The sequence below is a fragment of the Pan troglodytes genome, chromosome 6 (genome assembly GCF_028858775.2).
Source record: "Pan troglodytes isolate AG18354 chromosome 6, NHGRI_mPanTro3-v2.0_pri, whole genome shotgun sequence".
Taxonomy (NCBI): domain Eukaryota; kingdom Metazoa; phylum Chordata; class Mammalia; order Primates; family Hominidae; genus Pan; species Pan troglodytes.
This window is the reverse complement of record NC_072404.2, coordinates 81,444,991-81,664,947: the sequence shown is the minus strand read 5'-3', so window position 1 is coordinate 81,664,947 and position 219,957 is coordinate 81,444,991. Positions and strand designations below refer to the sequence as shown.

Below are 219,957 nucleotides of genomic sequence, written 5' to 3'. Positions count from 1 at the left end.
GAGGCCGAGGTGGGCGGATCATGAGGTCAGGAGATCGAGACCATCCTGGCTAGCACGGTGAAACCCCGTCTCTACTAAAAATACAAAAAATTAGCCGGGCGTGGTGCTGGGCGCCTATAGTCCCAGCTACTCGGGAGGCTGAGGCAGAATGGCGTGAACCCGGGAGGCCAAGCTGGCAGTGAGCCGAGATCGCACCACTGCACTCTAGCCTGGGTGACAGAGCGAGACTCCGTCTCAAAAAAAAGAAATCACAGGTCCCTAGGGGCCTAGTGGCCCATCAGTGACAAAGGGCAGGTGGACCTGGTGTGGCTGCACCAGAGGGGCCTTCTCATCCTGGGAACTGGGCTAAAAACCAAGCCCAGACTGAGGCCCATGCTTTTGTCCCCCCAGCCGCCTCGAGGTCCCTCCTTACCTGCCCCCTGCACCCCTACCCCATCTTAACTCTTTTTTTTTTTTTCCAAGATGGAGTCTCACTCTGTTGCCCAGGCTGGAGTGCAGTGGTGCAATCTCTGCCCCCTGCAACCTCTGCCTACCAGGTCCAAGCTATTCTCCTGCCTCAGCCTCCCGAGTAGCTGGGATTACAGGTGTCCACCACCACACCCAGCTAATTTTTGTATTTTTAGTAGAGACGGGTTTCCCCATGTTGGCCAGGTTGGTCTCGAACTCCTGACCTCAAGTGATCCGCCTGCCTTGGCCTCCCAAAGTTCTGGGATTACAGGCGTGCGTGAGCCACTGCGCCTGGCACCGCACCTTAATTTTGAGGAAGTGTTGGGAAAGCCGGCTCTGACATCTCTTGTGAGGCAAGCCCAGCTGGGGAAGGTGTTTCCTGCCTGACTTCCTCCCCAGAAGCTATAGCAGGGCTTGCTGTGGCATCCACTTCCTGCGGGGGCTCAAGGTTGCTCATTCCTCAGGCTACATAAAGCAGTAAGGACCCACCCAGGAGGACCCCTCCAGAGGTGTGAGGGCGATTTGGTGGACACAGGTAGGGCCAGCAACAGAGCAGAGGGCCCACCTCCCAGAGCCCCAAATGCCACAGGCTGAGAAGGTCTAGCTCTAGCTGCATCCAAAGGACCTGTTGAACTCCTGTCCCGATTGACACTAAAACTGTCCCCTCCTGTACGGTGCCCACACCCTTCAGGGGAAACCCCTGGATAAACAGCAGTCACTGCAGGTCTCCAAAAAGACAAGGCCGGAACAGGGAACCTGGGGTGCATGTTCAGGAAGCTGTGGCAAGTGTTGACACCACAGCCCCAAGTTTCTTTTTCTGGCCCGCGGAAGATGAGCTTCAGTCCCATGGAGGTGACAAGGTTGTCCTCCTGCATGATGGGGCTCTGCGGTGCCTCTGCGCCTGGGTAACCCCTCACCGAGAAAGCCGCGTCTACAGGTCCCACCTGTCTGCAGGTGTGCCGCCCCCAACTCCAGGCCTGTGTGACTTAGCGACTGTCCCAGATCTCTCCTGGGAAGTGGTGCAGGGGCCTGGCCCTCAGTGAGTCCCAGAGGGACCGCACCACCACTGACTTCACTGTGCTGCTTGGAGCTGGGGAGATGTGGAAACGGCCACTCCAGACCCAGTGACTGGCTGGCTCTTAGGATGTGATTTCCTCATTACTGAAATTTGTTTCAAGTGTACAGAAATCACCATCGGCCACGCGCAGTGGCTCACGCCTGTAATCCCAGCACTTTGGGAGGCCGAGACGGGTGGATCACCTGAGGTCAGGCGTTTGAGACCAGCCTGGCCAATATGGAGAAACCCTGTCTGTACTAAAAATAGAAAAATTAGCCGGGTGTGGTAGCGGAAATTTATAATCCCAGCTACTCGGGAGCCTGAGGCAGGAGAATTGCTTGAACCCAGGAGGTGGAGGTTGCAGTGAGCCGAGACTGCGCCATTGCACTGCAGCCTGGGCAACGGAGTGAGACTTTGTCTCAAAAAAAAAAATTTTTTTTCACCAAAGCCCCTGGGGGTGGTGGTGCACTGCGGAGTTTATAGCCTTCCTGGGTGGCAGAGGGCAACTGGGCCCCTGAGCACAGAAGTGGGGCTCCCACGGGGGTGGGGCTGGCTTGGAAGGTCCCCATTCCTGTGGTGCATATTTGATGAGGGCCCATGTCGTGCCTGGAGCTGGGCCAGAAGCCACAGTGCAGTGCAGTGGGGACAGACCCAGCCTGTCCATGGGCTTGGTGACTGTCAGCCTGGCCGTGTCAGGGAAGGCTTCCAGGCCACCCACACAGCTGCGCCACACCCAGACCAGCTCTCCAAGGGACATCATGAGACTGCTCCACTGTCAGAGCCCCGGGCCGGTGGTCCCAGCAACTTGGGGTGCCTGCTGTCCTTCATGTGACATTTTCTTCATTCAAAGCTCAATTTAAACAGCAAGAAGCCTCCCTGCCTCCTACCTGGCAATTTCCCTGCCCCGCACCTTGGAGGCAGCCCCTGAGCAGTCTGCATCTGGTGATGGCCAACGTTTGCCACCCTAGTACTTGACCCTATTTAATCCTCACGGCAGCCCATGAAGTGGGTACAGTGGTCAGTGCCATTTCACAGATGAAAAGACAGAGGCTCAGGGAGCTTCAGCCACGTGCACAGCTCAGCCATCAGCCTGCACGTCTCCCCACGGGGCCTGGGTCTCCGTCTGACTCCCCTGAGTTGAATGCTTGGGGCCTGGAGCCCATTCTCTTGTGTCCCTAGGCCAAGGGCTGGAGATCAGGTCTAGGGGAGAAGGGAATTCCCAGGGGTGTGGTTCAGGTGTGTCCTGGGACAGTCTCCCAAGGGCAGGTCCCTGATTCCCCTCTGCCGAGGCCTCAGGGTCCACCCCTGCCAAGCAGAGCCCAGCGCAGGTGATTTGGCTGATAAAGGAAGACGGGTCTCTGGGGAGGCAGTGAGTGGCCCACTTTCTTCTTTGCTTTTTTTTTCTTTTTGAGATGGAGTCTCACTCACTCTGTCTCCCAGGCTGGAATGCAGTGGCACGATCTCGGGTCACTGCAACCTCCGCCTCCCGGGTTCAAGAGAGTCTCCTGCCTCGGCCTCCTGAGTAGCTGGGATTACAAGCAACTGCCACCATGCCCAGCTAATTTTTGTATTTTTTGTAGAGATGGGGTTCACCATGTTGGCCAAGGCTGGAGTGGCCAGCGTTTCTGCCTATTGACACCTGCCTGCCAATACAGGGTCGGTCACACAGAGCCAGCGTCATAGGTACCTTGGGGCCCATCCTGCTGCCCTAGGCAGGAGGGAGAGCTGGTCCTGTGGGCTGGCCCAGGAGACGGTCACCCAGGGCTGTCCAAGGGGATGGATCCTGGCTGTCACTCGCTCAAGAAGAGGCAGCAGGAGAGGCTTAGGTTAGATCTGGGAAAGAACTGTCCCACCCAAAGGCTGATTTGCTCCAGTCCTGGGAACTGCTAGATTCCCTCTCCTGATAAAATGTCCCAGAGGGCACTGCGTGGGTCCCATGCCCTGACGCCAAGTCGCCTTTCTCCTGATATGGTACCCACTGGCCTGGCCTTGGGGATTTCCTGGTTAAAGAAATAGCGAGCTCAGCCCATCTGGGGAAAGCCAAGTGGCCTGAGGGTGGAGAAGGTGACATTTGGAAAAAGGCCAGGACTGGCAGCTCGGACCTGGAAGCCCCCACTCCCTGCCAGCCTGGCTTGAGGTGAGAGCCTTCCTCATGAGCCCCCTACCCCCACTCATTCATTCATTCATTCATTCACATTGTTCAAGGGCAAGGCATGAGAGTGCGACAGTTAAATCATGGGCCTGGGTCCAGACTGCCCAAGTTCAATCGCGGTTCTAGCCTGGCGCGATGGCTCATGCCTGTAATCCCAGCACTTTGGGAGGCCGAGGCAGGCAGATCACTTGAGGTCAGGAGTTCGAGACCAGCCTGGGCAACATGGTGAAACCCCATCTCTACAAAAAATACAAAAATTAGCCGGGCGTGGTGGCACGAGCCTGTAATCCCAGCTACTCGGGAGGCTGGCACAGAATTTCTTGAATCAGGGAGGGGGAGGTTACGGTGAGGCAGGATTGTGCCACTGCACTCCAGCCTGGGTGACACAGCAAGACTCTGTCTCAAAACAAAAACAAAACAAATCCTAGTTCTGCATATACCAGCTGTGGCAATCTGTTTTCCTCTCTGTTTTCCCATCTGTGAAGTGGGGAAAATTGTACCCACTCCCTGACAGCCTCCTTGTGAGGAGAAGATATGGTCATAAATAGAAAGCACCTAGAATAGTGCCTGACATAGGGCAGGGCGGCGGGGTGCAGGGGGCCCTTCCTGTTAGCACTCGGGACGTGGGGGAATTCTTGGGGCCCTGGTATTGTTCTAACACCCAGTGATGGTTCACCAGCTGTCTCCTTTATAATAATTAGGTAAGAGATGTGGTTTTCTACATATTTCACAATACAAACATTTTTAGAAATTCTATTTCCTTCCCCTGAAAAAACTCTCTTATCTCTTTATTACTTCCTTCCTTAACTTTATTTTATTTTATTTTATTTATTTATTTTTTGAAACCAAGTCTACTCTGTTACCCAGCCTGGAGTGCAGTGGTGTGATCTCGGCTCACTGCAACCTCTGCCTCCCAGGTTCAAGCGATTCTTCTGCCTCAGCCTCCCAAGTAGCTGGGATTACAGGCTTGCAACGCCATGCCTGGCTAATTTTTTTATTTTTAGTAGAGACCGGGTTTCACCGTGTTGGCCAAGCTGGTCCCGAACTCCTGACCTCAGATGACCCACCCACCTTGGCCTCCCAAAGTGCTGGAATTACAGGCATGAGCCACTGCACCTATCTTTTTTTTTTTTAATTAAAAAAATTATTTGGTACCTTGTTTCATCCATGCATTAAATTAAATCCTGGCCAGACATAGTGGCTTATGCCTGTAATCCCAGCATTTTGGGAGGCTGAGGCGGGAGGACCACTTGATACTGGAGCTTGAGACCAGGCCGAGCAGCATCTCGAGACCCCGTCTCTACAAAAATAATAATAATAATAATAATAATAATAATAAATAAAAAGTGGAAAAAAATCCTATGTCATCCTGAAAAAAGGCTGTGAGCCTGCTTACAGAGGTCATTACAAGGTCAAACTCAAGTTCGGAGCGCTTCCTGCCTCTGCTCATCCAACAAACTTGCTGGATACCTCCTGTCTGCAGAGCACTTTGAGGGAACATAACAGGGTCTTGGGAGGCCACAGGAGGAGAGTTGAAAGATCACAGCCAGGGGCTCAGGGTGTCCACAGGACAAGTACCCTTGGCCAGGCAGTTACGCAAGAGTGGAAAGACCGCTAGAGGAAGGGAAGGAAGTGCCGAGAGCCCACAAAATTCTCTGCTTACAACCAGCCCCACTAGAACCTTCCTCTGCCCTGCCTCGACATGCCCAGGAGAGCACCGCTGCAGGTCTGGCCTCTGTGCTGAGCCTTTTTTTCTTTTTTCTTTTTTTTTTCCTGAGACAGAGTCTCACTCTGCTTCCCAGGCTGGAGTGCAGTGGCAGGATCTCGGCTCACTGCAACCTCCACCTCCCTGGTTCAAGTGATTCTCCTGTCTCACCCTCCCGAGCAGCTGGGATTACAGGTGTGTGCCACCATGCCCAGCTAATTTTTGTATTTTTAGTGGAGACTGGGTTTCACCATGTTGGGCCAGCTGGTCTTGAACTGCTGACCTCAGGTGATCCGCCCACCGTAGCCTCCCAAAGTTCTGGGATTAGAGCTATGAGCCACCATGCCTGGCTGCTGTGCTGGGCCTTTCGAGGAGGCATTTGACAGGGAAGATGAGAGACAAATTGAGTGTCAGGGAAGGGATGTTCATAGAAAAATTACAGGAGAGCACACAAGTTTCAGCGGGTGAGCCCAGTGCCTGAGCTGCAGGACCACCCTACCAATGACCTTGAACTTATCTGACTGCAGCCTTGAACTCCTGAGCTCAAGGAATCCTTCTGCCTCAGCCTCCTCCCAAGTAGCTGGGACTACTGGCACGTGCCACCATGCCCAGCTAATTATTTATTTTATTTTATTTTATTTTATTTTATTTTATTTTATTTTGAGATGGAGTTTTGTCCTTGTTGCCCAGGCTGGAGTGCAATGGTGCAATCTCAGCTCGCCGCAACTTCTGCCTCCCAGGTTCAAGCGAATTCTCCTGCCTCAGCCTCCTGAGTAGCTGGGATTACAGGCATGTGCCACCATGCCTGGCTAATTTTGTATTTTTAGTAGAGACGGGGTTTCACCATGTTGGCCACGCTGGTCTCGAACTCCTGACCTCAGGTGATCCACCTGCCTCGGCCTCCCAAAGTACTGAGATTACAGGCATGAGCCACCGCACCTGGCCCCACTTGTGGAACTAGCATCTATCCGGAGAGGAGGCAAACATCGCCCACTACCTCCCGCTCTCTCCTGTCACCACTGTCCCCACCATCATTCCAGAGGTCACCCTGGCTTCCAACACTACAGCCTGGCTTGGGCAGTTTTCAAGCCTCATATAAATGACATCCTCCAGAACATGTGCTCTGTTCCTGCCTTCCTTCCATCAGTGATGTGTCTGGAAGATTCCACTGTGTCGCCCTGTGGGACAGGTCCTTGTCATTGCTGAGTAGATCCTGTTGCAAATGCCTATCTCTCTTCATGGAAAGATCCAAGACACATAGGTGGAAATCACCATAGGAAGGGCTGGCAAGGCCGTTCACACCCAGGGCTGGGGACCTCAGGGTGGAGGTGGGGGACAGTAAGGACCAGAAGGAGCAGGTGCCGGCGGGTGATGTGACTTTTCTTCTCTATAGAGAAGTGAAGGCCGGGTGCGGTGGCTCACTCCTGTAATCCCAGCGCTTTGGGAGGTCGAGGTGGGCAGATCACTTGAGGTCAAGAGTTCGAGACCAGCCTGGGCAATTTGGTGAAACCCTATCACTATAAAAATACAAAAAATTAGCCGGACGTGGTGGTGCATGCCTGTAATCCCAGCTATTCGGGAGGCTGAGGCAGGAGAATTGCTTGTACCCGGAAGGTGAAGGTTGCAGTGAGCCGAGATCATGCCACTGCATACCAGCCTGGGGGACAGAAAGAGACTCTGTCTCAAAAAAAAAAAAAAAAAGAAGTGAAGCACTTGCCAAGCAAATCTTTCAGAGCAGATGGAGTGGACCCTACACCTCTTGGATAATAAACGCACTGGATAATAAAAGCAGGAACAGGCCAGGTGCAGTGGCATGTGCCTGTAGTCCCAACCTACTGGGGAGGACAAGGCGGGAGGACTGCTTGAGCCCAGGAGTTGGAGGCTGCAGTGAGTTATGACCAGGCAACTGCACTCCAGCCTGGGTGACAGATGGAGACCCTGTCTTTAAAAAAAAAAAAAAAAAAGGGGCCAGGCACAGTGGCTCATGCCTATAATCCCAACACTTTGGGAGGCTGAGGCGGGTGGATCTCCTGAGCTCAGGAGTTCAAGACCAGCCTGGCCAACAGGGTGATACCCCTTCTCTACTAAAAATACAAAATTAGCCGGGCGTGGTGGCGCACACCTGTAATCCCAGCTACTTGGGAAGCTGAGGCAGGAGAATCGCTTGAACCTGGAAGGCAGAGGTTGCAGTGAGCCGAGATTGTGCCATTGCACTCCAGCCTGGGCAACAAGAGCGAAACTTCGCTTCAAACAAATAAATTAATGCCCAGCATGTCTTGGCTTTCATCTGCCAGACCACAACCCTCACCCCCAGGAGATCAGGTCCAGACCACGAGCTGACCCTGGACTCAGGCAAGGGTGAGTTGGTGCAGCCCCGGCCTGCTGGGAGGCACAGGCTGCAGCAGGCTGCCTGGGGCTGAGGCCCGCCACTCATGAACTCATGACCTTGAATGAGCTCCAAAAGCTCTGGGCCTCCCAGGCTCTAGGGGGAGTGGGAGAGAGAGGCCTCAGCCTGTCCCTGGGCATGCTGCCCCCTCCTCACCTCTTTGTCCCAAATCCCCTTCCTGGCAAAGCTGACAGTCTTAATATCACTCTGGAGAAAACTGAGTCAGCCCTGAGGAACAATTCAATGAACCATTTGCTTACTTGAGGATTGGAACTCAAGTCTCACTCAAAGTCTGTGCCATTTTCGTCCCAGCTGTCACTGGCCCTCATCCACACACACCCAAGGATGAGCATCTAACGCTTGCATGCACACTCCCATGCCCGCGTTCATTCACTCATTCATTCATTCATTGACTCATTCATTCATTCACTCAGTGAATGTTGCAGTCACGATCCAAATATTTATGGCCTCTGTGTGCCAGGCACTAGATGGAGGGGCTGGGGCTAGAGCCCCTGATAACCCGGTCATGCCCTAGCTTTCCTGGGACACACATTGTGGTAAGGGGAGACTAAAAAAATTAAGTCAGGCCAGGCACGGTGGCTCATGCCTGAATCCCAGCACTTTGGGAGGCCGAGGCGAGTGAATTACCTGAGGTCAGGAGTTCAAGACCAGCCTGGCCAACATGGAGAAACCCAGTCTCTAATTAAAAAAAAAAAAAAAAATTAGCCAGGTGTGGTGGCACATGCCTGTAATCCCAGCTACTCAGGAGACTAAGGCAAGAGAATTGCTTGAACCCAGGAGGCGGAGGTTGCGGTGAGCCGAGATCGCGCCATTGCACTCCAACCTGGGAAACAAGAGCGAGACTCCATCTCAAAAAAAAAAAAAAGTGAGAGGCAGAGGCAGGAGGATCACTAGAGGCCAGTAGTTTGAGACCATCCTGGGCAACATAGCAGGACCCTGTCTGTACAAAAAAATTAAAAAAAAAATTAGCCGGGCATGGTGGCACACACCTGTAGTCCCAGCTACTCCAGAGGCTGAGGCAAGAGGATCGCTGGAGCCCAGGAGTTGGAGGCTGCAGTGAACTGTGATCCCACCACTGCGCTTAAGCCTGGATAACAAAGCAAGACGCTGTCTCAAATAACAATAGCAATAATAATAAAGAAAAATTAAATGCAATTTGCGATGCATCAGTGATAAGTGCTCTGCAGAAAAAGGAGGCAGGAAGAGGCTGAGAAAGGTATGAGGTTTGCTATGCAATGTGAAGTTATCAAGGAAGGCTTCTCGGAAGAGGTGACATTTGAGCAGAGAAATGGAGGAGAGTTATGGAGGGAAGACGGTGAATGGGGGGAACATGGTCAAGACCAGGAATATGGTCAAGGGGGTAAAGATGGTCAAGGGGACGCAGCAAATGCAAAGGCCCTGAGGCAGCAGCAGCTTGATTCACCCCCAAAACCCGTGGGGCCCGTGCAGGCGACGGGAAGGACAAGTGTAAACCCTTTTCCTTGTCCCTGCAGGTGTGTGTGAACATGAGTCTGCCCATGTTTACACCCTGCAAGCCTGAAGAGTCCCCAGAAACTGAAAGAAGAAGCAAAGCCCTTTCTGTACCCTCCCTGCCCCCTGTCCCGACCGCGACAAAAGCGACTTCCTCTTTCCAGTGCATTTAAGGCGCAGCCTGGAAGTGCCAGGGAGCACTGGAGGCCACCCAGTCATGGGGGACACCTTCATCCGTCACATCGCCTTGCTGGGCTTTGAGAAGCGCTTCGTACCCAGCCAGCACTATGTGAGTAGCTGGTGGAGGGCATCCCGTGGGGGGAATACGGGAGGGACAGCACGGCCACCCTTGCAGTCCCAGGGCCAACCAGCTCCAGTGAGGACTAACGGGGCAGGGTCTTGGGCACCTGGTCCCTGGTCTTTGAGCCTGGATCTACCCCTCTGATCCCTGGGAAGACAGTTCCCTTGGACCCGCCCTGGGCCCCAGCCCTTTACTGTCCCCGCCTGTGTCCCCAGCCAGGCCCTCAGCCTTAGCCAGGAGTCCTCTTTCTGCTCCCCTGCCATGGCCAGGCAGCCCAGCGCTCTCTCAGGTCCAAGGCCCACTCCTCCAGGAAGCCTTCCCTGACTAGCCCAGCTATCAGAGAGTGGCCCTCCCAAGAGGGAGGCCTGGAAACTAAAGCTCTCTCTCTCCCCAGCTGCCTGTAGTGTCAGTTAGAGTCTTATCCTCTCCAGTAGGGTGACACCATGACAGGGGCCAATAGAGTCCTCCCATCTGTCCCCAAGGAGGCTGGACAAATGCCTGCTCAGACACACAAGTCCACTGGGTCCCCTAATCCCATAGGAAGGCCAGGGAGGAACTACATTTAGGAAATTGAAGCTTGTATGGAACATTTAGTCCTATGTGCCAAGACCTTTCTCTTTTTTGTTATTTTTTGTTTTTTGAGACAGAGTCTTGATCTGTTGCCCAGGCCAGAGTGCAGTGGCACGATCTCAGCTCACTGCAACCTCCGCCTTCCAGGTTCAACTGGTTCTCCTGCCTCAGCCTCCAGAGTAGTTGGGATTACAGGTGCCCACCACCACGCCTGGCTAATTTTTGTATTTTTAGTAGAGACAGGGTTTCACCATGTTGGCCAGACTGGTCTCAAACTCCTGACCTCAAGTGATCCACCCGCCTCGGCCTCCCAAAGTGCTGGGATTACAGGCTTGAGCCACCGTGCCTGGCCTGTTTTTTTGAAATGAGGTCTGGAGTGCAGTGGTGCGATCATAGTTCACTGCAGCCTCGACCTCCCAGGCCCAAGTGATCCTCCTGCCTCAGCCCCTTGAGTAGCTGGGGCTACAGGCGCACACCACCATGCCTGGCTAGTTTTTAAAATTTTTGTGGAGATGAGGTTTCACTATGTTGTCCAGGCTAATCTTGAACTCCTCGGCTTAAGCAACCCTCTGGTCTCAGCCTCCCACACTGCTAGGATTACAAGCGTGAGCTACCGTGCCTAGTCACTTTTCTCCTTTTCTTTGTAACTTTCAGTTTTGAAATTTCAAATTTACAGAAAGGCTACTGGGTATCAAAACGGTACCAGTCACTCCAATAGTCTTTCACTCACCTTCATCCACACCTCTCTTTCTGGGGATATTTTCTGAATTATTTGAGAGTGAGTCGAAGACGTGTTTCTTTACCTCTGAATACTAGTTGTTGGGCATTTCTTAAAATCAAGGCATTCTCTTACATAATCACAACGCACGTGTCAAAATCAGGAAATTAACATGGACAAAACACCATTATCCACCCACAGACTTTACTGAGGTTTCCCCGATTATTCTGCTTGTCCTCTGCAGTGAAAACTTTTTTCAGGTCCAGGATCCAGTCAAGGATCAATGTCATAGCCTTTAACCTTCTTTAATCTGGATCAGTCTTTTTTTCTTTTTCTTTTTCTTTTTTTGGACACGGAATCTCACTCTGTTGCCAGACTGGAGTGCAGTGGTGCAATCTCGGCTCATTGCAACCTCTGCCTCCTGGGTTCAAGAGATTCTCCTGCCTCAGCCTCCCAAGTAGCTGGGAATACAGGTGCGCGCCACCACGCCCAGCTCGTATTTTTTGGTAGAGACAGGGTTTTGCCATATTGATTCTGGATCAGTCTTTTTTTTTTTTTATGAGATGGAGTCTTACTCTGTCACCCAGGCTGGAGTGCAATGGCACAGTCTCCACTCACTGCATCCTCCGCCTCCCAGATTCAAGCAATTCTCGTGCCTCAGCCTCCCGAGTAGCTGGGATTACAGGCATGCGCCACCATGCCCGGCTAATTTTTGTATTTTTAGTAGAGACAGGGTTTCACCATGTTGGCCAGGCTGATCTCGAACTCCTGACCTCAGGTGATCTGCCCGCTTCGACCTCCCAAAGTGCTGGGATTACAGGCGTGAGCCACCGTGCCAGCGGATTCTGGATCGGTCTTAATCAGTCTTTGTCTTTTGCAACTTTGATGTTTTGCAGAGAGCAGACCAGTTACATTGTAGAATGTCCCTTAGTTTGGGTTTATCTTCATTAGATTCAGTTTGTGTATCCAGGGCAGTGGATCTTAGATGCAATTCTGTCTTCTTTTTAATTTTTTTGAGAGGGAGTCTCGCTCTGTCACCCAGGCTGGAGTGCAGTGGCACAACCTCAGCTCACTGCAGCCTCCGCCTCCCGGGTTCAAGCAATTCTCCTGTCCCAGCCTCCCAAGTAGCTGGGATTACAGGTGCCCATCACCACTACCAGGTAATTTTTGTGTTTTCAGTAGAGACAGGGTTTCACCATATTGGTCAGGCTGGTCTTGAACGCCTGACCTCAGGTTATCCACCTGCCTTGGCCTCCCAAAGGGCTGGGATTACAGACGGGAGCCACCATGCCCAGCCTCCCTGCCCCTCCCCTCCCCTCCCCTCCCCTCTCCTCCTGTCCCCTCCCTTCCCCTCCCCTCCCCACCCAAGCTGGAGTGCAGTGGTGCAATCATAGCTCACTAAAGCCTTGACCTCCAAGTCTCAAGCAATTCTCCTGCCTCACCTGGGGCCACAGGTGTGCGGCACCACACCCGGACAATTTTTGTGTTTTTAGTAGATATGGGGGTCTCGCTATGTTGCCCAGGCTGGTCTCAAACTCTTGGACTCAAGCGATCTTCCCACCTCGGTACTAAAAAGTGCTGGGATTCCAGGTGTGAGCCACCGTGCCCAGCCTAGGTCCTACTTTTATCTCCAATTTACAGATGAGTCCATTTGAGAGAAGCTGACCCTCTTGCCCTGGGTCTCAAGGCTGGGGCGTGGCAGCACTTGGGTCCACGTTTGTGCCCTTTCTGCAATCCAGGACAACCGCAAAGATGGTCCTCACCCCAATCCTCTGGGCTTCCTCCAGTGGGTAGTGGGATCCTGGGTGCACACAGCAAAGCCTCTTTGGAGGCTGAATGGGGTCCCCCGACTCTGGCTTTCCCCCAGGTGTACATGTTCCTGGTGAAATGGCAGGACCTGTCGGAGAAGGTGGTCTACCGGCGCTTCACTGAGATCTACGAGTTCCATGTGAGTGTGGGGACGGAGGAGGGACAGGGACCCACCGTTCCAGCTCCACCCTTTGGGAAGGACCTTAGCCCAGGTGATGGGGAAACTGCAGAACCCAGAATCCCCTCCCAGACCACAGTTAAAGGGGATTTATTTATTTATATAAATTTTTGTGACAGGGTCTTGCTCTGTCACCCAGGGTCTTGCTCTGTCACCACTCTGAACACCTCATGTTCTCTGATTACAGGCATGAGCCCCCACGCTCGGCCTTTTAGGTGGTTTTGAGAGGTATTTAGGTTTGCAGTGCAGGGGCGCAATCATAGCTCACTGCAGCCTCGACCTCTGGGGCTCAAGCGATCCTCCTGCCTCAGCCTCCTGAGTAGCTGGGACTATAGGTGCGCGTCACCATGTGTGGCTAATTTTTGTATTTTTTATAAAGATGGGGATCTCACTATGTTGCCCAGGCTGGTCTTGAACTCCAGACCTCAAGTGATCCTCCTGCCTTGGCCTCCCAAAGCTAAGGGGGCATTAAAAGAAAAAAACATTTTTCCCCCTGAAACATTTAAGTAGTCTTACTGAAAACAATAAAACACAGAAACACCAGATTCTCATTTTAAAGTAAAACAGGATCTCCCAGAACCTTCCTAGAATGGAACCATTCTTGTCGCTTTTGAAAAACAAAGCCAAGTTCTAGATCCCAAATAAATGCACCTGCTGGTGAACATTCTCCTTGTGGTTCTCGTCCCTACGTTAGTTATTTTCCTAAATTTTACATTTGTACCTTTTTAAGAATGAGTTATCAGTTTTTTTATATTTGCTTTTCTTTTGAGATGGGGTCTTGCTCTCTCACCCAGGCTGGGGTGCAGTGGTGCAATCACGGCTCACTGCAGCCTCAACCTCCAGGGCTGAAGCGATTCTCCCATCTCAGCCTCCCATGTTGAGATCACAGGTGTGCACCACCACACCTGGCTCCTTTTCCTGATTTGTTTTTTGTAGAGATGGGATTTTGCTATGTTGCCCAGGCTGGTCTCTAACTCCTGGACTCAAGTGATCCTCCCACCTCAGCCTCCCAAATTGCTAGGATTACAGGTTTGAGCCCCTGCACCTGGTCAACCTGAGTTTTAAGAGGATCCCTTTGGCGACTGGATTGAGGACAGACAAGAGTGGACGGGGGACACAAGGAGGCCATTTTCGTTATCCAGGCCTGGTAGTGGCTAGGGCCAGGAGGGTGGGGTTGGTGGGAAGCAGTCAGATCCCAAAGAGATTTGGGGATTGGAAGCAAAAGGATTTGCTGGTGACTTGCACATGGGAGGGAGAGAGGTCAGTGCCTCTGCTAATCAAGGAATCCAGATTGCCACCGAAATTTCTAGGCCCGAGATATTTAGGTAGTGTCTCACTCTGTCACCCAGGATGGAGTGCAGTGGCGCCATCTCGGCTCACTGTAACCTCCGCCTCCCAGGTTTAAGCGATTCTCCCACCTCAGCCTCCTGAGTAGCTGGGATTACAGGCATGTGCCACCACTCCCGGCTAATTTTTGTATTTTTAGTAGAGATGGGGTTTCACCACGTTGGCCAGGCTGGTCTTGAACTCCTGACCTCAAGTGATCCACCCACGACAGCCTCCCAAAGTGCTGGGATTACAGGCGTGAGCCACCATGCTCGGCCTTTTAGGTGGTTTTGAGAGGTATTTAGGTCACTTCCAATCTCGTGCTTTTCCAAGTGTTGTAAACTACAAATATTCCTTCACGTCTTGTCTTTTTAATGTTTAGAAAACCTTAAAAGAAATGTTCCCTATTGAGGCAGGGGCGATCAATCCAGAGAACAGGATCATCCCCCACCTCCCAGGTGAGCACGGGGCTGAGCCGCCTGTCAGGGGGTCATTGGCGGGGGCTCACCTGCCCTCCCAGCCCCTCTCAGGCTTGACCTCATGTTCTCTGGTGCCAGCTCCCAAGTGGTTTGACGGGCAGCGGGCCGCCGAGAACCGCCAGGGCACACTTACCGAGTACTGCAGCACGCTCATGAGCCTGCCCACCAAGATCTCCCGCTGTCCCCACCTCCTCGACTTCTTCAAGGTGCGCCCTGATGACCTCAAGCTCCCCACGGACAACCAGTGAGTGAACTTTTCACCCTGCCAGGTGGGAGAGAGAAGGAGGGGTGGGACTTTCTGTGTTTTGCAGATGAGGAAACCAAGGCTCAGAGAGGGAAAGCCACCTTCCCAGAGCCACACAGCCAGAAAGAGGAGGCAAATTCCACCTCTGGCCCCTGTGACCCCGCCAAGCCTCCACCTTAATCTTTCACACCTCAGGGCACTGGGGGAAGCGCTCGGGGCTGGAGGTTCAAAGTCCTGGGTCCTCATCCTGACATTATGGCCACCTGGCCATGGGACCTGGAGCCAGTCACCACTGCTCTCTGAATGCAGGTTCTCCATTTCTATAATGGGCAGTGAGGATCAGATGAAGCATTGGGTGTCTTGCGGAGCCCCCCAGAAGGATGTGGGGTTGATGCCTCTGCTAAGTGCTGAGCATGTCTGGGGTCTCCTGTACCCAGGACCCTGTGTGGAAGGCACCCGAGAGGCTGAGGGAGCTCCAGGCAGGCTGGGGAAGTCCCCTTCTCCACTCCTCTCTGGTCACTGAAGCTCGAAGTGGGGAGCATGAGGACAGGACGTTACCCCTTGTCAAGGCACCCAGGCTGCCAAGACATAGACAAGCAGCATTGCTCCGGCCAGCACTTATTGACGCTTGAAGATGTCCCCTGGCCCAAGGAAGGGCAGTTATCATCAGCCCGGGAGGCGGGGGAAGGATGGACTCTGCAGTGGGGTCCGCTCCTCATTGCCTGCTCTCTCAGGGCTCCAGAAGGAGGAAGAGGCCGGGCACAGTGGCTCACACCTAGAATCCCAGCACTTTGGAAGGTCGAGGTGGGCAGATCACCTGAGGTTGGGAGTTTGAGACCAGCCTGGCCAACATGGTGAAACCTCATCTCTACCAAAAATATAAAAATTTAGTCAGGCATGGTGGTGTGTGCTTGTAATCCCAGCTACTTGGGAGGCCAAGGCAGGAGAATCGCTTGAACCCGGGAGGCAGAGGTTGCAGTGAGCTGAGACTGCGCCACTGCACTCCAGCCTGGGTGACAGAGCGAGACTCTGTCTAAGAAAAAAAAAAGAAAAGAAGAAAGAAGATGGCCTGGGAGCCCGCAAGAGCATTTTCTAGGCTTAGGGCATCCTTTGGGTCTGCAGAAGGCTATGCAGTGTCCTCCTCATGTCCCTCCCTTGGGCTGCCCGAGCAGATCCGCCCGCCCCCATCACTTCCTGAAGCCCTTCCTCAGCCAGTCCAGTTGCTGTCTTCTCTCCGCAGTGCCCCTTCCCTTCCCCGGGTCCCTCTTCTCTTGGGAAGTTCTTCTGCAGGTCTACCCAGTGCCTCTCCTTCCTCCATGGGAAGCCAAGGGTCTCACCCAGACTGTTCTCTCCTCAGGACAAAAAAGCCAGAGACATACTTGATGCCCAAAGATGGCAAGAGTACCGCAACAGGTGAGAGGACGGGGGGCAGCTGGCGGGGGGGTCACCCTGAGGAGACCCAGAGTGTTCAGGGAATGGAGCAGGGGCTGGGAGCAGGCTGGGAGGGCTCACAGCTACCCTGCTGAAGAACTGGGTCTTTGGGCCGGGTGCGGTTGCTCATGCCTGTAATCCCAGCAGTTTGGGAGGCCGAGGCAGGTGGATCACTTGAGGTCAGGAGTTTGAGACCAGCCTGGCCAACATGGAGAAACCCTGTCTCTACTAAAAATCCAAATTAGCCAGGCGTGGTGACAGGTGCCTGTAGTCCCAGCCACTTGGGAGGCTGAGGCAGGAGAATTGCTTGAACCCGGAAGACGGAGTTTGCAGTGAGCCGAGATCGTGCCACTGCACTCCAGCCTGGGCAACAGAGCCAGACTCCATCTCAAAAAAAAAAAAAAAGAAGAAGAAGAATTGGGTCTTTGGAAGGTCCCTGGAGACTGAAAGGAGCCCTTTGCAGGTGGCAGTGCAGAGACCAGCGCAGACCCTTGCTACTGGCAGCCGGGGGAGTGTTTGCAGCTGAATGAATGAACAGGTTTTGGAGGGCAGCGTGGCCTTCAGAGGCGATGCAGGGCTGTGGCAGTTTCTAATACTTATTGCACAGTCACTGCTAATAACAATAATAATAATAATACCTAACATTAATGGAGTGCTTACTCTGTGCCAGCCACTATTTTGTTTTTGTTGTTTTCAGTGACAGGGTCTCGCTCTGTTGCCCAGGCTGGAGTGAAGTGGTGGGAGCTCACTACATAGCTCACTACAGCCTCGACCTCCTGGGCTGAAGCGATCCTCCCACCTCAGCCTCCCAAGTAGCTGGGATTATAGGTGTGTGCCACCATGTCCAGCTAATTTTTAATTTTCTGGTAGAGATGGGGTCTCACTACATTGCCCAGGCTGGTCTTAAGCTCTTGGCCTCAAGCAACCCTCCTGCCTCAGCCTCCCAGAGTGCTGAGATTATAGACATGAGCCACTGTGCCCAGCTTTTTCTTCTTCTTATAAGGACACGAGGCCTGTTGGGTTAGGGCCCACTCTACTGACCTCATTTTAACTTAATTACCTCTTGAAAGGTACTTAAGAGTACCTTTCTCTTAATACACCCACACTGTAAGGTACTGGGTGGTTAGGACTTCAACATATGAATTTTGAGAAGGCGGATGTCAGCCAATAACAAACAGCATCAGCACCTCCACGGTTGGATGAAAGGCTGGTCAGAAATGCACACTCAGGTCCCACAGTGGACCTACTGAACAGGATAGGCATTTTAGCAAAATCCCAGGTATTCGGGTGCACCTTAAAGTTAGGAAAAGGTCAGGCACTGTGGCTCATGCCTGTAATCCCAGCACTTTGGGAGGCCGAGGCGGTTGAATCACCTGAGGTCAGGAGTTCGAGACCAGCCTGACCAATATCGTGAAACTCCATCTCTACTAAAAATACAAAAATTAGCCAGGTGTGGTGGTGGGTGCTTGTAGTCCCAGCTACTTGGGAGGCTGAGGCAGGTGAATTACTTGAACCTGGGAGGTGGAGGTTGCAATGAGCCAAGATTGCACCACTGCACTCCAGTGACAGAGCGAGACTCCATCTCAAAAAAAAAAAAAAAAAAAAGTTGGGAAAAGGCCAGGTGCAGTGGCTCCACGCCTGTAATCCCAACACTTTAAGAGGCTGAGGTGGGAGAATCCTTTGAGCCCAGGAGTTCAAGACCAGCCTGGGCATTGTCCCAAGACCTTGTCTTTACAAAAAATTAGCCGGGTGTGGTGGCATACGTCTGTGGTCCCAGCTATTCGGGAGGCTGAGGCAGGGAGATTGCTTGAGCCTAGGAGTCCAGGGCTGTAGTGAGCTGTGATCACGTCACTGTACTCTAGCCTGGGCAACAGAGCAAGACTCTGTCTCCAAAAAAGAAAATAAAGTTGGGAAAGGCTCACTAACTTCATCAGATGAGAACAAGGACATGTTTGAAGTGTGAGGCCAAAGCCTGGAGAATGCTATGCGCCCAGGAAATGCAGGGCAGCAGAGACTCAAAATGCCAGCGCCTGTTCTGGAGGCCCAGATGGGCCCTGCAGTGCCCACTCACCCTGCCCTCCCTCTTGCCCCAGACATCACCGGCCCCATCATCCTGCAGACGTACCGCGCCATTGCCGACTACGAGAAGACCTCGGGCTCCGAGATGGCTCTGTCCACGGGGGACGTGGTGGAGGTCGTGGAGAAGAGCGAGAGCGGTCAGACCTCCCACCTTACGGGGCTCCTTCCCCTGGTGCTCAGGAACCCACAGCCACAAGCCCCCTGCCAAGGCTCAGGCAGCCTGGCCCCTGGGAGGACTCCGGCTCTGTTAGGGGCCCTAAATGTCCTCCCCACACTGTGGGTCGCCTTCTCTCTTAGTGTGCACCCTGTGGTGGCTGTGGGCATCTGTGCATGGCAGGCCGGGGCGGGGCATGTCTGTGTGTTCTGTCTGGATGGGTATGGGACCGTCTGTTCATTATGAAGTGGGCTCAGAGCTGTGATTCTGTGAGCATGTGTGCATGCATGCATGTGACCTCATTGTCCAGTGTGGTGAAGGTGACATTTCCAAATCTGAGCATTGGACATCAGTGTGTCTGTGTCCCTGTGTCCTCACCATCCCTGATGGCTGCAGGGAGCCGCTGGGCCCTGCCCCTCAGTCACATTCCCGCACCTCTGGCACAGGTTGGTGGTTCTGTCAGATGAAAGCAAAGCGAGGCTGGATCCCAGCGTCCTTCCTCGAGCCCCTGGACAGTCCTGACGAGACGGAAGACCCTGAGCCCAACTATGCAGGTGCCCCCTGCCCTCCAAGGCCGTAGGGGTGTGGGAGAAAGGGGCAGGCAGGGCTCAGGGATATTGAGTGACTGCTTTGGAGTCTGGGCTGGTTGCTGGCTTGGCAGAAAAGTCAGGGCTAAGACCTCATCGGCTCTGGCTTGGGGGCCCTGGCAGGTTGTGATGCCCTTGGTCTGGACAGGGAACCAGGAGGAGGAGCGGACGACTGGGGAGAGTGGGAGGCCAGTGGTGTCTGTGGATATGTGGCCAGGTTCAGTGGGAAGCTGAAGGATGAGCAGACCTTAGGCTCAGGAAGGAGGGCTGCCTGGAAGTGGGGGCATCATCACTGACCAGAAAGGGAAAACTGGCAGTGCCAGGGCTGGATGGGGCCTGCATTGAGCTTGAAAAAAACTATAATAAAATTGGTTACCATTTTATTTTATTATTTATTTATTTATTTTACTTTTTTGAGATAGAGGCTCACTCCCTTGCTAAGGCTGGAGTGCGGTGGTGCTATCTCAGCTCACTGCAACCTCTGCCTCCCAGGATCAAGTGATTCTCCAGCCTCAGCCTCCCCAAGTAGCTGGGATTACAAGCATGCACCACCATGCCTGGATAATTTTTGTATTTTTAGCTGAGACGGGGTTTCACCAGGTTGGCCAGACTGGTCTCGAACTTCTGACCTCAGGTGATCTGCCTGCCTCGGCCTCCCAAAGTGCTGGAATTACAGATGTGAGCCACTGTCCCTGGCCTGGTTACCCACATTTTAAAATGGAGTGATTTCACCCTTTTATGTGGATTTACAGCTTTTTTTTTTTTTTTTTTTTTTTTGAGACAAAGTCTGGCTCTGTCACCCAGGCTGGAGTGCAGTAATGCAATCTCAGCTCACTGCAACCTTAGCCTCCTGGGTTCAAGCAATTCTCCTGCCTCAGCCACCCGAGTAGCTGGGATTACAGGCATGCACCACCACGCCAGGCTAATTTTTTGTATTTTTAGTAGAGATGGGGTTTCGCCATGTTGGCCAGGCTGGTCTCGAACTCCTGACCTCAGGTGATCCGCCCGCCTTGGCCTCCCAAAGTGCTAGGATTACAGGTGGGAACCACCTCGCCCAGCCTGTGGCTATTGTTTAAACACTGGGAAGGCCTGCAGCCCCCAGGCCGACAGTTAGCTGCAGCTGAGCAGTTCCCAGTGCCAGGTAGACGGATGCTCCACCCACCTACTCATGGCTGATCTCTTGTCATAGTGAAGTGTCTGGACAGACCTTCATCGTTATGGGATCTCTGGTCCCCGGAGTGGGTGGCAATGAATGGGAGTGGACAAGCTCACCTGGGTGTAGGGGGCAGAGGGCAGAAGTCCAGAGCGTACCCCCAGAGTGGGTGCCAGCAGGAGCTTGCCGAGGGATCTGGGATGGAGCAGGAGGGTGGAGGGAGGAGACCCAGAAGAGGGGGAACTGTGGGCCCTGGGTGGGTCTGGAGTGCCTGGAGGAAGCCCAGGCGCAGAGAGGAGAAGATGGGATGGGTGGCGAGCCCCAGGCTGGGCCGACCTCACACTGTGCTCTGTGCCCCCGCCGTGGACCAGGTGAGCCATACGTTGCCATCAAGGCCTACACTGCTGTGGAGGGGGACGAGGTGTCCCTGCTCGAGGGTGAAGCTGTTGAGGTCATTCACAAGCTCCTGGACGGCTGGTGGGTCATCAGGTAGGAGGGCCCCTCTCCATCCAGAGCACCCATCTGAGTCAGCCCCAGCCAGGACGGGGTGTTTAGGGATCTGGGGTGACTTGTCCCTGGGACTCTGGGTAAGCCACTGCCCCTCTCTGGGCTTAGTTTCCATCTTAGTAGCAGGGAGGGATGAGCCCACCCTTGCCTGTCTTGTGGGGATCCAATGTCCTTGTCCAAGTGGGTGCATTTCTCCTTTGTGATTTAGGGTCTCTTCCCAACCATCTATTATTATTCCTTCTCTGGCAACATGGTGAACTGTTGTATAAATAATTACATTCCTAGCTGGGCGCAATGGCTCAGGCCTGTAATCCCAGCACTTTGGGAGCCCAGGGCAGGACGATCACGTGAGGTCAGGAGTTCGAGACTACCCTGGCCAACATGGCAAAACCCTATCTCTACTAAAAACACAAACATGAGCCGGGTGTGGTGGTGGGAGCCTGTAATCCCAGCTACTCGGGAGTCTGAGACAAGAGAATCGCTTCAACCCGGGAGGCGGAGGTTGCAGTGAGCCAAGATTGCGCCATTGCACTCCAGCCTGGGCAACGAGAGCGAAACTCCGTCTCAAAAAAAAAAAAAAAAAAAAAAAAGATTACTTTCTTTTTATCATTCCTTTATCTTTTAAAGCTTTCTTGCAGTCAGGTGCAGTGTCTCATGCCTGTAATCCCAACACTTTGGGAAGCTGAGGTGGGAGGATCACTCAAGGCTACAAGTTCAAGACCAACATGGGCAATGTAGGGAGACCTCTGTCTCTACAAAAAAAATTAAAAAATAGCTGGATGTGGTAGCACACACCTGTAGCCCCAGCTACTCAGGAGGCTGAGGTGAAAGGATCACTTGACCCCAGGAGTTGGAGGCTGCAGTGAGCTATGACTGCACCACTGCACCCCAGCCTGGGTGATGGAGCAAGACCCTGTCTCAAAAAAAAAAAAAAAAAAAAAAAGCTTCCATTGCAATTCCCATCTGTTTATCCTCCAAATGAATGCAGAAATACTAATTATCTTTTTTCTGGTTCTGGGGAACACAGAATTCTAGCGGCTTGTGGAGCCATTTCCCTGGAGCCATGGGGCCTCCCAGGTCCTTTCCTGTGTCTTCATTTTTTACGAATTTTTTTATTTTTTGAGACAGGATCTTGCTCTGACTCCCAGGCTGGAGCACAATCATCGCTCACTCAAGCGATCCTCCCACCTCAGGCTCCCACGTAGCTGGGACTACAGGTGAGCACCACCACATCTGGCTAATGTTTTTTAATTTTTTTGTAGGGATGGGGTCTCACTATGGTGCCAAGACTAGTCTTAAACTCCTGGCCTCAAGAGTTCCTCCTGCCTTGGCCTCCCAAAGCACTGGGATTACAGGAATGAGCCTCCATGCTGAGCCTTTGCTGGCGTCTTCAGAGCCCTAGGTCACAGGGCCAGCCTGGCGCCCTGCCGCAAGCTTATCTTAAAGCTGGGACCACAACATGCATACCTGCAGCCGGGCCTGGGGCCAGAGGGCTTTGAGGCAGCATTTCTCAGCCTTTTAGACACACACTCTGTTAACCCCCATCCTGTGTCTCTGATAATCTTCTTGTGATCCTCCCACCAGCCAAGAATTGGGTTTTATGTGAACCTTGTATTATGCAAAGTTTTCTTTTGTTTTTTTTTCACTCCCAAATATAATATTGAGAATAGAAAGAAAGTCTTTTCAACAAATGGTGCTGGAACAGATGGATTTCCATACTGGAAAAAAAAAAAAGAAGAGCAAAAAACAAACCTAGACCCCTACCTCACACTGTACACATATGTTTACTTCAGATGGATCACAGGTTTATCCCAGAGTAAAACCTGAAACTAAAAACCATTTGGGGCTGGACAGGGAGCTCACGCCTGTAATCTCAGCACTTTGGGAGGCTGAGGCAGGTGGATCACTTGAGGTCAGGAGTTTGAGACCAGCCATGACCAACATGGTGAAATCCTGTCTCTACTAAAAAAATACAAAATTAACCAAGTGTGGTGGTGCATGCCTGTAATCCCAGCTACTTGGGAAGCTGAGGAAGGAGAATTGCTTGAACTTGGGAAGCAGAGGTTGCAATGAGCCGACATCATGCCATTGCACTCCAGCCTAGGCAACAAGAGCAAAACTCTGTCTTGGGGTTGGGCGGGGGAAAAGCATTTGGAAGAAAGCATAGAATTTGGTGGCTTGGAGGTAGGCAAAGGTTCGTAGGAGACAGAAGGCAGTTAACATAAAAGAAAAATTGGCAAATATAATCTGCCAATGTCTTCTTTTTTCTTTAATTTTTTCGGGAGGTAGAGATAGGGGTCTTGCTATGTTACCCAGGCTGATCTCCAACTCCTGGCCTCAAGCGATCCTCCCACCTAGATCCCTCAAAGTACTGGGATTACAGGCGTGAGCGACCGTGCCCTGCCCATTCTTGCCAATGTCTTATAGCAAATACCTGTCCCCTGCGGTGACCTGGATCTGCTAACCTCCACCCCTGCCTAGACTGTGGAAGGATTGCTGGAAGGGTCTCAGTTGCACAGACCAGGAAACTGAGGCCCACAGAGGCAGGTGTCCGGTTGTTTGCAACCTCTCAGCCTGTGCTAACCCCAATTGTTGAGAGAGAGCCCTGAAACCCTCTCCTCTGGGCGCCCCCAGGTGACTGCCCCAGCCTCAAGGGCTGCCTCTGTTGCAGGAAAGACGACGTCACAGGCTACTTCCCGTCCATGTACCTGCAAAAGTCGGGGCAAGACGTGTCCCAGGCCCAACGCCAGATCAAGCGGGGGGCGCCGCCCCGCAGGTAAGCGGGGGTCCCCGGGGCTGGGCGGGGTCGAGCGGGGCGCACCACGGGTTCGCTCTGTCTAGGCCATAGCTTGGCAGTGCCGGGGCGGGGGCTCTCAGCCTGGCAGGAGAGGCAGGACCCTCACGGGGGAAAGGGGCTGGACGCGCCTGGCCGCGGTGTGGGGCTGGCACAGGGGCGGAAGGAAAGCGGCGATGCCCGGGGGCTTTGGGGATGGGCAGTCCAGGGGGGCTCCCCGGAGAGGGGGACGACAGACCGAAGGCTGGTGAGGGGCGTGGAAAACCGCCCAGGCTCTGCTGCAGGGCAGGGTCCTTGTCGTGACGGGGGCAGCCGCCTCTTGTCCCGCTGGGGTCGTGCAGACTACCGGCCCCCTACTGCCCCCCACTTCCTCGGACCAGGGGTGCCCATCTGAGTCCCTGGGGGCAGGGGCGCACTCGGGCTTTGACGACGCCCTGTCCCACTGGGCCAGGTCGTCCATCCGCAACGCGCACAGCATCCACCAGCGGTCGCGGAAGCGCCTCAGCCAGGACGCCTATCGCCGCAACAGCGTCCGTTTTCTGCAGCAGCGACGCCGCCAGGCGCGGCCGGGACCGCAGAGCCCCGGGAGCCCGCTCGGTGAGTGCAGCGGGAGAGGGCAGGAAGGGCAAGCCCTAGGGGCGGAGTCAGCGGGAGAGGCGGGGCCAGAGGCAGGGCCAGAGTAGCGGGGCGGGACCAGAGGGCGGAATCAGAGGGAGAGGCGGGGACTGGAGGCGGGGCCAGAGGAGGAACCAGCGCTAGGGGGCGGAGCGATCCCTAAGAGGCGGAGTCAGAGGGAGAGGCACAAGCGGGAGGCGAGGCCAGAGCGCGGAGCAGGAGTTGGAGAACGCGGCGGGGCGAGGCCAGAGAGCGCTGTGGGCGGGGCCAGTGTGCGGGGCGGGGCGTCTGACTCGGCCCCGCTCTCTGCCCGCAGAGGAGGAGCGGCAGACGCAGCGCTCTAAACCGCAGCCGGCGGTGCCCCCGCGGCCGAGCGCCGACCTCATCCTGAACCGCTGCAGCGAGAGCACCAAGCGGAAGCTGGCGTCTGCCGTCTGAGGCTGGAGCGCAGTCCCCAGCTAGCGTCTCGGCCCTTGCCGCCCCGTGCCTGTATATACGTGTTCTATAGAGCCTGGCGTCTGGACGCCGAGGGCAGCCCCGACCCCTGTCCAGCGCGGCTCCCGCCACCCTCAATAAATGTTGCTTGGAGTGGACCGAGGCTCTGCAGGGATGCAGGGAGGGCCGGGCTCCGCCCCAGGGTTATTTCTAAGTTGAGGACAGGAGGTTGTGAGTTCTGCTGGGGGGAAGTTGCAAGAGCCGAGGTCTGGTTGCATGTTGCCCTGGTCTTGGCCAAGAACAGGTTTGCACAAGGCCAAGTTCAAGAGGAACTCCCGGTTTCCTGCTGACCGTTTGGTCAGAAACCACCTGCTTGGACTCTGGCGGAAGAGTCCTGAAGATGGGTGCACACAGTGCAGCAGGGCAGCCCTGTCTCATGACAGGAGACAGGCTGCCGTCCAGGGTGTAGGAGTGACCTCATAGCTGGGATAAAAAATATATTATAACTTAGGTTTGGGCGCGGTGGCTCACGCCTGTAACCCAGCACTTTGGGAGACCGAGGTGGGAGGATCCGTTGAGCTCAGGAGTTCGAGACCAGCCTGGCCAACATGGTGAAACCCCATCTCTACCAAAAATATAAAAATTAGCTGGGCGTGGTGGCATGCATCCATAATCCCAGCTACTGGGGAGGCTGAGGCATGAGAATCGCTTGAACCGGGGAGGCAGATGTTGCAGTGAGCCGAGAGGGCGCCACTGCACTCCAGCCTGGACTACGGAGCGAGACTCTATCTCAAAAAAAAAAAAAAAAAGTAACTTAGGTGCAGGGTGTCCTCTGTTATTCACTGAGACCGTGCCCCGGTTATGAGGTTGTACCAGAAAGCAAGTATTCACTATGCACACTATTCACCGCTCACCCTAGCATTGAAGCCAGCCTGTAGCCTGAAAGCCTTTGCTTTGAGGGCAGGTCTTTCCCCAAAATGCAGACACGAAGGTGCAAAGTGAAGCTGCCAGTCTTGCAAAAGATGTAACTTGTCACGAAGGCCACGAGTGGCAGGGAGAGCTGTCCCACATTTGCGGAAGTGGCTATGTGAGGACGGGGGAGGCGGGTCCCTTAGAGATAAGAGACAATCATAAAGGGAGATATCAGAGAAAATCATAAGGGGAGCAGATGGTTGTCAAGAGAATAGGCTGACCATCGAAGGACTGGCAGAAGCTTTCAGAAAACCACTGGACGGCTGGGCACAGTGGCTTAGGCCTGTAATCCCAGCACTTTGGGAGGCTGACGCGGGTGAATCACTTGAGGTCAGGAGTTCCAGACCAGCCTGGCCAACATGGTGAAACCCCATCTCTACAGAAAATATAAAAATTAGCCAGGCGTGGTGGCACAAGCCTAGAATCCCAGCTACTCGGGAGGCTGAGGCAGGAGAATGGCTTGAACCCGGGAGTCAGAGGCTGCAGTGAGTCGAGATTGTTCCACTGCACTCCAGCCTGGGTGACAGTGCAAGACTCCTTCTAAAAAAAAAAAAAAAAAGAAAAGAAAACCACTGCAGCTCTAAACTAGTTCTGCATTTTTGCAGACCCTGGTTTGCTGGAAAAGCCCAGCACCAAAGGCTATCATACAAAGCTGTGGGAAATTGAATCACCAACCCTCACCCCTTCTGCTTGTTCAGTTGCAGTTATAACCCATTTATTAAATACAGTATAAAATACCACGCCTCTAATCCGAGTGCTCTGGGAGGCCAAGGTGGAAGGATTGCTTGGGGCCAGGAGTTCAAGACCAGCTTGGGCCACACGGTGAGACCCATCTAGACAAACATTTTAAAAAATTAGACAGGTGTGGTGGTGTGCACCTGTAGTCCCAGGCTGGGTGGGAGGATCGCTTGAGCCCAGGAGTTTGAGGCTGCAGTAAGCTGTGATGGTGCCACTGTACTTCAGCCTGGGTGACAGAGCAAGACCCTGTCTCTAAAAAAAAACAAATTAAGGCCAGGCACAATGTTTCACTCCTGTAATCCCAGCACTTTGGGAGGCCGAGGCAGGCGGATGACTTGAGGCCAGGAGTTCGAGACCAGCTTGGCCAACATGGTGAAAGCTTGTCTCTGCTAAAAATACAACAACAAAAAAAAAATTAGCCGGGTGTGGTGGTACACGTCTGTAATCCCAGGTACTCAGGAGGCTGAGGCGGAAGAATCACTTGAACCCGGGAGGCAGAGGTTACAGTGAGCCGAGATCACGCCACCACACTCCAGCCTGGGCGACAGAGCATGACTCTGTCTCAAAAATAAATAAATAAATAAAAATAAAAAAATACATACATATAAAAAAGAAGGGAAAATACTTATTTTCATGATTGTTTCATTTTTTTCCAAGCTGAGGTCCTGACCAAATGTTTCCCCGTGGTTTTTGTATATTTCTGATCCCCTTAAAGTGGCCCTTGCAGCGTGCTGGGGAGGAGGCCTCTCGGTGGGTGGGTGATTGGGAAGCCACGCCCACAGGGAAGGGAGAAAAAAACTAAAGTTGCCTGCTCTAAGGGCTGCACCTCTGTTTAGCCAACAATTTTCTTGAGGCCAGTCATAGTGCTGGGCTCATTCCATCATCTCCAGTTCTGAGACCAACACTGTCTGGTAGGTGTTTTATGGATGAGGAAACCAAAGCTCATAAAATTAATTAAGTGGTTTGCTTATGAAATAATGCAAGAAAGCAACAGTGCTGGGAGGTGGAACCGGGTTTTTCTTTTCTTCTTCTTTTTTTTTTGATGGAGTTTCGCTCTTGTCACCCAGGTGGAGTACAATGGAGCGACCTCAGCTCACTGCAACCTCTGCCTCCCGGGTTCAAGTGATTCTCCTGCCTCAGCCTCCCGAGTAGCTGGGATTACAGGTGCCCGCCACCCTGCCCGGCTAATTTTTTGTATTTTTAGTAGAGATGAGGTTTCCCCATGTTGGCCAGGCTGGTCTTGAACTCCTGACCTCAGGTAATCCGCCTGCCTTGGCTTTCCAAAGTGGTGGGATTACAGGCATGAGCCACTGCGGCTGGCCCAGGCTTTTCTTTTTGATTCTAAGGCCTTCCAGATCCAGTACTTTATCCTGACCCTGCAGAGCTCAGGATCTGTGGTTCAGGCCTGTGGCTCAGAGGAGGGAATATGGCACACAGGTACGTGCCAGGCCAAGTGTGAGGGGGTCTGGCTTCCAGGGCCCTCTGCAGACCCCTAGTCCCAGGGCCTGTGTTGGAGGAGAGATTGGCTCTTTCCTCTGCCCATCCTGGGATGAGAAGTCGGGGACTTGGGATAGATGCAGTGCAATCCCTGCCCCTGAAAATTGACAAAGACCCACCAAATCTAGCCCCTACTCCTAGGCTGGGCCCCTGCCCATCTCCCTGGACCTCACCACTCTCAAGGGCTCTCGTTTGCAGACACCCCATTGCCCTACTAAAAACCTCTCCTGGCCAGGCTTGGTGGCTCACGCCTGTAATCCCAGCACTTTGGGAGGCTGAGTTGGGTGGATCACCTGAGGTCAGGAGTTCCAGATCAGCCTGGCCAACATGGTGAAACCCCGTCTCTACTAAAAATACAAAAATTAGCTGGGTGTGGTGGGGGGCGCCTGTAATCCCAGCTGCTCGGGAGGCTGAGGTAGGAGAATTGCTTGAACTCGGGAGGCAGAGGTTACAGTGAGCTGAGATCGTGCCACTGCGCTCCAGCCTGGGCAACCGAGCAAGACTCCGTCTCAAAAAAACAAACGAAAAACCTTTCCCAGCCATTCAGTCATTCCCACAGTCTCAGCTCAGTCCTATGAGTGACAGTGCATGTCAGTGGCCATCATATCTCAAGCCATCCTGGTCCCAACACACATTCCTGGGGCCTTGGGAATTGATTCAAAGCAGAACAGCTTCATGAATGGTCCGGCCAACAGGAGGCAGCCTAGGCTGAGCCCTACTGTCCCCTCCCTATCATCTGATTGGTGGACCACCAGGGAGCCACACACATGACAGATGATGAGGGCAGAGGCTGCATGACAGATACCTGCTGGGTCTCCATGTCAGGCACAGTGGCTGCTTAGGAATGAAGCACATGGGCCAGGTGTCGTGGCTCACACCTGTGATCCCAGCACTTTGGGAGGCCAAGGCGGGTGGATCACTTGAGGTCAGGGGTTCAAGATCAGCCTGGCCAACATGGTGAAACCCCGTCTCTACTAAAAAATACAAAAATTATTCGGTTGTGGTGGCGCATGCCTGTAGTCCCAGCTACTTGGGAGGCTGAGGCACGAGAATCACTAGAACCCGAGAGGCGGAGGTTGCACTGGGCCAAGATCACACCACTGCACTCCAGCCTGGGCGACAGAGCGACACTCCATCTCAAAACCAAAAAGTGAAGCACATGGACTTTGGAGTCACATGGACCCTGGTTTGAATCCTGACAACTCCTATAATGGCTGCGTGACCTGGAGCGAGCCACTTAGCCACTCTGAGCTTCAGCTTCCCGTCTATGAAAGGGGGCTGCTCTGGTCCTGCTGCTCGGCCACACCTCTGATATGTGGTGTGAACCAGTGCTCACTTCCACCAAGACCTGGACTCCCCTCCAACTCCCGTTATAAACCAGCCTATCTGGGATTCCTTCTCCAAAAGAGCGCTGAGCTTGCCAGACCCAGCTGTACCTGAAGTCAACGACAGGAACTGCCTGGAGTGGGGTCATTTCCCTGTGTCTCCAACTGGGCTCCTGGCCTGGGGGTTGTTCTCTCCCTCCTGCACCCCCTGTCATTTTTATCAAAGTCCTTTTCTCCATTGCTTCCTGAGTGGGTCATTAGGTGGAGATCCACAGCCTTCCTCCATGCTGGTCGCGTGAATTCCCCCAATCTGGAAAGTATTCACAATTTTGTGTCACTAATTCCAGTGACTAATAGAGATTACACACACACACACACACACACCTTCAAATGACAACCTGCCAGGAGAAAAATGCTATAAAGGGAAAGATATCACTTTGGGAAGCTGAGGCGAGTAGATCGCTTGAGCCTGGAAGTTTGAGACCAGCCTGGGCAACAAAGGGAGACCCTGTCTCTACAAAAAAAAAAAAAAAACTCCACAAAAATTAGCTGGGCATGGTAGCATGCACCTGTAGTCCCAGCTACTTGGAAGGCTGAGGTGGGAGGATCACTTGAACCCAGGAAACAGAGGTTGCAGTAAGCCAAGGTCACACCACTGCACTCCAGGCTGGGTGACAGAGCGAGCCCATTTCCTTGTTTTCAAAAATAAAAAAGGGAAAGACATTATTGGGTCAACAGAGAAAACTAGAGTATGAACAGTAAACTGGATAAAATAATTGCAACAACGTTCAATTTACTGAAGTTGGTAAAGGAAACGTTATTGTGTAAGAGAATATCCCTGTTCTCTGAAAATACTCACTGAAGTATTTAGGGGTAAATGATGTACGTAACTTTCCCTTGAACGGTCCAGGAAAAAAATGCACATCCATTTATACACATATCATAGATACTCATAGACATTTGCTTATACACACTTACCATAGGCACTGATTATAGATACACATACACACATATGAGTGAGAGGGAGAAGGAGGGAAGGGGGTAGGGAGACAAAGTGATCCAATAATGAAACAAGGGTGAAATGTTAACAATTGAGAGTCTGGCTAAAGGGCATGTGAGTATTTTCCATACTATTTTTATTTTTGCAACTTTTCTTTTTTTTTTTTTGAGACAAAGTCTCACTCTGTCGCCCAGGCTGGAGTGCAATGGCACAATCTCGGCTCACTGCAACCTCTGTCTCCTGGGTTCAAGTGATTCTCCTGCCTCAGCCTCCTGAGTAGCTGGGATTACAGGCATGTGCCACCATATCTGGCAAATTTTTGTGTTTTTAGTAGAGACAGGGTTTCACCATGTTACCCAGGCTGGTCTTGAACTCCTGACCTCAAGTGATCCACCCGCCTTGGCCTCCCAAAGTGCTGGGATTACAGGTGTGAGCCACATGCTTGGCCACAACTTTTCGGTAACTATTCATAGTAAAAAACAAACAAAAAAAACCCCTCTAAACCTTAACTTACTTTGTCTAACTTTTATAGACAAAGTCTATGTTATTTGCTCTGGGGTTTTCCATTTTAAACCTGACCTTTCTGGCTCTGGGTTTTTCCATTTTAAACCTGACCTTTCTGGTTCCAGGTGAAGGCAGAGACAGATAACATAGGATTATTGTATGTCAGTATGTTTTCAACTATTTCTCCTGAAACTTGGAAACATATTAGACCATGTGGGATACCACGCGGACGGGAACGGGGGATAAATGTGTGTTCATATATACTCCTCCACAAATATACATGTCTCAGGCTGGGCGCAGTGGCTCACACCTGTAATTCCAGCACTTTGGGAGGCCAAGGCCGGCAGATCACTTGAGGTCAGGAGTTTGTGACCAGCCTGGCCAACATGGTGAAACTCTATCTTTACTAAAAATACAAAAATGAGCCGGGCGTGGTGGTGGGCACCTGTAACCCCGGCTACTCGGGAGGCTGAAGCAGGGGAATCACTTGAACCTGGGAGGCAGAGGCTGCAGTGAGCCCAGATCGCCCCATTGCACTCCAGCCTGGGTAACAGAGTGAGACTCCGTCTCAAAAAAAGAACCCCCAAAACCAAAAAGCAAATATACACGTCTTCTCCCTATTTCTCTGTTGATTGATTTAAACTTCAAGATGCCAACTACAGTGCCTATCAGGGTGGCAGGCAGGTAATGTGAATGAATGAAACAAGCCAGGCATAAGAAAAGTCAACTACCAATAATACAATAAAACTTTCTTGATTTTTAATGAATAGTGAGGCATACAATGTAATATAAACAAGTATGATACTGCAGATTATATTTCTGATTCAAAGTGGAAAAAAAACTGAAAAAAAATTGTTTAAGAACTCATTTTGTAGGCTGGGCACAGTGGTTCATGCCTGTAATCCCAGCACTTTGTGAGGTCGAGGCGGGTGGATCACCTGAGGTCAGGAGTTGGATTCCAGCCTGGCCAACATGGTGAAACCTCATCTCTACTAATACAAAAATTAGCCGGGCACGGTGGCGCACGCCTGTAGTCCCAGCTGCTCGGGAGGCTGAGGCAGGAGAATCGTTCAAACCCAGGAGCTGGAAGTTGCAGTAAGCCGAGATCACGCCACTGCACTCCAACCTGGGCGACAGAGCAAGACTCCATCTCAAAAAAGAAAAAAAAATTCATTTTGTCATCTCCCAATCCCTTGGGACTAGAAGACTCCAGCCTTTCCCACCATAGGGCCCTGCCAGGAGTTTTCTCTCCATCACGTTGCGATGTGGAGTACAGAATCCCACTGGGAATCCTTTAACTGGGAGCAGTATTTTGTTTTGCTCAGTTTCATAATGGAGAACAGCTGTTCGCAGATGTAGGTGCTCCCGAACATGGAAAGAATCTTTGCGCAATGGTGCTTGTATTTCGGGTAGCTACCCCAGAGGTACTTGTAGAATTCTGGTATTCCCACCTTGTCGTATTTCGTCTTCAGGACCGTGTTGCATTGCAGGTCGATAACCTCCATCTGGAGCTCCTCGTGCACACTGTCGATCTTCGTGGAGAACGGGGAGCTGAACAGAGTCAGTTCGCTTTCGTAGAGTTTGAAATCAGACAGCCTTTTCTGGAATTCGGTCTTGAGTTCCGCGATTTTGGGAATGTAGTTCAGGCCATCGCTTTCATTTCTGGAAACCGATTTCAGGGTGGGAAAGTGGGCCAGATTATTCCTCGCCAAATGAGTCTCCCAGAGGCACAGTTTTGCTAGGAACGCCCGGATCAGGTCATACATCTGCGTGACGATTTGGGAGTGTCCTTGGAGAGAGATGTTCAAAGTGTTCAGATGCATCGTCATGTCAACCAAGAAGGCCAGGTCTCGGATCCAATCTATGGAGCTCAGTTGAGGCAGGGGTTTCCCTCTGGATGACATGAAGGAGTCGATTTCTTCCAAGGATTCGAAAAATCTCTTTAGCACCAGCCCGCGACTGAGCCACTTAATCTCCGTGTAGTACAGGAGGCTACCATACTGGCTGTCCAGCTCATAGAGCAAGGTTGTGAACTCGCTGTGGTTCAGTCCCCGGGAGCATATCCAGTTCACGGACTTCACTACCACGTCCATGACGTGGTCCATCTTCAACTTCTGAGCACAGAGTGATTCCGGATGAATTATACAACAGATGGACTTCAGTTCCGCACCCTTGCAGAACGTCGCCACCCTGGACTTCAGTTTTGTGACAAGCCCGTTATTGGCATCCACCATCGCTGGGGTGCCAGTGGAGGCCACGCTTACTAATTTCGACCAGTCGATACAGAACTTTTTCAGGCTCTTCTCAACACGCGAAAAGATCTCGTTTCCAGATTTTGTACCCGTCATGGGCACCGTGTCCAGAAGTTCTTCGGACACATCGAAATTCTCATCAACGCCACGGATGAATATGGCCAACTGAGTGGTATTATTTATATCCGTGATCTCATCGATTGCGATAGAATATGCCACAAAAGACCTGATTTTTTCACGTAACTTCTCCCATAAGTTCCCAGCCAGGTCCTCTACAGGCTGCACGGGGGATTTCTGGGTTGGACTTGGGTTTGCAAACACTTGTTTTTGCTCGGGACACTCGGTGTCTGACGAGCCTAAGAGATACTTCCTGAGCCCTTTTTTCAGCTCGTGAAGCTTCTCGTCACGCATTCTTTCCGTATACTGGTCATAATGCTTGCTGTGGTTGGTTTGATAGTGGCGTCTTAGGTTATATTCTTTGGACACAGACATGCTTTGTTTGCATATGAGACATGTTGGAATATTCTGTACTTCCACGAAGAAATACGCTCTCTCCCACTTTTCTTGAAACACACGGCCCTCCTGGTCTATCTTTCGTTTTCCCACTTTTGACAGAGACAGGGAGACAAAGATATTTCACTTTTCTCTTATCACTACTATGAGGAAAACAACAGCAAATGCTTGATGACGCACGAGAGGGAGGAAGCGGGGCGGGGCAGGGCGTGGTTAACAGGAGGGTGACCCACCCTGCAGAGAGGGACGGCTGACCCTCAACTCCAGCAAACCGCTGCCAGGACGCCAGCTGTGGCCAGATCTTCAAGTTTTCTAAAGAAAACCTGAAGACTGAATTTTTGTTGTCGTTGTTGTTGAGACGGAGTTTTGCTCTGTCGCCCAGGCTGCAGTGCAGTGGCGCAATCTCGGCTCACTGCAACTTCTGCCTCCTGGGTTCAAGCGATTCTTCTGCCTCAGCCTTCTGAGTAGCTGTTATGACAGGTGCCTGCCACCACGCCCAGCTAATTTTTGTATTTTTAGTAGAGATGAGATTTCACCATGTTGTCCAGGCTGGTCTCGAACTCCTGACCTCAGGTGATCCGCCCACCTCAGCCTCCCAAAGTGCTGGGATTACAGGCATGAGCCACTGCACCCAGCCAGATCTTCAGGTTTTCTAAAGAAAACCTGAAGATTGACTTTTATGAAAGAGTGCCTGGTTTGTGGTGATAATGGCTCACTGCAGCCTGGAACTCCCTGGGCTCAGGTGATCCTCCCACTTCAGCTCCCAGTTGCTGGGACTACAGGCATGCACCACCACACCGAGCTATCTTTTCTTTCTTTCTTTCTTTCTTTTCTTTTTTTTTTTTTTTTTTTTTTGTAGAGCTGGAGTCTTACCTTGTTGCCCAGGCTGGTCTGAAACCCCAGGCTCAAGCGATCCACCTGCCTTGGCCTCCCAAAGTGCTGGGATTACAGGAGCCACTGTGCCAGGCCTCATCCTTATTTTCAAAAGTACATGAGCCAAACAAAAGACACCTTTGATGAGGTTCAGCATGTAGGTGTGCTTGTTATGTCCAGTTTAAACAGGAATTATTTGATAATATGTTTGCATTTTGTTTTTAGAGACAGGGTCTTGTTCTGTCACCCAGGCTGGAGTGTAGTATTGCAATTATGGTTCTCTGCTGTCTCAAACTCCTGAGTTTAAGTGATCCTCCTGCTTTAGCCTGCCAAGTAGCTGGGGCTACAGGTGTGAGCCACTGTGTCCAGCTAATTTTTAAATTTTTTGTAGAGATGGGGTCTTGCTATGTTGCCCAGGCTGGTCTCAAACTCCTGGCCTCAAGCAATCCTCTTGCCTTGGCCTCCAAAAGTCCTGGGATTATAGGTGTGAGCATTTTAATATATTTTCTCATTTGATTCCCAAGAAAACTCTGAAATAACAGAGATGGGAATGAGCACAGAAAGGCATATGATTTTTACCTACTGTGAGTCTCAAATGACAAGGGTGATGGCCACAGAACCACACAAAACTCATTCATATAAGTGTGTTCGAGTGTACAGGGGCTAGTGTTTTAGATTTAAAGAACCTGGCCACCCTGCAGGTAATCAAGGTATTTCCAGAGTACACACACATAAAAGTGCACCTTAAGAAAATGTAGGCCATGTACAGCGGCTCATGCCTATAATCCCAGCACTTTGGGAGGCTGAGGCAGGAGGATCGCTTGAAGCCAGAAGCTCAAGGCCAGCCTGGGAAACATAGTGAGACCCTGTCTCTACAAAAAAAAAAAAAAATTATCTGGGCATGGCAGTGCTGTCCCAGCTACTTGGGAGGTGAAGGTGGGAGAATCACCTGAGGGCAGGAGTTCCAGGCTGCAGTGAGCTATGATCACGCCACTGCACTCCAGCCTGGGTGACAGAGTGAGACCTTGTCTCTAAAAAACCCCAATAATAATACAATAAATAAATAAAGATATTATAAAAGATCAAAAAATCATTTAGCAATCAGATGCGTTTGGGAATAAAAATGGAGCATTTTAATAGGATACTTTGGTTTTCTTTTCTTTTCTTTTTTTTTTTTATTTGAGACAGAGTCTTGCTCTGTCACCAAATTGGAGTGCAGTGGCACGATCTCGGCTCACTGCAACCCCCGACTCCCTGGTTCAAGTGATTTTCCTGCCTCAGCCTCCCGAGTAGCTGGGATTATAGGCACGCGCCACCATGCCCGGCTAATTTTTGTATTTCTAGTAGAGACAGAGTTTCACCACGTTGTACAGAAGGGTCTCCATCTCCTGACCTCATGATCCGCCCGCCTCGGCCTCCCAAAGTGCTGGGATTACAGGTGTGAGTCACCGCGCCCAGCCTACTTTGGTTTTCAAATGTTACATTAGGAGGTTCCCTGGTGACTCATGCTCGTGAGAACACCTCTCCGTATTCTACTTGACAGGATACTGACTCACTTGCAAGGGCTCCGGGGAAGACATTAAGAATATTTAACAGGGTGGGGGCGGGTAGGGGGAGGGAGAGCATCAGGAAGAATAGCTAATGCATGCTGGGCTTAATACCTAGGTGATGGGTTGATAGGTGCAGCAAATCACCATGGCACATGTTTACCTATGTAACAAACCTGCACATCCTGCACATGGACCCTAGAACTTAAAATAAAAGTTGAAGGGGAAAAAAAAGAGAATATTTCAGAAGCAGAGTGCCTGGGCATTGCTCAATCAGAACAGATGCTGAGCCAGGTGCCGTGGTTTACATCTGTAATCCCAGCAGTTTGGGAGACCAAGGCGGGTGGATCACTTGAGGTCACGAGTTTGAGACCAGCCTGGCCAACGTGGCTAAACCCTGTCTCTACTAAAAAATACAAAAAGTAGCTGGATGTGGCGGCACGCACCTGTAATCCCAGCTAATCGGAAGGCTGAGGCAGAGAATCGCTTGAACCCGGGAGGCGGAGGTTGCAGTGAGCCGAGATCTTGCCACTGCACTCCAGCCTGGGTGACAGAGCGAGACTCTGTCTCAAAAAAAAAAAAAGAAAAAAAAAAGAACAGATGCTAGTCTCAGCACTGGAAGGGTTCTAGGGGCCTCTGCTGTGCCAGGTGGAACCCCTTTTGCTTCAGCACTGTAGGGAGGTCAAGCCACGGTCGGAGGGTACTAGGGTGGGACTGCATGGCCAGGCAGGCACTATTTACCAACTAACACAGAGGAGATCGGTACTGTGATCCTGAGTGCAGCTGTGCGGGTGGCCTCAGGGGAGTCCCCACCACAAAGCACACTTGAATAGTGTGCCACATCAGCCATGCGTGGTGGCTCATGCCCATAATCCCAGCACTTTGGAAGGTGGAGGCGGGCGGATCCCTTGAGGTCAGAAGTTCGAGACCAGCCTGGCCAACATGGCAAAACCCCATCTCTACTAAAAATACAAAAATTAGCCACGCGTGGTGGCACACGCCTATAGTCCCAGCTACTCGGGAGGCTGAGGCAGGAGAATCACTTGAACCCGGGAGGCGGAGGTTGTGTGGTGAGCCGAGATTGTGCCATTGCACTCTAGCCTGGGTGACAGAGCGAGACTCCGTCTCCAAAAAAAAAAAAAAGAGTGTGCCACATCACACATCACACTCATGGTGTGATATAGATCACTCTCCTTCGGACTGGTTAATCAAACTCAAGTAACAGAGTTATCTAACTTTATCACACACAGGAAAAATAAAGCATGCATCAAAGGCTGCATACTTGGGTCCCAGGCTCACGGAAGCAAAAACCCCGTGGTGAGCGCCCACCAAGACACTTCCCATGGCCCAACATTGCCGGAACGTTCTTCTCACCTGTAGAATACTCACCATTACTGAGCTCAAGCCCTGGAAGCGGCCTGAAGAGAAAGACACATTGATAAATGCGAAAAGCTCACGTTTCCTCTTTTGCCCACTTAGTTTTATTTTTTTTTAATTTTTACTTATTTATTTTTTTACAGAAGAATATTTATTTATTTGTTTGTTTTGTTTTTGTTTTTTTTGAGACAAGAGTCTCGCTGCGTCACCCAGGCTGGAGTGCAGTGGTGCGATCTCGGCTTAGCGCAACCTCCGCCTCCTGGGTTCAAGCCATTCTCCTGCCTCAGCCGCCTGAGTAGCTGGGATTACAGGTGCCCGCCAGCACGCCCAGCTAATTTTTTGTATTTTTAGTTTCACCATGTTGGCCAGGCTACTCTTGAACTCCTGACTTCAGGAGATCTACCTACCTTGGCCTCCCAAAGTGCTGGGATTACAGGCATGAGCCACTGCGTTGAGCCTTTTGTTTTTGTTTTTTTTTTGAGACGGAGTCTCACTCCATCACCCAGGCTGGAGTGCAGTGGTGTCATCTGGGCTCACTGCAACCTCCGCATTCCAGGTTCAAGTGATTCTCCTGAGTAGCTGGGATTACAGGCACGTACCACTACACCCAGCTAATGTTTATTTTTAGTAGAGATGGAGTTTCACCATATTGGCCAGGCTGGTCTCGAACTCCTGACCTCAAATGATCCACCTGCCTCGGCCTCCTAAAATGCTGGGATTACAGGCCTGAGCCACCATGCCCGGCCTATTTATTTATGTTTTGAGATGCAGTCTCATTCTGCTGCCCAGGCTGGAGTGCAGTGGTGCCATCTCAGGTCACTGCAACCTCCACCTCCCAGGTCAAGTGATTCTCACGCCTCAGCCTCCTGAGTAGCTGGTATTAGAGGTGCACGCCACCACACCCGACTAATGTTTGTGTTTTCAGTAGCAACGAGGTTTCACCATGTTGGCCAGGCTTGCCTCATACTCCTGACCTCAGGCGATCTGGCCCGCCTCAGCCTCCCAAAGTGCTGGGATTACAGGCATGAGCCACCGCGCCCGGCCCCACTTAGTTTTATTGGACAAACTTTTGCAGAGTGTTAACTCTATGCTAGGTGCTGTGTGAGCTAAAACTGGGACGGGCTGCCCATGATCACCGAGGAACAGGGACATGGACACATCTCAAGGAAGCAGAAGATGATGAAGTCAGTGTGAGAGGCAGCATGGCCCAGTGGTCAGCTGCGGGAACAAAGCCCCAGCCCAAGTCATGGGACAGACATTCCTGGGCAGCCACATGCCCACCTCGGGCAAGTCAGAGTCTCCAGATTCCTTCTCTTGACTCACTTACCTGATGACTGTGAATTTGATAAACTCAGCTGCCTCCAAGATCCTCCTCATGGAACTGATTTCCAGATAGCCGGGGGCCTTGAATACCACCCCTGGGGGCATGCCATCAATCACTACACAGCCAGGGTTGAATGTGATCTTCCTGTAGGGAACTTTCACAGGGAAATCCACGCCAATTGCTTCACCTGTGACGGGATGAGCAGCATAAAACCAGCTGAGTTTGGCTGGGCGCGGTGTCTCACACCTGTAATCCCAGCCCTTTGGGAGACTGAGGCGGGTGAATCACTTGAGGCCAGGAGTTCAAGACCAGCCTGGCTAACATGGTGAAACCCTGTCTCTACTAAAAATACAAAAATTAGCTGGGCGTGGTGGTGCATGCCTGTAATCCCAGCTACATGGGAGGGACCCAGGAGGCAGAAGTTGCAGTGAGCTGAGATCGCCCCACTGCACTCCAGCCTGGGAGACAGAGCAAGACCGTGCCTCAAAACAAAACAAAAGAAAACAACAAATTAAAAAAAAAAACAACACAAATAAAACTAGCTGAGTTTGTTCCTTACATTTCCTAAACCAGGATTCATCTTTAATGTCAGGATTTAGAAGCATCAAATGACAATACTTATGATCAGTCATTTTATTTTCCAGTGCTACTATGATGTGTGAATATAATTTTGAAAGTTTGGAATTAGCATGGGTAGTAGGCAAACTCAGTTTGTCCTTCCATTACACAGGGTTATCATGGCGCCTACCTGAAAGGTTTTATGTGAGGATTAAATGATCAAACACATGTTGAGCACAAAAAATAATACCTAAGGTAAGCACTCAGTAAAACAAAGATAGCTATTATTATTATTATTGTAATTAGTCAATGCTACCATGCAAAAGCTCTTCTGTAAAAAGACATATTGACTAATTTTTATCATAGCTCTTTCACAAAAAGATCAATTTCTTTCTTTTTTTTTTTTTTATTTGAGACAGGGTCTCGCTCTGTCGCCCAGGCTGGAGTGCAATAGCGCGATCTAAGCTCACTGCAACCTCTGCCTCCCAGTTACAAGCGATTCTCGTGCCTCAGCCTCCTGAGTAGCTGGGATTACAGGCATACACCACCACACCCGGCTAATTTTTTGTATTTTTAGTAGAGATGGGGTTTTGCCATGTTGGCCAGGCTGGACTTGAACTCCTGGCCTCAAGTGATCCATCCACCTTGGCCTCCCAAAGTGCTGGGATTAAAAGTGTGAACCACTGCGCCCAGCCAAGATCAATTTCTTATAAGATAAAGTTTTTTTTTTTCCTTTTGTAGACCTGGGGTGTCACTTTGCTGCCCAGGCTGGTCTCAAACTCCTGGGCTCAAGTGATTCTCTAGCCTTAGCCTCCTAAAGTGCTGGGATTACAGGTATGAGCCAATGCACCTGGCCAAGTATTCTTTTAAAAAGAAGTATTTTAGGTATATGAATTCTGGATATAAAAAGATATAAAAACTTACCAAATTTTCGGCTAAAGAGGTCATTAACTTGTTCTCTTAGCTGTTTAATCTTTTCAATGCTTGATAATCTTTCCTTCTCATTATCTAAAAATAATTAAACAAATAAACAAACCAAGGTTATTAATGTATTTTCTCCCAAGAAAGCTGTTGGGAGAAATGCCTGTTAGCACCCGAGAAAGTGCTTTACCTGGATTGTTATTCAGTTTACTTTTAGCAATAATTAAGCATCTTGGAAATTTGGAAATGGAAGCCATTGCAGACAATAGAGAATTTTCCAAATTATAACCCTATATAAACATACTACATACTACTTTTAAGGAATATTTTCAATATCATACAAGACAAGGATGTTTAGGGCCAGGCGCGGTGGCTCACGCCTGTAATCCCAGCACTTTGGGAGGCCGAGGCCTGTGGATCACGAGGTCAGGAGATCGAGACCATCCTGGCTAACACGGTGAAACCCCGTTTCTACTAAAAATACAAAAATTTAGCTGGGCATGGTGGCAGGCGCCTGTAGTCCCAGCTACTCGGGAGGCTGAGGCAGGAGAATGGCGTGAACACAGGAGGTGGAGCTTGCAGTAAGCCGAGATAGCGCCACTGCGCTCCAGCCTGGGTGACAGAGCGAGACTCTGTCTCAAAAAAAAAAAAAAAAAAAAAAAGACAAGGATGTTTACTTTCACCACCACTTTTCGGCCTTAAAATAGAAATCTTAGCCAATGAAATATGACAAGTAAAAGGAATAAGAGGTACTAGGATTAGAAGGTAAGGTATATTTTTATTTTCTTTCTTTTTTTTCTTTTCCTTTTTTGTTTTGTTTTGTTTTGAGGCTGAGTTTTGCTCTTGTCACCCAGGCTGGAGTACAATGGTACAATCTTGGCTCACTGCAAACTCCTGGGTTCAAGCAATTCACTGCACCCCTCCTGGGTTCAAGCAATTCTCCTGCCTCAGCCTCCCAAGTAGCTGGGATTTACAGGCACCTGCCACCACACCCAGCTGATTTTTGTATTTTTAGTAAAGATGGGGTTTCACCATGTTGGCCAGGCTGGTCTCGAACTCCTGACCTCAGGTGATCCACCTGCCTCAGCCTCCCAAAGTGCTGGGATTACAGGTGTGAGCCACCACACCCGGTCTGTTTTTCTTTTCTTTTTGTTTTTTAGAGACAGAGTCTCACTGTGCTGTGCAGGCTGGTCTCAAACTCCTGGGCTCAAGTGATCCTCCTGCCTCAGCTTCCCAAAGTGCTGAGATTACAGGCACATGCCACCATGCCTGGTCCTTTTTTTTTGTTTTTATTTTTTAGATATTTTTCAACACTTTAAAACTTTATTTACTTTTGAATAACTAAAGCAATCACATGGCTCAAAATTCAAGAGGAGTAATATACAGAAACATCTCAAACGTCTCTCCTATCCCTATCTCAGCAGTCAGTTTCCTTCCCTGGAGGAACTATGTAATTAGATTCTCTTGTATCTTTCCAGATATATTTTACATACACATATTCAGAAAAGAAGATTATTATTATTATTATTATTATTTATTTTTTTGAGACAGAGTCTCGCTCTGTCGCCCAGGCTGGAGTGCAGTGGTGTGATCTCCGCTCACTGCAAGCTCCGCCTCCCAGGTTCACGCCATTCTTCAGCCTCAGCCTCCCGAGTAGCTGGGACTACAGGTGCTCGCCACCACGCCCGGCTAATTTTTTTGTATTTTTAGTAGAGACAGGGTTTCACCGTGTTATCCAGGATGGTCTCGATCTCCTGACCTCGTGATCTGCCCATCTTAGCCTCCTAAAGTGCTGGGATTACAGGCGTAAGCCACCGTGCCCGGCCAGAAGATTATTAATGATGAGCAACAAAACATTTCACCTCTGTGGCCAATTCCAATTCAACCATAGCTGGTGCTCCGTGCTGCCTGCTCTGAGATGCATTTTCCAGGTAATGCCTGGGCTTGGCCAGGAGAAGCAAAATATCCGATTAATAATGTCTGATATGAGCAAGATGCTTGTTGTGTAGCAACTTGCAGAATATTTTATATTCCTGAAATGTCATTTCTTAGCTATCAGAGTGAACTAAGTGAAAAATGACAGGTCCAAGAGACCACCCTATGTCAAAAAATAATTAAGACAAAAGGAAAAATGTAACATTAGTCCATACCTGGAACAGTCACTTGAACGATGTTAAGATCTTCAACACCTGCTGCAGAATTTGTAACACTGGATGAATTTGTGTTTCCTTAAAACAGAAGTTGAAGTTTAGAATTTACCAAGAATAAGACCAATTCTCCTTTAAATATGTCTAAGTGCTGCTTTGATCAGAAGCCCAGACTGATTTTTTTTTCTTTTTTTTTTTTGAGACAGGTTCTTACTCTGCCATTCAGGCTGGAGTGCAGTGGTGTGATCCTAGCTCACTGCATCCTCGACCTCCCACGGTCAAATGATCCTCCCACCTCAACCTTGTGAGTAGCTGGGACCACAGACATGCACCATCATGCCTGGCTAATTTTTTTTTTTTTTTTTTTTTTGAGACTGAGTCTATCGCCCAGGCTGGAGTGCAGTGGTGCGATCTCGGCTCACTGCAACCTTTGCCTCCCAGGTTCAAGTGATTCTCGTGCCTCAGCCTCCTGAGTAGCTGGGACTACAGACACCCACCACCATGCCCAGCTAACAATTGTATTTTTTTTTTTAGTAGAGACGGAGTTTCACCATGTTGGTCATGCTGGTTGAGAACTCCTGACCTCAAGTGATTCACCTGCCTGGGCCTCCCAAAGTGCTGGGATTACAGGCGTGAGCCACCACGCCCGGCTCTAATTTTTGTATTTTTAGTAGAGACAGAGTTTCGCCATGTTGGCCAGGCTGGTCTTGAACTCCTGGCCTCAAAGGATTCACCCACCTGGGTCTCCCAAAGTGCTGGGATTACAGGTGTGAGCCACCCACCACGCCAGCCTTAAATCACACTTTCAACTTCACTTCCTTTAGATACTTGCACTTCAACTGAGTTCACCGGCTGCAGGCCTGAGGAGTTACCTTTGATATTTATCTGTCCACTCCAGTAGCAAAGGGGCTATGTCTGAGTGAATCGTCCTTTTCTTTCCATTCTCCCCCCTTATGTACCCTCGACCCTTCATTCTTTCCTCATGTGAACACAGCACAGTTGAGGCCCAGTTGTGGGTCAGTGCTAACGTGCAAGACTTAAAAAAATTTTTTTTAATTTTTATTTTTAGAGATGGAGTCTTGCTCTGTTGACCATGCTGGAGTGCAGGGGCATAATCACAGCTCATTGCAGCCTCAAAATCCTGGGCTCAAGCGATCCTCCCACCTCAGCCTCCCAAGTAGCTGAGACTACAGATGCATGCCACCATGCATGGCTGATATTTTTGTTAGTTTGTTTCGAGGCAGGATCTCACTCCCATCACCCAGGCTGGAGTATTGTGGCACAATTACGGCTCACTGCAGCCTCGACTTCCCTGGGCTCAGGTGATTGGCCCACCTCAGTCTCCCGAATAGCTGGGACTACAGGTGTGTGCCACCATGCCCTGCTAACTTTTTGTATTTTTAGTAGAGACAGGGTTTCACTATGCCCAGTTTGGTCTCAAACACCTGGGATCAAGTGATCTGCCCACCTCAGCCTCCCAAAATGCTGGGATTACAGGCGTGAACCACCATGCCTTGCCTAACTTTTTCTTAATGTTTACTTTTTGCAGAGATAGTCTCACTATGTTGCCCAGTCTGATCTAGAACTCCAGGGTTCAAATGATCCTCTTGCCTTGGCCTCACAAAGTGCTGGGAATACAAGCATGCACCATCATGCCTAGTTATTATTTTTCTTTTCTTTCTAATTTTTTTTTGCACAGCTAATTATGTTGTCTACAACACCCCAAAGCATTGGGCCCTAATGGGAATGGCTGCTCTGTTATATATACACATTATACTACATTAGAGATTTCAATCTCTTCCCCACAATTTTTTTTTTTTTAGATGGAATCTCGCTCTGTCACCCAGGCTGGAGTACAGTGGTGAGATCTCAGCTCACTGCAACCTCCGCCTCTCAGGTTCAAGCGATCCTCCTGTCTCAGCCTCCCAAGTAGCTGGAAATACAGACATGCACCACCACACCTGGCTAATTTTGTATTTTTAGTGGAGACAGGGTTTCACCATGTTGCCCAGGCTGGTCTCAAACTCCTGGGCTCAAGCAATACACCTGCCTTGGCCTCCCAAGGTGCTGGGATTACAGGCTTGAGCCACTGAGCTCTGCCATCCTCCCTGCAATTAATCCTGTTAGAAAGAATGAAAACCATACTTGGCAATGGGGCTTTGGGCAACTAACCTTCGATTTTCACCTCGGCTTCAGGGTCCTCATTTGGTTCTTCTGAAGGGACCAGCGGAGTGGAATCTTGAAAAAAAAATGTCTAAAATGACATTCATTATTAAGTATTCTCCTCATATTCCAATATATTACTGCTCCTATACCAAAAAAGTAGATTATCCTGGCATTTTAAATATATTTCATATATAAATAATATAAACATAATTTTAATTTTATAAGCAATAATAATAGGATAATAAACAGTAACTGGGCCGGGCACGGTGGCTCGCACCTGTAATCCCAGCACTTTTGGGAGGCCAAGGTGGGCGGATCACTTGAGGTCAGGAGTTGAAGACCAGCCTGGGCAACATGGTGAAACCCCAACTCTATTAAAAATACAAAAATTATCCAGGCGTGGTGGCGCACGCCTGTAATCCCAGCTACTCAGGAGGCTGAGGAGGGAGAATTGCTTCAGCCCAGGAGGTGGAGGCTGCAGTGAGCCAAGGTCGCGACACACTGCACTCCAGCCTGGGTGACAGGGTGAGATTCTGTCTCAAAAAAAAAAAAAAAAAAAAACAGAATCATTTTGGTAGTCCATGTGTCACTATCTCTCTAAGGCAGATATACAACTAAAAGTAAGATCACATTGCCTGTAAATGGCAAAGATGTCCCACGCCTCTAGGTTTGGAAAGGAAATCTTTATTATTATTATTATTATTATTATTATCATCATTATTGAGACAGTCTCACTCTGTCACCCAGGCTGGAGTGGAATGGTGCGATTTCGGCTCACTACAGCCTCCGCCTCCTAGTTTCAAACAATCCTCGTGCCTCAGCCTCCAGAGTAGCTGGGATTACAGGTGCCTGCCACCACGCCTGGCTAATTTTTGTATTTTTAGTAGAGACAGGGTCTCACCATGTTGGCCGGGCTGGTCTTGAACTCCTGACCTCAGGTGATCTGCCCACCTCAGCCTCCCAAAGTGCTGAGATTACAGGCATAAGCCACCATGCCTGGCCCTTTTTTAAAATTATTAATTTTATCTTGGACATACACAAACCACCGTAGGAATTTAGGCTTTATTCATATGATGCTCAAGATTTATATATGAATGGAGGGAAGTATTATCAAATTTTACTTCTAATGCAAGAATTTCCTAAAATACTATTTGACTCTGTCCAAAAGAATTATGTCATGCCATCCAAAAGACAAAGCAAGAAACAGCACCACTGCAAAGTTAACTTCCATATTCGGGTGCTTTAAGTAGAATCACTCACAGATCAGAAGCACAAGAAGTGATAGAGCCCTTCATGTTATATCTTAGGGCAAGAGCTCAACTATTCATAGTTTTCTGAGAAGACAGGCATGCCAGAAAGTCACCTTCCTTATTTTCCAACTTACAAGTATAAAAGAGTATGTTCTCTGTAAAATACTATAAACTTTCAGCTGGGCATGGTGGCTCACGCCTGTAATCCCAGCACTATGGGAGGCAGAGGCGGACGGATCACTTGAGGTCAGGAGTTCGAGACCAGCCTGGACAACATGGTGAAATCCCGTCTCTACTAAAAATACAAAAATTAGCCGGGCGTGGTGGCGCACGCCTGTAATCGCAGCTACTCAGGAGGCTGAGGCACATGAATCGCTTGAACCCAGGAGGCAGAGGTTGTAGTGAGCCGAGATTGCACCACTGCACTCCAGCCTGGGTGACAGAGCGAGACTCTGTCTCAAAAAAGAAAAAAAAGTATGTTCTTTGTAAAATACTATAAACTTCTATAAAATTTTCTTAAAAGAGAGAGAAAAAATGCTGCATTTTTCTAACCTTCCATTGGTAATTCCATTTCTATTACTTCATTGCTTGTGGAAGAAGGGTGGCTTCCTGAAAGAAAAATAAATAATATATAACAAAGGAGAAATACAAAAATGTAAAAAAGAATCACTGAATACAATGCAAACAAGTCAATACCCACACAGGAATACACCTGAAATACTTCTACCCCTTGAAATAAAACTGGCTGCGCGCGGTGGCTCACGCCTGTAATCTCAGCACTCTGGGAGGTGGAGGTGGGCAGATCACCTGAGGTCAGGAGTTCGAGACCAGCCTGGCCAACATGGTGAGACCCCTTCTCTACAAAAAAATACAAAAATCAACCGGGTGTGGTGGCACACGCCTGTAATCTCAGCTATTCTTGAGGCTGAGCCAGGAGAATCACTTGAACCTGGGAGGTGAAGGTTGCAGTGAGCCATGATCACACCACTGCATTCCAGCCTGGGCGACAGAGCGAGACTCTGTCTAAAAACAAACAAACAAACAAAAAAACATAAACCAATTAATTTCTCTGAGTTTCTCACATTCTGGATTTTACTGACTACATCCTTGTGGTGATGTTTTCATATGTGCCTGTATTCCATGCATCTCCTAAAAACTGCTGGTTAGATCTAAAGGCTGGATCAGACTTAGGTCTGATTGTTTTGTTTTGTTTTGTTGTTGTTTTGAGACAGAGTCTCACTCCAGCACCCAGGCTGGAGTGCAGTGGTGTGATCACAGCTCACTGCAGCCTTGACCTCCCAAACTCAAGCGATCTTCCCACCTCAGCCTTCCAAGTAGCTGGGGCTACAGGTGTGTGCCACCATGCCCGGCTACTTTTTGTATTTTTTGTAGAGACGGGGTCTCACCATGTTGCCCAGGCTGGTTTTGAACTCCTGGGCTCAAGTGATACACCTGCCTTGGCCTCCCAAAGTGCTGGGATTACAGGTATGAGACACTACACCTGGCCAGGTTTGATTTTTTTTTTTTTTTGGAAGAATCCTTGACAAAGTGGTGTGGTGTACTTCCTACTGGATACCGTCAGGAGACCAGTGACCAGTCAGTTCAGGAACTGTCAGTCAGGTCTGTCCATGATAAAGTCCCCATCAGACTTTTATAAAATGGTTTTAATGACCACTGACAATTATTGCCAAGATGCACTGCTTCATTAGGTGGTGCAAAATCATGACAGTCGTGACAATTTATGACTTCTTTTTAAAAGCCTTATGGGTCAGGTGTGGCGGCTCATGCCTGTAATCCCAGCATTTTGGGGGGCCAAGGTGAGTGGATCACCTGAGGTCAGGAGTTCGAGACCAGCCTGGCCAACATGGCGAAACCCCGTCTCTACTAATAATACAAAAAATTAGCCAGGCATGGTGGCACACGCCTGTAATCCCAGCTCCTTGGGAGGCTGAGGCACAAGAATCATTTGAACCCAGGAGGCAGAATTTGCAGTAAGTGGAAATAGTGCCACTGAACTCCAGCTTGGGCAACAGAGTGAGATTCTGTCTCAAAAAAAAAAAAAAAAAAGAGTATGTGGATTTAGCCCAGGCATGGTGGCTCACGCCTATAATCTCAGCACTTCTGGAGGCCAAGGCTGGAGGACTACTTAAGCCTAGGAGTTAGAGACCAGCTTGGGCAACAAGGTGAGACCTCATCTCTGTAAAAAAACAAACAAAAGAGTACATGGATTTAGGCTAAATAGAATCTATTTTATAATGTAGGATTATTTACTCTAAATGGCAGCATGCTAGATCCTAGGTAAACACACATGGGTGCTCGCCAGTTTTTCAGACAGGTAGTAATTAAAATCTTCCATCCCAAATAACTTTTGGGGAAGAAAATTATTATCAAACAGTATTACCTTGCATATTATATTGATAGTAATTAGGATCTTCTGATTCTTTCTTGACTGAGACAGCTTCTGCTTTCAGTGAAATGCCTTGGAATGTAATGGAAATTATAAAATTGTATGTTAGGTTAAGTTTGCCAACAAAGAAATACGACTAGCTAATATAAGTTGATTAATACAGCAATGTTACAATCAGCAAAAGAACTTGTAGCTCACTCACTATGAACAAATTTGACCTCTTGATACAAAAATAGAAATACTATAAATTAAAATAATATACATATAGAAAACATACATTTGTGTATTTATGTATGTTTATATAAAAATAATATCAATTGTAAAATCAATAGAAAAGGAAAGAAGGAAGGAGGGGACCGGGCACGGTGACTCACGCCTCCAATACCAGTACTTTGGGAGGCTGAGGCGGGCAGATCACTTGAGGTCAGGAGTTTGAGACCAACCTGGCTAACATGGTGAAACCCTGTCTCTACTAAAACTACAAAAATTAGCTGGGAGTGGTGGCGGACGCCTGTAGCCAGCCACATGGGAGGCTGAGGCAGGAGAATTGCTTGAACCTAGGAGGTGGAGGTTGCAGTGAGCTGAGATCGAGCCACTGCACTCCAGCTGGTTGACAAAGCGAGACTCCATCTCAAAAAAAAAAAAAAAAAGGAAGGAAGTTGAGGAGGATGAAGGAAGGCATCGTGAAGGCGGGAGAGCTTAGTTCTGGTTCTAGTCCTAGTTTTGGGAGATTTTCCCCTTCAGGGTGGCTGAATATCCACGTGCATTTACATGAAATGCTGTGAAGATTCTTCTGTCATGAAGCCTGAACTGACATATATAATCTTTTTTATTTTATTATTATTATTTTTTTGAGACAGAGTCTCACTCTGTTGCCCAGGCTGGAGTGCAGTGGCATGATCTCGGCTCACTGCAACATCCACCTCCCAGGTTCAAGCGACCCTCCTGCCTCAGCCTCCCAAGTGGCCCACGCCACCATGCCTGGCTACTTTTTGTATTTTCAGTAAAGACGGGGTTTCACCATGTTGGCCGGGCTGGTCTCAAACTCCTGACCTCAGGTGATCCACCCACCCACCTTGGTCTCTCAAAGTGCTGGGATTACAGGCATAAGCCACCGTGCCCGGCTAGGCACTTATAATCTTAACTTACTCACTATAATGGAATGGATTTCAAAACCTGGAGAAGCCACATCAGTACAACCTAACGCCTTTATCAGAGAAGGGTGCGGTTGGCTGCAAAAATTAGCTCAAGACCTCTCCCATCCCAGGATGTACATCCCTTTGCAATGTGACTCTCCCATGCTTCTTTTCTAGAAGTAAAGTCTGTTTCTCTGCCATTTTGTTATTATTTTTTGAGACAGAGTCTTGCTCTGTTGCCCAGTGGAGTGCAGTGGCATGATCATGGCTCACTGCAACCTCTGTCTCCTGGGCTCAAGCGATCCTCCTGTCTCAGCCTCCTGAGTAGCTGACTATAGGCATGCATCACCATGCCTGCCTAATTTTTGTATTTTTTGTAGACATGAGGTTTCACCATGTTACTCAGGCTGGTCTCGAACTCCTGGACTCAAGCAATTTGCCTGCCTTGGCCTCCCAAAATGTTGGGATTACAGCTGTAAACCACGGCGCCAGGCCATTCTCTGCCCTTTAAATCTGGCCCTGGCTGTGTGACTTGCTTTGGTCAATGGGACATCAGCAGATGGGATGCAAAGAGAGGCTTGAGAAGAGCTTGATCATCTGTGCCTGCTGCTTCTAGAACCTCATCACCATGGGAGCCAGCCTAGGGTGCCTCCAAAGGGTATGAGGCCATGAGGAGAGAGACCCTGATGTCCCAGCCGGGGCCTCAGACACACAGCCATCCGGCCCTTGCTGAGCCAGTCCAGCCAACACACAGAAATGTAGGAAAGACTAAATATTCCATTCCATTCCATTGGAGCCCTTCCCCTTCTCTTTCCAGCCCAGGGTGGAGTGCAATGGCATGATCTTGGCTCACTGCAGCCTCCACCTCCCAGGTTCAAGTGATTCTCCTGCCTCAGCCTCCCAAGTAGCTGGGACTACAGATGCGCACCACTACGCCTGGCTAATTTTTGTATGTTTAGTGGAGACAAGGTTTCACCACGTTGGCCAGGCTGGTCTCCAACTCCTGACCTCAGGTGATCCGCCTGCCTTGGCCTCCCAAAGTGCTGGGATTGCAGGCATGAGCCACCACACCCAGCCTCATTTCAGGGGTACTTTTAAATACAGCAATAGATGACTGATACTAAAATGTACATGTAATTTAACCATGAATGTTTGTGATAGCAAAACAAAAAAACTGTGGCATAGCTTGGGGTTCATTGTTTAACATAATTTATAAGTTCTGAGGGGTCGTCTGAAAACCTTTAACAGCTCTGTTGGTATAAGGATAGTGAAGCTAAACATTTAAAAATCTGATTTTCAGCTGGGGACAGTGGCTCAGACCTGTAATCCCAGCACTTTGGGAGGCTAAGGTGGGCAGATCATTTAAGGTCAGGAGTTCGAGACTAGCCTGAACAACAGGGTGAAACCCCGTCTCTATTAAAAATATAAAAACCAGCCAGGCGTGGTGGTGGGCACCTGTAATCCCAGCTACTCGGAAGGCTGAAGCAGGAGAATCGCTTGAACCCGGGGGGTGGAAGTTGCAGTGAGCTGAGATCACACCACTGTACTCCAGTCTGGGCGACAGCGAGACTCTGTCTCAAGAAAAGAAAAAAAATTGGCCTGGTGCGGTGGCTCATGTCTGTAATCCTAGCACATTGGGAGGCCGAGGAGGGTGGATTGCCTGAGTTCAGGAGTTTGAGACCAGCCTGGGCAACACGGTGAAACCCCGTCTCTACTAAAATACAAAAAAATTAGCCAGGTGTGACGGCGTGCACCTATGATTCCAGCTACTCAGGAGGCTGAGACAGGAGAATCACTTGAACCTGGGAGGCAGAGGTTGCAGTGAGCTGAGATCGTGCCACTGCACTCCAGCCTGGCAAGACAAGAAAGAAAGGAAGGAAGGAAGGAAGGAAGGAAGGAGAGAAAGAAAGAAAGAAGGAAAGAAAGAAAGAAGGAAAGAAAGAAAGAAAGAAAGAAAGAAAGAAAGAAAGAAAGAAAGAAAGAAAAAGAAAATAAATTAAAACCAGGGAGATGGTTTGTTTTTGTAGCAAATGCTACACACATATCACAAGAAATAAGGACCAATTGAGGACCAGCTCTCAGGAGCCTGCTGGCAGCTGGTAGCAATCCATATCGCTTTATAAAGTCTACAGTAGGAAGTTTTGTGAATAAGGAAGCATATTTTTGTTCAAATGAAACCAAATCTCCAACAAAGGCACGTGAGAATCACAGATCTAGCCCAACAGCTGGTGAGGAAGGAAACTCGGCCCCTGGGGACACTGATCACTTCTCACTCTCACCCCCTTCATCTTCCCAGGTTCTTTCTTTTTTCTTTTTTTCTTTTCTTTTTGAGACAGAGTCTTGCTCTGTCACCCAGGCTGGAGTGCAGTGGTGCCATCTTGGCTCACTGCAACCTCCGCCTCCTGGGTTCAAGCAACTGTCCTGCCTCAGCCTCCTGAGTAGCTGGGATTACAGGCATGCACCACCACGCCCAGCTCATTTTTGTATTTTCAGTAGACATGGGGTTTCACCATGTTGGCCAGGCTGGTCTCGAACTCCTGACTTCAGGTGATCCGCCCACCTTGGCCTCCCAAATTGCTGAGATTATGGGCGTGAGCCACCGTGCCTGGCCTCATCTTCCCAGTTTGTATGTGGAGCCTGTGGCTTGGGGTATTCTTTTAATTCTCTGTGACCAGGTAAGACACAGGCAGAATATATCTGAGCTCTGAAAACATCCAAGGCTAATATTGAGTGGGCAAGAGTTTGAGGCCTGTCACGTCAGAAACCAGACCAAGATTCCACAGCTGACCTGTGCTCACAGCTGAATTGTGCTGAGCTGAAATACTGCGCCCGTTTCTTTCCATTCAACTTGTCTTGGTTTGACCTAGAACCACACTGCACAGGAGAAGCACCATTTTTTGTTCAGACTCTCATCTGAAGCTGGAGCTTCTACTAAGCACTTGTTTGCAGGGGAGTGGAAGGGGACATGTGCACCCACAGTTGTGGCGAAAAGATCCTTGGGTGTGACAAAGGAGGAGGCGGGCCAAGGAGACCCATCCACTGTGTCCCTGGACCCTCCCAAGGAATCCCAGGAACTGCGAAGCATAAACCACATCTTCACTGTCTTAGAGACGCTGCTGTCCTTCCTTCATTTTACTCATGCTAAAGGCTCTATTTTTCTTTTTTCTAGAACTTTCTTTCTTTCCTTTTTTCTGAGATGGAGTTTCACTCTGTCAACCAGGCTGGAGTGCAATGGTGCAGTCTCGGCTCACAGCAAACTCTGCCTCCTGGGTTCAAGCGATTCTCCTGTCTCAGCCTCCCAAGTAGCTGGGATTACAGGCGTGCGTGGTGGCGCCTAATTTTTGTATTTTTAGTAAAGACGGGGTTTCACCATGTTGGCTAGACTGGTCTCAAACTCCTGACCTCAGGTGATCTGCCTGCCTCCGCTTCCCAAAGTGCTGGGATTACAGGCGTGAGCCACTAGACCCAGCCAGATCTTTGTTTCTTAACACAGAATATTGTTTTTCTTTTGGATTATGATTATTATTTTTTGAAGCCAGGGTCTCGCTCTGTCACCCAGGCTGGAGTGCAGTGGTGCAATCATGGCTCGCTCCAGCCTTTATCTCCTGGGCCCAAGTGATCCTCCAACCTCAGCCTCCCAAGTAGCTGGGATTATAAGTGCATGCTACGATGTCTGGCTAATTTTTTATTTATAAATATTTTTTGTAGAGACAGGGTCTCGCTTTGTTGCCCAGGCTGGTCTCAAATTCCTGGACTCAGGCGATCCTCCTGCTTCAGCCTCCCAAAGTGCTGAGATTACAGGCGTGAACCTTTCAACTTTTAATGCTTTCAGTATTTTCCCATCCCTTGATTGAACATTTGGGTTTTAAATTATTTTTGTTGTTGTTGTTTCTTTTTGAGACAGAGTCTTGCTCTGTCACCCAGGCTAGAATGCAGGGGTGTGATCTCGGCTCACTGCAACCTCTGCCTCCTGGGTTCAAGCTGGGATTACAGGCGCCTGCCATGATGCCCAACTAATTTTTTGTATTTTTAGTAGAGACAGTGTTTCACCATGTTGGCCAGGCTGGTCTCAAACTCCTGACCTCAAGTGATCTGCCCACCTTGGCCTCCCAAATTGCTGGGATTACAGGTGTGAACCACTACACCCGGCCTAAGCTTTTTTTTTTTTTTAATCTTAACCTGTTAACATTTTTCCTCTAATTAATGCTGGTTTTCTTTTATTGAGGAGTGAGGAGAAGCAAGAATGGGGTCAATCCCATTGAAGAGGGATTTTTTTTCCAGTATACACTGTCATAGTAATGTACCTATATTGTAAAACATTTAGAAATGACAGAAAAGTCCAAAAAAGCAGTAGTATATGTCCAAAAATGAAAACACTGCTCTATTTGTGAGTCAAGTAATAATTCCAAATTTATATTCAAAATGTTTTACTCATTTCAAATTCAGGTTCTAATTCAACTATAAATAAAATAATATTCTGTCCAAAAGTATGTGTATTTAATAACATCTTAGTCCCCATTATGTACTGAATTAGAAGGCTCCCTCTCTCTTTTTTTTTTTTTTTTTTTTTTTTGAGACAACGTCTCTCTCTGTCACCCAGGCCGGAGTGCAGTGGTACCATTACAGCTCACTGCAGCCTCGACCTCCTGGGCTTAAGCGATCCTCCCACCTCAGCCTCCTGAGTAGCTAGGATCACAGGCATGCACCACCATTTTTTATATGTTTTGCAGAGATGAAGTCTCGCCATGTTGCCCAGGCTGGTCTTGAACTCCGGGGTTCAAGCAATTTGCCTGCCTCGGCCTCCCAAGGTGTTGGAGTTACAGTCGTGAGCCCCCACACCCTGCCAAGGCTTGTTTTCTAGATATTTGAGTAAAATAATGGTTCTTCTGCAAATGAGGCTCCACTGAGGTTAATTCACGCCCTGGTCTTTATTTATTTATTTGATAAAACAAAAGAAAGGTGTCAAATGATAACCTGCTAGATACTTGGTTCTTTTTTTTGTTTTTGTTTTTGTTTTTTTTTTTTGACACAGAATCTCACTCTGTAGCCCAAGGTGGAGTGCAGTGGTGCGATCTTGGCTCACTGCAACCTCCACCTCCCGGGCTCAAGCAATTCTCATGCCTCAGCCTCCCAAGTAGCTGGGACTACAGGCGCACACGACCATGCCCAGCTAATTTTTTGTATTTTAGTAGAGACAGGGTTTTACTACGTTGGCCAGGATGGTCTTGAACTCCTGAGCTCAGGCGATCTGTCCGCCTCAGCCTCCCAAAGTGCTGGGATTACAGGCGTGATCCACCGTGCCCAGCCTGGTTTGTTTTTTTGAGACAGGGTCTTGCTCTGTCACCCAGGCTGGAATGCAGTGGCACCATCTCAGCTCACTGCAGCCTCAGCCTCCCAGGTCCAAGCAATTCTCCTGCCTCAGCCTCCCTGGTAGCTGGGATTACAGGCACGCACAGCCACGCCTGGTTAATTTTTGTATTTTTAGGAGAGACGGGGTTTCACCATGTTGGCCAGGCTGGTCTTGAACTCCTGACCTCAAGTGATCCGCCTGCCTCGGCCTCCCAAATTGTTGGGATTACAGGCGTGAGCTACCACGCTTGGCCGATACTTGATTCTAAAAGCATCTTGGTACCCACCAGAATCTTCCATGGGTTCAGTTTTCACATTGATGGGGCCGCAGCTGCAAGGAGAAGGGAACCCTGGTCAGATGGGCAGGGTGAGGACCAGGCACAGCCGCCTGGACACGATGAGCTCAAATGCCCTGGATCTCCGCAGCACCAAATCCCTCTCCTCCCCTCAATCAAATGCAACAATGCCTCCATTTTAACATTAACGTCTTAATAAGTTGTTCCCAAATTAAACGTGTCTACTGAAAATAGTCTTCTAATTCCAAAGGTCCTTTTGGACAAAGAATAGGATAGAAAATAAGGAAGGGAAGAAGCACATTAACCCTTTACACTCCACTTAAATGCTGTAAGGAGGCCTTTCTGTCATCCTAAAACGAACACTGTGCATAGTTGTGGATTTTGGTTGCTGTGATTTATCTTTTACCTTTCACTTGGTGATACTATGGATCGCTCAGCATCTGTTACCATCCCAGGGCCACCTGTGGAGGAATGAAAAAACACACACCAGCCCCTTTTAGCACCTCGGAAAATGACTAACATCCAAAGGCATAGAAATTGACAGCAAATACACAGAAAACGGAACTCCCAGATCGAAGCCAACGTGGAAAAGTCATCGAGAGAGAAACTGACTCAAAGCAGCCCCTGTGTTCCGGGGCCATTTGTGTGAGCAGGATGGGGGTTACCGAGGAGTGTTTTGGGGCCAGAGCACGGTCGTGCGGCCGAGCCTCAGCTCACCAGCTGGGCTGCCTCCAGCAACTCACTAAACCTCCCTCTGCCTCCGCTTCCTTGTGAACACGGTGGTTGTGGGAGGATTCATGAATATACGCAAAATGACTAGAACAGTGCCTGCATGTTGTAAGCACTAAGTTAGAGCTGCTATGACACGAGCTCCCCCTTGATCTGTGGTTTCGCGGTCCTCGGTTTGCTCCCCAAGGTCAACCAAAGTCTGCAAAGAGTAAACGGAAAATTCCAGAAATAATTCAGAAGTTTGAAATCACACGTTGTTCTGAGCAGCGTGATGAAGTGTCGTGCTGTCCCGCCTGGGACGTGACTCATCCCTTTGTCCTGCAATCCACGCTGTCTACACTACTCTCCCACTAGTCACTGAGTAGCTGGCTTTGTTATCAGACTGACAGTCCTGGGAAGGCCAGGGTGCTTGTGCTCAAGTCACCTTTATTTGACTTCATAATAGCCCCAAAGTGCAAGAGTAGTAATGAGGGCATATTGTTATAATCATTTTATTTTATCTTTAGTTATTGCTGTTAATCTCCTACTTTGCTTGATTTATTGATTTATTTACTGAGATGGATCTTGCTCTGTTGCCTGGGCTGGAGTGCAGTGGCACGATTTCGGCTCACTGCAACGTCTGCCTCCCGGGTTTAAGCAATTCTCCCGCCTCAGCCTCCCAAGTAGCTGGGACTACAGGCCCGCACCACCACGCCCAGCTAATTTTTGTATTTTCAGTAGAGACAGGGTTTCACCATGTTGGCCAGGCTGGTCTCAAACTCCTAACCTCAGATCATCCACCTGCCTCGGCCTCCCAAAGTGTTGGGATTACAGGCGTGAGCCACCACGCCTGGCCTGTGCTTGATTTATAAATTAAACTTTCTCTTAGGTATGTATGGCTAGGGAAAAACATAGTATATGAAGCGTTCTGTATTACCCATGGGTCCAGGCATCCACTGGGGGTCTTGGAGCATATTCCCCGAGGATAAGGGGGGACCACTGTATTATTGTTTTTCTATGATGATGATACAAGTCAGTTGGGACAACAATCCATGGCCACCTGCCACCCTGCCCCTCTCATTTGTCCTTTAATGTGAGTTAGAGGATGACAGGAACTCACCATCCCTCCTGAAACAGACTTTCCACTGTGTTTAGTCCCTGGCTAAGAAGAACTGAAGCATGTCATACACCCAGCAGGTGCCTTGTGAACTGTGCCACCCCCCACCCCTGCTGTCTCCTTACTCCACCTAGGCAGTCTCAGCAAGACATCTTCTTTTATTCTTCTTTATTTATTTATTTTTGAGGCACAGTCTCATTTTGTCACCCAGGCTGGAGGGCGGTGGCACAATCTTGGCTCACTGCAAACTCTACATCTTGGGTTCAAGCGATTCTCCTGCCTCAGCCTCCTGAGTAACTGGGATTACAGGCACCCGCCACCATGCCTGGCTAACTTTGGTATTTTTTAGTAGGGATGGGGTTTTCACCATGTTGACTAGGCTGGTCTCGAACTCCTGACCTCAAGTGATCTGCCCACCTCTGCCTCCCAAAGTGCTGGGATTACAGGTGTGAGCCACTGCGTCCGGCCAATTTTTTTTTTTAATAGCTACAAATGTATTTTTCTTTTTAAAAAAAAAATTCTTTATTTCTTCTAAAAAAAAAAGGTGGGGGATACATGTGCAGAACGTGCAGGTTTGTTTCCTAGGCACATGTGTGCCACGATGGCTTGCTGCACCTATTGGCCCGTCCTCTAAGTTCCCTCCCCTCACACAAATTCAAGTTTTGTTTTTTTTTTGAGACGGAGTCTTGCTCAGTCGCCCAGGCTGCAGTGCAGTGGCGCGATCTCCGCTCACTGCAAGCTCCACCTCCCGGGTTCATGCCATTCTCCTGCCTCAGACTCCCAAGTAGCTGGGACTACAGGCGCCCGCCACCACGCCCGGCTAATTTTTTTTTGTATTTTTAGTACAGACTGGGTTTCACCGTGTTAGCCAGGATGGTCGCGATCTCCTGACCTTGTGATCCACCTGCCTCAGCCTCCCAAAGTGCTGGGATTACAGGTGTGAGCCATCACGCCTGGCCCCCAATTCAAGTTTTAATGAAGAAGAAGTGGTTCAGCAGCTCAGAAGAGCCACCAAACCTGAGAAGCTGTCACTTACCCAGCTGACTCTCTGGTCCTAGGAAGGGTCTGCAAGAAAAGCAACACCGTTACCCAGCATGGACAAATGAAAAAAGCATGACACATCTGAACAGTCAGCTCTGAAACGCAGCAGGTGGGATGCATGAGTGAATTAAAATTAGGCTATCGGTTTCATCTTTAAATGAACTGAGGGGGCGGGGGTGCAGAGTGTGTCACCTATTTATGATGAATGAAATCCCTGCTTTGTTCTCCAAAATCCATTTCAGGGTTGCAAGGTCGTAATTCTCAGGGTGTTGAAAGGCAATGCCTTCCGGAAGCCCCTGCACTACCACAGCCGACTGGTCTCGCAGCATCTTCTCATAGGGAACAGGCACCATCACTGTCGTCCCTAAGGCTTTACCTACAAGAAGACGCAAACGTCTTTGGATGGTGTGAACCTAACGTTCTACCAGTTTTTTTTTTGTTTTGTAGAAACAGAGTCTCACTCTGCCACCCAGGCTGGAGTGCAATGGCAAGATCTCGGCTCGCTGCAACCTCCACCTCCTGGGTTCAAACAATTCTCCTGCCTCAGCCTCCCGAGTAGCTGGGACTACAGGCACACACCACCATGCCCAGCTAATTTCTTTTGTATTTTAGTAGAGATGAGGTTTCACCATGTTGCCCAGACTGGTCTCGAACGGCTGAGCTCAGGCGATCTACCCACCTTAGCCTGCCAAAGTGCTAGGATAACAGGCGTGAGCCACTGAGCCCAGCCTAGTTTTTTTTGTTTTTGTTTTTGTTTTTAATTAAGAGACAGGGTCTCGACTGGGCTCACTGCAACCTCTGCCTCCTGGGTTCAAGCAATTCTCCTGCCTCTGCCTCCTGAGTAGCTGGGATTACAGGCTCAAGCCACCATGCCCAGCGTATTTTTTTTTTAATTCCCATCTTCATGCCTATGGAAAGACATGGGTAGGTGGAGTGACAACTGAGGGGTGAGGGAGGTGACTGAGCCAACATTGACTGTCTTTAGCCATACACTGGCCTTGATGCGGGGCTCTCTAAAATGGGATCAAAGAAGAAAGAGTGATCAATACAGAAGTTTCCACAGAGCAGAAGATCCAAGATCCACATCATCTTCTATAAGAACACTTAATCTGGTAATTAAGAACTGGTGGGCCGGGCGCGGTGGCTCATGCCTGTAATCCCAGCACTTTGGGAGGCCAAGGTGGGCGGATCACGAGGTCAGGAGATCGAGACCATTCTGGCTAACACAATGAAACCCCGTCTCTACCAAAAAATACAAAAAATGTTAGCCGAGCGCGGTGGCGGGTGCCTGTAGTCCCAGCTACTTGGGAGACTGAGGCAGGAGAATGGCGGGAACCCGAGAGGCGGAGCTTGCAGTGAGCCGAGATTGAGCCACTGCACTCCAGCCCGGGCAACAGAGCGAGACTCTGCCTCAAAAAAAAAAAAAGAACTGGTGGCCAGGCACGGTGGCTCACACCTGTAATCTCAGCATTTTGGGAGGCCGAGGCAGCAGGAGGATCACCTGAGGTCAGGAGTTCGAGACCAACCTGGCCAACATGGCAAAACCCCATCTCTACTAAACATACAAAAATTAGCTGGGCAAGGTGGTGGGCACCTGTAATCCCAGCTACTTAGGAGGCTGGGGTGGGAGAATCGCTTGAACCCAGGAGGCAGAGTTTACAGTGAGCTGAGATTGTGCCAATGCACTTCAGCCTGGGTGTCAGAGCAAGACTCCTCTCAGAAGAAAAAAAAAGAAAAGAACTAGCTCCTCGCTTGATAAGCATATGGGTTTTGAAATGTTCAAACATTCTAAGTAGTCATGGCAATAAGACTGTCTGTGACACTGTCCTAGTCCTGGGTGAACCACTTAGAGAATTCATGCTTGGCTGGGCGCGGTGGTTCACGCCTATAATCCCAGCATTTTGGGAGGCCAAGGCAGGCGGATCACAAGGTGAGGAGTTTGAGACCAGCCTGGCCAACATGGTGAAACCCCATCTCTACTAAAAATACAAAAATTAGCCGGGTGTGGTGGTGGGCCCCTGTAATCCCAGCTACTTGGGAGGCTAAGGCAGGAGAATTGCTTGAACCCAGGAGGCGGAGGTTGCAGTGAGCCGAGATCGCACCACTGCACTCCAGCCTGGGTGGCAAAGCAAGACTCCATCTCAAAAAAAAAAAAAAAAAATAGAATTCATGCTTAAAGTGAACGTTACCGTAACAAAAGCAGAAATAGTCCTCCACTGCCTTCCTGAGTATTTCCGTTTCACCCGAGTGGACCTGCATCCCGTTCACAGGGCAGGGAGGTTTCACCTCACACAGTCCCTCTGCAACGCCTGCAAATGGATGATTGGCATTAGGTCAGTTTCTAAGCATTTGTGCTGTACACTTCCGTACTTTGTTTCTGGTATTGAAAGAAAAAAGGGGAAAAAAGTGAATAAATATAAAACAAGATCTTTTAAAGAAAAACAAGAAAAAATGGTATTTATGATAAACAGGCTAAAGAACTATAAAAAAATCAACATATAAAGAAATAGTAGTAGTTTAAGGAAATTATTATTTTTAGAGACAGGGTTTCACTCTGCTGCCCAGGCTGGAGTGCAGTGGGATGATCGAAGTTCCCGGCAGCCTCAAATTTCTGGGCTTAAGCGGTCCTCCCACCTCGGCCTCCAGGAGTGCCCCATCACACCTGGCTAACTTTTAAATTTTTTTTAGAGATGGGATCTCACTATGTTGCCCAGGCTGGCCTCTAACTCCTGGCCTCAAGTGATCCTCCCATCTCAGCCTCCCAAAGTGTTGGGATTACAGGTGTAAGGCACTGCACCCAGCCAGAAATTATCTTTATAACAGAAATTTGATTTGCTATACAGTTGAAAAGTGGCAATAATTGTATAGGAAGACTATACCCCTGAACCCATTCAAGACCAGCCCCAGAATCAATTGCTCCTCCAAAAGTTTTAAAACTGATTGTTTTCATCAGTCTAGTCAGAAGAGAGAAACCACATAGTAATTTGAACACAGAAAGGTTTTTTTTTTTTTTTTTGTATCAATGTAAGGGGCACAAGTATAGTTTTCTTTCTTTCTTCTTTTTTTTTTTTGAGACAGTCTCACTGTGTCACCCAGGCTGGAGTGCAGTGGCGTGTTCTGCACTCACTGCAAGCTCTGCCTCCCGGGTTCACGCCATTCTCCTGCCTCAGCCTCCTGAGTAGCTGGGACTACAGGTGCCTGCCACCACGCCCGGCTAATTTTTTTGTATTTTTTAGTAGAGATGGGGTTTCACCACGTTAGCCAGGATGGTCTCGATCTCCTGACCTCGTGATCCGCCCGCCTCGGCCTCCCAAAGTGCTGGGATTACAGGCGTGAGCCACCACACCCCGCCAAGTATAGTTTTCTTGCATGGATATACGGTGTTGTTGGTGAAGTCTGGGGTTTTAGTGTACTCATCACCCAAATAATGTACATTGTACCCATGAAGTAATTTATCATCCCTTACCCACCTCCTGCCTCCCACCCCTGAGTCTCCAGTGTCTGTTATTTCACACTCTATGACCATGTTTTTGTTTGTTTGTTTTGAGACAGAGTCTCACTCTGTCGCCTAGGCTGGAGTGCAGTGGCGCAATCTCAGCTCACAGTAATCTCTGCCTCCTGGGTTCAGGAGATTTTCGTGCCTCAGCCTCCCTAGTAACTGGGATTACAGGCACCCGCCACTACACCAGGCTCATTTTTGTATTTTTAGTAGAGACAGGGTTTCACCCTGTTGGCCAGGCTGGTCTCGAACTCCTGGCCTCAAGTGATCTGCCCACCTCGGCCTTCCAAAGTGCTGGGATTATAGGAATGAGCCACTGCACCTAGCCTCACATTCTATGTCCATGTGTACCTATTATTTAGCCCCTCTTGTAAGTTAGGACATGCCGCATTTGCCTTTTTACGTCAAATGATAAAGACAATAGCCCCCAATCCCATCCATGTTGCTGCAAAAGACATCATTTCATTCTTTTTTTTTTTTTTTTTTTTTTTGAGAGAGTCTTACTCTGTCGCCTAAGCTGGAGTGCAATGGCATGATCTCGGCTCACTGCAACCTCTGCCTCCCGGGTTCAAGCAATTCTTGTGCCTCAGCCACCCGAGTAGCTGGGATTACAGGCACGCACCACCACGCCCGGCTAACTTTTATATTTTTAGTAGAGACGAGGTTTCGCCATGTTGGCCAGGCTGGTCTAGAACTACTGATCTCAAGTGATCCATCGCCTCGGCCTCCCAAAGTGCTTGGATTATAGGCATGCGCTACCATGCCCGGCCATTTCATTCTTTTTTATGGCTGAATAGTATCCCATAGCGTACGTACCACATTTTCTTTGTCCCGTCATCTGGTGATGGATCTTAGCTTGATTTGCACATCTTTGCTATTGTGAATAGTGCTGTGATAAACGTTCAAGGCAGGTGTCTTTTTGATAGAATGATTTATTTTCCTTTGGGTAGATGCCAAGTAGTGGGCTTGCTGGATTGAATGGGGGTTTATGTTTAGTTCTTTGAGAAATCTCCATACTGTTTTCCATAGAGCTTGTACTAATTTACACCAACAGGTGAAGTTTCCTAGAAGAGTCATCAACTGGTAACATGGGATTAGCTGCTAGAGGGACTGAGGACTCTAAAGAGAACATAAGCAGCAAATTGCAAGAGCATCTGTGACTGCTGGGCTAAGGCAGGGGACCCAGGAGGGAGCAAATCCAGGAATGGGGTGGCTCCCCAGGGCCGAGATCCAGACCTCATTAAACAGGATTTGGTCACGGCCCACTGGATAGTGGGGAAGCCTGTGGGGGTGTCCATGTGGTGGCTGGCAAACAGGGGCCTGCTTTCTGGGGGTGCTGGTGGAAATCACTAGACAGTTACCCTGTGGGTGCCTGCAACACTTTCTGGGCGTTATAAGGAGGATGGCCTCTAGTGTGCTAGTGGAACTCTCTGGAAGCTACCTGGAGGGTGATGCCAAGAGAATTTGCTGGGAAGCCATGCTTTGGGGAACTGGTGGAACTCCCTAAGAAACTGCCTGTGGGTATGGTGCCACTGAAATTCACTGCGAAACCTCCTTCTGGAATTTTCTTTCTTCCTTTTTCCTTTCCCTTTTTTTTTTTTTTTTTTTTGTCTTGCTCTGTCACCCAGGCTGGAGTACAATGGCACGATCTTGGCTCACTGCAACCTCCACCTCCTGGGTTCAAGTGATTCTCCTGCCTCAGCCTCCCAAGTAGCTGGGATTACAGGTGCATGCCACCACGCCCAGCTAATTTTTGTATTTTTAGTACAGATGGGGTTTCGCCATGTTGGCCAGGCTGGTTTCAAACTCCTGGCCTCAGGTGATCCGCCAGCCTCAGCCTACCAGAGTGCTGGAATTACAGGTGTGAGCCACCACACCCAGCTGATATATATATATTTAAAATAATAATAAAAAAGAAAAAAGGCCAATGTAAAAATGTATATATATATATGTATTTTGTAGAGACAGGGTCTTGCCATGTTGCCCAGGCAGGTCTCAAATGCCTGGGCTCCAGCGATCCTCCCACCTCAGCCTCCCAAAGTGCTGGGATTACATATGTGAGCCACTGCACCCGGCCCCTTCTGGAATTTTCTGGGACTTTGATAAGACTTGCTGGGAAGCCAGCTGGAGTATTAGTGGAAGTGACTGGGAAGCTGTGTGTGGTGGGGGTGTCACTAAAACTCACTGGAATGAGTGCCACACTGGGTATCCCAAATGCTGTTGGTCATCACAGGCAGGTGAGAGCTCACTGCAACCTCCGCCTCCCGGGTTCAAGCGATTCTCCTGCCTCTCCCTCCCGAGTAGCTGGGATTACAGGCTCCTGCCACCACACACCTGGCTAATTTTTGTATTTTTAGTAGAGACGGGGTTTTCCCATGTTGACCAGGCTGGTCTCGAACTCCCAACCTCAAGTGATCTGCCCGCCTTGGCCTCCCAAAATGCTGGGATTACAGGCATGCCTGGCCCCAAGTGGAATTTATTCCTCAAATACAAGGATGGTTCAACATATTTAAATCAATCAATGTAACATACCACATTGACAGAATAAAGGATAAAAGCCACGTGATCATCTCAATTGCCGCAGAAAAAGCATTTGACAAGATTGAACATCCTTTCATGATAAAAGCACTCTACCAACTAGAAGTGGTAGGAAATGACCAATGTAATAAAGGCCATTTATAAAAAGTCCATGGCTAATATCACTCAGCAATGAAAGACTGATAGCTAAGATCAGAAATAGCAAAGATGGGCCAGGTGCGGTGGCTCACCCCTGTAATCCCAGCACTTTGGGAGGCGGAGGCAGGCAGATCACTTGAGGTCAGGAGTTTGAGACCATGCTGGCCAATGTGGTGAAACCCCACCTCTACTAAAAAAATACAAAAATTAGCCAGGTGTGGTGGCACGCACCTGTAATCCCAGTTATTCAGGAGGCTGAGGCACGAGAATCACTTGAACCTGGGATCTGGAGGTTGCAGTGAGCAGAGATCAAGCCAGTGCACTCCAGCCTGGGCAACAGAGCAAGACTCTATCTCAAAGAAAAAAAAAAAAAAGAAATGGCAAAGATGCCCTCTCTCCCCACTTCTGTTCAACACAGTTTTGGAAGTCCTAGCCAGAGCAATTAAATTAGGTAAGAAAAAAAAAGGCCTCCAAATTTGAAAGAAAGAAGTAAAATTATCTCTGTTCATAGATGATACATGATTTTGTATGTAGAAAATCCTAAAAATTCCACACAAAAATCTATTCTAACTCCAACATATTCAGCAAAGTTGCAGGATACTACATCAACACACCAAATCAACTGCATTTCTATACAGTAACAATGAACAATCTGCAAAGGAAATAAAACAATTCCATTTACAATAGCATCAAGAAGAATAAAATCCTTAGGGATAGACCTAATCAAGGAAGGGAAAAATCTGTATACTAAAACAATAAAACACTGCTGAAAAAAATTAAAGAAGACAGGCTGGGCGCGGTGGCTCACGCCTATAATCCTATAATCCCAGCACTTTGGGAGGCCAAGGCAGGCAGATCACTTGAGGTTAGGTGTTCAAGATCAGCCTGGGCAACATGGCGAAGCCCCGTCTCTACTAAAAATACAAAAATTAGCTGGGTGTGGTGGTGCATGCCTGTAGTCTCAGCTACTTGGGAAGCTGAGGCAGTAGAATCGCTTGAACCTGGGAGGCAGAGGTTGCAGTGATCTGAGATCAAGCCACTGCACTCCAGCCTGGGCAACAGAGCAAGACTCCGTCTCTCAAAAAAAAAAAAAAAAAAAAAGAAAGAAAAGAAATTAAAGAAGACACAAACAAATGGAAAGACATCTCATGTTCATGGATTGGCAGGCTTAATATTGCTAAGATATCTGTATTACCAAAAGCCATCTACAGAATTATTGCAATCCCCATCAAAATCTCAAGGGCATTTCTCGTACAAATTAAGAAATCCACTCTAAAATTCACATGGGGCTGGGCGCGGTGGCTCACCCTGTAATCCCAGCACTTTTGGGATGCTGAGGAGGGTGGATCATGAGGTCAGGAATTCAAGACCATCCTGGCCAACATGGTGAAACCCTATCTCAAAATACAAAAAAAAAAAAAAAAAATTAGCTGGGCATGGTGGCATGTGCCTGTAATCCCAGCTACTCGGGATGCTGAGGCAGGAGAATGGCTTGAACCGAGGAGGCAGAGGTTGTGGTCAGCCGAGATCTCTCCAGTGCACTCCAGCCTGGGCGATAGAGCAAGATTCTGTCTCAAAAAAAAAAAAAAAAAAATTCATATGGAACACCAAGGGACTCTGAATAACAGAAATAATCTTGAAAAGAGCAAATTTGGAGGTCTCATACTTCCTGATTTCAAAACATATTATAAAGTAATCAAAACAGCATGATACTGGCATAAAGACAAATAGATCTACGGAATAGAGTAGGGAGTCCAGAAATAAACCCTTGACCAAATATTTAGCATGCATGCCAGGTGCAGATCTCAGCTACTTGGGAAGCCAAGACAGGAGGATCACTTGAGCCCAGGAATTTACGACCAGACTGGGTAATATAGCAAAACCCTGTCTCAAAAAAAAAAAAAAAGGCTGGGCACGATGACTCACGCCTGTAATCCCAGCACTTTGGGAGCCAGAGGCAGGCGGATCACCTGAGGTCAGGAGTCTAAGACCAGGCTGGACAGCATGGGGAAACCCTGTCTCTACTAAAAAATACAAAAATTAGCTGGGTGTGGTAGCAGATGCCTGTAATCTCAGCTATTTGGGAGGCTGAGGCAGGAGAATGGCTTGAACTCAGAAGGTGGAGGTTTCAGTGAGCCAAGATCATGCCATTGCACTCCAGCCTGTCCGAAAGGGCAAAACTCTGTCTCAAAAAACAAAAACAAAAACGAAAAACCTGCGGCCATAAAAAAGAAAGAAATCATATCCTTTGCAGCAATGTGGAGGCAGCTGGAGGCCATTATCCTATGTAAATTAATGCAGGGACAGAAAACCGAATACCACATGTTCTTACTTGTAAGTGGGAGCCAAACCTTGGGTACACATGGACATAAAGATGGGGATGGGAACAATAGACACTGCTGGCTCCTAGAGGAAAGAGGGAAGTGGGGGCAAGGGTTGCAAAATGAACTATGGGGTACTATGCTCACTACTGTACCCCAAACCACAGCATCACACGATATACCCATGTAACAAATCTACACGTGTGCCCCCCGAATCTAAACTAAAAGTTGACATTATTAAAAGAAAAGAAAATATAAAAAGATTATCACACCAATTTCAGAACAGTTTCATTACAAGATGAATACTAGAGAAAATATTTGCGACAACAAAATTAACATGCAACTATGAATCTCAAAAAAATCTACAAGTAAATTTCAATGATTAGAAATTCAACTGGCATCTGACATTAATGAATTGAGAATACCCTTCTTGTGTATCAATTACATACTGTATTATTTAAAGATGGCTTCATTTTTTAATCTGTCTTCTTGATAGTGGAGACCTTAATTTGGGATCTCGGAAGTAAATTTGAATCAATCTATCACTCAATTCTCCCCTCTCTCATCTCTCTCTCTATCCATTCATCTAATCTATCTATATACATATATATATATATAATTCCTGTCTCCCTTATCTATCTATCCATCCATCTAAGCTATCTATATACATATATATATAATTCCTCTCTCTTATCTATCATCTATCCATTTATCTAATCTGTCTATATACATATGTATATAATTCCTCTCTCTTATTTATCTATCTACCCATCTATCTAATCTACTTATACACACACAGACACACACACACACACTTTATATACCCTCTGCCAATCCATAGAGACCCCTCTCTCTGTACATACACACACACACACACACACACACACACACCCTTATACCCTCTGACGAACCTTTCTGATTTTTATCCTTTCATGGTTACAAGGAATATTAAATTGCTATATCAATACTTGGTAAATAACCTACAGTGTTAGAGATTACCACCATAAAAGGTGTAGTTTTTTGTCTGGTTTTGTTTTGTCTTGAGACCGGGTCTCGCTCTATGGTCCAGACTGGAGTGCAGTGGTGTGATCACGGCTCACTGCAGCCTTGACCTCCCGGGCTCAAGAGATCCTCTCACCTGAGCCTCCTGAGTAGCTAAGACTACAGGCGAGTGCCACCACGCCCATCTAATTTTTTTTGTATTTTTTAGTAGAGATGGAGTCTTGCCATGTTGCCCAGCTTGGCCTCAAACTCCTGAGCTCAAGTGATCCATCTGCCTTGGCCTCCCAAAATTTTGGGATTACAGGAGTGAGCCACCGAGCCTGGCAGAAGGTGTAGTTTTTAACACTGCAGAGTAGTTCCTTGACATATGGCCACATATGCTCACTCACACTGGATGCTTGCAGCACACCCTGGCATATTGAAGGCTCTGAAATTGCCATACTAAGAAAAGGAAAAAACGGCCAGGTGCAGTGGCTCACACCTGTAATTCCAGTACTTTGGGAGGCAGAGGTGGGCAGATCACTTGTGGTCAGGAGTTTGAGACCAGCCTGGCCAACAGGGTGAAACCCTTTCTCTACCAAAAATATAAAAATTAGCTGGGCATGGTGGAAGGTGCCTGTAATCCCAGCTACTCGGGAGGCTGAGGCAGGAGAATCGCTTAAACCTGGGAGGCGGAGGTTGCGGTGAGCCAAGATCGCACCACTGCACTCCAGCCTGGGTGACACAGTGAGACTCTGTCTCAAAAAGAAAAAAGAAAAAAGGAAAAAAGGAGTAATTGTATAATGGCTATTAATAGGCAGTAATACACAATAAGCTCTGAAAAAGCTTTTCCCCCTTCCTTTGGAAAGTACTAAAGAGTATTTTGTAAAATGGTGTTTATTTTAGGAATTAAAGATAATTTGTTCTATGTCCTTGAAATTTATTCTAATAAACCAGAGTACCGCTGAGGACCTAGTATAAAATAAAATGACCATTTGTCTTGGACTCTGCAGTGTTAAGCAGTGTTTATTTGGTAAGCTGAATCCAAGAAGATGTGTTAGGATCGTTTCTAGGAGAATGCTTATGATAGCTTAGAAGGAAATACTGTGGAAGTCTTGCCTGCGATCCTTTTGAGATTGGGAATACAAAGGATAAAATTAAAACACCTACAGTATTTTGCAAAATCTTTCTGAAAATCCGTCCTGGCATTAACAAAAGCGCATCCTCTCTCGGTTCCGACGACAAACACGTCTGTTTCGTACACTGCGATGCAGGCCACTTCTGCCTTGGACTTGGCCAGTTCTTTACACTGAAACAGAAACAAAAAGCGATGTATTATCTACAAGGGCAGATCCAAGTTTGTGGGGCCTGGGAGGCCTGATTTAAGAATACAAAATTAGGTAGCAAAAGGAATATTTATTTATTTATTTATTTTTGAGACGGAGTCTCGCTCTGTCACCCAGGCTGGAGTGCAGTGGCGCAATCTCGGCTCACTGCAAGCTCCGCCTCCCGGGTTCATGTCATTCTCCGGCCTCAGCCTCCTGAGTAGCTGGGACTACAGGCGCCTGCAACCACGCCTGGCTAATTTGTGTGTGTGTGTGTGTGTGTGTATTTTTAGTAGAGACGGGGTTTCACCGTGTTAGCCAGGATGGTCTCGATCTCCTGACCTTGTGATCCGCCCACCTTGGCCTCCCAAAGTGCTGGGATTACAGGTGTGAGCCACTGTGCCCGGCCAGGAATATTTATTTAGAATGAGAAAAATCACTGAGAAAGGAAACCAAAAGAAATTTATCAAGCAAACACCATAAACATCATAAAACCCAAAGAACATATTTTTATTGACTGCCTGACATGGATCTTCCAATATGCCTTTTCCCTACATTTTTGGCTGCAGACTTTCTGGTTACCTCTTCATATATACCTTTTTTTTTGAGATGGAGTCTTGCTCTGTCACCCAGGCTGGAGGGCAGTGGTGCGATTTCGCCTCATTACAACCTCCGCCTCAGACTCCCATGTTAGCTGGGATTAAAGGTGCCTGCCACCACACCCAGCTAATATATTTGTATTTTTAGTAAAGACAGGGTTTCACCAAGTTGACCAGGCTGGTTTCAACTCCTGACCTCAGGTGATCCACCCTCCTCGGCCTCCCAAAGTGCTGGGATTACAGGTGTTGAGTCCCCATGCCCAGCCGAATTTGTTTATTGTTTATCTCCCGAGTAGGATATAAGATCTCTGTAAGGGGGACCTTCTCAGGTCTTGTGACTCCAGTTCCTAGAAGAGGGCCTTGGCTTAGGAAGTGCTTCATGGATATTTGTCAAATGAAAGGAATGTGATCAGTTCTTAAACAATGTCCCTGGGGAAGATATTTCGAGTTTTCTTCAAACAGATCCTAATGCTTTATTATTATTATTATTATTTGAGAGAGGGTCTTGTTCTGTTACCCAGGCTGAAGTACAGTGGTGCAATCCTAGCTCACTGCAGCCTTGATCTCCTAGGCTGGAGCAATCCTCTTGCCTCAGCTTCTCTAGTAGCTGGGACTATAGGCATGTGTCACCACGCCTGGCTAATTTTTAAAATTTTTTATTTTTCCTTTTTTTTTTTTTTGAGACGGAGCCTTGCCCTGTTGCCCAGGCTGGAGTGCAATGGCGTGACCTCGACTCAGTGCAACCTCTGCCTCCCAGGTTCAAGCGATTCTCCTGCTTCAGCCTCCCAAGTAGCTGGGATTACAGGCATGTGCCACCACTCCTGGCTAATTTTTGGTATCTTTAATAGAGACGAGGTTTCACCATGTTAGCCAGGCTGGTCTCGAACTCCTGACCTTGTGATCTGCCTGCCTCGGCCTCCCAAACTCCCAAAGTGCTGGGATTACAGGTGTGAGCCACCGCGCCCGGCCTAAAAATTTTTTTTAGTAGACAGAAGGTCTTGCTATGTTACCCAGGCTGGTCTCAAAACTCCTGAGCTCAAGTGATCCTCTGGCCTTGGCCTCATGAAGTGGTGGGATTACGGGCATGAGCCACCCTGCCTACCCCTAATGCTTTCTTCTAAAATTAATTCCAACTTTTTTTTTTTTTTTTTTTTTTTTAGAGTCAGGGTCTTGTGCTGTGCAGGCTGGAGTGCAGTGTCATGATAGCTCATGATAGCTCACTGCAGACTTGAACTCCTGGGCTCAAGCAATCTTTCCATCTCAGCACCCCAACTAGCTGGAACTATAGCACCATCCCCTCCAGCTAATTTTTTAAAAATAGTCTTGTAGAGACAAGGTCTCACTATGCTGCCCAGGCTGGTCTCCAACTCCTGGCCTCAAGCCATCCTCCCACCTCGACTCCCAAACCGCTGGGATTACAGTCTGACTATGCTAATTTTGATCACTTGAATGAGGTGGTGTCTGTCAGGTTTCTGCACTGTAAAGTTACTGATTTTCCATTTTTAATCAATAAATATCTTCTGATCAGGTACTTTGGAGTTATGTAAATTTCTCATCAAATTTTCACCCACCAGGTAAAGTTTACCTTTTGGATGTAAATAGATATATATAAATAGGCTGTTTACTTTTTTTTTCTTGAGACAGAGTCTCGCTCTGTTGCACAGGCTGGAGTGCAATGGCACAATCTCAGCTCACTACAACCTCCGCCTCCCGGGTTCAAGTGATTCTCGTGTCTCAGCCTCCTGAGTAGCTGGGAATACAGATGCCCGCCACCACGTCCCCCTAATGTTTCTATTTTTAGTAGAAATGGGGTTTCACCATATTGGCCAGGCTGGTCTCCAACTCCTGACCTCAAGTCATCCACACACCTTGGCCTCCCAAAGTGCTGGGATTACAGGCGTGAGCCACTGCACCTGGCCTATTTACTTTTGAAATTAGATTTTTAAAATATTCTCAAACATGGTAACAAAGGTTACCATTCATTACATTTCAGATCTGGTCTGGGAAGCTTAAGTTTATATAATTGCATCCATAATGTAATATACAAATACATAAATAATCTGACAAGCCCATTACCGTCTATAAAGGATACCCTTATATAGATGTCAGGCAGGAGGCAAACATCTAAAGTGATACTGAAGCAGCCGGACACGGTGGCTCACGCCTGTAATCCCACCACTTTGGGAGGCCGAGGTGGGCAGATCACCTGAGAGTAAGGAGTTCGAGACCAGCCTGGCCAACGTGGTGAAACCCCGTCTCTATTAAAAATACAAAAAATAAGCCAGGCGTAGTGGCCGGTGCCTGTAATCCCAGCTACTTGGGAGGCTGAGGCAGGAGAATTGCTTGAACCTGGGAGGCGGAGGTTGCAGTGAGCCGAGATCATGCCACTGCACTCCAGCCTGGGCAGCAGAGCAAGACTCTGTCTCAAAAAAAAAACAAAAATTAGCTGCATGTGGTGGCTGGTGCCTATAATCCCAACTACCCGGGAGGCTGAGGCAGGAGAATTGCTTGAACCCTGGAGGCAGAGGTTGCTGTGAGCTGAGATTGCGCCACTGCACTCCAGCCTGGGCGACAGAGTGAGACTCTGTCTTAAAAAAAAAAGAAAAGAAAAAAAAGAAAAGGGATACTGAAGTGTTTCATGATTCTGTCATTTCGACAATGATCCATCTATGGAATGTCAGACAAGTGTCAGGCTGTCTCACCATGGATTCGAGGGCAGACACGAGGAATGTCACCACCATCCTGGTCTCTGAGGAGGACTCTTCTTCAATAGGCAGGGTGGACACTGCTACCTGGGCCATGATCCCTGTGCAAGAGAAGCAATAAGAAAGTGGCAAAAATTCAGAGTCTGAAACCCACATTTAGAGATGTGAGGGTGCTCACCAAAGATCTAGTTCAAACTTTCCTCTCGAGATGAAGAAACTGAAATTTAAAGGCATTTAGTGACTTGCCCATGAGCTCCTGAATAGTAATGCTAACTTATTTTATTTTATTTTGTTTTATTTTATTTTATTTTATTTTGAAACAGGATCTTGCTCTGTCACCCAGGCTGGAGTGCAGTGGCGCAATCACAGCTTACTGTAACCTCTGCCCCCTGGATTCAATCAGTCCTCCCATCTCAGCCTCCCCAGCAGCTGGGACTACAGGTGAGCGCCACCACGCCTGGCTGATTTTTGTATTTTTTGTAAAGACGGAGTTTCGCCATGTTACCTAGGCTGGTCTCAAACTCCTGAGCTCAAGCAATCTGCCTTCCTTGGCCTCCCAGAGTGCTGGGATTATAGGTGTGAGCCACCACACCCAACCCTGCTAACTCTCTTTCTTTCTTTTTTTTTTTTTTGAGACTGAGTTTCACTCTTGTTACCCAGGCTGGTGCAATGGCACGATCTCAGCTCACTGCAACCTCCACCTCCTGGGTTCAAGTGATTCTCCTGCCTCAGTCTCCCAAGTAGCTGGGATTACAGGTGTCTGCCACCACGCCCAGCAAATTTTTGTATTTTTAGTGGAGACGAGGTTTTGCCATGTTGGCCAGGCTGGTCTCGAACTCCTGACCTGAGGCGATCCGTCCGCCTTGGCCTCCCAAAGTGCTGGGATTACAGGCGTAAGCCACTGTGCCCAGTCAACTTTCTGTTTTAGAAACTGTTTATTTATTTAGACACAGGGTCTTGCTCTGTCACTCAGGCTGGAGTGCAGTGGGGCAATCTCAACTCACTGTAGGGTCCGAAGCAGCTGGGACTACAAGCACACTCCAGCAAACCTGGATTTTTTTTTTTTTTTTTTTTTTTTTTTGTAGAAACAGGGTTTTGCCATGTTGCCCATACTGGTCTTGAACTCCTGGTCTCAAGTGATCCACCTGCCTCGGCTTCCCAAAGTGCTGGGATTATAGGCATGAGCCACCATGCCCAGCCCTTTTTTCTGGAACAGAGTCTTGCTCTGTCGCCCAGGCTGGAGTGCAATGGTGCGACCTTGGCTCACTGCAACCTCTGCCTCCCAGGTTCAAGCGATTCTCCTGCCTCAGTCTCCCAAGTAGCTGGGAGTATAGGCTCCCACCACCACGCCTGGTTAATTTTTGTATTTTTAGTAGAGATGGGGTTTCACCATGTTGGACCAGGCCAGTCTCGAATTGCTGACCTCAAGTGATCCACTTGCCTAGGCCTCCCAAAATGCTGTGATTACAGGCGTGAGCCACTGCACCCAGTCTTTTTTTTTTTTTTTTTTTTTAAGACAGAGTCTCATTCTGTCGCCCAGGCTGGAGTGCAGTGGCACGATCTCCGCTCACGGCAAGCTCCACCTCCCAGGTTCACGCCATTCTCCTGCCTCAGCCTCCCAAGTAGCTGGGACTACAGGCGCCTGCCACCACGCCTGGCTATTTTTTTGTATTTTTAATAGAGACGGGGTTTCACCATGTTAGCCAGGATGGTCTCGATCTCCTGACCTCGTGATCTGCCCGCCGCGGCCTCCCAAAGTGCTGGGATTACAGGCGTGAGCCACCTCGCCCGGCCCGCACCCAGCCTTTTACATTTATTTTTATGCTAACTTTATAGAATATATTTTCCACTAAACCTACACATGGCCTCCCCGTAAAACAAACTCAGGTATTATGTGAGAGGAGCATGCTGTTTCCCAGATGAGGAGAGGCGGATTTGTACCTTATTGATCCCATGATGTTTAGTCAGATTTCAGCATGGTTGTGACAGCTACCACACTATTTCACTTACACATAGAAAGGATATAATGGGTTTGTGTGCTAAAGATAGGAAGAGAAAATTCCTTTTTTCCCACTTCCCTTCGGACTTCTGTCTCCTAAAAGCTCACTCTAAATTTTGCCAAGATTTTTTTTTTTTTTTTAAGCTTTTTGTTTGTTTTGTTTTTAGAGACAGGATCTCACTCTGTCACCCAGTCTGGAGTGCAGTGGCACAATCATGGCTCACTGCATCCTCCAACTCTCAGGCTCAAGTGATCTTCCTGCCTCACCCTCCCGTGTAGCCCCAGCTATGTTTTGCATATGGGACTGCAGGCATGTATTACCAGGCTCAGCTAATTTTTTAACATTTTTTTGTAAAGATGGGGTCTTGCTCTATCGCCGAGGCTGATCTCAAATTCCTGGGCTTAAGCCATCCTCCTGTGTCGGCCTCCTTAAGTGCCGGGATGACAGGCATGAGCTACTGTGCCTGGCTGATACATTTTGCCAAGCTCTAAATGAAGTTAGCTTTAAGAAATTTCTTTGAAAAAAATTCTCTGAAATCTTAAAAACAACTTTTTGAAATGGAACACGCAAATTAAGTACCTGTCAGCTACCATCATATCCCTCCAATATTTGGCTTAATTCTATTTGTAAGCAAAAGATAAACAGATCAACATGAGTGTGCATGCGGAAGGAAGACAGAAGATTTTTCTATTGAGTTTCACTCTTGTCGCCCAGGCTGGAGTGAAGTGGTGTGATCTCTGCTCACTGCAACCTCTGCCTCCTGGGTTCAAGCGATTCTCCTGCCTCAGCCTCCCAAGTAGCTGGGATTACAGGCAGGCGCCACCATGCTCAGCTAATTTTTGTATTTTTAGTAGAGACGGGGTTTCATCATATTGGTCAGGCTGGTCTCAAACTCCTGACCTCAGGTGATCTGCCCGCCTCAGCCTCCCAAAGTGCTGGGATTACAGGCGTGAGCCACTGAGCCCGACCAAAACTGAAGATTTAAGGGAGCTAAGTGTGGAGGTCACATGCGGTTATTTGGAAATATTCACAAAGGTCTCTTTCAGATCACGTGGTTTGATTTCTTGCCCACTTGAATGTGGTGCGGCCACATGACTTTCGTGGACTGAGGATGTCAGGGAAGTAACTTCATTTTGCCACACTCTCTCTTCCTCCTCGGTGGTCACTGGGAACTTTCCATATGGAACCACCACAGCAGCCTGGGTTCCAGATTGCAGACAACGTGAAACAGACTCACAGCCAACGCATAACAGACTTTTAGTGCAACCAAGAAATAAGTCTTTGCTCCTTTAATCCTCCAAAGTCTGGTGTCGTTTGCAACCACAGCACACCCTAGCCAGTCTGGACAGTTACAGAAGGTTGAAAAGAAATTCTAAAAATGCAACTATCTACCAAAATTCTTTGAAGACACTCGAGGATCCCTTAGAGTTATCATCTTTCTGAGAACATTAGCTATGCTGAACCAGTAGGATGCAAATTGTTATCGTTAAAAATTTTTATAAATCTCTATATCTCTATTATTATTAAACAGAATGGTAGGGGGAAGGGAGGGATAGGGAAAGATTTGTTTGTTTGTTTGTTTGTTTTTTGAGGTGGAATATCACTCTGTCACACAGGCTAGAGTGCAGTGGCACGATCTCAGCTCATTGCAAACTCTGCCTCCTGGGTTCAAGCGATTCTCCTGCCTCAACCTCCCGAGGAGTTGGGATTGCAGGCGTGAGCCACCACACCCAGCTAATTTTTGTATTTTTGGTGGAGACGGGGTTACACCATGTTGGCCAGGCTGGTCTCGAACCCTTGACCTCAAGTGATCCGCCCGCCTCGGCCTCCTAAAGTGCTGGGATTACAGGTGAGAGCCACCATGCCTGGTCTGTTTTTTTTTTTTTTTTTTTTTTTGAGACAGCATCTTGCTCTGTCACCCAGGTTGGAGTGTTACCACAGTTCAGTGTAGCCTCGACCTTCTGGGCTCAGTTGATCCTCCCATTTCAGCCCCCGGGTGGCTGGGACTACAGGTGCATGCCACCACACCTGGCTAACTTTTGCATTTTAGTAGAGACGGGGTTTCACTATGTTACCCAGACTGGTCTCCAACTCCTGGGCTCAAGCGATCTTCCTGCTTCTGCCTCCCACAGTGCTGGGATTACAGGTGTGAGCTACCGCGCCCAGCCAGTATTGTTTTTCATAGCAAAGACTCTGTTCTGGCAACAGAGCTGGAGTCAGAAAAAGCAGCCTCAATTGCCTCTCCGCTTTTTGGCTAAGATGAAGAGTAGCAAAAGCGGCATCCAGCCATGAGACGCGTAGGTCCTAGAAAGTCTTTTCTTGAGCATTCTAGATTCCACTCACCAAGCAAATGCACATCAAAGAATATGTAACGGCAAAGGCGTGTTAAGTTCCCATTCACCAGAACACTCCCTTAGATCATGCTCCATCCTGATTCTTTTGGAAGCTCAGAGAATTTCCATTCGTATCTTTATTTTGTCTTTAGCATCCCCGGGAGAGAAAAGGGCGTAGAAGTATTCTCATTTTACAACTTAGCAAGTTGTCCAAGCAAAGCTAGAACATACACCAGGACAATTTTTGCCTAGTGCTATTTCCACTTCTTCACACCTTCAATTGCCATTGATCTATGATGTCATCACACTCAATGTGTATTAAGAAATGGTGCCGGCGTGGTGGCTCACGCCTATAATCCCAACACTTTTGGAGGCTGAGGTGAGCGGATCACTTGAGGTCAGGAGTTCGAGACCAGCCTGGCCAACATGGTGAGACCCCCCCTTCTCTACTAAAAATTAGCTGGGCATGGTGGCAGACACCTGTAATCCCAGCTACTCCGGAGGCTGAGGCAGGAGAATTGCTTGAACCCAGGAGGCGGAGGTTGCAGTGAGCCAAGATTGTGCCACTGCCCTCCAGGTGGGGCAACAGAGTAAGATTCCGTCTAAAAAAAAAAAAGGGAGATGCCACAGCAACAGCCCAAGGGGCACCCCTGGTGATGAAGGTCCTATGTCTTTTTTTTTTTTTTTGAGACGGAGTTTCGCTCTGTCGCCCAGACTGGAGTTCATGATCTCTGCGCACTGCGCCCAGTGGCATGATCTCTGCGCACTGCAAGCTCTGCCTCCCGGGTTCACGCCATTCTCCTGCCTCAGCCTCCCGAGTAGCTGGGACTATAGGCGTGTGCCACCATGCCCGGCTAATTTTTTGTATTTTTAGTAGAGACGGGGTTTCACCATGTTAGCCAGGATGGTCTCGATCTCCTGACCTCGTGATCTGCCCACCTCGGCCTCCCAAAGTGCTGGGATTACAGGCGTGAGCCACCGTACCCGGCCGGTCCTATGTCTTTATCATAACTTTCAGGGCATGCAGCAAGCCCTGCAGGATGGAAGGCACCCCGGGGACGGCGACCCACGGGCCTTCTCTGTGCTTCCTGCTCTCTGGAAATGGGTGCATCCGGGTCACATCAGAAGTTCACTGTTCTTTGCTTGTCCCGAGGTTCCTTCCTGGGACAGTCCTTAGTTGAGACTATTCATGGAGCCTTCCCTGCACCCTTCACTTGGGGACGGCTCCATCTCTTCTCTCCTCTTCCCAGAAAGAAACTGCCATCAGGAGGTGGCATTAATTAACAACGAACACCAGAGGAGGCATCGGGCCAGGCAGGTGACGCCAGCTTAGGAAGCACCTGATGCACTGGTCCCCACGGGACCACACGCCAGGAGAGCCGCGGGCTGTACTCAGGCATCTTGTCTATTGAAGAAGATACTAAATCAACTGCTTATTTATTTATTTTTATATGTATTTTTTGAGACAAGGTCTTACTCTGTCACCCAGGCTGGAGTGCAGTGGTGCGATCTCGGCTCACTGCAACCTCTACCTCCCAGGTTCAAGCAATTCTCCTGCCTCAGCCTCCCGAGTAGCCGGGATTATAGGCACCCGCCACTGGGCCCAGCTAAGTTTCTATTTTTTAGTAGAGACGGGGTTTCACCATGTTGGCCAGGCCGGTCTTGAACTCCTAACCTCAGTTGATCCACACGCCTCAGCCTCCCAGAGTGCTGGGACTACAGGCGTGAGCCACCATGCCCAGCCTTATTTTATATATATATATATATATATATATATATATTTTTTTTTTTTTGACATGGAGTCTCACTCTGTTGCCCAGGCTGGAGTGAAATGGCATGATCTTGGCTCACTGCAACCCCTGCCTCTGGGGTTCAAGCAGTTCTTCTGCCTCAGCCTCCCAAGTAGCTGGGATTACAGGCAGCTGCCACCATGGCCGGCTAATTTTTTGTGTTTTTAGTAGAGATGGGGTTTCATCATGTTGGCCAGGCTGGTCTCGAACTCCCGACCTCGAGTGATCTACCTACCTTGGCCTCCCAAAGCCCTGTGATTACAGCCATGAACCACTGAGCCTGGTCAGCTTTTTTATTTCTAAGAGTCAGAGTCTCACAATGTCACCCAGGCTGGAGTGCAGTGGCTCGATCATGGCTCCCTGCAGCCTCCAACTCCTGGACTCAAGCCATCCTTCCCCCTCATCCACACTGGGATTACAGCTGTGAGCCACTACACCTGGCTCAATCAACTATTTCCTATGAATGTTTCACTTCTGACCTTTTATGAATCCCCTCAACTTAAAATCCAAAGGAGTCACATATTATGTAATTCCATTCATATTAAATTTCTAGAATAGGGAAATCTATAGGAACTGAGAATAGATTAGTGGTTATTTCAGGTTGATAGCTAAAGGGTAAAAGGCTTCAGAGTGATGAAAATGTTCAAAAATTGACTGTGATGGCCGGGCACAGTGGCTCACGCCTGTAATCCCAGCACTTTGGGAGGCCGAGGCGGACGGATCACGAGGTCAAGAGATCGAGACCATCCTGGCCAACTTGGTGAAACCTTGTCTCTTCTAAAAATACAAAAATTAGCCGGGCATGGTGGCGCACGCCTGTAGTCCCAGCTACTCGGGAGGCTGAGGCAGGAGAATCTCTTGAACCCGGGAGGCGGAGGTTGCAGTGAGCTGAGATCCCACCATTGCACTCCAGCCTGGGCAACAGAGTGAGACTCCGTCTCACAAAAAAACAAAACAAAACAAAAATTGACTGTGATGATAGTTGTACAACTCTGTGAATATATTTTAAGAAACCACTGAACAGTACACTTTATTTTTTTTAATTTTCTTTTTTTTTTTTTTGAGATGGGGTCTTGCTCTGTCTCCCAGGCTGGAGTGCAGTGGCACAATCACAGTTCACTGCAACCTCTGCCTTCTGGGTTCAAGCGATTCTCCTGCCTCAGCCTCCTGAGTAGCTAGGATTACAGGCGTGCACCACCATGCCCAGCTAATTTTTTGTATTTGTAGTAGAGATGGGGTTTTGCCATGTTGCCCAGGCTGGTCTTAAACTCCTGACCTCAGGTGATCCACCCTCCTTGGCCTCCCAAAGTGCTGGGATTATAGGTGTGAGGCACTATGCCCACCCCTATTTTTTAAATTTTTATTTATTTTTTCTGACAGGGTCTCATTCTGTCACCCAGGCTGAAGTGCAGTGCCATGATCATAGTTGGAGTGCAGTGGTGTAATCACTGTAGCCTTGACCTCCTGGGCTCAAGCAATGCTCCTGCCTCAGCCTCCAGAGTAGCTAAGATGACAGGCATGTGCCACGACACTCAGCTAATTTTCTATTTTTGTAGAGAGGTCTCACTATGTTGCCCACGCTGGTCTCAAACTCCTGGGCTCAAACGATCCTTCCACCTCAGCCTCCCAGAGTGTTGGGATTACAGGCATGAGCCTCCGTGTACAGCCTGAACTGTACACTTCAAATGGGTGAACTGTATATGAATTGTATCTCAATAAAACAGTTTTTATCATATTTATTTATTTGTTTTTGAGATGGAGTCTCACTCTGTCGCCCAGGCTGGAATGCAGTGGCACGATCTCAGCTCACTGCAACCTCCGCCTCCCGGGTTCAAGCAATTCTCCTGCCTCAGCCTCCCAAGTAGCTGAGATTACAGGCTTGGGTCACCATGCCTGGCTAATTTTTTGTATTTTTAGTAGACACAGGGTTTCATCCGTTGGCCAGGCCAGTCTCAAACTCCTGACCTCAAGTGATCTGGCCTCCTTGGCCTCCCAAAGTGGTGGGTGACAGGCGTGAGCCACCGCGCCCAGCTAAAGAGATTTTTAAAAATCAAATAAGATCAAAGAGAGGTTGGATGGAAAAAAAGAAAATTAACATGTACTGAACTACACTCTATGCGCCGATCCTTTTACGATCACCCAATTTAAAACCTACACACCCTCCAAGGGAAATATTATTTTCCGTGAAAGGACACAGAGAGCATGGGAGCCTGCTGGTGGGTGTGCAGATGGTTTAAGGAATGGCAGAGGCTGCAACCGCAGTGGAGGAGCAGAAAGGCAAACAGAAGAAAGGCCCCATGAGGGGAAAATAAGATGGGTGACCACATGTCCCAGGTGGGACAGTCCTAGTCCACGCCCGCCCTGCCAGTGAAATTATTAACAATGCTCCCTTCATTCTCAAGTGCCTGGAAGATGAATTATAAGATATTTATGTATGGGTTGTTGTGTGTGAAATGCACACACAAAATTACTAGAATCATGGCACCCCGCGTCCTTAAAACAACCTCCAAACTCAGAGAGGTCTCTCCCTGACGCCGACCAAAAGGCAATCAAAACACTGATCTCTTAACTCAATGCTTAAGTCTGTGTACTTTATTTAGCATGAAGAAAAATGGTCAAAACAATCATGCAATCCATTTCCTGTGAAATAAAAAAAAAAAGTTTTAAATAAAAATTCTTCTTTTTTTTTTTTTGAGACGGAGTTTTGCTCTTGCTGTGCAAAGGCTGGAGTGCAGTGGCTTGATCTTGGCTCACTGCAACCTCCGCCTCCCAGGTTCAAGCGATTCTGCTGCCTCAGCCTCCTGAGTAGCTGGGACTACAGGCCCGTGCCACCATGCCCAGCTAATTCTTTGTATTTTTAGTAGAGACAGGGTTTCACCGTGTTAGCCAGGATGGTCTTAATATCCTGACCTTGTGATCCACCCGCCTTGGTCACCCAAAGTGCTGGGATTACAGGCGTGAGCCACCACTCCTGGCATGCCCAGCTAATTTTTGTACTTTTAGTAGAGACGAGGTTTCCCCATATTGGTCATGCTGGTCTTGAACCCCTGACCTCAGGTGATCCACCTGCCTCAGCCTCCCAAAGTGCTGGGATTACAGGCATGATCTACCACGCCTGGCTGAAAATTCTTTTATCTGATGTAAACTAGACTAGATGAGGATTATGGTTTATTTATTTATTTATTTATTTATTTATTTATTTATTTATTTTGAGACGGAGTCTCGCTCTGTTGCCCAGGCTGGAGTGCAATGGCGTGATCTCAGCTCACTACAATCTCCACCTCCCTGGTCAAGCGACTATCCTGCCTCAGCCTCCTGAGTAGTTGTGACTACAGGCGCCCGCCACCATGCCCAACTAATTTTTGTATTTTTAGTAGAGATGGGATTTTGCCATGTTGGCCAGGCTGGTCTCGATCTCTTGACCTCCTGATCCACCCGCCTCAGCCTCCCAAAGTGCTGGGATCACAGGCGTTAGCCACCGTGCCTGGCCGATTTTTTTTTTTTTCTTTTTTGAGACAAGGTCTCACTCTGTCACCCAGGCTGGAGTGCAGTGGTGCACTCTCAGCTCACTGCAACTTCCCCATCCTGGGCTCAAGCAATCCTCGTGCCTCAGCCTCCTGAGTAGCTGGGACCACAGGCACGTGCCATCATGCCCAGCTCATTTTCTGCATTTTTTTTTTAAATAGGAGGTTTCACCATGTTGCCCAGGCTGGTCTCAAACTCCTGACCTCAGGTGATCTGCCACCTTGGCCTCCCAAAGTGTTGGGATTACAGGTGTCAGTCACCTGCCTGGCCCCTGTGAATTCTGACATATATAAAGTTACATAGGTAAAATTAAGGTATAAAACAGTTCTGTCATCCCCAGAATATTATACCACAATAATCCCTAAACAAGCTCTGATGTCAAAAGTCTGCTTTTTTACAAAAAAGAAAATAAAAATAAAAACACAAACAAAAATAGAAATAAAAAAATTGAAAAAACCGAAGAATAAAATAATAGGCAGGATGATACCAGGTGGAATTCAAAAAAAGATACTATCAGTTGGCGTCAACTATGCTACCAGTAATCATTTAAAAAACAAGTGTTTCATAATAATTATTATCATTTTTTTGAGGCAGGGTCTCACTCCGTCACCCAGGCTGGAATGCAGTGGCGCAATCACAGCTCACTGCAGCCTCTGCCTCCCTGGGCTCGGATGATCTTCCCACCTCAGCCTCCTGAGTAGCTGGAATACCAGGCATGCGCCACCATGTTCAGCTAATTTTTGTATTTTTTGTAGAGACGCGGTTTCGCCATGTTGCCCAGGCTGGTCTCGAACTCCTGGGCTTAAGTGATCTGCCTGCCTCATCCTCCCAAAGTGCTGGGATTACAGGTGTGAGCCACCGCGCTGGGCTGAGTGTTTCATAATTATTGTGCTTTCTTTGCATTTTGTACATAACAACAAATGGAGGCAGGAATGTTGTCTTTTATATTTTATGATTTGGAACACAGCATGCATTAATAGAAAATTGAAAATAATGAAACATGACTATAAGCCAACACTGTGTTTCCTGTCCCAAGTACATTTTCCTGAGAAAATTTCACTGCACTCTAATAAAGCTCAAAAATCCTTCACCATAAGAACTTGTACCACAGAATAAAATCTCCCAAAGCCGATATAGTTATTAACCATTTTTTTACTCACATCTGAAGTGCCAGCACCATTTACTGAGATCACAGATTTTTACATAGTACTTAACTTTTTGCTCTTTTATTTTGAGATGGAGTCTTGCTCTGTGGCTCAGGCTGGAGCGCAGTGGTGCAATCTCAGCTCACTGCAACCTCTGCCTCCCGAGTAGTTGAAATTACAGGTGCGTGCCACCACATCTGGCTAATTTTTGTATTTTTAGTAGAGACTGGGTTTCACCATGTTGGCCAGGCTGGTCTCGAACTCCTGACCTAAGGTGATCCGCCCCGCTCAGCCTCCCAAAGTGCTGGGATTACAGGCATGAGCCACCGTGCCTGGCCCTTTTTGCTCTTTTAAAACTGTAGATGTAAACTCCAAAAACTTCCAAATCTCATTTTGTCTTCCCAGCAATGCTGGAGGCGTTTCTGTCCTTCTAGTGTAATATTTTACTAACGAAAAGCAAATACCTAGAACAATCTCCAGCCTACAGGTCAAATCCAGACCGCAGCCTAGTTTTGTAAATTAAGCTTTGTCAGAACACAGTCACATTCACTTGTTGACATCTTGTCTACAGCTGCTTTCCTGCAAAGGAAGGTTTGCATGCATGTGACAAAGACCCCATGTCCCCAAAGCCAAAAATATTTACTATCCTTACAAACAAAGTTTGCCCATCACTGATCTAGAATCTGTATCTATCCCTTACAACCTTTCATCATTTGGAATGTCATCCACTTCCTTTATGAAAACTCTGAAATCTTGAAATAGAGGACTGGTTTATTTTTAAAAACTGTTTCTAGATTTTCCTTTCCAAAGATTAATTTTTCAGGTTTTAAAGGGCTTAGTTTTTTTGTTTTGGTTTGGTTTTGAGACAGAGTCTTGCTCTGTCCTCCAGATTGAAGTGCAGTGGTATCATCACAGCTTACCATGCGCCTGGCTAATTTTGACTTTTTTTTTTTTTTTTTTTTTTTGTAGAGACAAAGTTTCACTATGTTGCCCAGGCTGATCTTGAACTCCTAGGCTCAAGCGATTCTCCTGCCTCAGTCTCTCAAAATACTGGAATTATAGGAATGAGACACTGTGCCCAGACCTGGGACTTGTTTTCTGTTTTGTTTTGCTTTTTTTCTTTTGAGATAGGGTCTTGCTCTATCACCCAGACTGGAGTGTAGTGGCATGATCATAGCTCCCTGAAGCCTGGGACTCCCAAGCTTAAGTGATCCTCCCACCTCAGCCTCCCAAGTAGCTGGGACCACAGGCGCACACCACTGTACCCAGCTAATTTTTTGTTGTTGTTTTTTGTTTGTTTTGTAGAGACAGAGTTTTGCCATGTTGCCCAGGCCAGTCTTGAACTCCTAGACTCAAGCAATCCTCCCACCTCAGCCTCCCAAAGTGCTAGGATTATAGGCGTGAGCCACCACACTGAGCCGCAGGGCTTGGTTTTAATTAATAAATTCTACCTTCTTCACAGCTCAGCCTACAAGTACAAACACAAGAGTACATGTTTCACCATTCAACAAAAATGTAATGAGCACCTGCGATGTAAAAATGTATACTAGTAGCCAGGCGAGGTGGCTCACACCTGTAATCCCAGCACTCTGGGAGGCTGAGGCAGGTGGATCACCTGAGGTCAGGAGTTCCATATCAGCCTGGCCAACATGGTGAAACCCTGTCTCTACTAAAAATCCAAAAAAAAAAAGGACAGGCGTGGTGGTGGGTGCCTGTAATCCCAGCTACTCGGGAGGCTGAGGCGGGGAGAATTGCTTGAACCCGGGAGGCGGAGGTTGCAGTGAGCCAAGATCATGCCATTGCACTCCAGCCTGGGCAACAAGAACGAAACTCCATCTCAAAAAGAAAAAAAAAAATTAGCTGGGCATGGTGGCACGCACCTGTAATCCCAACTACTCAGGAGGCTGAGGCAGGAGAATCTCTTGAACTCGGGAGGCAGAGGTTGCAGTAGGACGTGATTGTGCCACTGCACTTCAGCCTAGGTGACAGAGCAAGACTCTGTACCCTCCCCCCCCCCCAAAAAAAAAGTATACTGATGGCAAGGAGTGGAGGGGAATCACAAGCAATACAGTAAAAGGAGCCAGACACCCATGAAATGGCCTCAGGGCATGTAGGAACGCAGATGAATCCACTGGGAGTACAAGAGAAATGAAGGGCCAGGACTCTCCCCCTTATCTTCGGCAGACTCATTCCAAGACCCTCAGTGGATGCCTGGAACTGCAGATAGTGCCAAACCCTAAATCTATTATGTCCTTTTTCTTTTTTGAGATGGAGTCTCGCTCTGTCGCCCAGGCTGGAGTGCAGTGACGCGATCTTGGCTCACTGCAACCTCTGCCTCCCAGGTTCAAGTGATTTTCCTGCCTCAGCCTCCCAAGTAGCTGGGGGTTACAGGTGTGCACTACCATGTCTGGCTAATTTTTGTATTTTTAGTAGAGACAGGGTTTCGCCATGTTGGCCAGTCCGGGCAACATAGTGGGACCAGCCTGGCAACATAATGGGACTTCACCTCTACAAAAAAATTAAAAATTAGCCAGGTGTGGGGGTGTATGCCTGTGGTCCCAGCTACTCAGGAGGCTGAGATGGGAGGATTGCTTGAGCCCAGGAGGTCAAGGCTGCAGTGAGCTGTGATCCCACCATTTCAACAGGGCGAGGCCCTGGGCAAGACTCTGTCTCAAGAGAAAAACAAAGAAGGCCTGCCGGGTGTGGTGACTCATGCCTGTAATCCCAGCACTTTGGGAGGCTGAGGTGGGTGAATCAACTGACATCAAGATTTCGAGACCAGCCTGGCCAACATGGTGAAACCCCGTCTCTACTAAAAACGTAAAAATTAGCCGGGCGTGGTGGTACACGCCTGTCATCCCAGCTACTCTGCAGGCTGAGGCAGAAGCATGGCTTGAATCCGGGAGGTGGAGCTTACAGTGAGCCGAGATCGCAACACTGCACTCCAGCTTCGGCGACAGGGCGAGACTGTCTTAAAAAAAAAATAAAGGCAAAGGTGACAGGTATGGAATTTTCAACTTGCATCAGGTCAGCAGCATTCAATGTTTTGGATTTTGGAACGGTTCAAATTTTGGATTTTTGGATTAGAGATGTTCAACCTGTACATACATACCTACGATGAATTTTAATTTATAAATTAGGCACAGTAAGAAATTAACAACAACAATAATAAAATAGAATATCAAGTACTGTAATGTTATGTGAATGTGATCTCTCTCTCTCTCAGTATAACTTGTTGTAACGTACTTACCCTTCTTCTTCTTCTTGTAATGATGTGAGAATCTATGCCTGAATCTGTGTAACCATCCCTTACTCGCAGTAAATGGCTTGGTGTCAGTTTCAGAGCATCCCTTGCTGAAGTCTTGGTATAGGCTCAAAGCTTTCTGGCGCAACATGTTGCTGTCAATGGGAGCACGTTTTCTGTTCATCTCTTCCACCCACAAATGCAGTGCCTGTTCCATCTTAACTAAGCACTTATCACGCACTGTGGCCGTCACTTTAGCAGTTGGAGGTGAGACAGCAAAACTAGCACGAATTTCTTTTTCCTTCTTCACAATTTCACGGATGGAAGATTCATTCTTCCCGTAGATCTTAGCAACCTCAGCATAGGATTTTTTGTCTTTCCTGATTAAGTCGAGAACTTTCACCTTTTCACTTAGAGGAAGCACTTTACGGCTTCTCTTTGGCCTATCCAAATTCCCAGCATCACTACTCTTGTGCTTTGGGGCCATTATGACGGAAAATAAGGGTGACTTGAACACATACACTGGGACACTGTGACGGTCGATCTGATAACCGAGCCAGCTACTAAGTGACTATGGGTGTGGAGCGTCCACAGCGTGGGGACGCTGAACAAAGGGGACGATTCACTGCCCAGGCTGCACAGCGCGAGATTTCATCACAGCGTGCAATTTAAAACTTACGAATTGTTTATTTCTGGAATTTTCCATGTAGTATTTTCAGACCACGGTTGACCTCAGGTAACTGAAACAGCGGGTAAGGGGGGACAACTGTACTTCCAGGTTCTGCAGCCTGAGAATGAGAGAAGGGACTGTGCAGGCTGAAGGCGTCGGGGAAGAGCCAGGGCCCTGGGGAGCAGACGTCAGGGACTAAACTGGAAGGCAGGCAGGAAGAACCGTGACCCACTCCAAACCGCCACTGAAGATTGATCCCAACTGCAAGCCGGTGCCAAGCCCCGCGTCCACGGAAGTCACACAGCCTATGACGCCTTCCTCTCCAAATGGAAGCAAAGAGGAGAAGAGGCTGCTGGAGTCTTCAATTGCAGCCGTGAGCAATCTCCAACTGGCCAGTTTCCAAGCTTATATCTAGACATCTGCTTACTTCAAATTACCAGCACGAAACTAAAACATGATTTTTTTTTTCCTTAAAACACAAAGCTTGGCCCAGCAATTCCAGTCCTTGGTATACACCTATGAGAATTGAAAACAAATGTCCGCACAAAAACGTGTACACCAATGTTCATAGCAGTATTGTTCATAACAGCCAAAAGGTGGAAATTACCCAAATAGCCATCAATGGATGGAAAATCAAAATGCTGTGTATTCATATCATGGATTTTTATTCAGCCATAAAGAAGGAAAGAAGCCAGACACACAAAAAGCTTCTTGGGATGATTCTATCCACACAAAATGTCCAGAATAGGCAAATCCACGGAGACAAAAGTGATTGCCAGGGGCTGGGGATAGGGACGGGGTGGGGACCGGGGAATGACGGCCTAATGGGGTTGGAGTTTCTTCTCCTCGGGTGCTGAAAGCGTTCTGCAATTAGTGGCAAAGGTTGCACAGCTCTGTGCACTGAATTATTCACTCTTAAAACGTGAATTTTACAATGGATCTCAACGAAGCTGTTATTAAGAAACAAGAAAGCTTGGGCTTGAGGGATGGAGAATACAGCCTTGCGAGCCTTTTTCCCCCTAGAACTCGAAACCAGAATTGCAACGGGAAATTCCCGGGCCTCGGCCTTTTTCCTTGGGAGTCTGGATTGGTTTTCCGCCAACAAACAGATCCCCGGAGGCCGTCGCGAGGACCATACCCACGGACAAAACCCACAACCTGGGCCTCTGGGCAACGCGTGACGTCAGGGGGCGGATCCGGGGCGCAGTTGCCTGGTAACAGCGGCGGCCCCCGCCCCCTTATCTAACCAATCAAGCGCGTCTGCACGCAGCGCGAGCGCCCCACGTACGACGGGCCGAGCGTGGCATCACGCACACCCCCGCTCGGCCAATCAGGAAGGAGAGGGATGTGCGCTCCGTGCGTACGACCATTGCCCCCGCGGCAAGGCTTCCCCGCCCCCACCCTCACACCTCTGGTCCTGCCAGCAGGGATCGGGGTTCGGGGGTGCCTCGCCTTGGGGCGCCGGGGTGTCCCGGGGGGCCACCTCCCGCTGCGGCCGGGCGGCCTCCCTTCCCCAGGCCCTCAGGAGGAGGACGTTCCGAAAGGCAACCCGCCCTTAATGGCGGCGTCGGCGGCGTCGGCGGCGGGGGCGGGGTACGCACCTGAGGGCGCTGGGCCGCGCCGGGCCGGCCGCGGAGTCCGAGGCCTGGGCCACCGGGGAGCAGCCGATGGCCGAGGGCGGCGGCCGGGAGCCCCGCGCGGGGGACGAGCACGCTTCGGGGCGTGTGGGTGGCGGCCGAGGCCCCTGCTCGCCACTCGCCCTCCTTTTTCTCTTTCTTTCTTTCCCCCCCTTTTCCCCCCTTTTTTTGTTTGCTTCCTGGAAGGCAGCCTCGACTCGTGTGTCCGCAGCGCCCCAAGTGGGAGTCGCCGTTTCCGGTGCTGTCGAATCCAATTTAGCCGCGCTGTGCATTTGCTTGGAGGCGTGCAGCCCCGTCCCGCGAGGTCCAGACCCCCTCAGCCATCGCTGATTGTGGGATGGATTGCTGGCGGGGCCTTTCTCACTCCGGACACCGCCCCCAAACGTGCATGCAGTTGCTTGCTGTTATTTAATTTTTTTTTTTGAGACGGAGTTTGGCTCTTGTTGTCGAGGCTGGAGTGCAATGGCGCGATCTTGGCTCACTGCAACCTCAGCTTCCCAGGTTCAAGCGATTCTCCTGCCTCAGCCTCCGGAGTAGCTGGGACTACAGGCGCCCGCCACCATGCCTGGCTAATTTTTTGTATTTTTTTTTAGTAGAGATGGGGTTTCACCGTGTTGGCCGGGATGGTCTCGATCTCCTGACCTCGTGATCCGCCCGCCTCGGCCTCCCAAAGTGCTGGGATTACAGCTGTGAGCCACCGCGGCCGGCCAGGTTACATTTTCATATGGTTATGACTCCCAAATATTCATCTCCAGCCCAGACCATTCCCCTAAACTCCACATCTATATAGCCAACTGCCTGCTTTGAAATCTCCACTTGTACAGCGACTTAAGAAAAAAATGTTTTCTCTTGGAGAATGAATAGGCATCCCAAGAAGAACATGTCTCACGCTCCCACACTTCTCCTGCAGTCTTCTCCAGCTAAATGAATGAAACTCCATTCCTCCACTTACTCAAGCCAGAAGCCCTGGAAGCATCTTATTCCTCCCACGCTCCACACCATTCCTTCAGATTCCTCCGGCAGCTCTAACTTTGCCCAGATTCTACCACTTTCTCTCTCTCTCTCTCTCTCTTTTTTTTTTTTTTTTTTTGCTATGTGTGTTGAGGGGAGATGGACTTGCTCTGTCACCCAGGTTGGAGTGCAGTGGTACAATCATAGCTCACTGCAGCCTCAACCTCCTGCACTCAAGCAAGCCTCCCACGTCAGCCTCCCGAGTAGGTGGGATCACAGGCGCACATCACCTCACCCGGCAAATTTTAAAAATTATTTGGCCAGGCGCAGTGGCTCACGCTTGTAATCCCAGCACTTTGAGAGGCCAAGGTGGGCAGATCACAAAGTCAGCAGTTCAAGACCAGCTTGGCCAACATGATGAAACCCCATCTCTACTAAAAATACAAAAATTAGCTGGGCGTGGTGGCGGACTCCTGTAATCCCAGCTACTTGGGAGCCTGAGACAGGAGAATCTCTGGAACCTGGGAGGCGAAGGTTGCAGTGAGCCGAGATCACGCCACTGTACTCCAGCCTGGGCGATAGAGCGAGACTCCATCTCAAAAAAAAAAAAAAAAAAAATTATTTGTAGAGGCTGGGTGCGGTGGCTCACGCCTATATTCCTAGAACTTTGGGAGGCCAAGGCGGTCGGATTGCCTGAGCTCAGGAGTTCGAGACCAGCCTGGGCAACACGGTGAAACCCCGTCTCTACTAAAATACAAAAGAAATTAGTGGTGGCACGCGCCTGTATTCCCAGGTACTTGGGAGGCTAAGGCAGGAGAATTGCTTGAACCCAGGAGGCGGAGGTTGCAGTGAGCCGATATCGCACCACTGTACTCCAGCCTGGGCGACAGAGCAAGACTCTCTCTCTCCAAAAACAAAAACAAAAACAAAAACAAAAAATTATTTGTAGAGACAAGGTCTCCCTGTGTTGCCCAGGCTGGTCTCAAATTGCTGTTCTCAAGGGATCCTCCTGCCTCCTTCCTCAGCCTCCCAAACTGTTGGGATACAGGCACGAGCCGAGCCTGGCCTCTACCAATTTCTAATGGCCCCCACTACTACCAAGCCAACACTGTCTCTTGCTGTAGACTCCTAATTTGTCTCCCTAATTCTGCCCTTAACCCTCTTCCATTCTTAACACAGCAACAAGAAGAATCTTGTAAAGTGTAACTCATTTCACTCTTCTCAAAAATGTCCATTTCAGAGTAAAGGTCCTCATTTACGCTTCTGTCCAAGACGAAGTAACAAAGACCAGATATACCCTCCCAGCTGCAACAATAAACAAAAAAATGCATGAAACAATGTTTTTTTCAAGACACTAGACATCAGGTGACAAAAGATAGTGTTCGAGAGATGGTAAACATGAGGTGAGCCCTGCAATTGCTTAGCTTACAGACTTGAGAGTTTATCAGGTCATCACACAGGGAAGGAGAACTAAGACAAGAGACCAGCTGACTTCCTTGGTTGTAACAGAGCTAAGTCCAGAAAGAACAAGGTAACTGCAGCTTATAAGGAAGGGTACCAGAGAGAGTTTTGCACAGAGAGAGAACCCCAGAGATCTGCAGAGGAACCCCTGGAGTATGTAGCAGAGTACATCAGCATACACATGTGACATAATCACTTGCTTCTAGGGAAAGAACCATCTGAATACATTGGAATAGTGCTTGACACTCAGACAGGGCCAAGAACAATGCCTGTTCAGAATTCACAGGTCATTGGGTAGAGGACTAAGCAAGGTCTTGCCTCATTAGAGGGGAAAATTAGCCTTAGATTGCACACTGCCTAATACCCACCTAACAGGGCATAACAGCAAGACTTGAATGCATCAAATGGTTCCCAAGTAGCTTTTTTTTTTTTTTTGAGATGGAATCTCACTCTGTCTCCCAGGCTGGAGTGCAGTGGCGCAATCTCGGCTCACTGCAACCATTGTTTCCCAGGTTCAAATGATTCTCCTGCCTCAGCCTCCCTAGTAGCTGGGATTACAGGTGTGCACCACCATACCCAGCTAATTTTTTTTTTGGAGACAGAGTCTTACACTGTTGCCTGGGCTGGAGTGCAGTGGCTCAATCTCAGCTCACTGCAACCTCCACCTCCTAGGTTCACGTGATTCTCCTGCCTCAGCCTCCCGAGTAGCTGGGATTACAGGCTCACACCACCACACCCGGCTACTTTTTGTATTTTTAGTAGAGATGGGGTTTCACTATGTTGGCCAGACTGGTCTCGAACTCCTGACCTCATGATCTGCCCGCCTTAGCCTCCCAAAGCCAGCTAATTTTTTTGTATTTTTAGTAGAGATGAGGTTTCACCATGTTGGCCAGGCTGGTCTCAAACTCCTGACCTCAAATGATCCTTCTGCCTTGGCCTCCCAAAGTGCTGGGATTACAGGCGTGAGCCACTGTGCTCGGCGTGGTTTCCAAGTAACTTAACTGTATTCCAGAACACAGCTCAAGAAGAGTTCTGGTAATACAAATATATCCAGCTTCAAGAAAGGTAAAATTCACAGTGTCTGGTGTCCAAGCAAGGATTACTGACATACAAAGAAACAGGAATATGTGACCGGTAATGAGGAGAGTAAACAATGTAAATCAACCCAGAACTCACCCAGATATTAGTATTAGCAGAAAAGGACATTAAAACAGTTATTATAACTATTTCAAATGCTCAGACGTTAACTAGAGATGTGGGAAATATTAAGAAGACCCAAATTGAACTTCTTTTTTTTTTTTTTGAGATGGAGTCTCGCTCTGTCACCCAGGCTGGAGTGTAGTGGCGCGATCTCCGCTCACTGCAAGCTCTGCCTCCTGGGTTCATGCCATTCTCCTGCCTCAGCCTCCCGAGTAGTTGGGACTACAGGTGCCCGCCACCATGCCCGGTTAATTTTTTTGTATTTTTTAGTAGAGACAGGGTTTCACCATGTTAGCCAGGATGGTCTCGATCTCCTGACCTCATGATCCACCTGCCTCGGCCTCCCAAAGTATGGGGATTACAGGTGTGAGCCACCCGCGCCCGGCCTCCAAATTGAACTTCTATAGATAAAACCTACATGAGGTTTTTTTTTTGCAACAGAGTCTCGCTCTGTTGCCCAGGGTGGAGTGCAGTGATGCAGTTTTGGCTCACTGCATCCTCTGTCTCCCAGGCTCAAGTGATTCTCCTGCCTCAGCCTCCCAAGTAGCTGGGATTACAGGTCACGCCACCACGCCCGACTAATTTTTGTATTTTTAGTAGAGATGGGATGTCACCATGTTGGCTAGACTGGTTTCGAACTCCTGACCTCAAGTGATCCTCCCACCTCAGCCTCCCAAAGTGTTGGAATTAATAGGCGTGAGCCACTGCACCCAGCCTACAATGAGATTTTTTTCTAAAAAGTACACTGGATGGGATTAATGACAAATTAGACATTGCAGAAGAAAAGGTTAGGGAATTTGAAGGCACAGCAATAGTAACTACCACAACGAGAAAAACACACAGAGAAAAAAGAATTAGAAAAAGAAACATTAATGAGCTTTGGGACAACTTCAAGTAATCTAATATACAAATAATTGAAATCTGTAAAGGAGAGGAGAGACAATTGTCCGAACAAATAAAAACTATAAACCAGGCCGGGTGCAGTGACTCACGCCTGTAATCCCAGCACCTTGGGGGGCCGAGGCGGGCAGATCACTTGAGATCAGGAGTTGGAGACGAGCCTGGCCAACATGGTGAAACCCCATCTCTACTAAAAATACAAAAAACAAACCAGGCATGGTGGCGTGCGCCTATAGTGCCAGCTACTTGGGAGACTGAGGTGGGAGAATCGCTTTGAAACCCAGGAGGTGGAGGTTGCAATGAGCCAAGATCACGCCACTGTACTCCAGCCTGGGGAACAGAGTGAGACCCTGTCTCAAAAAAAAAAAGAAAAGAAAAGACATTAATAACAGAAAGATGCTTGACAAATCCCCAAATATTTGGAGACCAAATAACACACTTCTAAATAAGCTATGGAATAAAGGAGAAATGAAAAGGGATATTAGTCTTTTGAACTAAATGAAAATAAAAACACACACCCACATCAGAATTGGTGAGATGCCGCACAGAACACCTATATTAGGAAAAAGAAAATGCCTTGAATTAATAAACTCAACTACTTAAGAAACAAGAAAATTAAGAGAAAATTAAATACAAATTAAGCAGAAGAGAGGAGAAGGACTAATAAGGGTAAAATCTGAAATCAATGAAACAGAAAACAGAAAAACAATGGAGAAAATCAGTGAGCCCAAAGCTGCTTTTGTGGGATGGTGTATGAAATTGACAAACTTCTAGCTAGACTGGACAGAAAAAAAATGAAGACACAACTTAACAATATTAGGAATTAAAGAGATGAAATCACTACAGATTTTACAGACATTAAAAGGATAATAAGGGAAAACTATAAGCAAGATTATGGCACTAAATTCAACAACTTAGATGAAACGGACATATTTCTTGAAAGACACCAATTACCAAAGCTCACTCAAGAAGAAAAGGATAACTTGAATAGCCCTATAACTATTAAAGACATTGAAATTATAGTTTAAAACCTTTCTACAGGTCAGCCGCGGTGGTTCACGCCTGTAATCCCAGCACTTTTGGGAGGCCAAGCTGGGCAGATCACTTGAGGCCAGGAGTTTGAGGCCAAACTGGCCAATGTGGTGAGACCCCCATCTCTACAAAAAACAAAAACAAAAATTAGCCGGGCATCATGGCAGCTGCCTGTAATCCCAGCTACTCAGGAGGCTGAGGCACAAGAATTGCTTGAACCCAAAAGGCGGAGGTTGCAGTTAGCCAAGATCATGCCACTGCACTTCAGCCTGGGCGAAAGAGCAAGACTCTGTCTCATAAAAAAATGTGTATGGAATCTCAAGGGATGATGAATAGCCAAAATAATTTCTAAAAGGAAAAACAAAATTGGATGATTCATAGTTCCTGATTTCAAAACTTATTACAAAGTTACTGTAATCAAAACAGTTTGGTACTGGCATAAAGACAGACATATGGAATAGAATAGAAATCCCAGATATAAACCCTCACACATATGGTCAGATGATTTTTGACAAGGGTACCAAGACCATTCGATAGGGAAAGGACAGTCTTTTCAATAAATGGTGCTGGGAAAACTGGATAGCCATATGCAAAAAAATGAAGTGGCATCCTTACCTTACCTTGCATGATATACAAAAATTAATCAAACTGAATGAAAGAGCTAAATGTATTAGCCAAAATTACAAAATTCTTTTTTTCCTCTTTCTTTCTTTCTTTTTTTTTTTTTGAGACAAAGTATTGTTCTGTCACCCAGGCTGGAATACAGTGGCACCATCATGGCTCACTGCAGCCTCAATTTCCCAGGTTCAAGTAATCCTTCCACCTCAGCCTCCTGAGTAGCTGAGACTATAGATGTGTGCCACCATGCCCAGCTAACTTTTGTTTTTGTTTTTTGTAGAGATGGCATCTCACCATGTTGCCCACATTGGTCTTGAACTCCTGGGCTCAAGTGATCTGCCCACCTTGGCCTCCCAAAGTGCTGGAATTACAAGCTTGAGCCACCGTGCCCAGACTATAAAACTCTTAAAAGCAAATGGGGGAAAATTTTATGACATTAGATTTGGTATAGGTATATTGAACTTCATTAAAATGGAAAATTTTTAGGCATCAAAGGACACCATCAACAGAGTCCCACAGGATGTGAGAAAATACCTGCCAATTATATATCTGATAAGGGATTAATATCCAGTATATATAAAGAACTCCTATAACTCAACAACAATAGCAGAAACAACAATACCCCACAAGACCCAATTCTAAAATGGGAAAAGGGGCTGGGCACGGTGGCTCATGCCTGTAATCCCAACACTTTGGGAGGACAAGGCAGGAGGGTCACCTGAGGTCAGGAATTCAAGGCCAGCCTGGCCAACATGGTGAAACCCCGTCTCTACTAAAAATACAAAAATTAGCCTGGTGTGGTGGCTCACATCTGTAATCCCAGCTACTCGGGAGGCTGAGGCTGGAGAATCGCTTGAACCCAGGAGGCGGAAGTTGGAAGTTGCAGCGAGCTGAAATTGCACCACTGCATTCCAGCCTGGATGACAGAGCGAGATTCCGTCTCAAATAAAATAAAATAAAATAAAATAGGCAAAGGGCCAGGCGTGGTGGTTCACTTCTGTAATCCCCACACTTTGGGAAGCTGAGGTGAGCAGACCACTTGAGCCCAGGAGTTTGAGGCAGGTGAATCGCCTGAGCTCAGGAATTCGAGACCAGCCTGGGCAACATGGCAAAACCCTGTTTCTATTTAAAAATACAAAATTAGCCTAGCTTGGGGGTGCATGCCTGTAGTCCCAGCTACTCAGGAGGCTGAGGTGGGAGGATGGCCGGGAGTGGTGGCAGGAGACCGGGAGGCAGAAGTTGCAGTGAGCTGAAATTAAAAAAAAAAAAAAGGAATGAAGTTCTGCTACATCTTACAACATGAAAGGGCCTTGACAGCATTATGCCACATGAAGTAATACAGACACAAAAGGACAAATGTTGCTTTGGGAGGCTGAGATGGGAGGATTGCTTGAGGCCAGGAGTTTGAGATCAGTGTGGGCAACATAGCGAGATAACATCTTTACTCCCCTCAAAATTTATGTATTTGTTTATTTATTTACATATATATCTCTATCTATCTATCTATCTATCTATTTTTTTTTTTTTTGAGGCAGAATCTCGCTCTGTCACCCAGGCTAGAGTGCAGTGGCGCGATCTCAGCTCACTGTAAGCTCTGCCTCCTGGGTTCACACCATTCTCCTGCCTCAGCCTCCTGAGTAGTTGGGACTACAGGCGCCCACCACCACGCCCGGCTAATTTTTTGTATTTTTAGTAGAGACGGGGTTTCACCGTGTTAGCCAGAGTGGTCTCGATCTCCTGACCTTGTGATCTGCCTGCCTCGGCCTCCCAAAGTGCTGGGATTACAGGCATGAGCCACTGCGCCCGGCCCCTATTTATTTATATTTTTGAGATGGAGTTTCACTTTTATTACCCAGGCTGGAGTGCAATAACATGATTTCAGCTCACTGAGGCCTCCACTTCCCAGGTTCAAGCAATTCTCCTGCCTCAGTCTCCCGAGTAGCTGAGATTACAGGCACCCGCCACCATGCCTGGATAATTGTTTGTATTTTTAGTAGACGTGGGGTTTCACCATGTCAGCCAGGCTAGTCTCAAACTCCTGACCTCAGGTGATCTGCTCTCCTTGGCCTCCCAAAGTGCTGGGATTACAGATGTGAGCCACTGTGCCCAGTCAAAAAAATTTATTTTTAAAGTTAACTGGGTGTAGTGGTGTGTGCCTATAGTCCTAGCTACTTGAGAGGCTGAGGTGGGAGGATCCCTTGAGCCCAGGAATTTGAGACTGCAGTGAGCTATGATCGTGCCACTGTACTGCCTGAGCAACAGAGCAAGACCCTGCCTCTTAAAAAAAAAAAGAAAAAAAGTGTTATTTTACTTATATGAAGTACTTAGAATAGGCAAATTCATAGAGACAAAAAGTAGATTAGAGGTTACCAAAAGCTGGGTAGAAGAGGAGAAAGGGAATTGTTGCTCAATGAATACAGAGTTTCTATTAGGAGTAAAGTTTTAGCTTGGTTTTTTTCCCCAACTGGTCTCGAACTCCTGGGCTCGAGAGATCCACTCACCTCAGCCTCCCAAAGTGCTGAGATTACAGGTGTGAGCCACTGCACCTGGCCACCACTACTGTTTTTAATGAGAGCAAATGGATTAAAAACCACAAGAAAATATTTGCTTTATAACTATTGTTTTCTTTTCTTTTCTTTTTTTCTGAGATGGAGTCTCACTCTGTCTTGCTCAGGCTGGAGGGCAGTGGCGTGAACTTGGCTCACTGCAGCCTTCGCATCCTGGGTTCAAGCCATTCTCCTGTCTCAGTCTCCTGAGTAGCTGGGACCACAGGCATGTGCCACCACACTCAGATAGTTCTATATTTTCAGTAGAGACAGGGTTTCACCATGTTGGCCAGGCTGGTCTCAAACTCCTGACCTCAGGTGATCCACCTGCCTTGGCCTTCCAAAGTGCTGGGATTACAGGCATGAGCCACCATGCCCGGCCACCACTACTGTTCTTAATGAGAGCAAATGGATTAAAAATGAAAATAAAATATTTGCTTTAAAACTGTTGTTTCCTATAAACATTTAAAATAAAAATACTTTTAAAAGAAAAAATAAAACTATTATTTATTTAATCTTTATCTTATTTAAAACATTCCTTTGTATATTCTATAAAGTATATATTAGTATAATAGTATATGTAAATAATTTATATGTATTTTTTCATGCTCACAAATTTTACTCATAAGAATCAATTTGGCCAGGCACAGTGGTTCACGCCTGTAATCCTAACACTTTGGGAGGCCGAGGTAGGCGGATCACAAGGTCAGGAGTTCAAGACCAGCCTGGCCAACATAGTGAAACCCTGTCTCCACTACAAATACAAAAAATTAGCTGGGTGTGGTGGCAGGTGCCTGTAATCCCAGCTACTTGGGAGGTTGAGGCAGGAGAATTGCTTGAACCCAGGAGGCGGAGGTGGCAGTGAGCGGAGATCGCACCACTGCACTCCAGCCTGGGTGACAGAGTGAGACGCTATCTCAAGAAAAAAAAAAAAAAAAAAGAATCAATTTAAGCTCCTTTTTTTTTTTTTTGAGACAGGGTCTCATTCTGTTGCTCAGGCTGGAGTGCAGTGGCACAATCTTGGCTCACTGCAACCTCCACATCCTGGGCTCAAGCGATCCTCCCACCTCAGCCTTCCGAGTAGCTGGGATTATAGGCTAATTTTTGTATTTTTCTGTAGAGACAGGATTTTGCTATGCTGCCCAGGCTAGCCTCAAACTCCAGGGTTCAAGGTATCCACCTGCCTTGGCCTCCCAAAGTGCTGGGATTACAAGTGTGAGCCACCACGCCTGGCCAGGAATGTGTAATCAAAATAATTTGGAGACCACTGGCCTAAAAAATAGGCAGATTATGTTCTCAGGAAATGGAAATAATTTATCTACAAGCAGAGAGTTGAATCCACTGAAGTAGATGACTGAAGCCAATCGTAACATGAGTAGTACCACGTTACGTTTCTTTTTTCTTTTCTTTTCTTTTTTTTTTTTTTTTGAGTCAGAGTCTCTCTCTGTCACCCAGGCTGTAGTGCAGTGGCGCAATCTTGGCTCATGCAATCTCCTCCTTCCGGGTTCAAGTGATTCTCCTGCCTCAGCCTGCCGAGTGGCTGTGATTACAGGTGCGCCCCACCACGCCTGGCTAATTTTTTTGTATTTTTAGTAGAAACAGGGTTTCACCATGTTGGCCAGGCTGGTCTCCAACTCCTGATCTCAAGTTGTCCACCCACCTTGGCCTCCCAAAGTGCTGGGATTACAGGCAGAGCCACCACGCTGGGCCAGTAGATACCACATTTCTGAACGGGAAGACTGAAGATTGTAAAATGAGATATCTCCTAGTTAATTTATCGCAATGAGCCTGGGAATTTAATGTAATTTCAACCAAAATCCTAGTGGGATTTTTAATGTAGCTTGTCGAGATGATTTTAAAATTTATATGAAAGTAAATGTTATGAATAGCAAAGGCATTTTTGTAAAAGAATAGACAAGAACAAAGAAGACATTTGACTGAATAAAAACCAGAACATATTATAAAGTTGCAGCCGTTGAAACCTCGTCACATTAATATAAGAATAAAGCAGTAGAAATAAATAGTTTCCATAAAATTGACCTATGTATTTTTGGAAATTAACCATATGTTATAAATGGCATCTTGAATCTTCAGATAAAGCCCTTAATAGCCAATAAATTATTTTGGACAATCAGACATGCCTTTGGAAAAAATATTAATAAGTATGCTGCCTGGCATCATGCCATTCATAAAAGTCAACTCTAAACCTGAATATAGCCGGGCGCAGTGGCTCACGCCTGTAATCCCAGCACTTTGGGAAGCCGAGGCGTGCAGATCACAAGGTCAGGAGTTCGAGACCAGCCTGGCCAACATGGTGAAACCCCTTCTCTACTAAAACTACAAAAATTAGCTGGGTGTGGTGGTGGGCGCCTGTAGTTCCAGCTACTCGGGAGGCTAAGGCATGAGAATCACTTGAACCCAGGCGTCAGAGGTTGCAGTGAGCCAAGATCGCGCCATTGTGCTCTAGCCTGGGTGACAAAGCGAGACTCCGTCTCAAAATAAACAAACAAATGAAACCCTGAATATAAAAAATGAAAGTAGGTCAGCCACAGTGGCTCAGGCCTGTACACTTTGGGTGGCCAAGATGGGAGGATTGCTTGAGCCCAGGAGTTTGAGACCAGACTGAACAACATGACAAAACCCTGTCTCTACAAAAAATACAAAAATTATCTTTATACCTTGGGTAATAGACATTCTTCGTTAACATGATACAGAAAACCAAAACGCGAATGAATAGGATTAATAACGCTGACTACATCAAGATAAAATTTTCTATGACAAGAGACACCATGAATTAAGTAAAAGGGGCTGGGCGTGGTGGCTTACATCTGTAATCCCAGCACTTTGGGAGGCCAAGGCAGGCAGATCACTTGAGGTCAGGAGTTCAAGACCAGCCTGGCCAACATGGTGAAACCCCAGCTCTACTAAAAATACAAAAAAAATTAGCCAGGTGTGGTGGCAGGCGCCTGTGAACCCAGCTACTTGGAAGGCTGAAGCAGGAGAATCACTTGAACCTGGAAGGTGGAGGTTGCAGTGAGCCGAGGTTGAGCCACTGCACTCTAGTCTGGGCAACAGAGTGAGACTCCATCTCAAAAAAAAAAAAATTAAGAAAAAAGACAAGAGGCCAGGTGCAGTGGCTCATGCCTGTGGTCCCAGCACTTTGGGAGGCCAAGGTGGGCGGATCACCTGGGGTCAGGAGTTCAAGACCAGCCTCAACATGGAGAAACCCCGTCTCTACTGAAAATACAAAAAAAAAAAAAAATTAGCTAGGCGTGGTGGTGCATACCTGTGGTCCCAGCTACTGGGGAGGCTGAGGCAGGAGAATTGCTTCAATCTGGGAGGTGGAGGTTGCAGTGGGCCAAGATCGCGCCATTGCACTCCAGCCTGGACAACAAGAGCAAAACTCAGTCTCAAAAAAAAAAAAAAAAGACAAGAGAAAATATTTAGACAGGTAACGAAGGGTTTTATGCAAATATATCAAGTACTCCTACAAAGTAATAAGAGACAAACAATCCAGTATGGGTGCGGTGGTGGCTCACGCCTGTAATCCCAGCACTTTGGGAGGCTGAGACGGGCGGATCACCTGAGGTCAGGAGTTCGAGACCAGCCTGGCCAACATGGTGAAACCCTGTCTCTGCTAAAAATACTAAAATTAGCCAGGCATGGTGGTGCACGCCTGCAGTCTCAGGTACTTGGGAGATTGAGACATGAGAATCACTTGAACCCATCAGGCAGAGGTTGTGGTGAGCCGAGATCGGACCACTGCACTTCAGCCTGGGCACTGGGCCACAGATGAGACTCTGTCTCAAAAAAAAAAAAAAAAAAAAGAGACAACCCAATAGAAACGTCACCAAGGATATGAGTAGATTTGCAATTCTCAGTAGAGGAGACGTGAAACTGTAAGATGTTCAACTTTTCCAGAGATTACAGAAATATAAAGTAAATAAAAAATGAGATATGTTTCAAGTAGCAGATTGGCAAACATTTAAAAAACGTGGGCGGGGCACAGTGGCTTATGCCTATAATCCCAGCACTTGGGGAAGCTGAGGCAGGAGGATTGCTTGAGCCCAGGAGCTGGAGTCCAGCCTGAGCAACATAGAGAGACCCCCGTCTCTGCAAAAAATTTTAAAAATGTCCAGGTGTGGTGAGGTGTGCCTGTAGTCCTAGCTACTTAGGAGGCTGAGGTAGGAGTATCACGAGAGCTGGCAAGATTGAATCTGCAGAGGCTGCAGTGAGCTACGATGGCACCACTGTACTCCAGCCTGGTTGATAGAGTGAGACCTTGTCTGGGAAAAAAAAAACCAAGTCGTGTAGCAGGGGGATACGTAAAAGCAAATCCCACTCATAATATTGAAGCACAACTTATGAAAAACAAATGGAAAACATCTATTAACATTTTAAAAATTATTTTTATTTTTTGGTCATCTCTTAGAATATGTATATTAACATGTTTATTTATTATTATTTTTTAAAATTTTTTATTTATTTTACTTTATTTTTTGAGATGGGAGTCTTGCTATGTTGCCCAAGCTGGTCTTGAACTCCTAGGCTCAAGCAATCCTCCTGCCTGGGCTTCCCAAGTAGCTACTGGCACACACCATCACACTCGGCTGATTTTTAAAAAAATTTTTTAGAGACAGAGTTTCACTATTGCCCAGGTCGGTTTCAAACTCCTGGCCTCAAGCAATACTCCGGCCTTGACCTCCCAAAGTGTTGGGATTACAGATGTGAGCCATGACACCTGGCCAAAATAATGTTTTTTATATGGCAAGATGTATATGTGAGACTGTGGTTAAAGGAGCCTGTAGCCATACTCATATATAATATTTTTAAATTTATTATTATTATTTTTTGAGACGGAGTCTTGCTCTGTCACCCAGGCTGGAGTGCAGTGGCACAATCTTGGCTCACTGCAACCTCCACCTCCCAGGTTCAAGTGATTCTCCTGCCTCAGCCTCCCAAGTAGCTGAGATTATAGGCGCCCACCGCCACGCCCAGCTAATTATTGTATTTTTATTAGAGACTGGGTTTCACCATGTTGGCCAGGCGGGTCTCGAACTCCTGATGTAGGGTGATCCGCCCGCCTCAGCCTCCCAGAGTGTTGGGATTACAGACATAAGCCACTGCTCCCGGCCGATTTATTATTATTTTTTAACAAGGAACTGCATGATACATTAATTGTATAATTAAAGTTAATAATAATACAAATAAAAACATGTAAGTTTAGTCTGGGCACCGTGGCTCATGCCTGTTATCCCAGCACTTTGGGAGGCCAAGGCGGGTAGATCACTTGAGGTCAAGAGTTCAAGACTACCCTGGCCAACACGGTGAAACCCTGACTCTACTAAAAATACAAAAATTAGCCGGTCGTGGTGGCAGGTCACTGTAATCCTAGCTACTTGGGAGGCTGAGGCAGGAGAATTGCTTGAATCCGGGAGGAGGAAGTTGCAGTAAGCCAAGATCCTGCCACCGCACTCCAGCCTGGCAACAGAGTGAGACTCTGTCTCAAAAACAGACAAACAAACAAATGTAAGGTTAGTTAAGTTCACTCTTTCCCAGACTAGAGAATTTCAGCTACATCAAACATCAAAATAATTAGAATGTGTACAGGAAAATGTCATCACAGGTGGCGAAGAAATTAGCTTGGCTAACGTTAGCAGACATTTGGATACTCTGAGATAACTGATAGTTTGACAGTAGTACCATCTTTTCCAAGCAAAAATTTGGACAGAAATGTAAGTATTTTCTAGCATAGAACCAGTCTACAAAACCAGCCAAGTTTTTTTCATTTTTGTTTGTTTGTTTGTTTGTTTTTGAGCCAGAGTCTCTCTCTGTCGCCCAGGCTGGAGGGCAGTGGCGCGATCTCGGCTCACTGCAACCTCTGTCTCCTGGGTTCAAGCATTTCTCATGCCTCAGCCTCCTGTGTACCTAGGATTAAAGGCACCTGCCACCACGACCGGCTAATTTTTTTTTTGTATTTTTAGTAGAGATAGCATTTCACCGTATTGGCCAGGCTTGTCTTGAACTCCTGACCTCAGGTGATCTACCTGCCTCGACCTCCCAAAGTGCTGGGATTACAGGCGTGAGCCACCACGCCCAGCCAGAAAAGTAAGTATTTTCTAGCACAGAAGCAGTCTACAAAACCAACCAAGTTTTGATAGCAAAATAGAAAAGCCCACTTGTGGCTACAAATCCAGCTCTTTATTGGCCAAATAGACGTTTAGGATGTTTTAGCCTTTCATAGGAGACAGAATTGGTGGGTAAGTATTGCCACCCCGTGGCTGCAATTCACATTGCAGTTTGTCCTTTTGTCTTCAAAATACTAAACCAAGGCTTGTGTCCTTTGGATATCCCCTAATAGTAAAATGTTTTAGAAATTTGAGAAACGCACATAGGGTTATTAAAATATTGACAAGTAAAAAAAAATTTAAAACCTACTATCCTATTGTCATTATGAGTTTGTAAAAGACCAGACGTTGAGCCAGGTGGGATGGCTCACGCCTGTAATTCCAGCACTTACAGAGGCCAAGGCAGGTGGATCACCTGAGGTCAGGAGGTGGATCACCTGAGGTCAGGAGTTCGAGACCAGCCGGGCCAATATAGTGAAACCCCATCTCTACTAAAAATACAAAAATTAGCCAGGCATTGTGGTGGGTGCCTGTAATCTAGCTATTTGGGAGGCTGAGGTAGGAGAATCACTTAGAACCCAGGAGGCGGAGGTTGTAGTGAGCCAAGACTGTGCCACTGCACTCCAGCCTTGATGAAAAAGCCAGACTTTGAAAAAACAAAAAAATCAGATGTTGAAAACCAAAAAACTAGAAAGGACATAAACTCAGATAAAAGGACAGTCCTGCTTATGAAAGGTCAGTTCAAAATTTTTCTTTTCTTTCTTTTTTTTTTTTTTTTTTTGAGACAGGGTTTATTCTGTCACCCAGGCTGGAGTGCAGTGGTGCAAATGCAGCTCACTACAGCCTCGACCTCCGAGGCTCAAGAATCCTCCCACCTCAGTCTCCCAAGTAGCTGGGACCACAGGTGGGCTCCAACATGCCAGGCTAATTCTTAAATTTTGTATACAGACAAGGTCTTGTTATGTTGCCCAGGCTGGTCTCGAACTCCTGGGCTCAAGCAGTCCTCCTGCCTTAGCCTCCCAAAGTGCTGGGATTATAGGCATGAGCCACTCCACCCAGCTGAACTGTGTATGCATTTCGTAAATATATAAATGTTCCCTATATTAACTATTAATATTAACTATATTTATAATATTTACATAATTGTCCTTTATCAATATATGTCTCAGATTTATCAACTCAAGTGCAGCCAAATTCTGTCTCTAAAAAATGAGTAAATAAATGAATAAATAGGCTGGGCACGGTGGCTCATGCCTGTAATCCCAGCACTTTGGGAGGCCGAGGCGGGTGGATCACCTGAGTTCAGGAGTTCGAGACCAGCCTGGCCAATAGGGTGGAGCCCCGTCTCTACTAAAAATACAAAACAAAATTAGCCGGGCGTGGTGGTGGGCGCCTGTAATTCCAGCTACTCAGGAGGCTGAGGCAGGAGAATCACTTGAGCCAGGAGGTGGAGGATGCAGTGAGCTGAGGTCACGCCACTGCACTCCAGCCTGGGCAACAAAAGTGAAACTCCGTCTCAAAAAAATAAAAAATAAAGGAATAAAGACAGAGATAAGGAATAAAGGAATAGAGACGGAGATAAGTTTTTTTTGTTTTTTTGTTTTGAGATGGAGTCTCGTTCTGTCGCCCAGGCTGGAGTGCAGGGGCACGATCTCGGCTCACTGCAACCTCTGCCTCCCGGTTTCACGTGATTTTCCTGCCTCAGCCTCCTGAGTAGCTGGGATTACAGGCACACACCACCACACCCAGCTAATTTTTTGCGTATTTCTAGTAGAGACAGGGTTTCACTATGTTGGCCAGACTGGTCTCAAACTTCTGACCTCGTGATCCGCCCACCTCAGCCTTCCAAAGTGCTGGGATTACAGTCATGAGCCACCACGCCTGGCTGGAGACAAGGTCTTGTAACAGATACTTAATGTGGGTGGTGACGGGAGTGAGACAGTGGGAGAGTTCATGAGTAATGCTTTCCTTCACGCAGAGGCAAACTGTTTTTGGTCCTCTTTTCTGTTAGGGATTGAAAAGAACCCACTCACCAGATCAGTGTCCTGTATCATGTTTCAGAGGGTGTGTTGATCTCTTCTGGTAAAACAGATGCCATGGCTGGGCGCGGTGGCTCAGGCCTGTAATCTCAGCACTTTGGGAGGTGGAGGCGGGCAGATCACCTGAGGTCAGGAGTTGGGGACCAGTCATGCCACCATGGTGAAACTCCGTCTCTACTAAAAATACAAAAAATTAACCGGGTGTGGTTTTGCACGCCTGTAATCCCAACTACTTGGGAGGCTGAGGCAGGAGAATTGCTTGAACCCAGGAGGTGGAGGTTGCAGTGAGTCGAGATCATGCCACCGTACTCAAGCCTGGGTGATAGAGTGAGACTCTGTCTCAAAAAACAAACAAACGAACAAAAAAACAGACGGCACGCTTGACACAGCAGCTATGAGTTGGACCACGCACTTGCCTAAATGTATGGTGGTCCCCTGTCCCCTACCACAGTCCATCTTTTTTTATTTTTTGAGACGAAGCCTCGCTCTGTCGCCAGGCTGGAGTGCAGTGGTGCGATCTCAGCTCACTGCAACCTCCGCCTCCCGGGTTCAAGCTATTCTCCTGCCTCAGCCTCCCAAGTAGCTGAGACTACAGTGCGTTCCACCACGCCCAGCTAATTTTTGTATTTTCAGTAGAAATGGGGTTTTACTATGTTGGCCAGGATGGTCTCCATCTCTTGACCTCGTGATGTGCCTGCCTTGCCCTCCCAAAATGCTGGGATTACAGGTGTGAGCCACTGTGCCTGGCCAATCCATCAGTTTTTTTAGGAGCCAAACAGGTGAACTCAATGGGGAGCTACCCATTGGATAGGAATCACCACCCCTCTGAATCTTTTACATCTTTGAAGGTGGCACTAGCATCTACAATTCCATGTGGCAAACAGTGTGTGTTCTGATTGAATACTGGCTGGGTCGAGACAGGGTAAGGGGACTGATGTGAATGGCTAAGTTTATCTATCCCAAATGTGTCCTTGGGTGGCAGGGAACTTACTACCAGGCGGGTCCATAGACACATTTATTTTTACTTTTATATTTACATTTAATTTAATTTTTTTTTTTCAGAGACAGGGTCTCACTCTGCTGTCCTGGCTGGAGTGCAGTGGTGCAATCATGGCTCACTGCAGCCTCGAACTCCTGGGCTTAAGCCATCCACCTGCCTCAGTCTCCTAAGTAGCTGGCACCACAGGTGCACACCATCACGCCGAGCTAATTTTTAAATTTTTTTGTAGAGAAAGGGTCCCACTATTTGCCCAGGCTGGTCTCGAACTCTCAAGTGATTCTCCCACCTTTGTCTTCCAAAGTGCTGGAAGACTGGGTCCGCCGCAGAGAATACATTTCATAGCCCGGCAGACTGGTGGTTTCAGTGCCTTCATGAATTTTACTCCCTGTAGTAAGAGGCTTTCCATGAGCAGTCTTGTGGTCACCACATTTTATTAGTGGGTTTTCCCCAGTCACCTTCCATAAAACAGGCCTGCACAGGCTGGGGGCGGTGGCTTATGCCTGTAATTGCAGCACTTTGGGAGGCCGAGGTGGGTGGATCACTGGAGGTCAGGAGTTCAAAACCAACCTGGCCAACATCGTGAAACCCTGTCTCTACTAAAAATACAAAAATTAGCCGGGCGTGGTGGCGTACGCCTGTGGTCCCAGCTACTCGGGAGGCTGAGACACGAGAGTCACTTGAACCCAGGAGGGGGAGGTTGCAGTGAGCCTGTCGATAGGTTTGAGGGGACCTGGGCAGGGGATGCGAAGGCAGCAGGGAATCGTCCACTCCAGCTCGCTGTCGCTGGAGGACGGCCTGGGGCGGCGTGGGAGCAGACCGGAGCGGAGACGGCTGCAGCAAGGCCAGGTGAGAAATGTCGCGGGGCAACAGCAAGGGAGCAAAACAGGACACGCAGTTTCGCTAAGGGACAAGAATCCTAATCCCGCCCCTAACCCCGCCCCTCACCATCGCCACGCCACGCCTCCCTGAGCCTTGGCTGCCGTCAGCGCCTTTGCTTTCAACCAGGAGTAAAAGTGGCCGCAGCCTCTTCCGGCGAGGACTGGTGTTAAGGGTCACGCAAGATGGCGGCGCCCAGAGGCTGCTGAGGCGCGGAACGGAGGATGGCGCTGGTGGCGTTGGTGGCTGGGGCTCGGCTGGGGCGGCGGCTGAGCGGGCCGGGGCTGGGGCGAGGGCACTGGACGGCGGCCGGGCGCTCCCGGAGCCGGCGCGAAGCGGCAGAAGCCGAGGCGGAGGTGCCCGTGGTCCAGTACGTGGGCGAGCGCGCTGCCCGCGCCGATCGCGTCTTCGTGTGGGGCTTCAGCTTCTCGGGGGCGCTGGGCGTGCCTTCCTTTGTGGTGCCAAGCTCCGGGCCCGGGCCCCGCGCCGGCGCCCGACCGCGCCGCAGGATCCAGCCCGTGCCCTATCGCCTGGAGCTGGACCAAAAGGTGCGGGCCGCGGCTTCCTCCCTCTCTCCTTCTCTCTCTTCCGCGCTCACGGCCTCCCTCGACCTGTTCGGCTCTCTTCAAGAAGTTGGCTCCTCTGGGTGGCCAGACTTCCGGCAGGATGACCCTCGAGCTGGCTGCAAGCCCAGGAGGGGAAGGCGTTAGGGGTGGCCATCAACATTTATTGGGTGGCAGTGCCAGATGTTGTGCCGGGTCGTGTCATTCGCTTAGCACCCAGTGAGTCGACAGTTATTCCCAATTGCAGGGAAGGAAGGGGAGGCCCAGAGAGGTTGAGGCCCGAGGCCCCACCGCTGCTACCTGTTTATATGCGGTGGAATTCTCACTCAAGCCAGCGTGACTGCAGGAGTTCTGATGTTAGGAAAGCAAAATTCAAAAGTCCATTGAAAATGTATACCAGCTGAGGTGTTTCAATGAACAACTCAGAAAGGGGATTTTTTTGTTTTAATTTATTTTTTAGAGACAGGGTCTCGCTCTGTCGCTCAGGCTGGAGTGCAGTGGTGTCATCATAGCTCACTGCAGCCTCGACCTCCTGGGCTCAAGAGATCGTCCTGCCACCTAGCCCGGCAAATTTTTGTATTTTTAGTAGAGATGGGGTTTCGCCATGTTTGCTAGACTGGTCTTGAACTGAACTCAAGCGATCCGCCCGCCTTGGCCTCCCAAAGTGCTGGGATTACAGGCGTGAGCCACTGTGCCTGGCTGAAAGAGGATTGATTTTAAAATCAAACCATCTTTGGTCTATATCCAACCTCACTGGAAGCCCCGGTTTTCTCATCGGGTCAGTGAAGGGAGGATTGATGAGAGTGTAGTTAAAACACCCAACAAAGACCTTGGGGTTGTCACTGTGTTAAATTCACAGTAGCTGTAGTACTGAGTTTTCCTTTTCATGTTAATAGCCTGAGTACGTAACGGTGTAGTGTCAGTGAAAAGCATGCAGTCAAGTTACTCAACCTTTAGGAGCCACACTTTCTCATCTGCCTTATACTACTGCTAACAGCAATAAGAAATAGAAAATATAATAACAAAAAAAGCAATAACAAAAACTAAACAGCAACAACAAAAAGCATACAATATAGGCCAGGTGCGGTAGCTCATGCCTGTAATTTCAGCACTTTGGGAGGCCAAGGCAGGAGGATCATTTGAGTTCGAGAGTTTGAGACCAGCCTGGGTAACACAGTGAGAACTCATCTCTCTGTCTCTCTCTCTCTCCATATATATATATATGTATAAATTTAAAATACAAAATAGAGTACAAGATATAGGTTTGTTTTTTTTTTTTGATCTGGCTCTGTTGCCCAGGCTGGAGTACAGTGGCGTGATCATGGGTCACTGCAGCCTCGACCTCCTGGGTTCAAGTGATCCTCCTGCTTCAGCCTCCCATGTAGCTGGGACCAAGCTTAAATTTTGATTTTTTCATAGAGACAGGTTGTCACTTTGTTGCCTAGTCTCAAAATATAGCTCTTACCTTGAGATGGGTACTATTCCCTATAAGGGCTTTAGCTATATTAACTCGTTTAGTCTTCACAACAGCTTAGTGAGAGAGATGGTACTATTATCATCTTTACTTTTTAGAGAAGGAGAAACAGATATAGAGATAAAGTAATCTATCTCAGATCACACAGTAAGGATGGGGCCAGGATTCAAAACTAAGGAGATCTGTCAACTTACCTACCGCGCTAAGAGATGGTGGTGTTTTTTGTTTTGTTTTGTTTTGTTTTTGAGACAGAGTCTTATTCTGTCACCCAGGCTGGAGTGCAGTGGCGCCATCTTGGCTCACTGCAACCTCTGCCTCCCAGGTTCAAGCACTTCTCCTGCCTCCCGAGTAGCTGAGATTACAGGCGCACGCCACCATGCCTAGCTAATTTTTGTATTTTTAGTAGAGATGGGGTTTCACCATGTTGGCCAAAGCGGGTCTCAAACTCCTGACCTCAAGTGATCTGCCTGCCTCAGCCTCCCAAAGTGCTGGGATTACAGGTGTGAGCCACCGTACTCAGCTGCTGCTAGATAGTGTCTTGATCTTGGTGAATGGGGATGGTAATACCTAGTGGTAAGCTGACATAGACCATAAATAGACTATATTTATGGTCTATGTGTAAATCACCCTTCATAGAGTGATTATAAAGATTAAATGAGATAATACTTATCAAACATATAGTAAATGCTCAATAAATGCTAGTTGCTGTCTTAATAATATGTGTTCTTGGGCCAGGCACGGTGGCTGACGCGTATAGTCCCAGCACCTTGGGAAGCCAAGGCGGACAGATCACTTGAGGCCGGGAATTTGAGATCACCTGGGCCAACATGGTGAAATTCTGTCTCTACTAAAAATACAGAAGTTAGCCAGACGTGGTGTGCACACCTGTAGTCCCAGCTACTTGGGAGGCTTGAACCTGGGAGATGGAGATTGCAGTGAGCCGAGATTGCGCCACTGCACTCCAGCCTGGGCAACAGAGTGAGACTGTCTCAAAAACAAAAACAAAACCCCCGTAAATAGTATGTGTTCTTGGATTTGATAAATAACCTGTCATTTACTACTGAACAAACTTGACATTATAAATCAGTTCATGCTTTGTGGGAACTGCTTTTCAGATTTCATCTGCTGCTTGCGGCTATGGATTCACACTGCTGTCCTCTAAGACTGCGGATGTTACGAAAGTCTGGGGGATGGGACTCAACAAAGATTCTCAGCTTGGATTTCACAGGAGCCGGAAAGATAAAAGTGAGCATCCGTACCTTGTCTCCTCTCTGCCGGATTGGTCTGAGAAAGCTCTTTTTTTGTATTTTTTTTGAGACAGAGTCTCAGTCTGTTGCCAGGCTAGAGTGCAGTGGCGAGATCCTGGCTCACTGCAACCTCCACCTCCCGGGTTCAAGTGATTCTCCTGCCTCAGCCTCCCGAGTAGCTGGGATTACAGGCACATGCCACCATGCCTGGCTAATTTTTGCATTTTTAGTAGAGTTGGGGTTTCACTATGTTCACCAGGCTGGTCTCGAACTCCTGAGCTCAGGTGATCCACCCTCCTCAGCCTCCCAAAGTGCTGTGATTACAGGCATGAGCCACAGCGCCCAGCCCTCCCTTTGGTGTTCAAGAACATGGTTACATAAACAAAGAAATAGCAAAGAAATAGAGGAAGACTTAAAGGGATGTTGTTTGAAACCATCTGGGCTAGGTTATTTTTTAGCCTCTTTGGTAACCATGTTGAACCCTCAGGCAAAGGGCAAGCACCTGGCATTTGCAGATAAGTAAAGATGTTCTTTTGTGGCCTAAAAGAGATGACCTTTTTTTCCTGGCTTGGAGACAGACAGCATGAAGTACTCTGCAGTGCCTAGAATATGTTTTGGAGGGAAAAAGCATTGAAATAGTTAACATGGAGGCTTTATTCCAAATGTTTGAGCCTTGGATTGTAAAAATGTTAGAAATAACTTATAATGGCATTTTAAAAAGTAGACATTAGCCTGGCTGGGCGTGGTGCCTCACGCCTGTAGTCCCAGCACTTTGGGAAGCCGAGGAGGGCAGCCTGTAATCCCAGCACTTTGGGAAGCCGAGGAGGGCAGATCACTTGAGGCCAGGAGTTCGAGACCAGCCTGGCCAACATGGTGAAACCCCATCTCTACTAAAAATATAAAAAATTAGCCGGGCATGGTGGCACGCACCTGTATAGTCCCAGCTACTTCGGAGGCTGAGGCACGAGAATCTCTTGAACCTGGGAGGTGGAGGTTGCAGTGAGTCGAGATCATGCCACTACACTCCAGCTTGGGTGACAGAGTGAGACTGTCCTAAACAAACAAACAAACAAACAGAAAAGTAGACATTAGCTAAAAATTACTATGAGAACAGTAAGAAATATTTCCTTGGCCAGGCACAGGGGCTCACGCCTGTAATCCCAGCACTTTGGGAGGCCGAGATGGGAGGGATTGCTTGAGGCCTGGAGTTCCAGACCACCCTGGGCAACATAGCGAGACTCTGTCTCTAAAAAAAAGAAATGAAAAACGATAAAGAATTAGCTGAGCATGGTGGCATGCACCTATAATCCTAGTTACTCCAGAGGCTGAGGTAGGAGGATTGCTTGAGCCCAGGAGTTTGAGGCTGCAGTGAGCGGTGATTGCGTCACCGCACTCCAGCCTGGGCAACAGAGCAAGATCATGTCTCTTTTTTTTTTTTTTTTAATCTTTTTTTTTTTATTTTATTTTTATTTTTTTTATTGATCATTCTTGGGTGTTTCTCGCAGAGGGGGATTTGGCAGGGTCACAGGACAATAGTGGAGGGAAGGTCAGCAGATAAACAAGTGAACAAAGTTCTCTGGTTTTCCTAGGCAGAGGACCCTGAGGCCCTCCGCAGTGTTTGTGTCCCTGGGTACTTGAGATTAGGGAGTGGTGATGACTCTTAACGAACATGCTGCCTTCAAGCATCTGTTTAACAAAGCACATCTTGCACCGCCCTTAATCCATTCAACCCTGAGTGGATACAGCACATGTTTCAGAGAGCACAGGGTTGGGGGTAAGGTCACAGATCAACAGGATCCCAAGGCAGAATTTTTCTTAGTACAGAACAGAATGAAAAGTCTCCCATGTCTACCTCCCTCTACACAGACACGGCAACCCTCCGATTTCTCAATCCTTTCCCCACCTTTCCCCCCTTTCTATTCCACAAAACCGCCATTGTCTTCATGGCCCGTTCTCAATGAGCTGTTGAGCACACCTCCCAGATGGGGTGGTGGCCGGGCAGAGGAGCTCCTCACTTCCCAGTAGGGGCGGCCGGGCAGAGGCGCCCCTCACCTCCCAGACGGGGCGGCTGGCCAGGCGGGGGGGCTAACCCCCCCACCTCCCTCCCGGACGGGGCGGCTGGCCAGGCGGGGGGCTGATCCCCCCACCTCCCGGACAGGGCGGCTGGCCGGGCGGGGGGCTGACCCCCCCACCTCCCTCCCGGACGGGGTGGCTGGCCAGGCGGGGGGCTGGCCCCCCCACCTCCCTCCCGGATGGGGTGGCTGGCCGGGCGGGGGGCTGACCCCCCCACCTCCCTCCCGGACGGGGCGGCTGGCCGGGCAGAGGGGCTCCTCTCTTCCCAGTAGGGGCGGCCGGGCAGAGGCACCCCTCACCTCCCGGACAGGGTGGCTGGCCAGGCGGGGGGCTGACCCCCCCACCTCCCTCCCAGACGGGGCGGCTGGCCGGGCAGAGGGGCTCCTCACTTCCCGGTAGGGGCGGCCGGGCAGAGGCGCCCCTCACCTCCCGGACAGGGCGGCTGGCCGGGCGGGGGGCTGACCCCCCCCACCTCCCTCCCGGACGAGGAGGGAGGACGCTCCTCACTTCTCAGACGGGGTGGCTGCCGGGCGGAGGGGCTCCTCACTTCTCAGACGGGGTGGTTGCCAGGCAGAGGGTCTCCTCACTTCTCAGACGGGGCGGCCAGGCAGAGACGCTCCTCACATCCCAGACGGGGCGGCAGGGCAGAGGTGCTCCCCACATCTCAGACGATGGGCGGCCGGGCAGAGACGCTCCTCACTTCCCAGATGTGATGGTGGCCGGGAAGAGGCGCTCCTCACTTCCTAGATGGGATGGCGGCCGGGCAGAGACGCTCCTCACTTTCCAGACTGGGCAGCCAGGCAGAGGGGCTCCTCACATCCCAGACGATGGGCGGTCAGGCGGAGACGCTCCTCACTTCCCAGACGGGGTGGCTGCCAGGCAGAGGCTGCAATCTCGGCACTTAGGGAGGCCAAGGCAGGCGGCTGGGAGGTGGTTGTAGCGAGCCGAGATCACGCCACTGCACTCCAGCCTGGGCGCCATTGAGCACTGAGTTAACGAGACTCCGTCTGCAATCCCGGCACCTCGGGAGGCCGAGGCTGGCAGATCACTCGCGGTTAGGAGCTGGAGACCAGCCCGGCCGACACATCGAAACCCCGTCTCCACCAAAAAAATACGAAAACCAGTCAGGCGTGGCGGCGCGCGCCTGCAATCGCAGGCACTCGGCAGGCTGAGGCAGGAGAATCAGGCAGGGAGGTTGCAGTGAGCTGAGATGGCAGCAGTACCGTCCAGCTTCGGCTCGGCATCAGAGGGAGACCGTGGAAAGAGGGGAGAGGGGAGAGGGGAGAGGGCAGCCTTCTTTTTTTTTTTTTTTTTGATGGACTCTCACTCTGTTGCCCGGGCTGGAGTACAGTGGTGCAAAATCTGAAGCTTTATCTTGCATTTTGTGTTATGGAGACTGTTTCTTTCCTCCATGTCTCTTAAAAAAAAGAAAAAAAGAAAGAGTTCCTAAAATAGAGAGGAAATGCCAGGCGCAGTGGCTCACGCCTGTAATCCCAGCACTTTGGGAGGCCGAGGCGGGCAGATCACGAGATCAGAAGTTTGAGACCAGCCTGACCAACATGGTGAAACCCCGTCTCTACTAAAAATGCAAAAATTAGCTGGGCATGGAGGCGCGTGCCTGTAATCCCAGCTACTCGGGAGGCTGGGGCAGGAGAATCGCTTGAACTGGGAGGCAGAGGTTGCAGTGAGCCGAGATCGCACCACTGCCCTCCAGCCTGGGCCACAGGGCAAGACTCCGTCTCAAAATAAATAAAAGATAAATAAATAAATAAATAAATAAATATAAAATAACATAGGAAGTTACCCAGAAGTACATACTGGACAAACCTTTCATTTTTGTTTTTTCCTGTTCCCTTGTTCACAGACAAATACATTTTTACATACATAGCATATATTTTGTTTTCTGTCTTTTTTCATTTATTTTGTATCAGATATCTTTTTTGTTTGTTTGTTTGAGATGGAGTCTTGCTGTCGCCCAGGCTGGAGTGCAGTGGCATGATCTCGGCTCACTGCAACCTCCACCTCCTGGGTTCAGGTGATTCTGTTGCCTCGGCCTCCTGAGTAGCTGGTACTACAGGCGCCCGCCATCACACCTGGCTAATTTGGGGATTTTAGTAGAGACGGGGGTTTCACCACGTTGGCCAGGTTGGTGTTGAACCCCTGACCTCAAGTGGTCCACCTGCCTTGGCCTCCCAGAGTGCTGGGATTACAGGTGTGAGCCACCATGCCTGACCTATATATCAGATGTCTTTTATAAGTCAGTATAGAAGTCTTTATTAGCTGTAAGATGTTACATTACTTTTTTTTTTTTTTTTTTTTGAGTCAGAGTTTCACTCTCGTTGCCCAGGCTGGAGTGCAATGGCGTGATCTTGGCTGACCGCAGCCTCCTCCTCCTGGATTTAAGCAATTCGCTTGCCTCAGCTTTCCAGGTAGCTGGGATTTACAGGCATGTGCCACCATGCCTGGCTAATTTTGTATTTTTAGTAGAGACGGGGTTTCTCCACGTTGGTCAGGCTGGTCTCAAGCTCCCGACCTCAGGTGATCCACCTGCCTCGGCCTCCCAAAGTGGTGGGATTACAGGCGTGACCCACCGTGCCCGACCCGCGTTACATTTTTTATACCTTTTATTCAGAGCAATTTTAGACTTACAGAAGTGTGCAGAGTGGTATGATGTGGCATCACCAGCTTCAGGCATCATCAACTCATGCCAGTCTCGTTTTCTTCATTTTTCCCACCTTCCCCCTCAATAAATTTGAAGCAAATTCCAACAGTTTAATTTTTTTGGGGGGTAAGGGGAGACAGGGTCTTGCCCTGTCACCCATGCTGGAGTGCAGTGTCATGATCACTGCTCACTGCAGCCTTAACCTCCCTGGCCCAAGTGATCCTCCCATCTCAGCCTCCAAAGTAGCTGGAAGTGATCCTCCCACCTCAGCCTCCCAAGTAGCTGGGACCAACAGGCATGCACCATGATGCTTGGCTGATTTTTGTATTTTTGTATTTTTTTTTAAAACAGTGTCTCGCTCTGTCTCCCAGAAGGCTGGAGTGCAGTGGTGCAATCTTAGCTCACTGGCAACCTCCGCCTCCTGGGTTCAAGCAGTTCTCCTGCCTCAGCCTCCTAAGTAGCTGGGACTACAGGCGTCCACCATCACGTCTGGATAATTTTGTATTTTTAGTAGAGACGGGGGTTTCACCTTGTTGGCCAGGTGGGTATCAAACTCGTGACCTCAAGTGATCCGCCTGCCTTGGCCTCCCAAAGCGCTGGGATTACAGGCATGAGCCACTGCCCGGCCAAGATTTCTTTAATAAGAAGACGAAGTATGCATTTTTTTTTTTTTCCAGATGAAGTCTCGCTCTTGTCCCCCAGGCTGAAGTGCAGTGGCGCAATCTCAGCTCACTGCAACCTCCACCTTCCGGGTTCAAGCAGTTCTTCTGCCTCAGCCTCCCGAGTAGCTGGGATTAGAGGCGCCCGCCACCATGCCCGGCTAATTTTTGTATTTTAAATAGAGATGGGGTTCACCATTTTGGCCAGGCTAGTCTCGAACTCCTGACCTCAGGTGATCTGCCCGCTTCGGCCTCCCAAAGTGCTGGGATTACAGGCATGAGCCACTGCGCCCAGCCAGAAGACCAAGTATGCTTTTCTGGAACCCGCATTGTGTAATAGAGACAGCCCATGCCATGGGCTGGGAGTTGGGCTTCTGGTCCTTGCTCTGCGCCTAACTTACCTGTCTTGATGAGTCTTTCCTACCTCTGACTCTCTTTTTTCCAGTGTAGTAGTGTGGAGTTGGACAGTATGATTTCCAGTGGTAGAAATGCATGCCTCAATCAGTGTCCTGTGTCTTTTCCAGTGAGGGGCTACGAGTATGTGTTGGAGCCCTCACCCGTCTCCCTGCCTCTGGACAGACCTCAGGAGACACGGGTGCTGCAGGTCTCCTGCGGCCGAGCTCACTCTCTTGTGTTGACTGACAGGGAAGGAGGTGAGTTGACCTATTGAAGGGTGATGGAAGAGTGCAGGGACCATTTCACTGTGAACTGGAGCCTCAGATCAGGCCTGAGTGGCTTGTTCGATTGAGCCACATCTAATGAGTGAAATGTGGTATTTCCTGAGCAGATCAGTGGGATTGCTCAAGACAGCTGGACAAACCTTGTTGATTCTTTATTTATTTTTATTTATTATTTTTTTGAGATGAAGTCTCGCTCTGTCGCCCAGGCTGGAGTGCAGTGGTGTAATCTCGGCTCACTGCAAGCTCCACCTCCCGGGTTCACGCCATTCTCCTGCCTCAGCCTCCCGAGTAGTAGCTGGGACTACAGGTGCCCGCCACCACATCCAGCTAATTTTTTGTATTTTTAGTAGAGACGGGGTTTCACCATGTTAGCCAGGATGGTCTCAATCTCCTGACCTCGTGATCCGCCCGCCTTAGCCTCCCAAAGTGCTGGGATTACAGGCGTGAGCCAGCGCACCTGGCCACCTTGTTGATTCTTATGTGCTCTGCTCTCTGGTTCTTGGAAAATCACATGTATTTATAAATGTAACTGCACACAAGGCAGCCTGATCCATTTGCTATGAAGTCACTGAGCTGGGTGGTGTGTAGACATGGCTTTTTCTTTTTTTTTTTTTTCAGACAGAGTCTCGCTGTGCTGCCCAGGCTGGAGTGCACTGGTGTGATTTTGGCTCACTGCAACCTCTGCCTCCCAGGTTCAAGCAATTCTCCTGCCTCAGCCTCCCGAGTAGCTGGGATTACAGGTGCCTGCCACCATGCCTGGCTAATTTTTGTATTTTTTGTAGAGACGGGGTTTCACCACATTGGCCAGGCTGGTCTTGAACACCTGACCTCAGGTGATCCGCCCACCTCGGCCTCCCAAAGTGCTGGGATTATAGACGTGACCCACTATGCCCGGCCAGAAGTGGCTTTTTCTATTGGAATTGAAAGAAGCCTATTTGCTAACACATATTCTAAGTGGTTGGGGGCTTTCAGAGTCCGGGCCCCTGGGTAACACGGCCTCTTTTTAGAAAAGGGGTTTTTCCAGGGAAAGGTCAATGTGATCACATTTTTCACATTTCATTTTTTTTTTTTTTTTTATCTGAGACGGAGTCTTGCTCTGCCACCCAGGCTGGAGTGCAGTGGCACGATCTCAGCTCACTGAGCCTCTACCTCCTGGGTTCAGGTGATTCTCCTGCCTCAGTTTCCCGAGTAGCTGGGACTACAGGCACCCACCACTGTGCTTGGCTAATTTTTGTATTTTTAGTAGAGACAGGGTTTCACCATGTTTGCCAGTCTGGCCTTGAACTCCTGACCTCAAGTGATCCACCTGCCTTGGCCTCCCAAAAAGCTGAGATTACAGTCATGAGCCACTGTGCCTAGCCTCAAATTTCATTTTCTGGCTGAGTGTGCTCTGTAGGAGAAGGCGGAGGTGGCATTTAGGAGCTCTTTCTTTTTTTTTTTTTTTTTTAATTAAAAAGTAAACGTTAATGTCGAAAACGCAAACTTGGGGAAGATGGGAAAGATCACACACAAGGCTGTCACTTCACACTTGGAAGGTTGCACAGCGGCTGGGCCGAGGTGCTTCTCACTTCCCAGATGGGGCAGTGGCCAGGCAGAAGTGCTCCCAACTTCCCAGACAGTTGACGACTGGGCAGAGGCGCTCCTCACTTCCCAGACAGGGCAGAGGCGCTGCATTTAGGGGCTCTTTCTAGAGGGGATTTGTGTTAAGGGCAGCCTGGTGACAGGTGTGGGGAGTCCGGTTCTAGCCTCAGAAGGTGGAATTCCCAAGAAGTGGATCTGGGACCAGGAGGGGAAGGCGGGTCTAGATTCCCCCATGCCCCTTGGGAGTTTCTGCAGAGCCTGAGAAAGTTGGAGAAGGAAACCCAGGGGCAGTTGGGGGGTGGGGGTGAGTAACCAGGACGGGACCACCAGCGAGACCCCTTCCAGTCCTCACATTCTAGGATCCCACAAACCTGCAGAACTGATTTAATCGGTGGTGTTATTTTTAGTCTTCAGCATGGGAAACAATTCTTATGGGCAATGTGGAAGAAAGGTGGTCGAAAATGAAATTTACAGGTGAGTTCCTAAAAGGCCTACCCTTCCTCATGTTGAGTTAAATGTCAAAACATTTCTAGGGAGATGACTGTGGTAAACCCACGGGGCGGTCAGAGGCATGCCTGAGAGGGGGCCGTGAGAACTCAGCAGAAAGCTGGGGGAGTGCTGTCTGTTTCAGGTTGAGTGCCATGTGTTAGCTTGGTGGGAGAAGAGGGGGCATGAGCATTGGTTTTAATGTGTAAAACCTCCGGATAAATTTTTTTTTTTTTTTTTTTTTTGAGATGGAGTCTTGCTCTGTCGCCAGGCCAGAGTGCAGAGGCGCAATCTCGGCTCACTGCAACCTCTGCCTCCCAGGTTCAAGTGATTCTCCTGCCTCAGCCTCCTGAGTAGCTGGGACTATAGGCACGTGCCAGCACGCCCGGCTAATTTTTGTAGTTTTAGTAGAGAGGGGGTTTCATCATATTGGCCAGAATGGTTTCCATCTCTTGACCTCATGATCTGCCTGCCTTGGCCTCCCAAAGTGCTGGGATTACAGGCATGAGCCACCACGTCCTGCCCTCTTAGGATGAATTTTTACAAATTAAGTTTTTATTTTACCAAATTGATTTTTAAACATTCCCCTTTATTCATTTTATTTTTATTTCATTTTTTTCATTTTATTTTTATTTATTTATTTTTTTGTTTGTTTGTTTGAGGGGAGTCTCACTGTGTTACACAGGCTAGAGTGCAGTGGTGAGATCTAGGCTCACTGCAACCTCCGCCTCCCAAGTTCAAGCGATTCTCATGTATCAGCCTCCCGAATAACTGGGATTACAGGCGTCCGCCACCGCACTTGGCTAATTTTTTGTATTTTTAGTAGAGATGGGGTTTCGTCATGTTGGCCAGGCTGGTTTCAAACTCCTGACCTCAAGTGATCCGCCCACCTCGGCCTCTAAAAGTGCTGGAATTACAGGCGTGACCCACCGCGCCCGGTGAGTTCTTTTCATTTTAGTGTTTAAAAACACTTCCCTCTAGTTCCTTGTATGTTGTTGGAGGGCCTTAACACCACTCTCAACTTTGGCCATGTGTTAAAATCACCTAGGATTTTGTTTGGCTTTACTTTCATGACCAGGCCTGACTCGACCTCAGATTTGACCTTGAGAGTTACCCCAACAGTTACTGTGTGAGCGGAGGGGACGGGCCATCAGTTGGGGTGACAGGGAAAGGGCTGCACAGTGCTTGTCATGACCGCATCCCTTGCTTCTTCCCAATTTGTTCCTGGCTGTAGTGAAAGTCACAGAGTCCACAGGATGCAGGACTTCGATGGCCAGGTGGTCCAGGTAAGAGAGATGGGCCGAGAGCTGCTTGTTCTGTTCCTGGGGTGCTTTTGAAAAGTTGAGATTTGGGTAGGGTGATGGCAAATTTGTTAGGGGGATTTTCTGAATTAAATTATTTTAGTAAAAATTATAGCCTACTTACTATAGGCCAGGATTTATGCTAGATTCTAGGGATACAAAGTTTAATAAGATTTTGGGGCCGGGTGTGGTGGCTATACCTGTAATGCCAGCACTTTGGGAGGCCGAGACAGGTGGATCACCTGAAGTCAGGAGTTCCAGACCACCCTGGCCAACATGGTGAAACCCCGTCTTTACTAAAAATACAAAAATTAGCCGGGTGTGGTGGCACATGCCTGTAATCCCAGCTACTCAGGAGGCTGAGGCACAGGAATTGCTTGAACCTGGGAGGTGGAGGCTGCAATGAGCTGAGAGATTGCACCACTGCACTCCAGCCTGGATGACAGAGCAAGACTCTGTCTCAAAAAAAACCAGATTTTTGGGGATGACACTCTAGTGAGTGAACAAGTTAAAAAGCTAACTGAGGCCGGATGTGGTGGCTCACACCTGTAACGTCAGCCTCTGGCGAGGCTGAGGCAAAAGTATCACAGCACTTGCTGTATTCATGCATATGTGCATTGAAATATTTATGATAGGTACCTACCATGAGCCAGGCACTATTCTGGGGATGAGAATAAAATGGAGAGCAAAATACAGCTGGCTTAGAACACCACAGCACTAATCATACTGTGATACGGCTGGCTTTTTGGTTTTATTTGGAAATTTTTTAGAGGCAGGGTCTCATTCTGTTGCCTAGGCTGGAATGCAGTGGCACAATCATAGCTCACTGCAGCCTTGAACTCTTGGGCTCAAGTGATCTTGCCTCAGCCCCCTGCGTAGCTGGGTCTACAGGTGTGCATCACCATCCTCGGCTAATTACTTTATTTTAAAGAGACAGATTCTCACTGTGTTGGCCAGGCTGGTCTCAAACTCTTGGCCTCAAGCCATCCTCCCGCCTTGGCTGCCCAAACTGTTGGGATTATGGGTGTAAGCCACCATGTCAGGCCTCCTTCACCTATTAGACTGAGTGACTTTGTGCAAGTTACCAGACATCTCCAAGATAGTTTTTCTTTTTTTTTTTTTTTTTTAGTGCAGTGGCACAATCTCAGCTCAGAGCAACCTCTGCCTCCTGGGTTCAAGCGATTCTCGTGCCTCAGACTCCCGAGTTGCTGGGATTACAGGCATGTGCCACCATACCTGGCTAATTTTTGTATTTTTAGTAGAGATGGGCTTTCACCATGTTGGCCAGGCTGGTCTTGAACTCCTGACCTCAAGTGATCCACCTGCCTTGGCCTCTCAACGTGTTGGGATTACAGGAGTGAGTCACTGTGCCCAGCTGAGATTCAGTTTCTTACTAGGTGGTTTTGGTTATTGACTTAACACAATGCCTGGTGTAAAAATTGTTCAATAGATGGTGCTTTTCTTTAGGCAGTTAGAAAAATGAGTTTGGAACTGAGGAGAGTTGTTGAGACCAGAGATCACAGTGCAGAGGCCACAGTTAAGCATTGAGAATGGCTCCCATCTCCCAGGGTAGCATGAGGAGTGAGGAGAGAGGAGGGCAGGAGACACACCCTGGAGAGAGATCCCAACAGCAAAGGGTCTGAAGTAGAGGCTGAGTGTGTGAGCAAGGCTGGAAGCTGTGAAAGTAGAAGAGAGGGCTGGGAGGAGAAGGGTTATGGAGAAGGGGTGGTTCTTTGGAGATGGCGTGGGATGGATGGCAGAGCTCTTGGATTTGCCCCTTTGGAAATCTGCATTTTACTTTAACAAGAGCAGTTTCAATGCAGTGGGAGACTGGTAGATTGAGAAGGAGTAAGATGAGCATGGAGCAGTCTGCCTGGACCATGCTCCAGGTGCCCAGGAGCGGCAGGCGATGGTGTTGGTCCTTTGGATGAGGACACCAGGGTTCTAAGTATTTCTTCTCATCCCCCTTACCTCTGTTTGTCTGCTAGGTCGCCTGTGGTCAGGATCATAGTCTTTTCCTGACGGATAAAGGAGAAGTCTATTCTTGTGGATGGGGTGCTGATGGGCAAACAGGTAGAGTTCTTTTCATGCACTGGGGTCGTGAAAGTTCTCAGCCCGTGTCATGTGGAGCTGTGAGCTGTAGGACATTTATGGGCTAGAACCCTTCTTCCTTAATTCAGCTCTTACCTCTTATCACTTTCTGAGGAACACTATTCTTGGCTCCATCGCCCAAGCTGGAGTGCAGTGGCGCGATCACATCTCACTGCAGTCTCAAACTCCCAGGCTCAGGTGATCCTCCCACCGCAGTCTCCAGAGTAGCTGGGACAACAGGTGTGAGCCACCAAGCCCAGCTAATTTTTTGTAACAACAGGGTTTCGCCATGTTGCCCAGGCTGGTCTTGAACTCCTGACCTTAAGCAGTCTGCCTGCTGTGGCCTCTTGGTGGGCTGGGATTCCAGGCAGGAGCCACTGTGCCCTGCTGTAATACTTTTTTTTTTGCATCCCTTCCATTCCCCTCAGCCCTGGCTCCCATAGAAATGAACTGAGAGAAGGCTGGGTGCAGTGGCTCACACCTGTAATCCCAGCACTTTGGGAGGCTGAGGTGAGCGGATCACTTGAGGTCAGGAGTTTGAGACCAGCTAGGCCACCATGGTGAAATCCCATCTCTACTAAAAATACAAAAATTAGCTGGGTGTGGTGGCACACGGCTGTAATCCCAGCTACTAGGAAGGCTGAGGCAGGAGAATCGCTTGAACCCGGGAGGCGGAGGTTGCAGTGAGCCAAGATCGCGCCATTGCACTCCAGCCTGGACAACAGAGCAAGACTCTGTCTCAAAAACAAACAAACACAAACTGCAGAGAAAAGGACAGGCAGGACCTGCCCAAAGGCAAATGTCATTATTGGCACTTGCTATGGGGGTAACCCCTGGGCAGCAGCCCAAGGCAGAGCACTGAACTGTAGACTCTTGCCTTCATCCAGGGTCCTTAAAGGGGCCTATTCCTCAGCAGGTGAATGGATCAATCGTAGCGCATCCAGACAATGTAATGTTTGTTATTTAGCACTAAAAAGCAATAAGCTGCCAACCCATGGAAAGGCATGGAGGAAACTTAAATGCATGATACTGATTAAAAGAAGCCTATCTGAAAAGGCTACATACTATAGGATTCTAGCTGTATGGCATTCTGAAAAAGACAAACTATGGAGACAGTAAAAAGATCGGGGCCGGGCGCGGTGGCTCATGCCTGTAATCCCAGCGCTTTGGGAGGCCTAGGCAGGTGGATCACGAGGTCAAGAGATCGAGACCATCCTGGCTGACACGGTAAAACCCATCTCTACTAAAAAATACAAAAAAAATTGGCTGGGCATGGTGGCGGGCGCCTGTAGTCCCAGCTACTCGGGAGGCTGAGGTGGGAGAATGGCATGAACCCACTGTGCCCAGCCTCTCTGCTTACTGTTAACCATGCCATTTTAAGTTCCCTGTTTTTTGGGAGTGGTGTTGGGGATGGCATGGGCTCTTAGACATTTTCTTTACTTTTAGCAAGACCACCAGTGCATTAGAAATTGCTTGTTGTGATCAGGCAGGTGGCTCACACCTGTAATCTAAGCACTTTGGGAGGCTGAGGCAGGAGGATTGCTTGAGCCCAAGAGTTCGATACCAGCCTGGGCAACATAGTGAGATGCTGTCTCTATTTCAATATAAAAAAATTTTAGACCAGGCTCAGTGGCTCACGCCTATAATCCCAGCACTTGGGGAAGCTGAGGCAGGCGGATCACCTGAGGTCAGGGGTTTGAGACCAGCCTTGCCAACATGACGAAACCGCATCTCTGTGAAAAATACAAAAATTAGCCGGGTGTGGTGGTGCGTGCCTGTAATCTCAGCTACTTGGGAGGCTGAGGCACAAGAATTAAAGAACTGCTTGAACCCAGGAGCTGGAGATTGCAGTGAGCCGAGATCGCACCACTGCGCTGCAGCCAGAGGAACAGAGTGAGACCGTCTCAAAAAAAAAAAAAAAAAGTTGTATGAGCATGCAAATAAGCAGATTAGGGTTTCTTTTCTTTCTTTCTTTCTTTTTTTTTTTTTTTTGAGAGTCTCATTCTTGCCAAGGCTGGAGTGCAGTGGTGTGATCTTGGCTTAACTGGAACCTCCACCTCCTAGGTTCAAGCGATTCTTGTGCCTCAGCCTTCTGAGTAGCTGAGATTACAGGCATGTACCATTATGCCCTAATAATTTTTTTGTAATTTTTTTTTTTTTTTTTTTTTAAGTAGAGACAGGGTTTCGCCATGTTGACCAGGCTGATCTCGAACTCCTGACCTCAAGTGATCTGCCCATCTCAGCCTCTGAAAGTGTTGGGATTACAGGTGTGAGCCACTGCACCCAGCCCCAGACTGGGATTTCTGAGCTGATACTTGTTAAGTGCTTAAAACTGCACTTGGCATATAGTAAGTCTGCATATGTGTTTGTTAAAAGAGCGAATAATTAAAAATCTGTATTTTCCACTGTGTTAGGTCTGGGTCACTACAATATCACCAGCTCGCCCACCAAGCTGGGTGGAGACCTGGCGGGAGTGAACGTTATCCAAGTTGCCACCTACGGTGATTGCTGCCTGGCCGTGTCCGCCGACGGAGGACTTTTTGGTTGGGGAAACTCGGAGTACCTGCAGCTGGCCTCTGTCACGGACTCCACACAGGTATGCAGTCGCCGACAGCGTGGTGCTGGGAGGTTTGGAAACATTAAAGTGTTAAGGGGCCGGGTGTGGTGGCTCACACCTGTAATCCCAGCACTTTGGAAGGCCGAGACAGGCAGATGGCTTGAGGTCAGGAGTTCAGGACCAGCCTGGGCAACATGGCAAAACCCCATCTCTACCAAAAAAATACAAAAATTAGCCAGGTGTGGTGGTGCATGCCTGTAATCCCAGGTACTGGGGAGGCTGAGGCATGAGAATTGAATCGCTTGCAGATTGCAGTGAGCTGAGATCGTGCCACCACATTCCAGCCTGGGTGACAGAGCAAGACTCTGTCTCAAAAAAAAAGAGCAAATAGGCTGGGCGTGGTGGCTCACGCCTGTAATCCCAGCGCTTTGGGAGGCCAAGGCAGGTGGATCACCTGAGGTCAGGAGTTCGAGACCAGCCTGGCCAACCTGGTGAAATCCCGTCTCTACTAAAAAAAAAATACAAAAATTAGCCGGGTGTGGTGGTGGGTGCCTGTAATCCCAGCTACTTGGGAGGCTGAGGCAGGAGAATTGCTTAAACCTAGGAGGTAGAGGTTGCAGTGAGCTGAGATCGCGCCATTGCACTCCAGCCTGGGGGACGAGAGCGAGACTTTGTCTCAAAAAAATAAAATAAAAGCAAGTAAAGGAATAAAGAATGACTACTTCATAGGCAGGGCAGCCACCACACACTTTTAAGTGACCAGATCTCAGGAGGACCAAAAAAGGTTATGTTAAACCATGAGAAACCACCCCCATGAGCCAGTCACCTCCGACCAGACCCCACCTCCAGCATTGGGGTTTACATTTCAGCGTGAGATTTGCGGGGGGGACAGAGATCTAAACCATATCAATCGTATAACTAATCTCTCTTCCCATCACTCATGTTCCACAATTACCAACTGATGGCCAATTCAAAAAATAGAGATATGATTCACATACCATAATTCACCATTTTAAAGTTTACAATTTAGTGGATTTTAGTATTAACATATTCACAAGGCTGCACAACTGTTACTACTATCTAATTTCAGAACATTTTAATCACTCCTCCAAAAAACCCCACACCACCAGTGGCTAGTTTTTTGTTTATTTGTTTGTTGGTTTTGGTTTTGTTTTTTTTCGACATAGGGTGTCACTTTGTTGTCCAGGCTGGTGTGCCATCATAGCTCGCTGCAGCCTCGAACTCCTGGCTCACGCAATCTTCCCGCCTCAGCCTCCCTAGTAACTGGTACCATAAGTGCACACCATCACGCCCAGCTAATTAAAAAAAAAAAATTTGTTATAAAACAATTAGCCAGGCGTGGTGGTGTGCACCTATAGTCCCAGGTGCTGGGGAGGCTGAGGCAGGAGAATGGTGTGAACCCGGGAGGTGGAGCTTGCAGTGAGCCGAGATCATGCCACTGCACTCCATCCTGGGCGACAGAGCAAGACTCTGTCTCAAAAAAAAAAAAAATTTTTTTTTTGTTGTAGAGACAGGGTCTCACTTTTTTGCCCAGCCTGGTCTCAAACTCCTGTCCTCAAGCGATCCTCCCACCTCAGCCTCCCAAACTGCTGGGATTATAGGCATGACCACTGCTGTACCTGGCTGGTGCAGTGCTGCAGTTTGAGGCTGTACTGTGTTGTGATCATGCTTGTGAATAGCTGCTGCACTCCAGCCTGGGCAACATAGTGAGATCCCATCTCTAATAAATAAACATATTACATTCCTTGATATGATCAAATTTTTGACAACATACAGCAAGGTTTTAAATATATATTAACAGATAGAGAAATCTGCATAAAGGGAAACTAAAGGTCAGCTAAGAAGATTTTTTTAAAAAGTCTCCTCTGTGGTCTGGTACAGTAGCTAGAAGTGGTTGCAGATTTGGCTAGGAGCTTCCTAGTAGGCAAAGCAAAGAAGAAACATGGTATTTAAATGATTCATTGTTCCATAAGATAAACAGCAGAAAAGGTGTTGGGGAGAAGTACGGCTCTCCCTGTTACCAAGGTCTGAGAGAAATGTCACCCATGGCCTTCCTGTGGGGGACAGATCCAGTGGTATGCCATTGTTATCTATTGCCAGATAACAAATGGCCCCAATACTTAGTGAATTAAAACAATACACTTTATTTATTTATTTATTTTGAGATAGGATCTTGCTCTGTCACCCAGGATGGAGTGCAGTGGTGTGATCACGGCTCACTGTAACCTCCACCTCCTGGGTACAAGCAATTCTCCTGGCTCAGCCCCCCAAGTAGCTGGGACTACAGGCACTTGCCACCACGCCCAGCTAACTTTTGTATTTTTAATAGAGACAGGGTTTCACCATGTTGGCCAGGCTGATCTCGAACTCCTGACCTCAAGTGATCCACCTGCCTCCGCCTCCCAGAGTGCTAGGATTACAGGCGTGAGCCACCACACCCGGCCACAAATGTCATTTTATGTTAATTTTGGTTGACATCTGCCTCCTCCACTAGACTAGAACTCTCTGAGGGTGGAAACTGGGCCTCTTTTGCTTCCCATTCTACCCCAGCACCTAGTATGATGCTTGGCATGTGATGTTCAGGAAGTATCTGTGGAGTGAATGAATGAACTAGGACTCAGCTACTCTGTACCTAAGACCAGAACACTTCCCGGTCCTTACTGGCTTGCTTTCCTAACAGTGTGGCTCCTTTCTTTGGTTCAGGTGAATGTGCCCCGCTGCTTACACTTCTCAGGAGTGGGGAAGGTGCGACAGGCTGCGTGCGGTGGCACGGGCTGTGCAGTGTTAAACGGTGAGACCTTCTTTCCGGTGGCTCATTGGGAAGCTGTAGGTAGACTGCATAGGGAGTGGTCAGTGTCCATTGGATTTGCAGGCCGTAGACCTTAGCCTTAGGAGGGTAACATGGCTGGGCGCGGTGGCTCACATCTGTAATCCCAGCACTTTGGGGAACTGATGCAGGAGGATAGCTTGAGGCCAGGAGTTCCAGACCAGCCTGGGCAACATAACGAGACCCTGTCTCTACCAAAAAATGGAGAAATTAGCTGGAAGGCTGGGTGTGGTGGCTCACACCTGTAATCTCAGCACTTTGGGAGGCCAAGGCGGGCAGATCACCTGAGGTCAGGAGTTCAAGACCAGCCTGGCCAACATGGTGAAACCCTGACTCTACTAAAAATAGAAAAATTAGCCAGACATGGTGGTACATGCTTGTAATCCTAGTACTTGGAAGGCTAAGGTGGGAGGATTGCTTGAACCCAGGAGGCAGAGGTTGTAGTGAGCCGAGATTGCGCCACTGCACTCCAGCCTGGGTGACTCTGTCTCAATAGAAAAAGAAAAAATGAAAAATTAGCTGGGCATGGTGGTGCACACCTGTAGTCCTAGCTACTCAGGAGGCTGAGGCAGAAAGGTCCCTTGAGCCCAGGAGTTCGAGCTGCAGTGAGCTATGATCATGCCACTGCACTGGGCAACACGGTGAGACCCTGTTTCAAAAAAGGAAGGGACTATGGCCATGGGAAGATGGCATTGGATTAGAAGATGGCATTACAGGGTGTGAATGAAGTTCTTAACAAAAAGCGAATAGTCTATGATTTATCTGTAGACACATGGCCACAGAGCTGAGTCATCCTAGAGCACACCTCTGGAGTGGAGAGCGAACTACTTCATTCCCCTCCCTTAGCCTGGGCCAGAGAGACTCCAGCTCTGCCTTCTCCAGCCAAAAAATCAAAGACAGATGGGAGAACAGCCTTCAGCTTTGGATAACGATGAAATGTCTGGCACCGCTGATGAATATTAAACTTTGTATAACCAAAACATCATTTCTAAGAGTTTTAAGAATCTGGCCAGACATTGTTGATGTGTTTGGCCTTCTGATCAGTGTGAAACACAGAGCTGTCATTAGGGGGAGAAAACATCCTCCAATTCTCTGGTATTCGTATGGGTTTTCTGGATGATTTATACGCTCGTCCCTTCCAGGTTACTAATCCTCAAGATGTGGGAAGTTTGTGTTCTGAGCCAGGAGAGCTGGCGAGACAGACTCCCCCAGCAAGAATTTAAGCAGGGGAGAGAGAATTATTATTCTAAATCTCTGTCTGCATGTTCTTGCCAAGCAAGGAGGAAAAAAACAAAACAAAACAACAACAACAAAAAAAACCGTGTGGATGTCATAAACCTTGGTGGTGTAATTTGAGTTTCTGGTGAGGGAGGTTCTTACTTGGATGGACTTACTGACCCTTGTTTTTACTGTAATGTAGGAGAAGGACATGTTTTTGTCTGGGGCTATGGAATTCTTGGGAAAGGTCCAAACCTAGTGGAAAGTGCCGTCCCCGAAATGATTCCACCCACTCTCTTTGGCTTGACGGAGTTCAACCCAGAAATCCAGGTTTCCCGCATCCGATGTGGACTCAGCCACTTTGCTGCACTGACCAGTAAGTTACCAAGCCCGATGGCCCTGGTGTGAGCCCAGCAGAGGTTCTCTGTCTCCAGTTCAACCCCAAACTGCGGGCAGCTCTCAGGTTCCACCCATCCAACAGAACGGCGCCTTTGTACTGATAACTCAAGCAAGGGCTAAGCCAGAAGTTGTATAATGTCTTGTTTTACCCCCCTGGAGTTTTAATTTTGGTTCGTTTGGTTTGTGGGTAGGCTAACGTGAACGTGCATTTTCTCAAGAGAGCACCCGTCGGTGGTAGGAAGGGGCATTGCTAGTACGTCGGGTGCTGGAGGAAACCAGCAGAGGCTTGGCGGATCCATGGGTGGGTGATTAGGAAGTGAATGTGTGGGGCTTAATCCCATTCCCTGGCCGAGCCCAGACCCTGATCTGACCCAGGATATGGGATGGCAAAAGGCTGATTTGTCAGACTGTCCCGTGGTTTCACGGAGGTAAATCTACCGATTTCTCCAAAGTGCCGGGGCAGAGAATGATGAAAGGGGAGAGCGAAATGGAGGTTTTTCCCAAAGGCCTGCCAGATTACAAAGCCACAGAATATCCGCTTACCCTGCAGGGTAAGGGTAAGGAATGTGTCCTTTTCTTGGTTACATCTCTTACTCCACCACAGTTACCGTGGGTTCAATTTGCTGCTCTTTAGTTGACTCGAATAGTAAAACTGTCCTGAATTAATTTCATTCTGTGATTCTCAAGTAAATTAGTTATTTCCTTGCAATTAAAAGAATCTTTTCATCTCATGGCAAGTAATTGTTTTCTTTTTAAACATCCAGGCCGGGACAGTCAGTTGGTGTCATCTTTGGTTGAGTTCTCTGGCCTCATTCCCACGTGGGGCCTGTCCCAGATGCTCACCCTCTGTACCAGGGTCCTAACTGCTATTCACTTATTGTCTGAATTCCAGGCTCCAGAGGCTGTCAAACAGGCAGGCCTGGGTTGTTATGGCTGCCGGCTGGAGTTTTATCTGGCTCTAGGCTGAAGCACTGAAGTGGCAGTGGTCATGACTAAGCCAGAGAATTCCTGGCCACTGCCCAGCCAGAGTGGCCACTTGCATTTGCAGCTGAGTGTAGGTCTCATGAATTCTTTTTTTTTGAGTTGGAGTCTCACTCTTGTTGCCCAGGCTGGAGTGCAATGGCGCGATCTTGGCTCACTGCAACCTCCGCCTCCCGAGTTCAAACGATTCTCCTGCCTCAGCCTCCCAAGTAGCTGGGATTACAGGCACACACCACCACGCCCGGCTAATTCAGTGTCATGAATTCTTAAAGCTATTTTGATTTGATAAATAAGAGTCGTATGGACTAATTTTTGGGGAAACAAATATCTACTTTCCAGAAAGTTCTTAAGGCCTCAACTATGGGCAGAGACACGTGTTTAGAAATCTGTGTGAAGCATTTGACTAGAGCAGAGGCTTTTCTATTTGCCCTCATGCCATGTAGCCATTTCAGGTCACAGCGAAATGAAATTCCTTTCTGGATTTCTCCCCGAGACTTAACAGGCCTCCTTCTAAGGGTGAGTTACTGCCTGTTGGTAGACAGAGCCTAGCTGTCTTCCTGCCTGTGTGCCTGGCATTTGCAGATAGCCATCTGGGAATTAGGGTTGGTTGGTTTATCCTGTGGTCTGCTAGCATTTTGGGGAGCCAGGCCGAATTGTTCTATTAAACACCTAAGGGCTAGCTGGGTGCAGTGGCTCATGCTTGTAATCCCAGCACTTTGGGAGGCCAAGATGAGAGGATCCCTCAAAGCCCAGGAGTTCGAGACTAGCCTAGGCAACATAGTGAGATCCCTTTTCTACAAAAAATACAGAAATTAGCTGGGTGTGGTGGTGTGCGCCTGTAGTCCCAGCTACTCTGGAGGCTGAGGTGGAAGGACTGCTTGAGTTTGAGAGTTCAAGGCTGCAGTGAGCTATGTTCGTGCCACTGCGTCGCAGCCTGGGCAGCAGAGTGAGACCCTGTCTCAAAAGCAAACAAACACACACACACAAAAACTATCTAAGGTCTGAGTGTGGGGAACAAGGGGCATGCTTAGATCAGGGGCCTAAGACAGCTTGTAATTATTCCGTACTTCATCAGCCCCAGGTCTTGTAGTCCTGGCTTTTCCATGTCACTTCCTCTGCCTCCCATGACCCAAGCCTTTTGCCCAACAGCTGATGGTGACATGGGCCCAGGAGTGCCCCAGCTGGTGCAGACAGAGTCCCACCTGAAGGCCGGGCTAGGAGAGGCCATCTCCTGGGTTGACCTCTTAAACAGCATCTTGTACTTTTTCTTCATGACAGTTTTTACAGTTTGTAAACATATATTAAAATCATCTGTCTGTTCCGTCTCTGGCCAGTCCCCAGCTCCTGGAACACAGACCTAGACCCAGCACAAGCAGGCACTTGGTCATTAGATGCCCTGTGGCTGAATGCTCCCAAGATATGGACAGTCAATCCAGGAATGACAAATTGTCTTACTTTTCACTGTCAAATCAGGAAGCCCAGGGTGTTGCCAGGATTTGTGGAAGGCAGAGTTTGGTGGCACACGATTGTGGGCGGGGCACAAGGGGTGAGCAGAGTGGGCCGTGTGCACCAGTGACCTCCAGCCCCGTGCACCACCCCCAGACCCCAGCTCCATGCACCACCCCCAGACCTGTCCACCACCCCCAGACCCCAACTCCATGCACTACCCCCAGCCCTGTGCACCACCCCCAGACCCCAGCTCCCGGCACCACCCCCAGCCCTGTCCACCACCCCCAGACCCCAGCTCCTGCACCACCCCCAGCCCCGTGCACCACCCCCAGACCCCAGCTCCATGCACCACCCCCAGACCTGTCCACCACCCCCAGACCCCAGCTCCATGCACCACCCCCAGCCCCGTGCACCACCCCCAGACCCCAGCTCCATGCACCACCCCCAGCCCTGTGCACTGCCCCCTGCCCCATCTTCATTTGAGTGCTCATCTCCCACGTGGGTGGATGCAGCAGAAGTCCTGGCCGTGGATGTGTTTTCGATATGGGGACAGCATCTCAGACCCTTACTTTTGCCTTCAAAGAAAGCATGAACGCCTGGTAAAAGCTGAACAGTGGGCTCTGTAGGTATCCGGTTCTAGAAAGCCTGTTCTCATGACCCATCCTCTCCTTGGAGACTTGTTCTTCACACAGTCCCAACCAACCCCTGTTTTCCTCCCTTTGCAGACAAAGGAGAGCTGTTTGTATGGGGCAAGAACATCCGAGGGTGCCTGGGAATCGGTCGCCTGGAGGACCAGTATTTCCCATGGAGGGTAAGGCTGGCCAGGGAGGTCTTGAGAATGGATGCTAAGAGTAGAGTCACCTGACGTCACTGCAGACACCTCGCGTGCAGATGGGCCAGGACGAGGGCCATGGGACCTGCTCCCCCTTCCGGGTCCTGGCTGCACTCCTGCAGCGCGGCATGCTATGTCATTGCACACTCTGTGGTGACACCCATGAGATACCCGTGGTGCATCTGCATGGTGTGATGCGTGGGGGAGTGACACCAGGCTTCTTGGGGTGCAGGAGCTGGGTCAACCCATCCCGGCCCACTGACTGGGAGGTTGGAGGGAGTAGCCCACTCAAGCATCCAGTCCTATAAGAAGCCCTGTCGGAGGCCATCCTTGGGGTGGATCGGGGAAACAGAGGCACGATGGTGCAAAGGCTCTGGTAGGGTGCCATGAGGCTCCGGAGAGGGGGAGATATTGGATGAAGTTGGCACGCTAGGAGCTGTTTACAGAAGCCCATGTGGGGGAATGCTTCACAATGAATTTAAAAGAAAGCAGGATGTTTAATATTTAGATGGCCCAACCGCAGCTATGAAGTGAAAAAATAAAGTCGCTTCCTTAGGGGCGATAGTATGCAATTAGACAAAAAGGCTCCTTCCAGAATTACAGGGGAAGAGACGCTCATTCTAAAATTGTAGTTTACCTTAGTGTTGTTTACTAAGTCAGTTCTTTAAGGCATTCTAAAAAAGGAGGTTTTTGGGGTTTTTTGAACATGAAACATATGTTCATGGTACAAAAAAATGCACTATGGAAAATGAGCCTCCCACCACCCAGTTTTTGTTCCAGAGGCAGCCACTGGTCCTGATTTCTTTATGTTCCTTTCCAGAGATAGTCTCTGCATAGAGACTGCTGTGCATGCGTGCTTGTGTGTGTGTGTGTCTGTGAGTACATACATGTGTGTGCAGTGTGCATATGGGTGTATTTTATCAGAAGGTTGGATTTTAATTTGTTTTGAAATTGTGAAAAGCGTTTTTAAAAAGGACTTGCACCAGGTGTGGTGTCTCACACCTGTAATCCCAGCGCTTGGGGAGGCCCAGGTGGGCGGATCACAAGGTCAGGAGTTCGAGACCAGTCTGACCAACATGGTGAAACCCCATCTCTATTAAAAATACAAAAATTAGCCAGGCATGGTGGCGCACGCCTGTAATCCCAGCTACTTGGGAGGCTGAGGCAGGAAATCGCTTGAACCCGGGAGGCAGAGGTTGCAGTGAGCCAAGATCAGACGCCGCTGCACTCCAGCCTGGGCAACAGAGGGAGACTCTGTCTCAAAAAAAAAACAAAGGACTTGCAAAAGAAATGTGTATATATATATGTGTGTATATATATATGTGTGTATATATATGTGTGTGTGTATATATATGTGTGTGTATATATATGTGTGTATATATGTGTGTATATATGTGTGTATATATACACACACATATATAAATATATATACATATATAATACATTTATATTATACATTTATATATATATTAAATATATATATATATATTTTTTTTTCCAAGACTATTGGTGGAGGCTCTGAGAAAGCAAGTTGAAATGGAGACTTTAACTTTGTTTTTTTGTTTTTGCTTATTGTGAAACAGGGTCTCACTTTTATCACTCAGGCTGGATTGCAGTGATGTGATCACAGCTCACTGCAGCCTTGACCTTCCTGGGCTCAGGTGATCCTCCCACCTCAGCCTCCTGAATAGCTGGGACCACAGGCGTACACCACCACACCTGACAAATTTTTTTATTTTTAGTAGAGATGGGAGTCTCACTATGTTGCCCAGGCTGGTCTCAAACTTCCGGCTTCAAGCAATCTGCCTCCCTCAGCTTCCCAAAGTGCTGGGATTACAGGCATGACCCATCACGCCCGGCCGACTTTAGCCTTGTTGGAAAGCTGTTTGTATAATAGAGTTGTTCCCAAGGTGGTGGGGCTTGCCGGCTTTCTCCTGAGCCTGGAAACTGCCGGTGTGAGGAACAGAGAGTCGGGCAGTGGGTGTGGCTCAGATAATGTGAGCATCAGTCATCTACATGCCCACTTGCTTTCTCACTGACTCCTCTCTTCTCTCACTTTGCCCTTCCTTTCGAAAAGGACTTCCTTCTGAGGGGGGAACTTGGGAAACAGTTAAAGCAGCCGGGTTTTGGGTGAAAGAACGCTGACGAGGGTCTGCCCCCCGCCCTCATTTCCTTCAAATCAGAGTGATCAGCCTGAGATTTGACTCAGGTCACGTTGCCCCTGCCATAAGGGCATGTGCAAAGCGCTGGTCCCTGTGCGGGCAGGGAGTGGCCGGAGCCCGATCCCGTTGACATTCCATCTGGGTCACTTGCCCTGGCTCGCCACGCACCAAGTGTCCTTCTGGTCATTTGCTTTTTATTTTTATTTTTATTTTATTATTATTGTTTTGAGATGGAGTCTTGCTCTGTTGCCCAGGCTTGAGTGCAGTGGCATGATCTCAGCTTACTGAAACCTCCACCTTCCGGGTTCAAGTGATTCTCCTGCCTCAGCCTCCTTGGTAGCTGGGATTACAGGTGCATGCCACGACGCCTGGCTATCATTTGCTTTTTAAACACATTTGTGCCTTTGGGAAAAGAGCACCCCAGCCTGTCCCCGTGACGGCGGCATTTGGCGCCAAACCATTGTCCTTCCTCTTGCACATTCAGGGAGCCCCTAAGGGTTTGTGCAGGGAGTGGCCTCGACCCCTGTCCTCTTTGGATTGGGGTGGGAGAGTCCAGTCCCTTCTGATGTCTCACTTAAAAAAAAATTACAAGTGATTTTTCTTTTCTTTGTTTTGTTTGTTTGTTCTTTTAGACAGGGTCTTGCTCTGTCACCCAAGCTGGAGTGTGGTGACAGGATCTCGGCTCACTGCAGCCTCTGTCTCCCAGGTTCAAGTGATCCTCCTATCTCAGCCTCCCAAGTAGCTGGGATTACAGGCTTGCACAACCACACCTTGCTAATTTTTGTATTTTTTGTAGAGATGGGGTCTTGCCGTGTTGCCCAGGATTTTTTTTTTTTTTTGAAACAGGGTCTTGCTTTGTCGCCCAGGCTGGAGTATGGTGTGATCACACTCACTGCAGCCTCAAACTCCCAGGCTCAAGCTATCCTCCTGCCTCAGCCCCACAAGTAACTGAGATGTGGGATGGGATGACAGGCATGTGCCACCACACCCAAATAATTTTTTTTTTCTTTTTTTTTTTAAGAGACGGGGTCTTATGTGTTGATCTCAACCTCCTGGTCTCAAGTGATCCTCTTGCTTCAGCCTCTGGAATAGCTGAGATTACAGGCATGTGCCACCACACCCGGCTTATTTTATTATTTATATTTATTTGTTTTATTTTATTTATTTGAGAGATGAGGTCTTCCTATGTTGCCCAGGCTGGTCTCAAACTTCTGCCTCAAGTGGTCTTCCCACCTTGGCCTCACAAAATGTTGGAACTACAGGGGTGAGTCACCGGCTTGGGTGATCTTTATTCTTTAAAACAACTATGTTCAAATTAATCTTCCGTAGGGGATATATTACATCATTTAAAAAGTATTCCAGAAAAGAAGAGAAAAAAAGAGTAAAACTTTACTTGTAGCTCATACACTGGTACCAACTAGTTATTCTTAGACTCGCAGAATTTGGCCTTTTCTGAGTATGTGGGCCCGGGAGGTGACATCTGAGCCACCTGATTCAAACCTCTGCTTCCAGAAACTTTCCAGGACATGTTTTTTTGCTACACGTTGAGACTCATCCCTCAGAGAGGTTCAGTGGTTTCCCAGGGTCACATATCTAAGTTGGAGTCAGAGCCAGGATTTGGACTCAGTTACATCTGACTTTTAAGACAATGCTCTTTCCACGGCCACCCACCTCCCTGGGCGAGCCTGAAGCTGGTGTGGAGAGAAGGCAGCACGCAGTGGCACGGAACATTTGACCAGGTGTTGTCTGGCCTTCCAAGACCCTCTGACCTAAGGGGGAGTGCCACAGACCTACAGCAGGCAGCGAGGGGGTGTGGAGTGGCCTTCACCCCTCATCCCCCAGGGAGCGCCCTGGCTTTCCACAGACAAACATTCCAGCCTGGCTTCGGGGAGGGCAGGGCATGGACAGCGTGCTGGCACGTGATGTCCATTCTCTCTCATCCTCCAGACACCTTGAGGGTGGGGTTGCTCCCTCCACAGTGCGCACACGGGGACACGGAAGTCAGGAGCGAAGGGGCTTGCCCCAGGTCTCACGGCCCCTGAGCTCATTGGGTATAATTTGAACTTGCGACTCTGCCTGTAGACGGTGCTTCCCCTCCCCGTGGGCCCTGCAGGTCAGGACCGGTGGGGTCTGGAGACACAAGCTGGGGAGCTCGCTGACTTCTAGCCTCGCTTATACGACTCCTTCCATAGCCCTGGGTCTTAGGTGGTGGTTCTTTTTTTTTTTTTTTTTGAGGCGATGTCCTGCTTTGTCACCCAGGTTGGAGTACAGTGGCACAATCTGGGCTCACTGCAACCTCCGCCTCCCGGGTTCAAGCGATTCTCTTGCCTCAGCCTCCCCAGTAGCTGGGATTACAGGCATGTGCCACCATGCCTGGCTAATTTTTGTATTTTTAGTAGAGATGGGGTTTCACCATGTTGCCCAGGTTGGTCTCGAACTCCTCACCTCGGGTGATCCACCTGCCTCGGCCTCCCAAAGTGCTGGGATTACAGGTGTGAGCCACTGCTCCTGGCCGGTGGTTCTTTTTTTTTTTTTTAAATTATTGGCCAGGCGCTATGGCTCATCTCTATAATCCCAGCACTTTGGGAGGCCAAGATGGGCAGATCATGAGGTCAGGAGTTCGATACCAGCCTGACCAACATGGCGAAACCCCGTCTCTACTAAAAATACAAAAATTAGCCAGGCGTGGGGGTGCACGCCTGTAATCCCAGCTACTCAGAAGTCTGAGCAGGAGAATCACTTGAACCTAGGAGGCGGAGGTTGCAGTGAGCCGAGATTGCACCACTGCACTCCAGCCTGGGCGACAGAGTGATACTCTGTCTCCAAAAAAATATATATATATTATTTTATTTATTCATCTGTGTATGTACCCACCTAGGTGGTTCTAACAATGCAGGAGAGGAGTACAGGTTAAAAGCCGGGCACAGGCCAGGCATGGTAACTCAACGCCTATAATCCCAGCGCTTTGAGAGGCTGATGCGAAAGGATTGCTTGAGGCCAGGAGTTCAAGACCAGCCTGGGCAACATAGTGAGACTCCATCTCTACAAAAAACAAATGACCCAGGTGCAGTGGCGTGTGCCTGTAATCCCAGCTCCCTGGGAGGCTGAGGCAGGAGGATCACTTGAGCCCAGGAGTTGGAAGCTGCAGTGAGCTATGATCACACCACTGCGCTCCAGCCGGGGGCAACAGAACAAGACCTTGTCTCTAAACAAAAATTTAAAAATACAAAAGCAGCTGGGTGCGGTGGCTCACGCCTGTAATCCCAGCACTTTGGGGGGGCCGAGGCGGGCGGATCACGAGGTCAGGAGTTTGGGACCAGCTTGGCCAACATGGTGAAACCCTGTCTCCACTAAAAATACAAATATTAGCCAGGTGTGGTGGCGCATGCCTGTAATCCCAGCTACTTGGGGGGCTGAGGCAGGAGAATTGCTTGAACTTGGGAGGCGGAGGTTGCAGTGAGCCGAGATCGTGCCCCTGCACTCCAGCCTGGGTGACAGAGCGAGACTCCGTCTCATTGAAAAAAAAAAAAAAAAGAAAAGCTGGTGCCATTGAACTGCAGAGCTGGGCGCCGGAGCAATCTCCCTTTCTCTGGCTCTCTTGTCCCCACGAAGGACTCACCGCTCAGGGTTCCTTCTTCGCGCACCCCCGTCTTTCACCTGGTGGGCGTTCGTTTTAGCAACTTGTAATTGTGGATAGGGATGTTCCTAAATGGATTCTGCTGAGACTTTTAAGAGAGTCACCAAGGCTAAATATGGTTCTGGTTTTTGGAACTGTTTCCCTCAGCAGCGGAGTTGTGAGTGTAAATTGGCTTAGAAGAAAAACGCCATTTAACCTTGCCTAGGACAAAAATAAAACATGGCTGAGGGCAGTCTCCTCTTGGACTCAGTTCAGAGACCGTGTGAGATTGTCCGCCAGGGGGAGCTGGAACCTTGGGGAGCCTCCCGCTGGTCCCTAGGGCTGGCTCCCAGGAGCCGGGCCCTTGCTGCCCACGCCACCCGCAGCAGAGACCATCGTGGCTTCCTTTGCTTTGGGCTTGAATGGCCAGAGCCCTCGGGGAGCAAGGACCTGGGGGCTTAAGTGCAGCCGTGAGGAAGCGCACTGTCCCGGGAAAGGTAAATAAAGTGCTCCCTAATGGCTGGGGAGGTTGCTAAGAGGCGGTCGGGGCCCAGTCACTGCAGAGGCAGCCTGTTTTCTTCTCCCGCCAGCCTCTCAGGCTTTCTGCATCGACGTGCCTTTGCGATTCACTGGGCCCCGTTCTTGTTTGTTTAGTGATTCCTGTAATAGGTTCTGCTAAAGACATTCATTTGTTTAGGGACAGGGCTGGGGGATGACAGCATGACTTGGTTTCTAGCATCCATCTGCTGTGGCCAGGAGTCCCTAATGGTCTTGTCTCCTGGCGTAGGTGCAGAGCTCCGGGGTCGGCGCCTGCCGCCTCTCGGCTTTTAGGGCTAGGCCATCTGGATTAGGCGGTTTCCCTCTTTAAGCTCGGTAAACTCCACAGACTGTGACAGATCCCCTTTCCAGCTGTCACACCACCTGGCTGCGTGCTGCCACCAGGGGAGGGTGGTCGAATTCAGATCTGGTCAGTAGATCAAGTGCCAGCATCCTGGCAGGGGTCTTCCGGCCAAGCCAGGCAGGGTCACTTTCTTTGCAGTTGGCACTTAAGAAAGGAAGAGAAGGCCAGGTGCAGCGGCTCACGCCTGTAATCGCAGCGCTTTGGGAGGCCAAGGCAGGTGGCTCACGAGGTCAGAAGATCGAGACCATCCTAGCCAACATGGTGAAACCCCATCTCTACGAAAAATACAAAAATTAGCTGGGCATGGTACTGCATGCCTGTAATCCCAGCTACTTGGGAGGCTGAGGCAGGAGAATCGCTTGAACCAGGGAGTCGGAGGTTGCAGTGAACCGAGATTGCGCCACTGCACTCTAGCCTGGTGATAGAGCGAGACTCCGTCTCAAAAAAAAAAAAAAAGAGATGCATATCTGCTTCTTTGCACAAAGAACCTCTGGAAGGCCAGGCCTGGGGATCACACCTGGAATCCCAGCACTTCGGGAGGCTGAGGCAGGAGAATCACTTGAGCCCAGGAGTTCGAGACCAGCCTGGGCAACATGGCAAGACCCTGTCTCTACAAAAAATACAAAAATAAGCTGAGCATAGTGGTGCATGCCAGTAGTCCTAGCTACTTGGGAGGGTGAGGTGGGAGGATAGCTTGAGCCCAGGAGTTCGACATTGCAGTGTGAGCTATGATTGTGTCTCTATAATCCAGCCTTGGCAACATAGTGAGACCTCTGTCTCTACAAACAAACAAAATTAGCCAGGCATGGTGGCACATGCCTGTAGTCCCAGCTACTTGGGAGGCTAAGGCGGGAGAATCACTTGAGCCCAGGAGGTTAAGCCTGCAGTGATTGCACCACTAGACTCCAGCCTGGGCAACAAAGTGAGACTCTGCCTCTTTTTTGTTTCTGAGCCAGAGTCTTGCTCTGTTGCTCAGGCTGGAGTGCAATGGCGTGATCTCGGCTCACTGCAACCTCTGTCTCCTGAGTTCAAGCAATTCTCCTACTTTAGCCTCCTGAGTAGCTGGGATTACAGGCGCCTGCCACCATGCCCAGCTAATTTTTGCATTTTTAGTAGAGACGGGGTTTCACCATGTTGGCCAGGCTGGTCTCAAACTCCTGCCCACCGCGGCCTCCCAAAGTGCTGGGATTACAGGCGTGAGCCACTGCGCCCGGCCTAGACCCTGTCTCTTAAAACAAAAACAAAACAAACCTCTGGAAAGTTAATAAGAAATCAGTTAAAAGTAGTTTTCAGTTCAGAGGCAGATGGGGACTGGGGCAGCTGGTGATAGGGGTGGTAATGAAAGACTTTTTTTTTTTTTTTTCCGAGACAGAGTCTTGCTCTGTTGCCCAGGCTGGAGTGCAGTGATGCGATCTCAGCTCACTGCAACCTCCACCTCCCAGGTTCAAGCGATTCTCCTGCCTCAGCCTCCCAAGTAGCTGGGGTTATAGGTGTGCGCCACCACACCCAGCTAATTTTTGTATTTTTAGTAGAGACAGCGTTTCACCATGTTGGCCAGGCTGGTCTTGAACTCCTGACCTCAAGTGGAGTCCACCTCAGCCTCCCAAAGTGCTGGGATTACAGGTGTGAGCCACTGCGCCCAGCATAAAAATCATTTAATAGCTTTTTCTTCTTTTTCACTGAATGTCCTTTTATCTAGCAGCTATGTGAATGCACTACCTAGTCATAATAAACAAGAAAGAAAAAGCAGAGTGCCCCTTTCCTGGATAGCTGGATTGGCTATGGCCCTGGGCACACCTGGAGTTGTTGAGGGTGTCCGTTTCCATGGCGAGGCTATAGAACAGTGGGCGCCCTTCCAACAGGCTACAGCCTCCATGTCTCAGTGAGGCCATCTTCTTGCTCCCTTGAGGCTTGGGCTGTCCTCTGATGCCATGTTGTCAGCCCAGACAGGCAGTGTGATCAGGGCTCCTGGCAAGGGTCTTTGAGACACAGCCACTGCCCCTGCTTGGTGGTCGTGACTTGGGACGCAGCCTGCCTGTGACTGGAGCTGGGGGTGACGGGTAAGATGAGTGGAGATGTTGGGCCAGTGGGGCCTGATTCCCAGACTGGACCTGCAAGGCAAGAGACAGGGTTTCTGGAGCTTGTTTTTGAGACGGAGTCTCGCTCTGTCACCCAGGCTGGAGTGTAGTGGTGCAATCTTGGCTCACTGCAGCCTCTACCTCCTGGGTTCAAGCAATTCTCCCACCTCAGCCTCCCGAGTAGCTGGGATTACAGGCGCCCGCCACCACGCCTGGCTGGTCTCAAACTTCTGACCTCACGTGATCCGCCTGCCTTGGCCTCCCAAAGTGCTGAGATTATGGGCGTGAGCTACAGCGCCCAGCCCCTGGAGCTTCTTAGTGAGCCATAACAGTGGCTCCCAGGAGAGATCTCTGAACACCTGGCCTGGGGGCATGGAGCCTAGTGGGGTTAGGGTCAGAGGGGAGCAGCCCCTGTAGGGCGTGCAGGTTCCAGGGATGCACACAGGCCCATGTTCCTGCCCGACGTGCCCTCTCAGGCTGATGTGAATGGTGATGGCTGCCATTGACTGGAGGGAGTTGGGATGGCCTTGTCCTCATGACCACACGCAGTTGTCCTGATGGACCTGCTGGGGAGGCCTAAGTGCCCCCATTCCCAGAGGGTAGGGAGCCGAGGCTCAGAGAAGCTGTCTCCTACTGAGACAAGCTGTCTCCTACTGAGTCTCCTACTGAGAGGCAGGGCCGGGTCGGCCAACACCAGCGCCTGTCTCCTCCGGGTGCGCCACCCCCACCCATGGTATGCTGCATCTTATTTTTCAGGTGACGATGCCTGGGGAGCCTGTGGACGTGGCATGTGGCGTGGACCACATGGTGACCTTGGCCAAGTCATTCATCTAAACCTCCCTCACCTGCTTGGGCGGCCCCGTCCCGGGAACCACTGGCACTCCTTGGCAGAGGCCAGCGCGTGGCCAGCCCCCCGGGGTTCTTGGATGGTGGCGGAGGACCCTGCGTGCAGTGTGACGCTCTGTCCTGAATCCCTTAGCGGGTACCTACCAGGAGGATCAGGGCAAGGTCCCTCTCCAGTTGCAGGTGAGGCCTGCGGAACTCAGCTTGGATGGCAGCCTTTGGTGGGCCGCTGTGGCCCGCACGTCTCTGTTCTCTCCAAGTAACATGCGACGGTGTCTGGTGTCACGTCTCGCCTGAGAAGCCCGTCTTAGGAAAGCTTAGCTTGAACACAGTGCTCGGGAGGTTTCTGCTCTGTCTGTCATGGCAGTCTCTTGGTTTGTGTCTGGCCAAGGCCATGCGTGTGCCTCGGACCGAGCCCCAGCTTAGGCGAGGGAGTCAGGCTGGCTTCCGCCCTCGGTTTTCATTCAAGCCACCCTGCTCATGGCCCTTCCTGGCCGCCTGCCACACCGCAAGCTCACTGGGGGGACACTAGAAGCACCGTGGCCTGGGATTCCATCTGGAGCTGTCCGCAGGTGCCAGCCCCAGCCTCCTACCACGCTCACTGCCTGGCTTGGAAAAGTTAAGAAGCCCCTCAGGAAGAGAATCGAGGCCAAGTTCCTCTGCGCCGAGGGCCCCGAGCATATCCGCCAAGGCTCAGCTGCAGTGCCAGGCGGAGGAGGAAGATCCAGAAATTGTGAACAATGTTTGATTTAGTAGCGTGACTTGCCTTTCCCTTTAAAAACATCTTTTACAAATCTGTCTTGGAATAAAGTCTATTTTCTGCCTTTTGGTTTTTAAGCTCTGAAGAGATCTTCTTAAATCTTACTTGATCATTTAGAGTTTTGCTTTTATAAACAAGCCTTTTGATACAGAGGCAGAAGCCAGTGAAAAATACTTTTATAGAGATGAGGTCTTTTTATTTTTTTTTTAATAGAGACAAGGTCTTGCTATGTTGCTTAGGCTCCAACCCCTGGCCTCAAGCCATCCTCCTGCTTAGGCCTCCCAGAGTGCTGGGATTATAGGTGTGAGCTACCGTGCTCAACTGAAAAATAGTTTAGAAGACAGTCCTACTTGACAAATATTTTCTTTTTCTTTTCTTTTCTTTTCTTTTTTTTTTTTTTTTGAGACACAGTCTTGCTTTGTTGCCCAGGCTGGAGTGCAGCAACATGATCTCAGCTCACTGCAACCTCCACCCCCTGGGTTCAAATTATTCTCCTGCCTCAGCCTCCCGAGTAGCTGCGACTACAAGTGTGCGCCACCACACCCAGCTAATTTGTTTTCTGTATTTTTAGTAGAGATGGGGTTTCACCATGTTGGCCAGGCTGGTCTTGAACTCCTGACCTCAGACGATCTGCCTGCCTTGGTCCCCCAAAGTGCTGGGATTACAGGTGTGAGCCACCGCACCCAGCCATACTTGACAAATATTTTCTGAACAGATTATACTCCCGCAGTTCAGTTGGGAGAAAATACTTGGTACTCATGTCACAGGCTGGACTCCCATGCCCTGTCTGCCTTTACCTCGTTCCTTTAATGCGTTCACAACAGATACTTGTCATGTGCCCCATCGGTGCCCAGTACTGTCCTCATGCTGGGGCATGTGGTGACAAAAATCCCCGCACCATGAAGCTTACATTCTAGGGAGGGAAACGGGAAAAATGAGAAGCAGCATGTGAAGTGGTTCTGTGGGCCGTCGAGAGAAAGCAGGAGGAGAGGATGGGATCTCGGGAGGGCTACCCTTTATTTAGTTAGTTAGTTAGTTATGAGACGGAGTCTCGCTCTGTCGCCCAGGCTGGAGTGCAGTGGCGCGATCTCGGCTCACTGCAACCTCCGCCTCCCGGTTCAAGCAATTCTATCTCAGCCTCCCGAGTAGCTGGGATTATAGGTGCCTGTCACCACACCCAGTTAATTTTTGTATTTTTAGTAGAGATGGGGTTTTGCCATGTTGGCCAGGCTGTTCTCGAACTCCTGACCTCAGGTGATCCGCTCACCTTGGCCTCCCAAAGTGCTGGGATTACAGGCGTGAGCCACCGTGCCCGGCCTAGAGCTGCACTTTAAAGTGGAATGGTCACCCAGCCAGCAGTGTCCTTGCTGTGACCTGCGGCCATGAGAACCAGCCACTCAGATATCTAGGGGAGGGGCCCTTCACCTGGGCTGCGAACCCCATTCTTAGGTTTATTACAGTCAAATTTTCTCATAAACTTGAAATAGAAATTGAAAACCATGTGTCATTTTTCCTTCCTGAAACCGTTACTGGGGCTGGGTCTAAAGTCGCCTCTGCAGTGAAGCAGGGTAATCCGACCTCAGTGAAACTCAAGCCGCAAAGCACGTATTGATCTAGAGACGGTAAGTGCCCCTGGAGGTCAGACCCGGGTCACACTGGGCGGGGTTCAGGATGGCAGGTGAGGATGGGGGATGGAGGGTCTCTGGAGAAGGTGAGTTTTTAATAAACCTCCCACCCTAATGGCAACCAAGATACAGATCTAGTAATGATCTTTTTTGTTTGTTTGTTTGAGACAGAGTCTCTCTGTTGCCCAGGCTGGAGTGCAGTGGCATGATCTCAGCTCACTGCAACCTCCGCCTCCTGGGTTCAAGCAATTCTCTTGCCTTAGCCTCCCGAGTAGCCGGGCCTAGAGGCATGCACTACCACGCCCGGCTAATTTTTGTATTTTTAGTAGAGACGGAATTTTGTTACGTTGGCCAGGCTGGTCTCGAACTCCTGACCTCCAGAGATCCGCCCACCTCGGCCTCCGAAAGTGCTGGGATGACAGGCGTGAGCCACCAGGTCTAGCCCCAGTAATGATCTTGACTTTGGACATAGCAAGCAGTGTAGAAGCAGGGACGTCCTTCGGTTTGTCTTTTCTTTCTTCCAGCTGGGCTCTGTCTGCCCAGGAGGGTTGCTTGGCTGTGCCTTCTGTGGGTCACGAGGGCTCCTGGTTGGAGCTCTTCTGCTGTGGACCAAGCCTTCTCCCCAGCTGTCACCTGTGCCTGCATCTCAGCGTCTGTCCTCTCTTTCCCTAATGCCGCCCCTCCCCCAACCCCAGCATTTGACACACATGTCCATAGAAACCCTACTATGCCATTAGCTTGATTGCTAGGCTTGATCATCGTGTTCCTGCAAAAAATCAGTGTTTGCAAGCTCCCGTCTCCTCTCGCTTTAGTGAGCACGTGAATGGCACCCACGATGGAGTGAGCCTTGTACCAACCCCATGTGTCCCCAGGCCATTCTCCATACACACGGACTCTGTCCCTTTCTCTCTGATGGGGTCAGTAACCAAGGTCAGAGAGGCACCCGGGTGGAAGACGTAGCGTGTCCAGGTTGTCAGCCTTGAGGAGGCCCCCCCATCTCCCTCGGACAGTTTGCAGGGGTCGTAGGTCCAGTTTTCCATCCTCTTCGCCCCTGCAGGTATGCAGACCGCCACTCCACACTAATTTCTTCGGGGAAGAGATGGGTCTCACTGGCATGAAAACCCTTCACAGCTAATCCAAGCTCAGGTTGTCAACCTCAGTAGAACGCTGTCATGACTTGTTTCTTGAATACATGGTCAGCCCACATTTTCATTAATTGAGGAAATACTTCTGCGCTGACTGTGCTCTGCATGACAAAGTCAAATCCTGACAAATAATGCCCTAAAGAGAAGGCTCGGGCACGGCCCAGCAGGTTGCATTCTGAGGCCAAGTGCCCAGTGCCGTGCCTGGGCCAGAATCAAAACTCAGGATGTGCTTATGAAATCCCACATTTCTCTCGCCTTCCACCCGGTACTAGCATCTAAAGGAGGCCTGGCCTTCACCTGGACGGCAGTGGGAGCTGCTTAACCTGTTATGGGAGGCCGGGCGCAGTGGCTCACATCTGTAATCCCAGCACTTCGGGGGTCCGAGACAGGCAGAGCACTTGAGGTCAGGAGTTTGAGACCGCCTGGCCAACATGGCAAAACCCCATCTCCACTGAAAATACAAAAATTAGCCGGACGTGGTGACGCGCGCCTGTTGTCCCAGCTACCCGGGAGGCTTAAGCAGGAGAATCGCTTCGCTTCCCTGCCCTACTCCACTCTTCGACCTTGGGGAGAGGCATTCCTCTCCCGAGACTGGGTTTCCCCCCGGAGGCAGGAGGATGTCATCTGCCACTGGCACAGGTGGCTTCACAAGGCTCAGTGAGCTGCCTCCCAGGGACCCTCCCTTGCCACGGAGCCACGTTCTGAGCTCCTCAAGTGGGTGCCAGTCTAACCACTGCAGCATCTGAGGATGCAGTCACCAGACTACCCACAGGCCCTGATCCAGTTAGCCCCAGCTCACGGGCTGTCGTCCATCCACCCCTGCCTGGTCTGACTTCCTCCACCCCTGCCTGGTCTGACTTCCCATCTAGGCACTCCTGCCCCCGCCCATGGAGTAGGAATGAACACTGGTCTGCGCGCCAAAAAAAAAAAAAAAAAAAAAGGCGGGAAGCGGAGGTTGCAGTGAGCCAAGATCACACCACTGCACTCCAGCCTGGGTGACAGAGCAAGACTCTGGCTCAAAAATAAATAAATAAAAATAAAAATACAAAAATTAACCATGCATGGTGGCATGTGCCTGGAATCCCAGCTACTCAGGAGGCTGAGGCGGGAGAATTGCTTGAACTGGGGAGGCGGAGGTTGCAGTGAGCCAAGATTGCACCACTGTACTCCAGTCTGGGTGACAGAGCGAGACTCTGTCTCAAAAACAAACAAACAACTGTTCTGGGGTCTTCTCTATGCAATCCATGGCACCAGGACTGACCTAGTGGCCCAGCTTAACCACCTGATGGGACAGACCCTTTCAGAGATGGCCATGAGGGCAGCACCCGGCACTGGCCCAGCCCCGCCCCAGGCAGCATCTGCTCCAGGCTCTGTCCTGCCTGTGATCGTGCACCAGGCACCTGTCCCTGCCTCCAGGACCCCACACTTGCTTTCTCCCTCCCAGGGGACACTATGCAGCTACCCGAGACGCTCCTGCTGCACCAACCAAGGGTTCCGAATTCATTAAACACCAGCCCCGATATTTAACATGGGAGACAGCAGTAGCCTGGGTTAAGCCTGAGCTGGAGACAGTGTTAGGAGTCCTGATAGCTGTGCTTTTCTTGGATTTGGGGCCACCATGAGGTGCATCCTCTGTGGTCATGTTTAAGAGGATAAACCATGGCCAGGTGTGGTGGCTCACGCCTGTAATCCCAGCACTTTGGGAGGCTGACGTGGGCTGATCACAAGGTCAGGAGTTCAAGACCAGTCTGACCAGTCTGAGACTGGTGAAACCCCATCTGTACTAAAACTATAAAAATTAGCTGGGTGTGATGGCACGTGCCTGTAGTCCCAGCTACTTGGGAGGCTGAGGCAGGAGAATTGCTGGAATCCAGGAAGCGGAGGTTGCAGTGAGCCAAGATTGAGCCATTGCACTCCAGCCTGGGAGACAGACCGAGACTCCGTCTCCCCCCCCACACAAAAAAAAGATATAAACCATGGCCAGGGGCGGTAGCTCACGCCTGTAATCCCAGCACTTTGGGAGGCCGAGGCGGATGGATCACCTGAGGTCAGGAGTTCAAGACCAGCTTGGCCAACATGGTGAAACACCGTCTCTACTTTTTAAAAATACAAAAATTAGCTGGGTATGTTGGCACATGCCTGTAATCCCAGCTACCCGGGAGGCTGAGGCAGGAGAATTGCTTGAACCCGGGAGGCAGAGGTTGCAGTGAGCCAAGATTACACCATTGCACTCCAGCTTGGGAAACGAGCAAAACTCCATCTCAAAAAAAAAAAAAAAAAAAAAAGAGTGACTTTGGGATTCCTTGGAGCAGATTCTACCCCTCAAACCTGGGGTTCTCATTCTCAACCCTGCTTGTACAACACTATACCATAGAATCATCTGGAAGCTTTTAGTTTTTGAGACGGTCTTGCTCTGTTGCCCAGGCTGGAGTACAGTGGTGCGATCATAGCTCCTTGCGGCCTTGAACTCCTGAGCTCAAGTAATCCTCCTGTCTCAGCCTCCTAAGTGGCTGGGATTACAGGCACGCAAGCCATGCCCGGCTAATTTTTAAAATTTTTTGTAGAGATGGGGGGACCTCACTGTGTTGCCCAGGGTGGTATTGAACTCCTGGGCTCAAATGATTCTCTTGCCTCAGCCTTCCAAAGTGTTGGGATTACAGGCATGAGCCACCTCGCCCAGGCTTTTTTTTTTTTTTTTTAAATATATAATATAACATTTTGCATATTTATTCATCAGTTGCTGGACATTTGGGTTGGTTTCACTTTTTGACCATTATAAATAATGTCAAAACATTCATGTATAAGTTTCACATTGGCCCAGCGTTTTGTTTCTGGAATGTTTTTGTGTGAACATAAGTTTTCAATTTTCATGGATGTATACCTAGGAGTGGAGTTGCTGCTCATTCATTTAATTTTTTTGAGTTTTGACATTTGCGTCATTTAATCTACAACACACTCTGTAAATTCCAAGATACTGAATATTTATTTCCCTGCATACAACTTGGGCTGTTCCTTGCAGGCTCATGGCAGGCTTTCTGCCTGCTTTTCTTGTGTTTCTGCCGCTAAAGTGGGGACCCAGGCCGGGCGCGGTGGCTCATGCCTGTAATCCCAGTACTTTGGTAGGCCGAGGCGGGCGGATCACTTGAGGTCATGAGTTCGAGACCAGCCTGGCCAATATGGCAAAACCCCATCTCTACTAAAAATATAAAAATTAGCTGGGTGTGGCAGTGTGTGCCTATAGTCCTAGCTACTGGGGAGGCTGAGGCACAAGAATCACTTGAAACTGGGAGTTGGGGGCTGCAGTGAGCTTGGATTGCTCCACTGCACTCCAACCTGGGTGACAGAGCGAGACTCCATCTCTAAATAAATACATAAATGTAAATAAATAAATTAGGGAACCCTCTTGGTGCCCAGTAGTCATCAGAGCTTATAATGACCAAGTACGTAGAAATGGGCCCCACCCATGGTGGCTGATGCCTGTGATCCCAACACTTTGGGGGGCTGGGTTGGGAGGATCACTTGAGCTCAGGAGTTCAAGGGCAGCCTGGGCAATATAGCAAGACCCCCATCTCTACAAAAAATAAAAAAATTAGCCAAACATGGTGGTGCACGCCTATAGTTAACAGCCACTCTGGAGGCTGAGATTGGAGGAGTGCTTGAGACCAGGAGTTCAAGGCTGCAGTGAGCAAATAAATTTAAAGAAAAAAACAAACAAACCAGGCCCTGGGTCTAGCTGATGCTGCCTGAGTTTCCCACTCAGCTCAGGTAGACATCTGTTGGAAAAACATCCCAAATGTGATGTTCTGCTACCAACCTTTACAAGGCGAAGACCTCCACATTCAGTTGCCAAGAACCGTCAGAGCAATCACCTTTTTTGTTTTGTTTTGTTTTTGGAGATGGAGTCTCGCTCTGTCGCCCAGGCTGGAGTGCAGTGGCGCGATCTCAGCTCACTGCAACCTTCGCCTCCCTGGTTCAAGCGATTCTCCTGCCTCAGCCTCCCAAGTAGCTGAAATTACGGGCACACACCGCCATGCTTGGCTAATTTTTTGTATTTTCGTAGAGACGGGATTTCACTGTGTTGCCCAGACTGGTCTTGAACCTCTGAGCTCAGACAATCCGCCCACCTTGGACTCCTAAAGTGCTAGGACCACAGGTGTAAGCCACCACGCCCGGCTGCAATCACCTTTCTTTCTCGGCTGTCCTCCAATGTGCATCCAGACCTGTTGCTTTTTCTACCGCATTCCTTCTTTAAAACATCAAGATATAAGTCACATAACATAAAACCATTTACAGCACACAGCTCAGTGGTTTTTCGCAAACTGTGTTGTGCAGCTGTCACCATGATTTCATTGCACACATTCCCTTTCGGTGCATATTTTCTTTCCGCTTTCTTCACCATGTGAGCTGATCCGACACTCCCTCCCCTGCCCTAGTCAGCTGAAATTCACATGACAAAACCAGGGTCGGCAAAGTGACCAAAGATGACGCCCTTTCCTTTTGTGGCCTTTGCTTTATTTTTTAATTTTTTTTTAATTTATTGCTTTTTACAGACAGGGTCTTGTTCTGTTGCTCAGGCTGGAGTGCAGTGGTGTCATCATAGCTCACTGGAGCCTCCAACTCCTGGGCTCAAGTGATCCTCTGGCCTCAGCCTCTGAGTAGTTGGGATTACAGGTATGCACCACCACACCTGGCTAATTTTTTTTTTTTTTTTTTTTTTTTTTTGATAGAGACTCGCCCTGTTGCCCAGGCTGGAGTGCAATGGCATGGTCTCGGCTCACTGCAACCTCTGTCTCCCAGGTTCAAGCGATTCTTCTGCCTTAGCCTCCCGAGTAGCTGGGATTACAGGTGGCTGCCACCACGCCTGGCTAATTTTTATATTTTTAGTAGAGACGGGGAGTCACCATTTTGGCCAGGCTGGTCTCGAACCCCTGACCTCATGACCTGCCTGCCTCGGCCTCCCAAAGTGCTGGGATGACAGGCGTTGAGTCACTGCACCTGGCCCACCCCACTTCTTAATTACCACTACGGGTCCTTCTTTGCCTTTGCATTCTACCTGCTGTTTCTTGTCTAACTCTCCCGTCCCTCCCTGCTTCTCTGTCTTCCCTCTACTATTGGCCGGCAGCTGGTCATTTCCTGGTCCAAGCACAGCACCCCTTTGTGGTCCATCCTAGCACTGCATCCCTTGTAATGCTCCGGGAAGGACCCCTGGTGCAGGGGCTATAGTGGGTCCCCAGCACCAGCATAAGGGGATGATTTTGAGAGTTTTGGGGCAGTCAGGATCGCCCATGGATGTTCCGGCTCCAGTGGAATTATCTTTTTTTTTTTTTGAGACAAAGTCTCACTCTGTTGCCCAGCCTGGAGTGCAGTGGCACAATCTCAGCTCACTGCAACCTCCACCTCCCGGATTCAAGCCATTCTCCTGCCTCAGCCTCCCAAGTAGCTGGGATTACAGGCACCCGCCACCACGCCCAACTAATTTTTGTATTTTTTTTTTTTTTTTTTTTTTTTGAGACGGAGTCTCGCTCTGTCGCCCAGGCTGGAGTGCAGTGGCGCGATCTCGGCTCACTGCAAGCTCCGCCTCCCGGGTTCACGCCATTCTCCTGCCTCAGCCTCCCGACTAGCTGGGACTACAGGCGCCCGCTACCACGCCCGGCTAATTTTTTGTATTTTTAGTAGAGACGGGGTTTCACCGTGTTAGCCAGGATGGTCTCGATCTCCTGACCTCGTGATCCGCCCGCCTCGGCCTCCCAATTTTTGTATTTTTAATAGAGATAGGGTTACACTATGTTGACCAGGGTGGTCTTGAACTCCTGACCTCAGGTAATCCTCCCGCCTCCACCTCCAAAAGTGCTGGGATTACAGGTGTGAGCCACCGCACCCAGCCCTCCTGTGGTATTATCTGAAGGCCCGAGCGACAGGACTTGTCTTCAGACCCCAGGCATAAAAGCTTCTCAGCAGCTAGAACTCTCTTGGGCTCAGGGTGATGGAAGAATATTCAGCTTCCATTTTCACTCCCGGTCTCCAGGGTCTCTTCCTGTGGGCCAAGGGTGAGGCAGGGTTGGGATGGGGGCTGATGGGGCCTAGGGCAGGTATGGGTCTTCAGCTCTGCCCTGCTCACAGCTACCCCCCCACGGAAAATCTCAAGAGAGGAGAAGGGGAAGGGTGTCAGTCTAGAACCTGCCGGTCTCAAGCCCATCTTTTCTTGCTGGCACAGCCCCAGTGTCCCGCCTACCAAGAGGGCAGTAGCCAGAAGCACGGTGCTCCTCTTTCCTGCCTGCAGGATATCTAATCTGGAGGTATCAGCTTCTGGGCTTCTGGAACTTACCTGGAGCTGTGATGTCCATGGCAGGGCTCTAGGTTTGGGTCAGAGACCCTTCAGCCAGGCAACCAGCCCCTGACCCTTCCCTTGCCATCAGAAAGGCCCCGTCCAACTCCTTCCCCCCACCATCCCCACTCCCAGGCCTGGCTCTGCCCAAGGTCTGGGTGGGGATGCTGGGCATAGTAGCTGGCCTCCAAGATGGCCCCCAGTCATCTTTACCTCCTGGTTTCCACCCACTTATGTAGTTCCCTCCCATGTCAAATCAGAGCTGGGCCGTATCACACCAGAGCATGGTAGAGGCAACGGCGTGTGAATTATGTGGCTAGGAATAAAAATAACACTTTGGTTTCTAACCTGGACCCTTGAATCTCTTGCTCTGGGGGAAGCTGGGCGCCATATTGTGAGGACACTCAAGCAGCCCCGTGGGTTGGCCCACATGGGGAAGGACTGAGGCCTCCTGCCTACAGCCAGGCCTCACTTAGAAGTGCATCCTTCAGTCCTTAGTTAAGATTTCAGACAACGGCAACCTCATGAGTGACTCTGAGCCAGAATCACTCAGCCAAACTTCCTGAATTCCTGACCCACAGAAAATATGATCTATAAATAATGATCATGTTAAGCCGCTAAGTTTGGGGGCAACTTGTTATACAGCACCAGGTAACTAATACAACCCCTCCAGCTCTGGGGGCCCTTCCTCAAATTCTGGGTGTTTTTCTACCCGCCTCTAGCCCCTGGCCTGTGTTCCCCCGACCACAGTGTGGAGGAGAAAGAGATGAGACCAGGTTCTGGCTAGATCAGCAAAAAACCAGACGGCCACCAGCCACCATCGTTTTTTTTTCTTTTCATTTTAATTAACACTTTACAAAGTACAAAATATACTGTCTTTTTTGGGGGAACATTAGGTAATTTTTTTTTCTCCAACATACAGTACATGAATCTCGAGGGTTTTGTGTTTCTTCAACAAGAAAATAAGCTTGAGGGCCCCGGGGGGTAGGGATAAGATGGCAGGTTCTCCCCTTCACCCAGATCTTGGGACCGATGGAACGCCGCTGCTGCTGCTGGTGACCCGGGCACGCCAGGTGAGGGTTGGAGGGGGTTGTGGGCAGGAAGTCCCCTGCCCCCACTACGATGGGGGGGGCTCTGGGCAGGGCAGAGGCCCCTCAGTACACCATCCATCCACTCACCCCCATCTCAGGATAACGGAAATGATTTTGGCATAGAGAAAGAGGAGGGCTTGGGACTGTTATCAGCTCCCTACTCTTAGAGGGAACTCTGCTCAACTCTTCCTAGACCGTCTTCTGAATACAGGTAAACTGAGGCAGTGGAAGGGAAACCGCACTGGCCTTGGCCTGTCTTGGGACCTGAACTTGGCCTGCTGTTCACCCTGCCACCTCCAAAGTTTGGGTGAGGGGCAGGGGTCTCCAATTCTTCTGGACCTTCTTCCAGAATGAGCCCCAGTAGATGAGGGAGTGCCGGCCCCCACAAACTCTCCCTGTGAACACCATCTGCAGGATGGGATGCCTTTGAAGAGTCAGCACGGGCAGCCCCAGCCCCCCTTCCAATCACAGCTGGGCTGTATCAAACCAGAGCATGGTGGAGGCAACGGCGTGTGAATTCTGAGGCTAGGGATAAAAATAACACTTTGGCTTTTACCCTGGGCCCTTGAATCTCTTGCTCTGGGGGGAAGCCGAGCGCCATATTGTGAGGACACTCAAGCAGCCCTGTGGGTTGGCCCACCTGGGGAAGGACTGAGGCCTCCTGCCTACAGCCAGGCCTCACTTAGAAGTGCATCCTCCAATCCTTAGCTAAGATTTCAGACAACAGCAACTGCTCAAACTGTTCCTGACACCTTTGCCCCCCTCCAGAGTAGTTCTGACAAGTGGGGTGAGGCCATCCTACCAGAGACGCCCCACCCTCTCCCCTGGAGCCAGGGTCTGCATTCGAGTCCTGCCCTCACTCACCTAATCATTTCTGCACTCAAGGCCCGACAGCAAGACTGCTACTGAGAACTCAAAATACTCCAAGAGCCAGTTCCATATCTCAGGTGTGGGCTCTGCACACGTGCACGCACACACTCTAATGCATAGGAACACATCCACGCTCACACGTACATGCACAAACGTGTGCATAAACGCACCTAGGCCTGCACCCCCACTCCTAGCACACAGGCCACCCTGCACTTCCAATTTCCATAGCTCCTCTTCCCTTATAGTGACAGCCACAAGCTCTCTCGGCCACCAGGCTGTCCCTGGATGCCATGGCTCAGACCTCAGGCTCCTGCCTCTGCTCCAGGCTGGCTTCCTTCCCTGGGGCCTCTTTCGTTATTTTCTTGTAGAGGCAGGGTCTTGCTATGTTGACCAGGTTGGTCTTGCTATCCTGGCCTCAAGCTATCCTCCCGCCTTGGTCTCCCAAAGTGCTGGGATGACAGGCCTAAGCCACCGAGCCCGGCCTCCTTTGAATGGGCCCCCGCCAGGCCTAACCCCCTCCCTCAGCATGGTACCCAAAGCCAATGTCTTTTCTCTGTTGGAGAAGCCCCCTGGCCTCACTCAGGCTCTGCCTATTATACTAACCAATGTCTCCAATGCTCCAGGCCCTGCTCGAAGCGGACTAGAAGGTTGGGGGTGCTTCTTCCCGTCCCCATGCAAAGCGCTTCACTCAGGAAGTGGCGTCAAAAATCCCATTGGCCAGGCAGGGTATCTCATGCCTGTAATCCCAGCACTTTGGGAGGCGGATCACCTGAGGTCAGGAGTTCAAGAACAGCCTGGCCAACATAGTGAAACCCTGTCTCTACTAAAAATACAAAAATTAGCCGAGCGTGGTGGTGGGTGCCTGTAATCCCAGCTACTTGGGAGGCTGAGGCAGGAGAATCACTTGAACCTGGGAAGCAGAGGTTGCAGCGAACCGAGATCGCACCACTGCACTCCAGCCTGTCTCAAAAAAAAAAAAAAAAAAAAAAAGATCCCCCCATTGCAGGGCTGAGGTGCTCTTGCCCTAAAGCCCCCTCTCTTAGCTGGGGCTGGGAAAAGCCCTGGTTGTCACCACATCCAGATCTCTAGGCTCAGAAAGGGACCCAGGGTGGCCTTAGGACTCCCCAGGGTATCCCTGGAAAATGTGGCCAGGAGGAGGGGGCCAGTGGGAGGTGGCCTGTGTTCACCTTTGAAGATCACCAAATAGTGCCCTGGGCTTTAACAGGGGCCTGGCCCTTCCTGTCTTCCCAGTCTTCTCTCCTGACCTCCAGGGCATCCTCTGTCACCTCAGAGGGCAAGCCCCTCCAGACCAAGCCTCCTCCTGCTGAACAAATGTCACCCTGGCTATGCTGCTGCTTCCAGAGGCCACACTGGAAGCCTCTGATCCCCCAGCTCCTTCCTTTCCCACCAGCAGCCTGGTGCCTGGAGGTGAGAGGAGGTGAGAATGCCAGTGGTTTGGAGTGAGGCTTTGGGTCCCCGCCTCTGAATCTTGGGGAGGGGAGGCTACCAGGGTCAGGCCTGCAAGCCTCTCCAGCTCGGATGCATGCCTCGGGCTGAGGATGGTGGTGTGGGCAGTGCCCCTTGAAGGAGGGTGGTCCTGGAGATGCCCATGGAGGAAGGAGGTGCAGAGTCAGCAATGCCCAGATCTTTGCTGGGTCAGGACGATGGGCTGAGGGAGGAAGGGGTGTCTTGGGAACCAGGGGAGCCCCACGACGAGGCAGAACTTATCAGTGGCAGGGAGGGGTGGTCACTGCTCTGTTCCTCCCCATCCTTCAGCTCCCACTGGTACTCTGAATGCAGCAAGGGGAGAGGGTGGGGTTGAGACTATCTGAGCTTTTCTTAATGGAGAACCACACAGGGGCCAAGACACACACTCCAGGAGCTCAAGTGGCAACCCCAGGGTCACCTGCTCGCCCCTAGAAATTCCATGAGGCCGGGCACGGTGGCTCATGCCTGTAATCCCAGCACTTCGGGAGGCCAAGGCGGGTGGATCACTTGAGGTCAGGAGTTCAAGACCAGCCTGGCCAACATGGTGAAACCCCGTCTCTACCAAAAATACAAAAATTAGCCGCGTGTGGTGGTGAGTGCCTGTAATCTCACCTACTTGGGAGGCCAATGCAGGAGACTCGCTTGAACCCAGGAAGTGGAGGTTGCTGCAGTGAGCTGAGATCGTGCCACAGCACTCCAGCCTGGGCGACAGAGCAAGACTCCGTCTCAAAAAAAAAAAAAAAAAAAAAATTCCATATCATAGAGAGCCCTCTTCCTCCCCCACCAGGCACCTGCCCCATCCGCCAGTGCCAAGACAACGGGCCCACTCCTCTGATTACCTCCGGGGGATGGACGGCAAACAGGTAAGGAGTTCCATGCAACTGCGGATGGAGCCCCTCTGAGAAACACATGCCCCTCCAAGTGGGGTCTGGAGAGACCCTCCCACCCAGCAGACCAGGAGATAGCTGGGGGACAAGGGCAGACGGCCCCTGCCTGGGAAAAACCACACTCACACCCCACCCCGAAGAGCTGTGGAGACCAAACCAAGACTACACTACACACAGAACGCCGAGAAGATAAACCAAGCTTTACGCGAGCAGGATGGGGACGGGAAAACTAAAGGGGCCCCCTGTGACCGAGGAGCAGGGTCCCCGGGGGGCAGCTCCCACGGAGCGGGCTGGAACAGGGACCACCCCTGCAGAGCCAGCCAGGGCGGAGAGCCATACCCTGGCCCCAGCGCGCCCCGACACACATGCTTTTCTCCATGACACGAGGCCAGTCCCCAGGAGCAGCCCCAGGAGCACAACCTGAGATTTCTAAGCTTGCAGGTTACAAAAAACAAAAAAAAAACAGAGAAGCTGCCTGCGTAAAAAGTGCTACCCACGGAGGCAGGACACAGGCAGCGTGTGGCCCATTCAGCAGGCCCAGGTCTTCAGGGTGAGGCTGCTGGCGAGGGCAGGGGAGAGGGGGCATTCTGGTTAAAAGCAAGAAATTCCAAATACTCCTCCCTCAGGATCAACATCCCCCCAAATAAGGGCGCCCAGGGACCTTGCCTGGGGAAAGTGGGGTGCAGAAGGCATGACCCACGCCACAGCGGGCTCTCAGCACCCTTCCCACGTCCCATGTCACAGGCTCTTTGAGCTGCTGGCTTTGTTCTCTCAAGTCAGGTCTGAGGGAACCCATCGGCTTCTGTAATAATCGTATTGCCTATATACTTGAATTAAAAATATATGGTGGCTCAAATGTGCCCGCGTGCATGGCAGACGGTGCGGGGTGGAGGCCGTCACGCCCATACACGTGTGCACACACAGCGGGGGGCTGTGTCCACGGACTGCGCACACAGTATATATTAACATATATATTGCTCAAGTATATATGCTATTTACAGTATATATCTCTATCAACATAAAACACAGGTATTTATAGGTGTGTACAATAGATACGTCCTAGGAAGTCTAGGGGACACACGACTCTGGGGTCACGGGGCCGACACACTTGCACGGCGGGAAGGAAAGGCAGAGAAGTGACACCGTCAGGGGGAAATGACAGAAAGGAAAATCAAGGCCTTGCAAGGTCAGAAAGGGGACTCAGGGCTTCCACCACAGCCCTGCCCCACTTGGCCACCTCCCTTTTGGGACCAGCAATGTACGAGTTTTGTTCTGGAGTTTTGTGCAAAACAAATTAACTTAAAAAAAAAAAAGTTGGTTTCTAATTAATGTGGTGGGCCTTCAACACCCACAAGGATTTTAAAGAACCGCTTCTCCTTCTGGTGGGCTTCCAGGGCTCAGAGGGTCCCACTCAGAGAAGCAGGGAGCACTTTGTCAGGACTAGAAAATATCCCTTCTCCTCTGACCACAGAAACAGCACAACTCGGCTGGGTGTGGTGGCTCACGCCTGTAATCCCGGCATTTTGGGAGGCCGAGGCAGGCGGATCACTTAACTCAGGAGTTCAAGACCAGCCTGAGCAACGTTACGAAATCCCGTCTCTATTAAAAAATACAATAACTAGCCAGACGTGGTGGTGCGTGCCTGTAATCCCAGCTACCTGGGAGGCCGAGGCAGGAGAATCACTTGAACCTGGGAGGAGGAGGGTGTAGTGAGCCAAGATCGTGCCACTGCATTCCAGCCTGGGCAACAGAGCCAGACTCCCATCTCAAAAAAAAACCCAAAAACAAAAAACCCCGCCAGAGCCAAAACCACAGGGGCCCTTGGTCCTGCTCATTCAGAAAACCACCCCACTGGAAGGGACACCACGGCTAACCCCATGCCTCCTGGACATGACCACTCAGCTGGCCTGCCACCCGGCTGTCCACCTCCCCATGGCCCTCGGGTTCCCTCACCCCCTCCGGTGCTCAGATAGAACTACAGCTGGTTGGTGGGAGTTCCCATGTGGGGTGCCAGCGGCTCCAGCGTCTTGTAACAGATCTCTGCTCCTAGCTTCCCTTCAGAAGAGAGGGCCCAGGCTCCTGTGACATCTCCCGACTCCCACTGCCTGTCCCTGGAGCCACAGAGCACCAGCTTAGTGACACAGAGCCTCCAGGCTCCCTTGACAGAACTCAAACAGGTCCTATCCCTGCCAAACAGAAACTACCGCCAAGAGCAGCCTGGGTGCAAATACATTAAATAAAAAACTAAAACGGAGTATGGTTTTCTCTATTAAGGCTCAGTTAAGCTGCCTCCTGGGTCAAGTACTCATGAATGCCACAGCCCCCAGCCAAGGGGCGGGTGGGCAGGCAGGTGACTTGGGGGCAGAGGAGGGAGGAGGACGGCGGGGAGTCCTATGCTGGTCTAGTTGTCTGCTGGGGAGGTGGGACACCACCTAAGAAACCTCAGGCCTGGAAAGCCAGGGATGTCCCTGCTGGGGGAAGCTGAGGCTCTACCTGCCCAAGTCGGGTCCAGGGAGAGCCGAGGGGACAGGAGCTGGTGCTCCAGGCTGGTGGGTCTCCTGGGACCCTCCCTCCTCCCCCAAGGACTGACTGCTTGTGGGGGAGGGTCTGGACAGGGCCCTCTTGGCAGTCTTGCTGGGAGTCGGGCCCAGGCCCTGTGGTTGGCAGGCGAGGTACAGGGGGAGTCTGGGTCCTTCCCAGCTCGGGGATCCCACCTGGGTTCCTGTCTGAGCCTCACCAGCCCCGATGACCTGAGGGGGCCATGCTGGCCTCCACTCCGAGGGAACCAGCCCTGAGCTGATGGAAGCAGAGACCAGTGACCACAGTACTCACCCCCAAACCCTCCAGGGCACCCCAAACTCGGCCCCACCCCGCCAGCCCCAGCCCTGCAAGGTGACATGACAGCTGGCACACCGGTGTCTCGCAGGAGGGACCGGCTTCCCTCGGCATCTGCCCCTGGCCGTGGGTGAGGCCGGATGAGAAGGCGGATCAGCTCACAAGCTCCCTGGGCCTCCGAAAGCATTTTCCGGGGTGGGGGAGGTAGGGAAGAGAAAGGTCGTTCTCTGGAGGGTCGGGGGGCTCCGGGAAGGCAGGAGGGCATGGAGAGGCCTTGGCGTGGGCCCCTGCCCTGGAGGGATTGGCAATCAAGGGAGTCTCCCACAGAGGCCCCTTCCTCAGGGTCCCCAGGCTGATTTTCCAGTCTGTAGAGAAATACTGCAAGATCAATCTTCAGGGTTAGGGCTGGGCCCGGGCGGCGGCAGGGAGGAGCAGAAGAGACCCTTCTAGTGCTTCTCTGCTTGGCTGACCTTCAGGGCACTGATGACACCATTGATGTTCTCTTCGGGGACCTGTGCAGGGGTAGAGGAGGCAGATGCCTGCCCGTGAGCCCAGGAACCTGCTTCCCCACCCCGGCCCTGCCCTGGAGGGGTCTGGGGCTGGACACTCACAAGTGCATGATCAAACTTGAAAGTACTGATGTAGTAGGCTGGGATGTCTGCAGCAGCCAAGGGCTCTGAGATCTGGGCCACGATGCCACACTCATCTAGAACAGGAGAGACCGTCCTTAGCCTCTGCGTAACCTGGCTACCCTTGCCTGTGTGGCTCTTCAACCTCTACCCTCTGTGGGCAATGCCTACCCTGCACCCACCATCCTCCTAGAGAATTCCCATCTGCTATCCCTTTTATTTTTTTTGAGATGGAGTCTCGCTCCATCGCCCAGGCTGGAGTGCACTGGCGTGAGCTCACTTCACTACAACCTCCACCTCCTGAGTTCAAGCAATCCTCGTGCCTCAGCCTCCCAAATAGCTGGGATTATAGGCGTGTACCACCATGCCCAGCTAATTTTTTTGTATTTTTAGTAGAGATGGGGTTTCACCATGTTGGCCAGGCTGGTATCGAACTGCTGTACTCAAATGATCCACCCACCTCCACATCCCAAAGTGCTGGAATTACAGGCGTGAGCCACCGTGCCTGGCCTCCCACTGGCCATCCCTCTTGAAGGCTTAACCCAGATGTCCCCCAACCAGGAGCCTTCTCTGGTCGCTGGCCAGTGAAATAGTTTGGCTTTGTGTTCCTGCCCAAATCCTCCAATTGTAATCTCAAGTATTGGAGGTGGGGCCTGGTGCAAGATGACTGGATTATGAGGGTGGATTCCTCATGAATGGTTTAGCCTCATCCTCTTGGTACTGTTCTCGTGACAGTAAGTCCTCACGAGATCTGGCTGTTTAAAAGTGTGGCACCTTGGCTGGGAGTGGTGGCTCACGCCTGTAATCCCAGCACTTTGGGAGGCCGAGGCGGGCGGATCACTTGAGGTCAGGAGTTCGAGACCAGCCTGGCCAACGTGGTGAAACCCCATCTCTACTAAAACTACAAGAATTAGCCGGGCGTGGTGGCACATGCCTATAGTCCCAGCTACTTGGGAGGCTGAACCCAGGAGGCGAAGACTGCGCCATTGCACTTCAGCCTGGGCAACAGAGCAAGATCCTGTCTCAAAAAAAAAAAACAAAAAACAAAAAGAAAAAAAAAATGCTATCCACCAAAGACATTGTCTGGACAACTGTGGAAACAGAGGAAAGACTAAGTCTTAGGGAATGACTGAAAATTTTCTCCTGTGGAATCCTGTCATTGTGGTTATACAGGAGAAAGTGTTTCTTCTTTTTTTTTTCTTTTTTTGAGGTGGACTCTCGCTCTGTCGTCCAGGCTGGAGTGCAGTGGCGCCATCTTGGCTTGCTGCAAGCTCCGCCTCCCAGGTTCATGCCATTCTCCTGCCTCAGCCTCCCAAGTAGCTGGGACTACAGGCGCCTGCCACCACGACCGGCTAATTTTTTGTATTTTTAGTAGAGACAGGGTTTCGCTGTGTTAGCCAGGATGATCTCGATCTCCTGACCTTGTGATCCTCCTGCCTCGGCCTCCCAAAGTGCTGGGATTACAGGCATGAGCCACCTTGCCCGGTGCTTCTTCCCAGGATGGAAAAGGCGAGGCATTTAGGGGTAAAGTGTTGGGTGTCAGACTCTCTGGGAGATATCTGACAATTACATGTATTTACGTGAAGAAAACACGTTAAAAAATTGCCAGCAGTTATTATCTTTGAGCTGTGGAAATACGGAGTGATTTTTTTTTCTCTTTAATTTTTATCACAGCCTCAATTTATTCTTTTTTAAATTAAATTTATTATTATTTTTTGAGACAGAGTCTTGCTCTGTTGCCCAGGCAGGAGTGCAATGGAGCGATCTTGGCTCATCGCAACCTCTGCTTCCTGGGTTCAAGCGATTCTCCCATCTCAGCCTCCTGAGTAGCTGGGATTACAGGTGCACGCCACCGTGCCTGGCCAATTTTTTGTATTGTTAGTAGACATGGGGTTTCGTCATGTTGGCCAGGCTGGTACTCCTGACCTCAGGTGATCCACCTGCATCGGCCTCCCAAAGAGCTGGGATTACAGGCACGAGCTAACTCACCCAGCCTCTTTTTTTATTTTTAGAGGCAAAGATTTGCTCTGTCACCCAGGTTGGAGTACAATGGCATGATCATGGCTCACTGTAGCCTTGAACTCTTAGGCTCAAGTAATCCTCCTGCCTCAGCCTCCTGAGTAGCTGGGATTACAGGCGCCAGCCACCATGCCCAGCTAATTTTAAAAATTTTGGTAGAGACAAGGCCTCGCTATGTTTCCCAGGCTGGTATAGAACTCCTGGGCTCAATGGATCTTTCCACCTCGGCCTCCCAAAGTGCTGGGATTACAAGCACGAGCCACCGTGCCCAGCTGCTTAATTTTCTAATAATAAGCAACATATTAAATTTCAAGAGGGGGCAAAATAAAAGCACTCCGATTGAAGCCTGCTCCCCACTTCCCCAAGAGGCCTGTGTACAGCTGCCACACACCGGTGAGCAACAGAAATTTCAGGCTCCCCAAGCCTCAGTCTCCCCATCTGTACCCCCCAGCAGGGGCTGAGTCACTGCGGACAATGTATGTGAATGGGCTCAGCAATGCCAGCTCCCTCAATTCCCCATGTAATCCCCCCAGGACTCACCAAACCCCAGGGGCTGTCCTCCAATCCGGACCATCTTCCAGAGCTCTCCGGATGCGCTTGTGAACAGCAAGTTACTAGGAAACCTTCAAAAGGAGCGAGAGAAGAATCCCCGAGGCTGATGTGAATTGCACTCCCTCCTTGGTGTGCTGGTGCACCAGCCAGAGCGAGGCATGGGGCTGGCCAGGCAGGGTTGGGCAGACCTCAGGGCCCCCCAAAAACAATCCCTTCCGGACACCCTGGACCCATTCGCCCGGCAGCCTCCTCGTCTTGAGGGGAGGTGGATGGGGAGGGTGATGTCAGGCTGGGCTTTGTAACAAGCCCCTCCCCAAACCCTTGCTAAGGCTGGTCTAGACACCTCTTCCCAGGTCCAGAGCACAAGCTGAGGGAGAAATAGCACCGGGGCTGCGGTTCAAATCCCCACTTTGCCACCACCCCACAGTCGACCTCGGACAACCCCCGCACCTCTCTGAGCTGGGGGACCAGCTTACTTATGATGAAGGGCTATGGTGAGGGTTTATTAGAGACAAAGTGGCCGGGCGTGGTGGCTCACACCCGTAATCCCAGCACTTTGGGAGGCCGAGACTGGCAGATCACTTGCAGTCAGGAGTTGGAGACCAGCCTGGTCAGCATGGCGAAGCCCCATCTCTACTAAAAATACAAAAATTGGCCAGGCGCGGTGGCTCACGCCGGTAATCCCAGCACTTTGGGAGGCCAAAGTGGGTGAATCACTTGAGGTCAGGAGTTCACGACCAGCCTGGCCAACATGGCAAAACCCTGTCTCTACAAAAAATACAAAAATAAACAGGGTATGGTGGTGTGCGCCTGTAGTCCCAGCTACTCGGGAGGCTGAGGCAGGAGAATCACTTGAACCTGGGAGGTGGAGGTTGCAGTGAGCTGAGATCGCGCCACTGCACTCCAGCCTGGGCGACAGAGTGAGACCCTGTCTCAAAAAGTAAATAAATATTTAAAAAAAATAAAAATACAAAAATTAGCCAGGTGTGGTGGCAGGCACCTGTAGTCCCAACTATTCAGGAGGCTGAGACATGTGGATCACTTGAACCTGGGAGGCAGAGGTGGCAGTGAGCCAAGACTGCACCACTGCACTCCAGCATGGGTGACAGAGCGAGATCCTGTCTCAACAAAAATAAAAATAAAAAAAATCAGGCTGGTTGCGGTGGCTCATGCCAGTAATCCCAGCACTTTGGGAGGCCGGGGCGGGCAGATCACAAGGTCAGGAGATCCAGACCATCTTGGCTAACATGGTGAAACCTGGTCTCTACTAAAAATACAAAAAATTAGCCAGGCGTGGTGGCGGCGCCTGTAGTCCCAGCTACTTGGGAGGCTGAGGCAGGAGAATGGCATGAACCCGGGAGGTGGAGCTTGCAGTGAGCCGAGATAGTGCCACTGCACTCCAGCCTGGGTGACAGAGCGAGACTCCGTCTAAAAAAAAAAAAAAAATCACGCCTGAGGCGGGCGGATTGCCTGAGGTCAGGAGCTTGAGACCAGCCTCACCAACATGTCAAAACCCTGTCTTTACTAAAAATACAAAAATTAGCTGGGCATGGTGGCACATGCCTGTAGTCCCAGCTGAGGCAGGAGAATTGCTTGAACCTGAGAGGTGGAGGTTGCGTTGAGCCGAGATCGCACCACTGCACCCCAGCCTGGGCGACAGAGCGAGACCCCGTATCAAAAAAAAACAACAACAAATAAAAGACAAAGTGGGTGATGTGCCATCACATAGTCCCCCCAGACCCTGGGGCCCACCCTGGGTTGAACGTCCACCCCAGGGCCTGGCTCACCTCTGCTGCGTCTGCACGTCCATCACCAGGGAGATGTAGCCCTCGATGAGGGAGAAGGAGAAGAAGCGGATGTGGCCGCAGTCATCCCCAGTGGCCATGGGGTCCTTCACTCTGGGGACCAGAGGCAGCTGGTAAAGATGGGGCCCCTGTGGCCCCTGCCCCATTCACACCAGCCCAGGGAAGCTGGGCCCTGCCCAGGCTTTGATGCCACCTGGGTGACCCTGGGCCAGTGTCCTTCTCATCCTGCTCGCTATGCCACGGGGATGATTTCACCACATTCACAAAGGCGGGTGCTACACTTTGCAGTACTGGAGGCCCGGCCGGCCTCCCACGCAGGCTACACCGGCCCCTGCCTGCATCTCAGGGCACAGGCTGTGGTGACTGTCAGCATGCTGGACCCTGCCCCGCCCCACCTCGTGTTGGCCTAAACTTTACAAAATCTGCTGAGGAAGTGACACAATGTCTGTTGTTCACCAAATGAAAAAAATCTGAGTTCTCAGCTCCTCAACAGACTGGGCCTGTCCTCGGAGCTCAGTGGGGAGTGGGGAGTTTGTTACAGCTCCCAATGAGTCTTTGGGGCATCACCAAATTTTGGGGTTCCCAGGGTAGGATGTCTCACCCCTGAGACTGGGGCTTTTAGGTAGAGCTGTGTCTCCCCCTCAGCCTAGTTCCAGGGCGGGTCCGTGTCTCCCACCCCAGACTAGTTCCGGGGTGGGTCTGTGTCTCCTACCTCAGACTAGCTCCAGGACAGGTCTGTGTCTCCCCACTCAGACTAGCTCCGGGGCAGGTCCATGTCTCCCCCATCAGACTAGCTCTGGGGCGGGTCTGTGTCTCCCACCTCAGACTAGCTCCGGGGCAGGTCCATGTCTCCCACCTCAGACTAGTTCCAGGGTGGGTCCATGTCTCCCTGCTCAGACTAGCTCCAGGGAAGGTCTGTGTCTCTTCCCTCAGATGAGCTCCTAGCAAAGCCTCCCCCGTCAGACTAAGACTCCTAGGTGGAGCCATGCCTCTCCCTGGCCCACCCTGCAACCCCTCATGCCCAAGGCAGCCCTACCCATTGGAGTAGAACATGACATCCATGAGGAGTGTGGCAACAGCAGGCAGCGTGTCAGGGTCCAGGCTGGTGACACAGAACCTGTTGCTCGGGCTGGACAGTGGGTGGATGACTGGCCTCTGGACTGTAAGAGCACAAAGATGTCAGGCACTGAGGCTGGGACTGAAAGCAGCAGCTCTGGTGGGTGCAGGGCCTGGGAAGAGGGCTGGGGAGGGCTCAGCTGCAGGCCCCAAGAGACTCATTCACCGCTGCTTCTCCAGCCTCTACCAATTACCACCGTCCTGATTCTCCATCTCACCCTCAGGCCCCTGGGCATTTGCACATGCTGTGCTGGCTGCCTGGGATGCCCTTCCCAACCGGCACCACCTGGCTCCGTTCCTACCTGTGTTCCAGGCTTCAGCACCACAGTCCCTGCCCAGGGAAATCCACCCTGACACCTGGGCTGCAGCAGGAGTGGCCTCTGGCCATTGCTGTCTGCTTGCACGTCCACCACCCTTGCTAGACACGGCAGCAGGGCCTGCCTAGGACCTTTCCATCAAATTTTTTTTTTTTTTTTTTTTGAGATGGAGTTTTGTTCTTGTTGCCCAGACTGGAGTGCAATGGCACAATCTCGGCTCACCGCAACCTCCGCCTCCTGGGTTCAAGTGATTCTCCTGCCTCGGCCTCCTCAGTAGCTGGAATTACAAGTATGCACCACCACACCCAGCTAATTTTGTATTTTTAGTAGAGACGGGGTTTCTCCATGTTGGTCAGGCTGGTCTCAAACTCCTGACCTCAGGTGAATTGCCTGCCTCGGCCTCCCAAAGTGCTGGGATTACAAGCATGAGCCACCGCACTGGGCCCTTTGCATCCCGTTCTGCCTAGCACTCCATTCATGCTCAGTGGGCAGAAGCCCGTGCTGAGAGTAAGGCTGGTCTGCGGCTGGGCCTGGTAACTTCGTGAGGTTTCCCCTGCACAAACCCCCGCCCCCAGCTCACCCAGCTTGGGCTTCACGAAGCCATTGGTGATGCCGAGGTTCTCGGCTGCCACGGTCTCGCCATTGACGACCCGCAGGATGGTGAACTCTGATGACAACGTGTGGGTGACAAAGGGCAGGTCCCGCTCGCGCACCTAGGGGCAAGAAGTTGAGGCCGTGTGTGCCTGGTGGCCCTGGGGGATGTGGGTCTGGGGCACCGACCTCTCACCCTGAGACTCTGCCCCCACCCTGGAATAGCGTGGAAGGGCAAGGCTGCAAGGGGTGGGCGATGGGAGTGAGTGTGTCAGAGGCGGGCATGAGTGTGCAAGGCGTGTCTGTGACGGTCAGCTCACCAGGATGAAGTCTGTCTGATACGTGGACAGCATGAACACGGATATGTTCTGGTCAGCCAGTGGGGCGATGACTGACTTGGCGATCTTGGTCACGCCGATGGGCTGGGAGCTGGAGAAGCTGCCACCGCCGGACACCACGTTCAGGGCCAGCCAGGTGGCATCTGCCACACTCAGGTGCTCCGAGGAGGGCAGCTCTGGAGGGAGACACAGAAGGCAGTCCTGTGACTGCTGAGGTTCCAGATGACCCAAGGGCAGGGCAAGGCAGGCCAGAGAGGTGGAGAGTGAGGCTCTGGGGCCAGCTCCACCCTGTGCCTTGCCTCACTTTCCAACAGGATTTTTTTTTTTTTGAGACAGTCTTGCTCTGTCGCCCGGCTGGAGTGCCTGGAGTGGCGCGATCTCGGCTCACTGCAACCTCTGACTTCCTGGTTCAAGCGATTCTCCTGCCTCAGCCTCCCGAGTAGCTGGGATTACAGGCACATGCCCCCACGCCCGGCTAATTTTTGTATTTTTAGTAGAGACAGGGTTTCACCATGTTGGCCAGGATGGTCTCAATCTCTTGACCTCGTGATCCGCCCGCATCAGCCTCCCAAAGTGCTGGGATTACAGGCGTGAGCCACCGCACCCAGCCGGATGGGATTGTTTTTTGAGAGAGTCTTGCTCTGTCACCCAGGCTGGAGTGCAGTGGTGCGATCTCGGCTCATTGCAACCTCCACCTCCTGGGTTCAAGTGATTCTTGAGTAGCGGAGATTATAGGTATGCACCATCACACCCAGCTAATTTTTGTATTTTTAGTAGAGATGGCATTTTCCCATGTTGGTCTGGCTGGTCTCGAACTCCTGATCTCAAGGGATCCTCCTGCCTTGGCCTCCCAAAGTGCTAGGATTACAGGCGTGAGCCACTGCGCCCAGCCTTCAACAGGATGGGATTTGAATCAAAGGCTGCTTCCTGGGAGGACTGGGCAGGGAAGGCCCTCAGATGACACAGGACATCCCAGGCAGCTTAGCAGAGTAGGAGCCATGTGGGCAAGTGGTTGATCTGCGCCGAGCCTCAGTTTGCTCAGCCATAAAACGATGGCATCAGTAGTGGGCAACGCCCTTATCTTTAGTTCTTACAACCCTTTCGTGGGTCTGATGCTGCCATCACACCCATTGTCCCACGTGTAACTGGCTTTCAAACTGGGTTCCTGGACACCTCTCAGGGAGGCTCTGGGTGGAGGGGAGGCCAGGAAAAGGCTGGGTGGGGCTTTGGGGTTTCTCTTCCCCCTTCAGCCAGCCCTGCACATTGGGCTTCTCTGGAAGAACAGGCAACTCCAGGAGGGCCCCTGAAGAGGCTGCATCATGGGGGGCAGTGACTGTCACCCATGCCCCTCCTGAGAGCCTGGAAGTCCCAGGGGCTGGCACTGGCTTTGGCAGGGTGGGGAGTCCACAGCAGCAGCAACTGCTAAGCCTCCTTACCTAGCTCATGAAAACCCAGAATCCAAACGCTGGAGCCATCCCTTCCACCCTGTCCTGCAGACAGAGTCCCTGAGTAGCCCTGAATGTGGGACACAGGCACACACTATGTGTGACCACACACAGCCGCAGACTCGAGCCCAGGCTGCATTCGGGGCTCTTCATACAACACCAGGCACCTGCATAAACCCACCTAGTGCCGGGCCCTGAGTGGGGAGGGGGCACGGCACAGGGAGGTGAACTCTGATACTGCATCCCACAAGGAGGCAGGATTTTTTTTTTGAGATGGAGCCTCACTCTGTCACCCAGGCTGGAGTACATTGGCATGATCTTGGCTCACTGCAACCTCTGCCTCCTGGTTCAAGCAATTCTCCTGCCTCGGCCTCCCGAGTAGCTGGGATTAGAGGCACCCAACATCATGCCCGGCTAATTTTTATATTTTTAGTAAAGATGGGGTTTCACCATGTTGGCCCGGCTGGTCTCAAACTCCTGGCCTCAAGTGATCCACCCGCCTTGGCCTCTCAAAGGGCTGGGATTACAAGCGTGAGCCACCGCGCCTGGCCGAGGCAGGGTTATTTTGCTCACCGTACACTCAACGGTCCAGAAACCCTGGACCTGGAAGGCTCAGTGATTTGCTGAAGATCACTTAGGAAGTAACAGAGCCAGGATTCCAGTGCGGGTCTGGCTCAAGAACCCAGGCTCTATCTTGGGCACCAAATGAAAAGTACCAAGTCCCTAAGAAAATAGGGAGCTAAAAAGAGAGGTGCTGAGGCTGGAGGTGGTGGCTCATGCCCGTACTCCCACTGCTTTGGGAGGCCAAGGTAGGAGGATCGCTTGAGGCCAGGAATTTGAGACCAGCCTGGAGAACGTAGTGAGACCCCATCTCTAAAAAAATAAAAATAAAAAATAAATGAGCCAAGCATGGTGGCACATGCCTGTGGTCCCAGCCACTTGGGAGGCTGAGGTGGGAGGACTGCTTGAGTCTGAGATTTCAAGGCTGCAGTGAGCTATGACCGCACCACTGCACTCCAGCCTAGGTGACACAGCCAGACCCTGTCAAAAAATAAATCGATAAAAAGGGAGAGAGGGGCTCAGAGATGGGTGAGCCAAGGCAGCTGTGATGATGAAGATTCCTGGGGAAAGATGAGCTGGGCTCTGCTGGCAGGCAAGATGGCCTGAGAGGAGGGAAATTGAGTGAGGCCCATGCCTGTTCCTACCTGCCCAGCTCCGGTCACCATGGTGACCACAGCCCAAGGAGCCCATTGGTCCCGCTGGCTGAGAAGGACCAGTGGTCAGCCAGTGGGTGGCTAGAGAGGCAGGCGGCTGCACAGAAATGGGAAAGGGCGGCCCCAGTCTTGAGCAGTGGGAGGCCTGTCTCTTATCAAAGCCGCAGGCTTCGGGCTCCGAGGGGCCAATCCTGGCTCTGTCCTCCCCAGCGGAAGCGGCTGCTGATATAGCCTCCGAGGTGGTGAAGTGCTGGGGTACATATGTACACCTTGAGGGGGTGCTGACATAACCAAGATTCTGCCACTAGGAGTCTCTTGGCAGGTTTGGATGAGACCCAGAGTGGTCTTGGGGAGAAGCCCAGGCCTGAGACCAGCTGGAAACGTGGGTGTGGGGGAAGAGGCGGCTGCTGCTGGCTGGAGGATTTCAGGTCAATCAGCAGCTGGCCAGGAGCAGGCAGCCTGTCTGATGGATTGGTCTACCCACCCTGCTCACGGCCTCAGCCTGGGAAAGAACCCAGAGCTGTTGCTTCCTTTTTTTTTGAGCGAGAGTGTCTTACTCTGTCGCCCAGGCTGGAGTGCAGTGGCGCGATCTCGGCTCACTGCAACCTCTGCCTCCCGGGTTCAAGCGATTCTCATGTCTCAGCCTCCTGAGTAGCTGGGACTACAGGTGCATACCACCATGCCTGGCTCTATTTTTTTTTTTTTTTTTTGTATTTTTAGTAGAGAAAGGGTTTCACCATGTTGGGCAGGCTGGTCTCGAACTCCTGACCTCAAGTGATCTGCCCGCCTCGGCCTCCCAAAGTGCTGGGATTACAGGTGTCAGCCACCTTGCCCGGCCACCTCTCCACCTTTTGATCGGTCACTGCCTGCTGACCATGCCTTGCCATGCGTGGCATGGACCACAATGATGTACCGCTGTCCCCACTTCACAGACAAGGGGACTGTGATGCGTGAGGGCTGGTGATGTGGAGCCTAGATAAGCACTGGGCCCCTCTAACTCCAAGTCTAAGCTACCCATTACCCAGAGGCTTCTAACGTTATTCTGAATCTGTCAGGACACCTAGCACTGCACACAGTGCTCACGAAATACTTAAAAGAGGCCGGGTACGGTGGCTCATGCCTGTAATCCCAGTGCTTTGGGAGGCCAAGGCAGGCAGATCACTTGAGGTCAGGAGTTCAAGACCAGCCTGGCCAACATGGGGGAAACCTTGTCTGTACTAAAAATATAAAAAGTAGCCGGGTGTGGTGGTGCGTGCCTGTAATCCCAGCAACTCAGGAGGCTGAGGCATGAGAATCGCTTGAACCCGGGAGGTGGAGGTTGCAGTGAGCAGAGATTGTGTCACTGGACTCCAACCGGGGTGACAGAGCGAGACTCAGTCACACACACACGTAAAAAATCGGAATATACACATATACAACCCCTCTGTCTGCCACACAGACATACTGCATCCATTTGAGCCAAGACCTTCTTTTTTTCTTTTTTTGAGACAGGGTGTTGCTCTATCACCCAGGCTGGAGTGCAGTGGTACAATCATGGCTCACTGCAGCCTCAACCTCCCAGGCTCAAGTGATCCTCCCACCGCAGCCCACCGAGTAGCTGGGACCACAGCCATGTGCCACCACACCAGATTAATTTTTGTATTGTTTGTAGAGACGGGGCTTTGCCATGTTGCCCAACCTGCTTGAACTCCTGGGCTCAAGCGATCTACCTGCCTCAGCCTCCCAAAGGGCTGGGATTACAGGCATGAGCCACTGTGCTCAGACCAAGAATCTCTTAACAACGTTCACATTGAACAAGGAACTCTGCTGGCTAATGTCATTTACAAGCCATACCCTGCCCTCCCAGGAAAGACCCAGCATCCACTGAACCATGGCCAGCTGCTAGCTTCTAACTATCAAAGCTGCCAGTGAACACACACCCTGGCTCACGTTAAGAGTGGCAGAAGAGGCCCTTTGGTGGGAAGCAATGTTTGCAGCGCTGGAGGTTTGCAGAACGGGGTGACAGGGCACCGGCCTTCATTCCCCATGCCAGAGCCAGCATCCTTCCTGGGGTCACGCCTGTAATCCCAACACTTTGGGAGGCCAAGGTGGGAGGACTGCTTAAGGCCAGGAGTTCCAGACCAGCATAGGCAACATAGTGAGACTCCTCTACAAAAAAACACAAAAACTAGCCAGTGGGCTGTGCACGGTGGTTCACGCCTACAATCCCAGCACTTTGGAAATTTGGAAGGTTGAGGCGGGTGGATCACTTGAGGTCAGGAGTTCGAGACCAGCCTGGCCAACATGGTGAAACCCTGTCTCTACTAAAAATACAAAAATTAGCTGGGCATAGCGGTGCATGCCTGTAGTCTCAACTACTCAGGAGGCTGAGGCAGGAGAATCGCTTGAACCCAGGAGGTGGAGGTTGCAGTGAGCTGAGATCATGCCACTACACTCCAGTCTGGACAACAGAGCGAGACTCCATCTCAAAACAAAACAAAAAAACAAAAAACAAAAAATCCCAAAAACTAGCCAGTGCGCTAGGTGCAGTAGTTCATGCCTGTAATCCCAGCACTTTGGGAGGTCAAGGCAAGAGGATCATCTGAGGTCAGGAGTTCAAGACCACCCTTGCCAACATGGTGAAACCCTGTCTCTACTAAAAATACAAAAAAAAATTAGCCGGGTGTGGTGGTGCATGCCTGTAATCCCAGCTACTCAGGAGGCTGAGGCAGGAGAATCGCTTGAACCTGGGAGGTGGAGGATGCAGTGAGCTGAGATCGTGCCACTGCACTCCAGTCTGGAGTCAGAGCGAGACTACCTTGAGAAAAGCAAGCAAACAAAAACTAAACTCTCTTTCTGAAGCAGAGCGTCCAAGGAGATGAGGGGTACAGTTGTCCTCCTAGCCTCATACTGCAGCCCCTAGGCCCACCCCAAATCCTGCCACAGCCCCCTGAGAGTCTTCTCAGACTGTCCTAGGCCACACATGGTGGTATACCGTCTTCTCACATTACTTTCCGGCAGCACTTTCTCCTTATTTAGGCTAGAGGCGCCTTGAGAGCATTTCCTACTTTCCGTCCTGGCTTGGTTGTCACTCACTAACACTCTGGGCAAGTTAATGTCTGCTTGCTTTCTCGCTTGTAAAATGGGTCTTTACTCTTGTTTTTTTTTTTTTTTCTTTCTTTTAAGACGGAGTCTCACTCTGTCCCCCAGGTTGGAGTGCAATGGCGCGATCTCGGCTCACTGCAACCTCCACCTCCCGGGTTCAAGCGATTCTCCTGCCTTGGCCTCCCGAGTAGCTGGGATTACAGGCATGCGCCACCACGCCCAGCTAATTTTGTATTTTTAGTAGAGATGGGGTTCCTCCATGTTGGTCAGGCTGGTCTCGAACTCTTTTTTTTTTTTTTTTTTTTTTTTTTTTTTTGAGACAGCTCTGTTGCCCAGGCTGGAGTGCAGTGGCGCAATCTCGGCTCACTGCAAGCCTGCCTCCCGGGTTCACGACATTCTCCTGCCTCAGCCTCCCAAGTAGCTGGGACCACAGGCGCCCACCACCACGCCTGGCAAATTTTTTTTGTATTTTTAGTAGAGATGGGGTTTCACCATGTTAGCCAGGATGGTCTCAATCTCCTGACCTCGTGATCCACCCACCTCGGCCTCCCAAAGTGCTGGGATTACAGGCGTGAGCCACCGCGCCCGGCCTCAAACTTTTTTTTTTTTTGAGATGGAGTCTTGCTCCATCGCCCAGGCTGGAGTGCAGTGGCATGATCTTGGCTCATTGCAGCCTCTGCCTCGTGGGTTCAAGCGATTCTCCTTCCGCAGCCTCCTGAGTAGCTGGAGCTACAGGCATGTGTCCCCATGCCGGGGTAATTTTTGTATTTTTAGTAGAGACGGGGTTTCACCATGTTGACCAGGCTTGTCTTGAACTCCTGACCTCAGGTGATCTGCTTGCCTCAGCCTCACAAAGTGCTGGGATTGTAGATGTGAACCACTGTGCCTGGCCAAAATGCTAATATTTTGGCAGCACTTTGGGAGGTCAAGGCAGGTGGATCACTTGAGTTCAGGAGTTTGAGACCAGCCTGGCCAACATGGTGAAACCAAACCCCACCTCTACTAAAAATACAAAAAAATTAGCCAGGCATGGTGGTGGGTGCCTATAATCCCAACTACTCAGAAGGCTGAGGCAGGAGAATCGCTTGAACCTGGGAGATGGAGGTTGCAGTGAGCCAAGATCACGCCACTGCACTCCAGCCTGGGTGACAGAGTGAGACTCTGTCTCAAAGAAAAAAAAAAAGAGACAAAAAAAACAAATCCACTCAATTTTTTTTTTCTTGGGCAATAATAGATTTCCAAGCAGCCTGGTTTGCTGACCAGGAAACACACCCTGGAAGGGAAGCCCTTACCCTGAAGTCACAGAGGTAAGGCTGGCTGGCTAGCCTCTGGCCTTGCTGGGCTAATTGAAACCTGCTTTCCCAGTGGTCCCTGTGTTCCTCAGTGCTGCACCTGCGGCTGGGAAAGGCTCAGGGAGGGGCAGGGCAAGGCAGTTTCAAAAGTCACAAGGCTCTGGGGAATGGCAGGGTTGAGGGATTGCGGGCAATTCCTTCCCTGGGCCAGCCGAGGGTCTCAGCCTGGGCCCAAGGACCTCTATTTGAAGAGAGCTTACTCACCCCCAGGAATTTCCTACTTCACTCCTTGTTCCCTCTCCTGCACACACACACCCCAGGAGACTCTACCCCAACTCAGCCCTAACCCAGCCCAACAACCTTCAGTGGCTCCCCAGTGCCTGAAGAATAAGATCCAAACTTACCCTGCCTACCTCTGTCTTCCCCTTTTTTAGAGGCTGGACCTGGCCCTTGCTTCTGCTCCTGTACTTTCTCATTCAACTCTCCTCTGACATGTTTTCTTCCTTCCCCACAGGGCCAGCAAAAATATCACCTCCTCCAGGAAGTCCTCCATGACCACGTGAGCTCACCAGGAACTTCTGCTTTTGAGCCCCCAGAAAGGGCCATGCTGCAGAAGTCTCCCCATGCTGCTTCTAACCCAAATAAAGTACAGGAGGTGAGTTCAGGAAAAAGTCTAGAGCCAGGCACAGCAGTACACGCCTCTACTCTCAGCTACTCGGGAGGCTGAGGTGGGAGGATTGCTTGAGCCCAGGAGTCTGAGGCTGCTATGCACTACGATCATACCTGTGATTAGCCACTGTACTCCAGCCTGGGCAACATAGCAAGAACCTGTTTCTTAAAAAAAAAAAAAAAAAAAAAAAATTAAGTGCCTGCATGCCAGGTAGAAACCATGAAGGGAGGGGTGCTTTCCAGGAAGAGAAGCGCACGTGTGTGCAGCCACATGGAGGAATCTTTCCTGATCCCTCCTCTTCCAGGCAAGCCCTGTCCTCCTGTCTCTCTTCTCACACTCTAGTTCCCTGGGGATGCCAAGTGTGTCCCCAGTACTAGAAGCTGTGGCTGTACACACATGGGGTTCTCTCTGCCTGGAAAGTACCCCTCCATTAATGTTTTCCACCTGGTGGGGGGCGGGGGGGGGCCACTTAATTTTAATTTTAATTTTTTTTTAGAAATAGGTTCTCAGGGCCGGGCGCGGTGGCTCACGCCTGTAATCCCAGCATTTTGGGAGGCCGAGGTGGGTGGATCATGAGGTCAGGAGATCGAGACCATCCTGGTTAACACCGTGAAACCCCATCTCTACTAAAAAATACAAAAAATTAGCCGGGCGTGGTGGCGGGCGCCTGTAGTCCCAGCTACTCGGGAGACTGAGGCAGGAGAATGGTGTGAACCTGGGAGGCGGAGCTTGCAGTGCTGAGATCACACCACTGCACTCCAGCCTGGGCCACAGAGCGAGACTCCGTCTCAAAAAAAAAAAAAAAAAATTCTCAGGCCAGGCAAGGTGGCTCACGCCTGTAATCTCAGCACTTTGGGAGGCCGAGGCGGGTGGATCATGAGGTCAGGAGATCAAGACGATCCTGGCCAACAGGGTGAATCCCCATCTCTACTAAAAAATACAAACATTAGCCGGGCATGGTGGCGGGCACCTGTAATCCCAGCTACTTGGGAGGCTGAGGCAGGAGAATGGCTTGAACCTGGGAGGTGGAGGTTGCAGTGAGCCGAGATCGTGCCATTGCACTCCAGCCTGGGTGACAGAGTGAGACTCCATCTCAAAACAAAAAACAAAAAACAAAAAACAGGTTCTCATTATGTTGCCCAGGCTGGAGTGCAGTGGCTATTCACAGACGTGATCATGGCACACTACAGTCTCAAACTCCTGGGTTTAAGCAATCCTCCCACCTCAGCCTCCCAAGTAGCTGGGAGTAGAGGCATACACCACCATGCCTGGCTCTTTACTCTTAGCTGGGTTCACTTCAAGTGTTGCTTGAATTCTGGGAAGTCCTCTTAAACTGTGCCCTTGCCAGCTAGACACTTTTATTTTTTTTATTTTTAAGAGATAGAGTCTTGCTCTGTCTTCCAGCCTGGAAAGCAGTGGTTCAATAACAGCTCACTGTAGCCTCCAACTCCTGGGCTCAAACGATCCTCCTGCCTCGGTCTCTCAAGTAGCTGGGACCACAGGAACATGCCATCATGTCCAGTTAATTTAAAGTAATGTTTTAGTAGAGATGGGGTCTCACTATGCCCAGGCTGGTCTCGAACTCCTGGGCTCAAGTGATCCTCCCACAGTGTTGAGACTAAAAGCGTGAGCCACTGCGCCCAACTGAAGATGTTCTAAAGCACTTTGTAGGTTTCAGTGACACATGTTCCTTTTCTTCTGGGTTGATCTAATTCTCAGCTGGGTAGCGCCGTACCTACTTACTACTCAGGAGTCTTTCCTAGGGCAATCTCAAGAGCAGGAGGGGAGGGGACCCTCCAGAACCCAGGGAGGGGACCCTCCAGAAGCCAGGGAGAGAAGGAAATACACTCTGCTGTTTTTCTAGCTGACCAGCAGATGAGGGCAGAAATAAGGAGGTAGGTGGGGGCAGAAATAAGGAGGTGAGTGGGGGACAGAAATAAGGAGGTGGGCAGCCAGCCCTGACTTCGGGGCATGGTCCAGCCGAGCCCCTAGGGAGAAAAGCACTTACCTAGGAATCCTTCCTCATCGACAATGATAGTGTAATCCTCTGGCGTCTCAGTCAGACTGAAGAACTTGCACCTGGATGGATGGACAGACACAGAATATCTCATTAGTCCAGGCAGGTCCCCTGGGGCAGCTGCCCACCCGTGCCCTGGGGATGATGACTCAGTTCACCCAGAGTTCCGGCCCCAGGCTGCTGGGGTGACCACGGGTAAGTTGTTTATCTCTCCCTTCATGTCCCCCTACTCAGTTCTCACTCAGGAGAGGCACAGAGATGCTGATTGTCCCCACTATACCCCTGCAATCTTTGGGGACCTCTGAGCCAGTCAGCCCCTATGACTGTGTCCAGGCCTGAGGGCCCGAGATCCCAAGTTTTCTCGGAGGGAAGAAGTGGCCGAAGGGTGGCTCCAGTGTGGGTCAGGCAGAGGAGCCGTCTTTTCCATGGCTCTGCCACTGTAACCTCTAGGTGTCTGTTCCCATCTCCCCTCCCATTGTCTTGGCCTCCTCCTCAGCAACTCTGGAGCTCCAAGTCATAAAAATGCCTAATTCCCACCAGCTGACTGACCGCCCAGCCCTCAGTTTATTTTCCATCCCTAAAGAGAGAGGAATGCGGCCATCCATGACATTTTTGGGACATGGATCTCTGCCCCACCTCACATCATCTCTGATAGCACCACTCAGCCTGGGAGGTATATTGCTCATCTACCCGCAAAACAAAACCATCTATTCTCCAAAAACAGGGACCAGAACCCTGACCCTGCTGGCCTCGGTCCTGGGCATGGTTTTGGTGCCCAGGTCTGTGTCCAGGTGGCCCTTGGGCTGAGCTTCCAGGCTTTTGGTCCTTGGGTGATGGGGGTCATCACCCCCTCAACACCCATGTCCCTGTTCCCCATTTAGCCAGAACCACACCCCCACTGCACCCTAGAGAGTATTGCAGGCAGAGATGGCAAGTCCAAGTGTGCACAGGCAGAGGCTTGCAGGAAACTGACCCCTGGCCACTTATCTGGTGTTCTGGCTCTCCAGCACAAAGCCGGGCATGGGCTCTGCACCCTCACCCATTGAGGGGAGCCGGGACAGAAAGAAGCCCACGAGTAACCCAGGTGTATTTGTCTGTTCTCATGCTGCTAATAAACACATACCCGAGACTGGGTAATTTATAAAGGGAAAAGGTTTAATGGACTCATAGTTCCACATGGCTGGTTGGTGGTTGGCGGGGCTGGGGGGGTGGGGTTGCTCACAATCATGACAGAAGGCAAAGAAGGAGCCAAGGCACGTCTTACATGGCAACAGGCAAGAGAGCATGTGCAGGGGAACTACCCTTTATAAAACCATCAGATCTCGTGAGACTTATTCACTGCCACGAGAACAGTATGAGGGAAACCACCCCCATGATTCAATTATCTCCACCTGCCCCCACCCTTGACACGTGGGGATTATTACAATTCAAGGTGAGATTTGGGTGGGGACACAGCCAAACCATATCACCAGGCAAAGGGCAAGTATCACTCTCTCAAAAGATGCAAATGGAAAAGGGATCTTTGAGTGGACAGTGTTGCAGGGGATGGGGGTGGCTGGTGTATCCATGGGTCACCCTCCTCCCTGGCCTCCTCTCCTGCCAGCTGCCCTGCAGCCCCCTCATCTATAGAACCTCTCCAGCTCCTTTTCAAAACTTATTCCTGAAAATTTTCACAAGGATATGGAGCCACTGGAACTCTCTCATGCTGCTGGTGGGAGTACAAAATGGCCCAGCCCTTCCAACATTCATTTGGCAGTTTCTTTCTTCTTTTTAGAGTCAGGGTCTTGCTCCGTCACCTAGTCTGGAGTGCAGTGATGCAATCACAGCTCATGGAAGCCTTGAACGCCTGGGCTCAAGCAATCCCCCTGCCTCAGTCTCCTGAGTAGCTGGAACTACAGGCACACAATACCATGTCCAGCTAAATTTTTTGAGACAGAGTCTCTCACCCTGTCACCAAGGCTAGTGCAGTGGCATGATCTCAGCTCACTGCAACCTCCACTTCCCAGGTTCAAGTGATTTTCCTGCCTCAGCCTCCCCAGTAGCTGGGCTTACAGGCGCCCACCACCACATCTGGCTAATTTTTGTATTTTTAGTGAAGACAAGGTTTCTCCATGTTGGCCACGCTGGTCTCGAACTCCTTACTTCAAGTGATCCACCCGCCTCAGCATCCCAAAGTGCTGGGATTATAGGCGTGAGCCACTGTGCCCAGACTGTCCAGCTAGTTTTTAAAGTTGTTTTTGTAAAGATGAGGTCTTGCTGTGTTGTCGTCTTGAACTCTTGTCCTCAAGCAATCCTCCCTCTTTGGCTTTCCAAAGTGCTGGGATTACATTTGTAAGCCACTGCAGCCAGCCGGCAATTTCTTATAAAGTTCAGCACACATTGACCACCCAGCCTCAGCTATCCTGCTCCTGGGTATTCATCCGCGAGAAGTGAAAACAGGTGCCCGCACAAAGACTTAGGTGCAAATACATATTGCCTGTTTGTATTTGTCCTAAATTGGAAACCACAATGGACACAATTTTTGTTTCCTAAATTGGAAACAAAAAGGACAAACAATGTCCTTCCTTCAACTGGAGAGAGGATAAACTAAGGCACGTCCACATGAGGAAACACGGGTCAGCAATTAAAAGGAATAAACTACTGATTCGTGCATTAACACGGGTAGATCTAAAGTGCATTTTGCTAAGTTAAAGCAGCCAAGCTCAAAAGATTCTGTACTGTATGTTTCTATTCATACGACATTCTGGAAGAGGCCAAACTATAGGGACAAATGATTAGCAGTTATCAGGGGACGGGTAGACACTGACTAGAGAGGGGCACTGGGAAATTCTGGGGGGATGGGCCTCTTGAGTGTGGCAGTGGTTACAAGATCACATAAATTCACATAAATTTAGGCCGGGTGCGGTGGCTCACGCCTGTAATCCCAGCACTTTGCGAGGCAGTGGTGGTTGGATCACCTGAGGTCAGGAGTTCGAGACCAGCCTGGCCAACATGGTGAAACCCTGTCTCTACAAAAAAATGCAAAAATTAGCCAGGCGTGGCGGTGGGCACCTGTAATCCCAACTACTGGGGAGGCAGAGGCAGAAGACTCACTTGAACCCGGGAGGTGGAGGTTGCAATGAGCCAAGATCAGGCCACTACACTCCAGCCTGGGTGACTAGATTCAGACTCCACCTCAAAAAAACAAAAAAACCTCACAAGATCATACAAATTTGTCAAAACCCAAAGAACTATCTGCTAAAAAGGGGTGAATTTGTGAATTACGCTGTATGTAAGTCATACCTTGATAAACTTGAATGTAAAGAAAATGCTTGGCCTGCTGCGGTGGCTCATGCCTGTAATCCCAGCATTTTGGGAGGCTGAGGTGGGCGGATCACTCGAGGTCAGGAGTTTGAGACCAGCCTGGCCAACATGGCGAAACCCCAATTCTACTAAAAATATAAAAATTAGCCCAGCGTGGTGGTGGGCATCTGTAATCCCAGCCACTTGGGAGGCTGAGGCAGGAGAATTACTTGAACCTGGGAGGTTGCTGTGAGCTGAGATCGTGCCACTGCACTCCAGCCTAGGCAACAGAGCCACTCCGTCTCGGGTGGGGGGAGGGGGGAAGCCTGTGCTAGGGTCATCCATGAGGTGGCCTCTCTCCCCCTGGGCGGGGCGTAAGGCATTCTGCTGGAACAACCACCCACGCTCATCAATTTCCCTCCGGCTCTTTGGTTTTCAAATTACGTCTCTGTCCCTGCCTGTCCCATATCCAATTTGCAAGTATTGCCTGGACACGTGAAATCTATAATTGCTTTGAGGACAACAGCAAATTATCACCACAGTAAGTGGCAATCACTGGTCAGGCCCGGACCCTTCCTAGGGACCCCCAGGAACTCAGAAAGAGCCCTGGACTCCCACAGTCACCAGACTGCCATGAGCTGGTACTCCCTGGGTGGGGCGGGGCTGCCCAGCTGCCCGAGAGCCCCGGGGAGGCAAACAGACGCGGCCCTTGCTCCAGGCGCCCTCGGCTCTGAGGGACACTCCAGAAATAGACCGCACAAATTATTCCGGAGGGCATAAACACCAGCAGAAGGCAACAGCGGCCTGTGTGTAAATGGAGTATAAATATGTTGTTGAAGTGACCTGTCCCCAGGGGCTGAGCTAGGGGACATCTCGGAATGTGCACCTTGGCACGGGTGGGCTTCGGGGAGGGCAGATCAGCCGGAGGCACCTGCTGCCATCGCTCTGGTCACTACCCTCAGGAGTCAGCCCCCAGACTCCTCCCTCTCCTTGACCTCCTTGTTGTTGTTGTTGTTGTTTTTTTTTTTTGAGATGGAGTCTCGCTCTGTCACCCAGGCTGAGTGCAGTGGCGCAATCTCGGCTCACTGCAAGCTCCGCCTCCTGGGTTCACGCCATTCTCCTGCCTCAGCCTCCAGAGTAGTTGAGACTACAGGCGCACGCCACCATGCCCAACTAATTTTTTGTATTTTTAGTAGAGACAGGGTTTCATCGTGTTAGCCAGGATGGTCTCGATCTCCTGACCTCGTGATCTGCCCGCCTCGGCCTCCCAAAGTGCTGGGATTATAGGCGTGAGCCACCATGCCCGGCCTTTTTTTTTTTTCTTTTTTGAGACAGGCTCTTGCTCTGTTGCCCGGGCTGGAGTGCAGTGGCATGATCTTGGCTTACTGTGGCCTTGACCTCCTGGGCTCAAGCAATCCTCCTAGCTCAGCCTCCCAACTAGCTTGGACTACAGGCGTGCATTACCCAAGCCCAGCCGGCTAATTTTTTATTTTTTGTAGAGACAGGGTCTCACTACATTGCCCCGACTGGTCTTGCACTCCTGAGCTCAAGTGATCCTTCTGCCTTGGCCTCCCAAAGTGCTGGGATTATAGGAGTGAGTCACTGCGCCCAACCCACACCACTTCTTAATTCAAGCTACAGGTCCCCCTTTGCCTTTGGATGACATCTGCTGTGTTTCTTGTCTTATCAAGCTTAACCCTCCTGTCCTTGCTTCTTGAAGTCATCCCCCTATTGCCGGGCAGTTGGCCGTTCCCCAGTCCAAGCACAGCACCCCCTTGCAGGCCATCCTTAGCCTCCCAAGTACCCGGGATTACAGGTGCACACAACCACACCCAGCTAATTTTTTAAATTTTTATAGAGATGGGATCTTGCTATGTTGCCCAGGCGGGTCTTGAACTCCTGGCCTCAAGTGATCCTCCCACCTCCACCTCCCAAAGTGCTGGGATTATGGGTGTGAGCCACTCCACAGGGCCCCATGTCTTCTTTACTCGAAGGTCACTCTGAGATCCGTTTTCGCCTCTCCACCACTCCCCACAAAGCAAACTCAAGGCTGGACTACCCTCCTGTCTTGTCTCCCTCTTCCACTCCTGGCCTCAACGCCCCTGCCTCCACAGTCTCATGCCTCCAACAGTGACGAATGTTCTTTCTTTTTTATTTGAGATGAAGTTTTGCTCTTGTTGCCCAGGCTGGAGTGCAGTGGTGCCATCTTGGCTCACTGCAACCTCTGCCTCTGGGGTTCAAGCAATTCTCCAGCCTCAGCCTCCCAGGTAGCTGGGATTACAGGCCCTGCCACCACATCCAGCTAATTTTTTGGAGTTTTTAGCAGAGACAGGGTTTCACCATGTTGGCCAGGCTGGTCTCAAACTCCTGACCTCAGAAGATCCACCTGCTTCAGCCTCCCAAAGTGCTGGGATTACAGGCATGACCCACCTCGCCCAGCCTAAATGTTCTTTCAGCTACCCAGCATAGCCTCCCAACTTTGTTGGCTGAAGATTTCATGTTCATCCTTTAAGACCCAGTTCAAACATCTCCTCTGGGGTAAAACCTTTCCTGGCCAGGCATGATGGCTCATACCTGTAATCCCAGAACTTTGGGAGGTGGAGGTGAATGGATCTCTTGAGGTTGGGAGTTTGAGACCAGTCTGGCCAACATGGTGAAATCCTGTCTCTACTAAAAATTCAAAAAATAAAATAAAATAAAACCCTGCCTGATCAACACCAGCCACTTCCTTTCCCTCATCTCCCATCATAGAGGTTGTCCTCCTTTGACAGCCTACAGCCCCACACTATGTCTATCGGATGACTTTCAGGCCACTGTGGACAGCTGGGCTGGTGGTGCATCACAGCCCAAGGATACAGTTCATCTCACAGTCCTATGTGAAGTATGCCCTTAGAGTTGTGCAGTGCACAACCCATCCAACTGCGCATGACAGTGCCGAGTGCTTCCCACAAACTATTACAAATCATACTTTAAGGGTCTACTTCCCTCAGTAGACCACAGCTCTCAGAAGCAAGGACAGAAGGTCCTCCGTACACACACCTTGTATCTGACACTGGCTGGGCATGGAATCAACACGCTAGGATTGCTGAGCGAAAGGATGGACTGTGGCCACACACTTGCCTTCAAAATCAGAGAAGCCTCAATGAGAACAAACCCTGTCCGCCCTCATGTGGTATCACCTTGACTTAACCCTCCTCTTGGAGAAGCTAAGGTCTCCAGTTCTAATTCTCTCTCCGCCTTTTCTAATGAGTCATGGCCAGGTCCACACCCCAGATGCCGGGCCCCCGGGGTTTGTGGCCTCTCTGTACTCTGCCTACAAAGAGCTGGAAAGAGGAGCAAATGCCAGAAAGTACCCAGTGTGGGTGCTAAGTGCTGTGAAAAAACTCCAGGTGGGAGGCCGGGCACGGTGGCTCACATCTGTAATCTCAGCACTTCTGGAGGCCAAGGCAGGGGGATCACTTGAGCCCAGGAGTTTGAGACCAGCCTGGGCAACATGGTAAGACTCCATCTCTACAAAAAAATTTAAAAATTACCTGAGCATGGTGGTGTGCCCCTGTCGTCTCAGCTACTCAGGAGGCGGAGGTGGGAGGATCACTTGGGCCTGGGAGGCGGAGGTTGCAGTGAACCGTGATTGCACCACTGCACTCCAGGCTGGGTGACACAGTGAGATCCTGTCTTAAAAAAATAAAATAAAAGATGCAGGCTTGATTCCTGCAGGGTCACCATGCCCTGTGTCAGCCAGACTCTGCCAAGGTCACCTGCTAGCTTGCCTGGGAACAAGCCAGGACCTTTGGAATTAACGGCCTGGCCTGCCGGGTGCGGTGGCTCATGCCTGTAATCCCAGCACTTTGGGAGGCAGAGCCAGGTGGCTCACCTGAGGTCAGGAGTTCGAGACCAGCCTGGCCAACATGGTGAAACCCCATCTCTACCTCTACTAAAAATACAAAAAATTAGCCAGGTGTGGTGGTGCACCCCTGTAGTCCCAGCTACTCGGGAGGCTGATGCAGAATTGCTTGAACCGGGGAGGTGGAGACTGCAGTTGAGTCGAGATTGTGCCACTGCACTCCAGACTGGGTGACAGAGCGAGACTCCATCTCAAAAACAAACAAACAAACAAACAAAAAAGAGCCTGGCCAGCGGGGTTTTGAAACAAGCCCAGAGCCTTCACTGCTCAAGTGACCCACCCACCCAAACCAGAGAGGCTCTGCAAACATGCCCCAAGACAGGCGTCTTGGATGTTATGGGCGCCTGTTTACAAAACATTCTCGGGCCTTACTTAAAGCAGGTCCTTTCTCAGCCCACTTGGGATTACAGCACCAGCCTGGAAGGACAGGGGTGTTTCTTGCAAAGTGTGGCCCGTTCTGTCTGGAATGAGGGAGTTTGGCCACATCTCCTGCAGCCTATCCAAGTGAGGGAATGAAGGGATCAGGGCCTCACCTGCTTCTGGAGACCGCCCACCCCTGCCCCTGCCAGCCAACTTCTGGCTGCCTCCCTGCTGATGTTTTTCTGATGTGGCTAACAGTAGCATTCATTCATTCATTCATTCCTTTAGAGACAGTGTCTTGCTCTGTCACCCAGACTGGAGTGCACTGGCATGATCATAGTTCACTGCAGCCTCCAACTTCTGGGCTCAAGCGATCCTCCCACCTCAGCCTCCTGAGTAGCTGGGACTATAGATGCTTATCACCATGGCTGGCTAATTTTTAAATGTTTGTGGAGACGGGGTCTTGCTATATTGCCCAGGCTGGTCTCGTATTCCTGACCTCAAGCGATCCTCCCAAGCCTCGGCCTCCCAAAGTACTGGGATTACAGTTGCGAGCCAGTGCACCCAGCTGACAGGGGCCTTTTAAAACACGCAGTGAGCGGCCGGGCGCGGTGGCTCATGCCTGTAATCCCAGCACTTTGGAAGGCCAAGGCAGGCGGATCACAAGGTCAAGAGATCAAGACCATCCGGGACAAGGTGAAACCCCGTCTCTACTAAAAATACAAAAATTAGCTGGGCATGGTGGTGTGCGCCTGTAGTCCCAGCTACTCGGGAGGCTGGGGCGAGAGAATCACTTGAATCTGGGAGGCAGGGGTTGCAGTGAGCCAAGATCACGCCACTGCACTCCAGCTTGGAGACAGAGCAAGATTCCGTCTCAAAAAAAAAAAAAAAAAAAAAAAAAAAAAAGCAGTGAGTGATAGAAGTGTTTCGGGGCCACAGTTCATGGGGCTTTTCTTCCCAGAGGAAAATCAGGGGGAGGGTGAGTGCCCGGCTTTGTTCTGCTAACCAGCTGCAGCTTTTTCATCTGTTTCTCCTGGGTTTTCAATGGGTCTCTCGTGTTATTTACATTTCATTTCTCCTGTCTTTAGCAACTAGAAGCTGCCCTTTCAAGTTTTACTTAGAAAAAGGCCCTTAATTGGTTCTGCAATTGGAAGGGCGATCCTGAACAGGAGTTATTTTGCCTTAAGATATAAAATAAGGTCGGGCGCGGTGGCTCATGCTTGTAATCCCAGCACTTGGGCAGGCTGAGGCAGGTGGATCGCGAGGTCAGGAGATCGAGACCATCCTGGCTAACACGGTTAAACCCTGTCTCTACTAAAAAAAATAAAAATAAAAATACAAAAAATTAGCTGGGCATGGTGGCGGGCGCCTGTAGTCCCAGCTACTCAGGAGGCTGAGGCAGGAGAATGGTGTGAGCACAGGAGGTGGAGCTTGCAGTGAGCTGAGATCGCGCCACTGCACCCCAGCCTGGGCAACAGAGCGAGACTCCATCTCAAAAAACAAAAAAAAAGATAGAAAATAAAATGTGCTTGTGTCATGGGTGACCAGGAGAATCCAATCAGACAGCATGGGTGATGGTGTTTGGCAAATTCCAGGGTGATTATGGAGAGGCAGCGTTACCAAAGGGGACGGATAGGGCAGAAGAAATCACAAAGGTCTGGGGGAAAGCCCCAGGAACCCAGGCTCCCCCCCAGGAGATCTCAGTCCTTATAGACAAGAGTATACCTTCTGCTTGTCAGGTCTTGGTGCAAAATAATCACTGATTTTGGATCTCCTCAATTCTCATGGTCCCCAGCCCGACTTCCTTTCACCCCCACCAGCCTATCACCTCCCTAGCCATGGTGATATCCATCATAGTACTGAGATTAATCGCTTCCACGTCTGTCTTTTTTTTTTTTTTTTTTTTTTTTGAGATGGAGTCTCACTGTCGCCCAGGCTGGAGTGCAGTGGTGTGATCTCGGCTCACTGCAACTTCTGTCTCCCATGTTCAAGCGATTCTCCTGCCTCAGCTCCCCGAGTAGCCGGGATTACAGGCGTGTGCCACCATGCCCCGCTAATTTTGTATTTTTAGTAGAGATGGGGTTTCGCCATGTTGGCCAGGCTGGTCTCCAACCCCTGACCTCAGGTGATCCACCCACCTCAGCCTCCCAAAGTGCTGGGATTACAGGTGTGAGCCACCGTGCCCGGCCCCATTTCTGTCTTTGCGAGCAAGAGACAAGGCTGCATCTCCTCCTCCAGGGCCGCCATGCCCAGCACAGGGCTTGGTACGAGGTCTGTAATCAGTGTGACCTTAATGAATGTGCTGTAGAATGATTCCCATTTCACAGATGGGAAAACCGAAGCTTAGTTGGGTTAAAGGAGTTAGCTGCCTGGGGTCTGCCGAGCTGGGGCTGAACTGCCTGTATGGGTTGGGGGCTTTCTGAAGGCAGGGGGGACTTGTAGCATACACCCCATGACTCAGCATTTCCATTCTGAGACATCCACCCTTTACAGATATGTAACGGGAGACACAGACAAGAGGATCCGTGACAGCCTGTTCTCAGTAACAAAAACCTGGCCACAGCCCAGACGCCCATCAGCAGAAGAGGACATGAAGAATGGCAGAATATTACCCAGCAGGCAACATGAACCATCCACAGTGTTAAGCAAAGAGATAAACAAGTGTCAGCAATGTCACAGCACTGTGGGTTGAAAAACAAGTCCCCGGACATTGTGTATGGCAGGGTAGACTTTTTACAGAGTTACAAGTACCTATGATTAAAAAAAAAAAAAAAAACACCTGGTCAGGCACAGTGGTTCATGCCTGTAATCCCATCACTTTGGGGAGGCCAAGGCAAGCAGATCACTTGAGGTCAGGAGTTCGAGGCCAGCCTGGCCAACATGGTGAAAACCCATCTCTACTAAAAATACAAAAATTAGCCTGGCATAGTGGCACATGCCTGTAATCCTAGCTACTTGGGGGGCTGAAGCACGAGAATCGCTTGAACCTGGGAGTTCGAGGCTGCAGTAAGCTAAGATCACGCCACTGCTCTCCAGACTAGCAAGACTCTGTCTCAAAAAAAAAAAAAAAAAGAGGCAATGCTTTGGAGTTGGCAGTCCGATCCTGTGGTCTTGGGCATATTTACACAGCTCCTGAGCCTGTTCCCCAAACTTCCAAGAGGGGTATATACTGTCTGCCTTCAGGAACCAGGGTGAGGAATCAATGTCCCTTTGCAGATAAAAGCACCAGGTGACCAGCCTGGGCAACACAGTGAGATCCTGTCTCTACAAAAAATAATCTAAAAAAAAATATTAGCAGGGCCTGGTAACATGCACCTGTAGTCCCAGCTACTCAGGAGGCTGAGGAAGGAGGATTGCTCGAGCCCAGGAGGTCGAGGCTGCAGTGATGAGCTATGATTGCACCACTGCACTCCAACCTAGGTGACAGTGTAAGACCTTGTCTCAAAAATAAAAAATAAAATTAAAAAAGCACCAGGCGGCCGGGCGCGGTGGCTCATGCCTGTAATTCCAGCACTTTGGGAGGCCGAGGGGGGTGGTTCACCTGAGGTCAGGAGTTTGAGACCAACCTGGCCAATATGGTGAAACCCCGTCTCTACTAAAAACACACACAAAAAAATTAGCCGGGCGTGGTGGCAGGCACCTGTAATCCCAGCTACTCAGGAGGCTGAGGCGGAAGAATTGCTTGAATCTGGGAGGCGAAGGTTGCAGTGAGCCGAGATCGCGCCACTGCACTCCAGCCTGGGTGACAGAGTAAGATTCTGTCTCCAAAAAAAAAAAAAAAAAACACCAGGCATGCTGTGGTTGCTTTCATAAACAGCATCCATGCATCCATTTCTGGTTTTGGTTAATGGCACGACACTTCCCTGGTCTTTCCCTGACATAACCAGAAGCTCATTCAACCTTCTGTGTTCCTTACACCAGAGCTGAGAACGCACACCGAGACACACAACCTCTGACCTTTCCAAGCATGCAGACAGTTTTGTGTCAACATGCTGAAGACCACAATGGAAATATTTGACCCTAAAGCAACCTGCAGTCCTGCCCTGACACTATGAATTGGGACGCAACATTCTCTGGAGGCCTTGCTATTAAAGGACTTTGGGGACACGCTGGGGCATGGGCTGGAGTTGTTGTCCTGTCACATGGTAACTCTGGGAGTGGCCCTGGTTCCCGGTCACACTCATCTCCTGCGGCCACCACCACTCCAACCCTACCGTGTACTGCTGGCCTGTGGGGCTGGGTGTTCCTGGGGGCCCCCTCGGCTGGCCCCATCCTTAGATGACCCCTGCCCAAACTCACCCTCAGCAAAGACATGCAGCTCAGAAATCCCCCTTTCCTGCCACTGGGGCCCATCTACCCATTGCTGGGTGAGCTTAACCCTCCCTCCCCCAGACCTCTTCCACCCCTGCCCCTCTGCCACGCTCAGCAGCACCCCAACACACACCCCAGATTTCCTAAGACACAGACCAACTGGGGAGGGCACCCTCTCAGAAAGTCTCTGATCATTCGCCCATCTTTTTTTTTTTTGACATAAGGTCTTGCTCTGTTGCCCAGGCTGGAGTGCAATGGTGCAATCATAGCTCACTGCAGCAGCCTCAGACTCCTGGGCTCAAGTGAGCCTCCCAACTCAGCCTCCCAAGTTGCTGCAACTACAGGTACACACCACCATGCCTGGCTAATTTTTTTTTTTTTTTTCTGAGACGGAGTCTCGCTCTGTTGCCCAGGCTGGAGCGCAGTGGCGTGATCTCGGCTCACTGCAAGCTCTGCCTCCCAGGTTCACGCCATTCTCCTGCCTCAGCCTCCCAAGTAGCTGGGACTACAGGCGCCTGCCACCACACCTGGCTAAATTTTTTGTATTTTTAGTAGAGACAGGGTTTCACTGTGTTAGCCAAGATGGTCTCGATCTCCTGACCTCGTGACCCGCCCGCCACGGCCTCCCAAAGTGTTGGAATTACAAGTGTGAGCCACCGCACCCGGCCTTTTTTTTTTTTTTTCATTTTTTTGTAAAGACAGGGTCTCACTATATTGCTCAGGCTGGTCTCGAACTCCTGGCCTCAAGACATCCTCCCGCCTTGGCCTCCCAAAGTCCTGGGGTTACGTGTGAGCCACTGTGTCAGCCACTGTGCCCGACCTGTCCACCCATCTGATCCCTTCTCTCTGGCCTCAGGAAAACAGCACCCTGGCAAACTCCTTCCCCCTTTCATGACTCTCCCAAGCACCTCCCTGAGCTGTCGGTTTCATACTTGGCTTCTTAGTCTTAGCAATAAATAGGATCAAGTTTCTTATGTCCTAAAAAAAAGAGTCTTCCTTCATCCCCATCTCCTCCTGAGGCCACCTCCTTACCCCGACCCCCTGCCATTGGGCCACCTCCTCAAGCCCTCCAGGGTATCCCGCTCCGTTCATCAGTGACCTCCCTGAGCCCAGCCCGATGACGTCTTCCCTCATGCCTCCCTGCCCTTGACCTGTTGCCTGGACCCACATGGCTGGCCAAGGCCTCCCTGGAATCTGCAATCTCCCGCACGGTCTCCTCTGACGTCTTGGACACTGACAGTCCTCTGTTTCCTGTGGTGGCTGCTCTTCTCCTCCCCAGCGTAGGCAGCTCTCAAGGGGTCCTCTCTCATCTCCTATTACACCCTGTCCCCAGATGCTCACTCCTGGGCTTCCAACCACCGTGGTCCAGGCTCTCCCTGCAGACTTGCACTTCTCTCCCTGCACCCTGGCTTCAACCACCTTGGTTGATTCTTTTTTTTTTTTGGAGATGGAGTCTTGCTTTGTTGCCTAGGCTGGAGTGCAGCGACACAATCTCGGCTCACCGCAACCTCTGCCTACCAGGTTCAAGCAATTCTCCTGCCTCAGCCTCCCAAGTAGCTGGGATTACCGGCGCCTGCCACCACGCCCGGCTAATTTTCGTATTTTTTAGTAGAGATGGGGTTTCACTATGTTAACCAGGCTGGTCTCGAACTCCTGATCTCGTGAGCCACCCGCCTCGGCCCCCCAAAGTGCTGGGATTACAGGCATGAACCACCACACCCGGGCGGTTGATTCATTTGTCCCATCAACTCTCTGACATAGTTGTTGCTGCCCATTTGACAGATGAGGAAACTGAGGCTTAGAGAGGCTGAGCCACCACCCTATAGATGATCCAGGTCGCAGCTGGTCCCCTCACCCTGCCAGAGTTGTTGACATGTGCCCTCACCCTGACGGGGTGAAAGAGAATTGCACACCAGTCGCTGACTCTCAAAATCCATTGTTCCCCCCACCACCCAACCCTGGCCTTGGCCTGGAGCCAAGCACCAGGGCAGAGCTGAGGCCCAGGGTGGCCCCTCATCTGGGCCGAGAAGCTGAGTAGCTGAGTCATCTCTGAGAAGAACATTCCCATCTTCAATCGCTGCGGCTGCCTGTTGTGGACGGCCCGGCTGACACGGGTAACTTGATCTGTTTACTCTGGGATTCCTAAGCCCACAGAGTGAGGCCCTCACACGGGGCCTCTCCCCGGGCATCCTGGGCAAGGAGCCCTGGCCCAGCCAGAGTCCTGTTCCAGCAACAGACCTGAAACCCCAAGGCAGAGGGGGAAGGAGGGTGCAGCAGGGGAGAGACACTTCCAGGTAAACTTGCCTGGCAAAACCTTTTCTGAGATGTCTGATTTATGAACCAGCTAAAGTAGCAGAGATAAGAGAATTACAAGTGTTTTTTTTTTTTTTTAATCTGTGGCACAGTTTACCACCAGTTCACCAGCAAATAAGAAAGGGGGGTGCCAGGCACGGTGGCTCACACCTGCAATCCCAGCACTTTGGGAGGCAGAGGCGGGTGGATCACTTGAGACCAGGAGTTCGAGACCAGCCTGGGCAACATGGTGAAACCCTGTCTCTACTAAAAATACAAACATTAGCTGGGTGTGGTGGCAGGTGCCTGTAATCTCAGCTACTCCAGAGGCTGAAGCAGGAGAATCACTTGAACCCAGGAGGTGGATGTTGCAGTGAGCAGAGATCACACCACTGCACTCCAGCCTGGGTGACACAGTGAGACTCGCTCTCAAAAAAAAAAAAAAGACAAAGGAGGACCTTCAGGGAACCACCCAGATGTAGAGGTGGGGCACGGAGAAGCCCAGAATCAAGTTTGGAAAGCTATTTTTGTTGCCTCCTCCAGTACTGGAATCCTGAACAGAGACTGGCCCAGCCTGCATTTGCATACACCTAGGGATGGGGAACTCACTTCTTTCTGGAGCAATTAATTCCATCCTGGGGGTAGATGACTTCTAGAAGCTCTATGTGCCTTCCTTTTTCTTTTTCTTTTTTTGAGATGGAGTCTTGCTCTGTTGCCAGGCTGGAGTGCAGTCACGCGATCTCTGCTCATGCAACATCCACCTCCTGGGTTCACGCCATTCTCCTGCCTCAGCCTCCCGAGTAGCTGGGACTACAGGCGCCCACCACCACACCCAGCTAATTTTTGTATTTTTTAGAAGAGATGGACTTTCACCATGTTGGCCAGGATAGTCTTGATCTCTTGACCTCATGATCCACCTGCCTCGGCCTCCCAAAGTGCTGGGATTACAGGCCTGAGTCACCACACCTGGCCCTTTTCTGTTTTTTAAGAAACAGTGTCCCACTCTTTCCCCCAGGCTGGAGTGCAGTGGTGCGATCATAGCTCACTGCAGCCTTGCACTCCTGGGCTCAAGCAATCCTCCTGCCTCAGCCTCCCAAGTAGCTGGGACTACAAGCATGCACCACCATACCAGGCTGATTTAAAAAAATCTTGAGGCCGGGCACAGTGGCTCATGCCTGTAATCCCAGCACTTTGGGAGGCTGAGGTGGGCAGATCACGAGGTCAGGAGTTTGAGACTAGCCTGGCCAATATGGTGAAACCCCGTCTCTACTAAAAATACAAAAAATAGCTGGGCATGGTGGCCTGCACCTGTAGTCCCAGCTACTCTGGAGGCTGAGGCAGAAGAATCGCTCGAACCCAGGAGGCAGAGGTTGCAGTGAGCCGAGATCATGCCACTGCACTCCAGCCTGGGTGACAGAGCAAGACTCCGTCTTAAAAAAAAAATCTTTTCATGTAGAGACAGGGTCTCACGATGTTGCTCAGGCTGGTCTTGAATTCCTGGCCTCAAGCCATCCTCCCACCTTTGCCTCCCGAAGAGTTAGGATTACAGGATTGAGCCACCATACAGGGTCCTACAGTTCCTTGATTAGCATCTTAAGGGGAAAGACTTTTAGCATGGAATAGATCATCTTTAGACAAAAACCCAGGATCAGAGAAGGGATGGGATCTGCCAGAGGTCACACTTTGCACGAGACAGGACCAGAACTGGGAAGACCTTTCACCTCCAGCAGTGACCCATCCCCCTGACCCCCACACCCAGACTCTTCCTGGTGTCTACCTGCTGTGTGCCACTCGATTCACCATGCCCCCAGCCTGCCCTTCACCAAGCCCTCTTCGATTGACCCCTTGGGGACCTCAAATCCAGCCTTTTTCATCCCTGCTGTCATCTTCCAAGCCTCTTCCTGGGTCTCCTGAGACCCTGTCCATCCACGCTGCACAGTAGAGGCAAAGGCACTTCTCAAAGCACAAATGTGATGACCTCACTCCTTGGGTCAAGCACCTCCCGTGGCTCCCACTGTCTCCATGATAATACCAAGGGCCCCAGGATGGCTTCCAGCTCCATGATTTGGGCTGTTTCTGTCCAGCCCCCATGTGACCACTGCTGGGCCCCTCCTCGTTCCTTAGTGTGCCATATCCTCCCCCGGGACCCTCATTCCACTCCCCAGCCTTCAGGTCTTAGGGTTGACACCTTCACGAACCATGCTCCACTACGTCCCCTCCTCAACACAACCCACACCTCCCCTCCAACCGTCAGTGCCTACTTAGGGAGGTGTCTGGCCATTAGATCACTGCTGAAGTTTACCAACTCCACCCTGGCCTGGGCTGCTGAGTGGGCAGAGACCAAGGAGGCTTTGTCACTGCTACCCCAGCTCCCAGTTCTGGGCGAGCCTCGTAGTATTTGCTGATTGACTCTGCACCTGTCTTGGGTGCCAGGGGCTGCTCCTGGCCTGGGGTGGGGTGGGTAGGGGCACTGGGGACTGGACAGGAGGGTGGTGTGCCAGGCAGACAGAGCATCCCCTGCTCACTATGGAACCTTGGCCCACTCCTTGTCCTGGCTTCAGTTTCTCCAGCTGTACAGTGAGATGACTAGCGTGGGCAATCCCTGCAGTCCCTCCAGGGATCACGGTCCCATGCTTCCCTCATATCCAATTATGGAGAATGTGATAAAGGCCACTGCGTCTCCCACTACCAGGCAGGCGGGGCACCTTCATGGGCTGAGGACCTACAGATGCTCACACCTTCCAGCTCGCCCAACTATAGTGTGGCTCGTGGTTAGGTGCGAGGGCATTTTCTTTTTCTTTTCCTTTTTTTTTTTTTTTCCAGACAGGGTCTTGCTCTGTCACCCAGGCTGGAGTGCAATGGCACCAATCACAGTTCACTGCAGCCTCTAACTCCTGGGCTTACGTGATCCTCCTGCCCAAGTAGCTGGGACTACAGGTGCATGCCGCCACACCCAGCTAATTTCTTATTTTATTTATGCTGGGACTATAGGCGTGTGCCACCACACCCAACTAATTTCTTATTTTATTATTTATTTCTGAGACTGGGTCTCACTCTGTCACCCAGGCTGGAGTACAGTGGCACGATCTCAGCTCCCCGCAACCTCTGCCTCCCGCATTCAAGTGATTCTCCTGCCTCAGCCTCCCGAGTAGCTGGGATTACAAGCACCCACCACCACACCTGGCTAATTTTTGTACTTTCAGTAGAGATGGGATTTTGCCATGTTGGCCAGGCTGGTCTCAAACTCCTGACCTCAAGCGATCCACCCGCCTTGGCCTCCCAAAGTGCTAGGATTATGGGCGTGAGCCACCGCACCTAGCCTAATTTTTTATTTTTTGTAGAGACAGGGTCTCACTATGTTGCACAAGCTGGTCCTGAACTCCTGGCTCAAGAGATCTTCCTGCCTTGGCCTGCCAAATTTGCTGGGATTACAGGTATAAGCCACTGCACCTAGCCAAAACATGTTTTTTTTTTTTTTTTTGAGATAGAGTCTCGCCATCCAGGCTGGAGTGCAGTGGCACAATCTCGGCTCACTGCAAGCTCCACCTCCCGGGTTCACTCCATTCTCCTGCCTCAGCCTCCCGAGTAGCTGGGACTACAGGCAACCACTACCATGCCCGGCTAATTTTTTGTATTTTTAGTAGAGACGGGGTTTCACTGTGTTAGCCAGGATGGTCTCCATCTCCTGACCTTGTGATCCGCCCGTCTCGGCCTCCCAAAGTCCTGGGATGACAGGCGTGAGCCACCGCACCCGGCACCAAAACATGTTTTTAATGAGATAAAATCTGAGCTTGGGTCATGGTTTCTTATAGATGTGTATTTTTTTTTAACCCCAAACTCAGCGTTTACAATTGCGGCATAACTTACTATAACAAAATGTACAGATTTTCAGGTGGGCAATTAGATGACTTTTGGCAAGTGTATATCCCCCATTTAACCAGCACCCCGATAAGTATACTGGACATTCCCATCATTGCAGAAAGTGTTCCGTGCTCCTTTCCCAACAACTGGAGGCAGCCACTGCTCTAGTCTCTAGTGCCGTGGATTCACTGTGTCTGTTTTGTGCTTCAAATCCATGGAAACACACACATTGTGTCCTATTTTCTGCCTGGTTTATTTTGCTCAATAAATTATTTTTGAGATTAACCCAGGCTGGGTGCAGTGATTCATGCCCATACCCAACATTCTGGGAGGCTGGGGTGGGAGGATCGCTTGAAGCCGGGAGTTCAAGACCAGCCGGGACAACATAGTGAGATCCCATCTCTACAGAAAAAAAAAAAAAAATAGGTGGACACAGTGGTTAGTCTCAGCTACTCAGGTGGCTGAGTTGGGAGGATCGCTCGAGCCTGGGTGGTAGAGGCTGTGGTGAGCTATGATTGCGCCACTGCACTCCAGCCTGGGTGACAGAGCGAGACTCCATCTCAAAAACAAAACAAACATTACCCAGGCATGGTGGCATGCTCCTATAGTCCCAGCTATTTGGGAGGCTGAGGCAGGAGGACTGCTTGAGCCCAGGAGGTCCAGGCTGCAGTGAGCTATAACTGCACTACTGCATTCCAGCCTGGGAAAAGCAAGATCCTGTCTCAAAAAAAAAAAAAAAAAAAAAAAAAAAGGCCAGGCGTGGTGGCTCACACCTGTAATCCCAGCACTTTGGGAGGCCAAGATGGGCGAATCACGAGGTCAGGAGATCGAGACCATCCTGGCTAACACGGTGAAACCCCGTCTATAGTAAAAACAAAAAAATTAGCCGGGCATGGTGGCGGGCGCCTGTAGTCCCAGCTACTCAGGAGGCTGAGGCAGGAGAATGGCATGAACCTGGGAGGCGGAGCTTGCAGTGAGCCGAGATGGCGCCACTGCACTCCAGCCTGGGTGACAGAGCAAGACTCCGTCTCAAAAAAAAAAAAAGAAAAATTCCCTCCAGTGTTATGGCTGAATGCCCTAATATTCTACAGTAATAGAAACACAGAATATCTTCTGCATTTTGAAATGCAATGTGGAATGAAAAAAAAAAAAAAAGCATGCCTCAGAAGATCGCAGGCTGCCAGGTATCTTTTCCATACATATAAATGGGATGAAAGCCTTTGCAAAAATCAAGGGAAAGATAAATGTAGGCAGACAACAGTTACCATCACTGTCATGGTCGCTGTGGGGGGCAGTGTTATTCAAATGATAAACAAACATAAAGTAAAAGCAGGATCAATAAGTACGTCACAAACCAAAAATTCTGAGTCATCAAATTCTGCACGCCTGAGGTCCACCAAAAAAAAGGAGCCTGGGCCGGGTGCGGTGGCTCACGCCTGTAATCCCAGCAGTCTGGGAGGCCGAAGTGGGCAGAACAAGAGGTCAGGAAATCAAGACCATCCTGGCTAACACGGTGAAACCCTGTCTCTACTAAAAACATAAAAAATTAGCTGGGCGCAGTGGCAGGCACCTGTAGTCCCAGCTACCCGGGAGGCTGAGGCAGTAGAATGGCGTGAACCCGGGAGGCGGAGCTTGCAGTGAGCCAAGATCGCGCCACTGCACTCCAGCCTGGGCGACAGAGTGAGACTCAGTCTCAAAAAAATAAATAAATAAATAAGTCGGGTGTGGTGGCGGGCACTTGTAATCTCAGCTACTTGGGAGGGTGAGGCAGGAGAATTGCTTGAACCCGGGAGGCAGAGATTGCAGTGATCCGAGATGGCACCACTGAACTCCAGCCTGGGTGACAGAACCAGACTCCGTCTCAAAAAAGAAAAAAAAAAGAAGTGGCCCGTGACCATCGGCCATCTCTGGACACAGATGAGCAATGAGCAGTGAAAGCCAGAGGCCAAGAGTGAGAACAGTTTAATATCAATTTTTGTAAAATATTATTAAAAAAAAAAAAAGGCCAGGCGCAGTGACTCACGCCTATAATCCCAGCACTTTGGGAGGCCAAAGCGGGTGTATCACTTGAGGTCAAGAGATCAAGACCAGCCTAGCCAACATGGTGAAACCCTGTCTCTACTAAAAATACAAAAATTGGCCAGCCGTGTGGTGCGTGTCTATAATCCCAGCTACTCAGGAGGCTGAGGTGGGAAAATTGCCTGAACCTGGGAGGTGGAGGTTGCAGTGAGCCGATATCACGCCACTGCACTCCAGCCTAGGTGACAGAGCAAGACTCTGTCTCGAAAAAAAATAATTAAATTAAAAGAAAAAAAGAAAACCAGACAGAACCTTCTCACTGCTCAGTCTCTGTCTTTCCTAGCCACTGTGAGAGGGGCCTGACTCCCCATGGGGGTGATGAACAAGCCCTCGGGAGACCAGAGGCATGGCCTTCCTGGATCACACAGATTGCCTGAATTGGTCTCCCTTGGGCCACCTGTCCCTGCCCTCTGCGGGAGAAAGGCCCAGACTGCAGGAGAATCTGCCCTCCCAACAGATGTGTGTGTTTGAGCGACTTAAGAACCTTCCTTCTTCTATGGGAGGATTTAGGGATCCTGGCATCTCTTTTTTTTTTTTTTTCTTTTTGAGACAGAGTCTCACTCTGTTGCCCAGGCTGGAGGCATGATCTTGGCTCACTGCAACCTCCACTTCCCAGGTTAAGCAATTCTCCTGCCTCAGCCTCCCGAGTAGCTGAGATTACAGGCTCCCGCCACCAGGCCCGGATAATTTTTGTATTTTTAGTAGAGATGGGGTTTCACCATGTTGGCCAGGCTGGTCTTGAACTCCTGACCTCAAGTGATCTGCCCACCTTGGCCTCCCGAAGTGCTGAGATTACAGGTGTGAGCCACTGCGCCCGGCCGGTGCTGGCTTTAGAGAACAAACACTCCTTGGTAGCATAAACACAGAGGAAGATCCTAATGGTTGAATTTTTTTGTTGTTATTTAAAGTCAAGGTCTCGCTCTGTCGCCCACGCTGGAGTGCACTGCCAGCCTCAAACTCCTGGGCTCAAGAGATTCTCCCACCTTGCCCTCCAGAGTAGCTGGGACTACAGGTGTGTGCCACCATACCTGGCTAATTTTTAAAAATTTAAAAAATTTTATCGAGATGGGGGTCTTACTACATTGTTCAGGCTGGTTTCCAACTCCCGACCTCAAGTGATCCTCCCTCCTTGGCCTCCCAAAGTGCTGGGATGACAGGCGTGAGCCACTGCACCTGGCCAAACCATTTGTTTTTCATGGGATATTCCAGACACACGTGGTGTGCAGGGCAGGGCCTGCAGTATAGGTAGGAGCTGTGCTGTCTTAAAATCACCACCTTCTCCCAGACCCACATTTTCGGAAGGGGGCGTAAGGGGCAGGTGATCAGAAGCACCACAGGCAGTATCTGAGCTCAGTGCATGGCTCTTGGGGCTCTAGATATGGGAACCTTCTGCAACACTGAGACCTGCAGCCATGTTCTTTTTTTTCTTTTCTTTTTTTTCTTTTTTCTTTTTTTTTTTGAGACAGAGTCTCCCTCTGTTGCCCAGGCTGGAGTGCAGCGGCACGATCTCGGCTCACCATAACCTCCACCTCCCGGCTTCAAGTAATTCTCTGCCTCAGCCTCCCGAGTAGCTGGGATTACAGGCACCCGCCACCACACCTGGCTAATTCTTTTTTTGTATTTTTAGTAGAGACAGGGTTTCACCATCTTGGCCAGGCTGGTCTTGAACTCCTGACCTTGTGATCCACCCCCACAGGCATGTTTTAAAGACAGTATCCAGCTGGGTGTGGCAGCTTACGCCTGTCATCCCAGCACTTTGGAAGGCCAAGGAGGGCTTATCACTTGAGGTCAGGAGTTCAAGACCAGCCTGGCCAACGTGGCGAAACCCCATCTCTACTAAAAATACAAAAAAATTAGCTGGGTTTGGTGGTGCGTGCCTGTAGTTGCAGCTACTTGGGAGGCTAAGGCAGGAGAATCGCTTGAACCGGGAAGGTGGAGGTTGCAGTGAGCCGAGATAACGCCACTGCCCTCCAGCCTGGGCAACAGAGTGAGACTCTGTCTCAAAAAAATCCAAATAAATAAAGGTGGAATCCGTGTCTCAGTGAGCATCTGCTGAAGGAGTAAATGGAAAGCTGAAATTGGCTAAAATGATTTAAGGAAAAAAGAGCTATCCAGGTATCCATCTGGAGCAACCACCTCTGGTAGATGCGGTGCTGGGCTTGGTCTGTCCGTGATGCCATCTAACCCTCAGGCCACCCTAAGGAAGGTTCTGCCATGCCCCTCTGCAGACGGGACACTGAGGCCTGGGGGGTAATGGAACATGCTCACCACAGTTAGCGAGGGCAGAGCTGGGATGAGAGGATCAGGGCAGAACTGAGATCCCCTGACAATGATTCTTTTTTTTTTTTTTTTTTTTTTGAGCCAGGCTGTTTCTCAATCTTTGGCCCCTAGGCTGGAGTGCATGATTACTGGCATGATTACTGCAGCCTCAACCTCCCAGGCTCAAGTGATCCTCCCACCTAAGCCTCCAGAATAGTTGGCACTACAGGCAGGAATCACCATGCCCAGCTACTTGTATATTTTTTTGTAGAGATGGGGGTCTCACTATGTTGCCCAGGCTGGTCTTGAGCTTCTAAGCCCAAGCAACTCCATCACTTCAGCCTCCCAAAATGCTGAGTGTGAGCCATTGTCCCCAACCCCCTGACAGTGACTCTTGAAAGGGGCTCAACTTTTACTTCTGTGGGAGCCCCGAGGACCAGAACCAGACCTGCCCTGAGAAGGGGCTAGACCTCCCATCTTTCAGAGCCTCACTGGCCCACCCTGCATAGAGAGAGGAGTGGCACAGTCTAGAGTGGTTCTTTTTTTTTGAGACAGGGTCTCACTCTGTCACCCAGGATGGAGTGCTGTGGCTCAATCTCAGCTCACTGCAATCTCCACCTCTTGGGTTCAAATGATTCTTATGTCTCAGCCTCCTGAGTAGCTGGGATTACAGGTGTGCACCATCACACCCAGCTAATTTTTGTATTTTTAGTAGAGATGGGGTTTCTACTAACCCCATTGGCCAGGCTGGTCTTGAACTCCTGACCTCAGGTGATCTGACTGCCTCGGCCTCCCAAAGGGCTGGGATTACAGGTGTGAGCCACTGTGCCTGAGTGGCTCTTAAATCAGACTTCTGAGTCCAAAGCTAGCTTCTTTGACTAAGTCATACAGATGGCTTTGGGCAGGTTCCTCACCCTCTGGGGCCTCGGTTTCCTTATCTGAGACATGGGGGAGGTCACATACCCACCTGAGTTGATAATGCATCCAAAGGGCATGGCGGTGGGCCTGGCCCATAGGAACCTGAGTCAAGGGGAGCCTCACTGTCATCTTCATCGACAGCAGTGAGAGGAGCAGGAAGGGAGGTGTTGGCTCCTGGGTCCCTGGGGCCCTTCCTCCAGGGATCCACCATCAGAGGGTGCCCTCCCAAAGGTGGGGAGATGGCAGCTGGCCTGTTGTTCTGTATCACCCAGCATTTCAACTCTCCCAGGCAACCATGGTTGGCAGGTCCCAATTTCTACTGAGATCACCCCATGTAGGTCACATGGCGAGGGTCCCACACCCCAGCCTCACCACTTCCAACGAGCCAAACGCTTCCCATTTCCAGCCCGACGATGGTACTAACTTCCCTGCCCCTCCTTGGAGATCCCCAACCCCAAATAACCTCTCCTGATCTCCAGGGTCTCTTGGTGACAATACCTGCCTGCCTGCCTTAGCTAAGGGGGTCAGTTGCTTCTATCAGTCTCAATGCCCCAGAAACTGAGCGAAAACCCAAGTATTGATGGCCTACTGAACGCAAAGTCTGAGTCTGACCCTGGTATTCTATTCCTTGGTTTTTAGAATGCCCCCAGACAAAGATGAGGGCTGAAGGCTCAGAAAGGCCGGGTCAGGCCAGGTGAGGTGGCTCACGTCTGAAATCACAGCACTTTTGGAGGCCGAGGCAGGAGGATCGTTTGAGGCCAGGAGTTTGAGGCCAGCCTGGGCAACAAAGTGAAACCCTGTCTCTACAAAATATTGTAAAAATTAGCCAGGTGTGGTGGCACACACCTGTAGCCCCAGCTATTCAGGAGGCTGAGGCAGGAGGATCCCTTGAGTCCAGGAGCTGCAGTGAGCTATGATTTTGCCACTGAACTCTGGCCTGGGTGACCGAGCGAGACCCTGTCTTCAAAAGAAAACAAGAAAGGTAGGGTGACCTGCCTGGGAATATGTGGTAGGAACAGCAGAGTGGAGAGAGAGCGCTTGATAAGGTGTCTTGTTGGGAGACATTCCCCACACCATGGTGCCATGGGAATCACATAAGGAGGTCAAGTGTGCCTCACTCAAGCACTCAGAAACCAAGCTTGCAGAGGGGGTCAGGACAGAAGATGCACACAACTCACAGCCAACCCCACACTCTGGACCTGGGGCACCTGCTAAGCACTTTCTCTGTAAGATCTCACTTAAACCTCCCGTGAACAGCCCTATAACGTGGGTGCTATCACCTTCTTCATTTTTCTACAGAAACTGACAAATTAGCCAGTTAAACCAGGCTAATTTGGACTGAGGGGCTGGGTGGGGACGTCATCAGAGAGAAGCTGCAGGAGGGAAATTGTAGACTAGAACAAAGTCCAAAGAGGGTGGAGAAAAGCACAGATTAAAAAAAAAGAAGAAGAAAGAAATGTGGCCAGGCATAGTGGCTCACGCTTGTAATCCCAGCACTTTGGGAGGCTGAGGCAGGTTGATCACCCAAGGTCAGGAGTTTGAGACCAGCCTGGCCAACATGGCGAAACCCTGTCTCTACTAAAAATGCCAAAATTAGCTGAGTGTGGTGGTGCACACCTGTAATCCCAGCTACTCGGGAGGCTGAGGCAGGAGAATCGCTCAAACCCAGGAGGCAAGAGTTTGCAGTGAGCTGAGATTGCGCCACTGCACTCCAGCCTGGGTGACAGGGTGAGACTCTGTCCCCGCCACCAAAAAAAAAAAAAAAAAAAAAAATGCGTTTTACTGCCTGCAAGCTCGAGTTCTCCCTCCAGCACCCTACCCACCAGGGCTCCTCAGAGGCCTGGCTTGAGGAATGGATACGGTAGCCTTGTCATCTGCAGGTGACACCAGGCCTGCAGCTTGTTCTCTGAGGTGTCACCCCCTTATTCTTTTTTTTTTTTTTTTTTTTTTGAGACAGAGTCTCACTCTGTTGCCCAGGCTGGAGTGCAGTGGTGTGATCTCTGCTCACTGCAACCTCCGCTTCCCGGGTTCAAGCAATTCTCCTGCCTCAGCCTCCCAAGTAGCTGGGACTACAGGCGTGCACCACCACACCCGGCTAATTTTTGTATTTTTAGTAGAGACAGGGTTTTACCATATTAGCCAGGCTGGTCTTGAACTCCTGACTTTGTGATCCGCCTGCCTCAGCCTCCCAAAGTGCTGGGATTACAGGCGTGAGCCACCACGCCCAGCCCATACACCCCCTCATTCTTGACTGTGCTGCTCTAGTGGACGAAACAGCCCCAAAGCATTGCTCAGTTGGGAGGGGGTGGAGGGAGTCCAGCCTGGGTGTGTGCAAAGGAGTCACCCAGGAAATTCACCGCGGGATCTGCCCTTACAGATGCACTCGCCTGGGGCCAAGCCCTGGGTGGCTGGGGCAGGTTACCCAGAGGCCCAGGGGCCAAATGCAGGAGCAAGTTCCCATCAGGAAAGGGGAAGAGTGAAGCAGAGATCCAGCTCCTGCATGCAGGGGAGTGGGCACGGGCAACCCCTTACCCCAGGGTCATTCCCCAGCCTCACCTCTAAGGCAATGAAGGAGGGTAGAGTCTGAGGGCGCCCCTGACACCTCCACCTGTCCCCATCCCCTATCAGCGTTCCACATTCCAGTGCAGGCCCAAAATTCTAACCCCAAAGAAGAAGTGTGGTGGGGTACGCTTCTTCCCACTTTTTTTTTTTTTCTTGAGACTGGGTCTCACTTTGTCAACCAGGCTGGAGTGCAATGGTGTGAGCATAGCTCACTGCAGCCTCCAACTCCTGGGCTCCAGTGATCCTCCTGTCTCAGCCTCCAGAGTAGCTGGGGCTACAGGTGTGCACTACCACGTCTGGCTAATTTTTAAAATTTCTTGTAGAGACGGGGTCTGGCTATGTTGCCCCAAATGGTCTTGAATTCCTGGCCTCAAGCGATCCTCTTGCCTCCACCTCCCAAAGTGCTGGGATTATAGGCGTGAGCCACCGCACCGGGCCTTGATTTCACATTTGAACTCTCCCACATTAAAAAAAAAATTATTAAAAAAAAAATAGGCCCAGCATGGTACCTCATACTTGTAATCCCAGCACTTTAGGAGGCCAAGGTAGGAGAATTGTCTGAGCCCAGGAGTTCAAGACCAGCCTGGGGAACATGGTAAAACCCCAACAGGATGGATTTGATTCCTATACAAATTGAAGCTGCCCTGCCAAGGAGGGCCTGCCTGGAGGGGATGAGACCTTCGTCCTGAGGCCTCAGGGTCAGGGGATCAGGAGTGTGGGAGCTAGAATAGAAGCAGACAGCCTGGGCACGGTGGCTCACGCCTGTAATCCCAGCACTTTGGGAGGCCGAGGCGGGTGGATCGCCTGAGGTTAGGAGTTCGAGACCAGCCTGGCCAACATGGTGAAACCCTGACTCTACTGAAAATATAAAAATTAGCCAGGCATGGTGGTGTACACCTGTAGTCCCAGGGAGGACTGAGGCAGGAGAATCACTTGAACACGGGAGGCGGAGGTTGCAGTGAACCAAGATTGCGCCATTGCACTCCAGCAGCCGGGATGACAGAGCAAGACTCTGTCTCAAAAAAAAAAAAGAAAAAGAGGACAAGACATGGCGGTCAGCGTGCAGAGGAGGTGCGACTGGAGAAAGACTGGGGGTCACATGGGCAGGACCTGGGTGGGCTGGGTGGGAGGGGGGCTGGATGTGGTGCTGTGCACCAGGGAGCGGACACAGAAGCAGGGGGCAGTCTGGGAGGAAGACTTGCAAGCACCATATGGGGACACAGTAGACACCCAGAGTGTCCAGGCACCCTGCAGGCAGAGCTGGTGTGCAGGGCAGAGAAGGGTGCCCAAGACATTGCTGGGAGCAGAGAAGTCACACCTTCCTCAAGGCCGGCTGGAGGATGCAACAGCTCTTTGTGTTCCAAGAAGCAGCTCTTACCAGGGGGCTGCCTGCCTGGCCCCCAGAGTTTCTCCAGTCTCCTTACTATAGACCCCTCCCCTCCTGCCAGCCTCCTGCATCCCCACAGCTCAGCCAATCTGAAACAAATAAACAGCTTCCCTTCCTCCAATAACAACCAGCCATCCTGCAATTGTCAGATGTGCCCTTCCAGTGCTTCCAAAGCAGAACAGACCATCCGTGCCATGGGGACAGAGGCCACCACTGCCACCTCGCCGAGGCTTGCATCAAGTAGAGGGCACCTCAAAACATCCATTGAATTTCTGTGAATAATAGGTTCACTATGTAATCAACACCTCACTAAGTCCCTAACATAAAATTCCCCATTTAATTCTCACAACCACCCAAGATGTTGATAGTATTATCTCCAGTTATTTTTTGGTAGAGATGGGGTCTCACTATGCTGTCCAGGCTGATCTCAAACTCCTGAGCTCAGGCAATCCTCCCGCTTCGACCTGCCAAAGTGATGGGATTACAAGTGTGAGCCACCATGCCTCACCTTATCCCTATTTTAAAGATGAAACCAGGCCACGGTGTGGTGGCTCACGCCTATAATTCTACCACTTTGGAAGGTCAAGGCAGGAGAATTGTCTGAGCTCAAGAGTTTGAGACTGGCCTGGGCAACACAGTAAGACCCTGTTGCTACTAAAAATCTTTTTTAAAAATTAGCTGGGCATGACGGTGCACACCTGTAGTCCCAGCTACTTGGAAGGCTGAGGCAGGAGGATTGCTTATGCCTGGAAGGTTGAGGCTGCAGTGAGCTATGCTCATGCCACTGCACTCTAGCATAGATAACAGAGCCAGACCCTCCTTGGAGGTTCTAAGTTGCCCAAGATCACATGGCTGGTGGGTTGTGGGAATTTGGATAAAAACACATTTTCCTGTTATGTGCATATCCTGAGAAATGACCCTTGGCATAAGCTTTTCCATCTTGGGTTAACAGTGGAAAGGAGTGGAGGGCATAGGCGGCGAGGAGTTCGGAATGGGGGGGCCAAGGCTGAACCCCAAACTGCTGTTGTCCACTGTGTGACTTGGGGGCAGACAGCTCCTTCCTGTAGAGCTGCTATGAGGGTGAATGATGGGAACTCCCAGCGGAGGCCTCATGCATAGTGGGTGTTCAAGAAGGATCTGCCATGGCCGGGAGCAGTGGCTCACGCGTATGATCTCAGCCCTTTGGGAGGCCGAGGCAGGCGAATCACCTGAGGTCAGGAGTTTGAGACCAGCCTGGCCTACATGGTGAAACCCCATCTCTACTAAAAAATACAAAAATTAGCTGGGTATGGTGGCACATGCCTGTAGTCCCAGCTACTCGGGAGGCTGAGGCAGGAGGATCACTTGAACCCAGGTGGCAGAGGCTGTACTGAGCCGAGATTGCACTGCACTCCAGCCTGGGCAATAGAGTAAGACTCTGTCTCAAAAAAAAAAAAAAAAAAATGGGAACATCAGACACTGGGGAATCCAATAGAGGGGAGGTTGGGAAGGGGAGGAAGGTTAAAAAAATTACCTATCGGGTACAATGTTCACTATTTGGGTAATGGGCGTACTAGAGGCCCAGTCCCTACCAGTATGCCATATATCCATGTAACAAACATCCACATGTACCTCTTGAATCTAAAATAAAATAAAATCTTAAACATTAATTTTAATTTTTATTTTTTTGAGACAAGGTCTGGCTCTACTGCCTGGCTGGAGTACGGTGGCACAATCTCGGCTCACTGCAGCCTCTACCTCCCGGGGTCAAGCGATCCTTCCACCTCAGCCTCCTGAGTAGCTAAGACCACAGGTGCACGCCACTATGCCCAGCTACATTTTGTATATTTTGTAGAGATGAGGTTTCACCATGTTGCCCAGGCTGGTCTCCGACTTGTGAGCTCAACCAATCTACTCACCTCAGCCTCCCAAAGTGCTGGGATTACAGGCATGAGCCACCACACCTGGCCTCAAATTTTATTAATTGTGGTAAAATACACACAACAAAACCTACCATCTTAACTATCTTTAAGTGTGCAATTCAATCGTGTTAAGCACATTTGCAATACGGACAGCAATTGCCACCATCCATCTCTAGAACTCTTCATCTTACCCAACAGGAACTCCATACCCACTAAACACCAACTCCCCAGCTCTTGGCAACCACCATTCTTTCTGTCTCTATGACTCCGGCTACACCAGGTATTTCATACAAGTGGGATCTCATGCAGTATTTGTTCTTTTGTGACTAGTTTATTTCACTCAGCATGACGTCTTCAAGGTTCATTCATGTTGTAGCATGTGTCAGAATTTCCTTCCTTTTCCCCCCTGAATAATATTCCTTTGTGTGAATACATCCCACTTTGTTGATCTGTTCATCCATCAGTAGACACCTGGGTCACTTCCATCTTTAGGCCTTAGTGAATAAGGTTGCTGTAAATGTGGGTGCATGGCCAGGCGCGGTGGCTCATGCCTGTTATCCCAGCACTCTGGGAGGCCGAGGCTGGTGGATCACTTGAGGTCAGGAGTTCAAGACCAGCCTGGGCAACATGATGAAACCCCGTCTCTACTAAAAATGGAAAAATTAGCCAGGCGTGGTGGCGTGCACCTGTAATCCCAGCTACTCGGGAGGCTGAGGGACCAGAATCGCTTGAACCCAGGAGATGGAAGTTGCAATGAGCCAAGATCGCACCATTGCACTCCAGCCTGGGTGACAGCAAGACCCTGTCTCCAAAAAAAAAAAAAAAAAAAAAAAAATTGGGGTGTGCAAGCAAAACCTCAGGTTTTTAAGCAGAGATCTAGCTCAGAGGTTGGAGTATGTTCAATGTGTTATGGTGAGGGCAAGCCTGAGTATATGGCACCTAGACACCAGTTTTCCATTTAGGCCAGGCGCTGTAGCTCACACCTGTAATCCCAGCACTTTGGAAGGCTGAGGCAGGAGGATTACTTGGGCCCGGGAGTTCGAGACCAGCCTGGGCAACATAGCGAGACCCCATCTCTACAAAAAAACCAAAAATTATCTGGGTGTAGTGGCGAGTGCTTGCAGTCCCAGCTACTCAGTGGGGCTGAGGCAGGGAGGATTGCTGGAGCCTGAGAAATCGAGGCTGGAGTGAGCTGAGATTGCAACACTGCACTCCAGCTTGGGTGACACAGTGAGACCCTGTCTCAAGAATTTTTTTCAGGCCAGGTGCGGTGGCTCATGCCTGTAATCCTAGCACTTCGGGAAGCTGAGGCGGGTAGATCACAAGGTCAGGAGATCAAGACCATCCTGGCTCACACAGTGAAACTCTGTCTCTACTAAAAATACAAAAAAAAATTAGCCAGGCGTGGTGGCAGGTGCCTGTAGTCCCAGCTACTCGGGAGGCTGAGGCAGGAGAATGGCGTGAACCTGGGAGGCAGAGTTTGCAGTGAGCCAAGATCGCACCACTCCACTCCAGCCTGGGTGACAGAGCCAGACTCCATCTCAAAAAGAAAATGTTTTTCAAAAAGTTTCAATTTAGCACCGTGGATGGCCCACAGGGACCTTGGACACCCAGAATCCCACTGGCCTAGAGCGGATGCAACTGGGCTGGTTTCTCATACTGCAGATCTGTTGTAAGAGAAAACCTTTCCAGCCGTGTGCAGGCTCAGAAGAGACCAATTAAACCTTTTACAAGGTTTTTTTTTTTTTTTTGAGATGGAGTTTCACTCTTGTTGCCCAGGCTGGAGTGTAGTGGCATGATTTCGGCTCACTGCAACCTCTGCCTTCCAGGTTCAAGCGATTCTCCTGCCTCAGCCTCCCCAGTAGCTGGGATTACAGGCGCCCACCACCACATCGGCTAATTTTTGTATTTTTGGTAGAGTCGGGGCTTCACCTTGTTGGCCGGGCTGGTCTCGAACTACTGACCTCAGGCGATGCACCCGCTTGGCCCTCCCACAGGTGCTGGGATTACAGGCGTGAGCCACTGCGCCCAGCTACAACTGACTTTTTTGATCCCTGGGAGATGAGTCAACACCAAGGGACGACCAGTCCTAAGCCCTGGACATGGACCTGGGGGTGAGGACAGAAGGGGATCAGGACCAGCCCTCTCATCCTGCACACTGAGGCATGGGTGATCCCAGGAATCCACTCACCAGGCACCAGGGTGGCTTCCTGGAGGAGAGGATGCTGAAGCCGACCTCAAGAAGTGTCTGTGTTAGGTTTAAGGACTCACAAGAGTTCTCTGGCTGGACTAAAGGTAGGGTGATCACATGGTCAGGTTTGCCCTATTGTCTGCAGGTTGTTGTTGTTATTATTGTGATGATGGTGATGAGGAGGAGGAGGAGGAGGAGGAGACAGGGTCTCATTATGTTGTCCAGGCTGGAGTACAGTGGTGCAATCTCGGCTCACTGCAGCCTCTACCTCCTAGGCTCAAGCAATCCTCCCACCTCAGCCTCCTGAGTAGTTGGGATCACAGGCAGGCGCCATCATGCCTAGCTAATTTTTTTGTATTTTTTGCAGAGTCGAGGTCCCACCATGTTGCCTCCACTGCTCTCCAATTCCTGAGCTCAAGCGATCAGCCTGAAGTGCTGGGATTACAGGCGTGCTGGGATTACAGGCGTAAGCCACTGTGCTTGGCCAATCTAGTAATTATTTAAAGTACTTCCTGCTATTCTAAAAAAAGTTTGTTCCCATCTCAGTGATAAATGGCAGGGTCATTTCATTCCTTATCTGTTGCTACATAACAAATTACCCTAGATCTTAGTGGCTTGAAACAACAACAAACTTTTATTATCTCTCACAGTTCCTATGGGTTAGGAATTTAGGTGTGGCTGAACTTGGCAGTTCAAGGCATTGGCTGGGGCTGCAATCCATTGGAAGGCTTGCCTGGGGCGGAAGGATCTGTTTTCAAAGCCCCGCTCTGCCGGTTGAGGGTGGGATGCCTCAGTTCCTCTCCATATGGGCCTCTCCATGGGGCTGCTTGGGTGTCCTCAGGCCTTGGGGGTTGGTTTCCTACAGAGCAAGGGATCTGGGAGAGAGGGAGCACCACGCAGAAGCCATCCTTTCGTGCCCTAGCCTCGGAAGTCTCATGGTATTGCTTTTACCATCTCCTAGTGACTTAGAAGAAAGTAGCCAAGACAGACATTTAAAGGAGGGGGGGTGGAGGGATCCTAGCTTTTTTTTTTTTTTTTGACATGGAGTCTGGCTCTGTCACCCAGGCTGGAATGCAGTGGCGTGATCTCGGCTTCACGCCATTCTCCTGCCTCAGCCTCCTGAGTAGCTGGGAATACAGGCGCCCGCCACCACGCCTGGCTAATTTTTCTATTTTTAGTAGAGACGGGGTTTCACCGTGTTAGCCAGGATGGTCTCGATCTCCTGACCTTGTGATCGCCCGCCTCGGTCTCCCAAAGTGCTGGGATTACAGGCGTGAGCCACTGCGCCCAGCCAATCCTAGCTTTTAAAACCACCAGCAGCTGGGAGCAGTGGCTCATGCCTGTAATCCCAGCACTCTGGGAAACCAAGACGGGAGGATCACTTAAGGTCAGGAGTTTGAGACCGGCGTGGACAACAGAGTGAGACCCCCTCTGTACAAAAAATCTAAAAACTACCACGGTTGGCCAGGCGCAGTGCTCATGCCTGTAATCCCAGCACGTTGGGAGGCCAAGGCGGGCAGATCACTTGAGGTCAGGAGTTCAAGACCAGCCTGTCCAACCTGGGAAAACCCATCTAAATTAAAAATACAAAAAATTAGCTGGGCATGGTGGTGGTACCTGTAACCCCAGCTACTCAGGAGGCTGAGGCAGGGGCATCACTTCAACCCAGGAGGCAGAGGTTGCAGTGAGCCGAGATCGTGCCATTGCACTCCAGCCTGGGCAAGAGTGTAACTCCATCTCCAAAAACAAAAGCAAAACAAAACAAAACAAAACTACCATGGTTACCTAAAATAGGGCATGTGTTGGGAAGGGAGTAGACAGAGCCAGAGTGGGTAGACAGAAGACATCTGATCAAGAAAGATTCAGGCCAGGAGTGGTGGCTCACGCCTGTAATCCCAGCACTTTGGAAGGCCAAGGTGGGTGGATCACCTGGGGTCAGGAGTTCGAGACCACCCTGGCCAACAAGGCGAAACCCCGTCTCTATTAAAATACACAAAATTAGCCAGGCATGGTGGTGCATGCCTGTAATCCCAGCTACTCAGGAGGCTGAGGCACAAGAGTCACTTGAACCCAGGAAGCAGAGGTTGCAGTGAGCTGAGATCACGCCATTGCATTCCCGCTTGGGTGACAGAGTGAGACCCTGTCTCAAAAAACAAACAAAACCAACAAGGCAGAGATGTGGCCAGGGCTTCTGAAAGAACGCATGAAGTCCACCCAGCACCCACTCCAGTTGTGTCCCTCCATCCTCCCAGACTCCCCCCTGCCCCTGCACTCCCAGCCATGCCCCCTCTGTGGGCCTCTGGTCCTCTCACCCTCTACCTTTGCTGGAGAACATACAGGACTCATGTCTTTTCCTCCCATGGGACAGAAACTCCTTTCGCGCTTCCTATCGGGCCCTGCCTACAGCAGGTATACACTGCGGGGTTTCTGAGTGAACAGAGTATATCAATTTGCACCCCCCACAGGACAGTGGCTTGTTCCCTGCAGACACCTTACTCTTTCAGCCTCCAGGCGTTTGCTCCTCCAGCCCAGAGGGATGGGGTAGCAATGAGCATTTGAGCCGCCCTAGAAGCAGGAGGCAGGAGGCAGGAAGATATCTGGATTGTTCAGGAAAGAGATGAGGAAAAAGGAAAAAGGCATAGGAAAAAGATTTCGGAGCTAGGGTTGAGCCAGCCCCTTTCTCTGGGCAGCAGCAGACTATGGCTGTCCTGAGTGGGCACACACAAGGCTCTGGGGCTCACCCCGTACCCTCTTCACCTATACCCCTCCCCGATCCATCTGTAGCCACCTACTCCTGTTCCCTGCTTGCTCATCTTGCTTTAACCCCAGCACCTCCTGACATTTTCTCATGCCAGCCATCACCCCATTCTTGGCTCAGATGGTGCTGCCTCCTCTAGGAAGCCTTACTGGCTTGCAGCTCTGTGGTCCTAGAGCATTTTGGCTGCCCCTGCCAGAGGCCTGACACCTAAATGACAGGTGAGGTCCTTGGCTTAATTCTGCGAGAGCAGTGACAGCATCTCCACTTTCCAGAATCAGGATGCGATTATGTGTGTGTGTAAAGTCTTCTAAGCCTGGGCTTTTCTGGCTCTGCCCTCACAAACTGGTGCTGGCCAGTGGCCCCAGGGCCTTCCCAGTTAATGCTTAATGGCTGGGTACAGTGGCTCAGCACTTTGGGAGTTCCAGGTGTAATCCAGCACTTTGGGAGTTCCAGGTGTCTTTATTAAAAATACAAAAATTAGCCAGGCATGGTGGTAGAGACCTGTAATCCCAGCTACTTGGGAGACTAAAGCAGGAGAATCGCTTGAACCTGGGAGACAGAGGTTGCAGTGAGCTGAGATCATGCCACTGCACTCCAGCCAGGGCAACAGAGCAAGACTCTGTCTCAAAAAAAAAAAAAGCTTACTGGAGCTTCTAGTGGACCAGGACCAGATACTCTTGAGAGTGCTTGACGTGGTTTATCTCATCAAGCCCTCACAACCACTTAGGTTACAGGCATGATCATCATCTCTGTTTTACAGGTAAGAAACATAGCACAGAGAGGTCAAGCAACTTGCCCAAGGTCACACAGCCAGGATGAGCAGTGCTGGGATTCCAGCCCAGGTGTCCCAGGGCTCTAACTCCCTTGGGCTAGCCTGTCTTTCCCTAAACTGCAATTAGACAGTGGCCTCAGCCCAATGTGTTGCGAGGAATGAGGGCTCTGCATGGACTTTTTGCAATTTTAAGCTTTTCTCTCATAAATACCTCGTAAGACGTTAGTGTTCACTGGCCGGGCATGGTGGCTCACGCCTCCCAGCACTTTGGGAGGCCCAGACGGGCAGATCACAAGGTCAGGAGTTCGAGACCAGCCTGACCAACATGGTGAAACCCCGTCTCTACTAAAAATACAAAAATTAGCTGGGTGTGGTGGCATGCGCCTGTAATCCCAGCTACTCGGAAGGCTGAGGCAGGAGAATTGCTTGAACCTGGGAGGCGAAGGTTGCAGTGAGCCGAGATTGCACCATTGCACTCCAGGCTGGGCGACAGAGCAAGACTCTGTCTCAAAAACAAACAAACAAACAAAAAAAAAACAAAAGACTTTAGTGTTCACCATGGCTCGTTTGCAAGATTTCCTGCAGGTAGGAACACGAATGACCCAGTGCAGGCCAAAACAAACCAGAGACCTGCATTCAGCAGATCCGGCCCAGGAAGGCAGCAGGAAGTTTCCATGGGCCCATGCTTACTGCATACTTGCCTGTGTAGTTTTTGCCAATCCAATGGACTTTCTAGAATGGAATTTAAAGATAACAGCATTTCATGGGCAAAAAGGAGGGTGCTGCTTGGCTGAGCATGGTGGCTCACACCTGTAATCTCAGCACTTTGGGGAGGCCAAGGCAGGTGGAGCATCTGAGGCCAGGAGTTCGAGACCAGCCTGGCCAACATGTTGAAACCCCATCTCTACTAAAAATACAAAAATTAGCCAGGCATGGTAGCTCACACCTGTAATCCTAGCACTTTGGGAGGCTGAGGTGAGAGGATTGCTTGAGGCCAGGAGTTCAAGACCAGCCTGGACAATACAGTGAGACCTTGTCTCTACTAAAAACAGAGTAAAATAAATTAACCAGGTGTGGTGCTGCATGCCTGTATTCCCAGCTATTCGGGCGGCTGAGGCAGGAGGATACCTTGAGCCCAGGAATTTGAGGCTGCAGTGAGCTATGATGGTGCCACTGCACTCCAGCCTGGGCAATAGAGCTTGTCTCCAAAATAAATAAATAAAGAGATGTCTCCATAATAATATTAATAAAAAAACAGAGGGGACTCTGGGAGTAGGTTCAGGTTCCAGAGGGGTTGGGGTAAGCCAGGCAGATGGGGCACACCGGGATCCCACCTAGATCTGGGGTCCCACAGCGGTCTGTGCACAGTAATCTCTCTGCCCCTCACACCTAAGTCAGCCTCCAGGCCTGTCCCAGGTAGGTCGGCTACGGGACTGAGTGCCTCAGTCCTACTGTGCACATGGCCATTGCCCACAACTTCTGGGTCCCCCACCTCCCTGTGGCAGAGAGCATCCATCCGGATGGCAGGCCCCACCTTGAGTGGTGAATCCTGATTGGTCCATGATGGTCTCATTCCCTGTGCCTGTGATAGGCTGAGGCATGTTCATGTGACCCAGTTCTGACCAATGAGATGAGGAAGTCTGTGCTGGGATAGGGGTACCCCCAGAAAGGTTAGCTCCTTCCTTCATGGAGTTTCCTCCTGACTGCCCAGGATGCCCAGAGCCACCCCAGCCATCACAGTGGGGCTATGCTTCTGTGCCATGGGTAGCCAAGCATAAATTGATGACCTCATCAAGCCTTTAAGTTACCCAAGCCTGGGGCAGCCCAACCCATAAACTCTGATCACACAAAGTTCAAACTTCTTATTGGTTATGTCCTGGCTTTCTGTTGTTTGTAGCTCAAAGCATCCTTGCTGGCTGGGCGCAGTGGTTCACGCCTGTTATCTCAGCACTCTCGGAAGCCAAGGAGGGAGGATTACCTGAGGTCAGGAGTTCGAGACCAGCCTGAGTAACACAGCTAAACCCCGTCTCTACTAAAAATACAAAATTAGCCGGGCATGGTGGCGGGTGCCTGTAATCCTAGCTACTCCAGAGGCTGAGGCAGGAGAATTGCTTGAACCAGGGAGGCGGAGGTTGCAGTGAGCCGAGACTGCACCACTATACTCCAGCCTGGGCGACCAAGTGAGACTCCATCTCAAACAAACAAACAAAAACCACAAAGCATCCTTGTTTATAGCCCCTGGTTACATTTCTTCTTCTTTTTTTATTATTTTTCAGAGACAGGGTCTCTGTCGCTCAGGCTGGAGTGCAGTGGCGCCATCATAGCTCACTGCAGCCTCAAATTCCCGGGCTCAAGTGATCCTCCCACCCAAACCTCCTGAGACAGGTGTGCACCGCCATGCCTGGCTATTTTTTAAAAAGTTATTTAAAAAATTTTTTTTTTGTGGAGATGGGGTCTTGCTTTGTTGCCCAGGCTGGTCTCAACCTCCTAGCTTCAAGGGATCCTCCCACCTCAGCCTCCCAAAATGCTGGGATTATAGGCAGGAGCCACTGGGCCTGGTCTTATCGTTTTGAGTTAAGCCCGTCCTACCAGAAGAAGAGTGAGCCCAACGTGCCCTCAGGGAAGCTGAAATGGAATCTAGAAGGATGCACGGGGAAGAAAGGGGTAAGGCAAGAAGTAATACTCTGGGCAGAAAGAACAAAGGCCTGAAGGCTGGAGGCACGCTAGGGTGTGGCTGGAAGCTTCGAGGTGAGGCTGGAGAGACAAGGTGAGGTGGGCCACAGAGGGCCCTCAGCTAGGTCACAGAGCCTCAGGGTTACCACAGAGGACAAGGGAAGCTCATCGGACAGACCTACCCAGGGTCTTGCCTTCTGGCTTTATGCTGAGAATAAATAAGCACATTCCTCGCCTAGTCCAGCCACACCCAGATGCTCCTCCAAAGGTCCTGGGCAGAGGCCTGGTTCAGCAGACCCGGGACAGGGTCGCTGGGCTCTGCTTCTACCAGGTGTGATCCTGCCTTCTACAACGACATATCTTCCAGCCCCAGGGCACTCCTATGAGACTCTGGCAAATACTTGGGTTGAAATCTGGGTCACTCTGATGGTCAGAAATCCATCAAACAGACGTTTACTAAGTGCCTACAAAGCAGGGTGCTACAAGCAGCGGAGACAGGACCTGGTTCAAATCCCAATTCTGTTTCTTTCCAGCTGTGCGACCTTGCCATTGTACTTCTCCAAAGCTAGTGTCTTCACCGCTCTGCAAAATATGGCAAAGTCAACGGTAGCTCTCATCACCACTGGTAGGTACTGTGGTGATGTGGTGGGAAGGGGTGGATCAAATCATGCACAAAAAACTTGAAGGTTGATAATCTAGGTAAGAGAAAAAGACAAGCCAATAACATGTTGTTATCGGCAAAAGTTGAGAAATACGCAAGGTGCCCGGAAGGAAGTATCTGAGATAGGCTCTAAGGCTCTAACGAAGTAGAATGTCTAAGCAGGTCGCGGTGGCTCTCGCCTGTAATCCCAGCATTTTGGGAGGCCGAGGTGGGTGGATCACTTGAGGTCAGGAGTTCGACACCAGCCTGGCAAACATGGCGAAACCCAGTCTTTACTAAACATACAAAAATTTACCGGGCGTGGTGGCGCACGCCTGTGATCCCAGCTTCTTGGGGTGGAGGTTGCAGTGAGCTGAGAACACACCACTGCACTCCAGCCTGGGTGACAGAGCAAGACTCTGTTTCAAAAAAAAAAAAAAAAGGAAGTAACCGTCTAGATGGGAGTGATAAGGACCAAGTATCCCTGGGAGAAGAAAACAGCTCTGGTAGCAGATCACTCAAGCCCGGGAGGTATAGGCTGCAGTGAGCCGTGATCACGCCACTGCACTCCAGCCTGGGTGACAGAAGAAGCCCCTATCTCCAAAAAAAAAAAAAAAGAAAGAGAAAAAAAGAAAAGGCCCACCAAAGCCAAATAGGCAGGAATACAGAAAGGCCAGCATTTCAGTTCTGTGCTCCTAAGCCTTTCAGAACACTGTGCTGTAGACAGAAGGGCTGGACATAACCATTCAATGGGGGCATCTCTTGCAACCTGCAATAGCAAAATCTCGGAGCTTGTGCCAGAAAGGTGCAGATTGGCACATTTAAATCCCGGATCTATCACTTCTTGCCTGACCTTGAGCAAGTCACTTAATCTTTGAACCCCAGCTTCCTGGTTTGCAAAGCAGGTTTAATACCTAATACACAGAACGTATCTGGGGGTCCTGGGGTCTAGATCCTCTCTTCCAACTAGTTAACTCCAAATGTGAGCCACTGGCTTTCCTACTTCAAAAGCCCTAAGGGCCAATGGCTCATGCCTGTAAGCTCATGCCTGTAACAGTTTAAATGTTATGTCCGCACGCACCTCTGAGAGGCTGAGGTGAGAGGATCATGTGAGGCCAGGAGTTCAAGGCCAGCCCGGGCAACACAGTGAGACCCCCATCGCTACAAGAAATTTAAAAATTAGCTGAGTGTGGTGGTGCGCACCCACAGTCCCAGGTGCTTGGGAGGCCGAGGTGAGAGGATTGCTTGAGCCTAGGAGTTCGAGGCTGCAGTGAGCTATGATGGTGCCACTGTACTCCAGCCTGGGCAACAGAGACCCCATCTCTTAAAAACAAACAAAAAAAAGCTCTAAGATCTAGTGCCACCTCCTACAGGTAGGCACCCGGCGTTCTAGGTACCCTGCTAGACCAGCCCTTCCCTGACTCCACCCTGCTGTAGAATGATGGCCTCTTTCTTTCTCTTACACCAGGCTCTAGGGCTTGGCAGAGGAAGGGGCAAGGTATCTCTGCATCCCTTGGACCCAGCCACACCCCCACACAGAGTGAATGTTTCCTAATGCCATTCCCTTTCCACAACTCCACTCCACGAGAGAGAAGTGACTTAAGCCTGCTAAGGAGTGGAGGGAAAGGTTCAGGAAGGTTTCAGCGTACTATCATTAGCGCTATCATTAGCTCTTGAGGATTGAATAGGAATTTACTAGGGGTGGGTGGGGGAGAATATTCCAGGCAAATGGAAGAGAGGTAGATACAAAGGCACAGAGGTATGTAGGGAACAATAAGGGAAATTGTGTATTTGCTGGGGGAGGGCTAAAGATGAGGATTCAAGGCCAGGAGCAGTAATCCCAGGACTTTGGGAGGTCGAGGTGGGAGGATTGCTTGAGCCCAGGAGTTGGAGGCTGTATTGATCTATGATGGCGCCACTGTACTCCAGCCTGTACGACAGAGTAAGACTCTGTCTCTAAAAGAGAAAAATAAAAAATAAAAAAAATAAAGATGAGGATTCAGGATCTAGATCCCAAAGGGCCTCGAATGCCATGTCAATGATTTGATGCTATAGAGTGACTGACAAAACTGTAAACGGGCCGGGCGCAGTGGCTCACGCCTGTAATCCCAGCACTTTGGGAGGTCGAGGCCAGTGGATCACCTGAGGTCGGGAGTTCAAGACCAGCCTGACCAACATGGAGAAGCCCCGTCTCCACACCAAATTAGCCAGGTGTGGTGGCGCATGCCTGTAATCCCAGCTACTCGGGAGGCTGAGGCAGGAGAATCACTTGAACCCAGGAGGTGGAGGCTGCAGTGAGCCGAGATGGTGCCATTGCACTTCAGCCCGGACAAGAGCAAAACTCAGTCTCAAAAAAAAAAAAAAAAAAAAAAAAGTAAACAGGTGGCACAGGGACCCTCAGGGCATGCTGTGCTAGTCTGGGCTAAACTTAGGTTTTGGAGAGGGAGGTGACAGAGCTATGGGTCACCACCTGGGGGCAGGTATTGCAAGAACAATCTAAGGGGTTCTACCTGGATGGCTGATTATTGAAAACAGTTTAAATGCTATGTCGGCAGGCTGCAACCCATTAACACTTGCTAAAAAGCCATTTCCCACAGTCGTCCCACACCATCCACACAGCAGTTCTGTGTCCATGAGGGGGCCAAATAGTGCTATCTCTATTTTACAGACGGACAAAGTGTGAGCCAGAGGAGAGAGACTTCGCCTCAGCCAGGCAGGCAGGGGGCTGTGCCATGATCTGGGCTCAGAGTGCAAGGGGTGGCAGGTCCTCAGGCATTTGACGAATGTTCCGCACCTTCTGAGGCCGGACCATGGAAACACAGCGATGGCCTTTGGCCTCTGAGTCATCTTGAAACTGGACTAGTCAGCTGGGTCACCTGGGCCTGGGACAGGACAGGCTGCTTTCTGCAGGAGGGAGGAAGGGGGACCCACTGAGGGACAGGTCTTCTTGTGTTCCCAGAGGCCAGCAGGGGGGCTTGACCCCAGAGACACGCCTATCCATGAGTACCCAAAGGGGATCCTGAGTTGGGGGCTGGAAGAAGGCCAGTCTCTCCACCAAGGGAAAGGGGCTGAGGGACCCTGCCCTTTGCTGCCTTTCTAAGAAGCCCCCAAATGCCCCCCCCTTCCAGCACCCAGGCCCTGTGCACAGCCGCAGCCTGAGTCATCATTCCCATTTGAATGGTGGCCGAGAAATCAGCCAGGGGGCTGCCCAGGGCTGAGGGCCAAGGCTAGGAAAAACAAGGCTGTTCTGTTACCTCCAAGCTTTGGAACGTCAAGCCCGGCTAGGGAGTGGGGGGCAGAGGGCAGGCAGAAGCAGGATCTGAAGGTGTCAACAGCCAGAGGGGGCTTTGTGTGAGGGGTGGGGGCGCGGTTCAGAATCCGAGCTGTTGGCTTTTGTTTTCAAATGACCTGTTTAATCATTACCCTTTGCAATCAACGGGGAGCACAGGCTCCGTGGCAGAGGCTTGGCGACTATTTCAAATCTCCATCCCCTACTGAGCAGCCGGAGAAGAAAGTAAACAAGATGCCACCGGCAGGTCTGGCTCCATCTCGCAAACAATAGCCGGACTGAGCACCCGGCTCAGACACACACATCAAAGTGAGATTTCCAAGCAAGAACTTTTCACAGGCAGATAACAGGCTGGAATTATTTCCCTGTGTCCCTAGAGCTCAGTGCCAAAGGGGGCAGCCTAAGGGGGCTGTCATTTTCACGCTAACCTTGACCCGAAAAGTATTCATTCATTTTGCAGTGAGGGAGAGCCACCACCGCCCCAAACCGCGAAAAACCAACCAGTAACAACTTTATCATTCCTTTTTAACAGTCACAATGGTGGGCAAATGAGACTTAAGTTACAGCAGCTAGCTGGCACTCATACTCCCCTCGGCTCAGGCTCCTTAAACAACAACAACAAAACCCTAATGCAGCACCCACCGGGGCTCACAATGTCAAACCCTTACCTGGCATAGGGAAAATCCAAGTGAGAGAGAGAGTGTCTTTCTCTGTGTGTGTGTGTGTGTGTGTGTGTGTGTGTGTGTGTGATTCCCTCTTTTACCTTCCAAGGCCTTCAACTATTTTTCCCCCTGCAGCATCCAAGCCCAGCCTCAAGGCAGATGCATAAACATGCCTGCTCCTCCCCTTCTACGGTTGGGCAAAACACCCCCCCACCCCCTTTCCAGGACCCCAAGGAGAAAGAATCACGTCCTCTGCAGCCCCTCCCTGGCCCTCGCCCACCCCCCGTTTCCCCCCCCCCAATTCCAGGCCGTCCGCAGCAAGCCTCGTAGGCACCTTGAGATAAACACCCACTAATGATTTTATGATTTTCTGCTCTGGGTAACCGCGCTCAGCGGAATCCCTCCCCCCGCCGTGGCGACGGGGCCGGCCCAACCGAGGGATGGGGGGATGGGGGCGTTTGTTTTTTCCACGGCCTCGTCCCCACACCTGTTTTTCATTCATTCATTCGTTCGTTCCTTCATCCATTCATGGATCCGTCACTGCAGCCGCCCCAGCCCCCCGGATTTCGGGGAGGGGGCTGCGATGGGGGAGGGGGTGGGAGATGGGGGGGACGACAGAGGTGGGGGGTGGCGCACCGGGGGGTGGAGGGTTGCAAGGGGTCCGGGAGCCAGGACCCTGCGGCTCCGGCTTTGTCAGACGCGAGCGAAGCGGCGGCGGGGGCGGGGCGGGGGCGCTCCCGGGGCCCGAAGTTGTTTTCCGAGGCGCGGCGGCGAGGACAGCGGCCCGGGGTGCGCCCCCTTTGTCTGTCCCCGGCCGGCGCCGCGTCCCCGCGCGCTTACCTGGTCTTGGAGGACAGGAAGGCAAGTTTGATCAGGCCGTAGGTGAACAGCGGGATACTCTCCTTGGCGACGCTGGCAACTTGCAGCCGGTGCTCCAGGATGTGGAGTTCCATCGTCCGCCCGCGCCCCGTCCGCGGCGGCTCATCCGCAGGGGGACGAGCCGCGGCCCCCGCCCCCTCCGCGCCCTGCCGGCACCGACAGCCGGCCCGGAGACCCGGGAGCTCGGCGCCGGGCGCGGGGGGCGGCGGCGGCCGGGCCGGGCCGGACAAAAGGGAGGAGGCCCGCCAAGTTGCAAGGGGGAGCCGCGGGGCGAGGGAGGCAGCGCCGGCGGAGCAGCAGCCGAGGGGCCGAGCGGCGGAGCAGCGGCGCGCGGCGCCCGGCGCGGGGAGCAGCTGGTGTTCGCTGTAACAAACAACTTGCCACTCAAACGCCGGTCCCCGCTGCGCATGCGCGGCCCGCGCGCGGCCTGCCGGGACTTGTAGTCCGCCTGGGGGGCTCCCCCAGTGCTGCTGCTGCTGTTGCTGCTGTTGCTGCTGTTGCTGCCGCGGGGGCTGGGCGGCCGGAGCTACGGGCGGCCGGAGCTACCGGCAGCCCGGTGCACGGGAAATGCAGGAGCGCGGGCACCCTCAGGACTAAGGGGAAGGCCGAGGGGAGGCACGGGGCGGGTGGAGCCAGCCTGAGCCTAGGCGCGCCCTCTGGCACCCAGTCAGGCTCGGTACTAGGTGCTTGGAGTGTAAAGCGAGCAAACCAGACGACTCCGGTGCTGGAGAAGGCCCGAGTCTGGGAGCGCCAAGATGTAGGGCAATCGGTCATGAGAGTGCAGAGAAGCCAAACCGAAAAGCTTGCTGGGGACCCGGAGGGAGGGGATTGACAGGTCAAAGGCGGTGACCCGGGGGAGGGGACACTCAGGCTGGGTTTTGAAGGATGAATGGGAGTTCGTAGCAAGAGAGTGAGGGCGCGCGGATGGAGGACAGAGGCCTTCCAGGCTGCAGGAACAGCGTGTCCTAGGGCACAGAAGCGTGAAAGCCCCCACGGTGCTGTGTTTGGCTTTGTTGCAGCGGAAAATGTGAGGGAGGAGAGAAAAGAGATAAGGCAGGCATAGTCACCAGGAGTCAGGTCGGCAGGGTCATGTGTGCAGAGCTAATGAGGTGGCCATTTATCCCACTGGAGAGGGGGTGATGGGGACTGCGAAGGCTGAATTCGGGAACAATGTAAAGTGCGTCTGAGGCACTTCCAACCCCAGGGCCCACGCGCCCGGACCACAGAGGTTCCTCCTTCATGGCTGTCTGGTTTTGAAATGTTCTGGGTTAAAGTGATTGGTGCTTCCACCTTTGGCAGAGTAATCTGGGGACGCGATGGGTGA

General features: G+C 50.3%; 4 protein-coding genes across 35 annotated transcripts; 2 read left to right on the top strand and 2 right to left on the bottom strand.

Moving 5' to 3' along the window:
• The first annotated feature begins 9,247 nt into the window (after window positions 1-9,247).
• On the top strand, window positions 9,248-24,776 carry NCF1 (neutrophil cytosolic factor 1). Its single transcript, XM_016957575.4, has 11 exons — window positions 9,248-9,527; window positions 12,695-12,775; window positions 14,523-14,598; window positions 14,698-14,863; window positions 16,221-16,276; window positions 18,388-18,510; window positions 18,974-19,081; window positions 20,639-20,756; window positions 23,446-23,550; window positions 24,020-24,165; window positions 24,500-24,776. Exons 1-11 carry the CDS (start codon window positions 9,456-9,458, stop codon window positions 24,619-24,621), a joined length of 1,173 nt encoding a protein of 390 aa, XP_016813064.1. The 5' UTR covers window positions 9,248-9,455; the 3' UTR covers window positions 24,622-24,776.
• An 836-nt stretch (window positions 24,777-25,612) lies between these two features.
• On the bottom strand, window positions 25,613-88,430 carry LOC743350 (general transcription factor II-I repeat domain-containing protein 2B). 23 transcript variants are annotated; one of them, XR_008536408.2, is made up of 17 exons: window positions 88,051-88,430; window positions 85,786-86,965; window positions 71,740-71,843; window positions 68,284-68,422; window positions 59,826-59,945; window positions 57,829-58,012; window positions 57,632-57,660; window positions 55,177-55,231; window positions 54,762-54,805; window positions 47,984-48,061; window positions 46,135-46,191; window positions 44,339-44,404; window positions 42,170-42,247; window positions 40,023-40,106; window positions 37,229-37,257; window positions 29,262-29,460; window positions 25,613-25,728 (listed from the first exon to the last, which is right to left on the bottom strand). XR_008536408.2 is itself a non-coding variant. In XM_024357884.3 (17 exons), the coding sequence occupies exons 2-17, from the start codon at window positions 86,264-86,266 to the stop codon at window positions 31,908-31,910; spliced, it is 3,351 nt and encodes a 1,116-aa protein (XP_024213652.3). In that variant the 5' UTR covers window positions 86,267-86,965; window positions 88,051-88,430; the 3' UTR covers window positions 31,392-31,907. The 23 variants fall into 23 exon arrangements, 21 of the variants coding, with proteins under 21 accessions (XP_024213652.3, XP_054511737.2, XP_063670571.1 ...); XM_024357884.3 differs by lacking the exons at window positions 25,613-25,728; window positions 29,262-29,460 and adding exons at window positions 31,392-33,511; window positions 38,544-38,727 and having other exon boundaries at window positions 37,214-37,257; XM_054655762.2 differs by lacking the exons at window positions 25,613-25,728; window positions 29,262-29,460 and adding exons at window positions 31,392-33,511; window positions 38,544-38,727.
• Window positions 88,431-107,061: 18,631 nt separating this feature from the next.
• On the top strand, window positions 107,062-142,375 carry RCC1L (RCC1 like). Of its 9 annotated transcripts, XM_054655711.2 has the most exons (12): window positions 107,062-107,385; window positions 109,990-110,119; window positions 116,040-116,168; window positions 118,184-118,250; window positions 119,497-119,548; window positions 121,552-121,636; window positions 123,826-123,921; window positions 124,069-124,250; window positions 126,936-127,023; window positions 128,480-128,653; window positions 131,832-131,917; window positions 141,452-142,375. In XM_054655711.2, exons 1-12 carry the CDS (start codon window positions 107,062-107,064, stop codon window positions 141,527-141,529), a joined length of 1,491 nt encoding a protein of 496 aa, XP_054511686.1. In that variant the 3' UTR covers window positions 141,530-142,375. The 9 variants fall into 9 exon arrangements, with proteins under 9 accessions (XP_054511686.1, XP_063670510.1, XP_016800753.1 ...); XM_063814440.1 differs by lacking the exon at window positions 116,040-116,168; XM_016945264.4 differs by lacking the exon at window positions 123,826-123,921.
• A 9,840-nt stretch (window positions 142,376-152,215) lies between these two features.
• CASTOR2 (cytosolic arginine sensor for mTORC1 subunit 2) lies at window positions 152,216-218,988 on the bottom strand. Of its 2 annotated transcripts, none has more exons than XM_519151.7 (9): window positions 218,595-218,988; window positions 175,645-175,715; window positions 165,914-166,107; window positions 165,583-165,715; window positions 164,606-164,729; window positions 163,552-163,662; window positions 161,753-161,835; window positions 159,176-159,270; window positions 152,216-159,076 (listed from the first exon to the last, which is right to left on the bottom strand). In XM_519151.7, the coding sequence occupies exons 1-9, from the start codon at window positions 218,705-218,707 to the stop codon at window positions 159,011-159,013; spliced, it is 990 nt and encodes a 329-aa protein (XP_519151.3). In that variant the 5' UTR covers window positions 218,708-218,988; the 3' UTR covers window positions 152,216-159,010. The 2 variants fall into 2 exon arrangements, with proteins under 2 accessions (XP_519151.3, XP_054511688.1); XM_054655713.2 differs by lacking the exon at window positions 218,595-218,988 and adding an exon at window positions 182,469-182,828.
• Window positions 218,989-219,957: the final 969 nt, after the last annotated feature.

What these genes read in the sequence shown, in the direction of transcription:
- NCF1 (XM_016957575.4), top strand. Translation starts at nt 9,456, where the DNA reads ATGGGGGACACCTTCATCCGTCACATCGCCTTGCTGGGCTTTGAGAAG. An exon ending in CTGAGATCTACGAGTTCCAT is followed by an intron (nt 12,776 to 14,522) that starts GTGAGTGTGGGG and finishes TTTAATGTTTAG; the next exon opens with AAAACCTTAAAAGAAATGTT. An exon ending in GATCATCCCCCACCTCCCAG is followed by an intron (nt 14,599 to 14,697) that starts GTGAGCACGGGG and finishes CTCTGGTGCCAG; the next exon opens with CTCCCAAGTGGTTTGACGGG.
- LOC743350 (XM_024357884.3), bottom strand. Translation starts at nt 86,266, where the DNA reads ATGGCCCCAAAGCACAAGAGTAGTGATGCTGGGAATTTGGATAGGCCA. An exon ending in CTATCAATATAATATGCAAG is followed by an intron (nt 46,192 to 47,983) that starts GTAATACTGTTT and finishes TTTTTCTTTCAG; the next exon opens with GAAGCCACCCTTCTTCCACA. An exon ending in CCTCTTTAGCCGAAAATTTG is followed by an intron (nt 38,728 to 40,022) that starts GTAAGTTTTTAT and finishes ATCCCGTCACAG; the next exon opens with GTGAAGCAATTGGCGTGGAT.
- RCC1L (XM_054655708.2), top strand. Translation starts at nt 107,062, where the DNA reads ATGGCGCTGGTGGCGTTGGTGGCTGGGGCTCGGCTGGGGCGGCGGCTG. An exon ending in CAGGAGCCGGAAAGATAAAA is followed by an intron (nt 110,120 to 116,039) that starts GTGAGCATCCGT and finishes TGTCTTTTCCAG; the next exon opens with TGAGGGGCTACGAGTATGTG. An exon ending in CCACTTTGCTGCACTGACCA is followed by an intron (nt 128,654 to 141,451) that starts GTAAGTTACCAA and finishes CTTATTTTTCAG; the next exon opens with GTGACGATGCCTGGGGAGCC.
- CASTOR2 (XM_519151.7), bottom strand. Translation starts at nt 218,707, where the DNA reads ATGGAACTCCACATCCTGGAGCACCGGCTGCAAGTTGCCAGCGTCGCC. An exon ending in CTTCGTGAAGCCCAAGCTGG is followed by an intron (nt 164,730 to 165,582) that starts GTGAGCTGGGGG and finishes GTGCTCTTACAG; the next exon opens with TCCAGAGGCCAGTCATCCAC. An exon ending in TCAAGTTTGATCATGCACTT is followed by an intron (nt 159,077 to 159,175) that starts GTGAGTGTCCAG and finishes ACCCCTGCACAG; the next exon opens with GTCCCCGAAGAGAACATCAA.